Here is a 288358-nt window from a genome sequence, read left to right as displayed (position 1 = left end):
CAGATTCAACCTCCTTACTAGTAACTGGTCTGTTCATATTTTCTATTTCTTTATGACTCACTCTTGGAAGGTTGTATGTTTCTAGGAACTTATCCATTTCTCCTAGGTTGTCCAATTTATTGGCATATAATTGTTCACAGTAATCTTTTATGATCATTTTATTTCTGTGGTACCAGTTGTAACTTTTCTTTCATTTCTGATTTTATTTATTTGACTCCTCTCTCTTTTTTTCTTGATGAGTCTAGCTAAATGTTTGTTAATTTTGTTTAACTTTTCATAGAACCAGTTCTTGGTTTCAGTGATCTTTCCTATTGTCATTTTAGTCTCTATTTCATTTATTTCTGCTCTGATCTTTGCTATTTCCTTGCTTCTACTAATTCTGGGCTTCATTTGTTCTTCTTTTACTAGATTCTTGAGGCATAAAGTTATGTTGTTTATTTGAGATTTTTCTTGTTTCTTGAGGTAGGCATTTATCACTATGAACTTCCCTGTTAGAACTGCTTTTGCTGCATCTCATAAGTTTTAGTACATTGTATTTCCATTTTTGTTTGTATCAAAATATTTTTTTATTTATTTTTTTATACAGCAGGTTCTTATTAGTCATCAGTTTTATACACATCAGTGTATACATGTCAATCCCAATCACCCAGTTCATCAAACCATCACCCCCACCCCCCACCGCTTTCCCCACTTGGTGTCCATACGTTTGTTCTCTACATCTGTGTCTCAATTTATGCCCTGCAAACGGGTTCATCTATACCATTTTCCTAGGTTCCACATACATTCGTTAATATACAATATTTGTTTTTCTCTTTCTCACTTACTTCATTCTGTATGACAGTATCTAGATCCATCCATGTCTCTACAAATGACCCAATTTCGTTCCTTTTTATGGCTGAGTAATAGTCCATTGTATATACGTACATCTTCTTTATCCATTGGTCTGTCGATGGGCATTTAGGTTGCTTCCATGACCTGGCTATTGTAAACACTGCTGCAGTGAACACTGCGGTGCATTTTTCAAGTATAGTTTTCTCTCGGCATATGCCCAGTAGTGGGATTGCTGGATCATATGATAATTCGATTTTTAGATTTTTAAGGAACCTCCATACTGTTCTCCATAGTGGTTGTACCAATTTACATTCCCACCAACAGTGCAAGAGGGTTCCCTTTTCTCCACACCCTCTCCAGCATTTGTTGTTTATAGACTTTCTGATGATGCCCATTCTAACTGGTGTGAGGTGATTCTCATCACCTCTGATTTGCGTTTCTCTAATAATTAGTGATGTTGAGCAGCTTTTCATGTGCTTCTTGGCCATCTGTATGTCTTCTTTGGAGAAATACCTATTTAGGTCTTCTGCCAATTTTTGATTGGGTTCTTTTTTTAATATTGAGCTGCATGTGCTGTTTATATACTTTGGAGATTAATCCTTTGTCCGTTGATTCATTTGCACATGTTTTCTCCCATTCTGAGGTTGTTTTTTCAACTTCTTTATAGTTTCCTTTGTTGTGCAAACACTTTGAAGTTTCATTAGGTCCCATTTATTTATTTTTGTTTTTATTTCCATTACTCTAGGAGGTGAATCAAAAAAGACCTTGCTGTGATTTATGTCAAAGAGTGTTCTTCCTGTTTTCCTCTAGGAGTTTTATAGTGTCCGATCTTACACATAGGTCTCTAATCCATTTTGAGTTTATTTTTGTGTATGGTGTTAGGGAGTGTTCTAATTTCATTCTTTTACATATAGCTGTCCAGCTTGCCCAGCACAATTTATTGAAGAGACTGTCCTTTCTCCATTGTATATCCTTGCCTCCTTTGTCATAGATTAGTTGACCATAGGTGCGTGAGTTTATCTCTGAGCTTTCTATCTTGTTCCATTGATCTATATTTCTGTTTTGGTGGCAGTACCATATTGTCTTCATTACTGTAGCTTTGTAGTATAGTCTGAAGTCAGGGAATCTGGTTCCTCCAGCTCTGCGTTTTTCCCTAAAGACTACTTTGGCTATTCGGGGTCTTTTGTGTCTCCATAAAATTTAAAAATTTTTTGTTCTACTTCTGTAAAAAATGCCATTGGTAATTTGATAGGGATTGCATTGAATCTGTAGATTGCATTGGGTAGTATAGTCATTTTCACAATATTGATTCTTCCAAACCAAGAACATGGTTTATCTCTCCATCTGTTGGTATCATCTTTAATTTCTTGCATCAGTGTCTTATAGTTTTCTGCAGACAGGTCTTTTGTCTCCCTAGGTAGGTTTATCTCTAGGTATTTTATTCTTTTTGTTGCAATGATAAATGGGAGTGTTTCCTTAATTTCTCTTTCAGATTTTTCATCATTAGTATATAGGAATGCAAGAGATTTCTGTGTATTAATTTTGTATCCTGCAACTTTACCAAATTCATTGATTAGCTCTAGTAGTTTTCTGGTGGCATCTTTAGGATTCTCTATATATAGTATCACGTCATCTGCAAACAGTGACAGTTTTACTTCTTCTTTTTCAATTTGTATTCCTTTATTTCTTTTTCTTCCCTGATTGCCATGGCTAGGACTTCCAAAACTATGTTGAATAATAGTGGTGAGAGTGGACAACCTCGTATTGTTCCTGATCTTAGAGGAAATGCTTTCAGTTTTTCACCATTGAGAATGATGTTTGATGTGGGTTTGTCACATATGGCCTTTATTATGTTAAGGCAGGTTCCCTCTGTGCCCACTTTCTGGAGAATTTTTATCATAAATGGGTGTTGAATTTTGTCAAAAGCTTTTTCTGCATCTATTGAGATGATCATATGGTTTTTATTCCTCAATTTGTTAATATGTTGTGTCACATTGATTGATTTGTGTATATTGAAGAATCCTTGCATCCCTAGGAAAAATCCCACTTGATCATGGTGTATGATCCTTTAAATGTGTTGTTGGATTCTGTTTGCTAGTATTTTGTTGAGGAGTTTTGCATCTGTATTCATCAGTGATATTGGTCTGTAATTTTCTTTTTTTGTACTATCTTTGTCTGGTTTTGGTATCAGGGTAATGGTGGCCTCATAGAATAAGTTTGGGAGTACTCCTTCCTCCGCAATTTTTTGGAAGAGTTTGAGAAGGATGGGTGTTAGCTCTTCTCTAAATGTTTGATAGAATTCACCTGTGAAGCCATCTGGTCCTGGACTTTTGTTTGTTGGAAGATTTTTAATCAGAGTTTCAATTTCATTACTTGTGGTTGGTCTGTTCATATGTTTTATTTCTTCCTGGTTCAGTCTTGGAAGGTTATACCTTTCTAAGAATTTGACCATTTCTCCCAGGTTGTCCATTTTATTTGCATAGTGTTACTTGTAATAGTCTCTTAGGATGCTTTGTATTTCTTCGATGTCTGTTGTAACTTCTCCTTTTTCATTTCTAATTTTATTGATTTGAGTCCTCTCCCTCTTTTTATTAATGAGTCTGACTAAAGGTTTATCAATTTTGTTTATCTTCTCAAAGAACCAGGTCTTAGATTTATCAATCTTTGTTATTGTTTTCTTTGTTTCTATTTCATTTATTTCTGCTCTGATCTTTGTGATTTCTTTCCTTCTACTAACTTTGGGTTTTGTTTGTTCTTCTTTCTGTAGTTCCTTTAGGTGTAAGGTTAGATTGTTTATTTGATATTTTTCTTGTTTCTTGAGGTAGGATTGTATTGTTATAAACTTCCCTCTTAGAACTGCTTTTGCTGTATCCCATAGGTTTTGGATCGTCATGTTTTCATTTTCATTTGTCTCTAGGTACTTTTTGGTCTCCTCTTTAATTTTTTCAGTGATCTCTTGGTTATTTAGTAACACATTGTTTAGCCTCCATGTGTTTCTGTTTTCTACAGGGTTTTTTTTCCCCTGTAATTTATTTCTAACCTCATAGTATTGTGATTGGAAAAGATGCTTGACATGATTTCAATTTTCTTAAATTTACCAAGGCTTGATTTGTGACCCAAGATGTGATCTATCCTGGAGAATATTCTGTGTGCACTTGAGAAGAAAGTGTAATCTGCTGTTATCGGATGGAATGCCCCAAAAATATCAATTAAATCTATCTGGTCTATTGTGTCATATAAAGCTTGTGTTTCCTTATTAATTTTCTGTCTGGATGATCTGTCCATTGGTGTAAGTGAGGTGTTAAAGTCCCCTACTATTATTGTTTTACTGTGGATTTCTTCTTTTATAGCTGTTAGCAGTTGCCTTATGTATTGAGGTGGTCCTATATTGGGTGCATATATATTTATAATTGTTACATCTTCTACTTGGATTGATCCCTTGATCATTATGTAGTGTCCTTCCTTGTCTCTTGTAACATTCTTTATTTTAAAGTCGATTTTATCTGATATGAGTCTTGCTACTCTAGCTTTCTTTTGATTTCCATTTGCATGGAATATCTTTTTCCATCCCCTCACTTTCAGTCTGTACATGTTCCTCGGTCTGAAGTGGGTCTCTTGTAGACAGCATATAGATGGGTCTTGTTTTTATATACATTCAGCAGCCTGTGTATTTTGGTTGGAGCATTTAATCCATTCACGTTTAAGGTAATTATCGATATGAATGTTACTATTACCATTTTCTTAATTGTTTTGGGTTTGTTTTTGTAGGTCCTTTTCTTCTCTTGTGTTTCCCACTTAGAGAAGTTCCTTTAGCATTTGTTGTAGAGCTGGTTTGGTGTTGCTGAATTCTCTTAACTTTTGCTTGTCTGTAAAGCTTTTGATTTCTCCATCAAATCTGAATGAGATCCTTGCCAGGTAGAGTAACCTTGGTTGTAAGTTATTCCCTTTCATCACTTTAAGTATATCATGCCACTCCCTTCTGGCTTGTAGAGTTTCTGCTGAGAAATCAGCTGTTAACCTTACGGGAGTTCCCTTGTATGTTATTTGTCGTTTTACCCTTGCTGCTTTCAATAATTTTTTCTTTGTCATTAATTTTTGCCAACTTGATTACTATGTGTATTGGCATGCTTCTCCTTGGGTTTATCCTGTACGGGACTCTCTGTGCTTCCTGGACTTGGGTGGGTACTTCCTTTCCCACGTTAGGGAAGTTTTCTACTATAATCTCTTCAAATATTTTCTCAGGTCCTTTCTCTCTCTCTTCTCCTTCTGGGACCCGTATAATGCGAATGTTGTTGTGTTTAATGTTGTCCCAGAGGTCTCTTAGGCTGTCTTCATTTCTTTTCATTCTTTTTTCTTTATTCTCTTCTGCAGCAGGGAATTCCACCATTCTGTCTTCCAGGTCACTTATCCATTCTTCTGCCTCAGTTATTCTGCTATTGATTCCTTCTAGTGTAGAAGGAATCATTTCAGTTATTGTATTGTTCATCTCTGTTTATTTGTTCTTTAATTCTTCTAGGTCTTTGTTAAACATTTCTTGCATTGTCTCAATCATTCCATCCATTTTTTTACCCGAGGTCCTGGATCATCTTCACTATCATTATTCTGAATTGTTTTTCTGGAAGGTTACCTATCTCCACTTCATTTAGTTGTTTTTCTGGGGTTTTATCTTGTTCCTTCATCGGGTACCTAGCCATCTGCCTTTTCATCTTTTCTATCTTTCTGTGAACGTGGTTTTCATTCCACAGGCTGCACGATTGTAGTTCTTGCTTCTGCTCTGTATCAAAATATATTTTATTTTGCTTTTGATTTCTTTGTTGATTCACTGGTTGTTCAAGAGCATGTTGTTTAATATCCACATATTTGTGAATTTTCCAGATTTATTCTTATAATTGATTTCTCATTTCATACCATTGTGGTTGGAAAAGACTTGATATGCTTGAAATCTTCAATTTGTTAAGAATTGTTTTGTGGGGGCTTCCCTGGTGGTGCAGTGGTTAAGAATCCGCCTGCCAATGTAGGGGACATGGGCTCGAGCACTGGTCCAGGAAGATCCGACATGCTGCAGAGTGACTAAGCCAGTACACCACAACTACTGAGGCTGTGCTCTAGAGCCGCAAGCCACAACTATTGAGCCCGCGTGCTTCAACTACTGAAGCCCATGCACCTAGAGTGCGTGCTCCATAACAAGAGAAGAATGCTGCAACTATTGAAGCCCATCCTCCTAGAACCCGTGATCTGCAACAAGAGAAGCCACTGCAACGAGAAGTCCGCGCACCACAAGGAAGAGTAGCCCCTACCTAGAGAAAAAGAGAAAACTAGAGAAAAGCCCACACACAGCAACAAAGCCCCAATGCAGCAAAAAATTAATTAATTAATTAATTTTAAAAAAGAATTGTTTTGTGGCCTAATATATTGGGTTGGCCAGAAAGTTTGTTTGGGTTTGCCTGATATTATGGACAAACCCAAATGTACTTTTTGGCCAACCCAATATGCTTTAGCCTAGAGAATATTCCCTGTGCACTTGAGAAGAATGTATATTCTGTTGCTTTTGGGTGGAATGTCCTGTATATATCTGTTAAGTCTATCCAGTCTAATGTGTCATTTAAAGCTGATGGTTCCTTATTGATTTTCTGTCAGGATGATCTATCCATTGATATAAGTGGGTTTTTACAGCTCCCTACTATTATTGTATTGTTATTTCTCCCTTCAGGTCTGTTAACATTTGCTTTATATATTTAGGTGCTTCTATGTTGGGTGCATAAATATTTACAAATGTTGTATCTTCTTGGTGCATTGACCCTTTATCAATATGTAATGCCCTTCTTTGTCTCTTATTATGGTCTTTGTGTCAAAGTCTGTTTTTTTCTGATATAAGTATAGCTACACCAGCTTTCTTTTGGTTTCCATTTGCATGGAATATTTTTTTCATTTCTTCACTTTCAGTCTGTGTATGTTCTTACATCTGAAGTGAGTCTCTTGTAGGCAGCATATATAATAGATGGGTCTTGTTTTTTATCCATTCAGCCATTCTGTGTCTTTTCCATTTACATTTAAAGTAATTGTTGCAAGGTATGTACTTATTGCCATTTTGTTCATTGTTTTCTGGCTGTTTGTAGTTCCTCTGTTCTTTTCTTCTTCTCTTCCTCTCTTCCTTTGTGGTTTGATGACTTTCTTTAGTGACATGCTTAGATTTCCTTCTCATTATCTTTTGTGCATCTACTGTAAGTTTTGCTTGGTGGTTATCATGAGACTTACATATAACAACTTATTTATAACAGTCTAGTTTAAGTTGATAACAATTTAAAATTCTAAAGCTCTAGAGTTTTACTTACTCCCACACACACATTTTGTTTTTTATGTCACATTTTACATTTTTTAAGACTCTTCTTTAACAAAGGATCTGACACAGAAGAGAGCAAAGGGTATCCCCAGATGGGTGATAATGGGTAACATCAGACTAAACATCTGCATACCAGGCCAGGGGTAACCAGTCCAGGTTGAAAGATCAGAAACCAAATCAGAAAGCTCCAGAATAGACTGCCCCAAGAAGTGAAGTTAATAGAATACCTGATGTTTCTGGATATATTTAGAGGAGATACTCTGAAAATTTGCAGAGTTTGAGGCTAAATTATATAAACTGAATGCAGGCAAATGTTTCCTATAAAGGGCCAGATAGTAAATATTTTAGGCTTTCCAGGTCATACAGTCTCTGTTACACTACTTAATTCTGCTGTTGTAGGGTAAAAGCAGACATAAACAACATGTAAACATATAGGCATGATTGTATTTCAGTAAAATTTTTATAAAAACAGGTAGTAGGTTGGATTTGGTCTATGAGCTATAGTTTGCTGACCCCTAATATAAGCACAGAAAAAATTCAATGAATTTGTAAACATGGAAATTATTAATTCCAAAAAATCCAAAAAGTTGTATAGAGAAGTAAATGTTATCATGACTTGGATAAATAGGAATAACTTTTACATAATCATTATCACATAACTATTGGATACTGATCCTACTAAAACAACTATATATCTATATTAGAAGGATGGGGGAATGGGAAATATGCAAATATATCACAGGTGCAGGGGAGAAGAGTGAAAGCTAAGCTCATCTTTTATACTTGGAAATAATATCTAAAGTGAAAATATCAAGAAGCAGCCAAGAAAACTAACTTCTCAGCCCCAACTGAGGCCAAACTTTGCAAAGTAAATGTAATGAGAGACTGGGAATGAAGTGATAAAACACTAATGTGCCAAGCCATCGTTGTCCAGGAGATTTTTTAAGTTGTTACTCAAAATGTCTTATGGCACCACCCACACGGGGGACTACAAGAAAGGAGAGACTGCTACCAAAAACAAGCTCTAAAACTTTTCTCTCATCAACACAACAGGACAAAAAGATCTGATCCCTCAAAAAGAATTCATCTGCTAAGGCAGACACAGACACCAATACTAAGTCCACTAGAAAGAGAACTGTGGTATTGCACATCCATTGCCAGTTCTAAGAGGACACTACAGAGAGAGGCAAAATATCCCACAGAAACCAGTTGATAAAGGCTCAGTGCTAAAGACTGGACTTTGAGCGAAGGCACAGACTGGAATCAGTAATAAAAGACTCAGAGTCTAGAAGAGAATTCTCTAGGCTAATGGAGCAAGAACAGGATCCTGACCTAAACTCTTCTCTAAGTCACACAACTTGTGTTCTCACCAGCTTCTCAGGGATGTCAGAACACCTAGAGAGCCTCTACAATTGTCTTTCAGCAATCTAGGTTCAGTTGCACCAACAATTAATTACTTTCAGCATCTTCATAAAACCTCAAGGTAAGGAATTCTTCTAGGCATGCTATATTGAGATATGTAGTGAAGTAGTATCTTAAAATATTAACCTTTACGGCTTTATTTTTCTGCACTTTCTTGGACCCTATCTTCACCAACCTCAGGCACTCACATTGCCTACAGGGAATTAGGACAGTTATAGCAATAATGAAGGGAGCAGGGTATGGAGTTCCTGTCATAATAATAAATTGGAAAGAGACTAGAGAATGGCAGATGATCCTCTTGGCCTCTCCCAAGTTAATCCCTGTCTCTTCCAGGATCCCTTGGGCTGGGATTCAGAGGAAAATAGTGGTGGGGGTGACTTTTTTTGTAAATAACTGGAATGGACCTGGAAGAACCGCATGGTAACTAATACCAGGGAACCACATGGAAGTTGAGCCAATACTCATCAACTAACTAATAGCATTCTAATGAAAACCGTATATCAGCCACACTGAGGAGCTTTAGAGTGAAAGTACATTATTGAAAAAGGCCTACACATCATCCTTGAAGCATCTAACAGGTGGACACCCATTCATGGCCATGCTGAATTCCATATGAACTGCGTCTTAAGGGGTATCCTAGGAAACTCATAAGTGCATGACACCCAGAGGAGCAGTGGTTTATGAAAGGGGAGCCCTCAGCAGCTTGTGAACTTGAATGAGACTAGAGAGTAATGAAATCTACCCCAATCACAGACAACTGGACTGTGTGGGCTCTATTAGACTATAGAGTTACCCAAGCAGGCATTCTTTAATTAATTCAGTCTTAATAAGACTTATTTTTGCCTAGATATTTAAAAAGCTCATGCCATGTGTGGGAACATAAGTACTGTCCAAGTTTCCACTTCCCTATGTGAAATTTATCAAGGGGTAAATGAGTTCCCCTAAGAAACAAGCTCTGAAATTGAAAGTCTTAGTTAGTCTCTTATGTGAATGAAGGGTTCATTAGCAAGAGTCCCCACTGGAACTCTATAAATGCTCAGATGAGATAGCTGCTAATTCCAGACAGTGATCCAAGGATCCAAAACAACAACCAAAGAAAAAGGCGTAATACATCCCTTTGGGTACTTGGTACCTTTAAGCATTTATATGCTATACTCATTTCTTTTAAAAATGTCTGTTTTAAGAGAGTCAACACCATTGCATTTATAGGCAAATGTTGAAAGTTCTACTTAAACCCTGCATCTCTGTTCAAACTTCACCTATAATATATAACCAGTACAGTTGGCCCTCCATATCCACTGGTTCAGCATCTGTGGACTCAGCCAACTATATATCAAAAATAGTCCAAAAAATTTCCAGAAAGTTCTAAAAAGCAAAACTTGAGTTTCCATGTACCAGCAACTATTTACACAGCATTTACATTGTATTAGGTGTTATAAGTAATCCAGGGATTATTTAAAATATACAGGAGGATATGTTTAAGTTATATGCAAATACTACACCATTTTACATAAGTGACTTGAATATCCACAGATTTTGGTATCTGTGGGTGTCCTGGAATCAATTCCCCGCAGACACTGAGGGATGACTATACGACACTGTCAGTGTAAATCTTTGCCATCCTTGTTAAGCCCTACCTTGCAAATTTAATAAATACGTAGAAATCTGAGGTCAACAATACTATGCATAATTAGTTAGGAGTTTTCTCAGAGAGGAAAAATGATGTAGTAGCCTTTTAAAAACAGAATAGACAATGATCTGGTAATAAATCTGTTCAATCAAGAGTATGAGAAAGAGCTCAGACCTTCTCTTACGGCAAGTAGGAGATGCCTCCTAACAAGACACCTGCTTACTCTTTAATGCATATGATAGGACAGGGTCCATGTGGCATTAGGTAAAAAAGTTGCTTCCAAGAGATGGACTAGAGTTGAAAGGGCCAATCACAGCCACCAAGTCCTAAGTGGAATATTGTAGCTCAGGGCAAAATGCAGTGGGAATGTAAATATGTAGGTTATAAACACTAGCTAAGGGCAGACAAGCTGGTTTGTGTCTGAGGCAGCTCCTAATAAATTTCTGGGTGCCTTTTACAACCTTATCAAACTAGCTGTTCCAAACACAACAGCTGTGTTGTCTGACTTAAATAGGCACAGTAATTAAGTCTTAACAAAATGAGGAGGAGTTGCTGCCATGATAAAAAGCTAAGAGACACAGTCAGAATGTTGGTAAGCGTTTAAAAAAGTGCTAAAAGGAACATGGAACACCGGGTAAGTATTCAGAAGGGAGCTGAACAGAAGCCTTGGTGAAAAATAAATGATATTTTCATCAATGCACCAAAGGTCAGAAAAAGAATAGTAGACTTTAGGGCAGGAAAATATCTTACAGTACCTAACCCAAGACTCTCTTTTTTAACATATGAAGAAAATAAGACCCAAGAAAGGGTCTTTGAGACTCTTGTCACTTGAGACTTCTTTATTTACAGTTTAGACTCTTTCCTCCATACTATTTTGGTCTCCTGTACCTGAGTTTCTTGAGGACAGGGACTTTACCTTTCTAGACCATCCTTCCATTCCATAATCCTTGTTTAATGAGGGATTTTGTGGTCATAAACTCTGGCCTCTTAGGCTTCCTCCATGCAAGTCAATCCTTTCCTTCCAGTTCCCATACACCATGCAAAGCAAGCAAATACTAATGCAACATGTTTCTTTTCATGACTTTATAGAAGAAGTAAATAAGCAGCCAGGTCTACCAGCAAATCATTCTGTTGCTCCAAAGATGAAGGAAGAGCCATACAAGCATCATTCCTTGGAGAGACTAAAATTCACTTCTAGAGGAAGATGGAAAGCTAACATGATGTACATGCTACAAAACAAGTCTGACAAATCAGGTCTGCTGGTAGGAGAAAAAGCCCACATTATATGGTTGGTAAATATTTGTCCTGAGTCCCAGGTGGGTGATTCACAAATATCAAGTGAGGAATTAATTTGAGAAGGTCATATGGGTAATTTCATCTCATTTTTGATGATATAAATGCCCTTCACTCTCTTAGCAAATATTTATCTACTCTATGCCAAGCACTGATTTAGACACTGAATATATAGTGGTGGAAAAGCCAAAGTCCTTGCCCTTAGTCACTCAACCACAAAGTCATGGTCCTTCTGACCATTTTTTTCTCAGCCCCTCTGTTATTCAGTATGCTGCATCCTTTCAGATGTCTCTTTTATTCCTTTATCCCCTTTATGTTTGTTTCTAGAGCCAGCACATTGAGCCCAGGTTTTCATCATCTAAACCAGTTTTTGAACTGATCTCCCAATTTTCTTTCAATGTAACATGTACATCCTGGGCTTCCCTGGTGGCACAGTGGTTGACAGTCCGCCTGCCGATGCAGGGGACACGGGTTCGTGCCCCAGTCCGGGAAGATCCCACATGCCGCGGAGCGGCTGGGCCCGTGAGCCATGGCCGCTGAGCCTGCGCGTCCGGAGCCTGTGCTCCGCAACGGGAGAGGCCACAACAGTGAGAGGCCCGCGTACCGCCAAAAAAAAAAAAAAAAAAAGTACATCCTGACTAAATTATAGTTTTGAAAATCCTTATTTACTCTGATTAGTTCAATTCTCAAAAGCTTCAAATGGCTCCACACAGCCTACCTCAAACTCCCAACCATCAGCCTCTAAGTTCTGGCTCTACCTCTTCTGTCCAAATTTAATCAACAGGAGTACTTTTCAGAAGCAATTTTAAACTGTACTAATATATTTTACCACATGTCCTATGAATTTATACAAAGAGAGAAAAGATTTGTGAGACAAGCAATTCTTTCATTTATGTGGGTTAAGTTAATGGAAAAGTTATTTTAAATCAACATAAAGTAAATAGATTCTAATGTTCCCATAGAAAAATATCATTACAAATATTTTCACTCTTGACTAAGAAGTTAATACCCAAAATTTTTATTGCAAGTCAAGATAGTGGAAGAAGTGCTGTAAATCAAAACAATATCAGTAGGATTTTCTTTTCTATGGAAATAGCTATACTTCTAACCAAGAACCTACTGAGCACCCCTTCGTGGAACCCACAATCACTGTCTATTGTCAACTATAAGTCACCTCCATGTGCACTGTAAAATATAAAGATTTCTAAAGTATATGTAAGCAATCAAGGTAATACAATCATAAGAATGCATTTAATATGATATGCTATCAAAACTTACACAATTTTCTTTGCTTACTTGATAACTTCTACTTTATTTTCACGGCTGTAAAGCAGAAGATGAGAGACACCTTCACCAAGGACATAGAATTTAGGAGGTTTACCTTGAGTCAACTCTGAGATCATCTTCAAGAAAGAGAGACCTAGGGCTACTTGTGACTTTTTTCAGTGATACTGACACAGAGATATCTAAATTGTTGGTGCCCATATTTTTCTCTCAAGGAAAATTTTCCTGTAGTAAACTTAAAAGCTTAAGCATTAGAGATTAAAGGTCTTTGTGTCTTTGTAAACTTTCTTGAGCGGCAATATCACTAGCATAATCATCTTATAATAACTAAAAGTGAGCCTCTTGATTAAATTTTAATCTTTTTAATCTCTTGTCACGTCTTACTTCAGAGTGTTAAAAAGACCCAAAATGTGATGGGCAAAGCTAAGCCCAGAGAACTTAGCAGTAAATTTTATTTGGACCAAGTGAAGCAAGGCTCTCCACCTTAGTCACAATTGAGCTGCTAGCTTATAGTTATGGAAGGCAGCCAGCCTTCAACATCTAATCAGTCATTTAGGTGAATTTTTGTAGATAGATTATATCCTCAGGTTAGTGGTTAATTTTTTTTGACAAACATATGAAATTGTTAAATACAAATGTTTTTGCTCCAGTGTGTATCAAAAGCCTTTAAAATATATGTGTCTGTTGATCAGTAATAGACTCAACAATTTCACTTATAGTATTTTTTCCTAAGAAAATAAGCATCAAGTATGCAAAGATGTATTGATAAGAATGTTCCTCACAATATTGTTTATAACAATGAAGAAAAGGAAATAATCTAAATAATGATTAAGGAAATAATTAATAAATAAGGATGAATCTAGGCAAAGCAAAACCGTCTCAGACTGAATTCTGGCCAGAAGCAGGGGCCAAAAGGATTTGCATTCAGGTAGTTTATTTTGAGAAGTGAACCCAAAGAAAGGTTGTGAGGGACCAGGAGGAACTGAACAAGGAAGAAGGAAAACCCAATAAAGGTGTATTATCAAACCATAAAATATAGGAAACTGGAGCTTGATCTAACCGGAGGCCTCTAAGGTATCACATAGATTGTGCCTTTCTACGAGATCAGTTTCCTGATTCTCAGGGAACATTTATCCACCAGTTCTCATCCCCCACTGGTGAAGCTTTTCCTATGAGGATCAACATCCTCACACTTCAAGTCTGCCCATGCTCAACTGCTAAATAGGTCCCTGCAGATTTCCCACATGGGGTATGGGAAGCTCAGGGCAGAAACAGAAACACACGGTGCAGGTAAAGGAGGTATGTGTAAGGTAACACCTGCGCAATGGCTGAAGTAAAACTGGGGCTGAGAGGATGTGAGATATGAGAGCTGGAGGTGTCTAACACAAATACCACATGCCACAAAAGCAATGGCATTGTTCTATTATCTATTGACATGAAAGATGTCTGTTATTGATAAGAGAAAAACAAAGTTGTTATAGCAGCTTACAAAATACTATATATAGTATGATCCCATTCATTTTAGTTAGCTAGCCTTAGTTTCTATAATACTAACAGAGTCCCTCAAGGTAGATTTTAAAGGGAGGAGGGTGGTTTACTGGAAGAATCAATGGAGCAATAAGGGAAACAGGAATCTCAGAGAAACCATGGTATAGACAGCCCTCAGGGGGAAGGAAAGCCCCCGAACTTAGGGATAGCTCTGATACTGAGTACTCTCTTCACTTCCCTCTCAGTCTCACTAACAACCTAGTTCTGCTCTTCTCTCAATCTTGATTGGCTCCCTCACCCTATTCTTTGTACCTCTGAATCTCTGCTTCTTCATCTAAGACATGGTTTCTGCCTCTTTACAGCCTTTATGTCCCACTACAATTGTACTGGTTGTTTATAGGTGGCATCCACTCTAACTAGTAGATGAATATGCCATATCATTTGTTAAATATTTTCAATATCAACTGTGTATACACACATGAACACACACGCATATGCATTATGCATTTATGGAGGAGGAGAAGAGACATGGAAGAAAACAGAGAAGAAATCATCAGAGAGAAAAGAACTTGAACCAGAGCCAGTGGAGGAAACTATAACTGTCATTGCACACAAAAATATACAGTTTATGTATACAGCAGCAACACACACACAGAGGAATTTCCTTCAGCCCAATGCCAGAAATAACTCCTTCTCCGTTTAGTCTATACATAGAATGTGGTTAGTAAAAGGGAGAAGAGAGAATATGAAAAAATTTGTTCTCTCCATCTCCAGAGAATGTGTGTTTCCCTGGAGAAAAGTGAGGAGAAAGTAGCTCATTAATATATCTTTCTACAATAATAAAAGCAGCTAGGTACCCAGACTCTTGTAACTAAATATATGAGATCCAGGAAACATAAAGTGCTCATAGCAGCCTCAGCTTTAAGAATTAGGTGCTTTACCAGGTTTCCCCATAAGAAATCTGAAGCAGAAGACCTTTCTTATTTATCTTTGCGTGTCCCAGCACACAGTAAACAGTCAATATTGGGAAATATTCCATTAAAACTTCAAGTACCTTAAATAAATATTACTTATAGCTGATATCTGTTGTGTTGGCCCCTATAGTCATCATGAATCTCCTTAAAAGAACTGCCTTCCCACCAATTTCAGGCCATGTAGTTTAAATGACTTGTCCCCACTCTTAAATCTAAAGGCATGACTGAACTTAGTTAATCAGCAGATTTAATTCTCTCATGCAAAGTGAGTGATTCAAGGATGAGCACATGACCTACTTCAGGCATTGAGAACCAGACCCAGGGCCTTTGATCATCTGTTGAGAATGATAGGTCTTCTCCTCTCCAGTAGATGATTCTGTCTAAGAATGAGGCCTATATGTGGAAGAGAGAGAAGTTGAGGTAAGATGCAGCCCTGGAGATATTTCTGGAGCATCTGTGTTAAGCAACAGTTAATCACCCCACTGTACTTGCCAATTATAAAAACCAATAAATTCCCTTTTTGATTAAAATCTTTTAGGTTAAGCTTTCTTCACTTTCAACCAAAAGAAACTTAACTGATACACTGCTTATTACATACAGATGCTAACTGGTTTCTACGATTTCTTCCAGGAATACATTTAGATCAGACCCAGTCAGAAATAAGCCTTTTGCCAACAGAGTATTCTCTAAGGGAGCCTTTTATTTTCCTGGTTTTGAATGCTCTGGACTCTGGGTCCCTAAATCTTGAGTTTAATTGATTCAACTGTATTCTTATAGTATAGATATTTATTTATAAAAAGACCTTACATGATCTAAATTTCAGAACTTTATGAGGACTTGTTGAGACTGATAACTTACCTTTTGTAATGAGACCATTAGAACTCTAAAAATATTAACTACATTTGGCTGCCAAAACAGTCTCTATGTTTGTCCAGATTTCTCTTTTCCTTTCATTGTCCAAGACAGTCCTCTACTTTTTTCATATTAGGTATGGGGTAGCACATTACTTCTCAATATCAGGGTCCTTATTCATATCCATTACGGTTATTTGCAGTCTCTATCTACAGTGCCTCTAAATTCACTTTAAAATACCAAGTCCTTATTAATAACACTCTTAAAGAGGTCTCACCAGGCCTTCCTAGTACTTCAGACAATTTTTAGCTCTATGGTTCTTCCCAATTTAAAAACAAAATGAATTTCACAAACAGAATTGAAATGTCAAATTTTACTACCATCTGGATTTTAAAACTGCAAGAAAAACTAGGTTTGGGTTGCTTTATTTTTGTAGCCAAAGTGAATGTATTACAGTACATTTGTTTTCAGACCATTTATCTCTTTATCCTGCATTTCACTTCAGGGGAATAAGGTATTCAAGTGAAAAAAAGGAGACCATCCAGAAAATTCTAAGAGGGAGCCTATAAAATTCAGTATTGCATTCGATATAATGGAAGAAAAATCTTCCAGCTTCTCTTCATCATCATCATGAGGATAAACCCGATCTGCTCACTGCACTGAATTTAGAACCGTGAATGTGAGTTAACAACTTGGCTCTGCTCCTCTAGGGGCTTACAGTCTGATAAGTACAGACATAAAGGATATATGGGCAACTTAACAAAGGCTTTATGGTCCATCCTTTTAAAGCACAATGTAGCTCCAGTGCCTCCGGGGAAGGAGAAAGAATGGCAGCAGCTGAGATACATCAGGTGGGATAGATCTGACAATGGAGGAGAGGCATGATGAGGGAGGTGAGTTTAAGTCACTCCTGCCTTGGGCAGCAAAGACATCACCTCAGGGAAGAGCCCAGCACTGTGACACATGCAAAAGGTAGCTGAATGATCCTTTGCACTAGAAGACCCCCTACAGAGCATATCATTTGATCCTCTCAAGAACCCTAGCGAGAAGCAGGTCAAGGACTTGTGGACAAAGAATGTTGCCTGTCATTGCAGTAAACAAAGGATGTTGCAGCCATCAAGGCTTCAGCCACTGCAACCACCCCCAAGGGTGTACGCTGAGGGGAACTCAGGACTGAGATAAACAGGATACTGGCCTGAGATAGTTAAGGTGCATATCAAAGGAATAGTTTCAATAAGCCCAGACTCTTGCATCTTCCCATACATAGAAAAACACTAAATTAATTAACTAGAGATAACTGGTTTTTCTTTAATTAGCAGTAATCTTTTGATGTTCAACTGCCTGTTTTTTTGTTTGTTCTGCAAAAACTCCTATATATCCTGGTTCCTTTCTTACCTGTTTGGAACAGTCCCTCAGGGCTATCTGAGAGGCTGTAACCCAGGCTTAAGTCCTCAGTAAGGAGGACAAGAAACAGTCTGTCTGAAGGCACAGATAAAAGTGAAAAGGAAAGGTGATATGTTTAGAGAGTGAAATGAAGTCTACCAAGACTTGACCAGAGAAAGCAGCAAAAAGGTAAACTAAAGTAGGCAGGGCCCAGATTATAGAGAGCTGTACACTGTGCTAGGACTATGGGTGTTATCCTAAAGTAATGGAAAGCCAGTAAGAGTTCTAACCAGAAGAGTGATACAAATAGACTTACACTGATAAAAGATTATCCAACTCCAGAGAAGAAAATGAACAGAAGGGATGGAGGGCAGGCCTAGAGTAAAACACCAATTGAGAAGATATTGTAATAATGGAGCTTGAATCAGAGGAAAAAGAAGTCATACTTATAAGAACACTAAATAGAATTGACCAAAAAGCTCTAACTATCTCAACTAAAGGAAGGAAACTCATCTTCTCATAAAACAGGAAGGTCCAAGGAGTAGGCTTAGGCACAGCTGGATCCAAGGATTCACATGAAGTCAACAGGTCCCCCTCTCCATGACACAAACCTATGTTGGAAATATATCACTTCTTGCTGCCCAAAACCATTCTTATATTTTTATAGTTTTCCACATTGTGAATCCTGCCTTCCAAAAGTAGAATATAAAAAATTACATTTACCAGACTCCTTTGCAGCTAGAGCAAAATCATATGATCTACGCTTTGCCAGATACAACCATACAAGACTTGCAGTGCTGGCCTTGCACTGGGAAAATGATTGAGTTTCTGACAATATCCGTGGTCAAGTTGTCTTATTCTCCTGGGGCATCAATGGCACAGATTTTGGTATCAGTTTCAGGGTTGGGGGCATGTTAAGTAGCAGTAGGTAGTAGGAATGTTGCTTCTGCTAGAATAATTTTTCAATGAAGTTAGGCATTGTTCTCAGCTCTACTGTTCCTGGTTGCAAAGAACATGGCAATGAAATATCAAGCCTGTTTTCCAGTAATCCTGGAAATTCCTCAAGCTACCTAGTATTTTTTAATAAATTCATTTTTGTTTAATTTAGCTGGACTATCTGGAATTGATTCTGATGTTCACAACCAAGAATGCTGACTATTATACCACTCACTTCTTCTTGGCTACTTTTATGTGTTGGCCTCATTCTTCTCATGTTGACTTTCTCCACATGGCAGAGAAAAGAGCCACCAACAGCTAGTAATTGGCAATTTCCAGCTCCATGACCCAAAAGGCAAGTCCCCTGTCACCTCAGCACCAAATAAAAGAGTGAGGGGAATAATAACAGCTGCCATTAATACAGCACAGTAATATATAGCACTAATATAACAGACACCTTTCAAGATATTCTACATATATTAACTCATTCAATCTTTACAATAGTAGGTGCTATGATTTTCCCTCATTTTTCAAAGAGGGAAATGATGCAGTAAATTCCTGCATACAGATAGGAAGTGACAGAATCAGAATTTGAACCCAAGCTATTTGATTCCAGAGTCTCTGCTCCCAATTCTGGGGTATTCCAACATAGATGTTGAGTAAAGAACAAGTACCAGCAAAAGTCCAAAAAGGTCAACCCCTGGGGTAGGAAGAAAGAGAAAAATGTGGTAGCTTAGAGAAGAAAGAGTTTCAAGAAAGAAGGAGATATTTATCTACTCAAGCAAGAATCAGCAGTTAGTCTTCAAAATATGTCATATATTCAATTATCAAGAGATCTCTGAGAAATTTCAAAATGGTAAAGCTGCATCTATGAAGGAGTCAAAATGAGTTGTCAATAGGATTTCATTACCTATTTACAGTCATCACTTCAGAATTATTCACTACCATGTTTCATTTGTGAAGCAAACAATAAACATTATTAAATGTGAAAAGAAGATGAAGGGGGAGGAGGAAGAAAGAGAGGTCAACTCTGTTAGATGTTAGTGAGAGGTTGAATGAAATTATGATAGAAAACTGACCATTAGATTGATAGCTGGTAGATTAGATGGTACTAAAAGGACCAATTTCAAAAGAGTGGTGGGTAAAAAAAGTGCCCATGCAATGGGCTTATGAAAAGAAAAATGGGAAGTGAAAAAGTAGAGACAGTATAAACAAGTAATTTGTGGATTGTGTGAAGAAAGGGAGAGAAATGGAACATAGGAGGGGTATGCAGGGCCAAGGGAGGTTTATTTTTAAAGGTGATCCATAATAATACATCTTTGTATTGTGTTAGGAATAATTAAATGATGAAAGAAAAAACAAAAATGAAAGAGAGAATATAACTCCAGTATTGAAGTCCTTAAGTAAACAAGCAGGATGTGATCCAAGATACCGAAGGAGGTGTTGGATGTTAAGAGCGAAACACTACTCCCAGTGTAACAGAAGGAAAAGTAAAATACATGGAGTGTATAGATGCATGTATGTTTCAGGAAGGGGGACCCCTTCCAGGGCCCGAGAGCGGGCTTTTGTCTAACACTCAGGAATGAATTGTCTGAGGAGACACACGTGCTGACAAAGCAAGAGACCTTATTGGGAAGGGGTACCCGAGTGGAGAGCAGGAGGGTTAGGGAACCCCAGAGGACTGCTCTGCCACGTGGCTCACAGTCTCGGGTGTTATGGGAATGGGGTTAGTTTCTGGGTTGTCTCTGGCCAATCATTCTGACTCAGGGTCCTTCCTGGTGGCACACACATTGCTCAGCCAAGATGGATTCCAGTGAGAGGGATTCTGGGAGGTTGGCAGGACATATGGACTGGAGTCTCCTCTCTCCTTTTGACCTTTCCTGAATTCTTCTAGTTGGTAGTAGCTTGTTAGTTCCACATTCCTTACCAGGACCTCCTGTGTAAGATAACTCATGCAAGTGGTTACAATGTTGCCTGGCCAGGGCAGGCAGTTTCAGTCAGTGTTTCCCCTAACAAATCCCCCCTGAGAGACTTCATACTCAAGATACTTCTTGGGAATTGGGGCAGAGGTCTCTTTCTTCTGTAACTACTTCCTGCTAAGAGTGGGCATAGTCCTGCCTAGTACAGTAGAAGTCTCTCGCTACCTGATCTAAATCGAGGTATTCTGTGCCCAAAACTGGCATTCACCCCTGTAGTAACAACAATTTAGCTGAAACTGTTGGACTCTGTCGGGGATGAACCTTGTAAGCAGCTGAAACAGACAAGGGCCAAACAGGAGGCCTAACAGGATGGTCATCACCAGGTCCAGAAAAGGAAGGCAAAATTTGGGGTGAGGTCTGCAGGGTGTGTGACTTTCTTCTGATCGATTGGTAGTGAGGTAACAGGGCAGTGCTCCAGGAATCTTGTGCTCAGCCTGAAGTTAACATCCTCCACCTGAGTGGAGGCCTTAGTTCCTGCAGAAGAACTCAAAGATATTGTTATGCATACTCCTTGAGGTGGAACCAGGACCCTGCCCCAAGGCTGTACCACCACTGGATGGCTCCTCCCCTGTTTTTGCATCCCCTCCCTTCCCTGATTAGCAACTGTTTGAATCTGTCCTTTGGAACTCAGGGAAGGTCAAGGAGGCTGAGTGAAGCCTATATCCTACAAACATGAAACAGGAGACACAGAAAGGATTTGTACTCTGGAGCCCCCCAGAGTCCTGCTCAGTTTCAGTTCAGGGAACTGGGCAACAACAGTGCTGGCCACTTCCTGCTACAACAGGGCATAGTCCTGCCTGAATCTGGAGAATAGACACTGAACTGGAAATATTTCTGATTTCCAAGTCCTGGTTCTGAGTCTTGCACGATTAAAATCTCAATCCCTTGGTCTGCCATTTTGGTGTAACAGACCCAATTAGAAGTAGTTGGAGGAGTGACAACAGGATTTTAATAGGCAAAATAAACCTCATTTCTTTTCAGGAGAATAAGCCTAAAACACAGTCTGGACCTGGTGCTTTGGGGAGACTTGTAGCCAGGTAGCCAGTTATCTAGTTTTATTGAGGTAGGTTTTAACTTTTAATGTGGTATTAACACATAGATAACAGGTGCTATTGGTCATCATACATGTCTTTCTTTTTGTTAATGTATGATCTAAAGGAATTCCGTTGTCTAAAAATGTAATAGTTACAAGAGGAGACCTTTAAAAAGTAAGGTTGCAGTTACCAGCTGCCAGCAGACATTATTTTGAGAATGGCTGGTGGCATCCAAGTCTGACACAGCTCAGAAAACTCAAGTTCTTAGCAATACAAGGACTTGTCTGAAATCACACCCACAGTGTCATCTAGTTATTTCTTTGGATGTCTAAACCATAGCTACTCCATTTTGACTTTTAATTGTAATATTCTCCTTAATAGCCAAAGCAGATGTCACCATTAATGATGTTAGTGTTTCTCTAGGTATAAGAAGATGCAAGAATTTGGGCTCAAAGAATCTTCTCCTGAAAATATCTAACTATCTGAGGGGCTGTTCTGCCAGTTTTTCCCGGAGCACAGACTGCCTCATTCCTGATTTCCACTCTGAACTCCTTTCAGGGGGTGTTGAAGGTCAGCAGCTGCAGTGGCTCATGATTTAACCTTTGTAGAGGCAGACAGCAAGTGCAAATGGCAAGTGCCAATTTCCAGTCAACAGGGCCCCTTCATGGCCATAAATTTGACCATGGTTTGGGGGGCATTTCATGACCATTTCATTCCATGGTGCTAGGAATGCTCATTCCCAGGCCTGGCAAAGAGTTTTCTGATAGGCTACTCAATGTGCTATTACTGGACTAGGCCTTAGGAGTAGCCAAAAAGTCTCTGGACCACCTGTCTTACTAGTCTCTTACAGTCCAGGAAAAGATTCCCTCTTGTTGCTTCTCCTCATATCTAGAGTTACACTATTACCATCATTGATCTTACATGGAACCATATATCATCATTTTATCAGAGGCTCAGTCACACATTTGGTAATGTAAGAAACAACAATTTTGTAAAACAGGTGAAATACAAATAACACAGCTAGCAGTATTAGTGAAGTCATAAGTAAGAATTAAGCGAGCTTCTATTATGTGTGGCCCAGTATATCCCAGGTTGTCTGACTTAATCTGTTCTGTACCAATCCTTTATCTTTAAGGTATATTATATATTGGCACTGTCCATAAGGCACCCAGCCCAGTTTCCTAATGTTACTAGACTGATTATCCCTAGTATGATTTAATTGTTCCCAACATAAAGGAGCCTTTAAACTTAAATTACCATGGCCTGGTGTTAACTACATAAATCTATCCCATAATTGTGGGAGGTCTTATTCCTTGGCTGAAATTTTGCTTGTTGCTATGATTGAGCCTGAGTAATAAAGAAAAATTTATGGCCGGAGTCAGAGTGGGATCATTAATCGGCTAGGTGAGGGGATCCCACCTAGTAATATTAATAGTGGCCTCAATAGGACTATAATTACTCTCTTCTAGAAAAAATTTCCTAAGAGCCAACCAATAAGAGCCTTGGAGTAGAGAAATCCACCAAGGTAACCCAGAAGTACTAGACACAGGTAATTGGCCACAAACCCAACAACTGGATTGATTTTTAAAACTAGCATAGGATCGTGCCCATGACAGGAAAACATTTGAATCATATGCAAGGGTCCAAGAAGTCAAGAAAACATTATAAATGATCATACGAGTCAGGTCCAGGATCTTGGGCAAGCTGTCTACTTCTGATGTCGTCTTCTTCTCATCCTGGTATGAGTGTAGTTTCTCTTTTGTTTGAGCGTTGTTTTAAGGTGATTTTGAGGTCAGCCACCCTCTCCATAGGCCAGTCCAGTGCAGGGGCCCTTTGTGAGTGGAAATTAATCCAGGAGTCAATTCCCTTCAGTTTCACTGTGCATGAGCTAGTTAAGAGTACCTGATAAGGGTCCTTCTGTCCAGGTTGGAGAGAGTCTTTAAATTATGTCTGTTCCAGCATGCATAATCTCCTGGTTGCAGGTCCTGGGGCATCTGATCTTCATTCAAAGATAGACTACTGAGATAGACTTGAGAAACAAACTTAGAGTGTCCTTCAATTAAACTTTACATTTATATAACATGACAGCAAGGAACTACCTGGGAGGTAAGTCTTAATAAATACAGACCCTCCATTAACAAAACCAGAATTTAATATTCACTGAAACATAATCTTTTTCTCTCTAAAATTACCCTCAATTTTACCAAATATAACCAAATTAAGAGTAGTTTGCAAATAAGTCTGGTCTCAATAAACTTGGCCTGATGATTTATATAACTATAATTCATGATATAGACTTTTTGTGTGTGTGTGTGAAACTTTTATAAGGAGTCTCAGACTGAACTTTTAAAAAATCTCTCAGGGCTAGGAAAGTCATGCCAAGGGCTTATCACACATTTTGCCTAATAGATCTAGGTGAATTCCTACCTTTTCAAGGTCCCCAAAATACCTTGAGATTCCTGTACCTGTTAGTAAGGTAGCTTTCCTAATTTACCTGATAAAGCTGTTGAGAACATAAGAGTTTCCAACCTCTGGAGGGAGCAGATAGAGAGAAAAGATAAATGTTTCAATTCTGCTTACAAATGTTTAATTTACTAAATTACTGTATATCATAATTAGTTTGAGGGGAAGGTTTTTCTTACACCTGGAAAATGTAGATTTAAACCAGGAAATTTTCAGATAGAAACCATAAAAATTATAACCATATTCACCAGTTCACTCAGTCCTTTTGTTAAGTTTTTATGAAGCCGTCAGGTTTTTCATTAGAATTCTTCAATTTTTTACCCAGTTCAGCATCACGGTCTGAAAGTCCGAAACTTGTATTTATCCAAAAGTCTTTTCTATAAATCTTCTTGAAGAGGAATCATTTTTTCTTTTGCAAAGGCATCAGAATAAAACCATAACTGTCTATAATGACAGAAGACTTAAGAAGGCATATTTAAAATCTGATTACAATGCAATTGACAAAGTAACTTGGTTATTGCTGTGACATACAACACTTTCAGATAATAACTAGAATTATGACTGACAACATTTTACCAGGACATGACAGAATTTTAGGAACTCCATATAATTCCTAGAACATCTATATTAGTAACATTTACCATACAATATAACCTAAGAATATTTGTTATTCATTTGACAATACTTCTCATGTAATTTAACATACAAAATGAACTTAATTAGTTTAATATTTCTCTTTGGGATGTTTCAGGAGCCCTTTGAAGCATTGCAAAGTTAGCTAGAGGTCAATGAAACTTCATTACAATTTGATTTGGGAAGCTTTATCAAAACAATATCAAAAAGGGTTTAGAACACTCAGTCAGATAGGATCATAGTCACTGTGAAACAATAGTTATTCACTTAGCCGAAGTGACAAAAGATTTCAAAGACAAATACAGAACAGATCACTTAAAAGGTAAAGAAACTTAAAATCTGTTATCAAAGGGAGTTCAACATTTTAAGAAAACTTGTCTCTTAACAGAGAGAAAAGCCAAATTCAAGTTTAACATCAGCTTACTTTTAAAATTCACTTACCCAATTAAATTTATTTTAAACTTAGTCAATCCTGCCATCCACAAACCCTCCATCACTTTCTTTAACCTTATTAGTCTATCCCCCATTTTCTTCTCCATCCAGAACCAGCTCTATGACAGACTCACTTACTCTTCCCTTATTAAAATGTAATTCCATTCCTCATACCATCTTCACTGAAAACACATTTCCTACTGCATACTCAAATGCTTCCTTTATTATTTTTATTAGCCCTAATTACATGTTTAAATGAGTCCTCAAATCTTAATTTCTAGTGAAAACTAAGAAGTAAGCAATTATGAACTGTCTTACATTAGCACTCTGTAGATTGGTAAACATAAATACCAGTGATGATTTCTAAAATCATTTGTTTTCTTATAGAGAGCATCTCAGGGTGGCACCAAACATATTCACTAATAGTCTTAAATACCTGTAGTTTCTCTGTTTAATAATTGATGTCTTTAATTTCTATTAAACCTAGGTACAATAAAGGTATTATACTTAATGTTGATGACTCTAAAGACATGCCTGTATTAATTAGATTAGCAAACTAAGTTTAATACCAGATATTAATTTAATACTTTAATATTTCCCACTTCACATGAACCTAAAATTAATTCTGGCCAGTTATATTCTATATTTTCCAGAATTTATATAAGCACTTAACTTCCTCTAAGCCAGTTAAGTAGAGCTCATTGACAGATTTTGATAATACCATCCAAAAGGACAGACATATATAATATATATAATGCACAGAGACATATAGCCAAACACAACCAGAAATCTCATAGCTTAACAGAACCAGAATTTCCTGTTTCACAAGGCAGAATGGGCTTCACAAATCACAACACAGAATACAAAGTATAAAACACACACAGGCCTGGCTGTCCTAATCAGACACTCCTTTAAATACCAGATTGCAGTCTCTCAGAAAACCTCCTACAGAGACACAGAACTTCAGATCCAAGTACTAACAGAGTAAACGGAAATATCTCAGGTCTTCAAAGATTTCAAAGGGAGGAAAGGAGGCCAGATTGAAAGATGAGGGGAAGGGGGGAAAAGGGGGTGGCCTTACGGACATCTCCTGCCACCTGCAGATGCCCAGGCATTACAGGACTTTTCCCTGGGCTTCCAGGAAGGGAGGACAGGAACTCGGCCCTACCAGAAACTAGATACCAGATACCAGACCAGAACCAGAATTCGAGTTCTCTGCTTACCGGAGGTGATCAGGCTCCAACCCTCGGATCAGGCTGAGGCCCTTCAACCAGACGCTGGCGTCCAGGACCAGGACAGAAATAAAAAGGGTAAGATAGGAGGCGTTGAAAATAGGGAAGGGAAAAGAGGTCAATAAAGTCCCTTGTTCCTTACCCAGTCGGGGCATTCTGGCCAGTCGTCCACGTCAGGAAGAGACCAGGGACAAAAAGGTCCCAGTTGCAGCCGCAAGGTCTGATCCGTCGGCGGGCAAGCTGGTCTCCGAGTACCCCAAGTTGTCAGGATGTCAGTCGTAGCAAAGAAGAGGCCTTGCCAGAGTAGCCATTTGTTGCAGGAAGGGGACCCCTTCCAGGGACCGAGAGTGGTCTCTTGTCTAACACTCAGAAATGAACTGTCTGAGACATACGTGCTGACAAAGCAAGAGACTTTATTGGGAAGGGGCACCCGAGTGGAGAGCAGGAGGGTTAGGGAACCCCAGAGGACTGCTCTGCCATGTGGCTCACAGTCTCGGGTGTTATGGGAATGGGGTTAGTTTCTGGGTTGTCTCTGGCCAATCATTCTTACTCGGGGCCCTTCCTGGTGGCATGCACATCATTCAGCCAAGATGGAGTCCAGCAACAAGGATTCTGGGAGGTTGGCAGGACATATGGACTGGAGTCTCCTCTCTCCTTTTGACCTTTCCTGAATTCTTCTGGTTGGTAGTAGCTTGTTAGTTCCACATTCCTTACCAGGACCTCCTGTGTAAGATACTCATGCAAGTGGTTACTATGTTGCCTGAGCAGGGAGGGTGGTTTCAGTCAGCATTTCCCCTAACACTGATAGGAAGTTTTAGTGATAGGAATATGGGGTAGTACTTAGTTAAATGCATTTAACTGGTTAAGATTATAAAGGGAATGAAAGTATAGAGGTTTGAGAAGATAGGTTGTCCTAGAGTGTAGCAGAGTGAACTTTACAGGAAACTACAATATAATAGCTTGTCTGGCAGCATTGGATACTATTTGGGATTTAGGGTGGATAACTTTAGACAAGCCCAGTCAGCATGGTTGTATAAACTTTCTCTACAAACATCACTTGCTCAGATGTAGTCACAGCATAGGATAATTGGGTTTCACAAGGTTGGTTTTTTTCAAATGAATGCTATGGAGAGAGAGAGGGACAATGAAGTTCAGCTTTTCTGCAAAGTTGTGACTAAAATGCCAGATCATAAAAAGTAGCTGAACAAGAAGGTAAATGATAATATGAAAGAGAAGAAAAAATTTTAAAATAAAAAGCATAGAGTCAGTGGATTGAATGTCCCTATGGTGTCAAAGAATAGTTCCAAGGGAGCTAGTAGGAGTGAGATTGATGCTCCAAAGGTGGTGATCAGACAGTGGGACAAAATGTGCTGTCCAGAGATTTTGAAGAAGGAGAGGCTATCGGTAATAACTACCAATAATATCCATGGTGTGAAAATGGCAATGACCAGCTGCAGTAAGGTGGAGGAGATTACTGGAGTTGAGAAGTTCAAAAAATTAAGAGACCAAGGTGCTGAGTGGACCATCTACATAGTTAAGTTGATTGTAGGAATAAACAAAGACAGTAAACCGCATGATAAAATCACCAAAGAATGATGGCAAAGAGATTCTGGAAGATGATTTAGGAGAGATATTAGGTGGTAAAGTCTGAAGACATGAGCTCAATGGACTTGGGGTTTTCAAAGTCCAAAGAAGGATAGATGGTTTGGCAGGATGAATAGGAAAGAAGAAGACAACTATTCTACCTACAAGTCCTGAGACAAATAAGAGGTGAAAGAAAAGACATCTTCCATTTGAGTGGGACAGCCAGGTTTCAGTTAGAAGAAGAAGGCAAAGCAAATGTTCAGAGAAGAGTCTGGAACACAGGGGAGTTTGCTGATGGCAAACCAGAAATCCCAGAAAGTACAGTGGAGAAATTTGAAAATTATGGGGAAGCATAGGAAATGGAGCCAGATTAGGGAGGTAGAAAGCAGTGTCAAGATACGTAACATGTGGTGATGACCTGGGAGGTTGCTGGTAACTGGAATAGGGGGTGTGTTGGGAGTAGTCCCAAAAAGCTGGAGGAAGGTGAGTGACCAGAGTCATCCAGAGTATTTACCTGGGAGGTGTGGGGTCATTGTTTACTATCTCATCAGGGGTGTCTGGGGCTGGGGAATTGAAGAGGGTCTCCTTGGGGAACAGGTCATTTTAGTCAGTAGGCTGTTCAATGAGCAGAGCTGGCTGGGAAGGAGCTATTTCACTGAGAGTACTAGTTGCTGTTGAGTCCTCCAAACCCTGGTATCTCCCTTCATTGCACTGTTGTCACAACCTGAGCACCAGTGGGCTGTTGGTTGCTCCCCCAGATGGGAGAGGTAAACAGAAGGGTCATAGTCTATCTCAGGGCAGAAAGTTTTATGGCAACTGGGTAATGAGGCCAGGTGAGAAGCTAGAGCCACTAGTTTCTCTTCTTCTGAAGAGGTACAGGAGATTTTAAGTGTTTTCTTGTCACCAGGAATTCTAGCCTTTAACCAACAAGTTTCCTTTGCTCCATTTTGTCCCATTACCCAAATTTTGTCTCTTTGGACTCCAGAAAAGTTCTCTTCTTCCCTAACCATTATTTTAACAAATGATACAAGATAGGTATGATTGAACTGTCTTCATGCAACATTTCAAAAAAACTCCAATGATATTTGAAACTTCAGATAACTACTGTTCCCTTATCACCTTTGTTCCCATTCCCATCAAAACAAAACAAAATATAGGTAGAGAAAGACACATGACAGATAGATAGATAGATACATAGATACATAGATAGATAGATAGATAGGTAGATAGATAGAAAGGATAGGCAGACTAACAGGTGGATAGACAGATGGATGATAGCTAATAGATGAACGAGAAAAGAGAAGGAAAGGAAAGGAAGAGAACAGAAAAGAGAAGAGGAGAGGAAAGGAGGGGAGGGGAGGGGAGAGGAGAGGTAGGAGAAGAGATAAGATTTGGGTAACCCTTTGAGGGCTAAAAAAATGTCTAGGTATTCTTTGGACTAATCCAGTCTTACAGTCTTGTGAAAAGGATAATCTTATTTAGAAATCTAATTAGCAAAATGAAAGCTAATTTCCAAATTCCTCAACTTCTACATCCAAAAAATTAGTACAACTTCCAGACTAATGTAGATTTGAAGTAGGAAAGGCCTAAAGGAACAGTTAGAAGGCCACTTTGGTATTGTCTTCCTAACCTCCGAATCAGAACTGTTCTTAAAATCCCTGGGGTAAAAGAATCAGTTCAGAGGCAAAGCCAGAGAGTTTTGTCCAAAGATCTGCTATAAATAGAACATGAACCCTGATCTTGCCAGGGAAACAAGATTCTTAAATCAGGGTTAATCTCACTATTATGATGAGACACTGTCATTGTCTCTCAAGAAGGATCAGTCAGTGGCTTATGGCAGCTCAAGAAGGGAATCAGGAGCAGTTCCAAGGGCCACGCCTAAGGCCACTTAAAATTCCCATAGTGATTTGATCCCCTCCGTGGCCCAAAAAACTTCCCCTATTCTCCCTTTAAATAAGCACTGTGGTTTTATTCTTGGTTATAGAACCTATAGGACATTCCAGAGACTCAGATGAGAAAGTAGACATATCCTGGACCAAAAGTTCTCACACTTTGATGTACATGTGAATTCCCCAGTGAGAAGAAACATCATAACTGTAAGCTCCTAGCACCCAACCCTTAAGGTTGATGATTTCAACCTTACCTCACTTCATCTTCATGTGCAATCTCTGGGGAAGATGGTTTTTTTACATTCCTATTTTACAAATGAAGAAACTGAAGCTGAAGGAAGTTAAGTAGCTTCGCCAAGTCACTCCATTAATATATGGTAAGGCAGGTTTTATGTGCAGGATGTCCGATGCCAGATCCTGTGTTGTTTGTATCAACTCCATGAACACCACCCTGTCCACTTATAACCACAGTGTGGGTCCTGAAATTCAGAAGAAAAGGGGTTATTTTTAAAGTTGGGTGGACTTCTTCCCACAAATCTAAGTTGCTTTCTTATTAAACACCAAGTGCGCGCACGCGCAAACACACACACACATACACACACACACACACACACACACACCTATTTTGCACTTTTTAAAGCTGGCATGGCAGTTATCCAAAAAACATGGGAACACGAGAATTCCCTGGTGGTCCAGTGGTTAGGACTCGGTGCTTTCACTGCCGGGGTCCTGAGTTCAATCCCTGGCTGGGGAACTAAGATCCCTCAAGCACACGGTGCAGCCAAAAAATTTTTTTTAAAAAAATGGGAACTTGTTTAAAATTCTACAGTATTTCAAAGAAAGTAAAATTACCCCCCAAAAAGTGTGAGAATTATTCCTCCCAAGCACAGAATTATTTATGTAGCTACCACAAGTTTTAAAACAATGCTGATGTATGGTGCCATTTGTTCCATTAAAAAGAGAGAGAGAGAGAACTCTCCTGACCTTTTCAGGTTGATTGTTCCTTGATTAGTCAATCCAAAGTAAGCATTCCAGGCATTGTTGTACAACAGCTCCATTCTGTATTCCAAAATATTTATATAGTATGACACACTTGAGCTATATTTACTTATGGCAGTTAGGTTTTGAACCACTTTTGGGTACACAGAGAACTGTAATCTAGCCAGCATTCCACTTAGGCTTTTTCAGAACTCTCCACCCCTCCAGCCTCCTCTCAAATGTTTCTGTCATCCCTTTTCCTCTCCTTTCTACCAGCCGCCAGCATTTTCATCCCCATCCAATTGTACTCTAGCTATCAACCACCTTATTTCACTTAGTCTACTTCTTTAATGTGTCTTCTATAGATCTCCCTTCCAATGTGAATAAGAATTCTTTATGCTTTCTTCACACACCTCTCACACTGACTGTCCTGTTTTCCAAAATCTTTACTTAATAATCTCTCCTAACCTCAGGTGAAGGTCATCTGATTTCCTCACTATCTGCCATCCCTCTTCATGGTTGACTGTAGACCTAAAGGATCCTCCCCAATTGCTTTAGAATCAGGATCCATGTCTTCTTTCATACCCAGTCCTCCATCAACATCCTTGGCTCTTCCTCTGCACTTGGGAAGATCCATACCTATTGATGACCCTGTCAGGACAATGGCCTCCCTCCTCCATAATCCCAGCAAATTCTGTCTTCACTCCATCTCAACCACCTTTCAATACAGTCAAACCTTAGCTTTCTTTTATTTTTTAAAATCAATTATTTATTTATTTTTGCTGCACTGGGTCTGCATTGCTCTGCGTAGGCTTTCTCTAGTTGTGGCAAGTGGAGGTTACTCTTCGTTGTGGTGCACGGGCTTCTCATTGCAGTAGCTTCTCTAGTTGTGGAGCACGGGTTCTAGGCACATGGGCTTCAGTAGTTGCAGCATGCAGGCTCAGTAGTTGCGGCACACAGGCTCTAGGGCATGTGGGCTTCAGTAGTTGTGGTGTGTGGGCTCAGTAGTTGCAGCACGTGGACTCTAGGGCATGTGGGCTTCAGTAGTTGTGGCTCGCAGGCTCTAGAGCACAGGTTCTAGAGTGCAGGCTCAGTAGTTGTGGTGCACGAGCTTAGTTTCTCCACGGCATGTGGGATCTTCCTGGACCAGGGATTGAACCCATGTCCTCTGCTTTGGCAGGAGGATTCTTAACCACTGTACCAGCAGGGAAGTCCCAAACCTTAGCTTTCTTTATCATTCATACTACCCCATTTCTAAGCTCTTAAACTGAAATTTAATTCACCCTTTAAGACCATAACCTGCCATCTCCCCAACTTTCCTATTCTTTCAACCACTGCCCTTTGATCTTCATAATGGCCCCAAATCCCATAATCTATTTCAGTTCAGCTTGATTTGCTTTCCTATCCAGCCTTGTCCAACAGTCAGATAATTCACTACCTCCCTAGAATCTCTGCCCTTTGGTCTCCTACCCTTCCCACTTTGTCAGTCACTATCTCTCTTTCCCCTTGTTTACCAAACTATCTCTGTCTATTGCCTCCATTTCTTCACCTACTTACTCCTTAATTCTATAAAATCTGGCTTCAATACAAATTGTTACGCTGGTGCTACTTTCTTCCCATTTCTCTGGAGTTCATCTAACCAACTCATCACCAAATTGAGACTTTTGCTCATTTTTCATATCCTTGCTCATTGTACAGCATTTGACATTGTTGGCTGGGTAAATATCTCTTCCTTCTAGTTCTAGCTCTCTCTCCTCTTCTGAGACATGATGTTATCCTGCTTCCCTTCCTCCTTCTACCTGCACCTTATATGTCTTCTTCTGAGCCCTTCTCCTCTTCCCCTCACTCTGCAGAGCTTGGTGTTTCTCTAGATGTATCTTCATGTTATTTTCACCCTATTTCTTCATATATGGATCTAATCTATCCTTCATTTCCTCATGCAGTAAGACTTCAAGTTTTGCCTCTTTCTAGAACAGGTTCTGGCACATAGTAAGTCTTCAATAGTGATGAGATGAATTAAATGTGAGAACATGAGCAAACCAATCAATCTCTCTGGATCTCAGTTTCATGGTGTTGTTATGTGAACTGAATGTTACAATATATAAAAAAACTTATCTAGGGGCTAGAAAATAACAGGCATAAGGATACAAGATTAATATACAGAATTCTGTTGCATTTATTTACACTAACAATGAAATATCAGAAAGAGGAAGTTAAAAAAAAATTCTGCTTCAAATCACATAAAAAAAAAAACAACCTAGGAATAAACCTAACCAAGGAGGTGAAAGACCTATACACTGAAAACTATAAAATATTGATAAAGGAAATTGAAGATGATTCAAAGAAATGAAAAGACATCCCATGCTCTTGAATTAGAAGAATTAATATTGTTAAAATGGCCATACTACCCGAAGCAATCTACAGATTTAATGCAATCCCTATGAAAATATTCATGACATTTTTCACAGAACTAGAACAAATAATCTGAAAATTTATATGGAAGCAGAAAAGACCCAGAATTGCCAAAGTAGTCTTGAGGAAAAAGAACAAAGCTGGAAGCATAAACCAACCAGACTTCAGACGATACTGCAAAGCTACAGTAATCAAAACAGCGTGGTATTGGCACAAAAACAGACATATAGATCAATGGAACAGAATAGAGAGCCCAGAAATAAACCCATACACCTACACTCAATTAACATACAACAAAGGAGGCAGAAATATACAATGGAGAAAAGACAGTCTCTTCAGCAAGTGGTGTTGTGAAGGACAGCCTCATGTAAATCAAATGAAATTAGGACACTCCCTCACACCATATACAAAGATAAACTCTAAACAGTTTAAAGACATAAATATAGGACATGACACCATAAAACTCCTAGAGAGAACACAGGCAAAACATTTTCAGGCATAAATCGCAGCAATATTTTCTTCTCCCCAGGCAAAAAAAAAAAAAAAAAAGAAAGCAAAAATAAACAAAAGAGACCTAATCAAACTTAAAAGCTTTTTCACAGCAAAGGAAACCATCAGCAAAATGAAAGGACAGCCTACAGAAGGGGAGAAAATATTTCCAAATGATGCAACCAGCAATGGCTTAATTTCCAAAATATACAAACAGCTCATACAACTCAATATCCAAAAAACAAACAACCCAATAAAAAAATGGGCAGAAGACCTAAATAGACATTTCTCCAAAGAAGACATACAGATGGCCAACAAGCACATGAAAATATGTTCAACATTGCTAATTATTAGAGAAATGTAAATCAAAACCACAATGAGGGCCTTCCCTGGTGGCACAGTGGTTAAGAATCCACCTGCCAATGCAGGCACACGGGTTCTATCCCTGATCCGGGAAGATCCCACATGCTGCAGAGCAACTAAGCCCATGCACCACAACTACTGATCCTGTGTTCTAGAGCCCATGAGTCACAACTACTGAGCCTGTGTGCCACAACTACCTAAGCCCATGCACCTAGAGCCCGTGCTCCAAAACAAACAAAAGCCTTCACAATGAGAAGCCCACACACCTAATTGGAATTCTGGCTAGATTACAGTTCTCTGTGTACCCAAAAGTGGTTCAAAACCTAACTGCCATAAGTAATAAATGCTGGAGAGGGTGTGGAGAAAAGGGAACCCTCCTACACTGTTTGTGGGAATGTAAATTGGTGCAGCCATTATGGAAAACAACATGGAGGTTCCTTAAAAAACTAAAGACAGAGCTACCATATGATCCAGCAATCCCACTCCTGGTCATATATCTGGAAAAGATGAAAACTCTAATTTGAAAAGTTGCACCCCAATGTTCACAGCAGCACTATTTACAATAGCCAAGACATGGAAGCAACCCAAATGCCCATTAACAGATGACTGGTTTAAGAAGATGTGGTATATATATGCAATGGAATATTATTCAGCCATAAAAAAGAATGAAATATTGCCATTTGCAGCAACAAGGATAGACCTAGAGAATATCATACTGAGTGAAGTAAGTCGTACAGAGAAAGATAAATATTATGTGATATCACTTATATGTGGAATCTAAAAATAATACAAATGAATCATATACAAAATAGAAACAGACTTACAGACATAGAAAACAACTTTATGGTTACCAAAGGGGCATGCAGAAGGATAAATTAGGAGTATGGGATTAACAGATACAAACTACTATACACAAAATAATAATAAAGAAGATTTACTGTGTAACACAAGGAACAATATTCAATATCCTGTAATAACCTGTAATGGAAAATAATCTGGGAAAAAAATATATATGTAACTGAATCACTTTGTTGTATACCTGAAACTGACAGAATGTTGTAAATCGAGTAACTTCAATTTAAAAAAAAAGAAAAATTTAAAAAGAAAATAATAGGCATATAGTATAATATAAACAGCTAATGTGTTCTCTATTTCCCATGTAAATGACTCCCAGACCTAAATCTGTAAATTATACTCACACCAGAACTCCAGATGCAAATGTACATATCTCCTTTGATAGCCAGGTGGCTCTTCGATCTCAACAATTTGAAACTACCCCATCTTCTATTCCAAACCAGTTCCTCTCCCTCTCTTCCCTATTTCTATAATAATGCTACCATCTCCCAGTTACTGAAGCTTCAAACCAAAGAAATCATCTTTAATTCTTTTACTTCCCATATCCTACTACCAAGTCCAAAAACTATTTCCACAATGTCCTTCAACGTTCTTTCTATTCCCACTGCCAAGTCTCTCACAAGACCTGTACTGGCTCTTGTTGAAAGCTCCACAATAGCTTCTTTAGTAGTCTATTCACCTTCATTCTTCCCACTTCAATCCCAAAAAGTCCACTTTCCTATAAAAATCCCTAATCACCCCATTTCCCTGTTCAAAAGTCTATAATAGATCCCTCATGCTTACCAAGTGAAGCAGACTCATTAGCCTGGCAAACAGAGCCTTGCACATATGACCAAACTTGTTACTAAATATTTTTTTAATGCACCCTACGTTTCTCACCTTTATGTCTTTACTCATGCGCTTCCTTTTGCCTATAGGGCTTTCATCCCCGACTATAGCTGCTGAAATCTGACCAGCCTTCAAAATGTGGGTCAGATCTTTTGGGAAGTCTTCCCTGATCTTTTGAGTTGGATTTGATGGTTCTTTTTTCAGTACTTCCTCAATGGTTTTATTTTTGTGACTATTACTTTATTCTATTGTAATTACGGGCTTATATATCTTCCTTTTCTGCTATGTAATAAGCTCCTTGAAGACAGGGATCATGCCTTATTTTTAAATCTCACAAAAAACTAGCAAAATTCTAGCTTAGCCATAAAAAAGAATGAAATAATGCCATTTGCAGCAACATGGATGGACTTGGTGATTATCATACTAAGTAAAGTAAGTCAGACAGAGAAAAACAAATATCATATGATATCACTTATATGTGGAATCTAAAATAAAAAAGATACAGACTTATATACAAGACAGAAATAGACCCACAGACATAGAAAACTTATGGTTACCAAAGGGGAAAGTTGGTGGGGGAGGGAGTTTGGGATTAACATGTATTATACACTCCAATATAGAAAACAGATAACCAACAAGGACCTTCTGTACAGCACAGGGAACTATACTCAATATTTTGTAATAAGCTATAAGGAAAAAGAATATATATATATATATATATATATACACACATACATCTGAATCACTGTGCTTTACACCTGAAACTAACACAACATTGTAAATCAACTATACTCCAATTTAAAAAAAAAGAAATGCCTGTCTTTAAATATCTATTAAATTCACATGTATATACCTTTAAGAAATCACACATTGGAATTTAATATTTTTGAAACTGAATATTATGATCATTTCTGTGTAGACAAAATGTAGCTTTCATGGCTTCTTGGTGACATATCTCTTAGGAATTGACAGAAAGGCCTTAAAAGACAGATATTTATCATAGCTGTGAGATTTCTTCTCCGTCTCACTCTGGCCTTGCACTCATATTATAGTGATGGCTGAGCTTATAGGTTAAATTATCAACTTAGAGAAAAATAATTGTTTTAATCTTCTTTCCCGGTTAAAAAGACAAGAAAATATTCACCCCTCTGAAGAGCCTAATGTATGGAGAGATGAAGAATGTGTCAATTCAGAAACAGCAATAGCAGGGATAATCTATCAAGGCTTCAGAATGCTTCATAAAACCCACCACGGACTTAGTCCTTGCGGTTAGCAAATCCCAGAAGCTACATGATGCAGCAGAAGGGCTTTAGACTTATCCCAGATCAGCCACTGATAGGCTATGAGACCTTGTCAAAGTCACTGCTTGTTTTTGGCCTCAATTTCCCCATCTATAAAATAAGGAGGTTAACACACTGGGTAATCTCCAAGGTTCTTTCCATCCCAGACTTTCTCTGCCCCTGAGGGATAAGATGCCTCTTCTCTGCAGCCATCTGAAACAATACAGCAAAGGAGCAAAGAATCTGAGCACTAGAGTCACATCTAGCAGGGATCTAAATCCTGCCTTGGCACCTCTATCTGTGAACATCAAGGAAAATACACAACCTCTCTGTTCCCAGTTTCATCATCTGTAGGAAGGCTATGATGGTAATAATAGTAACTATTGGGGAATTCCCCGGTGGTCCAGTGGTTAGGACTCTGTACTTTCACTGCTGAGGGCACAGGTTCCATCCCTGGTCAGGGAACTAAGATCCCACAAGCTGTGCGGCACAGCCAAATAATAATAATAAAAATAATAGTAACTCTTTCATAGGTTATTTTAAGGATTAAAAGAGATGTGTAAATTGCTTAGCACAATGTCTGGCACATGGCAAGTGTTTGATGAATTTAGTGACTGTTAAGTTAAATGGGGTCTATTTTCAAAAGTAGTAAATGTATCCTGAGAACACGAAGTGAACCACCTTCCACAGGTATATGCCCAAGTGTGTCCTCAGGCAGCCAGGAAGTGGCCCTGAACTCCTGAAGGCAGAGGTTATAAACTGGTAGCCTACAAGTATTTGCCCCACAAGTATATTTTCTTGATATAAATAGTGCTGTTGTTGTCATTATTTAATGGAATTAGTTGCCAACATTTAAAAATCAGGTTTTCTCATTTCTGGCTTCTTTTGAAAAATTGAAGTATCTGGCAATAGTGAACTTTCATTCCTGCACAGTTTCTATAACTAGAGCTTCTCCCTATTGTTCTCCACCCAGCCTGTTCCACTCATTTATACTAGATGCCTCACCCTTCTAGGCATTTCAGTTTTGATCCCTGTCCTAGGGGATGAGGACAGCTGTTCATCTCCATTAAAGAAAGCTCACACTTTTCCCACCACATGCAGAAAGTCTAAGAAAGAACCAACACACAGAGAGAAGTGGAGCTGAAACATGAAGTCAGAGGGAGCCCTAATTACATAATTTGATCCCTAGATTCAGCTCTTCCTGAAATCCATTCATCCTTAGACTTCCCAGTTAAATGAGTCACTGAATTCCCTTTTTTAACTGAGGTAGCTTTATTTGGGTTTTTGTCCCTTGCAACCAAGAGACATAACCAATTCCATGACTAGGGTGGCCAACTCATCTTTGTTTTCTCACTGGAAGTCCCACATCCCTGGAAACCTCTCAGTTTCAGGCAAACTGGGATGGCTGATCAACCTATTCATGGCAGAGTTATGATTCAAAATCATTCAAAGTTGTTATCAAAGCCTATGCTCTCTACCTCTTCACATTTCTTTCCATTCCAAAATTCACTATTATATTATCAAAAAATGGACCAGATCTTTATTTCTAATACCATTCTCCTACAAAATGAACCATGGCTCCTTGGAGAAATGGCCGATTCTAAGGCTGGAGCAGACAATATACAAGATAGCCTGGAGCATCTTGTAGTACTAGAAAGCAAGGAAGTGCTCAAAAAACAAAAATGATGGGCACATATCAAAGAGACACAGGAATCAACTGAAAGAGTTCCCAATGGCCAAATCTGGAACAGTTTGAGCAACAAAATAAATAACAAAGTATTTTATTATAACCCAAAGTATAAAATAAATATTAATGCGTTCATACTGATATAAATAAATGATTGAATTAATAAATAAGAAGAGACAGGGGGTGTGGGTTCGATCCCTGGTTGGGGAACTAAGATCCCACATGGTGTGCGGTGCAGCCAAAAGAAAAAAAGAAGAAGAGACAAATCTTTACAGAAGAATTCATGATGATACTCCCCCTTCCAAGAGGTGAAACTTAATTTTCCACCCCATTACTCCCTTGAGAGTAGGTTGGCCATAGTGACTGGCTTCCAAAAAGTAGAGTATGGAAAAGGAGGAAAAAGTAACTTTGCAGTAGAGAAACCTGACCACCTTGGCAATGTTAACAACATGATGAGTCATGCTGATAGTATGTAACCTTGATATGATGTAAAAAGAATGGCACTACACCTCCGTGGTCTTCTTCCACAAAACCCTTGTCTAACCATGAGAAAAATATTGAAGAAATCCAAATTGAGGGACATTCTACAAAAAAACCTGACTAGCACTTCTAAAACTGTCAATGCCATCAAAGACAAGAAAAGTCTGAGAAACTGTCACAGACCAGAGGAGGCTAGGGAGACATATTAACTAAACATAATGTGATATCCTAGGTGGGATCCCAGAACAAAGAAAAGGACATTAGAGAAAAAAAATTGGTGAAATTTGAATGAAGTATTAAGCTTAGTTAATAATAATGTACCAATGTTTATTTCTAACTTGTGACAAATGTACATAGTGAAATGAGATGTTAACAGTAGAGGATACTGATACCAAGCAGGGCCCTGTGGGGCTCCTGGGCACAAAGTCTTTCTGTGTCCCCCATTTCTTTGATTATGGGAAACAGCCTTCATTCAGCCCCTATGACTTTCCCTGAATTCCAATGGGCAGATCCAAGCAGTTGTTAATTAGGGAAGGGAGGGGATGCCAGACCAGGGAGAAACAAACAGTTGAGAGCAGCCCTGGGGCAAGGTCCTGTTTCCCCAACAACAGATACACAACAATATCTTTGAGCTATTTTGCAGATACTGAAACCCCCTCCAGGTGGGAAAAGTTAACAATTAACGATGGTATGCTGCACACAAGCATGCAGACCCCCGACCAGTTGGACCTGAAGGTTGATGCTGTTGACTCCTACTTACCTCACCACCACCCATCAGAAGAATGTCCATGAGCTGATCATGTCCTCTTTGAACAATGACTATAAAACTTCTCACTATCTTCTCCAAGTGGGGACACATAGTTTTTCGAGGCAGAAGGCTGCTGTGTCCCCATGTGCCTGGCAAAGTAATAAAGCTATCATTTTCTACTTCACCCAAAACTCCGTCTCTGAGATATGATTCAGCACCGGTGTACAGAGAAGTTGAGCTTTCAGCATCAATACTGGGTGAGGTGTATACGGGAGTTTCTGTACTATCTGTGCAACTCTTCTGTAAATCTAAAACGATTAAAAATTTTTAAATTATCTTTAAAATAATAGACCAGTTCATATTCTAAAGGAAAGCCTCACTATGAAGAAAGATATGGCTTCAACCATTTCAAAAACTTAACATAAAAAATACACTTTAGAAAAGATGGATTTTACGTATCTTATACATTTTCTATATAAAGTAACAAGCAGTCTAGTGTCATCTGTCTGGACAACTTTTCCCAGTATAATTGCAAGTTAGTTGTACTGCTGCCAAAATATTGGCTCCCTGTACCCCGATGCCAAAATGAGATACGGAGACAGGGTTTTGGAGGAGAAAGAAAGGGTGGCATTAATCTTTGCCAGGCGAAGAGGGGAACACAGCAGGCTAGTGCCTTAAGAACTGTGCCCACTCCCTGGGGAATAGGGAGAGGTCTTATAGGCGGGTCTTACAGTGGTCAGGGGTATGCAATAAGGATCAGGGCAGTAACAGTCCTGCATTCTTCTTTCTTCTGCAGAGTTTCAAAAGGGTGGGGCTGCTGACAACATTACAGTGTGTGCAGGTCTCAGGTGGACCTTCTCTGGTCCCTTTAATCTTGCCTCAGGTGGTTTCCTGGCTGCTCCTCCCTTGATTAGCAACTGTTCTTGAATCTGCCCTTTGGAACTCAGGGAAGGTCATGGAGGCTGGAGTCTTGCCTACAAGAAATGGGAGATTAAAAAAGCCTCCGTGCCTGGGAACCCCACAGGGACCTGCTCAGCATCAGTACCATAAGACTTGATTGACCTACTTAGAATTTTCGTTCTTCTAATCATTCATTAAACTTACAAACTAAATTAATGCTTGTTCTTACATGTCTTGGCAGAACAAATTAATACTATCTGAACAAATTAATAACCTTGGCTCCTAACTCCTGTGATTTTGGCAGGTTATACTTTCAGTTTCTAAAGGCCATACACAGAAGAGTCCTGAGGTAGGGATCCTACCTATACACATACGGAGTTATTCTTTTTTTTTTTTTTTAACATCTTTATTGGAGTATAATTGCTTTACAACGGTGTGTTAGTCTGCTTTATAACAAAGTGAATCAGCTATATATATGTATGTATGTATATATATATTCCCATATCTCCTCCCTCTTGCGTCTCTCTCCCACCCTCCCTATCCCACCCCTCTAGGTGGTCACAAAGCACCGAGCTGATCTCCCTGTGCTATGTGGCTGCTTCCCACTAGCTATCTATTTTACATTTGGTAGTGTATATATGTCCATGCCACTCCCTCACAGAGTTATTCTGAACGAGTGTTAGAAGAATACCCTAGAGGAAGAGCAGACCTCATCATACATTCTTGTCAAAGCCATGAGAAGCTGGCCCAGTGCCCTAATAAGAGATTTAGATGGAAACATGAAACACAAATCCTCACAGTATGGAAGCAACTCATTCACTCAACAACACTTTTCTTAACACCTGAGCTAAGAATACAGAAATGACGGACACTGAAGGGTTTCCATTCTACCTTCAGGGGCAAAATAGCAACATGTTAAATAGGAGGTGTAGAGATGTTAAACGGATGAAATTGAGTTTTTGAAATATGTAATTGGGTATTCAACTAGCACATCAGAAGCAGTGAGTAGTAGGAGTAAATACACATTTCATGAATAAACACTGGTCACATGTCTCCCACTGATTGCCTCTTCTGAGCCCAGCAAAATTTGCAGAAACGATTAGGACACAGTCCATGCCCTCAAGGCACTTGCTGTCTGGTAACTGGGATAAAGGAAGTATACCATTAGTTACAAGCACAAAGTAGAAGTTAATATGTCCCCCAAGAAAAGTACAAAGTGCTCCTGGAGGTCAAAGAGGACGGCATTAAATCTAGTTACAAATAGGGAAGTAGATAGCATTTTGAGATAGGCTTAAATTGTGGTACAAACTAGACAGGTTTGAATGGGGGTATTACAGGCAAATATACAACCTCAGCAAAATCACTCAAGCTTTCCTCTTTACCTAGGCTATATGTGAGTCTTGGGAAATGTGGCTTTATAAAGGAACCAAGAGAGATGCTAAGTCTAGAGGGAAGAGTAGGACAAATCTCCCCTCAGAATGCTTATCAGCTGTAAGGGGGAAAATCACAACTATACTGTGGAGAAATCATATAACACTTTAATCAAATGATCAATATTAACATGCCCAAAGAGGAGCAGACAGATATCACATGACTCCAAATGCCATACGCTGAGAAGGACATATTTCTTTTGTAGTTTTCTAGTCAGACATCTCATTTCCTCATGAAGAAATCTGAATCTAATCTTGAAGAAACATCACACAAATCCAAACTGAGGAATATAATATAAAATAACCGGTCCATGTTCTTCAAATATGTCAATGTCATAAAAGACAAAGAAAGGTGAGGAATTCTTCCAGATTAAAGGAAACTAAAGAGACAACATGACTAAATACAGTACATGATCTTGGACTGGATCCTGAACTGGAGGGGGGAAATGCTAGAAAAGGACAATGGACAATTGAACTGCATACTGTACATTGTTTAAAGTATTATATCCATGTTAAATTTCCTGAATTTAATAACTCTACTGTAGGAACATAAGAGAACATCCATGTTTTTAGGAAAAATGCACTGAAGATTAAGGGAGTAAATGGGGATGATGTATGCCACCTACCCACAAATGATTCAGAAAAAAATATGTACATATATACAGAAAGAGAGAAAGTGAGTAATAAAACAAATGTAGCAAAATGTTAAAAATTCGTGACTACAAGTAAAGGATATAGGGTCAGGGGAGTTCTTGGCATCATTCTTGCACTTTTCTGTAGTTTGAAATTATTTCAAAATAAAAACTCTTTTAAAAACCCTATAAAACATTAAAGTCAAAATTATTTTCATGCATAAAAGTTTCACAACCAATTTCTTTTAAGATATAAGCTTTTTGGGCTTCCCTGGTGGCGCAGTGGTTGAGAGTCCGCCTGCTGATGCAGGGGACACGGGTTCGTGCCCCAGTCCGGGAAGATCCCACATGCCGCGGGGCGGCTGGGCCGGTAAGCCACGGCCACTGAGTTTGCACGTCCGGAGCCTCTGCTCCACAACGGGAGAGGCCACAACAGTGAGAGGCCCGCATACCACAAAAAAAAAAAAAAAAAAAAAAAAAAGATATAAGCTTTTTACAAAAGTATAAATTACTATTTATAGTACTTGAAACTTTAGGATCTTCTATTTCTCTTAATATTGTCTTATTTAAACATTTCCATGTATCAACTTGGTTACATTTCAATCATTTTTAGTAACTATATATTCACTATGATATAATCATTCTTCTATTGAACATTTCTGTTATCTCCAATTTTCTCAATTACAGTATCACTGCTATGAACATAGCTATAAAAATTATTTCCTTTGGGAATATTTCCTAGGGATTTTAGAATAATTCTGTAGAAGAAGATCAAAAAGAAGACTATACCATTTTAGATGTCAAACTTATATGGATTGAGATCCACTCATACCAGAGGACATTTTCCATACTTTTGAATATGGAGGCAGTTCTGAAAATTACTCATCAACACACTGGTACCATTGCCAGACAACAGCTCTCTCTCACACACACACCATTCACCAAGTCTGAAGAGCAAACAAAAAGAGAAAGAAAAGGATACTCAAGGAGCCAAGTTGACAGACTATCGCTGTGTTGATTTACCACCAACTCGGCTGGAAAGCTTTTCTAGTTAACACAAAGCACAGCAGACCAAACTTGCCCATGCTCAGATGCACTGGTTTTAGTCAATATGTCTTATTCTTACAAAACTTCCAAGGTTTTAATATAGAAACTGCTGAGTTTAAAAAAACCCAAAAAAAACCATGTACTTTGACTCTAAATGTGTCTGGGGAGCTTGAGCATCAAACAACTGAAGAATAATCTTGTATGTAATGATAATTATTATGTCAGGCTAAAGACCAACTTCAGTGATGATTGTAAACAAGGAACACCAATTAGCAATTTCATCAGTTAGGATCTGGTCTGTAAAAGGATAAGAAGAGCATGGGACTTTGTGAAAACCCTATTCTGTCTTTAAGGAAGTATGCACATACATACACACTAAGGTGTATCTTTGCTGAGAAATATAAAATGTATGGATACATATAAAATGTAAGTACTTGATTCTTACCAATACACACTAATGAACAAGGGTAAAGTTTTCAAAGAGTTGCCTAGCACAAGGGAATGTTCAGGAGTGATGGAAATGATCTATATCACAGGATCTAAATGATCTATATGGCTTTGAAATTGGTTACATTACATTTGATGAAATTCTCAGACTATTAAGACCTGTAAATTACTCCCTGTAACATATGTCTCAAAAATGCAATAGAGGGACTTCCCTGGTGGCGCAGAGGTTAAGAATCTGCCTGCCAATGCAGGGAACACGGATTCGAGCCCTAGTCTGGGAAGATCCCACATTGCTGCGGAGCAACAAAGCCCGTGAGCCACAACTACTGAGCCTGTGCTCTAGAGCCCATGAGCCACAAATACTGAGCCCACGCACCACAACTACTGAAGCCCATGCACCTAGAGCCCGTGCTCCACAACAAGAGAAGCCACTGCCATGAGAAGCCTGCGCACCTCAACGAAGAGTAGCCCCCGCTCGCCACAACTAGAGAAAGCCCACGCACAGCAACAAAGACCCAACGCAGCCAAAAATAAATAAATAAATTTTTAAAAATGCAATAGAAAGCACACCAAATCAGCAGACCCACTCTGTCACTAACTAGTTCTATGTGCTTAAGCAAGTCATATAACCTCAGCTTCCTTATCTGAAAAACAAGGGGATTGTGTTTAATCATCTCTTTAACACAATCCCTAAATTCTTTACCAGCTTTAAAAGTCTAACTGACAATTTTTAAAGTTGCAACAAACTTACGGAAATTAATAATCTGATTTAGGACTTTGACAATTTTAACTTTACAAGTTTCAAGTACATTAACACATGAATACATTATCAACATAAACAGAAGTTATGGCCCTTTTCTCATAATCCTAGAGGGGACTTGTCCTGCCAGGTTTCAGTGTGTTCTTCTAGGTTTTTTCATTGCTATTGCTGCAGAGGCAGTATGGCTCTCTGGCTAAGCATGAAGACTGTGGACTCGTGCTGCCAGGTCCACAGCCCAGCAGCACCACTAGCCAAGGTAGACCTTGTTGAAGTCATCCAAAATCCCTGTGCTTCAGTTTCCCCACCTAAAAAGAGCGGCAAAAATGGCAACCATTCATGAGGTTATTGTGAGAATAACACATGACACACATAAAACCCTTAGAACAGAGCCTGGCACCCAGGAATTGGCACTCATTAGTGATAAACTCTTCACTGTTTCATAATAAAATATCTACGCTTGCTTCTTTCAATGCAGTTGAAGAATAAGTAATTGAAACACTTACTGTAACTCAAAGTCACTCAAAACACTACATTAAATACAAAGGCACTCAGGGAAATAGGTCTCTTGGAATACTTAATCATTGGTATTGAGCCAAAAAATTTCTTCAGTATCATTCAGTACACCTTGTAGATGGAAACCAGGCCCATCAAAGTGCTGTTACCGACATTTCAGATTTTTATTTAATATGAAAAGCATTAAATGGGTGAGGGTGGGGTGAAAAATGAAACTCAATAGAGCCACATCCAGTCTTGTCTCTGTAGGTCTGCCCCATCACTGAAAATCACCAAGCAGTCATGATACTTAAGGACCCAAGGATAGCATAAAATGCTGCAACACACAGCCTGATGAATGACCTTTGTATCTAGGCTTAGGGGAGGGGGATACAATGTGCTTACTCTATTATTCACACTGCATTTACTCTGTCAAATGTTTTCATTTCCTAATGCAGAATCCTTTAGTGAAGAAAAAAAGCCTGCCTGGTTGGATTTGAATTTATTATTTCAGTGATACAGAAAGACATGGAGACTAAACTTTCAACTGACACGAGGTAGAATAAAGTACCACGTTTTCTTCCAATCAATTTTTCACCTTTACACACAGTGATAAGCACCTGTGCCAAAGGTTCTTGATTCTATCTACGTGAAAGGGCTCTAACTGACAATCATTTAGTCCACAAGTCAACAGCCTTAAATATCAAAAATGTGAGGACCTGAGTGTGGATTTGCATAGTTCCGGGCTCTGTGGAACTATCTGCTCCCTGTAACAACCCACCCTGCAGAGAGTGCACCCATGCAATGCCCTACTAGAGATGAGAGAGATCAAGAAGGTGGGGAGAAAGGTCTGGACTTGCCCTTTAACCAGACCCAAGCATGTTTCCCTGTCCTTCTTGGCTGAACACCATATCACCATGTTTCCAAGAACAACGGCTGACCTCAGGTAGCAGAGTGAACTATGGCCCTTGTGGTGTGATTTAAAGATCCCTCTGCCCCAAATTTCCTCACTCTCCTTTGAAACTGCCTGATAGCCTGTATTTGAGATTTATTCCTTTAGTTTAATACGCATTGTCTCAGAATGCCAATGTCCTTGGGACAGTTTTTTTTTTTTAATTTATTTTTTATTGAAGTATAGTTGAATTACAATGCTGTGTTAATTACTGCTATACAGCAAAGTGACTCAGTTTTATGTAAATATACATTCTTTTTCATATTCTTTTCCATTAAGGCTTATCACAGGGTATTGAATATAGTTCCCTGTGCTATACAGCAGAACCTTGTTGTTTATCCATTCTATATATACCAGTTTGTATCTGCTAATCCCAAACTCCCAATCCAACCCTCTCCCATGTGCCTCTCCCTTGGCAACCATCAGTCTATTCTCAATGTGGGACAGTTTGTTAATGCATTAAGTCATCAATCAGTCATTCCTACTATGGCATGTGTTCATTTCATCCATTCCTTCCTTTCTACCAGCTGGCTGAAATCACCAAATCTAGAGGATGAGAGTTATTGGGTTACACTTTATTGTTCACGTTCTCTTTTATCTTTTGACTCAGGAGAAGAACTTAAAAGGGAGGGAAGGGTGATTTTGGAGAATGGGGCACAGCCATAGAAGGAAGGGGCAGCTGGAGGAGAGCAGGAGAGCCCTGATGCCCCAGGGTGAGGAGAGGAATCCAGCAAGTGAGTTCAAACTCAAAAAGCCCCAATATTTCCCAACTTTGGGACAAGCCTACTTCAGGGAATACGCCTTCAGATCTGGGCAATGACCTAGAATTGCATAAACTCTGCTTATCTTTCAAATTAGTTCCACTGGGCTTAATGAGGGAGCAATTTTTCTGTGCATAAACTGAATTTTAAATGACCCAATAACCACATGAAGAAAGCATAAGTAAAAATTCTAAATGTACACACATCCCATCATGTACATAACTATAATTTCACTGAGAAATGGAATTCTGAAGTTGCAAGTGACACAGAGAAAATAACCTCATCTGTACATTTCTCCCTCTTCACTGAGGCAAAGTGAAGGCGGTGGCAGTCTTCTGTATGATGACGGTGGGTGGGGAAGATGATCTTCCCACACTGGTCTGACCTCCTGTGCTACAATTCATACAGCCATGACCACATCCATATTTGGAATAGAATAAGGACAGGACCTGCCCAGCTGCTATTCTCCTGAGGATGGAATTACTGTCCATCTCTCTTCAAACTTGGGCTAAGCAAATGTGTGAGCCAGCAGCTATGAATTTACTTCAAATAAACTGTTGTTTCTCAAATCTGCCTGGATTGTAAAAATTATCCAGGGTGCTTGTTTAAACCAAGCAGTTCCTCAGAATTCTGATTCAATAGGTCTGGAAAGGATCCAGAAAATTGTGTTTTTCACCAGCACTTCAGATGATTTTTATAATCAGGCAAGTTTTATAAATATTAAGATAAGAAATCCACAATTTCAGAAAGAAAACTAGGAAGAGGGAGAGGCCAGAGGGAGTTGTTTCTCCACTGGGCTTGGGAATACATGCTGCTGTCCCTTTTGGAGGATAAGGTAGATTATTACTTTAGGCCGTATCCACTGCCTACCTTGAGCTGAGAACTTTTCATGATGTAAACAGTACACAGGAATCCAAGATAAAGAGGGAATTCAACTCTTATGTGTAAAGGCCTATTAATACCCACAAACTCAATATATACAATGAAACATACAATGAAACCCTAGTGTCATGCAACTATTCTTCCACGTACTGGTGGTAAAGTCATAGCTCCACTGCCACCACCAAAAAAAAAACAAAACAAAGATGCATCTCAATACCATAATGGTGCAGCCAGAGTTCTATATAACAGAATACAGCTGGCTAATACAGCAAGTTAGAATGTGGGTACTACTAGAGATAGTTTGAAGAACAACCCTCAAATGGAACACAGTTTTTCACAAGAATTCCTCTACCACAGGACTGCAATAGGAACCCCATTTGGCAGCTTCACAAACACATGGCCTAGGCCTGAAGAGAACACAAGAGGATAAAAATAGTAATTATATGGAGTGGGAGAACTATAAGTGAAATCTTTCTATATTTATTTCCCTCATTGTTATTTTAATGTAGATGTGATAAATAGGAAATTAACAATTGTTGATGCGTTACTATTTATATTCTCTAATCACTATTAATAAATCACTATTTTGTCAAAAAGCAAATTTAAATATTCCTTAATGACAACTGAGTCAGTATTAACTGCTTCTATTGATGGAGATATTATACTTTACCAACATATTTCTTGGTCAAAAACTTCATTTGCAGACATAGAAATAACATGAGGCATTGAGAGTCACATCCCAATTTCAGGCAAAGTATTTAATATAGTATGAAAACAGAATTAAATGTTTATTTATTTTAATAAATCAGAATGCACTAGGCATTCTGAAAAACATAAAATATGCAACAGAAGTCTCTGAGGCAGAAGGAAGGGAGAGGTTAAATCTAAGCAGGTGAAGATGCAAGAGAGAGAAGTGGGCAGGACCTGCTATGTGGGAATTTACTGGTGCCAGTGGCCAGGGTCTTTGCTGCCATCTTCACTACCTCAGCCTGGGGGACCTGGGCCTCCAGAAAGTGCACTGTGGTTAGTCACAGGCACCTTCTCCCAAGGACAGCAGAGCTCTGTGGCAGAATGTACAAATGGAACACCCCCCCACCCACCCACCCACTGCCCTGATCTGGACCTCATGATCCTTTCACATTTTGATAGAGAGAGAAGGAAAGTAGTGACTAAAGGCGGGGCAGGGAGAATTATCACAAAGAGGATCCCCAGGCTTCTGAAAAAATAGTCTGGGGGCTGAGAATGGGTGGAAACAACTGTTATCAGAGGGAGGGGCTAGAGACCAGCCCTGTGTCAGTGGGGAGAATCGTGACCAAGAGAGGGAAATGGCAGAGAAAGGAAAAGATATAGACCCCAAAGAAAAACTGTGAGGACTTGCAGCCTTGCTGCTCTGCAGACAGAGAGACAGATGCTGCTGCCTGAGGGTTCTCAGTGAGGCTGTTCTCAGCCTGGCTGAGCTCATGCTATCCTGTCTGGCATGTCTCATGAGGATTTTCTTGAATGACCACAGCTGACTATCAAAGGATCTTAGCTCCCAGAGCATTTGTTAATGGTGATATATCTGTCCAAAAGACAGGTGCTCGAGTCCAGGCCAATGGGAAAAACTGAACTTACACATTTCTTTCAAAGTTTAAAAATATGACATTTGAAATCTGTACTGAAATCCAAGATGACTTTTTTTTTAACTTAATTTTCCAAGGAATGGCAGGGATCCTAGATGACAACTTTTCTCATTAATATTTTCACTAAAAGAATTAAGTTGGAAACAATTAGGAATTTCTCTTTTTATACTTTGGTTTGAGGTTTGATGTTCTCCTTATTTTGAGGATAATTATTGGGTTTTACCTTTACACCTAATGAAAAGAAAAGAACAAGATCTATTTTAATTCTAGAATCTACCCTTACCCAAGAGTCAGTCAGATTTGTCCAAACCCTCGACCAGAATACATCCTTCAAGTCTTAAATGAGAGACTCTTGACATTTTGGGGTAAGGTTATCACTGATATCACACCTTAGCCCAAATACCACCTCCCCTGGCTGTATTTCCCTAGAGTTGCCTTAGTATGGTAGGCAGTAGTTTTAGAAATGGAGGCACTGTAGAAGAATTCTAGAAACTAGAAAATCTAGATAAGTGGTTAATATTTGAGGAGATAAGCAGAATCTAAGTCCATAAACTTGAAAATGTAGAATGCTTTCATGTTGTTACACATTATAAAACAACAGCTCTCATATACTGAATGCTTACGTTGTGCTAAGCCTAACTCTGTAAGTATTCTAAGTGCTTCATCCCCCGATTCCCATAACCACCTGTAAACTTCATAGTGTCACCCTGTCTTACACTTAAGGAAACAAAGGCCTAGAGAGACCAGATCAAGGCCCAAGGCCACAGAGCTAGTAAGTGGCAGAGTCAGGATTTGAATCCCCTTGACACCAGAGCCTACTTGCTCAGCAACGAACCCTGCCCCATCAGTGTGAAACACTAGACACTCCAGGATTGTCTCTTCCAGTACGCTTCCCAGCCAGCATCTGCGCCCCAACTCCTCTGCTCTGAATTGCATCCCGCCCTTTGTGTTTTCAAAACCCTTTATCAGTTGTGTCCCAATAGGGACTGAACATTCCTTGAAGACAAGGTCCATGGCTTATTATCTTTATAGCCCCAGCACCTACCAGGGAGGCTGAGAGAGAGTAAGGGCTTACAGGATGTTGAAATAAGAGGTATCTAGGGAAGATGCCAGAATTAAACATTTATTATTCTCAGGTAAAATCTAATATTTATAATTTCATTTTACAATAATTGACATTACTACAATTATTCTTTTTTATAATATAATATTGATAGTTTATATATAGGTATACCTCATTTCATTGTGCTTCATTTTATTCTACTTTGCAGATACCACGTTTTTCACAAGTTGAAGATTTGTGGCAACCCTGCATTGTCGGATGATGGTTGCATTTTTTAGCAATAAAGTTTTGTGGGGGTTTTTTTGGCTGCATTGGGTCTTCATTGCTGTGCACGGGCTTTCTCTAGTTGCAGCGAGCAGGGGCTACTCTTCGTTGCGGTGCGCAGGCTTCAGTAGTTGCAGCACACGGGTGTCAGTAGTTGTGGCGCATGGGCTCAGTAGTTGTGGTATGCAGGCTCTAGAACGCTTGGGCTTCCGTAGTTGCAGCACACGGGCTTCAGTAGTTGTGGCTCACGGGCTCTAGAGTGCAGGCTCGGCAGGTGTAGCGCACAGGCTTAGTTGCTCCACAGCATGTGGGGTCTTACCGGAGCAGGGATTGAACCCATGTCCCCTGCTTTGGCAGGTGGATTCTTAACCACTGTGCCACCAGGGAAGTCCCAGCAGTAAAGTATTTTTTAATTAAGGTGTGTACATTGTATTTTTAGACATAATACTATTGCACACTTAATAGACTATAGCGTAAACATAACTTTTGCGTATATATACTGCAAAAGCAAAAAATTCGTGTAACTGGCTTTACTGAGATATTTACTTTATTGTGGTGGTCTGGAACTGAACCTGAAATATCTCTGAGGTATGTCTGTAGATGAGTTGATTCTATTTTCAAGTAATTCTGCTAGAGCTTTACAGCTGAGGTAGGCAGCTGTAATATTTAAGGCATCAACAGTGTCCAAATGAAAGAATAAAAGAGAAGGATACATTGTATATTAAATAAAGTGGAACCAAATGCTAATTGTTGACTAAGGATGAAGGCCAAGATGTTACCGCCCACAGTGAGTATTTTGAGAGCTCCCATTTTCATAGTCAGTGCTCTCCTTCCCCAACAGGAACACACTGTAATGTGCTTGCACACATCCCCCTGAAGGGAAGAGTCCCTGTCACCTCCTCTCTTCCACATTCCCTGTAACACTGGGCTTTCTCTTTCTGAAAGTACTCTTAGCCCTTAATTTCAGGAAGTTCCTAGCAAAACAGTCATAACATATAGAAAATGTGTGCTGGTGGAGACTCCCTAGGAACACAAAGAAGTTAGGAGCCTGGCTCCTGAGCAGGAGAGTAGGATAGCACAATGATAAATCTTGGCCCTACTGGCTGTTGATCTTGAACAAGTGACTTAACTTTTCTAGGTCTCAGTTTCCTCCTACGTAAAATGGAGGTGAAACTGCTCCTAATTCATAAGGCTGTTGGGAGAACTGGTGAGAAATGTAGGTAAAACACTTCCCGCATTAGCTGGCACGTGGTAAGGACTCAGTAGGTGTCAGCTATTGCAGCCGATGGGGATTGCTGAGTGATAGCAGCCATGTCCCACAGGAGAACTGGCCTGTGGGCCACCTCTGGCACAGGTGCCAGCACTGGGGAATCTTGAGCCCTGCAATAACATGTCAAGGGGGTCCATGCAGTACAGACCACCTGGGTGCAAGTGATCAGTTTTTAGCTGTGTGACTTGGGACAGTTGCTTAACCTCACTGTAGCTCAGTTTGCACATGTGTAAAGTAGTGATAATAATAGTACCTGACCCATACATTATTGCGAGGATTAAGTGAACGTGTGTGTGTGTGTGTGTGTGTGTGTATGAATTTATACACAAACATATATGAACAGGTCTGGCACATAACTGTATAAATTAGCTTCAGCCTTCACTTGCTACCCAACACCTCTGTGTTGAAGTAGACAGATAAATGACATTCTACGTGGTCACTGAGGGAAATTTAAAATATCTTGTTATATTTTTCAAATAATCTGAGAAATACTTTGCTCTGTATGTCTTTTGGAAGAAGTTGGAGACCAGCATATTGATAAGTCCCTTTCTGGTTTTAAAATATTTATTATTAAACTGAAAAAGCCTTGAGCAGTATGTGACAATGCACAAGAATTCATAGTCTTCCTATAAAAGTCTGATTCTCCTGCCCCTAAGTGTTTCAGAGACAGTGAAAGGGAAAGATCTAGCTTAGGAGAACTGTTTTGTCAAGTAAAAATGGTCTCAAAAGTGTTTACAATTCTCATTTGATTATTCTCACTGCTGAAAAACAGTGGAAATGATTATAAGGACTTTAAATAAAACTTTCATTTTATGCAAAGGAAATGGTACAAGCTACACACTAAATTGTTCTCTAGTTTCTGAATTAAGTCAAGTAAAGTAAGGAAGCATCCAAGATAAGGCTGAAACACACCCTTCCTACTGGTGATCTGCCACCCCCGATAAAAAACTGTAATTGAAGCCAATCCTGGGCAAAGCAAGGTCCTGGCCAAACGTTCCATGTCTTTCTACAAATATTCACAGCAGGGTTGTACCAAGACATTTCTGCACTGTAGTGCTTTCTTGGTCACTAAGTATTTCTCTCTCTCTCTCTCTTTCTCTCCCCCTTTGTCTCTCTGTCTCTGTCTCTCACTCTCTGTGTCTCTCTGTCTCTATCTCTCTCCCTCTCAAACACACACAGCGTCAGTCACAGTGATGGTTTGGAGTGAAGATAAGAAAGAGAAGATTGAACAGCTTTTCATACAATTGACATGCAGAGGCCTGCTGTAAGTACCTAGATACCCAGCAGTAACCAGTTCTCCTCACCATCCCTCCCTGGCCAGTTTCCAGACATGAAGGAAACAACCCCTTCAAAAGATTATGTCAAAGACAGCCACAAAAAGAAAGGGAGGAAGGGAGGGAGGGAGGAAGGGAGGAAGGGAGGGAGGGAGGGAGGGAGGAAGGGAGGAAGGGAGGAAGGGAGGAAGGGAGGAAGGGAGGGAGGGAGGAAGGAAGGGAGGAAGGAAGGAAGGGAGGGAGGAAGCCACAATGTCCACCCAATCCTGCACGTTCCAGAATTCTTCAGAGTACAGTTGACCCTTGAAGAACACAGGTTTGAAATGCATGGGCCCACTTATATACGGATTTTTAATAGTAGTAAATACTGCAGTATAACACGATCCACAGTTGGTTCAAACCACAGATCCAGAACCGCTGATACAGAGGAAGTGGACACATATAGGGAGCACCGACTTTAAGTCATACATAGACTTTTTCTTTTTTTTTTTTGAAAAGTCCGTTCATAAAACTTTTATTCCACTTACATGAACTTAATACATGTGTTCTTAACAATTATGCTTGGATTGTTCATGAAAATCTCATAAGACATTAAACAAAGCTAGCCATCATCTCAAGTTATTTCCCTGTTAACTATTTTTGCAGCACATGCATGTTAGGCGAGTATCAAAAACAAAACAAAAAACAAAACAAAAAGCTAAAAAATGTTAAATACATGGTTTTTTTGTTTTACTGCTGCGCTTGATATACGTGAAGTAATGAATATCAAGCAATTCATTTTTACTGCATCTTTACTTGTACATTTGTTCTTAGGTTGCCTAAAACATTTAAATACAAATAAAATGAGTGTAGCAAAAATAATGAAAGAAAACAGCAGGTAACTTTACAAGTAACGGAATGTGAACCGTTTCCGCCCTTATCCAGAGTAAACTGGGTCACAACTAAAGGAACACTTCAGTAGCTGTAGTCAGCGGTGTGCACATTGAGACTGAGTATTCCACAGATAACACATGGTTTAACATGTAATATCCATGGGATATCTATTTCTACTATAGCCTTGTAAATGCTCCAAACCTTAAAGTACCCACAGCTACACCTGTGACTAGAACCAATTATCCCTTTTATTCCCCACCAGGACAAACCAATATGTAGTCAGTTTTCTTTGCTTAGACATGGAAGCAGTTTTAACACTGGCCCTTCTGAAGCCAAAATGTACCGAAAGTACTATGCCAAACATTTATAACTTGTATAAAAATTCCACATCCCCATATTGGCCACCTCAAGATGAAAACAGATAACTCCCTAAATGTTAACTGGCTCTACTCCCCTAATATTAAACATAAAAACCACATGGGAAATATAGAAATTCAAATAGAAGTAACATAAACCTGTCATAAATCATAAACAAAAACTATTTGTGGGACAGCATGGATGACAAACGGTCTACTGTGTCAATTTTAGAACGAGGCAGACGAAAGTTGGAAGGCAGGTTAATTTTCCTCTCCTCCTGCTTCAGCTTTGTCTCCTTGGGTATCCGATGTCCACAATGTCAAGGTGTCTCTCAGTAACTGCATTATTAGTGTGCTGTCTTTGTATGACTCTTCACTTAATGTATCAAGTTCAGCAATGGCTTCATCAAATGCTGTCTTTGCAAGAGAGCAGGCTTTCTCAGGGGAGTTCAGAATCTCATAATAGAACACAGAGAAGTTAAGGGCCAGACCCAATCTGATAGGATGTGTTGGTTGCATTTCCTTTTTGCTGATTTCAAAAGCATCTTGGTATGCTTGCTGTGATTGATCCACAATCCCTTTCTTCTCGTCGCCAGCAACAACCTCAGCCAAATAACGGTAGTAGCCTCCTTTCATTTTCAAATAGAAGACTTTGCTCTCTGCTTGTGAAGCACTGGGATCAAGAACTTTTCCAAATGAGACAGTACATCATTGCAGATACCTCTTAGCTCGGTCTCAATTTTCTCTGTCTTCTCCAGCCATCTGCTGTTTTTTCTCAGCACCTTCCATCTTTTTCTCAGTACTTGAGACGACCCTCCAAGGTGACCTACAGGCTCCTACAACATTTTTATAAGCAACTGAGAGAAGATTCCTCTCCTCATTGGATAATTCAGCTCTTGCTCAGTTACAGACTTCATGCGGGCTGCCACGTCATCATCTCGCTCAGCCTGCTTGGCCACTTTGGCCTTCTGCACCACTCATTTTTATCCATGACTGGGTGTTCTGGCGGGCGCTTCCGGGCCGCCTCGGCTCGCAGCCCGGTGCCCGGGCCTGGCCTGCCCGCCGTGCCGCCATCCGGGTCGGGGAGAGCTGGGTGCCGCTGCCACCGCGCAGGGCGCAGAGGCTGCGCCGAGGAGAGGGCGGGAGAGGCAGCCATACATAGACTTTTGATTCCACCAGGAGGGTCCCCCAATTCCACCAGCCCCCTCCCGCCATTGTTGAAGGGTCAACTGTGGCATTTAACAAACCCCGGAAATTTCAAACTGCTAAAATTTTTCTGTTAGTGCTACCCAGATGCATGACTGTTGGGGAGAATACTTGAAGAATCCTAAATTCTACCTCCCCTAATAATGTCCTTTGTCTATCATCCAAATTTGCCCTATGTCAGAACAGCCATTGCTATTCAGCAGCCTATGTAAAATGAGTCCCGGTGCTTAGTCCAGTTCCAGACAACTGATGTGCATGTCACATATCACCTGTACTGGGGACAGCTCTGGACTCAGAGTGTCCCCCTGAGGCTTAGTAGGTGACAAGATAGGCCAGAACAAGGAGACCCAGAACCCCACAAATAGAGCCCAGGAGGAAAGCTGGTGATGGAGAAGGGTCCCAAAAGGGACGACTGGTCTGGGCGATTCAATGTTTTGTTACAACAGAGTAACTGAAAGTACTGTTGGACTAGAGGAATGACTGTGTGTGTGTCTGCAGGGGTAGGGGGAACAGCAGGGCATTAGAGTCTGACAGGAGGGGACTTTTAAAAGCTGATACTTTCCCAGCCCACAGAAGAAGATCTGGGGTCCCAGGCAGCACACCAAGCCAGGGAGGGGACCATCTGAGGCCTGGTCATGGGAATGGCAAAAAACTAGTCACCAGTCATAGTGAAATGAGCCACATCAGATCCTTTCAAGAATTAGTGATGGTAGGGACTTCCCTGGTGGTCCAGTGGTTAAGACTCTGCTGCCACTGCAGCAGGCGTGGGTTTGATCCCTGTTCGGGGAACTAAGATCCCTCATGCCTCAGCGCAGCCAAAAAAAAAAAAGAAAACATTAGTGACGGTATGGATAAACACATAAAACTATATGTGGGAGGAAAACTCTAGTTTAAAAATTATAAGATTAGGTATCTAGTCTCACGTTTTCCCCTTACAAATTACGTGACCTTCAACAAATCACTTGACCTCTCTCAGCCTAGTTTAGCTGCTTTAAATGGAGACAATAACCATCACACCTATTACACAGGGTTGTAAGGATCTGATGAAAGGACAGATGTGAAAGCAGTTTATAAACCACGGTGCTCTAGACCTGTGACATGGCTTCTTTCCTCCTTTGCTGCATATCCAAGGGATGCTCTGGACTTGCAAGAGGAAGAGTGGCTGACAATATTAGGACTTTCACCATGGTAGGAAGTGGGGAAGCACCTGGACTGGGAAAGTATCAGAATCTGTGCAGCTCTTAAAAGCCTCCTCCTGGGGCTTCCCTGGTGGCACAGTGGTTGACAGTCCGCCTGCCGATGCAGGGGACACGGGTTCGTGCCCTGGTCCGGGAAGATCCCACGTGCCGCGGAGCGGCTGGGCCCGTGAGCCATGGCCGCTAAGCCTGTGCGTCCGGAGCCTGTGCTCCGCAACGGGAGAGGCCACAACAGTGAGAGGCCCACGTACCGCAAAAAAAAAAAAAAAAAAAAAAGCCTTCTCTTGCCAGACTCCAATGTCCTGCTGCACCCCACCAAACCCCCACAAACACACACTGAGAGTCATTCCTCTAGCCCAACAGTATTTTCAATTATTCTGTTGTCAAATATGTGACTACTCTATTGTAGTTGAAACTGGAGGCATGGAGATCCCAAGGTCCAAAGATGTGCTTTCCTTGGCCTGCTGTTTGGCCTACAAAGGGTACATCTGCTCCCTCCCCCACAAAAATTAGATATATGCTCTATATATATTTAAATATATATATATATATTTTAAAATCACGAAATTCCCATAAAAAATTTAGTTTTCTAGCTTCTCTTGAAAAACCAAAAGATCTAGCAACACTGGGCCCAAATTCCCACAAAGCAACACAAACTTTAGGGAGCATAAGAATCACAGCAAGAGATCATTAAAACATAAGCTGCAAGACCCCGTCCTCAGAGTTTCTGATTCCTTAGGTCTGGGATAGGACCGAACAAACAGCATTTCTAACAAGTTTCAGGTGATTTTGATGCTGCTGGTCAAGAGACCATACTTTGAGAACCACTGTGCTAGATCCTTGCATGGGCTGTTCCTGTTCAATACGGATGCACACTCCAGTTTAATATAGCCCACACCACATCCTATGGTCAGTGACACAAGTATCTGTTGTCAACTATCATGCTTACTCTCTTGTTTCTCTTACATATGCAAAGTCACTTAACTAACCTAATATGCCTGACCTCTTAAGCATTCGAGTTACTAGCAACCTCTGCTACTTGAGGGCAAGAAACCTGCCTTATACACCTCCTTCTCCCTCTCCAACCCCTGTCTCTCTGCCTCTCTCAAACATACACACTCACCATCCTACACAGTGTCTTACACATAGCGCTCAACTATGTTAGTTGATTTGAGTACCTGCATAAAGTCTGAATCCTTCAAGGCCTGAGCTTGAAGGACAGCAAGTCTTTTAAGCTAGGAACTGGTTTAGGCCTCCTTCCCTTTGTCTATTGGATCCTGATGAAAGAGCAGGTCAATGCTGCCTCAAATGTGGAGGTGGGAGACAAAGAACAAAGATCATTACACAGGATGAAGCATAAGCTCTCCTGAGACCCATTTCTCCTTTTTAGCTTCTCAGAATCAGTACTCAGCCCCAAATCCTCTAAAATTAGTTATCATTCAGGAATACTATCAGTTGAGCAATTCAACCAACTGCCTTCGCTAAGTGGTTTCATGATCATCAGCTTGAGGGCAGGGGAAGAGGCCCGGGTGATAAATCTAGATTCCCTCTAACTTTCTTTTCTATGAGCCCATTAATGACGACTTGGAACAAATTCTGGTACACATTTTGAAATCCACCAAAATGCAGGCCAGACTCCTCCCTAGTGTCTACCCCCAACCCACACATGCTCTGTCTTGTAGCCTTGGCCCTAAGCCATGGTTTGTGTAAAATGGCCTCAAATTTAATTTCCACTTAGAGTTAAATGTTTCTCTCTTCAATAATGAAATATGGGCAGCTCATTCCAGAGAGCTGTAAAGAGTGTCAGTCTTTAAGGCCAAGAACTTTTATCCTTCTTTTACAAGCTGACAGCAAATGAAAAGAGTTTGTTTCACCAAAAGGGATACCAAGGTAATTTGTGAAGACCTGACCTCATTAAAATATTCTTGAAATGTGACCAAAAAGGAAGAAACATCTAAGTAAACTGTTGGAGGCCTATCCTATGTCAAAAAGTGGCCTCAAAGCAGTATTATTATCACTTCCATTTTATGAAAAAGGGCCCTGAGACTTATAACAACCTCCCCGGGATTATACAGCTGTAATCAAAAACAGAATCAAACTCACTCTCAAGCCCACAACTTCCCCATTACCAATTTATCTTCACCATCCATACGTCTTATATCAAGGGCACATCTTCCCTCTAAACTGCCTCTAAAAAGCTTAAGAACTCAGAGGCTAAAGATGGCCCCAAACTCAATACATAAAATAGAAGACCCCATGGTAATTGCTTCTTAAAAGTAGAAGAAACAAAATGAGCACACAGTGAATCAGAGCAAAGATATGCAAACGCATTTTTATAAGTGACAAATGATTCCCAGGCCAGAAAGGCTTTGCTTGAATGTAATAACAAATCTCAAGAAAACAGATCCCTCAGAAGGAGATTGCGAGGTAGCAGCAAAGGTATAAGAATCTGAGAAAAGTCATCAAAGCCCATCAAGCAGCCTCCAAGGACAGTCCTGGCTGGCTGGTCCAATCCTTAATAAAGGGAGATGCCCAAAACCTGTCAATTTCAAGAAGCCCAAAAGCCATGACGGGAAAGACCAATAGATTTGAGCACATACAAATTAAATTAAAGGATGCCTTAAAAAAGTCAAAAGGTGAATGAACACAGAAGAGGAGGAGATATTTGAACACATGTCAGAAAAAGGGTTAATATTACTACTACTATAAACATGCTCCCTCCCGCCAAAAAATGATCAAGGACAAACAATCCAACAGAAAAAATGAACAGGAGAGGAAATGAATAGACAAATCATGGAACAAGAAATGCAAATATCTCAAAAACACACAGAAAAATTCTCAACTGCACCTGTAGTCAGGAAACATGCAAATCAAAACAAAGTTGCACTGTTTCTACTGACCAAAGTGCCAAAAAAAAACCCAAAACCTAAAAATATCAGTATTAGAACTAATGAGGGTATAGGGAAACAGATACTGTCCCATGATTCTTGGGGATATGAAAATGCTACACAATCCTTGGAACATTATTTGGTCATGTACTGATTTAAAAATAAGTATGACCTCTGACCTCAAATCCCGCTTTGGAGAATTACATATTGAGGCATTTTAAGTGGCAAAAAACAACCTCAACATTCATCAACAGAGGAATAATTGAATAAATTCTGGACCTCCATATAAATATTGTAGTTATTGAAAAGAACAAAAATAGCATTATTTGGAAGATAGCAAAAGGCAGTGGACTTGAGAGCCACATTGCCCTAGTTCAAATTGCTGCTCCCATTAACTGGGCAACCTTGGGCAAATTAGTCACATCTCAGTTGCTTGTCCATCCACTGGGGATCACAGTACCTACCTTGTATGGTAGTTGTGGGGTAAATGAGATAAAGCATAGGGCCTGGCATCCAGCAAATACTGGATATTCTGTTGGGGGAGCAGGGGAGAACTGTACAAATTGTATAGCATAGATATATTTTAGTTAAAAGTGTATATATGTTTTAAAGCACACTATGTATGTGTGTGTGGTGGTGAGAGGAAAGGAGAAGGTTTTAGCTCTTCCTCTGCATGTCTCTGTGTTGCAAGGAACATGTATTGCCTTTATAGGTTGGAAGACTAATCCTGTAACACTTTTTGAAAGTGACCTGCTGAGAGTGCTAGCAGGAGTGGATGCTACGAAAGCATAATTAAAGATCGGGAAGTAAGTCTGGAAGCTGGGAAGTTTGGTGGGTCTGGAGCACAGAGTGCGCTGTGGAGGCAGCAGGTATAGCAGGTATAAGGCTGGGGGTAGTAAAGGAAGGACTGCATGTTCTCGGAGGAGGAGCGTGGACTTTCTCCAGATATTCATGGGAAGTTCTTTCGAAGAAAGGAATGCAAAGTATTGGCTGTACTAGGGCAGTCTGAAAGATGTACTCTGCCCCTTCACCAAAACAAAAACTTTCAGTAGCTCCCTCTCATAGGGATAAAGTCCAGACCTACTTAGGTCTGTGAGTCTGATAGCCAGGCTTCTCATTCCACCTTTCCCCAACCTTACTGAACTACTTGTAGTTCTTAGAAGGTTCTGCTCTCTCCAGCTGACCTTTGCTCAGGCTGCAGCTTCTGCCAGCAGTGCCCCCCACACCTTTCCTTGTTCTGCCTGGCTAACTCTTCAGAGTTCAGCTCAAATAATCCTAACTCCTGGGAAGCTCACCTTGATCCCCCAAGGCTCAGTTTCCCTTCTAGGTCCTCCTACATCATGCTGGCATGAACCTAAAAAGAGAACTTTTGACATTGATCTGTAATTGTCAGTTTATTGTCTGCCTCTCCGACTAACCTGCTGGTACTTAATAGTATTACTTGTTGATTCTTCAGTACCTAGCACAGAACACAAAACAAAGTCAGAAATCTATAAATATTTGTTAAATAAACAAATGTCTTGAAACATACAAGGCATCTTACTCTTTCTCCTTTTTTGTATTCCATGTTTTCCCAAAAAGTTTCTCACTTAATGCCCTATCCTATGTGTGCTAGCCCACAGGCAGAAAATCCACAACAGATCATATTACTACGAGTCTGGGTCCATGTGACAGCTATATTGCTCATTGAAAACTAATAGATTAGTATAGGGATTTTACAGTCTTATACTTTCATTAACGTAAGTTCTGCCCTGGAGGAAAAAAACCTCCATGTGCTGGCAAAAGCTGACATCTGAGCATTTAAAACAAAAGGGCCACAACTCTGAACTATGGTAAATTACTAAGGTAAAGACCTCTTGGGAGGCCTTCTCTGGCTACATCTGGACCTTGAGTCATTCACTCATTCAAATATGTAATAAACCCCCACTAAATGGCAACCTTCATTGCAAGCACTGAGGATATCGCAGGGAACAAGACAGACGAGCCCTACCCACCATGGAGTCACATTCTAGTGGGGGTTAGCAGAGGGCCAAATAATAAACATGTGAAAAATAAGAGAGTTTCAGGCAGTACTAAATACTGTGAAAACAATTAAGCAGGATAGGAAATGATTAAAGTTGGGGAGAAGGGATGACAGCTCTTTAGATGTGTGGTCAGGATAAAAGGCTTCTCTGAGGGATGGACATTTGAGCTGCAACCTAAGTAATGAGAATGAATCAGCCATGAGAAAATCTGGGAGCAGAGAATTCCAGGCTGGAAAAAGAGCAAATGCAAAACCTCAAAGGTAGGAATGAGCTTGGTGCATTCAAAGAAAGATAGAAAACCAATTTGGCTAGAGCATAATGAACAAGGAATGTGAGTTAAGAGCAATCAGAGGGTAGATGTACAACAGATCATAAGGGCCATGATGAGGAGCTTGGATTTTATTCTAATTGCAAGGGAAAGACATTAGGGAAGTATAGTTAGGGAAGTGATAGTCTGATTTATATTGTTAAATGGCTAATGATTGAGAATGAATTCTAGGAAGGCAAGAGTGGAAACCCAGGAGCCAGACAAGAGGCTATTGTCATGGTCTAAATGAGAGCTGCTGATGGCTTGTACCAGGATGGTAGCAGTAGACATAGTGAGAAGTGGTCCGTCAAATTTGGGATCATATTTTGGAGGTAGGATCAACAGGACTTGATCTTCGATTGGATGTTGCAGGCAAGAGAAAAAAGAAGAATCAAAGTTGTGATCTTTTGGTTCTTCTCATCAGGAATTCCTGCACCTGCTTGCCAATAAAAATTTGTTCTGCCGGAGAACCTCCTTTCAGTAACCATAACAAAGTCAAAGCCAGTCAAAATTTCCGCTAGTGTATGACAATATTTGAATTATGCATGCCAGTTTATGACAGAGGATTCAAGAACAGTTTATTCTTCATTAAACTGAAGCTTTAAGCTCCTGATTTTTTTTTTTTGTAATCTAAAAAGCAGCTCATTTTCTAAAGACCCAAGTTGCTTACAAAACAAAGATTCGTGCTTTATAATCTTATTGTCTCATATGAGGGCCATATTTTATATCATTGTTTTATGAATGTTAAAAGGCTTAGCAGGCCAAGTAACTTACAGTACAGGAAGAAACAGAATGGCACGCCTAATCTCCTTATAATCAACCCCTAATGTATTCATTCACCTTCTATGAAACTCTGGCAACAATGTGTCTTGAAGAACTAGCTGTTTAAGGCTACAGAGCAATTCTCTTTCTCCTGAACTTAACTATTCTGATGTTTCATATACTGCCCAGTAACAGTCCTTTAGAAAATAACATTTTGAAAACAAACTACACTCATTAGTATGTACAAATCTATGAAATATACACAAAATATTATTAGAAAAATAACAGGTAGGATTGAATGTAATTTCATGGCTAAAAAAACATAGGAAAATTCACAGTAGTATTTGTGGTGTTAATATGCACAGCACTGTTTAGGACTGAGAACGTTTAGGGGACTCAGTAAACCACATCCCTCTTCCTACCAAGTTGTGAGCCAACTGAAAAACAGGAAAAAGAGTAGACAGCTGAGAACTGTCGTTCTTCCTGATAAAGCTGACGCTGGAGGCGAGATGGCGCCAGTGGGCCTCCCAACGCTGAACCCTAGGACAAGGTAGACTTACCACTGGGTTGCTGACTGGCAGAACGGGATTACAGAAACTCTCCCCTCCACCTACTCCAAAGACTTGTCCCTGTAAATTCTGCAGCATAAAGGAATAGACTAGAAGTCATGATTCCTGATGGCAGCCTGGCCCCAAGGGTAAGACTGGCCAAAGGGCTGAGCTTTCTCATGCAGCTTCTCACTATGTAGTATCTTACTCAATGGGGAAGAGGAAAGGCTGGCCCAAGACACCAGGAATGTTAATAAAACCCCCTGCAACTTACACCACATTCCCCACATAATTTTATTCTCTTAACCTAGTAATCTCCAAACTGGAATAAATCTACCCTGGGATTCTACTTTCCAAGAGGAATACAAGCACAGATAATTTTAAGGAAATCAATTCCATTTATTCAACTTTCACCTACTCCTTCCTAAAGCTGAGCTGTCTAAAATATGACTGAGGTTGAGATTTCACAACAATTCAATTTTTCCAATTCTATTTTAAAATCAGTCTTTTCTCACTTATAAAACACAGGCATCCTCTCACCCATCCCAGATATTACTATGACAATTTGCTCCCATGTGCAAAAAGCCTCTAAGGTACCGTACAAAGGAACAATTCTAAATAGTGATGTCAATATTTAATTTAATCAATGCATTATAAGTAGCAGGAGGATTTCCTGGCTTTCCTTATCTTAAATATATTTCTATTAAGAGAAAAGCATGGTGCTAGAAATTGGGTATTTTGGTCTGTGCGGGAGTGTTCTGAGTTCAGATAATTGTAGAGCAGGGTGGCAAGAGTTACGATCATTTTTGTCTAATGCCATTTCCTCTTCCATTTCCTGATGGTGTCAAACAATACTGTTGAGATAGCAAACAGAAATACTGAAGGAGGTTGAGCCCTATTTCCTGTGGGTAACAAACCCACAGCAAAGTTTCATGCTCCAGATATCTCTCTCAGAATTCAAAAATGGAAGATATGTAGAAAACATTCTGGGAAATACCAGTTACAAGGCACATCTGCTCAGTAATGAGAGAGAACTTGGTGCCATCCTCCTGTGTCTCAACTGCATATTTCAGATGATTTCAAGGAAAAGGATGTTAAAAAAATTCCAAATTTCCTTCTAACAGATCATCATTACATTACATGTAAAAGGAACATATATCACAGATACATTAATGTTTTGTAGTGCTTTTTGAACAATCATTCAGACTCATGGGAGAAAATATTTTCACTAGTTTTTACCTGAAGATTATTGAATATAGTAAGTCTATACTTGTTTTCTTACCCAAACACTTCTACTTATTATTTGTTAACCACTTCTCACCTCATTATTCATTCCTATCTTTTATGTAATACACTTAGATTTAGATATATAATTTTCTATTGTAAATAATGCATTGAACATCATTTATTCATCTTTTGTAAGCCCTGCACCTAATAGTTCCCCAACTTGTTTTCTTATTGTGTCCTAGCAGGAAATGACATCCATGAACTAACTGGAGAGGAGGAGCTTCATCCATTTCATTAAGAGACATATTTCCAGGAAAATTTTAGTTCTCTTTAGTAATTATTTGGAAAAATTTGTAATGTACTTAAGATTAATTATGTATTACTACTAATAATTGTAAAAATAACTCAATCCAAAAGAAATTTTTGGCATTTAGAACCTTTTGGTGGTAGAAATTTTTTAAAATTATAAACAATTTTTTGACTGCCACAAAGACTGATAGGGTGAGCAATAAAATACATTTGAGCATAAAATATATTTTTAAGACTTCTGTGGGGAAGTAGAATAAAAACACAAATTCAAAGAGAAAAAAAGAGTAATGTAAAATTTCTGTAAATATGGATGATGGTGAGTATTCAATTTCTATGGGATTTAATTTCACTAAATGCATTTTTAAGTGCTATAACCCTTTACACTTTAAAATATTCATATTTAGATTACACCAGAAATTACATCTTTTGCAACTAAGGACAAAAAATTTTACAAGTGAACCTAAAAATTATTTTGGGTGTATGTCAGTAAAAATGTATGAAGACCATTGCTTTGACCCTTTCAGCTTACCCACTGAGATCACCTTAGGACATGGTTACCCCCTTGGGTAAGAAGTCAGCAGTCAGTTAGCGTAGTCCTGCTCCCATCTTCATAAGGTCACTTCAATACTGATTTCAGCTCTTTTGTGGAATCTCGTGGGGCCACTGGTAAAGGGTAGGTGTTGTTCCCAGAATGCCCTGAATGGGTCAGAACAATACATCAATTAAATCAGCTCCCATGCTATTCTGTACGCAAGGCTAAAATTCACAACCTGTTCTATTGCCACCTCAAATTATGTCTCACTACCTTGTTCAACATTACCAGAAGTTCTAAAAGAAGATCAAATGATAACATAAAAATACTCTAAAAACTAAAAGCCAAAAAGACATCCTCAATCTGATTATGACCCCTTTCCAATATGAATTTTCCAGCACGAAATGAAAAGTTCAGACATTACATTATCTTATTCTTCTGAATTACAGCCCAAAGTAATCAGTACCGACTTCATGTTAAAGTCCAAAATTATTAACTTCCAACTTGTTAACACTCTTGCGCTTGTGGATTAAAGTTCAAACAACAGGTTTTTTCACTCCATGGCAGTGAGCTTAGCTCCCAAGCCTGAAGCTCCCCTTCCCCCAGAGCGCCTATCCTGTTAAGCTTACCCCAAGCCTCCCTTGTCCTGGGCAGGCCCCCCTGGCATGGGCAGACCCCTGTGAAACTTGTGGTATGAAGCAGCAGAGTAGAAAGCATACTTTCTGTGGGCGGCCTGGCTCCCATGAGAAAGGAGAGAGGAAGAAGGTGGGCTGCACACGCCAAACTTACACATCAGGAAACTTGTTAGAAGCGCTGGAATGAGGTATCGAGTGTTATGTTAGTGGCACCCCCTCCATACTTTAAGAAACATCTGATGTGGGAAAGAAGTGTTTTCCCCTAAAATAGAGAAATAGAACAGAATTACAAGAAACAGTCTATCTTATTTAAGAAATATTTATTGAGCTCAAATTTCTAAGCTACATTTGCTGAGAGATTCCTAAGTGAATCAGAGCTGGATGCTGCCTAACAACCAACCACTAACATTTGTAACATAGTCATATATGTCAATGCCATATATTTTAGGTTTCTGTTACAGCAGTGCCCTACTTCCAGTACCAATTTTTGTATTACTATCGATCAGGCTTTATTTGCTACCAAACAACCACAAATATCTCAGCGACTTAGAACAGCAGAAACGTATTTCTCACTCATACAACCATGTGTATTAGCTAAGGAGTCTTTTCCACTTTGTACTGACCCTAGGACCCTGGCTGATGGAAGCAGCCACCATGTGGAATATTGTTGTGGTGGTAGATTAAATAAGGCCACAAGTTCTTTGTCACTCTTCCCCCCAATCCCCATCAAGAGGTGGAGTTTATTTACCCTCCCCTTGAAACTGAGTTGCCCATGTGACTGCTTTAACCAATAGAATGTGTTATTTCCAAGACTAAGCCTTACAAACACCTGGAAGCTTTTGCTTTTTGAAGAGTCCTGAGCCACCATGTAAGAAGTCAGGCTACTCTGCAGGAGAAGCCATTTAAACTGAGGCCCTGCAATAACACTGGAAAAAGAAAGGCTCAGCCATTCTAGCATCCCCATCGAGCCTCCAGATTACTCCCGTCCAACAATACCTGGCTGGAACCACATGAGAGACACCAAGCAAGATTAGACAACTGCCCATGAGCCCATTCAACCCACAAAACCATTGACGATAATAAAATGGTTACGCTTTTAAGTCACTAAGATTTGGGATAGTTTGTTATGCAGCAATAGGTAACTAAAACTTTCCGTCACCGTGCCAGAAGGAAAGAGCATGAGAAACTGTGCACGGGTTCTTAAAGCTTTTGCTCGCAAGTGACACAGATCACTTCAATCACACTTCAATGGCCATGCTAAGTTGAAAGGAGGGAAATGCAAGTTGGCTACGTGAGAAAAGAAATGGAAAAGAGGGCTTCCCTGGTGGTGCAGTGGTTAAGAATCCGCCTGCCAATGTAGGGGACACGGGTTCGAGCCCTGGTCCGGGAAGATCCCACATGCTGTGGAGCAACTAAGCTCGTGCACCACAACTACTGAGCCTGGGCTCTAGAGCCTGCGAGCCACGAGTGCTGAAGCCTGTGTGCCTAGAGCCCGTGCTCCACAACAAAAGAAGCCACCGTAGGGACTTTCCTGGTGGCACAGTGGTTAGGAATCCGCCTGCCAAAGCAGGGGACACGGGTTTGAGCCCTGGTCTGGGAAGATCCCACATGCCACAGAGCAACTAAGCCCGCACACACCACAACTACTGAGCCTACGCTCTAGAGCCCGTGCTCTGCAATGAGAAGCCACCGTAATGAGAAGTCCGCGCACCGCGACGAAGAGTAGCCCCTGCTCGCTGAAACTAGAGAAAGCCCGCATGCAGCAACGAAGACCCCACGCAGCCAAAAATAAATAAATAAAATAAATAAATTTATTTAAAAAAAAAAGAAATGGAAAAATTTGTTGGGTAGTGTGGATACCTCCAGAGAGGGGTCAGGCCTAGAGAGGTACATCTTCCATAGAGATGACAAGTCAATCAGTAAGCAGCAGATTACATTTGTAAGGGAAAGGCAGGGAAGTCATCTGTGGATTTATGGAGGCCTTTGAGTTCCAACTGAGTTTCTGAGATAGCTGAGGACCACTGGAGATAGGTATCTGAGTAAAGGAAATCAGTATACAGGACTAGTCCCTTCATGTAGTAATGAAGGAGGGAAAGACAGAGCAGGCCACCAGTCTGAAAGTTACTACAGTATTCAAAAAAAGAGTATCCTACTGGGAGAGATTTCTCCTGTGGGGAGTGGGGGGGCTTCAAGTGTGAAGTTGAGATGCTTATTTTATCAAGGATATAAAAGAAAATGTTTACTGGGTCCGTAAGCCATGGCCGCTGAGCCTGCGCGTCCGGAGCCTGTGCTCCACAGTGGGAGAGGCCACAACAGTGAGAGGCCCGCGTACTGCAAAAAAAAAAAAAAAAAAAAGAAAGAAAATGTTTAATTCTCATGGCAGAATGTTAATTACCTACCCACCATTTCCCACCCTACTTCCCTGACAACAGAACTTCAAAACTGCTTAGTTCCTCTCTTCCCCCCAAACCAATCAGGAAAAAGAAAACTATACACACATAATTCAGTACCAAGGTAAATCCCAACTGGTCTAAGCCAGTGGTTCTTAACCAGCATCATTTCTCTAGGGAGTGTGTGTGGGATGGAGGGGAAGAGGGTTTTTTTTTTTTCTTTTTTTGGTGTCACAATGCCTTGGGTTGCTATTAAATTTAGTAGGAAGGCACCAGAGATGCTAAATGACCAGCAACGCATGCCACAGTCCTGTATAATAACTGTCAAAAGCCAGATAAACACTAACCAATCATGGTAATCCCATGCTCCTTGTCAGTCACTGTTTTAGGGACTAGCTAGCAACCCAGTTCTGGTAAATAAGATATAAGGAGTGGCCAGCTATGAAGCCTCTGGGGTGGTTTCTTCCTGCTTGTCGATGTTGTCCCAACCATATGACACCTGGGACTGCTACAGCCATCTTCTCCCTAAAACCAGTGTCTTCCCAAGCTCCCTGTTTCCATTATTGCCACTTCCATTTCCTTTTACCAGGTCCTGAAGCAATTTTGACTTCTCTTAACCATTAACCTTAGGATGACCACTTGAGGTTGGCTTAGGACAGTCTAATTTTACTTCTATTCTCCCAGTGTAATTAACGGTGCCCCCTTTATCTTCGGAAAGTATTCTAGATTGGAGGAGTACAGACTATACATGGTCATTACCCCCAATTAAATCTTGTTCACTCTGCCTCAAGAAAATACCTCTAAAGCAGGGGTCAGCAAACTATGGCCTATAGGCTGTTTCTGTACCTCTGGAAAGTGAAAAAAAAAAAAAGTTTTTTACATGTTTAAATGATTGAAAAAAAGTTAACGGGACTTCCCTGGTGGTCCAGTGGTTAAGACTCCGCACTACCAATGCAGGGAGCGTGAGTTCAACCCCTGGTTGGGGAACTAAGATCCTGCATGCTGGGCAGCACAGCCAAAATAAAATTTAAAAAAAAGTTAAAAGAATATTTCATGATATCTAAAATTATATCAAATTAAAATTTCAGTGTCCAAAAATAAAGTTTTGTTGGAACACAGCCAAGCTCATTCCTTGAAGTATTGTCTATGGCTGCTTTCTCACTACACGACAGAGTTGAGTAATTATGATAGAGAACACTTAAAATATTAATGTTTGGCCCTTTGAAGAAAAGCTTGCAGACCCCTGCTCTAATGCTGTCATTAGTCCTGCGTTCCCTCACTTCCCTTACTCCTTGCACCAATACGGTAGCCTACTTAACTGGTTTCCCATTCTTTTCCCCACTCCAATCTTTCATACCAATCCTAGCAGAGAACTCTCTACAGAAGAGTTTTGATCCTGTCACTTGCCTCTTCCATATCTTCAGAGGCTCCTCCAAAACCGGGAATATGAAGTCCAAGCCTATCCCTCGATACTTAAGACTGCAACCTCAAGTCTTCCAGACTGTTCCTCTTCAGTACTTAAAGCCAAAACGGACCACTTGCTGTTTCCCTAATTAGCATACCATACGCCCCCATTGCTTGCCCACGTCTCTCCTCCATCCCATCAGTTCCTCAAGATAAAACGAAAACTGTTACTCCCTTGATAAACCTTCATTCGCCACAAGGGTAGTTCACACGCGCGCGGGGGCGGGGACTAGCGACACAAAACAGACTGGGGCGAGAAGGAGCACATCAGATGACCTGAGAGCGTGAGGTGAGGGGTTCAGAATGAGGCTTCAGAGGTGACATTTACACAGGAATTTTAAGGACTCGAGAGGCTAAAAGACTCTACAAGACCCAGAAAGATGAAACGAAACTGTAAATAAAGCTAAATGCGCGAAAAAAGGACCACCTCATCCTATTCACTTGCCTTTCGCCCCAATGAGAACGTTTCAAGGAAAAACGACACCTTTAGTACAAAATCTGAAAGAAAATTCTACAAGAGCAGCCTTGGCTAAAACCACTGGGGAATGGCGCAGACAGCACGTAGATTCCTTCTGCCAAACAATCCCTGGGCGAGCTCCGTGCGCGCTCTCCGCGCCAGGCGACTCCAGCTCCTCGCCAAAACTTCTAGGCTGTAGCTTTGCCTGCGCGCCCACGCTCTGGGCTTCCGGACAGGCGCGACGGCGCCCGGGGGAGAAAGAGACACCCCTCTTCAGTGTGCGAAAGCAGTTATAACTATGTCGCGGCCTCCCACTAGCCACCAACCCGCGCCCTCGGGAAGGCGTCAGGGAGGGTCCCGCCTCAGCGGCCGCCTCAGAGCACGTGAAGCTCTCGGGCGGAGCCAAAGCGAAGAGGCGGGAGTTTGCGGACGCGAACCCTGGCCTGGGAAGAAAAGCGACTCCTGGGCGCACGCGCACAGCGAGGGGACTGGGAGGAGCGTGTCTCCCAGAGGGCTTGCAGAGGAAAGGAGAGCGCGTGGCGCCGCGGGGCCCGCGCACGCGCCGTAGTCTCGCCCCGCCCGCGCGCGCGGCCGGCGCACCGTGTTTTCTTCAGACCCGCCCCCCTCTTCTACTTCAACTAGAGGCGAAGGACGAGAGCAGGGAAGTGTGGGGCGAGGTGGGCGGGGCGTCGCACGCGCGCGCGGCCTGCAAAAGGAGGGAGGGGGACGGAGGGAGAGATCCAAGACAACGTTACCGCGTTAACACCCAGTCGGGAGCCGGCCTGACCCCGCCCCCTACCCTCACGCTATTGGCTGGGAGGCCCCACATGGGCGGGGCCGACCGTGGGGTTGGGGAGGGCAGGGGGCGGGGAGGAGAGGAAGGCGCTGGCGGGCAGTGATGGCGGCGGGTGATGGGGACGTGAATTTAGGCACCCTGGGGAGTGGCAGCGAGAGCAGCAGCGACGGTAGCAGCGAGAGCCCGAGCGGCGCGGGAGCGGCAGCAGAAGGGGGCGGCTGGTCGGCTGCTGCGCTGGCCCTTCTGACGGGGGGCGGGGAGATGCTGCTGAACGTGGCGCTGGTGGCGCTGGTGCTGCTGGGGGCCTACCGGCTGTGGGTGCGTTGGGGGCGGCGGGGTCTGGGGGCTGGGGCCGGGGCGGGCGAGGAGAGCCCCGCTGCCTCTCTTCCTCGTATGAAGAAGCGGGACTTCAGCTTGGAGCAGCTGCGCCAGTACGACGGGTCACGCACCCCGCGCATCCTGCTTGCGGTCAATGGGAAAGTCTTCGACGTGACCAAAGGCAGCAAGTTCTACGGCCCCGGTGAGGAGTTGGACGGGGAGGGGGAGGACCCCCTGCAGCTCAAGCGCGACCATCTTATGATGGGGAGGCCCCTGGGCAAAGGGTTAGCTTGCCATCCTTCTCGACATCTGGATCCCCGCGCCTTGTCTCCCGCACCTGAGACGGCCCGCCCCCCACACGCCTCGGCCGCGGGCCCCTCCGGCGTTTACCCCCCCGAAGTCGGGGTCCCAGTGTCGCCCCAGGAGCCAGCTCTCATCTTTCATTTTTCTCCTATCCCATTTCTCCTCGCAGCCTTTTCTTGTGCTGAATTTTTCAAAATCCTTTTAGTTGTCGCCAGTCACGCTGGCCCTCAGCCTTTCCTGAGCTTTCTGATTCCTGGGATCGTTGGAGGCGGGAGAGAAGAAAGATTTCTAAAGTAGGGACCTAAACTTTTAGGTGCTGTAATTCATAGCTTTTCTTTCTTTACTCTGTGTGTGTGTGTGTGTGTGTGTGTGTGTGTGCGCGCGCGTGTGTGTGCACGCGCCACTCAGCTTCCTTTTCCCTCTACTACTCCCCATAAGGCCACATTTAGGTACACGGAGTTCCAAGTCCCAGCCCTCTGTAAACTCCTGTCATATAAGCAACACCTCGACTCTTTTTTTTATTTAAAAAAAACGGGTTTTGGTACGAAGATGCTTTCCAAGATTAACAATATATGTGGGATGAGGCAGACCTGAATGCAGATCCTAATAAATACTGGCAAGGGTCTTCGCCCAGAGTTTTGGGGGTGGAGCTCATATACCCAGCAGGCGTGCCTGTCCGGTTTCTCTCTTTTATCTTTTTTTTTTTTTTTTTTTTTTAGTAGGAAGGCAAGTATTCAACTACACGTTGATTATGATTTATTGTGTTTTCACTGAGGAGCAAAAACTTAAAACAGCTATAAATTCATACCCCCAGGCACCAGTGCTGCAAGTTAAAGATTTTTAAAACTTTGCTTTCAGAGAACTGTGTGTGTGTAGGGTGTTTGGTTTAGAAACCCTTCTTTTACAATGTAGTTACAGCATACATTTCAGATTATGTTAATAAACTTCAGTTCAGACTCATGGAACCTGTTGGCATACCATAAAACTGATCAACATTGTACATGCTGGTTGTGTAGTTATTCTGAGCTTTAAAAAAGTGACTACAATAAAAGTAAATAAAATTAGAGACCTAGAGTGACCTGTTATTCGAAAGAGTACATCCAGGTCTTAAAGTCAAGGGGGTTGGCAAGTCTAAAAACAAGTTGGTTTCCTCTTTAATCTGTTAGTCCATGAGGTTTATTGACACTTGCAAATATATACTTACGATTTCTGTGCTTAGTGGCTGGAAGGTATTTTAGAAGTGCTTTGGTTAGTTGTTAATTAGAGGTAAGAAATTGGAGATTCTACATGTTGAACTATTTATTTCTTAGTGCCTTGTATTTTCTGTATATATTTATAGTACATTCAATCCAACCAAGTCACAGATAGCTTATTAAGTACTTGCTTCTTGTTGTATAAAAATGAAAACCAGATGTCTGCCTACTCATATCAGCTGAAATAGTTAATACTTTTTTGTTTACTTATGAGCATGGGGGATAAGACAATAGGGCCAAAGTACAATATTTAAACGGACAGACCAAATTAAATAGTTTTTTTTTTTTTTAGTCAAGGATTTACACAGTATGTGTGTTCGATGATTAGAAATTGTGTACAGGTTTAGATTTTTAATACAGAGCTTAACCAAACTAAAAACTCTGCCTTTGTACCCCTATCTAAACTGACAGTGAAGCAACCAAAGTATTAGTACAAAGAAGCATATCGGTCCTCACACATTATGCCTTGCCACTATCTGAAAATAGCTAGGAGAAACAGCCTTAGACACAGTTTGGCAGGATCCAGTGGCAAATGTTCTGCAACAGAAATTTTAAAATTGAGTCATAGTTGTAATGTAGATGGCCTTTGTGTGGCTTGAGCCAGTGAGGGGTTCCTCGTAACAACAGAGGAGTCAGCTTTAGGTTAGCTTCCACTGATTTCCAGGTCCTAATGAACAGGCTAAGAGTGATACTCAGTTATTTTATTCTAAGTACTTATCAATTAACAACCTAATAGAGATATTTGGAATATTTTATTATTGAAAGGAACCTTAAAGGTAGCCAGATCATCTTAGGGGCTGAGAATATATTTCACATTAAGAGAAGATAAAACACTTCCCAAAAGTCTTGAAGCCAAATTTCTGGCTATGAAACAGACATAAGTTCGGTTTTGGTTTTAATTTTTTATTTTCATCCTCAAATCAATTAAGCAGTTTTGTAGCAGAATAATTCAGAAGTAAAAATCCTTACCTGAGATTCTTAGTAGCTGAAAGAATGAGCTAATAAGGGAGCTAGAAAACCTAGTTTCTGTGCCTAACCAATATCTACTCCCATTTCTCAGTAATGGTTTTAGAGTTAGATTGTTTTGTGAGGCTTTTTCTGTGTTGAAGATATTTTTAGCCATACATTTTTAAAGTATGGGTTCTTAAAAAATTAAATATTGGCAGTTTAATTTAGTGGAGTAAACATATTGGCAAACAGTTGTCATTAACTACATTTGTCAATATTAAATTTAGTAACAGTTCAGGCAGTTGGCCAGCACGTGAGGAAAGTGGTCATGTAAGAAACAATGAATGTGGAAGGAGAAAGGAACTAGATTTGTTAAGCAGCTACTACATCAAATCCATTAATTTGTCATCTCCACAGTGCTTCAGTGAGATTAGTGAGTATTCTGTCTTTCATATGGGGAGCCTGAGGTTTAGGAATTTGAGGTAAATTGGCTTGGGTCACACAGACATGGTATTCAAATCCAGACATATTTGACCGCAAAGCCTATCTATTCTATTTCAGGTATACTGCATTCTGGGATAAACTTAAAGAGAATCTCACTGCTGTTATTTTTTATACCCTCTCCTAGTTCCATAAGGATTTAAAGCCTCAAAAGAAACACACTTCATGGCTTTATGTTGTGCTGTTTGATATGGTAGCCACAAGCCACGTGTAGCTTTTTAAATTTAAATTAATTAAATATAATTAAAAATTGAGTTCCTCAGTCACACTAGCCATATTTCAAGTGCTCAGTACCCACATGGCTACCGTACTATACAGTGCACTTTATAGAGCATTTCCGTCTTCCCATTGAGTTCTGTTCAATAGCATTGATTCTAGAGGTCAGGGTAGAAGGAGTAGGAAACTCCATTTGGGGCTTATTATCTCATTTAATTTTCAGACAGCCCTAGGAAATAAGTAATGTTCCCATTTTACAAACGTGGAAACTGAAACTCAGAGAGATTTTGCCCCAAGTCACATATCTAGTAAGTAGCCAAGCTAGAAATCAAACCCAGTCTAACAGGCTTCATAGGCTATCCCCTCCCACTGTATCACAACATAATATAATTTCACGTTTCCATAGTCATAATAGATGAGGAAGACTCCAACAGATAGTATAATTTTAAATAATTTGATGTAATATTACTGCAGTGGAATTAAAACAGTGTTTTTTATTCTTTAGAATGGCAAGAAATTATACAATTGACCTTTCTAATAGTTTATCTGCGTTTCTGATATTTAGATATATAGCTTCCCCCGTTATTCCATGTATTCTTTGACATATACCAAAGCTGTATTTTCTCCAACATACCATTTAAATTCCACTGGAAAGGAAAGAAGTATATATGAAGTACCCCATGAGATGCCTAATATTTAGGAGGTGGGGGAAAGGAGCACATTTACCTTTCATGTGTCTTTCCTCCTTTTTTAACTTTATGTTCAATATGTGAGTTTTATTTGTAGTTTGAAGAATTGCAGCTGAAGCAACAGTTTAGGCATATAGACAAACCTGTTCCTTCATCAATGTCCTACTGACACTACCCAGCTCTCATCCTAGCTTCTTGCTTTGAAGCCAACTGGGTCTGTGTTAGGTCTAATGCCCATACACATTCATTACCTACTATTCATTACCTGCCAATCAGATAAAGGGATCAGCTAAGTCTTCTGATGAATTTTGATACTCTGCTCAAATTTATACTAGTAATTTCTACAGTACCTTCTTGTTTGGCTCTTCTGAGTTCAACATCATTCCAGTGTTTTTAATCTAAGAGGGAATTGTATTTGTATTAAATACTAACACAAAGTATAATAGGATAGCTTAAAGCATGTATAAGACCAGAAGATGTTATTCAGTTTGGAGGAAAGGAGTACATTTAGTAACATCTGGAGTTAGCCATTCAAGTTCTTTTATAATAGTTCTTTCAACAGTGTAACATAGATCACTCCTCCCCCATGTACTTGTGACAGACATCACTAAATAACTGCTGTACTCTTAGAGCCAGCATCTTGTCTCAAGATCTTTAATATAGGATTTCATCTCCACTTTTAAACTCTAAGAAGGAATTGCCTGGATTTCATTACATTGTTGCCTAGATAAGATGTTTTGAGAAATGAGAGTTCTCTGAGTCTTCAAAACATTTGCCTCCCTACCCTCATGGAGTTTATGGTCTGTTGAGGAAGACAGATGATAAACAAGCATTCAATACATGATTATAGTCTGTAATTAAATATGATGTGAAATAAATGAATAGGATATGTAATAGAGGTTAACAAAGGACTTTATTTAGATCAGACGGTTAAGAAAGGTACCTTATTTATATTGGTTTGTCAAGAAAGTGAGGATTGATACCTCAGCAAAAACCTGAAGGAGCCAGCCTTACAAAGATTGGGTATATCAATGTTTTGAAGCAAGCTAAGCACTAGATCTAGAACTGATACTGTGTTAATCGGCAGAGGAAGAAACATCCTTATCACCCTTACTGATTTTCAGATTTGACTTGAGGCTTCATTTGATTAGTGTTACCTCAGTGCTTCTTTTTCCATCCTTTTACTTTTAACCAATCTGTGTTTTTTTTCCTTATAAATAACATATAGCTGATTTTTTCATAAAATTTAATATCAATACCGTCTTTTAACAACTTAATCAGTTTATTTTTTTATTCCTTCCACGTTTTCTCCCCTACTGATTTTTTTTAAATTTATTTTATTGAAGTATAGTTGATTTACAATGTTGTATTAATTTGTACTATACAGCAAAGTGTTTCAGTTATACATACATATACATTCTTTTTTATATTCTTTTCCACTGTGGTTTGTCACAGGGTATTGAATATAGTTCCCTGTGCTATACAGTAGGACCTGGTTTATACGTTGTCTGTATACTAGTTTGCATCTGCTCACCCCAAACTCCCAATCCATCCCTCCCCCACTCCACCCACCCCTTGGCAGCCACAAGTCTGTTCTCTATGTCTGTGTGTCTGTTTCTGTTTCACATCCCCCTACTGATTTGGATGCATTCTATTTCTATTCTTTTGGTGATAAGATTCTTTTCCTTCAGTTTTTGCTATAGAATATAAGAATGTTAACCAAACATTTTTGTATGAATTAGAAAGAACTCTTTAAGACACTTCACTGCCATTTGACAGAATATTTCTTAATATTAAATATACAAAACTATCATGTATACAAATGTAAATGGTGTCCCCTGGAGTTATATGGTACATAGCCATATATTGTGGCCCTGGTTAGAAAACATTAACTCTAATTCCTCCCACATTCCATTTTTTCTATGTTATTACTATTAGACTTCTAGTTTTACTGCAGTTTTTAAAACTCTACCCCCAAATTGGTTAAATTATTAACTTTTTTTTTAATAGTCAATCTTCATTTAAATTTACCAACATAGTTACCATTTTCTTTATTCACTGTCATTTCTTGCATCTCATTTCTTTGTTCAGGGTTCAGTTTTCATTTTAGTGAGGTACATCCTATAGCTTTTTTCATTGATAGAAAAAGATTCTGTGTCTATCTGCCCTCACTCAGGAATAATAGTATAGATGTAGGATATAAAATTGTGGGTTAACTGTTTTTTTAACTCATATCCTCAATGATGTTTTTTTTAGTTTTTTGTTTTCTGTTTTTTTGTTTTTTATTATTTTTGGCTGCATTGGGTCTTAGTTGCAGCACGCAGGATCTTTCGTTGTGGCGTGTGGGCTCCAGAGCGCAGGCTCAGTAGCTGCAGTACATGGGGCTCTGTAGTTGTGGTGCACAGGCTCCAGAGCACGTGGGCCCTGTAGTTTGCAGCACACAGGCTTTATAGTTGAGGTGTGCAGGCTCAGTAGTGCAGCATGCGGGCTCATTTGCCCCACGGCACATGGGATCTTAATTCCCTGATCAGGGATCGAACCAGTGTCACCTGCATTGGAATGTGGATTCTTAACCACTGGACCACCAGGGAAGTCCCCTTAATTTCTTAATAATTTTAAGTAAACATACTATATCTCTTTAATCTGCTTGTGTTATCTTATTCTTGGGATACCATTTCTCATATCTGTTCTGTGTGCTCACTCCTCCATGGTAGTTTGTTTCTTCATGTAGTTACAACTTTTATTACAAAATTCAGCAATTGCTGTCTTTTTGTTTCTTGAATATTTTCTGTGATGTTCCATGAGCCTTGGGTTGTGGAAGTCTCCCTGTGGAGTGGTTTGGGGTATGCCTCAATGGAAGTTTCTGAAAAAAAAATTTTTTTATTAGGTAATACGTGCTTGAGATAGAAAAATTTTAAAGGGTATATAGTAAAAGATAATCTCCTTCCCACAACCCAGCCACCATGTTCCCCTCCCTAGAGGTGAGGAACCAGTCTGAGTATCTGAGTCTTGTTCCAGAGCTATTCTCTGCAAGTGAAAGCATGTGGGTATGTACACCCCTCCCATGCACTAATTGTAGCATACTATACAAACCTTTAACAATATTTTAACATATTGAGAGCCTTTCATATCAGTTTAAAGAGAACCATTTCATTCTTTTGAATGTGTGCATAAATTCTATTATATGAATATATCATAATAGTCCACTTTTTTTTTTTTTTTGCGGTACGCAGGCCTCTCACTGCTGTGGCCTCTCCCACTGCGGAGCACAGGCTCCGGACGCGCAGGCTCAGCGGCCATGGCTCACGGGCCCAGCCGCTCCGTGGCATGTGGGATCCTCCCGAACCGGGGCACGAACCCGTGTCCCCCGCATCGGCAGGCGGACTGTCAACCACTGCGCCACCAGGGAAGCCCAATAGTCCACTTTTAATGAACATTTGTTTCCAATCTCTTGTTATTACATGGTACTGCTCTAAATATTCATGTATCATTTTAAACGTGAGTAAAATCATAATTATCTATCAAATAAATTCCTAGACGTAAAATTACTGAGTCTTAGGGTATGGACATTTTTAATTTGGGTACTTATTTCCGAATTGCCCTCCAGAGACATTGGACAAATTTACACTCACACGAAAATGCCTGTTTCTCACACTTTTGCCAAAAATGTGATATTAAACTTTTTGGTCTTTGTCAATCTGAGCAGTTAAAATAGTATTTCAATATTATTTTAATTTACATTTCTCAGTGAGGTTGGACATCCTCAAAAATTTGAGTCATTTATGTTTCCTACAAATTATCTATTCATATATTTTTTGCCACATTTTTTCGATCATGACTATTTTATTGCAGCTGGGCTTTGTATCATACTTAAAGCTTTTCTTAATACTTAATACTTTTATGGTTTTAGTTTGTTAGTTCCACTTGGAATTTATTTTGTTTTAAGAAGTGAAGTAAGCATCCAACTTTTGTTTTTGTTTTCTTACAGAGGGCTGTTCAGTTATCCCAACATCATTTATAGAATAACTTCTTTCTCCCAATACTTGCTGTATTACCATTACTGTTTGTTAAATTCCAACAGATATTTAAATCCATGCTATTGTATTTTTTTCCCCTTAGAGTTCTCATTCTACCTGGGCTAGGTGAACTCAGGCCCCACTCCCACAAACGGCACAGGCCTGGGGTTTTAATTTTTCAAAGTCTTCCCTGCCCCCAGCCCAGCCTTGAGCCCTGGGGCCAGGGCCACTAGCTCAACCCACAGTATTGCTGAGAGCCTCCTAGTTTGAATTTTCGAAGCAAGGTTGAGTTTTCAGTTCCTCTTAGAATTATAGTAGTCAAGAGATTATCTGGTTTGACCTCCAATTTTAGGCATGTAAAATTTGCCCAAGGTCAAGTGTAGGGTGCGGCCTCGAAACCCAGGTATCTTAACTTCTTAAGAGGTATTCTTTCAGTTTTACCATGCTACCTTCTCTCTAAAAGTCCTGGGAGTTCCTAGAGCTAAGTATAAAAAAATAATATCTATTAGTTGGATTTCATTTAGTCACTTTTACATATTGTTTCATTTGTTCCTAGGCACATTATAACCTTATTTGGAATAAATTACTCAATACCAAGTATTATTAGATTTTTTTTTTTAACTTACTTTAATAATCACAGAAGACTATTGTCAGAACATGCCAGAAAACTGGGCTGTTTATAAACTTTAATGAATTAAAGTTTGTCTCTGAGAGCTATGGTTTTTATACCATGGAAATAACTAAAACATTCTGGAATTTTCTCTTCTTCATAAATACTAATGTAGATACATAATCATCTTAATAGTCACAAAATTATGTGTTACATATTTTAGATATTTTATTTATTTCCTCCTGGAATTGTTTGCTCATTAAATTATTCTTTAAAACATTGTTTTACAGTGACCATATGTTGTTGCCTTCAAAAATATGTTACCCCATTGTCACTTGATTGTATTAAAGTAAGCAGTTTCAGGATACAATAACTAGTAGATTTACTGATTTTTGAACTTCAAAAATCTGTATCATAAGTGGTATTAACTCTTAAAACTGTTAATGAAATCTGAATTCTAACTAGTATAATGTCATTTCGGTGTATTTAACAATATCATGGAAATAAGATTTATCATTAAAATGATGTCCTAGGATATTTGTTATATATGTACATTTAAGAGAATCTGTCTTGGCTAAATAATTGGGTACATTTTTTGTAGGAAGAATTTTCTTGAAACTGTAAATCTAGTTTTGTATCAGCACGATATTTTAGTCTTTGATAAAGCAAGAGTATAATTTGCTTAGTTATTACTGAAATGTTAATATCTAAATGAGCCTTAATCAAAACAATCTGATTAATTTATATAAGCGAGATTTGAGTGTGTGTGTGTGTGTGTGTGTGTGTGTAAATTATACCATACTGAAGACCTAATACCATTTAAAATTTGCTTTCCTTGGGTAGCTCTCTGCTATTATAGTATTATGGATAGCCAAGAGTAGTTATCAAAATATTAGAATCAGTAACATTTAGGTCTGTTCTGTAAGGAGGTAGTGGAAAGGGGAGGTATTACTGACTTCTTAGATATGGTTCTGATTGTGTTAGGGATGCAGAGAAATATACTTTAATTGGACCTCAAATCCTCCTTTTTCTAAGCAACTCATCCTTTTCCAACTCTAGTTCTGAATCTTTATATTACGTTCTTTATGGTCTTAGAGGAAAAAGTAAAGAAAACTGTTTTCAGAAAAACCTTTTCAGAAGTTAAATGCTTCTTGAGGGAAATTGGAAGCATGTGGAGAGGACAGCAATACAAAGAGTAGGAAAATATGTTAATCACTGAATCATTCTTTTCAGGAGTTAACAAAACATCATTTTGTCTAGAATTAGGCTTGGGTTATTAACTGTTGACTCAAGTTCACTCTAAGTTAGCCAAACCAAAAAAAGAACATCATTCCCTCTTAGGGAAGTTGGCAGACAATTTTACTAAAGAATACACTGTTATACGTTAATACACTCAAAGATGGAGGGTTTTATGACTCCTATTTTTTATAGTGATCATCTTTTCTTCTCTCCTGTTTACCATTTGGATATGTTTTAAGGTTGATACTGTGAAGTATCCTGAAGTAGATTGACTTTTGTAGGCCAGGGAGGTAAATATTATAACACAATGCTAAGAAAAGCTGATGATGTCTAAAAAAAAAAAAAAAAAGCTTTTTTTGTTAATGCTCTTCCATTTTGATTCAACAGGTATTCTAAAATAGTCATTTCCCTGAAATTTTGTGATTAGTGAAATGCTGCAGTTTTCAGGATTGTCACTCCATCTTTGGGTTTGTGGGTCCTCTGTGTTTTCTCAAGATGTGTTGTGTTTGGGGTAGTCAGAAAAGTGGAAATGTTACTTCCCAGTTCTGTCAGTAATTTTAGGCAAGGCACTGAATGCCTCCGTTTCTATTTGTCTGCCAAATAGGGAGGGCAAAAACTGTCCCTTCCACTTTGCAATACTGTGAGAGAGGAAAGTGAGATTGCTAGCAAATTCTCCAAAAAGTTGAAATTCTCATTTTACATTTGTAGTTTTTTATAGCCTTGATCAATTTTATTTTTTTCTTTTGTGTGTTTGACTAATCACTGTTTTAAGTTTGTAAGCATTGGTCCAGTTAGCATTAAGAGGCTATATATTGGGCTTCCCTGGTGGCGCAGTGGTTGAGAGTCCGCCTGCCAATGCAGGGGACACGGGTTAGTGCCCCGGTCCAGGAGGATCCCACGTGCCGCGGAGCGGCTGGGCCCATGAGCCATGGCCACTGAGCCTGCGCGTCCAGAGCCTGTGCTCTGCAACAGGAGAGGCCACAACAGTGAGAGGCCCACGTATTGCAAAAAAAAAAAAAAAAAGAGGCTATATATTATTCACAGATTTTTTTTGTCATTGTTGCTTCTTAAGAAAAAAATCACATTAGTTCTCTCTATATATACATAAATGTGTGTGTGTGTGTGTATGTGTATATATATACATATATATATTTTTTTTTTTCCTCCATCTCCTGAAAACAGCCATTGCCACAAAGCATGTGGAGTTATATACCACAAAAAAACACAACTGCTTTAAGGTGGACTGCTTTTCTTTCCCTAGGGACTGTTCTTGCTTAGTTTTAAAAGTTAACATTGGGAATTCCCTGGCGATCCATTGGTTAGAACTTGGTGCTTTCACTGCCAGGGCTGGGGCTCAATCCCTGATGTCGGGAACCCGCAAGCCAGGTGGCATAGCCAAAAAAAAAAAGTTAAATGTTTCTCATAAAAAAGAATGAAATAATGCCATTTGCAGCAACATGGATGGACCTAGAGATTATCATAAGTGAAGTCAGTCAAACAGAGAAAGACAAATATCATATGATATCACTTGTATGTGGAATCTTAAAAAATGATACAAATGAACTTTTTTACAAAACAGATAGACTCACGGACTTAGAAAACAAACTTATGGTTACCAAAGAGGATGGGGGGGATAAATTAATAGTTTGGGCTTAACATATACACACTACTATATATAAAATAGGTAAACAAGGACCTACTGTATAGCACAGGGAACTATACTCATTATCTTGTAATAACCTATAATGAAAAAGAATATATATCTGAATCACTTTGCTGTACACTTAAAACTAACAGCATTGTAACAGACTTAAATTAAAAAAAGAAAAAAAGTTAATGTTTCTCCAAAATAATTAAATCCAATGAAAGAACTTCAGATTTTACTTTGTAAATAGAAACAGTATTAGATTTTCTTCTCTTAAACACTTTTTGAATGTCAGTTGTCATACCTTTTTGAATGTCAGTTGAGATAATGAGCAAAGTTTGAAAGTTACAAATGTTGGCCAGTTGTAAATAGTGTCCCATTTTCTTATATAGAAGACAAATTTAAAAGTATAAAATGATAGCCTAAGTTTATATTAATAGGGGAATGATTAAATAAATTATAGGTGTATCCACTCAGTGGGAAAATATATAACCCTTAAATGATAATTGTGATAGTCACCTAATATTAAGCAGCAATATGGAAAGTACTTAAGAACGGGAACGCAGGAAAAAGTACTTTACTGGAAGTATTGCCTTTATTTTCATGTTAATATATTAATACCTAATAATGCTACTTTTTAAATTTATTAAGGCCACTTTTTCCATGCAATTAAAAAAGAAATGAGTTTTCCTACATCCAGTGAACTTTATGGTGCAGTGCTTTCTGTAATTCAAATTAATGTTCATAAATGTTTAGATTTTTGTCTATTTAATTTTTGAATTCTATTCTTAAAAGTATAGATGCTTTTCTGACACATAACCTTCAATTTCCTAAATGATTTCAAATATGAATATGGCTATAATCATTATTTTGCTCATTTAAAAATCAGGGGATTTCCATTTTTTTCTACTTGTGTACTTCTCATTAGAAAATGCTTTATTCTGTTATATGTGAAGTAAAACTTTCCTCTCCATTCTCCAGAAATGTTGCCACTGTAAAGTGCTTGGTCTGTATTCTTCCTGGTGTTTTTTTGTGCATATACAAACGTGGGTGAAATGTGCATATATGTATATCTTTTTTTAAATTCAAAGTGAGTCATACTATATAATTTGCTGAATTGCTTTTTTCAATTACTATATCATGGACTTCTTTCTGCGCCTGTACATATAGTTACCTCATTCTTAGAAATTTCTTCTCATTATCCTATTTAGTGTCTGTGCATGTTTTGAAATTAAGGCTGTGTACCACATAAGAGTCATGAGGTTTCCTTTATTTGACTTTTTCATTTGAGACATTCTAAAATAGGGTTAGATAATCTAAATAATTTCTTTTTTTTCCTAGCGGGTCCATATGGAATATTTGCTGGTAGGGATGCCTCCAGAGGACTGGCGACATTTTGCCTAGATAAAGATGCACTTAAAGATGAATATGATGACCTCTCAGATTTGAATGCCGTACAAATGGAGAGTGTTCGAGAATGGGAAATGCAGTTTAAAGGTACCTTCATTTTGTTGGGTTCTTTGCAAATATTAAATATATGGCCAAAGAAAGTACATACTATTTCACTACTAAAGAGCCTAAGGATGCTGTCTGTTTTCACTGCCATCATTATTTGATGATAAACATAGCTAACTATCAAAATGATTGTTACATGTGCTTATTATTTATAAAATCCATATTTAAAAATTGGCTTGTTACAAACTATAAAATTTATAAAAATTGTGACACCTTTAGTCTTACAAGGTTTGTTCATTAAGGTATAGTTTTTTAAATATAGAATTTAAAACAATTAATTATTTAAAACAATTAATTAGTGATATTGATACTGTAATTTTAGTTTATTCTAAAATGATTTTCTTCATCTTACCTTCAAACCATAAAGGAAAAATGTCATTCTCCTTCATTACATGCTCATGACATCAATTTTTACCACCTCTGTGAACACTCTGGACTGCTATTTATGTGACCTGTGGATCCCTTGGAATACTTCTGGCTTCTTGGCACTTATACTGGTTTTGCTATACAAAGCAGTCCTCCTGTATTATCCTCTCGGTTTGTCAGTTAATTTGCTTAAACTAGGTTCAGAGTCTTGACCAAGAAATGACTAAACATGTTATCACCTTGGACATAACGATGTTCTAAATTAAACACCTGGTAACATAAAAACAAGCAATGTAACCGAGATCTAAGAAGAGAGTTTGATAGGAGAAAGAACAGTAAGGTACTAGGCACCACATATCGGGACCTCAGAGAACACAGGATAATAAGTAACGAGTGAATTTTCATCTTCTCATTTGGTTTGTTTTCTTAGGGACTACTAGCATGTGTCACATTTTCTCCCCAAGAATATTTCCTGGTTGGATCTACTTTCCATGTGATTTTCCACCTCATGTACTCTTTCTCCCCAAGAAAGTAACCATTAACTTTTTTATGGTCTTCTAACTGTTGGAAATGCCCTACATTGCCAACTTACCTATCTAATGACAATACTTTGGGCTATTAAAATTTAAAGAACTATTCTGAGACTCACAGTGCACATTAGAGTTAAACCAGTTTCAAAGTACACGTCCTCATACCTATTCCAAGAGCCTGGCATGGGTGACTCCAAAATGGGTCCTGGATGTGCATATATTTTTTTTAAAGGTCTCCAAGTGATTCTGATGCAGTGTCCTTGATTAGGAACTGGTTGTATGGAACACTCTCCTGCAAAAGCACAATTCCCAAGCTTTATGAGTTCCCTGACCTTGTTTTCTTTTGTTCAAGTGTTAGATGAGTACAAAGACTGGACAAGGTAAACAATAGGAAAAACTTATCTTGTTCTATATGACTCTAAAGGAAGCATACACCTTCCCTGCTGTATAATGGAATAGTGAGACAAATTTGATCGCTACTGATTTTCTTTTGATGTATCTTTCAGAAAAATATGATTATGTAGGCAGACTCCTAAAACCAGGGGAAGAACCATCAGAATATACAGATGAAGAAGATACCAAGGATCACAATAAACAGGATTGAACTTTGTAAACAACCAAAGTCAGGGGCCTTCAGAACTGCAATTCTTACTCCCTTTCACAGAATGTCCAGCGTCTTTGGGTTTGGTTCACCTGCTGCAAAAAAACATTCAACAGATTGTTTGTACAAGCTAAATGAGTCTCACCATGAAGATTCGAATACTAGACATTATGCTGCCAGACTCATTTGTTGCAGTTGTTTGTAATGTCTGGTGGGGCTTCTTCATCCTGAAAAGAAGGAGACAGGGATTTTTTTAAAGAGCAAGAAAGTCACAAGATTACTTTTCCTTTTCTCTTTTTTTTTAAAATCAAAGACAACCTGATACATATTTGCTACTTAAGTGTACAGATCTCCTTACAAAAACAGCAAGGAATTCCTACTTCATGCGCTGGGTCTGTTTTAGCAATGAGGGAGGGGGGTTGGTGCCCATCAGTCTGAGTAGTTAAGGCTACTGAAACACTAAGATATGACTCCCCGAGCTTTTCTTTTTGGGTTTTGTCAGAGAAAAGAAAAAAACTTTTATTTCTAAGAAATTTTTGGAAATTAGAAAAAGGGATTTCAGGTGGATTTAAGTCAAAGCTAATTCCCCAACAGTAAGATCATTTGAAACTGGTTTTTATCCCTTTCCTTCCCCTAGATCAAATCAATATTAATTGTGCCTTATTTCACTTACATAGACTTGAATTATTTTTAGGGAAAGCCCCTATGTGAATTCAGAAGTCACTACAAGCAGCATTGAGACTGAAGTTGGAATATTCTGTTGACCGCAAAACCTTGATGTCATTCTGTGTGTATAGAATGTAAAAGGAATATTCAGTGTTACTGCCATATATGTTAATATACACAAACTTAATTAGCATTGTCATGGCCAAATGCATTCCCCCATGCTTTTCTCTTTTCAAAAAAAAATTGAAAAATCAACAACTCTATCCCCTAACAGCTGCCTAATTTTAGGAGTCTTGACTCACATCTTACTGGTGTGGGTGCATGAGGCCGTAGTATGGATGTCGTGTGGGTGTGTCTGAGTGTGTGTGAGAGCGCCTTGGAAGGGATCTGCAGATACTGTAAATACCCGTACCATTTTAATAAAGCATGTACAATAAACCAAAATAAGCTTGAGTTGGACTTTATATACAAACTGTAAGCCAGTGCATTATATGGGAGTTGAGATTGTGTATTTGACTCAAGATAAGGAAGAATCTTGGAAATGAAAGGCAGGCACTGGTTAACCAAGTTGTACACATTGTACCACAGTCACTGTAACTTTAGGAAGAAATTCCACTTTGTGGAACATTCTCAAGAGATCTGAGATTATTCAGGTAAGAATTGATATATTAAAATGTACATATTTTTTCTTTATATTTTGATGCCAACTGATAATACTAGTAATAGCACTCCAGGTGGTAGTTATTGAACACAAAACAATAAAGGATATTACACTGATTGATAGGTATTAAATTCTTCCATTGTTAGTTTGAAAAAGCTCTTACTACAAGCCCTATATGTGTCCATTATTTGATTGCATCATGACTATTTAGGTTCTTAATTGGAGACAAGTTATACCAAAAAAGACAATTTTATTTAATAAGTCAGCAGTTAGAGAAAAGAATTCTCCTGCTTTACGAGTATAATATATGCAGAAGCCATCAAAGAAAGAGGAACTTTTAACTGCAGTAATAAGCTAAAGTATGTAAAATACTACATTTTATTGTGTTCAGTCTTGGAATGTTTTGTAGAAAATGATGAACTTCAGCCAGATCTTTGCTGAAGACTGGTTGTAACAACTGAAGAGTGTTGGTAAATGGTTTGTGTGTTTTTACGTAAAATATTTTCTGAACAGATTTGTTAGAGTATGTGTCCTCTGGAGTAAACTGATATATATGAATCATTTGAGCCTAAACTTAAGAAGTAAATCTACACTTGTGAATAGAGAAACCCTAAATATTCATGCAGTAAAAATTATGTAGTCTGTTAAGAAAAATGAGTAATGTTGTGCTTTGGACTTGAAATAAACAGTGTTCTATGGACAGTTCCTCAATTTCAATTGAGTGTTCTCATTCTCAGGAAGTTTGGTGGGCAGTCAGTCATTGAGTAAGGGGACGGGAGCTGTGGTGGCATTGTTGCTGTTGTTTCTCCCTTAACCACTATTTCCCTAACTTGCCTGATTATTAGAACCACTTGAGGTGCTTAAAATACAAATTCTTGGTCCCCAGTCAAAACCTACCACCCACTAAGCCAGAATGGAAAGCGAATGAGTCTCGGACTTTATTTGTAAGAAGTGCCTTGGGTAATTCTTATGATTAGAATTTTCAAATGTGAAAGACACACCAGTCTTTTCAAGTTATACAATTGACTCTTGAACAACAAGGGTTTGAACTGTGTGGGTCCACTTTATTTTCTTCAATAAGTATTACAGTACTACAGTACTTCATGATCCACATTTGGTTGAATCTGTGGATGTGGAACTGCAGATCCAGAGGGCCGTAAGGGGAATTTCACTCAGCACAGGTCGGTACCTCTGAACCCCTGCATAATGTTCAAGGGTCAGCTGTATTATCTGTCTTTGTCATCTACTTGAAATGGACCTTAACCTTAGATAATTTTGGTCTGATTCCCTGTATTTGGTTTTCTCTTTCACTCCCTAAACATCCGTAGCATTTCTGAGTTAAAAATTAGGAGATTTCACATAAAAATCTAGTATGTGATTTTTTTTTAATATCAAATATTTATTCTCTTCAGTTTTTTGTCTTTTGATAACTTCTCCAAGTTGGCAGTATGTTTCCCAAATAAAGTCTATACTGTGTGTACTAGCCAGTTTCTCTGTTAGGGAGTGAGCCCATTTAGATTACAGATCACGTTTTTAAAACCTTGACTATGGTGCTTATGTTTTCCTGACAGTAATTCCACCTGCCTTTTTTGAAATCTGCAGAATCTGACACTTTTACCCCCACCTACAATCTAGAAAGCAAAAGTTAATATGTTGAACTACTACTGGAGAAAATTATTCTCTTGAAAACTTGGCGTAAATCAGACTCTTCACCCAAGTATTCCATTTACCTCTACTGATAACTGAGAAGTGCAGCACATTGCTAGAAATAGATGCCATTGGCATGTAAACACAGTGTATAGCCTTACAGTGCTTATATGGATTAGAACAAGCTGGTAAGGAGAAAACTTTAATTCGAGAAGATACATGCACCCCAATGTCCATTGCAGCAGTATGTACAATAACCAAGACATGGAAGCAACCTAAGTGTCTATCAACAGATGAATGAATAAAGAAGATGTGGGGGCTTCCCTGGTGGCGCAGTGGTTGAGAGTCCGCCTGCTGATGCAGGGGACATGGGTTCGTGCCCTGGTCCGGGAGGATCCCACATGCCACGGAGCGGCTAGGCCCGTGAGCCATGGCTGCTGAGCCTGCGCGACCGGAGCCTGTGCTCCGCGGTGGGGGAGGCCACAGCAGTGAGAGGCCCGCGTACCAAAAAAAAAAAAAAAAAAGATGTGGTATATATATATACAATGGAATATTACTCAGCCATAAAAGAAGAATGAAATAATGCCATTTACAGCAACATGGATGCCTAGAGATTATCAGTCATATTAAGTGAAGTTAAGTCAGACAAAAATACCATATGTGGAAACTAAAAAGATGATATAAATGAACTTATTTACAAAACAAATAGACCCACAGACGTAGAAAACAAACTTATGGTTACCAAAGGGGAAGGGAGGGGGGATTAAATAGGCGTTTGAGATTAACAATATACATACTACCATATATAAAATAGGTAAACATCAAGGACCTATTGTATAGCACAGGGAACTAGATTCAATATCTTGTAATAACCTAGAATGGAAAAGAATTTGAGAAAGAATAGATATATATGTATAACTGAGTCAGTTTGCTGTATACCTGAAACACAACATTGTAAATTAACTATACTTTGATTTTTTTTAATGGTTTAAAGAAATTAAATAGGATAAGCTGGTGATACTATACTAAAGAATTTATAAAATGTATAAGTTGCTTTGAGCATAGTGGAAATAAGTTATTGAATATTGTACTGATGGTTCTTTTCCTCTAATGAATTAAAAGTAGCAAATGCTCAATGACAGCTTTTGAGTATGTGTGCTCCATTAAAGTCAGCCATCAATCTGGTCGATGATGCGAATCACAGGTTACGGCCCATTTGTTGTGGGAAGGAAGTTCAAGTGGACCCACCCCGCTTTTCCTTACCGCTCTTCGGCGGGGCTCATCATCCCCAGGCCATGTCAGAAAAGCCCGTACCTCCTCACACAGTCCTGCGAGTCAGACTTTGAGGAGACCCTGAGCTACATTTCAGGTTTGCATTTGTTCTGCCATCACTAGTGACAGAACATTAGGGCTGCCCGTGATTATTCCTTCAAGAGAGAACTTAATGTGCTGTGAACACTGGTTTATTCTCAAGAGATTTTTCTGTCTTCCTATATCTGCATGGAGCCCAGCTAAACCAGACTGTGAAGTTCAGTCTAAGAAGGCTGGTAAATATTTGCATTTTTCCTTTGAAAGCATGATTTTTAGTGACGACATAGTACTGTTCATGAAAACGCAGGATATTGCATATATGGTATGGTGCCAGTTGGGTTAAAGAGCAAAGCTTGGAAGATAAGTTGGCAGACTTTAGAACAACTATGCTTTTACCCATTTATAAAAGTAATATACGTGTACAGTAAAAGATTAAGAAAGTGAGAATTAACCACAAATTAAGAGTTAAGCAAAGTTAACCTTTTCCCACATCTCTTTTTCTGGCCGCACCACGCGGCGTGCGGGATCTTAGTTCTCTGACCAGATACTGAACCCACACCCTCGACAGTGAAAGCGCAGAGTCCTAACCACTGGACTGCCAGGGAATTCCCCCCCACATCTCGCTCGAGTCCCTTTCTATGTAGGATCATAGTGTATTCTCTGAGACTTCAGATGAGATACCGGTCCAATCATGCTGGACATCTGCCTGGAAGCGCAACATGAATGCATCATTTTCCTGCCAGACTTGCTCCTGCTCTCACGTTCTCCGTCAGAGAGCTCCTGCTATATACTCTCCTGTCTTGTCTTCCCGCCTCCCTCCTTGTCCTCATCAAATTCACAGTCCCTGTTGGCAATCCGAAACAAATTTGACCTCTTTGTCTCCCTACCTAAAGGCCTTAGTGGCACCCTACTTCCTATTTCAAGACAGGGCTTAGGCCTCTTCACCAGTTGCCACTGAACTCTCTGCTACATAAAATGACTTGTAGCTTCCAGAATATACCCCTAGCTACTTAGCCACTGCATTCTTCAGTCTGTATTATACTCTTCCCCACACCTTCCCAAGTTAACTGCCCTCCTAGCTAATTTGCTCAGTCTTAGAGACTCAGGCTCAGACTCAGCGTCCCCAGACTGGATTAGAGAGCCCCAATTCCATGCCTCCATAGTGTCACAGGTAATTCTGAATCACTGAATTCGCTATGTTGTGTTGTAATCACCTGTCTTTCCTGATAAGCCACGGACCAGAGCATTTGAGGCCCAGTGTTTTTCCTAAACTTAGTACGGTGCTAGCTAGACACATTGTATTTGCTCAGAACTTTTTGTTAAGTTCATAAAATGAGAGGATAGACTAATATCAATAGATTTTAAGTGAGGGCTCCAAGGAAAGGTTAACTGAGAAAAGAGCTTAGGAGCAGCACCTCTTGGTTTTGGTTCTGGGCTTGCAAGTAAGTTTGAAGAGAGTTTTGTGCTATTAAAAAAAAAAAATGTGGGAAAACCACTGGACTAGATAATCTCTAGTACCCTTTCAGTTTATGAATACAATTCTAGGGTAGAACCATATAGTCTTATTTATATCTAGCAATGCTATATGAGTGCAAAATATAGATTCGTCTTCATGACACAACTAGATGAAAGCACCACCGTGCAATCTTGTCCTGAGTGCCAATCTAAACAAAACTGTTCTGCAGCAATGACAGCTTAGAGGCTTCATCAAAGGCGTGACCAAAGGAAAACCGGAGGGAAGGAGAAGACTCCCTCTTTTTTTTTCTTATAACTAAAAACACTCATCAATGCCTTTGAAATCCCACCCAAGGAGTCGTTTGCTCCCTCCCACTATGCCCCCCTGGTCTCCATCCCCACCACTGCCATCACACAGGCACTGATTGCAGTTCCAAGTCTACTCCAGTGGACTAGGAAAAGGCAAGTTAAGGTGAGAACCAAGTTTAAATTTGATCTTACCAAAGATAAACTGCAATGTAATAAAAGCATAATGAAAACAGCCCCACCTGCTGCACTTGCCTGGAAAGAAATGCCTTATTTGTGGGGGAAGACCTTTGTCCTTACAGCTGTGCTAATGGTGAGAAAGGAGACAAAAGCAAGATAAGATAGGAATAAATCACCTTTGTTACATAAGAAATGCAAGAGCAAGCGGTTTTCTTAAAATACTTATTTAGTCTTTTTTTTTTTTTTTTTTTTTTTGCGGTATACGGGCCTCTCACTGTTGTGGCCTCTCACTGTTGTGGCCTCTCCCGTTGCGTAGCACAGGCTCCAGACGGGCAGGTTCAGCGGCCACGGCTCATGGGCCTAGCCGCTCCACGGCATATGGGATCTTCCCAGACCGGGGCACGAACCCATGTCCCCTGCATCAGCAGGCGGACTCTCAACCACTGCGCCACCAGGGAAGCCCCAAAATACTTATTTAGGCTGCGCCAGGTCTTAGTTGCAGCAGGCGGGCTCCTAGCTGAGACATACGGACTCTTAGTTGCAGCAAGCAGGCGGGATCTATTTCCCTAAACAGGGATCGAACCTGGGCTGCCTGTGTTGGGAGCATGGAGTCTTAGCCACTGGACCACCAGGGAAGTCCCAAGAGCAAGCATTTTAATTCCTTCTGTGTTTCAGCTGGGTCTGTAGAGGAAGAGTTTAGGCCTTGAAGGGAATCTGCTGCTTTCTGGTGACCTTGAGCAAGTTTCTGAAATTCTATGAGCCTAATTTTCAGAGACTAATAATACCTACCACACAGGTGAGAAATAAGATAAAGGCCACCAATTCCCTGACATATACGACACACTATTCCCTCCTTCCTCTCCTTTGCAGTGGTAGGAAGACATTTAGATATCTTTTTCGGTGGTATATAATTTTCTTCTTTAAAGGTAACAATCTTTTGTTAATTAAATAGTTCTAAATCTGAAAAACGATTACTAGTTTTTTCCTCAGTTTATCATTAACAAAGTATTGATGTGTTTAGTAATAGAGAATCAAGGCGATACTAAAGCAGTAATGCCAGGAGTCATAGATCCACATTTATTAATATTCTCAAATGCCCAGCTCATAATTTAGAATCTGTATTCCGGTGGAGATTATCCTGAAATCATTTGCATAACTTAGTTAACCATTTGTGTAACTTGCAGATGAGATGTCAGAGACAGAACTGAGTGATTATGTTAAGTTGAAAACACCTCATTACTGACCAGCTTCATTGTAGAACAGTACGCACATTGTGTCTAAGTTAACTATCTTTAACTAGGAGCAGATTTGAAAGTGTGAGATTACAGCGGTGAGTTCATTGTGTTTGCTGTTTAGCTTCACAGATTTGTGTGCATTTAGTTAACCTTATAGTTCAACTGCTGGGAAATAATTCAGAATCATCTCACAACCTAGCTTGTGTTTAGCAAAACTGGTGATTAGAATGGCTAAATATATTGTGAATGTACTGTTCAAATATTTTCCTCAAATGATTAAATCTCTTAAAGCAAATTAGAACTTCAGGCATCCTAAATGAAAAAATCACTAGACTGATGTATCTCTAACATACATTCTTGAGCAGTCAGAATTTAGTTCAAATTAGACTTTACTCATGATGGTTAACTATGTGTCAACTTGGCTAATCTGTGATGCCCAGTTGTTTGGTCAAACACTAGTCTAGATGTTGCTGTGAAGGTATTTGTGTATGTGATTAACATTTACGATCAGTTGACTTGAAGTTAAAGAGATTACCCTCCATAATGTGGATAGGCCTCATACAATCAGTTAAGACTTAAGTTTCTCCAAAAAAGCAGCAGTTCTGCCTCAAGACTGCAACATAGAAACCCTCCCTGAGTTTTCAAACTGCTGACCTGTCCTGTAGATTTCAGACTCAAGAGTCAACATCAACTCTCACCTGAGTTTCCAGTTGGTCAGCCATACAGATTTCAGGCTTACCAGCCCCCACAATTGTGTAAGCTAATTCCTTAAGATAAATTATTCTTGGACTTCCCTGGTGGTCCAGTGGTTAAGAATCTGCCTTCCAGTGCAGGGGATGTGGGTTCGATCCCTGGTTGGGGAACTAAGATCCCATGTGCCGTGAGGCAACTAAGCCCACATGCCGCAAATACTGAGCCTGTGCACCACGCCCATGTGCACAATTACAGAGCCCACGTGCTCTTGAACCTGCATGCCACAACTACAGAGCCTGTGTGCTGCAAATACTGAGCCTGTGCTCTACGGAGCCCACATGCCACAACTAGAGAGAAGCCCACACACCGCAACAAAGAGCCCGCATGCAGCAGTGAAAGATCCCGCATGCTGCAACTAAGACCCAACACAGCCAAAAATAAGTAGGTAAAAAAAAAAAGAATCCACCTTCCAATGCAGGGGGCGCAGGTTTGATCCCTGGTCGGGGTACTAAGATCCCACATGCCACAGGGCAACTAAGCCCACACACCATAACTACCAGGCCCATGTGCTCTGGAGCCTGCGCGCCACAACTTGAGTGCCTACGCGCCACAACTACTGAGCCCACACACTCTAGAAGCCCACACGCCACAACTAGTGAGAAGCTCACATGCCACAGTGAAAGATCCCATATGCCACAACGAAGATCCCATGTGCCTTAACTAAGCCCGACACAGCCAAATAAATAAATATTAAAAAAATAAAATATTCTCTCAATATCTATCATAATCTCCAAAGATTTAGATCTATGTTCAAAGATTAGATATATCTCTATTTCTATCTCCTATTGGTCTGTTACTCTGGAGAACTCTAATACACTACTATTTTCTAATTATTAGTACATATGAGACTTTAAAAGTTGTACTTCATTTTTGTAATTAAATGACAAATCCATTCTTGATTTAGTTCAGTACTTAATACATGATCTGACATGGCTACCTGGGCTTCAGTTTCTAATTCTGAAAGACATTTCAGCCATGAAATATGTTACTTTTACCAATATGTCTCCCATTGTTCCAGATAAAATCTGAAATAGGATTTTATCTAATCTCTGAAATAAGATTTCATCAAAGGTCATGAGACTGACAAAGAGGAAAGATGAACACAATTAATCCTTCTGCTCCCAAAGATACCAAAGTCAATGTGAAATTTAGGAGAAGAGCATAATCTAGTAATTTGACTCAAAATCACTTCTACTGGGTCTTCCCTGGTGGCGCGGTGGTTAAGAATCCTCCTGCCAATGCAGGGGACACAGGTTCGAGTTCTGGTCTGAGAAGATCCCCCATGCCGCGGAGCAACTAAGCCCGTGTGCCACAACTACTGAGCCTGCGCTCTAGAGCCCACGAGCCACAACTACTGAGCCCATGTGCCACAACTACTGAAGCCCATTCACCTAGAGCCCGTGGTCTGCAACAAGAGAAGCCACCGGAATGAGAAGCCCGTGCACTGCAACGAAGAGTAGCCCCTGCTCGTCACAACTAGAGGAAGCCCGCACACAGAAACAAAGACCCAACACAGCCAAAAATAAATAATCACTCCTATTGACCCCAGGATTTTTTTTAATATTTTAAAATCATTTTTAATTAATTTAACAGAAGGAACAAGAAATCATTATCTTGGGGGAAATATCTTTTGGGGAAAACAAAACACATTGCAGCTGTTAGAATATTTGACCTGCCTGAATTCCTGATTGCTCTCCAAAGACAGCGATGATTTTCAGATTAGTGTATATCCTTCTGAACTTTTCTCTAAGCATTTGCACTCATATAGCTGTACCTGTGGAAATACTGCAAAGCTTAGGTTCCAGAATCTATAGGCGAACTGCCTGGGTTTAAATCCTAGCTGTGTTACCTAGGGCAAGACACTCAACTTCTCCATGCCCAGTTTTCAAGTCTGTAATATGGGGATGATAATTATAGTACCTAATTCATGGAGATGTTTTGAGGATCAAATGAGTTCATCTATGTAAAGCACTGAGAACAGTGTCTGGCATATAGTATGCACTATAAAGTATTAGCTATTATCATTTTTTAAACCCTTATTTATTTGGCTGCCTCAGGTCTTAGTTGCAGCATGTGGGATCGTTGGTTGAGGCACACAGGCTCTTCGTTGCAGCACACAAGCTTCTCTAGTTGTGGCCCGTGGACTTCTCTCTAGTTGTGGTGCACGTGGGCTCCAGAGTGTGCAGGCTCAGTAGTTGCGGCATGCGGGCTCTCTAGTTGTGGCATGCAGGCTTAATTGCCCAACCAGGGATCAAACCTGGGTTCCCTGCATTGGAAGGCAGATTCTTTTTTTAAAAAAATAAATTTATTTATTTTTGGCTGCTTTGGGTCTTTGTTTCTGCTTGCAGGCTTTCTCTAGTTGCGGCAAGCGGGGGCTACTCTTCGTTGCCATGAGTGGGCTTCTTGTTGCAGTGGCTTCTCTTGTTGCAGAGCATGAGCTCTAGAGCGCAGGCTCAGTAGTTGTGGCACACGGGCTTAGTTGCTCTGCGGCATGTGGGATCTTCCCAGACCAGGGATCGAACCCATGTCCCTTGCATTGGCAGGTAGATTCTTAACCACTGCGCCACCAGGGAAATCCCTTAGCTATTATCATTTTCACCTCTTTTATTTATCATAAATGGCATCCTACTACTGTATGTTATTTTGAAAATTTGTTTAACCCCTTCATGTATTATGGAAATATTTCCATAATATTACAAATAAAATCTACCTCTTCTTTTTTCAACTATTTCAAGTCTCATTTTCCATATAATGATTTCAACCTCAGTACCTAGAAGTAATATCTACATTTATTTATCCAAATAGTTTTTCTCTTTTTAAGTGTTTGGTAAACTAAAAAGCATTATGGAAATATCTGTATAGATGTCTTCACTGGGTATCAAATGGGGAAGGAGATAAGACTCTGCCTTATCAGGGTCATACCCATTACTACCCTTGGTAGCCTCCATTCATTTTTGAGGCTTGCTTCCATCTACTAAAGATGGTGACTCACCAAAGATGTAAGCGGTCAGTGGCAAAGCTACCATACTCTGGCTGTTCTATTTTTCCCTTCTTCCAGTTGGGTTGCTGCCTCACTGCCTTGAATGAAGCTGCATGTGTGTTTAAAGAAAAGCAAGGGAGGACAAATGATTGGCATGGTTGAAGGTGATGTTTACATTGCAGTTCTGCTTCCTTTTGAAGTTCCCTTTTGAGGGCATCTCCTCCTTTCGACCCAAAAAAGGATTAGGAACTGCTGCCACACATCTGGTGCTGTTGGGGTCCATCCTCAGAGGACTAGGTGAAAGGGCAAGTGAGAGGGGCAAAGGGAGATGAGGGAGGCTTCTGCTTTGATCTTCCTAACATTATCCTCAGGCTGCTCTTTAAGTAGACACAGCACCTGGTACAGCTCCTGGCACAAACCAGGCATTTGGCAAATGTTTGCTGATTAAATAAATGAATCAATTAAAGCTTTACTTGCCATAGCAGAACAAAGTGTGGTTCACATTTTAAAAAGGTGGGGGAAAGAATTCTGTATTATCAGCATCTATTTTGATGTCTCTCCTCCCTTCCCCTCTTAGATCCTCAACCTATTGCATGAACTCTAAGGGGCAGAAATTGAATCTCATCTATCTTTGTGTCTCTAGCTGTAGGACAGTATCTGCTCATAAATATTAATGAACAAATGAATGAGTGATTCTGGCTAAATTAGGTTTGTCATAAAGCAACACTTACTCTTTAGGTTAACTCCAGAAACACAAAAGCCCCTGAGACTGCTCCAAAAGGCATAAGACCTGAGGTGAGGGTCACTCCAGCTTCCTCCAAGGCAAACCCACCTTTGTGAGGCTGGGTCAAAACTAGCCAGTCTGTGAATCCTGCAGGAATTGGGAAACAAGGCAGATGTACCTGGGGCATTTTGTTGTTTTGCCATCCACCAAGCTGGGAAGTACTCCTCATTTTTAACCAGATGGTCTTTGAGCTGATATTTCTTCCCAGTCACATGTCTGAACTGATGCAATGGTGTTCCAGAGGTTATAAGAGAAAAGTTGCTGGCGATCGCATCTGAAAGACCTAATCCCTTACTTCTGTCTCTGTGGCAAAGATTTTCACAACAATCAGCCTTCTCAAGAAGTATACACACAGCTTGCATGACCAGGCCCCAGTGGGAGACAGAGCGTGAAGCCGTGCAGGCGGAAAACACTGTTTGCACTCTTAGAGAATAACATCACCGTCAGCACACTCACCAGGGTGCTCAGAGGATGACAAACATATACTGTGCCTTAAAAGAAGAAGAACAGAAATCTGAGTCCTGGTGAGAGTTTTCAAGTGGATCCCAAGGCCAAATGAATAGTATGTTTCTTCATCCAAATGTAGCCAGTAAAGGAATAGGACAGAACATTCAAGTGGGGCCAGCAAAGACACTGAACTTTTCACTTTTACGGATGGTACTGTGAATGTGAGAGCTAAGAGATGGGATGAAAGTTAAAATGGTGTGCTAGCAAACGATTGCTTCTTTTGCTTACCACACCTTGCAGTGCTCAGATTTGTCTAGCTCAGTTGGCAGAAAGGAGGTCAGCAGCAGATTAGATGGTCCAAATCCATTTCATACACCAGATATGAATTCCCAGAGACTCCTGGGGAGGACAGGGCTGATCTGATTTGTTGGGGTAGAAGGAAAGGCAACTCAAAGAGAGGAAAAGGGCCAAAATAGCATTTTTCAAATGAAGAATTCTTCCCCTGCCTTCATTCCTAGGAGCCGAAACTTTTACTTTCCTGGTGAGATCACAGGAACTGAGTGTGTAAATTCCAAACTCTTTGGCATTGATTCTTCAGAGGATGTTACAAATTCCAATTCCACCCTGCCCCATGTCATTCTGGATGTGGTATTTAAATAAGGGCATTCAGGGACTTCCCTGGCAGTTCAGTGGCTAAGGCTCTGTGCTCCCAACGCAGGAGGCCCAGGTTTGATCCCTGGTCAGGGAGCTAGATCCCCCATGCTGCAACTGAGTTCACATGCCGCAAATAAAGATTCCACAAGCTGCAACTAAGACCTGGTGCAGCCAAATAAATAAATAAAATAAATAAATCTTAAAAAAAAGAATAAGGGCATTCAACATTTTCCTCTACACTAGCTTCATGCCTGTACATTAACTTGGCAGTCACCAGGACTTCCCTTGTAGTTACCTTCAGCCAGGTTTTATCTTGCTAAAACAAATCACATACTGTGAACTTCACATAAAGAAGAGATAATGTCACAAAGATTTTACCCATTTAGGCCTTAGATAAATTATGGCCCTAGGCTTTTCAAAAGTCATACTCTTTATATATCACCTCATACAAAGCAGGGCCTAAGTTTATGGGGCTCTAAAAATGGGTTTCTTACCTGGGCGTCCGCCAGGAGCTGAAGCAGCCAAGAAATAACTCACTGGAAAGAGTCAGGCAGACACCCTCTCTGCAAGCTCTCAGTCCTGTTGAAACATGCCTCACAAGGACATGAACACTTTGTTCAACACAGCCCCTTTGCAACCATATGGAGCAGTGACATATTCAAACCGTGCACTCAAGAATACAATATATAGAACTTCTCTCTTTCAACAACCCTGTAACCCAATTCAAACTCTATTTTGAACTTGCATTTCCCTTTGTGATGGATGTAAAGTGGCCCCAAATTCTTTGTATCACCTCACACTGAGGTGAAATCTATTTCCCCACTCCCTGAATCTGGAAAGGCCCTGTGACTTTCTTTGACCAACAGACTGTAGTAGAAGTGCCGTGGGACTTCTGAGCCCAGACTCAAGAGACCTCACAGCTTCTGCTTTTATCCTCTTGGAAAGCTTCCAGCATTCTGTGAAGAAGACTGGAGAGAGACTGGAGAGAGAAGACAGCCATCCCATCTGAGGCACCACACCTGTGAGTGAAGCCATGTTGGATGGTCCAGCCTCATGCAATCCCCGGATAACTGCAGCTGCAAGAGTGACCTCAGGCAAGAATGGCAAAAGAGCCACTCCAGCTAAGCCCAGTCCATTGCCAACCCATAGAAACCGTGAGCAAATGAATGATGGCTTTTTAAGCCATTAACGTGTGGGGTGACTTGTTATGCAGCAATAGATAACTGATACAACCCTGGTGGTTGAAACCATAATTGTAGTCAATTCCAGAAAAGTGAGTTTGATTTAAATTCAATCAATTCAAAATTTCCTCATCCACAGCCTTCTCTCTGAAGTAGAATGTGAAGTTCCATACAATCCTATATCTGAGACCTGAACAATGCATTTGATAAGCTCAAGCTATTATATAAAACTCTACATTCAACAGAGAATATACTTTCAAGAACACATGAAAAACTGACAAAAATATTTCATGCATTAGGTCAAATGGAAGTCTAAATGATTCTGAAGGATTACAATGCAGACTTAATTATCTTGCCATAATATAATAAACTTAGAAATTAACAACCAAAGGATACTTTTTTTTAAAATCTCTTGTGTTTAGAAACTGAAAAATATTACTAAATATGAGTCACACTTATAGCCCTATAATGGAAACACTATGTATATGCCCAAAATCTGAGATTCACCTTTGCAATACTAAAAGGAAATTTATAACTTTAAATAAATTTTTAGGAAATCAATATTAAATTAACTAAGCCTTTAAGCTATTTTGGTTTCCTGGAAGTTGCAATCAAAATTGTGCTCACGATACCAGGCCCTCAGTTTTTATAGAGGTTGCCATCCTCCCATTCTTGATTGATTCTGAAAGCCTGTGGATCTTCTCTTAGACAACTACAGAGAATATCTGAATGTCAGGCTATGTAAAATTTTATGCATTGAATTCTCTCCTGCTCAACTTAAAAAAAATTCAGGCTTTATTGAGGTATAGTTGACATATAAAATTGTAAGATATTTAAAATGGTCATCATGGTGAAAGGATTTCCCACATCTAGTTAATGAACACATCTACCAGGCTCCTGCTCAACTGTTATCAAAAGTCCAACTGAAGGAAATATGCAAGGAATCCATCTTGAAGAACATACAGTTACTCCATCCCCTTAGACAGCTCACTTTTATTCCCTGGATTATCACAGAGTTGCATACGGAATCCACTGTCTTCCCTCAGAACACGTTTTTGAATTATGCATACTGTTATATCTTTGGTTTACACAGAGGAATGGTAGAGGGAACTTCTGACAGGACCCACCATTGTGTTTATTGAGGAATGTTGTTAAAGGTGTCCATGTGGCACTTGATGCCAACACATGAAACCCCACACAAATGTCTTACGGACCTAAGAAACAATAAAAGTTTCCTTTCTCCTAAGAAACTGAATCATTATTGCTTTAGTGAAATGTGAAGTTTTAACCTATCATGTTTCTCGTTTTACCTTGGCTATTAGGCAGCTCAAAAAAATATTGGCAGCCCAATTTTAAGAACAATAAACTACTTTATGATGTATAAATCTTCATGCTATCCTAGCTTTAAACCCTTTGTTTTTTTAAATTTCTATTTATTATAAGGTTAAAATTCTTGTAAATTACTTCAATTCCTTTACAGAATGAAGTAGGCAAATATAAATTTTTAAAATACCAAAAAAATTGACATTTTGGGGAGTCCTTGAACTAGAATGTAATCTTCATATAATATAACCATATGGTCTTCCAAGCTGGTGAGTTATATCTGACAGATAATTTTCACTCCATTTAGTGTTTTTCAGTTTTCAGGATAAGAATGTTATCCACAAAAGTGACTTATCTGACCAGTCTCAGGCTCTCTGGAGGCTATCAACTGGGTAAAGGACAGGCATCTTAACATCAGGTGTTTCTTGCAACCTCTGTTAACCATTCCTTCAGGGGCAACCTGAGGGGCAGCTGGGAAGGAAGACAGCTGCTCCCCAAGGGGCCCGTGCCCCTCCCCCAACTTCACTGGACCACTCTTGCAAAAGCATAGTAATCCTCCTTCTCAGGATGCCAGAATGTTCTTAATCTTATTACAAATCAGATCATTTTGAAAGCCCCTCCTCTCAAGGGAAATGGGATTGACCAAATCTGGTCAGATAAGTCAAACTGCAATTACTCCTTCTAGACACAAACACTTAGTGGTGTTAGAATGACCAAATGCAAAACACTGACAACACCAAATGCACGTGAGGATGTGGAGCAGTAAGAATGCTCATTCATTGGTGGTGGGAATGCAAAATGATATAGCCACCTCACCTTGGAAGACAGTTTTGAAGTTACAAAAATAAATATACTGTTATACAATCTAGCAGTCACCCTCTAGGGTACTTAACCAAAGGAGCTGAAAACTTATGTCCACACAAAACCCTGCACATGGATGTTTGTAGCAGCTTTATTCATAATTGCCAAGACGTGGAAGCAAACAAGATGCCCTTCAGTAGGTGAGTGGACAAATAAACTGTGGTATATCTAGACAATGGACTATTATTCAGCAAGAAAAATAAATGAGATTTCAAGCCATGAAAAGACATGAAGGAACCTTAAATGCATATTACTAAGTGAAAGAATCCAATCTGAAAAGGCTACGTACCACATGATTCCAACTATATGACATTCTGGAAAAGGCAAAACTATGGAGATAGTAAGATGATCAGTGGTTGCCTGGGTTGGGAGAGGGATGACTAGGTAGCCCACAGAGGATTTTTAGGCAGTGAAAATACTCTATATAACATGATAATGATGGATACATATTATTATATATTTGTTCAAACCCATAGAATGTACAACACCAAGAGTGAACAAACACTAAGGTAAACTCTGGACTTTGGATGATTATGATATGTCAATATAACTTCATCCTTGGTAAAACATGTACCATTCTGGTGAGTGATGTTGATAACGGGGGAGGCTGTGCATGTGTATGAGCAGGGGACATATGGGAAATCTCTATACCTACCTCTCAGTTTTGTTTTAAATCTAAAACTGCTCTAGGAAAAATAATCTTCTTATTTTATTGTTTCTAAAGGGCATGTTTAGAAACCCTCTGGAAGGGTACCCAGGAAATGGAGTAACTGGAAGAAACAAGGGGGAAAAAAGACTTTCCTCCATATACTGATATGAATTTTGAGCTGTGTGAATGTAATGTCTATTCTAAAAAGAAATAATTCTTAAAATATATTAAGATCTCGAAGGGCAGAGTCAAGATGGTGTACTAGGAGGACACGGAATTCACCTCTCCTCACAACTAGGGCACCTACCAGGCACCGACTGGAGGGGGATCACAGACACCTAAGGGGTCGGGAGGAACCCCCAGCAACTGGATCTGGGTTCTGTTTTACCTTGTTGATTCACTGTTGTTGATTCTTTTACATTTTAATTTTTCCTAATAAATCTTTTATTTTCTAATTTATTTTATTCTTTATACTTTGTTAATGTTCTCTCCTTTTGGCTTGTTACCCACCCCTCCTTTTTTTTTTTTCCTTTTTTCTGTTGTGGTTTTATTTTACCTTGCTGCAGTTGTTTCAATTATAGTTCTATTTTTCCTAATATAATTTTTATCTTTCTAATTCTATTTTATTTTTTATTCTGCTCCTTATTTTTTTTTTTTTTTATCATGCCACAAAGCTTTCAGGATGTTTGTTCCCAGGCTGGAGTTTGGGCCCGAGCTCCTGTGGTGGGAGCTCCGAGTCCAAATCACTGGACTAACAGAGAACTTCAGACCGTAGGGAATATCAGTCAGAGTGAGGGCTTCTGGAGGTCCTCATCTCAGCACCAAGACCCAACTCTATCCAACTGCTTGCAAACTCCAGTACTGGACGTCTCAGGCCAAACAACCAGTAAGACAGGAATATACCCATCTAAAAAATAATAATAATAATGAAAAAATATGTTACAGATGAAGGAGCAAGGTAAAAACCTACAAGACCAAATAAATGAAGACGAAATAGGCAACCTACCTGAAAAAGAATTCAGAGTAATGATAGTAAAGATGATCCAAACTCTCAGAAACAGAATGGAGAAAATACAAGAAACATTTAACAAGGATCTAGAAGAACTAAAGAGCAAACAAACAATGATGAACAACACAATAAATGAAATTAAAAATACTCTAGAAGGAATCAATAACTGAAGCAGAAGAACAGATAAGTGAGCTGGAAGATAAAATGGTGGAAATAACTGCCAGGGAGCAGAATAAAGAAAAAAGGATGAAAAAAATTGAGGACAGTCTCAGAGACCTGTGGGACAACATTACACGCACCAACATTAGAATTATAGGGGTCCCAGAAGAAGAAGAGAAAAAGAAAGGGTCTGAGAAAATATTTGAAGAGATTATAGTTGAAAACTTCCCTAACATGGGAAAGGAAATAGTCAAGTCCAAAAGCACAGAGAGTACCATACAGGATAAACACAAAGAGAAACATGCCGAGACACATATTAATCAAACTATCAAAAATTAAATACAGAGCAAAAATATTAAAAGCAGTAAGGGAAAAGCAAAAAATAACATACAAGGGAATCCTCATAAGGTTAACAGCTGATTTTTCAGCAGGAACTCTGCAGGCCAGAAGGGAGTGGCAGGACATATTTAAAGTGATGAAAGGGAAACACCTACAACCAAGATTACTCTACCCAGCAAGGATCTCATTCAGATTTGATGGAGAAATTAAAAACTTTACAGATAAGCAAAAGTTAAGAGAATTCAGCACCACCAAACCAGCTTTACAACAAATGCTAAAGGAAGTTCTCTAGGCAGGAAACACAAGAGAAGGAAAAGGCCTACCAAAACAAACGCAAAACAATTAAGAAAATGGTAATAGGAACATACATATCAATAATTACCTTAAGTGTAATTGGATTAAATGCTCCAACCGAAAGACAAAGACTGAGGGCTTCCCTGGTGGTGCAGTGGTTGAGAGTCCGCCTGCCGATGCAGGGGACGCAGGTTTGTGCCCTGGTCCGGGAAGATCCCACATGCCTCAGAGCGGCTGGGCCCGTGAGCCATGGCCGCTGAGCCTGCGTGTCCGGAGCCTGTGCTCCACAATGGGAGAGGCCACAACAGTGAGAGGCCCGCGTACCACAAAAAAAAAAAGACATAGACTGGCTGAATGGATACCAAAACAAGACCCATACATATGCTGTCTACAAGAGACCCACTTCAGACCTAGGGACACATACAGACTGAAAATGAGAGGATGGAAAAAGACATTCCATGCAAATGGAAATCAAAAGAAAAATGGAGTAGCAATTCTCATATCTGATAAAATAGACTTTAAAATAAGGACTATTACAAGAGACAAACAAGTACACTATATAATGATCAAGGGATCAATCCAAGAAGAAGATATAACAATTGTTAATATTTATGCACCCAGCATAGGACCACCTCAATATAATAAGGCAAATGCTAACAGCCAGGGAAATGGAGAGTAACGCAATCATAGTAGGGGACTTTAACACCCTACTTTCACCAATAGACAGATCATCCAAAAATGAAAATAAACAAGGAAACACAAGCTTTAAATGACACATTAAACAAGATGGACTTGACTGATATTTATAGGACATTCCATCCAAAAACTACAGAATACACTTTCTTCTCAAGTGCTCATGGAACATTCTCCAGGACAGACCATATCTTGGGTCACAAATCAAGCCCTGGTAAATTTAAGAAAACTGAAATCGTATCAAGTATCTTTTCCAACAACAACACTATGAGACAAGATATCAATTACAGGAAAAAAATCTGTAAAAACTACAAACACATGGAGGCTAAATAATACGCTAGTAAATAACCAAAAGATCACTGAAGAAATCAAAGAGGAAGTCAAAAAAATACCTAGAAACAAATGACAATGAAAACACAAAGACCCAAAACCTATGGGATGTGGCAAAAGCAGTTCTAAGAGGGAAGTCTATAGGAATAAACTCCTACCTCAAGAAACAAGAAAAGTCTCAAATAAACAACCCAACCTCACACCTAAAGCAATTAGAGAATCAAGAACAAAAAAACCCCAAAGTTAGCAGAAGGAAAGACATCATAAAGTTCAGATCAGAAATAAATGAAAAAGAAATGAAGGAAACAATAGCAAAGATCAATAAAACTAAAAGCTGGTTCTTTGAGAAGATGAACAAAATTGATAAGCCATTAGCCAGACTCATCAAGAAAAAAGGGGAGAAGACTCATATCAACAGAATTAGAAATGAAAAAGGAGAAGTAACAACTGACATTGCAGAAATACAAAGGATCATGACAGATTACTACAAGCAACTATATGCCAATAAAGTGGACAACCTGGAACAAATGGACTAATTCTTAGAAAAGCAAAACCTTCTGAGACTGAACCAGGAAGAAATAGAAAATATAAACAGACCAATCACAAGCACTGAAATTGAAAATGTGATTAAAAATCTTCCAACAAACAAAAGCCCAGGACCACATGACTTCACAGGTGAATTCTATCAAACATTTAGAGAAGAGCTAACACGTATCCTTCTCAAAGTCTTCCAAAATATAGCAAAGGGAGGAACACTGCCAAACTCATTGTATGAGGCCACCATCACCCTGATACCAAAACCAGACAAAGATGTCACAAAAAAAGGAAACTACAGGCCAATATCACTGATGAACATAGAGGTAAAAATCCTCAACAAAATACTAGCAAACAGAATCCAACAGCACATTAAAAGGATCCTACACCATGGCATTCCAGAATCCCAGGAATGCAAGCGTTCTTCAATATATGCAAATCAATGTGATACACCATATTAACAAATTGAAGGATAAAAACCATATGATAATCTAAACAGAGGCAGAAAAAGCTTTTGACAAAATTCAACACCCATTTATGATAAAAACTCTCCAGAAAGTAGGCATAGAGGGAACCTACCTCAACATAATAAAGGCCGCATATGACAAACCCACAGCCAACATCGTTCTCAATGGTGAAAAACTGAAACCATTTCCTCTAAGATCAGGAACAAGACAAGGTTGCCCACTCTTATGACTATTATTCAACATAGTTTTCAAGCTTTAGCCACAGCAATCAGACAAGTAAAAGAAATAAAAGGAATCCAAATCGGAAAAGAAGAAGTAAAGCTGTCACTGTTTGAAGATGACATGATACTATACATAGAGAATCCTAAAGATGCTACCAGAAATCTACTAGAGCTAAACAATGAATTTGGTAGAGTAGCAGGATACAAAATTAATGTACAGAAAATTCTTGCATTCCTATACACTAATGATGAAAAATCTGAAAGAGAAATTAAGGAAACACTCCCATTTACCACTGCAACAAAAAGAATAAAATACCTAGGAATAAGCCTACCTAAGGAGACAAAAGGCCTGTATGTAGAAAACTATAAGACAATGATGGAAGAAATTAAAGATGATACAAACAGATGGAGAGATATACTATGCTCTTGGATTGGAAGAATCAACACTGTGAAAATGACTATACTACCCAATGCAATCTACAGATTCAATGCAATCCCTATCAAGCTACCAATGGCATTTTTCACAGAACTAGAAGAAAAAAATTCACAATTTGTATGGAAACAAAAGAGACCCCGAATAGCCAAAGCAATCCTGGGAAAGAAAAACAGAGCTGGAGGAATCAGGCTCTTGGACTTCAGACTATACTACAAAGCTACAGTAATCAAGACAGTATGGTACTGGCACAAAAACAGAAATATAGATCAATGGAACAGGATAGAAAGGTCAGAGATAAACACACGCACATATGGTCACCTTATCTTTGATAAAGGAGGCAAGAGAATATAGTGGAGAAAGGACAGCCTCTTCAATAAGTGGTGCTGGGAAAACTGGACAGCTACCTGTAAAAGACTGAAATTAGAACACTTCCTAACACCATACAGAAAAATAAACTCAAAATGGATTAAAGACCCAAATGTAAGGCCAAGACACTATAAAGCTGTTAGAGGAAAACATAGGAAAAACACTCTATGACATAAATCACAGCAAGATCCTTTTTGACCCACCTCCTAAAGAAATGGAAATAAAAACAAAAATAAACAAGTGGGACCTAATGAAACTTAAAACCTTTTGCACAGCAAAGGAAACCACAAACAAGATGAAAAGACAACCTTCAGAATGGGAGAAAATGTTTGCAAATGAAGCAACTGACAAAGGATTAATCTCCAAAATATACAGGCAGCTCATGCAGCTCAATATCAACAAAACAAACAACCCAATCCAAAAATGGGCAGAAGACCTAAATAGACATTTCTCCAAAAAAGATATACAGATTGCCAACAAACACATGAAAAGATGCTCAACATCACTAATCATTAGAGAAATGTAAATCAAAACCACAGTGAGGTATCACCTCAACCGTTCAGAATGGACATCATCAAAAAATCTACAAACAATAAATGCTGGAGAGGGTGTGGAGAAAAGGGAACCCTCTTGCACTGTTGGTGGGAATGTAAATTGATACAGCCACTATTCATAACAGTAGGGAGGTTCCTTATAAAAATAAAAATAGAACTACTATATGACCCAGCAATCCCACTACTGGGTATATACCCTGAGAAAACCATAATTCAAAAAGACTCATGTACTACAATGTCCACTGCAGCACTATTTACAATAGCCAGAACATGGAAGCAACCTATGTGTCCATCGACAGATGAATGGGTAAGGAAGATGTGGCACATATATACAATGGAATATTACTCAGCCATAAAAGGAAACCAAATTGAGTTATTTGTAGTGAGGTGGTTGGACCTATAGTCCATCATACAGAGTGAAGTAAGTCAGAAAGAGAAAAACAAATACCATATGCTAACACACATATATGGAATCTAAAAAAAATTTTTTAATGGTTCTGATGAACCTAAGGGCAGGACAGGAATAAAGACGCAGAAATAGAGAATGGACTTGAGGACACGGGCAGGGGGAAGGGTAAGCTGGGACAAAGTGAGAGAGTGGCATGGATTTATATATACACTACCAAACGTAAAATAGATAGCTAATAGAAAGCAGCTGCATAGCACAGGGTGATCAGCTCAGTCTTTGTGACCACCTAGAGGGGTGGGATAGGGAGGGTGGGAGGGAGACGCAAGAGGGAGGAGGTACAGGGATATATGTATATGTATAACTGATTCACTTTGTTATAAAGCAGAAACTAACACACCATTGTAAAGCAATTATATTCCAATAAAGATGATAAATATATATATATATACAAATTATATATATATATATTAAGATCTCGATTTTGAAGGCCTAAATACTAAGGAATTTCTTTTCAGCAACACTCAGTGAGTGACATGATTAAAGTAGGGTTTATGAAAGGAGCGTCTGGCATTAGAGGACAGGATAGGGAAGGGTGGGAGAGATTAGAAGCTTTTCTAGACACTTTGAAAGCAGTGGCTTAAAACTTTTATTTGTAGCCCTGGCTAGTAGCTTGCACCTGGTAGGCTCTGATAACATGTCTGTTGCTACTGGGGCTGTTGTTGCTGTGGTTAATGATCATTATAAATGTCGATGATGGTGAGGGCAGTGAGGGTAATGATAATACTTGGTATGGTAGGGATTCAGGAAGCTTTTGGAGTAAGTCACACAGAGATGATGTTTGACTCTCATCCTGTGCACTTCTCTAAACCCCATCTTCCGTTCTGACAACCACTGCTCTAGTTTATTATTTTTTTATTTTTTAACATCTTTATTAGAGTATAATTGCTTTACAATGGTGTGTTAGTTTCTGCTTTATAACAAAGTGAATCAGTTATACATATCCATATATCCCCATGTCCCCTCCCTCTTGCGTCTCCCTCCCTCCCACCCTCCCTATCCCACCCCTCTAGGTGGTCACAAAGCACCGAGCTGATCTCCCTGTCACTGCTCTAGTTTAAATCCTGCCTGAAACAATGAATAAGATAGAGTCTTTGCCACTGAGAAATTCACAAATGGTGGAAGAGTACGAAAACAAACCACTAAGTGAAACCGAGGGAGGCCCTGTGGGGTTCCCTGGCGCAGAGGCCCTTTTGTCTCCCATTTCTTGTAGGCAAGACACCAGCCTCCATGACCTTCCCTTAGTTCAATGAAGGGTAGATTCATTTAACAGTTGCTAATCAAAGGAGGAGCAGCCAAGAAACCACCTGAGACAAGATTAAAGGAGTGCAGGCCCTGCACACACCCTAATCTTGTCAGAGACCCCACCTTTGAATTATTGTTATAAACCCCTCATCAAATCCTCCTGGGTTGCTGACACATAGTTTTTCGAGGCAGAAGCCTGATGTGTCTCCCTTTGCCTGGCAAAGCAATAAAGGAATCCTTCTCTACTTCACCCAGAAGTCTGTCTCCGAGACCTGATTTGTACAGAGGAGCCAAGCTTTCAAGCTTTCGGTAATATAAGTGAAACATCCGCTATGGCAGAGAGTGCTTTAAAAGAAGTCTCAGCTTCCAATGGTAGCATAGAGGATAGAGCAATCAAAGAACAATGCAAAATCCTAAGGTGTATTCAGAATTTTCCAGCTCAAAAAATTCTTATTTAACCATCACAATAAGCCTGTGGGGTGGATCTGTTGTTCCAGTTCTTAACCAAAAAAGTTGAGATCAACAAAATAAGAACATGGGTTCTAGAGATGACAGACTGGGTTTTAAATTCTGGCTCTACCACTAATTGTGTAAATCCTTGAGCAAGTTATTAACCTAAAATTGTTTCCTCACACAAAACATTAGGTCCATAACAGTACCTACCACACAAAATTGCTGTGAGGATGGAACAAATAAAGTATATGAAAGCTTTCTCATGGAGTCTGGTAAATAATGAGTACCCAATACGTTTTTCTTGTTTGTTTTTTTGGGTTTTTTTCCCCCCCGTACGCGGGCCTCTCACTGTTGTGGCTTCTCCCGTTGCGGAGCACAGGCTCTGGACGCGCAGGCTCAGCGGCCATGGCTCACAGGCCCAGCCGCTCCGCGGCATGTGGGATCTTCCCGGACCGGGGCACGAAACTGTGTCCCCTGCATTGGCAGGCGGACTCCCAACCACTGCGCCACCAGGGAAGCCCCCAATACATTTTTGCTCTTTTCCCTCTTCTTACCTCTCAGCCGTCTCCACGAAGCTGTCTCCAACTCACTACTCTTGGTTTCAGCCACTCAAGCCCTGTCCCCCTCTTTCAAACTAACTTTTTATTTTCTGAGCAATTATGAGTTCCTGCTTCTCTATCTCTGTAAAGCATCTAGCCCATAATTTATTTTTTGTTTTCTGTTCAAATCTTTTTTATAGTGGTGAAATATACATACCATTAACATTAAAATTGTATCATTTTAGCATTTTTAAGTATACAATTCAGTGGCATTAAGTATATACATTCAGGGCTTCCCTGGTGGCGCAGGGGTTAAGAATCCGCCTGCCAGTGCAGGGGACATGGGTTCGAGCCCTGGCCCGGGAAGATCCCACATACCGCGGAGCAACTAAGCCCGCATGCCACAACTACTGAGCCCGTGTTCTAGAGCCCGTGCTCTGCAACAAAGAGAAGCCACTGCAATGAGAAGCCCACCCAATGCAACGAAGAGTAGCCCCTACTCACTGCAACTAGAGAAAGCCTGTGCCTATCAACAAAGACCCAACACAGCCAAAAATAAATAAATAACTTAAAAAAAATTATATACATTCACAATATTGTGCAACTATGTTTTCAAAACTTTTTCATGGACCCATGCAGAAACCTTATACCCGTTAAGTAGTAACTCCTCCTTCCTCCTCCCTCCAGCCCCTGGTAACCTCAGTTTTAGTTTGTTTCTATGAATTTGCCTATTATAGGTGTCTCATCTGAGTGGAGTCATATAATACTTGTCCTTTTGTGTGTTTCCTTTCACTTAGCATAATGTTTTCAAGGTTCATCCATGCTGTAGCATGTATCAGAATTCTGTTCCTTTTTTATGACTGAATAATATTCCACTGTATGGATAAACCACACTTTGTTCATTCATCTGTCAATGGACATTTGGGTTAACCCACATTTCAGCTATTGTGAATAATGCTGCTATGAACATTGATGCACAATTATCTGTTTGAGTCCTTGTTTTCAATTCTTTTAGGTATATACCCAGAAGTAGGATAGCTGGGTCTTATGGTAATTCAATGTTTAAGATTTTGAGGAACTGCCAAACTGTTTTCCACAGCAGTTGTACCATTTCTACCAGCAATACACAAAGGTTCTAATTTCTCCACATCCTTGCTATCACTTGTTACTTTCCATTTTTTAATTTTTTTAAGTTTATTTTTTATTGAAGTATAGTTGAATTACAATGTTGTTATAATTTTTGTTTTTATAATAGCCATCCTAATGGGTATGAGTGGTAGCTCATTGTGGTTTTGATTTGCATTCCCCTAATGACTAATGATGTTGCTCATCATTTCATGTGTTTATTGGACATTTGTTTATCTTCTTTGGTGAAATGTCTATTCAAATCTTTTGCCCATTTTTAAAAAATATTTATTTTATTTATTTATTTTGGCTGCACCAAGTCTTAGTTGTAGCACATGGGATCTTCACTGTGGCATGCGATGTCTTAGTTGCAGCATGCAGACTTCTTAGTTCCAGCATGTGGACTCTTACTTGCGGCATGCATGTGGGATCTAGTTCCCCAACCAGGGATTGAACTTGGGGTCCCTGCATTGGGAGCACGGAGTCTTACCCACTGGACCACCAGGGAAGTCCCTTTTGCCCATTTTTTTTTTTTTTAGAACGTAATTTTTTTTTTAATTTATTTATTTTTGGCTGTGTTGGGTCTTCGTTGCTGCACACGGGCTTTCTCTAGTTGCAGTGAGCAGGGGCTACTCTTCGTTGTGGTGTGCAGGCTTCTCATTGTGGTGGCTTCTCTTGTTGCGAAGCATGGGCTCTAGGCACACGGGCTTCAGTAGTTGCAGCATTCGTGCTCTGTAGTTGTGGCTCGTGGGCTCTAGAGCACAGGCTCAGTAGTTTCAGCACGTGGGCTTAGTTGCTCTATGGCATGTGGGATCTTCCCGGACCAGGGCTCGAACCTGTGTCCCCTGCACTGGCAGGCAGATTCTTAACCACTGCACTACCAGGGAAGTCCCATTTTGCCCTTTTTTTTTTTCTTTTTTTTGTGGTACGCGGGCCTCTCACTGTTGTGGCCTCTCCCATTGCGGAGCACAGGCTCCGGACGTGCAGGCTCAGCGGCCATGGCTCACGGGCCCAGCCGCTCCGCGGCACGTGAGATCTTCCCGGACCAGGGCACGAACCCGTGTCCCCTGCATTGGCAGGTGGACTCTCAACCACTGCGCCACAAGGGAAGCCCCCATTTTGCCCATTTTTGAATTGGTTTGTTTTTGTTGTTGAGTTATAGGAGTTCTTTATATATTCAGGATATTAATCCCTTATCAGACATATGATTTGCAAATATTATCCCCCATTCTGCACGTTATTTTTTCATTCTTTTTATAGTATCATTTGATGCACAAAAGTTCTTAATTTTGTTGACATCCAATTTATCTCTATATTCTTTTGTTGCCTGTGCTTTTGGTGTCATACTCAAACCATTGTCCAATCCAAAATCACGAAGATTTTCCCCTACATTTTCTTCTAAGAGTTTTATAGCTTCAGCTCTTAAATTTCGGTCTTTGACTCATTCTGAGTTAATTTTTGTATATGGTATAAAGGAAAGGTCCACCTTCATTCTTCTGCCTGTTGGATATCCAGTTTTCCCAGCACCATTTCTTGAAAAGATTGTCCTTTCCCCATTAAATGATCTTGGCATCCCTGTTGAAAATTAATTGACTATATATATGAGGGTTGTTTCTAGGCTCTCTATTCTATTCTGTTGGCCTATATGTCCATCTGCTTGCCAGTATCACATGTTTTGATAATAACTTTGTAGTACATTTTGAAATTGATAAGTGTGAGTCTTCCAACTTTGTTCTTTTTCAAGGTTCATTTGGTAGCCCATCATTTGTATGCAGATGGATTTGAATACATGGCGTATGCATTCAAGAGAAGGGGAAAACTCAAACTCATGCTCTCATAGTTCTCCACCTCTGGCAAGGTCTCAGTCAAAGCGTTTTTAGTCAGACTGGTCCACTCTGCACTCCTAGAGGTATAATGCAGTGTTGGGGAGGAAGAAATTTTCCTCTCCCTTTCTAGGTTCTCTGGGGCGATCTAAAAATTAAACTGACATGTGACAGATTAACAGGAGAAAATCAAACAAAGTTTAATAACATGTGAACATGGGAGAGACCCAGGAAGGATGATTAACTTGCCAAAATGTCAGAAGCCCTCACCTTAAATACCATCCTCAGCTAAAGACAAAAGAGAATGTTGAAGGTGAGGAGAGTAAGTTAAGTCAGGTGACCAGGAAACGCACAGTAAACAAGGGTAAGACTGTTATGCAAGTTTAAGTCCTTGCCTTCTCCAGTGCTAAGAGTTCCTAAAGATTTGGTTATTCTCCTCGTCCAGGTATAGAGAGGGAGACACCCTTACAAATGGAGAGTTCCCTTACAAATGTAAATGAAGGTAAAAGAGCAACTCCTACTTGGTTTTCAGAGCCCTTCACATGTCTGCTGTTTATCAGAAAATAATGAGCCGACTTCCCTGGTTGCGCAGTGGTTAAGAATCCGCCTGCAATGCAGGGGACATGGGTTTGAGCCATGGTCCAGGAAGATCCCACATGCCACGGAGCAACTAAGCCCATGTGCCACAACTACTGAGCCCATGTGCCACAACTACTGAGCCCGCATGCCACAACTACTGAAGACTGTGTGCCTAGAGCCCATGCTCCACACGAGAAGCCACTGTAATGAGAAGACTGCGCACCGCAATGAAGCGTAGCCCTCGCTCGTCACAACTAGATAAAGCCCGCATACAGCAATGAAGACCCAATGCAGCCAAATAAATAAACACATTAAAAAAAAAAAAAAGAAAAGAAGCAACCTTAAACAATATGTCAAAGAGATATATTTTAGGGTGGCAAATTCTGCTCCCCTATAGTAGCCTGTGGTCACATTACAAATAAATGGTCATGACATTACAGTACTGTAATAAAGGGGTATATGGAAACTCCATTAGGGTACTAGATTGGAAAGACCACTTTGTAAGAAGACCAGAATCACGGTTCTAGTTCCAACTCTGCACTTAAGAGCAGTGACCTTAACAAATATCTCACCTCTCTAAGGCTCAATTTACTTAATTATTTTCATTGATCTATCAAATGGAGATTATACACCTGCCCTGCATACTCCACAGGGATATACCAAGATTCAATTGACACAAAATGTGTGGCAGGCATGGTGGATATAGGGGATCCACCCATGCCCTCTGCCTGTCTCTTGTTTGTACAGAAGCTGCAGTCTCCCAGGCCTCTCCTAGGTCACAAAACCCTGGCTCAACAATTAATCATTGAAAGGATGTGAATGTGTAGTGACAAAAATAGCAGTCGGGGGAATTCCCTGGCCGTCTTGTGGTGAGGACTCCATGCTTTCACTGCCAAGGGCCCAGGGTTCAATCCCTGGTCAGAGAACTAAGATCCCACAAGCCATGCAATGGGCCAAAAAGAAAAAAAAAGCACTTGGGCCCGGAGAACTGGTAAGAATGTAAACAGTAAATCAGCCATATGGCAGTCACAGAATCTTTAGCTCCTCTCTGAAGTACCTAGATAACAGTATCTGATGCACATTTCCTGAGTTGTTTTACTGATGCTAAAACCCCCACCAAATGTAAGAAGTTAACTATTTGATGACCATGAGCACGCAGCCCCCAGACCTACCAAGCCTGAGGACTGATAATGTTAACCCCTGTGACACTGCCCTGTTACTTCACCATCAACCAATCAGAAAATCGTGCACGAGATGATCACATACCCTGCAACTCCCCTCCCTCACCTTGACTTTAAAAATGCATCCCTGGGCTTCCCTAGTGGTGCAGTGGTTGAGAGTCCGCCTGCCCATGCAGGGGACATGGTTTCGTGCCCCGCTCTGGGAAGATCCCACATGCCGCGGAGCGGCTGGGCCCGTGAGCCATGGCCACTGAGCCTGCGCGTCCGGAGCCTGTGCTCCGCAATGGGAGAGGCCACAACAGTGAGAGGCCCGCGTACTGCAAAAAAAAAAAAAAAAAAAAATGCTTCCCTGAAACCCACCAGAGAGTTCAGATTTTCTGAGCATTGGCTGCCCCAGACGCCATGTCTGGCGCCTTACAATAAACACTGTACTTTCCTTCACCACAATCCGGTGTCAGTAGATAGGCTTTACTGTGACTGGGCAGCAGACCCAAGTTTGGTCTGATAACAAACAGAAATAGACTGACTGATACAGAGAACAAATTAGTGGTTACCCAAAGGGAGAAGGGTTGGGGGAGGGGCAAAATAGATGAAGGGGATTAAGAGATACAAACTATTAGGTATAAAATAAATGACAAGGCTATAATGTACAGCACAGGGAATATAGTTAATATTTTATAATAATTTGCATGGAGTATAATCTATAAAAATATTGAATAACTACGTTGTACACCTGAAACTAATATAATACTGTAAGTCAACTATACTACAATAAAAAAATAAATAAGGGTTTGTCTAGTTTCAGTTGACAGCTTTTTAACCCATCACATTTCATGTCAACAACCAAGAGGAAGTAGTGCTCTGTAATAGACTTTGAAGGGGAACAGATTTTGCCACCCCAAAATATGCCTCTTTGGCATATTTTAAGCTGGTTATTTTTATAAAACAGCAGACATGAGAGAAGCTCTAAAAACTGAGTAGAAGTTAGCCTTTTGTAAGAAACATTTACATTTATAATGAAAATTTCTATTTCCAGTGGTGTCTCCCTCTCTATAGCTGGAAGAGGAAGATGACCAAATCTTTAGGAACTCATCACTGGCAAGGACTTAAATCTGCATAACTACCTTACCCTTGTTTACTGTACTTTTCCTGATAACCTCTCATAACTGACTCTCCACCCCCAACATTTTATTTTGTCTTTAGCTGAAGATGGTATTTAAGGTGAGGGTTTCTGACATTTTGACGAGTTACTCAGTTTTCCTGGGTATCCCCCATGGATATGTGTATACATGGAGGTATACATATTATTATATTTTTGTTTGTTTTTCTCTTGTTAATCTGTTTTATATTAATTTATTAGAACATGCAAATAACCTAGAAGAGAAGGGAAATTTTTTTCTGCCCTTACAACTGCTTTAGTCCATCTATTTCATACAGACAAGTGTGAGGACCCTGTGGGAAAAGTGGAAGCCTGTGGGAGATAAAACTCATAGGCATCTGGGAAAATCGTTTATTCTGTCTCCTGAACCTGAAAGGAAATATACTATTGCTTACTCATTTATGAGATTGTCTTTGGCTGGTGGAATAGCAAGGGCTAGTCACAACAGGCCTTTTTAAAAAGACAAAACAAGTGAAAACAACAAAAGCCCTCCCTTATAAGCAATTGCCAGGACTCTGGCAGCAAGTCGTTCTGGGGCCCTCTTGACAAGACTCACACGCGATCCACAGAAGGTAGGGAGAAATCTCCTCATCTCTGCATGTTAATTAAGAAAGACAGATGGCCCTGTGATTATTCAACCATATGTAGGTCAAGACTAAATGAATTAATAAGCAACTTAATTCTCAGCCGCCTCCAAGAGCTTCTGGGGCATCTATGAGCAAACAGTTACCACAGTGTCCTGGGAAACAGCAGATGGGAGCAGGGAGAGAGATTAAATTTCCCTCACTGCACAATAAGTTCCATGGCCTGGGAAGGGACATCTCAGCCCCTTCACCACACATCGTCTTCTATATTGTATTTGGGATGTCAAAATGAGTCGTAAGTTATAAATCTTAGTTTCCCACATGTAAACCATATAATTGTAGTCCATAGGGTCTCTCTCTCTTTTTTTTTCTTGAAGTTAAGCTTTCCTTAACTGATCCCTTTAGGACTGCAAATCACAGGTACTAGAGCCTCGAGCCATAAGGAGAAATGTAACAAGACAGGCAACGTGTGCTGAGGGCCAAAGTGGGGGTCAGAGGACAGGCCTGAATGGGCTCAGTGGAGCGAGGGCTGCTAGAGGCAGAGCTTGATCAGGGTCTGCAAAGGCAAAAGGGTACCAGCAGAGTGGGGAGAGGGGCCAGGGAAGCTGCGTGAAAAAGGCGAGAAGCTGTGCCAGGTATGCCAGGGGTGCTGATCAAACCAGTATGAAAGATGATGCAGGGGGATTAGGAGACACCCGTCGGTACCAGTGATCAGCAGCAAATAGAGCCCCAGATGCCAGCAATGCTGGGTGCTTATAGGAGAAACCCATCTTTCCTCTTCACAGCATCCCTGCCAGACTCCCCAGAACAGAAACTAAACACCCTCCAGGAGTTTCTACTGGGAACAGTCATTTCCGCCCTCCTCTCAGCTCTCGCTCTTCCTGTGCGAGTGACTGGTGAGACAGGCAAAGGAACTGAGTTGCCCTACTCAGCTCTTTTCTCCCTTCCTCTTACCAGGGTGAACTCTCTGTAGAACTGAGCAGTTTTCCCTCTTCATCTCCTCTTCCTCTTCTAACTGGTGAGCCTCTTGCCTCTGAGGAGAGGAGTGCATTTGTCCAGTTGTCTCTGGATGGGCAAGTTTAATTTTCTGAGCAAAGGGGTGAGCATTAAACCCAGCTGTCAAATCCAGCATTAGTGGTAAGTAATAGATACTTTGCTCCCCTTCGGTCTGACTCCTGGGCATATCTGACTTGGCTTGGAGCACTGAAGGAGAAAAAAGGAGCATAAATTTATTATCTCCTGTTTAAAATCCCAAAAGGACATGTTAAGATGAGTCATAGTAACAAATCTTAGTTTCTTAGTCTTGTGAAGCTTAGGAACTTAAAAAAAAATTAGCTTTTAAAAAATGTACATATAACAAACAGCTCATACAACTCAACATTAAAAAAACAAACAACCCAATCAAAAACTGGGCAGAAGACCTAAAGAGACATTTGTCCAAAGAAGACATACAGATGGCCAAAAGGCACAGGAAAAGATGCTCAACATTGCTAATTATTAGAGAAATGAAAATCAAAACTACAGTGAGATATCACCTCACACCAGTCAGACTGGCCATCATCAAAAAGTCTACAAATAGGACTTCCCTGGCGGTCCTGTGGTTTAGACTCCACACTCCCAATACAGGGGTCGTGGGTTCGATCCCTGGTTGGGGAACTAAGATCCCACATACCACGTGGTGTGGCCAAAAAAAGAAAACAAGAAAGAAAGAAAGGAAGAAATTAAGTATCTTATTTTTTTTTTTTTATTTTTATTTTTTTTTGGGCCTCTCACTGTTGTGGCCTCTCCCGCTGTGGAGCACAGGCTCTGGACGCGCAGGCTCAGGGGCCATGGCTCACGGGCCCAGCCGCTCCGCAGCATGTGGGATCCTCCCGGACCGGGGCACGAACCCATGTCCCCTGCATCGGTAGGCAGACTCTCAACCACTGCGCCACCAGGGAAGCCCCAGTATCTTATTTTTTTAAAAAAGTCTACAAATAATAAATGCTGGAGAGGGTATAGAGAAAAAGGAACCTTCCTACACTGTTGGTGTGAATATAAATTGGTACAGCCACTATGGAGAACAGTATGAAGGTTCCTTAAAAAACTAAAAATAAAGTTACCATATGATCCAGCAATCCCACTCCTGGGCATATATCCAAAGAAAATCTTAATTCAAAAAGATACATGCACCCCAATGTTCATTGCAGCACTACTTACAATAGCCAAGATATGGAAGCAACCTAAATGTCCATCAACAAGTGAATGGATGAAGAAGATGTGGTATATATACAATGGAATAGTACTCAGCCATAAAAAAGAATGAAATAATGCCATTTAGATGGACCTAGAGATTATCATACTAAATGAAGTCAGACAAGGAAAGACAAATATCATATGATACGGCTTACATGTGGAATCTAAACGAAAAAAAAAAATACAAATGAACTTATCTCCAAAACAGAAAGAGACTCACAGACATAGAAAACAAACTTATGGTTAACAAAGGGGAAAGGGGGCTGGGGGAGAGATAAATTAGGAGGCTGGGATTCACATATGTACACTACTGTGTATAAAATAGATAACCAACAAGGGCCAACTGTATAGTACTGGGAACTATGCTCAATATCATGTGATAACCTATAAGGGAAAAGAATCTGAAAGAAAAAGAAAAAAATATATATATATATATAATATATATATAAAAAACTGAATCGCTGTGCTGTACACCTGAAACTTACATGATATTGTAAATCAACTATACCTCAATAAAAAAAATATTTTTTAATGTACATATAGCACAACATTCAAAAGAAATAGGGTAAAAAGTCTCCCTCCCACCTAACCCTCCAGTTACCCCATTCACTTACCCATAGGCAACCATTATTATTACTTTCTTATTTATCCTTCTAGGGCTATTCTATTTGTATACAAGCAGATATGTGAGTGTTTTTTCAACCAAAAGGTGGAATTTAACACACAATGCTGTATGCCTTGCTTTTTTCATTTAACATATCTTGGAGATTATTCCTTATCCTATTAATCCTTAAACAATATCCCATTATTCCCTATCAACTGTTGAGCTGTCATACTTCATGGAATCCCATTATATGGCCACACTGTAACAATGATTCAGTCTCTTACTGATGGATACTCATGTTGTTTCTAATCTTATGCTATTAAAATAATGCTTTTATGATTATACTAGTATGTACATCTTTGCACATGTGTGCAAAGATTGTATTTGTAGGGTAAATTCCAGGAAGTGGAATTGCTAGGTCAAAGGAGAAATGTGCTTAAAATTTTGAAAGCTATTGTTAAATTTTCAATCATAGAGTTTTTGTACCAATTTATACTCCCACCAACACTGGCTAACATTTTTCGAAATATGGTTCTCTTGTGACTTTCTCTGATCCCTTCCCTAAATGCAAGAACTCTAGTGGTAAGTCCAAATTTTAATAGAAACGTCAGCTGACACCAGGTACCACATTTGCCCTGTTATGAGGCATGAACTTTGCAATTCCACAGCCTTCCCCAGCTTCTCTTCCAGCCATGGCCACTAGCATTCATCTGCTGAGTCAATAGCTACACACTGTAATCAAAGGTATTAGGTAAAGAAATTGCCATACTTAATGTCTTGAATTCTCTCAGAGATGTAAAAGATTTATAAAAGAAACAAACACAGGTGGCAGTTGACCTAGTTAACTCTCTGGCATCACTTTGGAGCTACTTAAAATAGAAGTCACGTGGAACACAAGGGAGGAGATTCATAAAGCACATGCTATTTATGGTACATATAAAATAATCACACCAACTCAAAGGCAAGCTTTTGAGTAACTTTAAAATGTAAGAGCTATTTTAATTGCACGGTAGACTAGAACCAACAATGTAAGTTAAAGCAAATGTATGCTTCCTTCTCATTTTTCTCTTACAAACAGCCTTGCCATCTTTCTTAGTACCCTCGCAAATAAGGTCCCTTCCACTGCCATTTTGCCATGTAACAGAGCTTCTTCCCTTGGTTCGTGCTCTAAAATTATCCCTTCTCTCACAAATAAAAGTCTTTCCACTCTGTATCTAATTTTTAAATTCACTCTCACATATGAGGGATTTGATAAATTATTTTCACTTGAGTGGCTAATATACATATATATAATATATATATATATTCTTTTTCAGATTATTTTCCATTATAGGTTATTACATGATATTGAATATAGTTGCCTGTGCTATAAAGTAGGTCCTTGTTGTTTACCTATTTTATATATAGTAGTGTGTATATGTTAATCCCAAACTCCTAATTTATCCCACCCTCCCCATTAAGATTCTTAATAGCAGGAGCAGGTTAGTGCCAGATAGTGAGTAATTTACACATATTTTCATTTAAATATTGGAGGAGAATAAGGGAAGATGGGTTAACCTAATTTTTCCAGTGATCCAGCAGAATCAGAATTTGGATGCAGAGCTATTTAACTCCAAAGTCTGCATTTCCCATCAGTCTTAAAACATTTTTCCTTGAAAACGTCCTAAAATAATTTTCATAAACGTATGTATCCCTCACACATTTTAAGTTGACGTCTAAAATTTTTCATTTTAATAGTTGCAAAGGTCATAATTTCCAGCACATTATAAATACTGACATAAAGTTATAAATATAACTTTTTAAGTGAAGTCAATGAAACCTAAATATAACATTTAAATGCATTTTTTAAAGTATATGAGCAAGCTCTTCTTTAACATTTAGAAAACTTACACCTTTCTCTTTTCTCCTTGAACTTGTATTTCCATTCCAGTTTCTCCAGATTTTTATCCTAATACATTTTAATGCTTGAATGTCTTATTGAACATCAGATACATATCTACAACAAAAATAAGTACACAATTAAATTTTTTATTTTCTTCTGACCATAAGTGGCTCTAATTGATAAAAAATTTTTTTCTTCTGGATTGGAGTCATTATTACAAATATTAATACATAATGATCGAGACAACATATTGGTAATTATTATACATAGGTAGTAAACTTTTCATTATCAGTTAAGATTAATACTAACTACTGTAACTCCAAGTTCTTGACATCTTAATACAACAAAAGACTATTTCTTGATAATAGAGAGTCCCAAAAGGGACTAGGTGGTGATTCAGGGACACAGGTCCCTCCATGTCAGGGCTCTGCTGTCTTCAACATACGGCTTCCACAGTCAAAAAAGGAAAGAATGAGCATGGAGACGGCACATGGGCAGGTCTAGAAGTGGGGCCCCTTACCTCCCCTGCCTTCCAGTATCCAGAACCAGTTATACTGGCAAGCCTAAAACAGCAGGAGGATGAGGATGCAGTCTAGCAATATGACCAGGGGAAGGAGAAATGGACTGGATAAATAGCTCAGTAATCTCCACCACAAGTTTTATGGTAAATGCTTATTTTGAGAAGAATCATAATCCAACTTTTTAAAGAAATCTAATGCAAGAGAAGGTTTTCGTCTGCTAAAAACAAATCTATCTGGCAGCTATTTTTAAAATACTGTATCTTGGGAATTCCCTGGCAGTCCAGTGGTTAGGACTTGGCGCTTTCACTGCCAGGGCCTGGGTTCAATCCTTGGTCGGGGAACTAAGATCCCATAAGCTGCTCTGCGTGGCCAAAAAAAAAAAAAAAAAGGTATCATAAATAGGAAATGGAAAATTTTAAACATTTTATCAGGTGAAATAAAATGAGGACTGACAGTAATTATAGTATATATTTTGTATGGTTTGATAAAAACATGTCCTAACTCTCATTGAATAACACACCAACCAAAAATACACATAAAACCTTACCCTTAACAGAAGTATTTGTAAAGCAGAGAAATTCAATAAGTCTTATGAGTTTATGAGAGCTCAATGAATCATTAAAGGTTTCACCACTGTGTGGCCCCTGATGGCTTTCTCATCTAGGGTAATATTTGGGATGGGTAAGGGCAATGGCTTTCTTTTATAACGTGGGAAAAAACTATTAGGAACACGAACATATTAATGGATAAATCAGTTTTAGGAAAAAGTACTTATGGAAGTTGAGAATCTGGAAATTGATTCCTTTAAAATTATCTGTGCCTATGTAAACTCCTCTGAAAGGATTTATGTACTCTTGGGCATATCCCCAACTTGAGCACCACTACATTATACCATAGTTCCTTGACAACCCAAAAGAGTTTTCAAAAGTTTGTTTTTAACAGACTTGCAAGATATTTTGATGCCTCCCTTGGTTCTTACACGGTATACTCTGGTTCATGCAAAAGAAAGTAAGTGGCAATGAGTGGCAGTGGGGAAGTCACTGGAGTGGCACTGAGCCTGGGAGAGGCCATGAGTCATGGAAAGGCAGATTCTCATATCCTGCCCAGGGACTGGATATTTATGATGAGGCAAAAGTAATAGATTGTGGTGATGTTTGGAAAACATAATGAGCAAAATTGTTAACTGAATAAAAAAGACGAAATAACTAAAAGTGAGACATTACCATAATCAGATTCATGATCTGGTGACTGCTTCATGGAATTCATACCCTTGTCAGTTGTTCAGAGTCAGCAGAAATAACAGCATCTAGGAACCCTACTTCTTTTCTCGTGGAGGTGAGAAGGGCAGAAAAGTGTTCATAACGTTATTATCCTAGGACAATGAAACAATTACAAGGAATCTGACTTTACTAATTAAAATGTTTTAAGTAGATTAATTTCACATGAAGATTTAAAATTAGATTCAAAGCCTATTGGAGAAAATATGTTTACATACCTGAAGATAACTGGTCCAGTTCTTAATCCTAATAATAGCTAATGTTTACTGAGTGCTTACTGCACGTCAGATAACTGTGTTAAATGCGTCACATTTAATCTTTATAACAGTATGAGGCAAATGCAATTTTGTAGATGAAGGACTGTAACTTAGTGAGGGGGGCCAGGATTCAATTCATGTTTCTGACAAATAAGCTAAGTTATTTCTAGAGCAGTGGTTATTAAACATATTTGGGATCATAAATCCTGGTAGAAATCTGATAAAAAGCTATGGATTATCTCCGCCAAAGAACTTGTAAGTATGTAAAATTCTACATATTAAATTTTGGGGTCTCACAGACCTTCCCTCTCAAAGCCCTTCTACTGACGCATTAAAAGTCAGTCTCACCTTAGATTATACTTAAGGGTATTCAACTAGAAACCAGAAAATTTTAACATTAAAAACATTACAGTACTATGATTGTGTTCATGTTGTAATGAAGGTCTAACATACCTTAAAATACCTGAGAGAAAGGTATTCAATTTTGTAGACTTAACATGCTACCCGGAAGAAACAAAATCAAAACAACAAACAGCACATTCTGCTTTTTTATCTGAAGCAAATATGTGTAATATATTGGTAGAAACCATTCTGTTAACCAAATTATGTCTTTAATTGGACAAGTTAAAAACAGGCTTATTGTAAAGAATTCAGAAAATTGGTAAAAAAGTATAAAGCCAGAGGTGCTTCCTGTTAATTAACCCATGTGGCATATTTCCTTCAAGCTTTTTAAAGACTGGAACACCATTATTTCTGAATAGAATAGTACCTAGTATCTTCAGTTGACAATAGTAACTCTAATGTAATGCAAAATTTCTAGTTGTATTCTGAATAAAATGTTTAGTTTTTATTTTACTGTAGCTAATTCTAGGAAAATATTTAAACACGAGTGATATTGTCACTAATCATGATTTCCCCCCGTAAAGAGGATTTACCATATAGCACTTAATATATTTAAATATTCCACTAGACCACTCGTTACGGCAGAAGATGCCCAAGATAAAACAACTTTACAGTCTTAACCACAAGAATATAATCTTGATTTCATAATCGTTAAGAATCACAGCATTTTGAGTTCTGGAGTCAGTGTTCATACATTCCAATATTTCAAGCTATTAAAGAACAGTCTGGCTAAGATGACTAGCTTGAGGTCTGGAGCTAGACTATTTGAGTACGAATTCTTGCTCTGCCATTCAACTAACTATGTGATAACGTTTTGTTCTAGTCATAAGAGTACCATCTAGTTTTAAGTTTCTCATATTTCAGGCAGGATTTAACTACACAGGTTAGCTAGACAAACAGACGCATCTTAAAATTTTCTTGCCTTGTTTACAGCTCAAGAGTTAATCACAAATAATGCCAATGAAGTACTTCAAATTTTTAAGTGAAATGACAAAAAAAGAAACCAAAGCAACAGCATTTTTATCTTTAACCATATACAAAACTTAATGCTGCTACTGTATTTATTTACTAATAACTAAGCACAATTTGGCATTGCTGTAACAAGGTAATCACGAATTGTTGAGAACATGTGGCTATTAGGAATGCAAGAGTAATTGATATAATTACATATCACCACAAGATGGAGAGTTCAACACACACACACACACACACACACACACACACACACACGCCCCTCTCAAAAGACTTACTGATCTTATTCCATTCTGCCATCTAGTGGCAATATAATTAGGTATTACTCTCTTGGCTCAGTCTCCTATATAATAAAATAAAAATAAGCAGTTTCATAAGAGTTAAGAAATTAGGTGAAAGATAAGATTAAGCACAGAAAGAGGTAATATCATTCAGTATAATGGCAAGGAGAAGCATGAGAGAATGTCAGAGTGAAGTCCCAAACAGGCAAAACAAGTTTAAAAAATAAAATCTATTTAAAAACTAAAACAATATCTATTTTAAAATATAATTTTCTTCTTTAATTCCTTTTAGTATAAAGAACTCCAAAGATGGCTTCAACTATCCCTTTAAAAGGACAAGTAGTTTAAACATTTTAATGTTGTCTTTTTTATTTAATAAAATTGAAAACTATAAAATCATAAGGAAGGAAGTTCTCTAGGAACTTACACATATTTTGGGTAGGACTATTTAGATTTATAGTCTATAATATTTTTCTTTTCATTGAATAACAATGCTTTTATTTGCTTAAGTTTCGCATTTGGAATTTAAGGGGTATAATTTTAAAATTTTTTACCAAAAAAATGTACATACTATGTCAAACATACATAATTAAAATTAGAAAGCAAAGGGTTAGTAGTCTTGATAATTAAAAAAGCTCTATAAATCAGAAAAAGACAATCACTCCAAAAGGAAAACATGAAAGATATGACCAAGCCATCTACAAATAATGTAGTTAATAAACAATAAAAAATATCACTCATTAGTAACCTGATTAAAATGATGATCTTAATAATGACATTAAAATAATATTTTTTGCTTCTCAGTCTATCAAAGAGAAAGATTTATAATAACCAGTTTTGGTGAGGACATAGAAAAGCAGATGCTGTTGGTAAAACTGTAAACTGTGCAACCATTCTAGAGTACGTTGAATGGGAATACATTTTTACTTAGATTTTCAACTTCTAGAAATTTATGCTAGGCAATAACTCCAAGTTTATACACAAAGATTTATCTGTAGGGATATTATTAATTAAATTGTTGTTTGTAACAGCCCAAACCTGGCCATATGTAAAATTTCAACCATAGGCGATTCAGCTAAGTAAACTATGGCACATCCATATGCTAGAATACTACATAACTTGTAAAAGTCATGGTGTAGAAAGATTAATGACATCAGAAAATGCTCACCTCTATGTGAAAAAGCAGGTTATAATACTATATGTATAGCATGATACCAATTTTTTTTCTTTTTTAAAAAAGTACTTTATTTTCCTCTTTGTGCTTTTCTAAATTTCCTAATTTACATGTATTGTTTTTATAATCAAAATAATATGATAAAATTACTAATTTATTACACATCACAAAACTCTTGATTACTGTATTTTCATATAAAATATAAAATTTTCCAATCAAATTTACATTTGCATATTTAGGTGAGTGGAAGTAATCTTAGGTTAAATACAGGTTTCAGATGTATGTGTTCAACACAAAAAGGATACTGAGAAAGATTCTTAGATAATTTTAGGTAATTTCAAGAGACCACTTAAAGCTAATAAGCATGGTTTGGAAATTCCTCACAGAAAAGCCAGAACTACATCTGCACTTAAGACAACATTTTAAAATTTATTATTCTAAATCTATTAGTTGTTTTGCATTCTCTTTCCAAGATCTAAGTATATTTTCTGAATATTCAAATTTGACTCTTTCTTAAAATTAAAATATCAAAATGACCTCCCCAATATTAAATATTATAAAATTGCAGATTATCATTTATTCATGGAAATAACCTAATGAAAGTCTCTTATTTACTAAAGAACAGTCCACTTATCCAAAGAAGATATTTATTTCAATACTGTCATTCTATAAGAACAAGACACCAAAAAGAAAATAATAAATTTAGTGTATTAAACTAGCTGCTTCTTGCCAGTACAAGAAAACATATAAGCTAAATAAAAATGGATGTAAGTTTAACACTGAAACTTCATTCACAACATATTGGGTGGGCCAAAAAGTGCATTCGGTTTTTTAAGTAAAAATAAAAGACACATTTTTCATTTTCACCAAGAACTTTATTGAACAATGTATTCACCTTTTTGTTCCACAACCTTCTGCCATTTTTCAGGCAACTTCGTAATTCCATCTTCCCAAAACTTTTCATCTTTTTGAGCAAAGAACTGTTCCAGATGCCTTTTGCAGTCTTCCAGGGAATTGAAATTTTTTCCATTAAGAGAATTTTGTAAAGACTGAAATAAATGGAAATCCGAAGGTGCAATGTCTGGTGAATACGGCGGTTGAATCAGAACTTCCCACCCACGCTGTAACGATATTTGCCTGGTCATCAAAGAGACATGCAGCCTTGTATTATCCTGATGGAAGATTATGTATTTCCTGTTGACTAATTCTGGACACTTTTCATCGAGTGCCGCTTTCAGTTGGTCTAATTGGGAGCAGTACTTGTTGGAATTAATCGTTTCGTTTTCCAGAAGGAGCTCATAATAGAGGACCCCCTTCCAATCCCACCATATACAAAATATCACCTTCTTTGGATGAAGACCGGCCTTTGGTGTGGTTGGTGGTGGTGCATTTCGCTTGCCCCAAGATCTTTTCCATTCCACATTGTTGTACAGTATCCACTTTTCATCGCCCGTCACAATTTAAAAACGGAACATTTTCATTACGTTTCAGTAGAGACTCACATGAGGAAATATGATCAAGATGGTTTTTTTCACTTAACCTATGTGGAACCCAAACATTAAAGCGATTCACATAACCAAGCTGGTGCAGATGATTTTCAACACTTGATTTGGATATTTTGAGTATGTCAGCTATCTTCCGCGTGGTATAATGTTGATCTCAATTATTTTTTCGGTTTGATCCCTATCAACTTAAACTGGTCTACCCAACCGTGGAGCATTATCCAGCAAGAAATCTCCAGCACGAAACTTCACAAACCACTTTTGACATGTTTGATCAGTCACAGCTCGTCCTTCACACACTGCACAAATGTTTTTGTGCGTTTCAGTTGCATTTTTACCTTTCTTGAAATAATAAAGCATAATATGCTGAAAATATTGTTTTTTTCTTCCATCTTCAATATTTAAATGGCTACACAAAAATTCACCAATTTTGGTAAGTCTTTTTTTAAGGCACGCTGATCTGACAGCTGTCACATATAATCTAACAAAATTGTTTCAAATAAAGTTAAAGACAACTAAGTGCTACTAGATCCATCTTATAGAAAAAACTGAACGAAACTTTTGGCCCACCCACTACAGTGGTCTTCTACTAGCAGAATTTGAAAATTACATCTTTTCAGCTGTATTCTAAACAAAAGTAATTAAAAATCAATTCAAATAATTTAGAATAAGTGCTTTATTTTAATTCCCACAAAAACTGAAACTATCATTTACGTCAGTTGCAACAGCAATAAAAATTAGAAGTCAATTCGTTTCTTGAAAACACTTTTTATAAGCATAAAACAAAAGTAAAGGACACAAAAAGGTACTCCTTTTAAACTGAAGATAATCTGATTACTTGTGACATACACACCTGCAGATGTACAAACAGCAAATGCATTCAAAACAGTGCAAGATTTAACTAATTTAGGACAGTATTCCAACCAATCCCAACTCAGTTTTCAATTACTTGTGCAGGCGTATATAGTCACAAAAAGTAAATCTCTTCTAAAACGTAACTGGCTGATGCCAATTCAGAACATTCCATACCAACACAACAATAACTATGGAAATCATGAGGTATGACTAATGGGGAAAAAGGCAAAATCCAACATCCAAAGTGCATATACTTCAATATAACTGCAATATATTTCTACTTTTGTAAAAAAAAAAAAAAAAAGTTTTCTTTAAACTATAAATCTAAAAGAAAAGCAAATGTATCATTTCACATTCTTTTTCTGAATTTAAAAAACATATACATAATTGTCCTTTGTTTTTGATAAGTTCAAATATGAATTGACAGTGGGGTTATTGGATTCTTTAAGAAAGCTCTATAGAATAGATGACTATAACATACTATATCTTCTTTAAGAAGTATGAGCTGAAATGTTAGGCATTCCTTGTGTTGTTTTTGTATATATTTAAGGAATGCTGTTCTTATAAACAATGGCTTTGAAAATGAAATATATTATTTCAAATATATATTTGAGACCAAAATGTATTACTAGAGGATCTCTATAAAAGGTTACCAAAATTAAACTTATTCGTGAAATCAGGGAAAACGTTTTTAGAATTTATCTTTCTAGAAAATAATGCTGCCATTTTTCTTCCTTTTTCTTTTTTCTGATTATGACAATTAAACATCAGAGGATTTCCCCCAATAAATACTGATGTAAATGTTGATTTCAAGGGCAAACAACTTTCATAAGAGTCTATTTCTCAGGCAGTTCACCATGTGTTGAGACTGAGGCAGCACTGTTCTGGCGTGAATTGTCATTGGACTGCTGTGAAGTATTCCTTCTGGGAGAGTTTGTTGGGACCCGAAGCTGATTGTCAGGTGTAGGCTTAGCAGCACTCGGTGACTTTGTAGAGGAATTAGATGGAAGTCTGTGACGATTACTCGCATCACCAAAAGTAGATGAATGTCTTTTTCTTCCAAATTCCTCACCTATAGGGGGCTGCAAATTATGAAAGACAACATAGTGATGATTTTACTATTTTTTCTTCCCTTCAAAATCTAAGGCCAGACTTTTCTAACAGAGGGAAACTATGCCGGCACTTCAGTAGATTTTATTAGTATAATGAAAACTTAACAGCAATTCAAGGTATTAAACTTAAATTTCCTCCTTATCAGTCAATTCTTTCATTTAACATGTTTATTAAGCTACTCCTATGTTTTAGGGCTTGAACTAAATAGTAGGGCATAAGGATAAGGCTGGGTTCGTTGTCTCTGGGAAAATGTTTCAGAGAGGACATTTTCCTTCTTTATGAAACTTCTGTCAGTTGCAAAGCATTTATAACTCTAACCCCTTTCTTCTCCAAACTTCCACAGTATTTAAAATGCAAATAGTCATACTTAACAGCACTGATACAGGAAAACATGACACAAATTTAAAAGCAGAGGTCTGAATTCTTGGCTTCTGTTCAGATAGGGCAAAAATCACTAGTATTATAAAGCAGGGACATCTTGTGACAGAACTGGCTGGACCACTCTAGAAACATAGCTTTTTTTTTTTTTTTTTTTTAATTTTTGGCCATGCTGCAAGGCATGAGGGATCTTGGTTCCCTGAGCAGGGATCGAATGTGTGCCCCTTGCATTGGAAAGTGTGGAGTCTTAACCACTGGACCACCAGGGAAGTCTGAAACACAGCTCTTTAATTCCAGAGATGGAGGCATTTCTATTAACTCCATCCCTGGGCTATCATATCTATTTACACAAAACTACAAAAGACAAACTAATTATAATACTAAGCAGAGATGAACCTAGCCTTCCTTTCACCTCTCTCTTTTCTGCTCTTTTTGATTCTTCTTTCCTTATTTCTCTCTTCTCTTCTTTCTCCTTTTTCTTTATCTTATTATGCTCATCCACTTCTTTTCTTAAAATGTTTTCCTTTTCCTCTTGAAATCAAATTGTCTAAACCCTATTCTCCTGTCTCTACACATGCACATAACATTCTTGCCCTAATTTTATTATGTGGGGAACCATAAATCCATGTTACATGAGCATGTGTTATGGAAACTATAGGATACAAGTACATAAAAAGTGAAAAATTTAAAAACTGCTAGTGAGGGGACTTCCCTGGTGGTCCACTGGTAAAGAATCTACCCTAAATGCAGGGGACGTGGGTTCAATTTCTGGTCAGGGAACTAAGATCCCACATGCTGTGGGGCAACTAAGCCCACATGCCACAACTCCTGAGCTCACGTGCCTCAACTAGAGAGCCTGCGTGCTGCAGACTACAGAGCCCACATGCTCTGGAACCTGCACACCACAACTACAGAGTCCACAGGCCCTGGAGCCTACACAACACAACTAAAGAAGAGAAAACCCACACGCCACAACTAGAGAGAAGCCCGTGTGCCACAACGAATATCCCATGTGCCGTGACTAAGACCCGACACAGCCAAAAATAAATAAAATAAAATAAAGAAATAATAAAGAAATCTTTAAAAAAATAAAAACAAATAAAAACTGCTAGTGAGAAATGAGTAACATATCCATATAAAAGTTACTAAATCCATAAAATGTTTATCATGCATATCAAAATTAAAGTGAACTGACCATTGCTCCATGGTCATGTAAGATATTAACATTTAGGGACTCTGGGTAAACAGAATATATGGGAATTCGCTATACTATTTTTGCACCTCTTTTAAAGTTTGATTTCAAAACTGGAAAGTTAAATTTTCAAAATTAAATTTAAAAAATAAAAATTATACTGGGCTTCCCTGGTGGCGCAGTGGTTGAGAGTCCGCCTGCCGATGCAAGGGACACGGGTTTGTGCCCCGGTCCGGGAAGATCCCACATGCCGCAAAGCGGCTGGGCCCGTGAGCCATGGCCGCTGAGCCTGCGCGTCCGGAGCCTGTGCTCCGCAACGGGAGAGGCCACAGCAGTGAGAGGCCCGCGTACCGCAAATAAATAAATAAATAAATAAATAAATAAATAAATAAATAAATAAATAAATAAATAAAAATTATAAAATTAAACTTAAGAAAGTCACTGATAGCTCAAACATAAGAGTAATAAAAATAATACAGGGGAAAGGACTTAAAACTTACGTCAACACGGAAGTCTTCCAACTTCTTAAAGCTACAGAGGTATTCCTGAAGTTTGGGGTCAATAGACTGTGTCTTAGATTGAGAATATTTTAGGTAAGCCCAAAACTTTTCTAATCCATATAGCTGACCTAATAACAAAGAAGAATATACATGATAAAATATATAGAATCTTTAAAAAATGATTCATATGGGATATGATCCTACCAGCATTAAACCATGTCTTCTATGTACACTTTATCTAGATCTTGAAGGTAAGACATTGTAATGAATAATGGCAGCTAACATTTACTGAGCATTTGCCATGTAACACGTATTATTTAAGTGGTTTATTGTATATTAAACTAATTTGAACTATATACAACCCTGTAATATAGGTGCTCTTGGGTATACTACTGATGAGTAAACTGGGCTAACAAGGTTTTGGGGTTTTTTTTGTTTGTTTGTTTTTCTAACAAGGTTAAGTAACTTACCCATGGCCACAGAGCTACAAAGTAGGGGAAATGGGATTCAGACTTACGGATCTAGCCCAGAGTCTGCACTGTTACTCACTGTGCTATTCCACCTTTCCAAACACACTTGCTCATGTTGCATAGAATTTTCATGTAATGGAACATCAGTGAGTAGTCATGTGTGTCAAATGAATAAAGACAAAATACAAATAAGGAAACACTTCGGAGTGGCTATTTTCCAACATCTCACAAGTAAGACTTTCGTACTATATGGTGCTCTATCCTTCATCACAAACCATAATAGTGGCCTGAAAGTCTTAAACAGTCTGCCCTAAAAAAAAGTTACAAACTCCCTATTTATTGACAGACTCAGATTTACAATTTCCAAATAGAATAAGTTTATTGTTTTATTTTACCAGATTCGCAGTCTTTTTTGGTTTCTTCTTGGAAATCCTTAAAAATTTCTTGTCTGAATTTTTTTTCCAGTCCATAACTATAAAACCTGAACAGACATTCTAATCCATACCTGTGGGAAGAAAATAAAAAGTTTATAATAGAATTTTTCCTATGACAATGCAAATAGTCATATTTAACAGCACTGATACAGGAAAACATGACACAAATAATCTCAAACAAAAGTGTTCAAATGTATGTAATTTTTAGTACGCAGATTTTTAGCTGAAGTGGTAATTAGTAATCTACAGCTGGCTTTGCTAGTTTTGTTGACTCAGGCATAGCATCTCATGGAGGTATACTGGGAATATGCAAAATAAGAGGCAGCCCTTGGACAACTACACTGTGGTTTCTTTGAACAGACACAGGATCTCTCCCTGGTATTTCTGAAGAACTCCCTGGCATTTTTCCCCGGTATTTCAAAAGATTTAGTGACAAACTGGCAATGTTTTAGATTTTTTCCCAAACCAAGGCTTATAATGGTGTGTTAGTACATGGTATTAAATACTCGAACATAATCTCTAGGAAGATAAAGACCATACTCTTGGGCCACAGACTCTAGGTGTGGTTGACCCATTCAACTATAAAGGGACAAACCTAATTAAATGTCTCCTAAGAGAGCCTTCCTGCTTATAAAGTATATTAAATAAAAGATATTTTGCCAAAAGAATTGTATCACTGCATAAATCAGAAAAATTTGTTTCTTCTTACAGCTACCTAAAGAACCTGAGACAAGTTTTGGACAGTGGATCAAGAAACTACATGGGCTCAACCTTCAACTAATGGTGATGAGCAGAACCCATGAGAGTGGACATGCACAAGGTCAATGGACAGCAGTAAAGGGACCATCCAGCTCATTCAAAGAAAGCATGTCGCAATTTAGAAAATCCCTCATGTAGAATCTTTAAGTCATTCTGGGTGCCTCAGTGGAGGGGAGGCTATATTTCTTCATTCCTGGTATCATAATACTGCCCAACCATTATTCACAGGAAGAAGGGTGTGTGTGTGTGTGTGTGTGTGTGTGTGTGTGTGTGTGTGTGTGTGTGTGTGTGTGTGTGTGTGTGTGTGTGTGTGTGTGTGTGTTTATCCATGCATATGTCCTTTGTAACCAGCTTATTTACAAGATAGAGAGTGACGGTCTCTCTGGAAGAATAAACAGGTTTCTTGGTAAGATGGCAAGAGGAATGCAGGACTACCAACCATACACTAACCTGAGCCCTTTCCTTTGGTAGCCATAAATGACACTATTCCTTGAGCTTGTATGACTGAGGCTAAGGGGACTGAGTACTAAAGGAACAACAGTTCAGAATGACAAACCTGTCTTAATACTCCTCTTATGGGATCATATTATATTGATACCAGTGGTTCTCAACCTTGACTACCTATGTGAACCATCTAGGAAGCTTTAAAAAAATGCTGACGCCCAGGCTCCACTCCAAACCAATGAAATCATAATCTCTGGGGCTGAAGCCTAGGCTTCTTTCTTTCTTTCTGGAAAGCAGGATTGAGAAATTTTAGGTTTTATCAAGTAAATGACATTTTAGAGGAATGTTAGGATTCTTAGATTTTGGGTAAAGGCCAACTGACTACTACAATATCTGGATTTCTAGTCTTACTTTTCAGGAAACTAATTCCAAAGATCAAAAATATGACATTAATAATACAATCCAAATATGCATCATAAATGCTGGAGTAAAGAGCAGGGGCAGGGCTTCCCTGGTGGCACAGTGGTTGAGAGTCCACCTGCCGATGCAGGGGACACGGGTTCGTGCCCTGGTCCGGGAAGATCCCACATGCTGCGGAGTGGCTGGGCCCGTGAGCCATGGCCGCTGAGCCTGCGCGTCCGGAGCCTGTGCTCCGCAACGGAAGAGGCCACAACAGTGAGAGGCCCGTGTACCACAAAAAAAAAAAAAAAAAAAAAAAAAGAGCAGGAGCAAATGACCAGTCTCTCAGTTGTCATTTACTCACTGACCAATCACTGTGAGACAGCTTAGATGAGTAGAAAACAAAAAGGCTGAGAACCAGAAAGAACTACATTTGAATTCTAGGCTTATAATCATCTCTCTAAAAATGGGGATAATAATATCCTACTTTTCAATAATAGATAATATTTGTAAAGCACTTAGACCAGAGCTGGCACATTGCAGATGTGTATGTAATTAATGTTACTTCTCTCCTTTCTTCTTGAAACCATCCTACTGCTAATGTTAGTCAATGGATATATTCAGTACTGATCTTCTTCCTAATAAAAGTAACCATTTATTGAGCACTTACTATGTATCAGGTAGTATGTTAAGCTATTATAAACATACACAGAATACCATAGGAACAAAGAAGAGGAACTCCCAATCTAGACTTGGGTATAAATGGGATCAGAAAAGTTATAGAAAGTCCTGAGGAACAAACAGAAATTATTTGCATAAATAGCAAAATATGCTGATTAATTATAATAAATGCTTTCAAACTTTTCTAAGTCCAATAGTAAGAAAAATATTTTACCTTGTGACCAAGTCAACACTCACATATATACGTGTGTACATAAAAACATATATGTTTTGTAAATAATTAAATTTGTATTTATGTATGAATTGTAAAACATATTAACCTTACTATGTTCAGTGTAGTCTGATATTTTCTATTTTTTTAAGTAAGTCAGAACCACTAAACTGATTTCACAACCCACTAACGGGTAGCAAAACACAGTTTAAATGAGAAAATCTAGATTAGCCACTATGAAGAACAGTTTGGAGGTTCCTTAGAAAAATAAACATAGAACTACCATATGATCCAGCAATCCCACTCCTGAGCATGTATCTGGAGAAAATTACAATTTGAAAATATACATGCACCCCAACGTTCATAGCAGCACTATTTACAATAACCAAGACATGGAAGCAACCTAAATGTCCATCGACAGATGAATGAATAAAGAAGATGTGGTACATATATACAATGGAATGCTACTCAACCATAAAAAAAGAATGAAATAATGCCATCTGCAGCAACATGGATGGACCTAGAGATTGTCATACGAAGTCAGACAAAGACAAGTATCATATAGATATCACTTGTATGTGGAATCTAAAAAGATGATACAAATGAACTTATTTACAAAACAGAAACAGGCTCACAGACTTTGAAAACAAACTTATGGTTTGTTTTCCAAAGGGAAACGGTGAGGGGAGGGATAAATTAGGAGGTTGGGATTAACACATACAAACTACTGTAGATAAAACAGATAATTAACAAGGACCTACTAGCACTGGGAACTCTACTCAACCTATATGGAAAAGAATCTGAAAAAGAATGGATTGTATGTATATGTATAACTGATTCACTTTGCTGTACACCTGAAACTAACACAACATTGTAAATCAACTATATCCCAACATAAAATAAAAAATTTTGAAAGAAAGAAATGGCAAATATTGCCTTCAGTGCCAACTCTGATAAACTGGCAGTAGCTATCAGAGCTGTGATAAGAAAGACTATAAATCTGAATTCAAGAATAATATTAAACAATGCTGGGATTGATTTAGAGATGTCAGTAATGAACAGAGAAGAGGGAAAAAGGTACACATGCCATTTATTTATCATTCCTGATCAAGATAAAGATTCTAGATGAAAACTAAATGGGCTTTATTTTTACACAAGTCAGTGCAAATGTATATTTTTTTTCAAAGAAATGTATTTGCATATCTTGTATTCCTCTTGATCACAATATTGATTAACAATAGATTCTTATTTGAGCTTTACAAGAGGAATCCATTTTTAGAACCTGAAGAAGGGTAAATTTAGGTAAATATTGAGTGGAAAACTATCTTTTTTCTTCTTCCATCTCATCTTCCTTCCTCCCTTTTCCCAAGAATGAATAGCTTAGCTTGCATGAATCCATTTCATGTTCCTTCTCATCCTCTTGGTCTGTTCTCAATTCAGCCCTATTGGCACAAATTACCCTGAACATTCCTCATGGAAGCAAGATCTACCCTAGACAAAAAGAAGAGTTAGCAAAGCAGAGGGAGGATAAGAGAAGAATAAGCAGAGATAAGAATATGTACAGATGTCTAGAGGATAGAGAGCTCGGTTCATTTGGAGAACACGTAGTTCAGTACCACGGTTGCCTAGAGAACTACAGTTGACCCTTGAACAACATGCACGTTAGGAGCCTCCCACAGTTAAAAATCTGAGTATTAACTTAAAAGTTGGCCCTCTGTATACACGGTTCCTCCATATCCACAGTTCCTCATCCACAGATTCAAGCAACCATGGATTATGTAGTACTGTAGTATTTACTATGGAAAAAATTCTGCATATAAGTGGACCCATTCAGTTCAAACTGGTTGTTGAACAGTCAACTGTAGTAGGAAAAAATGAGACTGAACAGGTGTGTCAGGATGTATCATGAGAGACCTTATTTTTTCTTGTCTCAAGGAATCTTAACTGGTTTGGCTCTAAGCATGTAACAATTTGGGGATGTATATGCACATCCAAGGGAAATCTGTAATGGTAGGGGCAAGAGAGAGAAAAATCTGTCTTTCAAATTACATTTGGCCTTTGTACCAGCCCCTAACATGGTTCCAAACATGATACCCACAAACCTGTGTAGTCCCCTCCTACATTATACCAGGGTTGGTTTGTGTGAACACTATAATATGGCAGAAGTGATGTCACTTTCAAGTGCAGGTTAAGTAAGACACCGAAGCATTCATCTTGGAAGTTCTCCCCCTTTCTTAGATCATTCACTCTGGGTGAAGTCACATCGTGAAATGCCCTATGGGGAGACCTATGTGCCAAGGTACTGAAGCCTCCTGCCAATATCCAAGTGAATGAGCTTGAAGAAGATCCTCTAGCCTGAGTCAAGTCTTCAGAGACTGCAGCCCTGTCCAATACCTTGACTGCAATCCTATGAGAGAACTGAACCAGAGCCACCCAGCTAAGCTGTTTCTGGAGTCTTGACCCTTAGAAACTATGAACTAATAAATGTTTGTTGTTTTAAGCTTCTGCGTTCTGGGGTAATTTGCTATGCAGCAATAGAAAACTAACACAGTCCTTCTCCCAGTTATCACGTGGTACTTTCACAGTTCAAAATCAGGCTACTTCTGTACTAGTTTTTAGTATTTTTAAAAAATTCCCTCCAAGTGTAAAAATAAGAGAAAATATTTGACCTGTAATTTTCTTTTGCATCTTCCCAAGCAAGTTGTCTAAATTCCTCATACATTGTTTTATTGAAGTGATCTCTGAGGAAAAAGGACCAGAAACGAAAGAGGGTATTCATTTCTTGAGACTGGCCAATTCCCAAGTGTTTTCTCTCTGGAAAAAGTCAAAACAGCAGATGTTTTACATAGCGTAAAATAAAGAAAGCTGAAACATATTAATCCCCAATTGGGTTTCTTTTAAACAAAGAACAAATAATCCATTTTCTGACTCACTGCTCCAATTTAAGCATTTGTCAATAGTAACAAGAATATAGTAAGCTTTATTTCCTAATGTGTCTAAGCTACAAAATACATGAATAAAGAACATATATGAACACATTTACTTAAGGCAATTTTAACAAAGGACTATTTTAACCTGATATTAAATGTCACAACTTGAATTTTTTAGAATTATGTTTTAATTTTAAAGATAGCTATATAAAGGAAGGCTCTTACCACTTAGGCATCTTCTACGATACTTGTGGTACACTTGTTGGGTAAAGCCATTTTCCTTCAAAAGTTCGTGAGAAGGATGCTGGAACTTTGGGAATGAATGAGGAGTACATCCATAACTTCCTACTAGTGGTGCACCTCCTGAAGGCGAAGCATTTGAACTGCTGTTTGAGGAGGGGGAAAAAAGCCTTCAAACTGAAATATCAAGAACCAAGTGTTTAAACCAATTTGTACTATTTGTTTACTGAGAATCTGAATCTGAGTGGAAAAGGCATTAGTCCCTAAAACTCTCCTAAACTAATGATACACGGATCTACATATGAATTGCTATCTATGTTCAACACATGGGTAAATTCAGAATTTGATAAAGGACATGGTCATAAATTCTCAAACTAAAACAATAAGTAGAGGCAGATAACTGACTAGCTAGCTTACTCTTCTCTTCCAGATACATTATTAATTTAGTTATATTTGGTTTTTTTCTTATAGTACTGGGGAAATTTTCAATTTTCATGAGTAATTAGGTTAATGATATAAATTGAGTAAAGTGGATAAAATCTGGCACAAAGGCAATATTTTCATTATCCTAAAGACATACCTGTAATTCTGTAAATCAATTTCACTTCTGAAATTTCGCCTATATCTATCTTTTCCTTTTCATCTTCACTCTGTTATTCAAATTGAGGCTTTCCTCCTCTTTCACTTGAACTAATTGGTCTTGTTTTTTCAATCTCCCTCCTCTATACTGCCACCAAAATGATCTTCCTAAGACCGCTCTAAATCAGTGGTTCTCAATGTGTGGTCTGTAGATGCTTGGAGGGGTTCCCAAGAACCTTTCAGAAAGTCTGCAAGGTCAAAACTATTTTCACAACAATACTTAGACATTATTTGCTCTCTTCACTGTGTTTACATCTGTACTGATAGTACTAAACAATGGTGTATAAAACTGCTGATGCAAACTGAGTCAGTGGCACCAAACTTTACTTACTAGTGGTTATATTATTCACTGCTGTGTACTTGAAAAAAAATTTTTAATGCCAGTTTCACCTTAAGAGTTCCTTGATGAAGCAAAAAAAAAAAATTAACTTTATGAAATCTCAACACTTGAGTACATCTCATTGTGTGTGACAAAATGGGACAGAAGCTTTAGCTTTGCAAAATGAGAACATTCTGGAGATATTTCACAACAACGTGAATATACTTAACACTACTGAACTGTACTCCTAAAAATGGTTAAGATGATGAATATTTCATGAGTTTTGAATATGAAATGAGTATTTCATTGTGTTTTTTATAACAATTAGGGGGAGAAAAGCACTTTTGTAGCATATCAAAATATGATGGCTGTTGTTATGAACTAAATGTTTGTTGAATTCCTAACCCCCAATGTGACGGTACTAGGATGTAAAATAAGTCATGACACTAGAGCTCTCATGAGTGGGATAAGTGCCCTTATGAGAGGAGACACAAGAGAGCTTCCTTCTTCTCTCTCTGCTCTCTGCCATGTGAAGATACAACAAGATGGCCATCTGCAAACTAGGGAGCAGGCCCTCACCAGATATGGGATCTGTTGGCACCTTAATCTTGGGTCTGTGAGAAATAAATGTTTGTTGTTTAAGCTCCCCAGCCTATGGCATATTTGTTACAGCAGTACTAACTACAACAGTTGTCTTAAAGCACTCATGCGATAAAATTATGAGCCAAACTGTTTTTTTCATGGAATACCATTTTTAATTAGAAGAATAGCCAACAAATTATGGTTATTCAGACTTTGTTTTGTGTCAGACATTTCCTTGAAAATGAACAAAATGAGTCTGTAACGTTCAGGAAAAATTCGAGCTTTCATGCAAAAATAAGAATTTTGGAAACTTTGTATTTGTCACTATGAGCCTAGTAATTCCCACTCATACCTAAACACTTATCTAATGAAATCAATGCTGGGTTATTTTTTAGGAGTTTGTGTGTGTTGTAAAATATATATGATATTTGTAATTTTAGCCATTCTTAAGTGTACTACTCATCAGCATTAAATATTCACAATGTTATATAACTATTACCACTACCTCTACCAAAACCTTCTTTATCATTCCCAACAAAAACTCTATCCATTAAATAATGAATAACCCCTTTCCCTCTCCCTGCAGTCCCCAGTAACCTCTATTTTACTTTGTCTTTGACTATTCTAGGTACCTCATATAAGTGGAAACATACTATATTCATCCTTCTCAGTCTGCCTAATATCACTAAGCATGTTCTCAAGGTCCATCCATGTTAAAGCTGAAATCAAAATTTCATTTTTTATATGGTTGAATCATATTCCATTGTATGTATATACCTACTATGTTTATCTAGTCATCTGCTGATGGACTCTAGTGTTGTTTCCACCTTCTGGCTATTATAAATAATGCTGCTATAAACATGGCATAAAAATATCTGTTCAACTCCCTCTTTTCAATTCTTTTGGATATATACCTAGGAGTCAAATAGCTGGGTCATGTGTTAGTTGTGTTTTACCATTTTGAGAAAATGCCAAACTGCTTTCTACAATGGCTGCAGCATTTTATATTTCCAAGAGCAATGCACAGGGTTCTAATTTCTCCACATCCACACAAACATTTGCTTTCAGTTTTTTTGATTATACGTATCTGTATTAGTCAGCTCAGCTGCCATAACAAGATACCACAGACTGGATGGCTTACACAATAGAAATTTATGTTCTCACAGTTCTGGAGGCTAGAAGTCCAAGATCATAGGGCCAGCAGTGTTGGTTTCTGGGGAGGCCTCTCTTCCTGGCTTACAGAGAACCACCTTCTCATTGTGTCCTCACATGGCCTTTCCTCTGTCTACATGCAGAAAGAGAGAGATCTCTGGTGTCTCTTCCTCTTCTTATAAGGTCAGATTAGGGCCCCATCGTATGGTTTCATTTAACCTTAATTATCTCCTTAAAGGCCCTATCTCAAATACAGTCAAGCAGGGGGGTTAGGGTTTCAGCATATAATTTCAGAGAGACAATTCAGTCCATAACACCATCCTAATGGGTATGAAGAGATATCTCATTGTGGTTTTTGATTTGCATTTCTCTAATGATTAATGATATTGCACACATTTTCATTGGTTTATTGGCCATTTGTATATCTTCTCTGGAGAAATGTCTATTCAAATCCTTTCCCAATTTTTGAATTGGGTTTTTTGGGAGACTTCTATATATTTGGACTATTAACCCGTTATCAGATATATAATTTGCAAATATTTTCTCCTATTCAGTAGGTTGTCTCTTCACTCTGATAGTTTCCTTTGATACACAAAAGTTCATAATTATGATGAAGTAAAATTTATCAATTTTTCTCTTTTATTGTCTGTGTTTTTGGTGTCATGCTCAAGAAACCACTGTCAAATCTAGGGTCATAAAGATGTTCCCCTACATTTTCTTCTAAGAGTTTTACAGTTTTAGCTGTTAAGTTTACATCTTTGATCCATTTTAATTTTTTGGTATCTGGTATAAAGTATGGATCCCATCCTTTCACACGTTGGATATCCAGTTTTCCTAGCAACATTTGTTAAAAAGATGACCCTCTCCTTCACTGAACAGTCTCAGCACCCTTGTAGAAAATAAACTGACCATATATGACAGATTTTATTTCTAGACTCTCTATTCCATTGGTCTATACATCTGTCCTTATGCCAAGACCATACTGTTTTAATTATTGTAGCCTTGTAGTAACTTTCAAAGTTGGGAAGTGTTGGTCCTCCAATTTTATTTTTCTTTTTAAGGTCATTTGGGCTTTTCAGGGCTCCTTGCAATTCCATATAAATTTGAGGATCAGCTTTTCCATTTTTGTGAAAAAGGGTATTGGAATTTTTGTAGGGATTGTGTTAAATCTATAGATCACTTTCGATTGTAATAATGTCTTAACAATGTTAAGTCTTCCTATCCATGAAAATGGATTGTCTTTCCATTTATTTAGGTCTCCTATAATTTTTTCAGCAATGTGTTTTGTAGTTTTCAGTGTATAAGTCTTTCACCTCCTTGGTTAGATTTATTCCTAAGTATTTAATTTTTAGACGCTAATGTAAATAGAATTGCTTTCTTAATTTCCTTTTCAAATCATTCAATGCTGCATATAGAAACACAAGCTGATTTATATGTATTTTGTACAGTGCAACTTTGCCAAATTTGTTTATTAGCTTCAGTTTCTTTCTTGTTGATTCTTTGTAATTTTCTATTTATGGAATCATATTATTTGTGACTAGAGATAGATTTACCTCTTCTTTTCATATTTGATGTCTTTTCTTTCATTTTCTTCTCTATTAGTTCTGGCTAGGACTTCCAGCACAACAGTGAATACCAATGGCAAAAGCATGTATTCCTGTCTTGTTCCTGATCTTAGGGGGACAGCTTTCAGTCTTTCACCATTGAGTATAACACCAGCCATGGGTTTCTCATAAATGCTTTTTTCGTGTGAGGAATTTTCCCTCTAATCCTAGTTTTCTAAGAGGTTTTGATCATAAAAGTTGGATTTTGTCCTTTCCTATGTCAATTGATATGATTATGTAGTTTTTCCCTTAGTTCTATTAATATGATGTATAATGTTGATTTTCTTGTATTGAACCACTCTTGTATTACTGGGATAAATCCTGCTTGCCATGGTGAATAATCATTTTATTATGCTATTGGATTACATTTGCTAATATTTTGTTGAGGACATATGCATCTATATTCATAGGAATACTGGCATATAATTTTATTTTCTTGTGATATCTTTATCTAGTTTTGGTATTAGGGTAATGCAGGCCTCAGAGAATAAATATTCCCTTCTCTTCAATTTTTTGAAGGAGTCTCAAGAGAGTTAGTGTTAATTCTTCTTCAACTATTTGGTAGAACTTACTAGTGAAGCAATTTGGTCCAGAACTTTCTTTGTTAGGGATTTTTGATTCCTGATTTGATCTCCCTACTTCTTATAGGTGGGTCAAATCTTCTATTTCTTATTGAATCAGTTTAAGTAATTTATATGTTTCAAGGAATTTATGCATTCCTTCTAGGTTACCTAATTTGTTGATGTATAGTAATTTGTTCATAGTATTCTCTTAGGATCCCTTCTATCTCTATAAGGTCAGTAGTAATGTCTCCATTTTCATTTCTGATTTTAGTTACTTATATCTTCTTTTTTTCCCTTGGCAGTCTAGCTAAAGAAAGGCTTGTCAGTTTGTTGATCTTCTTAAAGAACCAACTTTTGATTTCACTGATTTTCTCTACTGTTTTACTCTTCTCTATATTGTTTATTTTTACTCTAATCTTTAATATTTCTTTCCTTCTGCTATCTTTGTTTTTAGTTTGCTCTTCCTTTTTGAATTCCTTAAGGTAAAATGTTAGGCTACTGATTTGTGATTTCTCTTCTTTTTAAATGTGATTTCTCTTCTTTTTAGTTATAATTTTCCTGCACCCCATAAGATGTGGTATGCTGTGTTTCCACTTTCATTCATCTCTAAGTACAGTCATCCCTCAGTATTCATGGAGGATTGGTTACAGAACCCTTCATGGATGCGAAACCCATGGATATGGAGGGCGAACTGTAATTTCCATTGCAATTTCTTCTTTGACCCATGGGGTACTTAAGAATGTGTTGTTTAATTTCCACATATTTGTGAATTTTCGTTTTTCTTCTGTTAGGGATTTCTAACATCATCCTACTGTGGTCAGAGAAGATATCTTGTGTGACATTTCTTTTAAAATCTATTGAAACTTCTGTTACAGCCTAACATATGGTCTATTGTGGAGAATGTCCCACATGTACTTATGAATTTGTATTCTTCTATTGCTGGGTGAAATATTCTATAAATGTCTGTTAGGTCTAATTGGCTTATTATGTTGCTCAAGTCCTCTATTTTGTTAATCATCTTATGTTGAGATGATCTATGCATTACTGAAATCAGGGTATTGAAATCTCCAATTATTCTTGTAGAACTATTTATTTCTCCTCTCAATTCTGTCAGTTTTTGCTTCATATAACTCCCGAGGGGCTGTTATTAGTTACATAAATGTTTATAATGAAACTTCTATTAATATATAATATACTTAGCTCTTATAATCTTTTTGGATTTAAAGTGTATTTTGTTTGATATTAAAATAGGCACCCCAGCTCTCTTAAATTTGCATCTTTTCACTTTCAATCTATTTGTGTCTTTGAATCTAACATGAGTCTCTTGTAGACAGTATATAGTTGGATCATGTTTTTAATCCATTCTGCCAATCTCTGCCTTCTGATTGGAAAATGCAATCTATTCATATTTAAAGTAATTACTGGTAAGGAAGGACCTGCCATTTTGTTATTACTTTTCTATATGCCTTATAGATTTGCTGTCCCTCCTTTCCTCTCTTATTGCCTAACTTTTGTGTTATTTCTTTTCCTTCTGAATAAAATATTTTGATCCCTTCTCATTTCCTTTTATATATATTCTATAGATATTTTCTTTGTGGTTATCATGAGGATTACACTTAACAAAAACTCTGCTCTTATACACCTCTGTTCCCCACTTTCTGTTACTGATGTCATAAATTACATCTTTATACACTATATACCCAACAACATAGATTAGTAATTTTTTAATGCATTTGTCTTTTAAATAACATATAAAGTAAAAAATGGAGTTACAAATTAAATTACAACAAAACTCTTACCAAAGTTCTTTCTTTCTTCAGATGGCTTCATGTTACTGTCTAGTGTCCATTCATTTCAAACTGAGAACTATCTTTAGCATTTCTTGCTGGGCAGATCTAGTGGTAATGAACTCTTTCAGATTTTTTTTTCTTTTTTTTTTTTTTTTTGGTATAAAGACTTTATCTTTCAGAGGAGTACTAGGGTTACGGCAAATTGCATGAAAGGTATAGAGAGCTCCCTCATACCACCTGCATGCCTTGCTCCCCACACAATAGCTTCCCCCACTATCAACATCAAGCACAACTCCCAATAGAGTGGTACATTTGTTACAACTGATAAACCCACACTGACACGTCATATTCACCCAAAGTCCATAGCTACATTAGTGTTCTCTCTTGGTGTTGGACATTCTACGGGTTTGGACAAATGTAAAATGAGATGTAGCCATCATTAGAGTATCATACACAGTATTTTCACCTCCCGAAAAATCCTGTGTTCCACCTGTTCATCTCTTCCTCCCCCCAACCCCTAGAAACAACGGGTCTTTTTATCACCTCCATAGTTTTCCTTTTCCAGAATGTCGAATAGTTGAAATTTGTAGCCTTTTCAGATTGGATCCCTTCACTTAGTAATGTGCATTTAAGGTTCCTCCATGTTTCTTCATGGTTTGATAGCTCATTTCTTTTTTCCACTGAATAATATTCCATTTTCTGAATATACCACAGTTTATCCATTTGCCTACTGAAGGATGTTCTGGCTGCTGCCAAGTTTTTGCAATTATGAATAAAGCTGTTCTAAACATCCATGAGCAGGTTTTTGTGTGGACATAAGTGTTCAGCTCCTTTGGGTAAGTACCAAGGAGGGTGACTGCTAGATTGTATGGTAAGAGTATGTTTAGTTTTGTTAGAAACTTCCAAACTGTCTTCCAAGGTGGCTGTACCATTTTGCATTCCTACCATCAATGAATGAGAGTTCCTGTTACTTCACATTCTCACCAGCATTTATTAGTGCTGTCAGTGTTCTGGAATTCGGCCATTCTAATAGGTATGTAGTAGAATCTCACCATTGTCTTACTTTGCAATTCCCTGCTGATAATATGATGTGGACTATCTTCATGTGCTTATTTGCCATTTATACATCTTCTTTGGTGAAGTGTCTGTTTGTCTTTGGCCCATTTTCTAACCAGGTTTGTTGCTGTTGTTGAGTTTTAAAAGTTCTTTGTATATTTTGCATAATAGTCCTTTATCAGATGTGTCTTTTGTAAATACTTTCTGCCAATCTGGGGCTTGTCTTTCCATCCACTTGACAGTGTCGCTCACAGAGCAAAAGTTTTTCATTTTAATGCAGTCCAGCTTATTGATTTCTTCCTTCTCAAATTCTGCTTTTGGTGTTGTATCTAAAAAGTCACCACCCAATCCAAGATCAGGTAGATTTTCTCCTGTTATTTTTATAGATTTATAAAGGAGTTTTATAGTTTTGTGTTTTACGTTTAGGTCTGTGATGCATTTTGAGTTATCTTTTGTGAAGGGTGTAAGATCTATGTCTAGACTTAATTTTTCAATGTGAATGTCCAATTGTGCCAGAACAATTAGCTAAAAAGATTATCTTTGCTCCTTTATCAAAGAGCATTTGACTACATTTATGTGGATCTATTTCTATGTGGATTTTTTAATTGAAATTGTATGGAATATGTAGATCAAGTTGGGATGAACAACTGATATCCTGACAGTTTTGTTTTTTTTTACATCTTTATTGGAGTATAATTGCTTCACAATGGTGTGCTAGTTTCTGCTTTATAACAAAGTGAATCAGTTATACATATACATATGTTCCCATATCTCTTTCCTCTTGCATCTCTCTCCCTCCTACCCTCCTTATCTCACCCCTCTAGGTGGTCAAAAAGCACCGAGCTTTTTGTGCTATGCGGCTGCTTCCCACTAGCTATCTATTTTACGTTTGGTAGTGTGTATATGTCCATGCCACTCTCTCACTTTACCACAGCTTACCATTCCCCCTCCCCATATCCTCAAGTCCATTCTCTAGTAGGTCTGTGTCTTTATTCCTGTCTTATCCCTAGGTTCTTCATGACATTTTTTTTCTAGTTAAATTCCATATATATGTGTTAGCATACGGTATTTGTCTTTCTCTTTCTGACTTACTTCACTCTGTATGACAGACTCTAGGTCCATCCACCTCATTACAAATAGCTCAGTTTTGTTTCTTTATATGGCTGAGTAATATTCCATTGTATATATGTGCCACATCTTCTTTATCCATTCATCTGATGATGGACACTTAGGTTGTTTCCATCTCCGGGCTATTGTACATAGAGCTGCAATGAACATTTTGGTACATGACTCTTTTTGAATTATGGTTTTCTCAGGGTATATGCCCAGTAGTGGGATTGCTGGGTCATATGGTAGTTCTACTTGTAGTTTTTTAAGGAACCTCCATACTGTTCTCCATAGTGGCTGTACCAATTCACATTCCCACCAGCAGTGCAAGAGTGTTCCCTTTTCTCCACACCCTCTCCAGCATTTATTGTTTCTAGATTTTTTGATGATGGCCATTCTGACTGGTGTGAGATGATATCTCATTGTAGTTTTGATTTGCATTTCTCTAATGATTAAAAATGTCAAGAATTCTTTCATGTGTTTGTTGGCAGTCTGTATATCTTTGTTGGAGAAATGTCTGTTTAGGTCTTCCGCCAATTTTTGGATTGGGTTGTTTGTTTTTTTGTTATTGAGCTGCACGAGATGCTTGTAAATTTTGGAGATTAAACCTTTGTCAGTTGCTTCATTTGCAAATATTTTCTCCCATTGTGAGGGTGGTCCTTTGGTCTTGTTTATGTTTTTCTTTGCTGTGAAAAAGCTTTTAAGTTTTGTTAGGTCCCATTTGTTTATTTTTGTTTTTATTTCCATTTCTCTGGGAGGTGGGTCAAAAAGGATCTTGCTGTAATTTATGTCATAGAGTGTTCTGCCTATGTTTTCCTCTAAGAGTTTGATAGTTTCTGGCCTTACATTTAGGTCTTTAATCCACTTTGAGCTTATTTCTGTGCATGGTGTTAGGGAGTGATCTAATCTCATACTTTTACATGTACCTGTCCAGTTTTCCCAGCACCACTTATTGAAGAGGCTGTCCTTTCTCCACTGTACATTCCTGCCTAATTTATCACAGATAAAGTGGCCATATGTGCGTGGGTTTATCTCTGGGCTTTCTATTCTGTTCTATTGATATATATTTCTGTTTTTGTGCCAGTACCATACTGTCTTGATTATTGTAGCTTTGTAGTATAGTCTGAAGACAGGGAGCCTGATTCCTCCAGCTCCGTTTTTCATTCTCAAGATTGCTTTGGCTATTCGGGGTCTTTTGTGTTTCCATACAAATTGTGAAATTTTTTGTTCTAGTTCTGTGAAAAATGCCAGTGGTGGTTTGATAGGGATTGCATTGAATCTGTAGATTGCTTTGGGTAGTAGAGTCATTTTCACAATGTTGATTCTTCCAATCCAAGAACATGGTATATCTCTTTATCTATTTGTATCATCTTTAATTTCTTTCATCAGTGTCTTATAATTTTCTGCATACAGGTCTTTTGTCTCCTTAGGTAGGTTTATTCCTAGGTATTTTATTCTTATTGTTGCAATGGTAAATGGGAGTGTTTTCTTGATTTCACTTTCAGATTTTTCATCCTTAGTGTATAGGAATGCCAGAGATTTCTGTGCATTAATTTTGTATCCTGCTACTTTACCAAATTCATTGATTAGCTCTAGTAGTTTTCTGGTAGCATCTTTAGGATTCTCTATGTATAGTATCATGTCACCTGCAAACAGTGACAGCTTTACTTCTTCTTTTCCAATTTGGATTCCTTTTATTTCCTTTTCTTCTCTGATTGCTCTGGCTAAAACTTCCAAAACTATGTTGAATAAGAGTGGTGAGAGTAGGCAACCTTGTCTTGTTCCTGATCTTAGTGGAAATGCTTTCAGTGTTTCACCATTGAGGATGATGTTGGCTGTGGGTTTGTCATATATGGCCTTTATTATGTTGAGGAAAGTTCCCTCTATGCCTGCTTTCTACAGGGTTTTTACCATAAATGGGTGTTGAATTTTGTTGAAAGATTTCTCTGCATATACTGAGATGATCATATGGTTTTTCTCCTTCAATTTGTTAATATGGTGTATCACGTTGATTGATTTGCGTATATTGAAGAATCCTTGCATTCCTGGAATAAACCCCACTTGATTATGGTGTATGATCCTTTTAATGTTCTGTTGGATTCTGTTTGCTAGAATTTTGTTGAGGATTTTTGCATCTATGTTCATCAGTGATATTGGCCTGTAGTTTTCTTTCTTTGTGACATCCTTGTCTGGTTTTGGTATCAAGGTGATGGTGGCCTCGTAGAATGAGTTTGGGAGTGTTCCTACCTCTGCTATATTTTGGAAGAGTTTGAGAAGGATAGGTGTTAGCTCTTCTCTAAAAGTTTGATAGAATTTGCCTGTGAAGCCATCTGGTCCCAGGCTTTTGTTTGTTGGAAAATTTTTAATCACAGTTTCAATTTCAGTGCTTGTGATTGGTCTGTTCATATTTTCTATTTCTTTCTGATTCAGTCTTGGCAGGTTGTGCTTTTCTAAGAATTTTTCCATTTCTTCCAGGTTGTCCATTTTCTTGGCATAGAGTTGCTTGTAGTAATCTCTCATGATCTTCTGTATTTCTGCAATGTCAGTTGTTACTTCTCCTTTTACATTTCTAATTCTATTGATTTGAGTCTTCTCCCTTTTTTTCTTGATGAGTCTGGCTAATGGTTTATCAATTTTGTTTACCTTCTCAAAGAACCAGCTTTTAGTTTTATTGAACTTTGCTATTGTTTCCTTCATTTCTTTTTTACTTATTTCTGGTCTGATCTTTATAATATCTTTCCTTCTGCTAACTTTGGGGGTTTTTTGTTCTTGTTTCTCTAATTGCTTTACGGGCAAGGTTAGGTTGTTTATTCGAGATGTATCCTGTTTCTTAAGGTAGGACTGTATTGCTACAAACTTCCCTCTTAGAACTGCTTTTGCTGCATCCCATAGGTTTTGGGTCATCGTGTTTCCATTGTCATTTGATTCTAGGTATTTTTTGATTTCCTCTTTGATTTCTTCAGTGATCACTTCGTTATTAAATAGTGTATAGTTTAGCCTCCATGTGTTTGTATTTTTTACAGAACTTTTCCTGTAATTGATATCTAGTCTCGTAGCATTGTGGTCGGAAAAAATACTTGATCCAATTTCAATTTTCTTAAATTTACCAAGGCTTGATTTGTGACCCAAGATATGATCTATCCTGCAGAATGTTCCATGAGCACTTGAGAAAAATGTGTATTCTGTTGTTTTTGGATGTAATGTCCTATAAATATCAATTAAGTCCATCTTGTTCAATGTATCACTTAAAGCTTGTATTTCCTTATTTATTTTCTGTCTGGATGATATGTCCATTGGTATAAGTGGGGTGTTAAAGTTCCCCACTATTATTGTGTTTCTGTCGATTTCCCCTTTTATGGCTATTAGCATTTGCCTTATGTATTGAGGTGCTCCTATGTTGGGTGCATAAATATTTACAATTGTTATATCTTATTCTTGGATCGATCCCTTGATCATTAGGTAGTGTCCTTCTTTGTCTCTTCTAATAGTCTTTATTTTAAAGTCTATTTTGTCTGATATGAGAATTGCTACTCCAGCTTTCTTTTGGTTTCCATTTGCATGGAATATCTTTTTTTTTTTTTTTTTTTTTGCTTGGGCCTCTCACTGCTGTGGCCTCTTCCGTTGTGGTGCACAGGCTCCGGACGCGCAGGCTCAGAGGCCATGGCTCACGGGCCCAGCCGCTCTGCGGCATGTGGGATCTTCCTGGACCGGGGCACGAACCCGCGTCCCCTGCATCGGCAGGCGGACTCTCAACCACTGCGCCACCAGGGAAGTCCTGCATGGAATATCTTTTTCCACCCCCTCACTTTCAGTCTGTATGTGTCTCTACGTCTGAAATGGCTCTCTTGTAGACAGCATATATATGCGTCTTGTTTTTGTATCCATTCAGACAGTCTGTGTCTTTTGGTGGGAGCATTTAGTCCATTTACATCTAAGGTAATTATCGATATGTATGTTCCTATTCCCATTTTCTTAATTGTTTTGGGTTCGTTATTGTAGGTCTTTTCCTTCTCTTGTGTTTCTTGCCTAGAGAAGGTCCTTTAGCAGTTGTTGTAAAGCTGGTTTGGTGGTGCTGAACTCTCTCAGCTTTTGGTTGTCTGTAAAGGTTTTAATTTCTCCATCAAATCTGAATGAGATCCTTGCTGGGTAGAGTAATCTTGGTTGTAGGTTTTTCTCCTTCATCACTTTAAATATGTCCTGCCAGTCCCTTCTGGCTTGCAGAGTTTCTGCTGAAAGATCAGCTGTTAACCTTATGGGGATTCCCTTGTGTGTTATTTGCTGTTTCTCCCTTGCTGCTTTTAATATGTTTTCTTTGTATTTAATTTTTGACAGTTTGATTAACATGTCTTGGCGTGTTTCTCCTTGGATTTATCCTGTATGGGACTCTCTGTGGTTCCTGGACTTGATTAACTATTTCCTTTCCCATACTAGGGAAGTTTTCAACTATAATCTCTTCAAATATTTTCTCAGTCCCTTTCTTTTTCTCTTCTTATCCTGGAACCCCTATAATTCGAATGTTGGTCTGTTTAATGGTGTCCCAGAGGTCTCTGAGACTGTCCTCAGTTCTTTTCATTCTTTTTTCTTTACTCTGCTCTGCAGTAGTTATTTCCATTATTTTATATTCCAGGTCACTTATCCGTTTTTCTGCCTCAGTTATTCTGCTATTGATCCCATCTACAGTATTTTTAATTTCATTTATTGTGTTGTTCATCGTTGCTTGTTTCATCTGTAGTTATTCTAGGTCCCTGTTAAATGTTTCTTGCATTTTCTCTATTTCCAAGATTTTGGATCATCTTTACTATCATTATTCTGCATTCTTTTTCAGGTAGACTGCCTATTTCCTCTTCATTTGTTAGGTCTGGTGGGTTTTATCTTGCTCCTTCATCTGCTGTGTGTTTTTCTGCCTTCTCATTTTGCTTATCTTTACTGTGTTTGGGGTCTCCTTTTTGCAGGCTGCAGGTTCGTAGTTCCCGTTGTTTTTGGTGTCTGTCCCCAGTGGCTAAGGTTGGTTCAGTGGGTTGCGAAGGCTTCCTGGTGGAGGGGACTAGGGCCTGTGTTCTGGTGGATGAGGCTGGATCTTGTCTTTCTGGTGGGCAGGTCCACGTCTGGAGGTGTTTTTGGGGGTGTCTGTGGACTTATTATGATTTTAGGCAGCCTCTCTGCTAATGGGTGGGGTTGTGTTCCTGTCTTGCTAGTTGTTTGGCATAGGGTGTCCAGCACTGTAGCTTGCTGGTCGTTGAGTGAAGCTGGGTGCTGGTGTTAAGATGGAGATCTCTGGAAGATTTTCACTGTTTGATATTATGTGGAGCTGCGAGGTCTCTTGTGGACCAGTGTCCTGAAGTTGGCTCTCCCAACTCAGAGGCACAGCACTGACTCCTGGCTGCAGCATCAAGAGCCTTTCATCCACACGGCTCAGAATAAAAGGGAGAAAAAGTAGAAAGAAAGAAGAAAGAAAGAAAGAAAGAAAGAAAGAAAGAAAGAAAGAAAGAAAGAAAGAAAGAAAGAAAGAAAGGAAGGAAGGAAGAAAGAAAGGAAGGAAGGAAGGAAGGAAGGAAGGAAGGAAGAAAGGAGGGAGGGAGGGAGGGAAGGAAGGAGGGAGGGAGGGAGGGAGGGAAGGAAGAAAGAAAGAAGGAAAGAAAAAGAAAGAAAGGAAGGAAGGAAGGAAGGAGGGAGGGAAGGAAGAAAGAAAGAAAGAAAAGAAAGAAAGAAAGAGGGCAAGATAAAATAAAATAAAGTTATTAAAAGAAAAATAATTAAGAAAAATTTTTTTAAAGAAAAAAAAAGACAGATAGAACCCTAGGACAAATGGTTGACAGCAAAGTTATACAGACAAAATCTCACACAGAAGCATACACATATACAGTCACAAAAAGAGCAAAAGGGGAAAAAATAATAAATCTTGCTCTCAAAGTTCACCTCCTCAATTTGGGATGATTCGTAGTCTATTCATGTATTCCACAGATGTAGGGTACATCAAGTTGATTGTGGAGCTTTAATCCACAGCTTCTGAGACTGCTGGGAATGATTTCCCTTTCTCTTCTTTGTTCGCACAGCTCCCGGGGCTCAGCTTTGGATTTGGCCCCGCCTCTGCGTGTAGGTTGCCGGAGGCCGTCTGTTCTTCGCTCACACAGGACGGGGCTAAAGGAGCAGCTGCTTCGGGGACTCTGGCTCAATCAGGACGGCGGGGGGGAGGGGTGCAGATGTGGGGTGAGCCTGCGGTGGCAGAGGCCAGTGGGACGTTGCACCAGCCTGAGGCGTGCCTTGCATTCTCCCGGGAAAGTTGTCCCTGGATCCCAGGACCCTGGCAGTGGCGGGCTGCACAGGCTCCCCGGAAGGGAGGTGTGGATAGTGACCTGTGCTCACACACAGGCTTCTTGGTGGCGGCAGCAGCAGCCTTAGCGTCTCATGTCCATCTCTGGGGTCCACGCTGTTAGCTGCGGCTCGTGCCCGATCTTGAGAGTATTGAGTCTTCTACCCATAAACATGGAGTTTATCTCCATTTATTTAGTTTTTTTATTCCTTTCATCAGAGTTTTGCAGTTTTCCTCATAAAGATCTTGTACATATTTTGTTAGATTTATACCTATTTCTTTTGGGGGGGTGATAATGTAAATAGTATTTTGTTCTTTTAAAACATTTTATTTATTTACTTATTTTTGGCTGCATTGGGTCTTCATTGCTGTGTGTGGGCTTTCTCTAGTTGCGGCGAGCAGGTGCTACTCTGTTGCGGTGCATGGGCTTCTTATTGCAGTGGCTTCTCTTTGTTGCAGAGCATGGCTCTAGGGGTGCAGGCTTCAGTAGTTGTGGCACATGGGCTCAGTAGTTGTGGCATGCAGGCTCAGTAGTTATGGCTCATGGGCTGTAGAGCACAGGCTCAGTAGTTGTGGCACACAGGCTTAGTTGCTCCATGGCATGTGGGATCTTCCCAAACCAGGGCTTGAACCTGTGTCCCCTGCAATGGCAGGCAGATTCTTAACCACTATGCCACCAGGGAAGTCCAACAGTAGTTTGATTAATTAATTTCAAATTCTACTAGTTCATTGTTGTTATATAGGGACATGATTGACTTTTGTATATTAACCATATATCCTGAAACCTTGATGTAATTGCTTATTAGTTCCAGGAGTTTTGTTAATTATTTATGACTTTTTACATATACAATCTTGTCATCTGTGAACAAAGACAGTTTTATTTCTTCTTTCTAATTCAATATGTCTTTTGTTTCCTTTTCTTTTCCCTCAGACTTTGTTTATCTCTGAATGTCTCCCTCAATTTTGAAGGGCAGTTTTGTCAGATAAGGAATTCTCAGTGGATGGGGATTTTTCCCCCCAGCACTTTGAATATATCAGTCTACTGGCTTCTGGCCTCTGAGAAACTGCCTGATACATTTACTAAGGACTTCTTGTATGTGATGAGTCTCTTCTCTCCTGCTGCTTTCAGGATTCTCTCTTTGTCTTTGGTTTTCAACAGTTTAATTAGTGTCTTAATGTGAGTCTCTTTGGGTTTATCCTACTTCAAGTTCATTAAGCTTATTAGATTTGTAGATTCATGTATTTCATCAAATTGGGAGCCAGTATTCTTTCAAATATTCTTCCTGCCCCCTTTTTCCTCTTTTCCTTCTGAGATTCCCACAATGTGTGTATTGGGCTAGTTCATGTGTCCTACAGATCCCTTAGACACTACTAGTTTTTTCTTCTTTCTTTCTGTTCCTCAGACTTGATAATTCAAATTGTTCCATCTTTAAGTCTACTGATTCTTTCCTCTTTCTTCTGTTTGATGAAATCTGCTTTTGAACCTTCTGGTGTATTTTTCATTTTAGTTATTGTATTTTCAGCTCCAGAATTCCTTTCTGGGTCCTTTGTATAATTTCTATCTCTACTGATAATCTTGTTTTCTTCATACATTGTTTTGCTATCTTTGTCTATATCTTCCTTTATTTAGCTCTTTGAGTATCCTTAAAACAGCTGTTTTAAAGACTTCATTTTGAAAGAATGGAACCCAGGCTTCATCAGGTGCATTTTCTGTCAATTAATTTTGTTCCTTCAAATGGCCCATACTTTCTTATTTCTTTGTAAGCCTTGTGATTTTTTTGTTGAACAATGAAGATTTGAATCTTATAAAGTGGTAACTCTGGAAATCAAATTCTCCCTCTTCCCCAGGGTTTGCTGTTTTTTTTCAGCTATTGTAGGCTGCTTCTGTGCTGGGATAAGCCTGAGGTAAAAGCTTAAAGTCCCCTTAGGTTTTTTTCCACATTTTTCCTTGGGCATGGGTGGTAATTTTCTAAATTTCCCTCATTAGTGGTTGTTTTGGGGGAAAAAAAAAAAAGACATTCAGACAGTGGGGATGAAACAAAGGCTACCAGACTCTGTGTCTGAACCTTATTGACCAGAGGCAGTTAGCAGTCAACACAGAACTCCAATATTTGGAGGACAAGGTCCTTATTGCCTACATTGGATCCAGCAAGCCACACGAGAGGTGTGGGTTGCCATCTTCCCAAATGCCTGTCACAGGGCTGGGGCAGTGGGAGATGGCCACTACTACACCAAAGGCTGACATCAACGAATATTAACAATTTACCAGACACGCTTTCCCCTGGAAGCTTTAAGTGTTCAGATAGACTGTAGAGTTCCAAAATAGTCAATGCAGACAGTTTCTGCTGATACAGTTGTCCAAGTGGTGAGACAGATTCCTGTTCCTTCCCATTCTGCCATCTTCCTGACATTACTCTCCTTAGTGGTTATTTTTTTAATGTAATTTTTTTTATTGTATTTTGACATGTCATCATTTAAAAGTCCGCATAACTCAGTTAATCAGTTTTTCCAAATGACCAATTCATGATGTTACAAATGCATGCATAGACAAAAAGAGCCATTCAAATTGGAAGAAGTCCAATGGCTTTTAATGTAACAGAGTATGAAAAATTCACTGAGTAGAAGAAGGTCACTTATATATGGTTTAGATTCTACACTGCAACTAACTTTTAAAAAATTACCACTTGTTCAGCTTTGGTATAATATCAAAGAAGAATACCTACAATTATCTGAAAAGGCTATTAAAATACTCCTCCCTTTCTTGGATTTTATTCCTCTACAACAACAATAAAAAAACAAATTATAAGATTGAATATAGAAACATATGAGAATCCAGTTATCTCATATAAAGCAAAAACATTAAACAAATATGCAAAACTTTAAAACCATGCCACTCTATTCAGGAATTTTTTTGTTTTGAAAAATGTAATTATATTTCATAAAAATATGTCATTTATGTTAATATGTAATATGTTTATTATTATTTTAAATGAATAAATATTTAATTGTTTTCAGTTTTACTTTTAAACTCAATTCAGTTTAATTTTTTATTTTTAAATTATATAACTCCCATAAACAAAAGCTCTATGAGGTCCTCAATAACTAAAAGGATAAAGAGGTCCTTAGACAAAAAAGTTTGAAAATTATTTCACTAAACCATATCACTTTTGATGCTTAAAATTCATTACAAACAGAATGAGCCGTGGATCTGAATTCATACCTAGATCCATCATAGAATTCTATGTTCATTGAAAATATCTTTCAAAATGAAAAAAAAGAAACCTTTTCCTGATAAACAAAAGCTAACAGAATTCATTGCCAACAGACCTGCGCAAGAAATGAAGAGCATTGTAAATGGTAAAAATGAGAATACATTTAAAATTCCTTTTTTTTCATGTTAATTGTTTTAAAAGATAATTGTCTAAAGAAAAATAATAACAAAATATAGCAGAAAGGACAGTAGGAAAAGGAACTTTACTGCAGTACGGTTCTTATCCTATACGTGTAATGATATATTACTTGAAAATAGATTACATTTTAAAACGTATATTATAAACCCTAGAAGACCAGTAAAAAATAAGAGATACAACAAGAAGACAATAGTAGAGATAAAATAGAATCATTACAAAAACTAAGCTGATCAAAAAGAAAGTAGGAGAAAAGAACAAAGAACAGATGAGACAGACTTTAAAACACTACCAGCACTGACATTAATGTAGACGGTCAAAGATATGACTGCTTACAGTGGGGGAGGCAGGGTATGCAGAGGGTATGGGGAGCTCTGTGTACCTCCCACTCAAGTCTGCTGTGTAGCTACAACTCCTCTAAAAGACAAGCTGGCGAACAAAATCCACCCCTCATTATTGTAACTACATACTTGCCTGTCATCTCTGAATTAAGCTCCAGAAAGGCAGGGACTGTACCTGCCTTGTTCCCTGCTACATATCAGTGTAACATTTTTCACCATTATCTACTGATCTCTAAATATACTGCTCTGATAAAAATAAATAAATGAAAGAAAAAAACTCTCAAAATGGCTTAGAATACAAAATAACTATTCGTATATAATAGGTGTGCAAGAAGAACATATACACAGTTTATCTTTTAAGGAAAATACATCTAATGAGAACAAAATGTAAAAGAAACAAATTAACATCCCTGCAAAGACATACTTGGAGATTTTCAGATCATGATACACTCTCTAGCTTTTCTTTGAATGAAACTAACTAATCCTTCCCTTAACCAGTCAAAAAACACTTTTTCCTAAAGTTCATTTTCCAATTAGAAAGCTGATCAGATAATTATTCTGAAAATATTTATACAAACACAAGATAGGTTAGGTTTTCACTGAGGTAAATAATACTCTTTCTTTTTTAAATTAAAAACTAAAAGACAAACCACTTACTGCTAATAACCAGCTAATCTAAATTATTTCCTCCCAAAGGAAAAATTCCAAAATATTAATGTGTTTTATTTCCATATCCTTTACGTAGTTTTGAGTAGATTGTTTAGCATATTAACTCACTAAGAACCTACTATGCTATGAAAAATCTGGAATCTTTCCAAAGATAATAACTTTAATAGATCTAATTTTTTTTTTTTTTTTGCAGTACGCGGGCCTGTCACTGTTGTGGCCTCTCCTGTTGCGGAGCACAGGCTCCAGACGCACAGGCTCAGCGGCCATGGCTCACGGGCCCAGCCGCTCCGCAGCATGTGGGATCTTCCCAGACCGGGGCACGAACCCGTGTCCCCTGCATCGGCAGGCGGACTCCCAACCACTGCGCCACCAGGGAAGCCCGACCTAAATATTTTTAATCGAAGAGTACACATTTGTGAAAATTACTTTAAAAGGAAAAAAAAAAAACCTGTCCTACTGAATTATTCCTTAATATACTTATTGTAAAACTGTCCCATTTATTTCCCCTTCTTTGGCTTCTTTTTACTATTTTGTTGTTCTATTAATTTGTTAACATATTAATTCTTAAATGTTCCCAAATATCTAACTAGTAACTGTTTTCAACAAATTTAAAATCAAGAACAAAGCAATATTTGACAAATACGGTACCTGACAGAGGATGTTCTTGGCCCATGATCCCTGGAATCCATTACCCAACCAACATGACACTCTAGAGGGGGATTTGTACTATGTCTTGTTTTTCTCTTTCTTGGACTCTAAGGAAAAAGAAGTCAAACGTTCCAATTACCTTCAGTAGTGTGAACCTCACAAGTAAATTAAAAAAACCCTCTGACTGTAAACCAACTCAAACATTTTCATATGGTGGGTGACACATTATGAAATCATATGAAGTCACAAAACTCAAATATGTCACATACAAGTTACAAAACTTCACAAGACCCTTTGCTAGGTTTCAACACAAGGATTAAAAAAAATACAACTTAGAATGATTCCTCATTACACCTTCTGATTGTCTTTAATTAACACTATCCATTGTAAAGAAGTTATTCTTTAACCTGAGAAGACATCGCTATGGTAAAATACCATTTTTTAATGAATTCTTGCAGTCTAAAATATACATTATTTTTATTGTTATAGAAACTAAAAAAGTATCATTTTGTAATGTTGAAGTATACAAATGGCAGGCTTTATATTCCTGGTGTTTTGTGTACCTTTACATCAATGGCTTTGGGTTCTTTAACAACAGGATAAAATCTTGGTGTTTTGTTTGGATCTTGTAATCTAGGTGTTCGAGGTGTTTTGGGTGTCCTTGCAGGATAAATTCTAGGAGATTCTGGAACTACTGTGGGTAATGAACGGGCCATTGTTGCTGAAGACATTTTTGAAACATCAAACAACTTCTGAGCTAATTCATCAGTCAAATCTGCAAAATAAAAAGCTGTTAAAAGGATTTAGGTGCTAGAAAAATATTTTACTTTGGGAACAAGGATAATTCTGAAATTCTCTACTCTCAGAGGATTTTTTCATCAGAAATATTTCAAATACATAAGAAAGAATTTTTTAAAACCACTCGTCTACACACCACCTACCCTATTAAATTTTAATTTTGCTTTATTTCTGACTTTTTTTTTAAAGAAAAATATGCTAAAGACCACTGTGTAACCTTTCCTAATCCCATTTTGCTTTTCCTCCTCAGAGATAACCAGGCTCTTAAATTTGGTATTTTTATCTATTATTGTATATATATAATAATATTATTTTGCATAATTAACTTTATATAAGTGGCATCCCACTATATTATTATTTTGCAGGCTTTTTCAGTCAGTATTTTGTTTGTGACAATTATTCAGGTCTATCCATATGGCTTTGGCTTATTCATTTTCATTGCAGAATATCATACTGTTATACACATATCAAAATTTATTCATTCTCCTGAAGACATCTGTGTTACTTTCAAAGTTTTGGTATAATCAATAATGCTGCAATGAACATTGTTGAACATGTATCTTTATATAGGTGTGAGCATTTCTCTAGGGTTTATAACTGAAATGGAAATGCTGAGTCAAATGGCATGTGCATCTTCTGACTTACTAAATACTGATTGTCAACCTGCTTTCTACAGTGGTTTCACCAACTTATACTTCCAGCAGCAGCTTGTAAATATCCCAACACTTTAACATCCTGCTCAAGGCTGGGTTTTGTGTAAACTTTAAAAAATTTTTCCACCTCATGGGATTTAAAAGGTATTTGCATTTCTTTGGTTATTAGAGAAGTTGAGCATATTTTCATATAGTCATCACTCAGTTTTCCCTTTCATGAGCTTGCCATTTATATCCTTTTGACTATTTTTCTATTGGGTTGTTTTTCTTAGTTTGTGAAAATCTTAAGATAAAATACTAAGTAAGCAAGCAGATGAATCAAGTAGTACTGTCAAAAATGCAGGCTCTATTTCTATGTGGTTTTTCTTCAGACTTATCAACTTCTTTTGATTCATACAATAACCTTTTGTTCACCTGACAGATATTATTGAGTACCTACTACTATATGCCAAGTACTATTCTAGAGGCAAGTTTGTAAACTCAAAAAGTGAACTTACCACTCTAAGACCTAGTCTCTCTGTCTTGACATTTTCCCTCCTAATCCATTTTCTTTACTGTTGCCAGAATGATTATTCTGAGGAGCAAATTAGGTCATTTCACATTTCTACTTAAAAATTTTCAGCATTTCCCTGTTGCCTATAGGAGAAGTATAGGCTCTTTATCATGGCATATAATACTTTCCTGATTTTGCCTCATCTATTGTCATTCTCCACTTCAATCTTGGTGCCCCAAATAGCAACCTACTTGTTGTTCCTGTTTTCTGGCTTCATATCTTTTCATACGCTTTTTCCTCTATCTAAAAGTCCCTTTCCTTCATCTTTTTACACCCAGTTAGACTCATATCCTTCCTTTAATACCCAGGATGTTACTTTCCCTGGGAATGCATAGCATTCCTTAAACATCTGCCAACAGAATTAATCAGTTCTTCTTTTGTACCACCTCTGCATTTTATCCATTTATTTTTAGATTTATTAAATTAAAATTTATTTTCTTACATATCATTCCATTAAATGCTAACAGTAAGTCTCAGTGCTTCCCTGAAAGCAAGGGTCAAAATCTAACATGTATACCAGGCTGTACAACTGTGACTAGAAAAAAGTATATCCCCACCCAATGACTGATAAACTTAACTGAATTGTGTTAATGCTGTTTTTCTGTATAGCAAAAAGATATACAATCTCAGGAGTTAAAAGTAGGAGCATACAATGAAAATTATGGTAAATCCAGTACCCTTGTAAAAGAAATATTCAAAGATCTAGGAGCAGTAACAACCCAGTAAGCAAGCTTCCTAGCATCTAGATTATGGTCTCTAAATTCCATTTCCCACTGATCCAGTCTCCTTAAAAAAAACAAACAAACAAACAAACAAAAAACAGTCTGAAGCACAAAGTATTATACAAGCCTAGGAAATTTTGAGCCAGAAAGCAATGAAGTTAAAAATGAAAATATAAGCATAGTTCATGAAAACATAGCAGCAAACTTTAGGGGACATCACCAGTGAAAACAATGACTGAACTGGATTAAGCACATCAAATAAATAAACCCCAAGAGAGTTCATAATGATACTTTAAAACTTAATCATATCTCTGGGTTGCTAGGGCACCAACTCATTATTCTGAAGATAATAAATTGAATACAAAGAAATAAACAAGAATTTATCCTTCCTTTCTTGTAAAAATTGAATTCCAGAGTAAACAAAGAATTTATTTAAAAAAATTCTTCCTTATAGAATTCTAGGTTAAGAAATACAGAAGAAATAATAGAATTGGAAGGTGAATATTTTGCAACTCTAAGGAAATAGAGGACCAGGGGAATATTCATCAGTAGCTGCTAAAAGCATTTGGTAAAACGTTGAGGAGAGATTTTACGAGCCATGAAAGAAATAACTGATATACTGACTTAATTAAAATGAAAACCTTACGCTTTGCAAACAACACTGTCAAGAGAACGAAAAGACAAGCCACAGAATGGCAGAAAGTATTTGCAAAAGACACATCTGATAAAGGACTATTATCCAAGATATACAAAGAACTTTTAAAACTCATCAATTAAAAAAACAAAACAAAACAAAACCTGATTAGAAAATGGGCCAAAGACCTAACAGACACTTCACCAAAGAAGAAATACAAATGGCAAATAACACATGAAGATACTCCACATTAGATATCATCAGGGAATTGCAAAGTAAGACGACAATGAGATTCTACTACACACCTATCAGACTGGCCAAAATCCAGAACACTGACAACACTAATACATGCTGGTGAGAATGTGAAGTAACAGGAACTCTCATGCATTGGTGGTAGGAATGTAAAATGGTACAGCCACCTTGGAAGACAGTTTGGAAGTTTCTTACAAAACTAAACATACTCTTATCATACAATCTAGCAGTTGCCCTCCTTGGTACTTACCCAAAGGAGCTGAAAACTTATGTCCACACAAAAACCTGCTCATGGATGTTTAAAGCAGCTTTATTCATAACTGCCAAAACTTGGAAGCTACCGGGATAGCCTTCAGTAGCTGAATGGATAAATAAACTGTCACATACCCAGATGATGGAACATTATTCAGTGGTAAAAAGAAACGAGCTATCAAACCATGAAAAGACATGAAGGAACCTTAAAAGCCTATTACTAAGTGAAGGGATCCAATCTGAAAAGGCTACACACTGGGTGATTCCAACTATTCAATGTTCTGGAAAAGGAAAACTATGGAGATGATAAAAAGACCAGTTGTTTCTAGGGGTTGAGGGGAGGGAGAGATGAACAGGTGGAACACAGAGGATTTTTAGGGCTGTGAAAATACTATGTTTGATACTATAATGATGGCTACATCTCATTATACATTTATACAAACCTGTAGAATGTACGCCAGGAGTAAACGCTAATGGAACTATGGACTTTTGGTGACTACAATGTGTCAGTGTAGGCTCATCAATTGTAACAAATGTACCACTCTGATGTGGGATGTTGCTATAAAGAGGCAACATCTTTCACCAGAGGGGTGACAGCTATGCAAATTGGGATCAGGGAGTAAATGGGAAATCTCTGTACCTTCCTCTTAATTTTGCTATGAGCCTAAAACTGCTCTAGAAAAAAAGCCTTTAAAAAAAAAAAGGTAAAGGGAAACTTTATGATGAATGGATCAGACTGATAGCATCTAAACCCAATGACCAGTCATAACGTCACTAAAAGTGAGCCTGAAAGACATCATATGATGCAATGGGAAGTAAACAACTCCTCCTAAGAAATAGTCTTGCTATCAGAAATATAAAAATCCTGAATATACTAACTGTTCTATATCTAAATACCAGTTCACAGGAAATAGAGGAGATAAAGGGACATATGATGTGAAGATACAATCAGATAAATCTAGATAATAAGAAATTGCGAGCACGTGTTCGAGCAGCAAGCTTCCGCTGGAGTTTCTTGAGGATGCAAACCGAGATGGAGGCACAGAGTCCCTTGGCCGAGGCCGGCTTCACCCAGGTCACCCGAAAAGGTGGCCGGCGGGCGAAGAAACGGCAGGCTGAGCAGCTGTCCGCACCGGAGGAGGGCGGGGACGCGTCCCGCATGGACACCGAGGAGGCCCGGCCTGCCAAGAGGCCCGTCTTCCCGCCCCTCTCCGGGGACGGGTTTCTGGGTGGGAAAGAAGAAACCAGAAAAATTCCAGTCCCAGCTAACAGATATACTCCCTTAAAAGAGAACTGGATGAAGATATTTACACCTATTGTGGAGCATTTGGGACTTCAGATACGCTTTAACTTGAAATCGAGGAATATAGAAATCAGGACTTGTAAAGAAACCAAAGATGTTAGCGCTCTGACAAAAGCAGCTGATTTTGTGAAAGCCTTTCTTCTTGGGTTTCAGGTAGAGGACGCACTTGCCCTCATTAGGTTGGATGACCTCTTCCTAGAGTCTTTTGAAATTACAGATGTTAAGCCCTTAAAGGGAGACCACCTGTCGAGGGCAATAGGAAGAATCGCTGGCAAAGGAGGAAAAACCAAATTCACCATCGAGAACGTGACACGGACGCGGATAGTTCTGGCTGATGTGAAAGTTCACATCCTTGGTTCTTTCCAAAACATCAAGATGGCAAGAACTGCTATCTGCAACCTCATCCTGGGAAATCCTCCATCAAAGGTTTATGGCAATATCCGTGCTGTGGCTAGCAGAGCGGCAGACCGATTCTGATTTCAAATCAGAGACTTTTTACCTTGTCTTTGAATTCTAGAGAAAATGCCTTTCCCCTCTACAAGTGGTCACCAGACACCATGTGAAGAACTTTTCAGTCGTGGATACCATTATTTATACTAGCACATTAAGTATAATTTATTTTTTCCGTTTTAAATCACATATCGATTTGCATAGTTTATAATCCTCTCATTTGGAGGGAAACTTATTTAAAAAAACAGTTCTATATTAGCTTCCAAGTTTTTTGTTTATAAATTTATAAAAAGTTATTTCTTCTCTATGAGTTGTAATTAAAAGAATTATCTCAGAAAACCTCTCTTGACTTGTGACCCTTAATACTGGATGGTGTGTGAATATTTTAGACCCAGGTCATAGCAGCAGTTTGGATATACTCTGTGGACCAAGGAAGGCTAATATTTGTACCTATTTTTGCAGTTTGTAAAATTAAAGATTACATCACAAGGTTGATGTGAGGAAGGAGTTTTATTTTTTAAATAAGTGTTTAATGAAAGCAGTCAGACCTTACCAGTGTTTGGGTGTACTTCTTCTAAGTAGTAAAGGTGAAATATGATAAAAGAATATTTTTACCCCTAAGAAAACTACTATATTCTGCAAATGTAATAGATTGTTTTAACAGGTGTCTGCCTAAATGTTCTGATTTATATTATGCATTTTTTTAATGAAAGGAACCTACTTCATTAAAAAAAAAAAAGAAATTGCATCACAAAGTAATGACTTTCTTCAACAAATCACTGGCATGGAAAAACAAGAGAAGAGGAATGATTATAGATTAAAAGTGACTTAATGGTCTTATCAATCAAATGCAACATGTGCATCTTGCTTGGTCCTGATTCAAACAACAAATTAGAAAAAGATATATTTCAGACAATCAGGAACAACAAACATAAACTGGGTAGTAGATGATATTAAGGAATTATTTCTAATTTTATGTGAAATAATGGTACCATGAAAATTTATATATATATATAAATTTGCAATATACAATGAAATATTTACAGAATAAATAATATGGTGTTTGAGATTCGATATGCAATACCAGAAACAGATGAGGAACAAGGTACAGATGAAAAAAGAATGTCAAACTATTAACAATTGTTGAAATTAGGTGAGATGGGTACATGGGGGTCCATTAGACAGTTTTCTCTGCTTTTATTTTTATCTGAACATTTCCATATTAAAAAGTTACATTTTATTTCAGTTTTATATTTATTTTATTCCAGGTGTAATTCAGTGTGAATTTTACCCACCAAGAAGAGTCCAGATATACCAATTTTGTGATGATTAAGATCTATAGAGTACTTTTGTTATCTCAAAAGAAACATTTTACAAAATTTGCATAGCATACCATATACCAATTTATATTTTGACAGGGAATTCCCTGGTGGTCCAGTGGGTAAGACTCTGCGCTCCCAAAGGAGGGGGCTCTTGTTCAGTCCCTGGTCAGGGAACTAGATCCCGCATGCATGCCACAACTAAGAAGCCTGCCGGCCACAACTAACACCTGGCACAGCCAAAATAACTAACTAAATAAATATTAAAAAATGATAATATTTTGACAAAAAAGTATCAAAAATAGTTAACACAATTTCAAGTACATAAAATATAGTAGATATAAAAATTAAATTACTAGAAAAATAGGTAGTTAGGAAATAAGAATACATTAAAAAAATTTTTTTTTGGTTGCATTGGGTCTTAGTTGAGGCAGGTGGGCTCCTTATTTGCGGCTCAAGGGCTCCTTAGTTGTGGCATGTGAACTCTTAGTTGCAGCATGAATGTGTGATCTAGTTACCAGATCAGGGATGGAGACTGGGCTCCCTGCATTGGGAGCACAAAGTCTTAACCACTGCGCCACCAGGGAAGTCCCTGAAGTTGTTTTTTATCAAATATAAGCCTGGGATGATACATGAATATCATCTAGATATTATAACTTCTTTTTATCAAAATCATGGGCCATCTCTTGTACATGAATGTTCAAAATAGCATTTTTCATAATAGCCAAAACCAAAACCAAAAAATCCAAATATCCATCAACTTCCAAATGGATAAACCAAATGAAGTATGTCCATGCTATAGAACACTACCTCACAAAAAGGAGTGAAGTACAAATATAAGCAACAAAATAGATTAATCTCAAAAATATTATATTAATTGAAAGAAGCCAGACACATTGACTACATATCATATGATCCCATTTACATGAAATTTCTAGGAAGTGCAGAAACATACAGACAGAAAGCAGGTCACTGGTTACCTCAGACTGAAACTGAGTGCTGAAATTGACTGCAAATGATCGTGGGGGAACTTTTATTGTTATGGAATTTAAAAAATGAATTGTGGAACTGGTGTACAACTATACAAATTTACTGAAATTAATCAAACTATACACTTAAAGTGAGTTAATTTTATGTAAATTATACCTCAAAAAAGCTTTAAAACACAAAAGACCAGGTCATCTGCTCTTCAGGGAACCTCAATTGTGATTGACTACCATACAGTTTCTGCTAAAAGTTTATCAGAGAAGACTGATATGTCAGAGGATTAGGCTAAAGCACTGATTTTCAAAGTGTAGTCCCAACCAGTGGTACAGGATAATCAGGATAATCTGGGAACTTGTTAAAAATGCATATTCTCAGGTCTTACCTCAACTTACTAAATCAAGGAACTCTGGGTACAAAATTCCTTGATTTAACAAGCTTTCCAGGTGAATCTGATACTTGCCAAAGTTTAAGAACCACTGGACTGAGAGGGGTGTGCTATTTTGCTACTTAAGATTTTCCAAATGTTATTCCACCAAATCATTGCACACCTGCATACCTGGACCATATGAACCTTATCCACGGTCCCCATTGTCTTTATAGACAGGAATTGCCTTTATAAAAACAGAACTTGGGCTTCCCTGGTGGTGCAGTGGTTGAGAATCTGCCTGCCAATGCAGGGGACACAGGTTCGAGCCCTGGTCTGGGAAGATCCCACATGCCGCAGAGCAACTAGGCCCGTGAGCCACAACTACTGAGCCTGCGCGTCTGGAGCCCGTGCTCCACAACAAGAGAGGCCGTGATAGTGAGAGGCCCGCGCACCACGATGAAGAGTGGTCCCCGCTTGCCACAACTGGAGAAAGCCCTCGCACAGAAACGAAGACGCAACACAGCCATAAATAAATAAATAAATAAATAAATAAGAATTTCCTTTTTAAAAAAAAAAACAAAACAGAACTTAATATTATGCTGTTGGTGTTCACTGAAGGCTGATAATAACAAATGCTACACGAGGACTGACATTCTATTTTTTTATGTAAATAAAATGTCACTGAAGCAGGACTCAGCAAATATTTTTCTGTAAATGCCAGATAGTAATTTTTTTTCACTTTTCAGGTCATAAAGTCTCTGTTAAAACTACTCAACCCTGCCATTGTAGTACAGGTATAGACTATATGTAAATGAAAGGTATGGCCAAATTAGACCATGGCAGGCCAGTTTGGGCCTATGGGTTAATAAATTTGCCAACCACTGAAACTGGATTTACACTTTGCCTGCAAAAAGTCATTATAACTATATTTCATGTATTCGATAAGGTAGAGGAAAGTATGAACACATCAAAAAGAGATACAGACAATAAAAAAAAGAATCCAATCCAACTTCTAGAGAAGAAAAATACAACAGCTGAGATCTTTCAAAAATACACCAGATGGGTTTAAAAATAGATTAGACATTGCAGAATAAAAGACTAATTAACCTGAAAGCATAGGAGTAGAAATTGCCCAAAACAAAACACAGAGGAAAAAAAAGACTGAAAAAAGACTGAAGAAAAAGAAGGCATTAGTGAGCTATGTGACTTCATGTAGATTAATATACATGTAACTGGAATTTTAAAGGAAAGACTTAAAAGTACATTAAAAATTATTAATTTTTAAAAATTTAAACTGTTAATTTAAAATATGGCTAAAAATTTTTCCAAAGTTGATTAAAAATATGTAAACACGTAGATTAAAAAAAAAAACTCAATAAGCCTGGAAGAAAATCACATCAAGACAATCACAATTAAACTTCTTCCAACAGGTGATAAGGAGAAGTAGTAAAAGCATCCAGAATCAATAACATTTATCCAATCTGAACGACAGAGCAAAAAAACAATTGGAAAAAAACTAATCAAGCCTCAGGAATCTGTGGAACAACAATATGTCCTTGAGAGGACAGAAAATGCAGAACCAAAAAAACTTTTGAAGAAATAATAGTTTAAAACTTTCCTAGTTTGGCTAAAGGCATGAACCTACACATTCAAGAAACAGAGAGAAGCCCATCAAGGATTAATCCAGAGAAATCCATGGTCAGACACATCACACTCTAATTGCTAAAAACTTAAGACAAATAAAAATTCTTGAAAGTAGCTAGAGAAAAAGAACTCAATACAAGTAAGGGAACAATCTGAATTACTACAAAATTTTTAAATCAGAAACTATGGAGGACAGAAAGAAGTGGCCTGACAGTTTTAAGTGCTGAAAGAAAAGAACTGTCATTCCAGAATTCCGTATCTAAGGAAACATCCTTTGGGAATGAAGGTGAAATAAACACACAATCATCAGATGAAGGAAAACTAAGGTAAATAAACCATAGTCAGCAGAATTTCTCTCAAAGAATTGCTAAAGAAAGTACCTCAGAAGAAAAGGATATCAGAAAGAAACTTGGAACATCATAAATACAGGAAGAGCAAGAGAATGGTAAAAGTATAATATAGATAATAGACTATTATCCTTTTAAGTTCTTTAAAACATACTTGATAGTTAAAAGTAAAAAATATAACACTGATAGGATTTTCAATTTATTTTCAAGACTATACCACAAAGAAACTTATATGTAAGTAAAATTTCTATGTTCCTATTGAAGTAGTAAAATATTGATTCTAAATAAAATGAAAAGTTAAGTGTATCTAGAGCAACCTAATCCCTCGAGGAACTACTAAAAAAATAATTACACAAAAAAGGCATATATGGCCAAACTCACCCTAGATAAATTAAAATGTAATTAAAAAAATTACATAGACAGTTTTCCCTTGAACAACATGGGGTTAAATTTTGCAGGTCAGCTTATAAGCAGATTTTTTTTTCAATAAATATAGGACATGTATTTTCATTTTAAAGATCTTTAAATTAACTAAGTGTGGGAAAAGTTTGTGTTCAATTAGAGATCACAGTATGTAGAATCAAAAGAACTAGGGTTTGAGTCCTGATCCTATTCAAACTGTTGCAGCTTCTTATCCTTGGGTGAGTCATTTATCAATTCCTTGTTTTTGAGGGAGAGATAGCAGTATTTTTGACTATGTGGGGGGGTCAGCACCCATAACCCCCTAGATGTTCAAGGGTCAACTGTAACCCAAACAGGGCAGAGAAAGGGAAACAAAGAAACAAAATCTGAATCCAAACATAGGAATAATTACATTAAATGTAAACAATCTAAACACACCAATTAAAAGACAGATTTTCAGACTGAATTTAACAAAAAGACCAGTCTATATGCTGTCTATAACAAGCTCACTTCAAATATAATGAAATAAGTAGCTTAAAAGTAAAGGGATGAAAAAAGACACACCACATACCATACAAAGAGTAATCAAGAAAAAGCTGGAATGGCTATATCAAAATTAGATAAACGAGATTTCAGAGCAAATAAAATGAACAGGAATAAAGAAGGCAGTATAAACTGATATAAAGGTCAAATCCTAAGAAGACACAATAAACCTAAGGGTGTAGTACACCTAGTAAAAAGAGCTTCAAAATAAATGAAGAAAAAACTGACAGAAATTAAAGGAAAAACAGACAAATCTGCAATTACAGTTGGAGACTTAAACACTTTTCTCTCACTAATAGAGCTAGCAGCCAAAAGAAAATTAGCAAGGGAATAGAACTTACAAACACAATCAACTAACTGACCCTAATAAGAATTTGTAGATACTCCACTCAAAAACAGCAGAATAGGGCTTCCCTGGTGGCACAGTGGTTGAGAGTCCGCCTGCCGATGCAGGGGACACGGGTTCGTGCCCCGGTCCGGGAAGATCCCACATGCCGCGGAGCGGCTGCGGCCGTGAGCCATGGCCGCTGGGCCTGCACGTCCGGAGCCTGTACTCCGCGACAGGAGGGGCCACAGCAGTGAGAGGCCCGCGTACCGCAAAACAAAAAACGAAAAACAATAAAACCACAGCAGAATAAATATTCTTGTCAAAGCACATGGAACATTCACTAAGACAGACAATACTGTGTGTCATAAATTAGACCTTGACAAATTTAAAAGAACTGAATCATGCAAAGTATGTTCTCTGACCATAATGGAATGACACTATATATCAATAAGACCAATAACAAAAATATAATAGGAAAATTTCCAATCACTTGAAAATTAAACAACATGTTCAAAATGTTCATGGATCAAAGAGGAAGTTTCAAGAGGAATTAGAGAATATTTTGAAAAAATGAAAATTAAAACACAACACACCAAAATCTGTGAAATGAAGTTAAAATAGTGCTTAAAGGAAAGCATATAGGATTAAATGCTTATATTAGAAAAGTCTCAAATGACTAATGTAAACGTCCCTCTTAAAAAATAAGATATCAGGGGGACTTCCCTGGTGGTCCAGTGGGTACAACACTGCGCTCCCAGTGCAGGGGGTCCGGGTTCGATCCCTGGCCAGGGAACTATAACCTGCATGCATGCCACAGCTAAAGAGTTTGCATGCCAAACTGAGAAGTCCACATGCCCCAACTAAGAGTTTGCATGCTGCAACTAAGAAGCCCACAGGCCACAACGAAGATCCGGAAGCCACAACTAGGATCCAGTGCAGCCTAAATAAATAAATATTTTTTAAAAAAATAACATATCAGGCAAATACCCAAATATTTAGAAATTAAACAAAATGACTTCCAAATAACTGATGGGTCAAAGAAAAATACAAAGAAATTAGAAAATATTTAGAATTGAATAAAAATGAAAAAACAATACATTGAAATTTGTGAGATGCACCTAAAATAGTGCTTAAAAGGAAATTTGTAGCAATAAATTCTTATAACAGGAAAGAAGAAATTTCTCAAATAAATTATCTAAGCTTCTACCTTATGAAACCAGAAAAGGAGGAGCAAAATAAACCCAAACCAGGAGAACAAAAAAGGAAAAATAAAAATTAGAGCAGAAAATAATACTACTGGGAGAAATAATAAGGTAGATCAATGAAAACAAATCTTCTTTAGAAAATGTATCATTGAACTTCCCTGGTGGCTCAGTGGTTAAGAATCTGCCTGCCAATGCAGGGGACACAGGTTCGCGCCCTGGTCTGGGACTATCCCACATGCTGTGGAGCAACTAAGCCCATGCACCACAACTACTGAGCCTGCGCTCTAGCGCCCGTGAGCTACAACTATGAAGCCCGCGTGCCTAGACCCCATGCACAGAAGCCACCGTAATGAGAAGCCCATGCACCGCAACGAAGAGTAGCCCCTGCTCGCCGCAACTACAGCAAGCCCGCATGCAGCAACGAAGACCCAACACAGCCAAAGATAAAAATAAATAAAATTTTAAAAAGAGAAAATTTATCAAATCGATCAATTGATATAGCTCCAGCCAGATTGATCAGGGAAAAAAAGAAAGGTAGCACAAATTACAAATACCAGGCGTGAAAGAAGAGTTACTGAGATACCTTGTTTTATTGTGCTTTGCTTTATTGCAATTCGAAGACATTGCGTTTCTGTTTTTGTTTTTACAAAGAGAAAGGTGTTTTGTTGTTGTTGTTGTTTTTTGGCCATGTGGCATGTGAGATCTTAGTTCCCTGACCAGGGATCAAAACTGCGCTCCCTGCAATGGAAGCATGGAATCCTAACCACTAGATCGCCAGGGAATTCCCTACAGATTAAAGGTTTATGGCAACTTTACATCCAGCAAATCTACTGGTGCCACTTTCCAACAGCATTTGCTCATTCATGTCTCTGTGTCACATTTTGGTAATTATCACAATATTTCAAACTTCTCCATTATTATATTTGTTACAGTAATCTGTGACCAGTTATCTTTGATGCTACTATTGTAATTATTTGGGGGGTACCATGAACAAAACCCATATAAGACAGTAAACAATTGAAAATGGGTATATTCTGACTGTTCCATCAACCAACTCTTCCCTCATCTCTTTCCCTCTCCCTGGGGCTCCCTATTCTCAGAGACACAAAAATATTGAAATTAGGCCAATTAATAATCCACAAAGGCTTCTAAGTGTTCAAGTGAAAGGAAGAGTCATGCGTCTCTCACTTTAAATCAAAAGCTAGAAATGATTAAGCTTAGTGAGCAAGGCACATATATACAATGGAATATTACTCAGCCATAAAAAGAAACAAAATTGAGCTATTTGTAATGAGGTGGATGGACCTAGAGTCTGTTATACAGAGTGAAGTAAGTCAGAAAGAGAAAGACAAATACCATATGCTAACACATATATATGGAATTTAAGAAAAAAAATGTCATGAAGAACCTAGGGGTAAGACAGGAATAAAGACACAGACCTACTAGAGAATGGACTTGAGGATATAGGGAGGGGGAAGGGTAAGCTGTGACAAAGTGAGAGAGCGGCATGGACATATATACACTACCAAACGTAAAATAGGTAGCTAGTGGGAAGCAGCCACATAGCACAGGGAGATCAGCTCGGTGCTTTGTGACCACCTAGAGGGGTGGGATAGGGAGGGTAGGAGGGAGGGAGACAGAAGAGGGAAGAGATATGGGAACATATGTATATGTATAACTGATTCACTTTGTTATAAAGCAGAAACTAACACACCATTGTAAAGCAATTATACTCCAATAAAGATATTAGAAAAAAACAAAACAAAAAAACATGGACATAATAAGGCAAAAAAAAAAGGCAAGTAAACTAGAATAGACATTTTTTTAAAAAAAGAAAAAAGGTGGAGGACATATACTGATTTTAAGATTATAGTTATCAAGTTGCGCTAGTGGCAAAGGGATAAACATAGAGACAAGATGAACAGAATATAGAGTCCAAAATCTATACACATATAGTTAATTGGTTTTTGTCAAAGATCAAAAGGCCGTTCAATGGAGAAAGAATAAACTTTCCAACAAATGGTGCTGAAATCACTGGATATCCACATCCATACTTATATCATATACCAAAAAGAAAAAAAAGAAAAAAAAAAACAATTAACTCAAAATTGAATAGAAACCTGAATTATGTAAAAGCTAAAACTATAAAGCCTCTAACAGAAAATCTTTGTGGCCAATAGCTCCTGTTACATATACGTAAATGCCACATAAGAAGTTAAAACCTACTTGTATAAAATTAGACAACCAGGGGACTTCCCTGGTGATCCAGTGGTTAAGAATCCATTTTGCAATGCAGGGGACCCAGGTTTGATCCCTGGTTGGGCAGCTAAGATCCCACATGCTGCGGGACAACTAAACCTATGTGCCGCAACTACTGAGCCCACATACCACAACTAGGGAGCCCACGTGCTACAATTACAGAGCCCATGTGCTCTGGATCCTGCGCACCACAACTAGAGAGCCAGAGCACTGGAACTAATGAGCGTGTGCACTCTGTAGCCCACGCGCCATAACAAGAGAGAAAGCTGGCACATCGCAACAAGAAGCCCGCACACTGCAATGAAAGATCCCATGTGCTGCAACTAAGACCCAACACAGCTGATAAATAAATAAATAAATAAACAAACAAGCAAACAAATAAATAAAATTAGACAACTGGCTACCTGGCTACAAGTCTCCCTCTAAATGTCAGGTCCAGACTGGTTTTCAGGCTTATTCTCCTGAATTCCTCAGGGAATGAGATCTATTTTATCTATTAAAGTTTCGGCTGTCACTCATCCTACTTCTAATTGGGTCTGTTGCATGAAAATGGAAGACCAAAGGATTGATATCTTAATCAGACAAGATTCAGATCCAGGACTTGGAACAGCGGAATATTTCCAACTCGGTGTCCATTCCCCAAATCAAGGCAGGACTACACCCCATTTCAGGAGGAAGTAGCTAGAGTGGTTGTCACCTCATTCCCTGAAAGATTTGAGGAAGGTTGAAACAGGAGTGGTGATTGAAATCGAGTCCCCTAAAACCAAGTTCCTCTGCCAAGTTTATGATTCAGCTCTCTGTCCAAAATGTTATTCCCTTTCTTGTCCAACACGCTTTCTCAAGATTGAAGAGTAGCAAACAAAAGGGGGGACTGAAATTGGGCAGAACACTATGGGGCCCTCCCAGGTACAAATTCTTTGTGTCCCCCATTTCTTCTATATAGGAAATCGGCTTCATTCAGCCTCCTAGACCCTCCCAGAGTTCCAAAGGGCAGATTCAAGCAGCTGCTAATCAAGGAAGTGAGGGAATGCAGAAACAAAGGAGGAGCATCAAGAAACAATAGCGCAGAATGGGGCAAGGTCCTGGTTTCTCCTTAAAGAATATACATAACAATATATCAGGACTTTCCTGGTGGTGCAGTGGTTAAGAATCCGCCTGCAAATGCAGGGGACACGGGTCCAAGCCCTGGTCTGGGAAGATCCCGTGTGCCGCGGAGCAACTAAGCCCCTGAGCCACAACTACTGAGCCCACGTGCCTAGAGCCCGTGCTCCACAACAGGAGACGCCACCACAATGAGAAGCCTGAGCACCGCAAAGAAGAGTAGTCCCCGCTCGCCACAACTAGAGAAAGCCCACATGCAGCAACGAAGACCCAGCACAGCCAAAAATAAAAACTAAATAAATAAATAAAGTGTGTATTTCAGTGTAAGCACACTTTAAAAAACAAAACAAAACAATATATTGTTGAGTACTTCTACAGGAACTAAGGTCCCACCCAGGTGGAAGACGGTAACTTCAGGCTCAGCACAAGAGTCCTAGAACACTGCCCTGTTACCTCACCACCAACCAGTCAGAAGAAAGTCCCAAACCCAGCAGCCCTCACCCCAAATTCTGCCTATAAAAACTTTTCCCTGAAAACCATAAGGAAGTTTGGGCTTTTGAGCACAAGCCATTGTTCTCCTTGCATGGCCCTGCAATAAACCTTTCTCTGCTCAAAAAAAAAAAAGAAAAAGAAAATCTTTGGATTTTGGATTAAGCAGAGATTTCTTACCTAGACACTAGACACCAAAAGCATAATCCACAAAAAAAATTTTAAATTGCACATCATTAAAAATAAGAAGTTCACATCAGTATCCCGCAAGCCGTGCAGCATGGGAAAAAAAAAAGTTCTACTCTTCAAAAGGCACTCTTTTTTTTATTTTTGGCCACGCCACGTGGCTTGCAGGATCTCAGTTTCCCAACCAGGGACTGAACTCAGGCAATGGCAGTGAAAGCACGGTATCCTAACTACTAGACCACCAGGGAACTCCCAAAAGGTCCTCTTAAGAAAATGAAAAGATAATCTCTAGATTGGGAGAAGATATGTGCAAATTACGTATGTAATAAAGACTTGAACCAGAATAAACAGCTCTCAAAGGTCAGTAAGAAAACTCAAAAAAAGTCAAAATATTTGAGCAGTCACTTCACCAAAGATATACTGATGGCAAATAACCACATGAAAAGATGCTCAGCATGTTTAGTCACAATGAGATACTAATACATACCTATTAGAATGGCAAATTTTTTAAAAACTTAACGATACTAAGTGCTCGTGAGGACGTGGAGCTACTGGAATCCTTATACATTGCTGACGGGAATGCAAAATGACACAGCCACTTTGGAAAACCATTAGAAAGTTTCTTATAAAGTTAAACATACACTTACCACATGACCCAGCAATCCCACTAAGTATTTACCCAAGTGAAATGAAGACTTATAGTCTCATCTAAACCTATAAGCAAATATTTATAGCATCTTTATTCATAATCACCAAAACTAAAAACAACCCACACGTTCTTCAACTAATGCTTACATCCATGTAACAGAATATTATTTACCAGTAAAAAGGAACAAATAACACACAAAAATATGGATGAATCTCAAATGCATTAGACTAAGTGAAAGAAGTCAGACTCAAAGGGCTACACTCTATACAATCCCATTCATATGATATTCTGGTAAAGGCAAAACTATAGGAGTAGAAAATAGAAGAGGCTGCCAAAGGCTAGGCATGAGGTTGACTACAAACAAGCATGGGAGAATTTGTGGGGAGTAATGGAACTGTGCTATAATTTGAGTAGGTGGTAGTTACATGAGTGCATCTGTCAAAATTCCCAAAACTGTATATCCAACAAGTGTGAAATTTACTGAATATAAATTATACTTTATTTTTTTTTAAGAAAATAAAGAAAGAAGATAACTCTGGATCTTTGTAAGGTGGAATGAAAGGAAAGAGACAGATTAGGAGTTATTATAATTAACCAGTGGTAAAATGATGGTGGCTTTTGCCAGGGTGATAGAAGTAGAGAAGGTAAGAAGTAGTTAGGTTATGAATATATTTTAAAGGGCAATTGATATAAAGGAATAAGAAGGAATAAGAAATAGAAGTTGAAAAAGAAAGGGATCAAAGATAACATCAAGATTTTTTTTTATCCATACAACTAGAAAGATGCAGTTAACATTTATAGAGATGTAGAAGTCTGGGAGAAGTCCTTGGAAAGGTGTGGTAATTCAGACTTTGGATTTTGAACATACAAAGTTTGACATGTTTATAAAATATCCAAGTGAAACTGTTGACTACACAGTTGGTTATTTATATGGAATATAGGATGGAGTCTGTACACATAAATTTGACACTCATTGGTATAAGGATTCTATTTAAAACCATGAAACTAAATACTATTACCTGAGGAGTTATTTAGGATCAGAAAGAGAAGAGACTTGAAGACTAGGTGCTAAAGCATCCAAAGCTTGGGGAAATGGGGAAGAACCAGCAAATAAGACTCCCTGAAGTACAATGAGAACTAAGTAAATAGTGTATAGGAAGAATGTGTTTCAAGACAGAGAATGATTGATCCAATGCTGTTGGGGAAGATGATGATTGATATGACCCCTCTTAAACACAGAGATCTCTAGAGGCACTATCAAAAGCTGATTTGGGGTGTGAGGGGCAAAAGCCTGTTTGAATCGGGTATAGGGGATAAACAGGAAGATAGATATTAAAGACAGTGAAAACAAACACTTTTTTTTTTTGCTTTAAATTCTATTTTGTAATAGCAATAGCAGTTCTTTTTATTACCATCGCTGTTTTATAGCACTTTGCATCCTTTTGCCTTTCAATCTTTCTGTATACTTATGACATACCAACAGCACAGAGCTGAATATTCTTTAAATCTAATCTATAATTGTCTTCATAACTGAAAGTTAATCTATTCAACATTTCTTATCATAGCAATATACTGATTTCTATTCTTAATTTTTGCTTATTCTTTCTGTTCATACTTTTTTTAATTGGAGATTATAGCACATGAAGATTAATAAATGTATATATAGATTTAAAAATACAGTTGATTTAGAAATGAAAATGAGAACAAGAAATTAAGTATGGAAAAAAATTAAGCTTTCTAAAAACACTGTATTAAAAAAAATCTTTTGGTAAATATCTGAGACTTTACTTAAAGAGCTTAATCACTTATAACCCAGGAAGACAATATTTAAAAGAAACATAGAGTTGGTACTCACAAATCCACCAACTATGCTAATACATAAATTACAGATTCAGGCAAACCCATTTGCAGACTTTCCAAATGGGATTCCTCCCTTTTCTCAGGCATTAAACACTACATTAATTTTTATTTTTACCTCCCCTTGCTCTTCATGGTTTCTACAGGCTATGCATGTATCCATTAATTTTATATGATGGCATTAAATTGATACATCCTCTACTTTTATGATTAACCCATTTTGTCACATGTAGCTTTAGTTCGTTCATTTTCCACTGCTGCATATTTTTCCTTTCTATGAATATGCCACATATTATATTCTACTATAAATGGGTATTTTTTTAGTTTTCTTTTTTTTAATATTATGAACAATATTGCTATAAATGTTCTTTTTGGTAAACATTTGCAACAGTATCTCTTGAAGTGAAACTGCTGGGTTATAATATGTCACCATGGTTTTAACTGGCAAATCGCAGCAAAGTAGAGTATAATATCTTTTCATATTTACCAGTCATACAGTTTTCGTCTATGTGAAGCTCCAGTTTATGTTTTGTCAACTACTTTTTCTACTGATGTTAATCTTTTTTCATATTGACTTTTTAAAATAGAAGTATAGTTGATTTACAATATTATATTCATTTCAGGCATACAACATAATTCAATATTTTTATGGATTATACTCCATTTAAAGTTATTACAAAACAATGGCTATATTCCCATGTACTATGCAATATATCCTTGTTGCTTATGTATTTTATACATAGTAGTTTGTATCTCCCCACGCCCCTTCCCTCTAATTTTTTAAAATATTTATTTATTTTTGGCTGCATTGGGTCTTCGTTGTTGCGCGAGGGCTTTCTCTAGTTGCGGCGAGTGGGGGATACTCTTCATTGCGGTGTGCAGGCTTCTCGTTGCAGTGGCTTCTCTTTTTGAGGAGCAAGGGCTCTAGGTGCACAGGCTTTAGTAGTTGTGGCTCATGGGCTCTACAGCGCAGGCTCAGTAGTTGTGGTGCACAGGCTTAGTTGCTCTGCAGCATGTGGGATCTTTCCGGACCAGGGATCGAACCCGTGTCCCCTGCATTGGCAGGTAGATTCTTAACTACTGCACCAGCAGGGAAGTCCCTCTTCCCTCTAATTCTCTGTTACTTTTATGCATTGTTAAATTTATCTCTTTGGGACTTAACAACTTGGGAATGATGCCCATGGGATGATATTAAGTAAAATGAGTAAAATGAAGAGTGGTAGATATGATGCAATCTGAACTGTGCATACGGGAGAATATTTACTTATTGGCAATGGAAGGTGCTGATGGTTGACCAGATCACTGTCTTTAAGACGGCTCCATTTTCAAATGAATCATATGTATTTTTGTAGCTGTGAACCATATCCTCCATGCTTCTTTCCTTTTGAAAATGGGATACTATCTTTTTTCCCTTTGCACAGAGCAGTATATCTGCCCAGTTAACAATAAAAATTATTGAGATTATCAGGGGACGAGAGTGTAATCTGTACTTTATTCCAAGACTTTGCATATCTCTCTTTTTTTTTTTTTGGTACGCGGGCGTCTCACTGTTGTGGCCTCTCCCGTTGCAGAGCACAGGCTCCGGACGCGCAGGCTCAGCGGCCATGGCTCACGGGTCCAGCCGCTCCACGGCATGTGGGATCTTCCTGGACCGGGGCACGAACCCGCGTCCCCTGCATCGGCAGGCCGACTCTCAACCACTGCGCCACCAGGGAAGCCCTGCATATCTCTTTAATAGTTCTCATAGGGTATAGTCCAAGGTGCCAAACTGAACAAAGATACTAACATGAAATCTTCGTTTATTTAAAATGTGGTCACTTCTTTTATCATGAAAAAACTACACACACTAACTCTGACTTCAATAATAACTTTAAATCACTTTGAGTCACTGAATTTTAAAACTGTATTGTATGGCAGAATTTATTAAAAAGTTAAAAGTAGGGCTTCCCTGGTGGCGCAGTGGTTGAGAGTCCGCCTGCCGATGCAGGGAACACGGGTTCGTGCCCCGGTCCGGGAGGATCCCACATGCCGCGGAGTGGCTAGACTCATGAGCCATGGCTGCTGAGCCTGCGCGTCCGGAGCCTGCGTTCCGCAACGGGAGAGGCCACAACAGTGAGAGGCCCACATACCGCAAAAAAAAAAGAAAGTTAAAAGTAGATCCCGGGAATTTAAGTAAATTAATTAATTAAATAAAATACATCTCTTGGGACTTTAATTCTATGATGTGGTGAGGAGCATAAATTATCAATTTTAATTTACTCAAATTAAACAACACAAAAAATCTTGTAATTAGACTAAACATCCTTAGTGGAATACCCTAAGAATGTTAAAAAAAAAAAAAAAGTTTAAAAGTTTTTAAAATTTCAAAGCTTAAAAATTTGAAGAATTTTTTTAAAAGTAAGCTTCCTTTAGTATTTATAGTAATATTATTTAATATTATTGTTATTCTGAAGCTACTATATCATAGGATAAACAATTCTGTTACTGTGCTTAGGAATGATATTTTTTTCACATAAGTAAAACGTCGTACAAATATAAAATCTAACAAATTAAAATTGAAATCTGTAATCCTAAATTTGAACAAAAACTATCAATACAAATTTGTAACATAATTTTCCTTAAAAAATTTCCAAGCTCTTTCAATAGAAAAGGCCTAGAAACAATGACCAACTCAGTAGCAACTAGAGTACTGACAAAGCTCAACCACCTGGCAAACAAGACAGTTAAGAGTCCAACTCCAGGGACTTCCCTGGTGGTCCAGTGGTAAAGGATCTGCTTTCCAATGCAGGGGACTGGAACTGCAGCTTCAATTCCTGGTCTGGGAAGATTCCACATGCCACGGAGCAACTAAGCCCACACGCCACAACCACTGAGCCTGCTCACCTCGACTAGAGAGCCCATGTGCCGCAAACTACAGAGCCCATGAGCTCTGGAGCCTGCGCACCACAACTACAGAGCCCATGCACTCTGGAGCCTGTGCGCCACAACTAGAGAGAGAAAACCCACATGGCACAACTAGAGAGAAGCCCGCACACCTCAATGAAGAGCCCATGCGCCGCAACGAAAGATCCCGTGTGCCGCAACTAAGACCTGATGCAGCCAAAAATAATAAACAAATGAAAAAATAGTATTTTAAAAAAAGAGTCCAACTCTATTATCACAGAACAAAGCAATGAAAGGTGGATTTGGAGCTAAAAGTCAATAAACTGATAATTGGCCCAAGTATCAATAAGACAGTAGAGTAAAACCCATCTAATGTATTTATGAGATCAGAGTGATAATTTTCTCTTTTTTCAATTGAAGTATAGTTGATGTACAATAGTATATAAGTTGTAGGTGTACAATATAGTGATTCACAATTTTTAAATGTTATACCCCATTTATAGTTATTGTAAAATATTGGCTATATTCCCCATGTTGTACAATATACCCTTGTAGCTTATTTTACACATAATAGTTTGTACCTCTTAATCCCCTAACCTCATAATCCCTCTCCCACCTTCCCTCTCCCCACTGGTAACCACTAGTTTGTTCGTTATATCTGTGAGTCTGTTTCTTTCCTGCTATATTCACTAGTTTGTATTTTTTAGATTCCGCATATAAGTGAGATCATAGGGTATCTGTCTTTCTCTGATTTATTTCACTTAGTATAATGTCCTTCAAGTCCATCCATGTTGCTGAAAATGGCAAAATTTTGTTCCTTTTTTATGGCTGAGTAGTATTCCATTGTATATCTCTATATACCACATCTTCTTTATCCATTCATCTGTTGATACACACTTAGGTTGTTTCCATACTTTGGCAATTGTAAATAATGCTGCTATGAACATTGGGGTACATGTGTCTTTATTTTAAATTAGTGTTTTGTCTTTTTAGATATATACCCAGGACTGGAATTGCCAGGTCATATGGTGGTTCTACTTTTAGTTTTTTGAGAAACCTCCATACTGCTTTCCACAGTGGCTCCACCAATTTACATTCCCACGGACAATGTAGGAGGGTTCCCTTTCTCCACACCCTTGCCAACATCTGTTATTTGTGTTCTTTTGGATGACAGCCATCCTGACAGGTGTGAGGTGGTATTTCATTGTGGTTTGTTTTTTTTTTTTTGGCGGTACACGGGCCTCTCACTGCTGTGGCCTCTTCCATAGCGGAGCACAGACTCCAGACGTGCAGGCTCAGCAGCCATGGCTCATGGGCCCAGCCGCTCTGCAGCATGTGGGATCTTCCTGGACCAGGGCACGAACCCGTGTCCCCTGCATCGGCAGGTGGACTCTCTACCACTGAGCCACCAGGGAAGCCCTCATTGTGGTTTTGATTTACATTTCCTTGATTAGCAATGCTGAGCATCTTTTCATGTGCCTGTTGGCCACCTGCATGTCCTCTTAGGAAAAATGTCTATTCAGTTTTTCAGCCCTTTTATAAATCAGGTTGTTTGCTTTTTTGATGGTCCATTGTATGAGCTGCTTATATATGTTGGATATTAACCCTTTATTGGTCATATCATTTGCAAACAATTTCTCCCATTCAGTAGGTTGTCATTTCCTTTCGTTGATGGTTTCCTTTGCCATGCAAAATCTTTTATGTTTAATTAGGTCCCGTTTGTTTATTTTTGCTTTTATTTCCTTTGCTTTAGGAGAAAGATGCAAAAAAAATTCCTGTGATTTATGTCACAGAGTGTTATGCCCAAGTCTTCCTCTAGGAGTTTTATGGCTTCTGGTCTTCCATTTAGGTCTTTAATCCATTTTGAGTTTATTTTGTATATGATGTAGAGAATGTTCTAATTTCATTATTGCACATGTAGCTGTCCAGCTTTCCAAGCACCATTTATTGAAGAGACTGTCTTTTCTCCACTGTACATTATTGCCTCCTTTGTTGTAGACTAATTGACCAGATGTGCGTGGGTTTATTTCTGGGCTTTCTATCCTGTTCTATTGATCTGTATGTATGCTTTTGTGCCATTACCATACTGCTTTGATTACTGTAGCTTTGTAGTATCGTCTTAAGTCTGGGATCCTGACTCCTCCAGCTCTGTTTTTCTTTCTCAAGATTGCTTTGGCTATTCCAGGTCTTTTGTGTTTCCATGCAAATTTTAAAATTATTTGTTCTAGTTCTGTGACAAATGCCATTGATATTCTGATAGATATTGCATTGAATCTGTTGATTGCCTTGGGTAGTATGGTCATTTTAACAATATTAATTCTTCCAATCCAAGAAAATGGTATATATCTCCATCTGTTTGTGTTGTCTTCAATTTCTTTCATCAGTGACTTATAGTTTTCCAAGTACAGGTCTTTCACCTCCTTAGGTAGGTTTATTCCTAGGTATTTTATTCTTTTTGATGGGGTTGTAATTGGGATTGTTTCCTTAATTTCTCTTTCTGATAGTTCATTGCTACTGTATGGAAATGCAACCGATTTCTGTATATTAATTTCATATCCTGCAACTTTACCAAATTTTTTGATGAGCTCTAATAGTTTTGATCATAGTGATAATTTTAAAATAAAACAAAAAACCCCAAAAAACCTCCTCATTGGTCAGCAAAGAAAGATGTAGAGAACCAGCTCATTACTTTGAAAACTAGTAAACAAAGTGAAAGAATAAAGCATTTATTCCCTTTCCTATAAGAACTCTATCTCAGGAAAAACAAATAGTCAATTAAGGGAAATCCTCCTTATGGAAGTAATCTACTAAATTAAGAAGGAATTATGAAAATAGAATTATCACTATTTTGAAGCCCCTTGTGAAATAAACCTTCAAGCGATGATTATCACAGAGAGACACCAAAGAGAGACAATCGAGCATTATGTGCCTCCTGGTATAAGTATTCAACACAACATATGACATATTCTTGCACAAATATGAGCCTCAATCTGATCAAGCCTCTGTATCAAAATCACAGTTAAAGAAAATTCAGGACCAGAAAATGGTTGGATGAAACCATGGGATGCAATCAGCAAAGTCCAGAATGTAAGAAATTCTACAGGACAAACAATCTAGTTTCTACAACAATAAAGTTCAAGGGAAAAAAAAACACAACAGTATGAACCTATACACTAAAAGAGACATATCAACCTACTGCAACGTTTGGAGTTTATATGGATTCTGATTTTTTTTTTAAGTGATGAATGAGAAAATTGGAACACCAATTAAATATTTTATATTAAGGAATTACTGTTAATTTTAGATGTGATAATGGTACTGGCTTATTTATGTGTAAAACAAGTAGTCCTTATCTTATCAAAGATACGTACAGAAATATTTAGGAATGAAAAAATATGAATAATATGATTGGGAGTTTGTTTCAAAATAATCCAAGTGGAAGGTAAAGAGAATGAGTGGAGTCAAGGTGAAATAAAATTGGCTATGAGATGATAAAGCAGCTAATGGGTAGGTAGTGGGTACATGGGGTTTTATTATACAATTTGCTTTATTTTTGCATATGTCTGAAGTTTTCCAAATTAAAAGTTTTTCTTTAACCTGCCTTCAGGAAAAACTATAATCAAATCAGTTACACTTGCCTGAAAATGTCAGATTCAATTTTACAAATCTCCCAAATGTACTTACACTTTCACACAAAGATAAGGCCTTAAAGCAAAAGAATGATGCTAGTGGTATATTTTAAGGAATCAGCAAGTGAGTGAAAATTTTTCCTTATTTTGCAAAGAGAAGCATTCCCAGCAATCTCAAAGTCAAAAGAGACACATAAAGAAACCAACCAATTCACCCTACTTTTAAGTAAGCGTTTGGGTTTGAGCATGAGGTGGTGTTATAATAGACAACTCCTGGATCACCTTTGTGATTACCTGCCTATCCACCAAGAGTAAGGTGGACTTCCAACTATGATCATTTACTACATGGCTGTCTTACCAAATTTACAATCTGTATTTTTAAGTCTCTAAAATGTTTTGAAGTTCACCAAAGAATAAATAAAAGTTGAGTTTTAAAATTCTAGTCTTTTACCAGATATCTAAATGTTTTCCACAAATAAAAAAGCAAACTTTAAAAACAATTTAGAACTGTTTGAATATTATTCAGACACTTACACAAAAGCAGATTTACATACCTTGCCTGGACTGTGAAGGTGCTACAGGAACTTCTTGGTTTGGCTCAAAAGGAAGTTCAGGTGTTAGGTTTTCAAACTGCTCTTTACTAATGAGATTTAGCTTCTTAAAGTTCTCAACTTCTCGCTGAAGTAGAATGGAGGAATCTAATTACTAAACTGGCTAATAGAGTAACCAACAGACAATAATTGATACTAATCTCAAAAAATGAGTTTTAAAAACAGGAATTGATTGCAACCGAATAGAAAAGATGTTCTAATAAAGAATCTAGCATTATACTTAATAATTAATATTCAGAGTTTAAAAGAGGCATCAAGAACCCTAAAATATTATGACTATTTTATAATTAAAATACATTATAAGAACATACATTCTTATCATTAACTATGTGTTGAGCATTTACACACAAGACCAGTAGAGTATTATAGAGGTTACAAAGTAATCCAAATTCATGTTCCCTATGCTTAAGGAATTTACAAGTTAGATGGAAAGAAAGAAATGCACACATAAAAATAATATTAGACAGTGTATGAAAAGTGGATAGTATTTGGTATAAGAATTGAGATCATAAGGGAGGCATCACAGAAGAGATGGGACAAAGCAGCTCCTTAGAATGAGAATTTAGAGAAAGGGAAAAGCATCCTAAATTAGGTACTATGAGCAAAGATGAGAAGCTTGGAATAAGCAATCATTTATTAGAAGATAATTCAGTAAATGACAAAATTTGTTTAGAACCAGTGGTCTGGTAAGGAAGCTGGAGAAAGCTAATAGATCTTTAGCACTAGTCCAAGAAGTTTCTGCCTCTTTTTCTAATAGTGGGAAACATGTGATGAAACATAAACCTAGATGGCTCTGAAGGTTCATTTCCAAACCCCTTTTATAAGCTTAGTAGCAAGGATACTGCGTAGGTCTAAGCTGTTGGCTCAAAGGAAAAATGGGCCCATCCCTGCCCCTAGGGCCCCTTTCTAATTTTTGTTACATAATCACATAGATGTTCCCTGCCCTGACCTACATATATGTAAAACATTACAGAGGTGGAGGCCATTCTCTACTGGAAGGTCATCGGGCCATAATGCATGAAGACTATCGAAGCCTGGCTGAAGCTGTGGGAAAAAAAAAAAGTTTGAGGGACTACTTGCATTCTATTACTTCTGGTAAGTTTTCCCCAATAAACTCTGTATCACATCTACACTACTCCTCAGTGCTAATTGGTCCATGACCCTTTACAGAGTTAACATCTAAAAAGAGTGTAAGGAGGTAAAAGACATGACAAAAGTATCTGTCTGATGAGCCAAATTAAACATCATCATTACAAAATAGTTGTGGCATCTTGCTCTTAACAGCTATCCAAACAATCTTTTCCTTCTGTCTTCAAACATGAATGTTACTTGACAGCTCACACCATTTATTAGATCCAGTTAGCCTTTTAAACTAGGATCTATCTTCTTTTCATGAAAATGCCTTAAATGATTACTTCCCCTATACCAAAATTGCTTTCCCAAAAGTCTTCAATAAGCTCTTCAAGCTAATTGAGTCATTACTCTTCACTGTCCCTTATCTTGCTACAGAGCTTGCTATTAGCAACTCCCACTTCAATGAACATTTATTGTATGTTTATCATATACCAAAAATGAATAAACACAGTTCTATTCTGATGGGAACACAAATACGTTTCTGTTTTGTTTTTAACTTTTAAAACTAAGTATGGTATAACACACTGCCGCTTACATATATATGTATACACACACACTAGAGAACGGCATAAATCATAGGTATATATCTCAATAAGTCCAAAGTGAACAGACCTGTGGAACCACCATTCGAGTAAAGATGATATAACTAGCACACTAGAAGTACCCTTCATGCTCCTTCCTATCACTGCCCTGTCTTTCTTCCTAAAGACAGCCAATACTCAGACTTTAATTCTTTAGATTCATTTTTCATGTTTTTGAATTTTATAAAAAAGTAATCATAATGTATGGTTTCCTTAACACAAAATTATCTTTATGAGATTCATCTATAGTTTGTGGCTCTACAGCAGAGGTCAACAAACTACAGCACCTAAAGGCCAAAGTTTGTCTTTGTAAATAGTTTCATTGGAACACAACCGCATCCATTTGTTTACATATTGCACACGGCTGCTCCAATGCTACAACTGCAGGGTTGAGTAGTTGCCATAGTCAACGTATGACATACAAAGCCTAAAATATTTACTACATAGCTCTTTACAGAAAAAGTTTGTCCATCCCTGCTCTACAGTACTCTATTGTATGATCAAACCACAATTTTAAAAAATCCATTCTAGGGACTTCCCTGGTGGCACAGTGGTTAAGAATCTGCCTGCCAATGCAGGGGACACAGGTTTGAGCCCTGGTCCGGGAAGATCCCACATGCCACGGAGCAACTAAGCCCGTGCACCACAACTACTGAGCCTGCGCTCTAGAGCCCACGAACCACAACTACTGAGCCCACGTGCCACAGCTACTGAAGCCTGCATGCCTAGAGCCCGTGTTCCGCAACAAGAGAAGCCACCGCAATGAGAAGCCTGCACACCACAATGAAGACAGCCCCCGCTCACCGCAACTAGAGAAAGCACACGTGCAGCAACGAAGACCCAACGCAGTCAAAAATATTAATTAATTTTTTTAAAAAAAGATAAATACAAAAATCCATTCTACTGTTGATGAGCATCAGGTCCTTTCCAGACTATAGCTGCTATCAATAATGTTGCTATAAATATGTTTTTACAGAACATTTGGTGAACATATGTTTTTTTACCTTTTTGTAAACTGTAGTTGATATACAATATTATATGTCACAGGTATACAATACAGTAATGCACAATTTTTAAAGTTTATACTCCATTTATAGTTACTATAAAATATTGGCTATATTCCCTGGATATGTACAACATATCCTTGTAGCTTATCTTATACCTAATAGTTTGTACTTCTTACTACCCCACCCCTATATTGCCCGTCCCCACTTCCCTCTCCCTACTGGTAACCACTAGTTTGTTCTCTATATCTGTGAGTCTGTTTCTTTTTTGTTATATTCACTACTTTGTTGTATTTTTTAGATTCCACATATAAATGAGATCATACAGTATTTTGTCTTTCTCTGACTTACTCACTTAGCATAATGCCCTCCAAGTCCATCCACTTTACTGCAAACGGCAAAATTTTGTTCTTTTTTTATGGCTGAGTAGTGTTCCATTTTGTGTGTGTGTGTGTGTGTGTGTGTGTGTGTGTGTGTGTATACCACATCTTCTTTATCCATTCATCTTTTGATGCACACTTAGGTTGCTTCCATATTTTGGCAATTGTACATAATGCTGCTATGAACATTGGGTGCAAGTGTCTTTTTAAATTAGTGTTTTTTGTTTTTTTCAGGTATATATCCAGGACTGGAAATACCAGGTCACATGGTAGCTCTACTTTTAGTTTTTTGAGAAACCTCCATACTATTTACCACAGTGGCTCCACCAATTTACATTCCCACCAACAGTGTAGGAGGGTTCCCTTTTCTCCAAACCCTTGCCAACATTTGTTATTGTGTTCTTTTAGATGAGAGCCATCCTGACAGGTGTGAGGTGATATTTCATTGTGGTTTTCATTTACATTTCCCTGATGATTAGTGATGCTGAGCATCTTTTCATGTGCCTGTTAACCACCTGCATATCCTCTTAGGAAAAATGCTTATTCAGTTCTTTGGCCCATTTTTTAATCGGGTTTCTTTCTTTTTTTTTTTTTTTTGATGTTAAGTTGTATGAGTTGCTTATATATGTTGGATATTAACCCCTTATTGGTCATACCATTTGCAAATAATTTCTCCCATTCAGTAGGTTGTCATCTCCTTTTGTCGATGGTTTCCTTTGCCATGCAAAATCTTTTAAGTTTAATTAGGTCCCACTTATTTATTCTTGTTTTTATTTCCCTTACTTTAGGAGATGAATCCCAAAAATATTCCTGTGATTTATGACAACATATATTTTTATTGAGTATTTACTAGGAGTGGAATTGCTGAATCAGGTGGTGCACTTCAACTTTAGTAGAAAATGCAAATATGTTTTCATAGTAGTTGTACCTATTTACATTCCCATTAGCAGTATATCAAAGTTCCTATTGCTCTACATCCTCATCAACACTTGGTATTGTCAGTTTTTAAAAATTTAGTCTTTCTGAAAAGGACCAAACTATGCATATAAACTACATTTTGGATGGACCTCAAGGGCATTATGATTTTAAAAAAATATTAATCTCAAACGGTAACACGCTGTATGATTCCATTTATATAATATTCTCAAAATGACAACATTATAGAGATGGAGAACAGATTAATGGCTACCAGGGATTAGGAATAGCAGAGGGGAGGGAGATGGGTGTAAGTTTAATAGCACAAGGGAGATCTTTGTGGTGATAAAATAATTCAGTGCCTTGACTTTTATGGTAGTTATGTGAATCTACATGTGATAAAATGATAGAGAAGTATACACACACATTTGTGATAATAAACATCAATTTCCTGGTTTTAATATTGTGGTTTAATTATCTAAGCTATCAGATTTAATTAGATTTAATTATCTAAGATAACCTTTCAAGGTTATCTGGGTGAAGCATACACTGGACCTCTCTGTACTATTTTTCCAGTTTCCTATGAATCTATAATTATCTCAAAAATTTGAAAAATTTAAATATGTAGCCACTCTGGTAGATGTGTTATCTCATTGTGGTTTTAATTTGTATTTCTCTGATTATTAATAATGATGAAAACCTTTAGTATATTTTATTTGGATAATTTTTTTGTGTGATATGACTACCCAATTCTATTGCTCATTTTCCTATACAGTTGTCTTTCTCATTGATCTGTGTATGAGTTCTTTACAAAATGTTGTAAATGTCTTTTTTCTACTCTGTACCTTACCTTTTCACTCTTTTATGGTATCTTCTGTTGAAAAGTTCTTTTTAATGTAGTACATTTTATCAATCATTTGCTTCATTGTGTTATTTCCTGTTTAGTAAATCTTTCTGTACTAAAAGATCATGGAAATAGTATATTAATCTTTTATGAGTTTTATTATTTTGACTTTCACATTTAAAACTACAATATATCTAGAATTGATTTTTCTGTGTATGGTATAAGGGTTAATGTGCACTTGAAAAGAATGTGAATTCTGCAGATGTCAGGTGCAGTATTTCACTTCTGTCAATTAAGCTAAGTTTCTTAACTGTGTTGTTCACATTTCCCACATGCTTACTGATTTTTTCATCTGCTTGCTATACCTTGCATCTTTCTTGATAAGGTGTATTAAAATCTTCCACTATGATTATAAATTTGTCTATGTACACCTATCAATTTTTGTCTTACATATTTTGAGGCTGCTATTAAATGCATACAAGTTTAGAACTAATATATTTTCTGGTGCAACTAAACCTTTTATGATTATGAAATGTCCCATTTAATCCTGAATAATTCTTTTTGCCTTAAAAATCCACTTTACCCATAGAGTTATACCAACTTTGTTGTGGTTAGTGTCAATATTTATTTAAATCTACACATGTATTTACCATTTCCATTGCTCTTTATTCCTTTCTGTACCTTCACCTTCTTCCTGGAATCATTTTCCTTTGCCTAAAATACTTCTTTGTACTTTCTTTAAAGCGTAGCTGCTGAAAATAAATTTTCTCAGTTTTCATATGTCTGTTGGTTATTTCACCTTCATTTTAAACAGCTGCATTGAGATACAATTTACATACCATAAAATTCACCTATATTAAGTGTACCCTTCAACTATTTGTCTACCTTTATTTCTGAACACTAGTTCCCTTCCAGTACTGTGATTACACCACCCCATTGTCTCCCGACTTCCATTATTTCTGCTGAAAAGTTAGCTGTAAGTCTTACTATTGATGCTTTTAAAGAAGTTTGTCCTTTTTCTCTGGCTTTTGTTATTTATTTTCAGCAGTTTTAAATTATAACCTTGATGTGGTTTTCTTTATATTTATATTCTTTGGAGTTCATAGGACCTCTTGAATTTATCTCTTGTTATATCTTTCATCGGTTTTGGTAAAACGTCAGCCATAATTTCTTCAAATAATATTTCTGCCTTATCCTCTCACTCCTCTCTTCTGAGAATCCAATCAAATGTATGTTTGAGCTTGGGACTGTATCTCCTATGTCTCTGACAACAGTTTATTTTCCACTTTTTTTGCTCCATGCTTCACTCTTGATTTTTTCTTAACCCATCTTAGTAATTCTGTATTCAGCGTGTACTTATCTACTGTTAAGCCAGTTCATTGCACTCATTTTATATTTTTCATTTCCAGAATTTCAGTTAGATTCCTTTTTAAAATTTCTACTTCTCTGATTAAATTCTCCATTTTACCTTTTTAAAAATCATGTTAATAATAACTAAAGTCTGATAACTCTATTACCTGGATCTCTATGGATCTGTCTCTATTTTCTGTTGTTCCTTTTGTTTTTTCTATAATATCATCTTGTCTTCTTGTATGCCTGATTATTTTTTGGGGGGGGCAGACATTATTTTTGAAAACTTGAGGCTTAGGATGATATTTTACTCCAGAAAGGATTTGTGTTTTCCTTCAACTAAGTGGCTACAGGCATCAGCATGCTGATCCAATGAGGGATTAAAATGTACAGATGCTAACTCTACCGAGAGCATATCTTTTTAAGTTACCCTGATTTTCTAGGATGTAGGCCTTTAGAGTTCCCAAAGCCTAGAAGGCTTACTAGAGGTCCCCAACTGGTTTCTGAACACCAATTTTTATTACCCTAGTTCCATGAGTTTTTCAAAAAATCTCTTTTCAGCTTTTCAGTTGCTTCTTCTGGAACTAGCTGATGCCTCTGAGGGAAATGCAGACTGTTATGCCAGTCTTCTTCAGATTTCCTTCTTCCAGATTTTAGCCACACAATTCTTTATTGTATTGTTAGCTCTACTGTGTTTTCATGCAGATTTTTTTACCTACTTTTCCAGTTGTTCTCGGCAGGAGGGCTGATATGAATTACACAGTCTACCCCAATTGAATCTATAGTCAGTCTAATTTTTGTTTTTTAAATAAACTTAGACTTTGCCTTGGTCAAAAGGGGACCAAAAAGACTTAATAATCAGTGGATAAGACTTGTAAACAAATTAATTACATTTCACTATAAGAGTTAAAAATTGGCACATATCGGAGCGGCTGGGCCCGTGAGCCATGGCCGCTGAGCCTGCGCGTCCGGAGTCTGTGCTCCGCAATGGGAGAGGCCACAACAGTGAGAGGCCTGTGTACCGCAAAAAAAAAAAAAAAAAAAAAAAAAAAAAAAAATTGGCACATATGAGGTAAAAAGCTAGAATTAACACGTGATTTTTCTGGGGTGGATGACAATAAAAACTATCAAAGAGGTATTTCCTGGGAAGAGTAAAATCTGAACTGGGTTTTGCAGTCTAAAGGATGAAAAGGAGTTTGGCAAGTAAACAATGTAAAAAAATAGTGCAGACAGAAGAAATAACACATGCATCTTGATATTTATTATGAATTTTAAAACTGAAAGCAGTGGCACAATGAAGACAGAGAGATATGTAAGAGCCAAATCATGAATTCTTGTTTTCCAAGCAATTTGAAGTTTATGTTGAGGGAGGTAAAAAAGCACTGAAGAGCATTAAGAAAAATAGGAAAATAGTAGGATTAATATTTTAGAAATTTGAAGGATTTGCATTCTTTTCCTTGGGATCACTTATTTTGAAAATTAAGTAAGCCTGAAACTATTTGCAGCCATCTTTGCCATCTGACAGAGAAAGCCTGACTGAAAATGAAGCTAACACAGAGGAAAGAAGACCAAAGATAGGAGTAGAGAAATGTGAAATCATTCTTTGAAGTCCTAGACAAAGACTTGTCTGGAAGCAAGTACTACTCCTTGGACTTCTGGTAGTAAATTCCCTTACTTGCTAGGAAAAAAAGGAGGAAAGGAGAAAGGAAGGAGGAAGACTACTCTCTGACAAGAGGAAAGCTAGAAAGAGAATGAACTAGAGCCAAGAACCTAGTATACAAACCCCATAGAGAGATGGTGCAGACCAGAACTGTTGCATGGCAGTAGTGATGGTTAGGGAAGGATGGATAGGACCTAGTGACACACTGCATGTTGGAAGTTAGAAGTTGATGAGGATTCCTAAGGCATCCAACCAAAATTTAGAAAAACATAGAAAAGAGGTTTAGGGTAGGTTTCCTTTAATTTTTTAAATGGAGACAGAATATAAATGACATACCTATGGAACACGAGACACACAGCTGGAAAATCTAATAGCTACTGGTTACAGTTCTAGAGGCTCACAAAGACACTAGGATGTCATTAGCATACAGTTAATGATTAAAAACCTGGGAATAAATTCTCTCATTTATGGACAAGATAACAAAGTTCTAAGAGAAGCAGGTCAAGGGTAGGACCAGGGAAGACCACATTTAAAAAGCAGGCGGAAATTGTACACTCAAAAATGGTTAAAACTGTAAATTTTCTGTATACATATTTTACCATAAAAAAAAGACACCCCCCAGTAAAGGCAAGCATGCCATTTTGTCATGTCATAAGGTATGAAAAGTGCTAAGCAATGGGGACCTAACATTGGTATACATTAGCCATCTTGAGAAAGTTCTAACCTGACCAAATGTGAAACATTTGAACATCAAAATGAATAACTGGAATGGAATGGTATCCATTCAAGAGTCCATACTGACATTAAAAAGAGAGAGAGACAGAAACAGACAGAGAGAAGAGAAAGTTAAAATACAAAATAAAAAACGAATGGAAAGTTCTCTTTTACAGAAGAATGCTAACTGACATAGAGGGAGTAACAAATAAAAAATTACCATCTTATAATCACCATAGTAAAACTGATTCAAGCAAAAGTCATCAATGGAAGCTAAAACACTAAGTGAAGACTGCTGGGGAACATGGCTTTAAAATATTACTCCAGAGATCACTTATTAATTACAAAGGGAAGCAGGTACCTTCTTCATCTGTTTGCAGAAGACATATGAAGGAAAGTGACAACATGAAAACCAAATGACATCATTATGTCTCCTGAGGTGATATACTAAAGACGGCGCATAACCTATGTAATATTCCTGCCAAAAATATTTAACCTAAAGCTAGTCATATGGAAATACCAGGCAAACCTAAACTGAGGGATATTTTCCAAAACTATTGACCTGGATTCTTCAAAAATGTCAATGTCTGCACCCCTATGTTCATAGTAGCACAATTTACAATAGCCAAGACACAGAAACAACTTACATGTCCATCAACAGATGAATGGATAAGAAGGTGTGGTGTGTATGTATGTGTGTATATATATATATATACAAAATAAAATATTACTCATCCATAACAAAGAATGAAATAATGCCATTTGCAGCAACTTGGATGGACCTAGAGATTATCATACTAAGTGAAGTTAAGTCAGAAAGACAAATACCTACCACATGATATCACTTACACATGGAATCTAAAATATGACACAAATGAACTTATCTACAAAACAGAAACAGACTCAGACACAGAGAACAGACTTGTGGTTGCCAAGGGGAAGGGGGGACAGGGGAGGACTGGATTGGGCATTTGGGACTAGCAGATGCAAACAATTACACATAAAATGGATAAACAACAAGATCTTATTGTATAGCACAGTGAACTATGTTCAGTATCCTGTAATAAACCATAATGGAAAAGACAAAGAAAAAAAAAGCCAATGGCATGAAAAGCAAAAAAAAAAAAGGCTGAGGAATTATTCTAAATTAAAGAAAATTAAAATTATGTAATTCTAAATGCAATGTGTGATTCTTGGAGTTGGTATCAAAAAATAAATAAAAAGTTATAAAGGACAGTATTAAGACAATTAGAGAAATCTAAATATAGGCTATATATTAGATATAACATTCTATCAAGACTAAACTTTCTACGTTTGACAGCTATTGTTATGTAGGAGAATGTACTGGTTTTTAAGAGATACAGGCTTTATATTTATGGATAAAGTGGCATAGTGTCTATAACTAACTCACAGGTGGTTCAAAAAATTCACATACATATTATACATATCCCTTTGGTTCAGCATTTCATTTCACCCCTGGATTATTATAAATAAGTTTTAACTCAACTTCTGCCCTCCCCTACTCTGACCTAGGCTAATGCCTCTGTTAGATTAAACCTTACTAAACCATATTTTGATCATACCACTTTTCTTTGTAAGAACTGCAATCGCTCCTTTTCTAAATTCCTACATAGACTTCAAGACACTTCACAACCTGCTCCCATCCCACCTACCCAAACAATCTTCAATTTTAGTACATCACAATAGTAGTAACATTTTTAAAGAAATTTGATTATACTTGTTCAGCAATTACAGTAACTTTTTAAGTTATTTTTTAATGCAACTGCCATTCTACTCAATGAACATATGCAGTGAAGTAATTAAGCCCTAAAATGTTAATTCACATAAAGAAAAACCCAACAAAAGGATGCATACATTTTAATAATGTCCTGACCATTAAAAGGTAAAGTATCTAGGGAATTTCCTGGCAGTCCAGTGGTTAGGACTCCGCACTTCCACTGCCGGGGGCCTGGGTTTGATCCCTGGTCGGGGAAATCCTGCAAGCCATGCAGTGCGGCCAAAAAAAAAAAAAGAAAAAAAAAAAAAGAGAGATTAAAATGTAAAGTATCTAAACAAGTATAGTTTCACCATATCCTCAAGGACCTAATTTTATAATTAAAGCCTTTCATGAATAAAAAAAGTTGAGAAACACTGACTAAATTTGAATTATTTTAAAAATCAGCCTCTTAGGAAAAAGATGACCATGAACAGGAAGAGCCAACAAGTTAGAATCTTCATAAATTTGCTCAAGTGCTTCAAACAGTGAAACACTCGAATATTTTATAAATACGATCCTGCTACATTACTATATATATGATAAATTTACATATGCATATTATGATGTGGGGCTATGTTTAAAACCACATACGTATTTTACAAGTCGTTTAAAGGACTTTTGAGAGTATTTTGGCCATACTCAGTTTTCAACTTAAAAGGACTCTAGAACCAATTCCCAAATAATATTTAATTCCAGTGCATTAGAGAAGACACATAAGTTAGGTCTTAGACCTATCAGTGTTGAGCAACTTTTCTTTACTCAAGAAACAGTAATTTAAAAATTGCAAACTGTATTTTTCATAAATTATCTTTCTCAGGATATTAAAAAATACATCTGTGTTACACATCACTGCAATTCCATCAAAGAAGGAACAGGCCAGATTTTATAAACTACATAATTTATATTGTAAAAGCTAACTTAAACACTATCTTTGAAGGAGATACTTTAGAATCTGATTTTTCATTTACTGACATACATTGTTGTCGTATTGAATTCTCAGTCACTCTTCAATCCACTTTCTTTGAGACACAACATTTTCATCATCACTGTTCTTCGCAACAAGCACAAGGCTTTAACATTTATTTAAGAGACAGTCCACCTACTTACAGCACCAGAGGCTACTTTCTGTCCTCAGCTCTCTTTTCTCCATTTTCCCCCTTCAAATCAAGCCAACTGGTTACCTTCACTAGCTGGACTACCTATTCTGTTTTGATTTTGTACATTTCCAGATAGTGCCTAAAAACCAAGGAAAAGCTCTTGCGTGCATCAAGGGATGGAAATTCTGATAAAAGTTATAAGGGGGCAAATTTTACAACCACTGTTTTAGCAGTGGGAAAAAAATTTTCTCTGCCACAGAAACCTGAAAAATAAATCAAGCAGAGTCCCAGGAAAAGGCAAGAAATGAGCCAGTTGTTTAGGGCTGACTAGTCTACACCTTAAATCAAACATACAAAGGAGGTTCCTAGTCTAAGCTCAACAAACAGGGGAAACATAAAGGACCTTGGGCCTGTAAACTCCATGACATCAGGGACTTGCTGTTTATTTTCCTCAACACTGTACACAAGTGCCTATCACTAAGCTTGACACCTCACAGGTACTCCGATATCTGTAATGAATGAACAAAAAATGGATGACTGAATGAAAAACAAGAGAGAAACTGAAGTCAAGAAGAATGCGTTCCAAAGGAAGATATTTTCTTGTGGGTTTTTTTTTTTTTTTTTGGTCAGGAGTATTGAACAAAACAGTGGGTCCTAGATTAAGTGTTTTGTTAATTATAATATAGAATATTCATTACTAGGGCCAAGTCTAAGCCTAATCCTTCTCTATAATGCCTCCCTTGATTATGCCAACCCAAAACTCTCAAAATTCTTTCATCCAGGTCTTTTAAAATAATTCTGCCTTAGTGTAAACTATATGTGTACAGTATAAAAATTAATAGCTGTGAATACCACCTGTTACCACCATCTAGGTTAACAGAACACTGACAATACCTTAAAGCTCCTTGTTTGCTTCTGCCCAATCACATTCTCTTCCTTTTCTCCAGAGGTACTGCTATATGGATTTTAGTGAAGGTCATTTCCTAACTGTTCTTTTATTAACCACCTTTGAAAGTTCCCCTAAGCAATATATTTCACTTCCCCTGTGTTTGAACTTTATGTAAATAAAATCATATTTTAATATGATAATATACTGCATATATTCCATGAATAACACTCACCAAATCTTTTTTAGTTTAATTTTTATTTGGGAATTTCTCTAACATATGCAAAAATAGAACAGTATACTGAAGCCTTATATATCCATTACCTAGTTTCAATTATCATCCTTTTACCATTCTCTTATTTGATGTACACCAGCATTACTTTAAAAATCATCCCCCTTTCTTTGTTTCTAAGCGGCTCCAGTCATGGTGCTGGTGTTACCCTTGCCTGGTTGTAGGTGGCTGTCTCTCCTGTCTGTAGAATTCTGGCCTGAAAATACCAGCTGGTACACCAAACTAAGCAGCTTCAACAGGGACATTATTTCCTCCTAATATCAGTTCAGTAACTAGATTTGGTTTTTTACTATTGTACACTTCTGGCAAAGAGGGAAAATAATAGTTCCTCGGTCTTCCTTTGTTTTTGCATTAGATTTTGATATTTCAGACTGTAAAGGGCTCTGGGGGATGATATTGATATTACCTGTGATCGCAGTAATTTTACTGAAGCAACTGCATTGAAATTCACTTGGGTTTTCTCTCATTATCAGATTCTATTCCAAACAAGTATTCTGTAAATCCAAATGGATTACCAGTGTGCTATAGATTTATTATACAACAACATTCTATGTTTGGTCTACATTGAAAATAGTTTAAGTTAGTCTTATCATCTAAAATATTTTAAAATGTTCTTTACATGAAATTTTATTTTATATTTTTAAAACTTTAGGAACTTTATTTTTCTAAGTCAGTTAACTACTTTAAAAAAAATATTTTGTATCTACTTTTGTAACTTCACCAGAATAAAACATATTGAAAGGAAAAAAATCATCCCCATTTCTGTATCTATGATTAATTTATTTCACTGCTAAATACCAAACCATTATACACAAAGACACAATTCATCTATCCATTATACTATTTTGGACATGATATGAAATTGATGCTTATTAGATATCTGTGTGTATACATATACATTTAGAAATGGAATAGATGTTTCCTAGGATGCATAAATAGTCAACTTTAGTAAGTAATATTAAACTGTTTACAAAGGTGGCTGTAACATGCAACAACATAGACGGGCCTAGTGTGTATTATGCCTAGTGAAATAAGTCAAAGAAGATAGATACTGTATGTTATTACTTACAAGTGGACTCTAAAAAATAAAATAAATGAATGAATATAACAAAACAGAAACAGACTCACAGATATAGAGAACAACTAATGGTGACCAGTCAGGGGAGGGAGTGAGAAGGGGCAAGACAGGAGTAGGGGATTAAGAGGTACAAACTACTATGTATAAAATAAATAAACTTCAAGTATATATTGTATAGCACAGGGAATATAGCCAATATTTTATAATAACTTTAAATGGAAGATAATCTATAAAAATTCTGAAACACCAGGATGTACACCTGAAATTAATATAATATTGTAAATCAACAATACTTCAACTTTTTTAAAAAGATGGTTCTAACAATTTAATCTAGCACCAACTGTGGTATGTGAGTTCCTATTGTGCCATTCTTTACAAAGACTTAACACTGTCAGACTTTAATTTTATGATATAACAGTTATGATCTTCTGCCTCTGAATATGATAGAGTAACTGATACAAGCCTACTTCTGCCAACGAAAATAACCATAAACTGATATAAAGTAACTATTTTGGCACTGGATAACTAGCAATGCAAGATCCTGATCTCTGAAAGAAGAGAAATTCACAAGGTGGACTCCACAATCACCCCAGCTCTCTTTTCTCAGTACAATTTCCCAACCACAGCACAGCAAGCTTCAGCCCAAGCAAAGCATGGCTGTCCTGCTGAGCTGAGAAGGTAGTGATTAGCATTCAGGGAAGCAGAAGCAATGTAATCTATAGAGCAGAGCACTGAGGAAGAGGGACATAATTAGTGTTGGAGGGGGCAATACCCCTTGTGAGTAGGGGGTCAGACCCCTGTGAGTCCTTGGCTGAAGGCTGAGCTACATACATAGAGGATAAGACTCCCTGACACATATCCAAAAACAGCTGCAATGGGACTGAGCTGAACAGTTACATTAAAGGTCCAATAGCATTGGGAGATAATGACATATAGACCCAGTTGAGAATGGAGACCCCTTGTTAACCACTCATCAACACCCAGGGCATCCAGGTAAGATGCACTTTAAAAATTAGGCCAGGCTACAGAGTAAGGCCCACCTCCTACAGTAAGACCTACTCTAGATTCCCTAGCAAAGCCTAACACAAAACCTGATAAGATGTTGAGGAAACATAGGGTTTAGAAGCTAAGCTCTACCAAGTTAGAGAGGTTTTCCACAGATCTAACCTAACAAAGAATAAAACCAAGCCCACAAAATTCCAAGCTGTCAGGCCAAAAAAAACAAAAAAATCAACATTCCTCAGAGGAAGATGACATAATCTATAATCTCTACAGTATAATACCTAAAATGTCTAGTAAAAACACATTTCACATTTAGTATCTAAAATGTGAAAAGAAACAGGAAGATGTAACACACAGTCAAGAAAACAACAACAACAGTCAACAGAAACTGTCTTCCTGATGTCTCAAATGTTAGATTTTACAATAGGGACTTTAAAGCAACTATTACAGAGTTAAGTTTGATGAACTAAAGGAAAAGATGGTCTGAATGAGTGAACAGATAGGAAATCCCAGCCAAAAACATAGACTACAAAAAAAATAAGTTATAGAACTGAAAACTTTGTACTTGGATGAGCTTAAGAATAGAATGGAGATGGCAGACAAAAGCTAGTGAAAATAAAGACAGATTTGTAGACACAATTTAATGTATAAAACAGAGGGAAAATAGCCTGCGAGCCACAACTACTGAGCCCACGTCACAACTACTGAAGCCTATGTGCCCTAGAGCCCGTGTGCCGCAACTGCTGAGCCACATGCTGCAACTAATGAAGCCCACACACCTAGAGCCCGTGCTACTCAACAAGAGAAGCCACCGTGATGAGAAGCCTGTGCACCACAACAAACAGTAGCCCCTGCTTGCTGCAACTAGAGAAAGCTCACGCACAGCAACAAAGACCCAATGCAGCAAAAATATAAAATTTAATAAATAAATAAATAAAAGACTATGTTTTTCTTTTCACAATTTCCTTAAAAGACAACTGTTAGTTTAAAGCAAAATAATAACATTTTAAGATGGGCTTAGAATACATGTAAAAGAATACGACAACACTAGCACAAAGGTAGTGGAACTATATTTTTGTAATTATAAATTATATTTGTAAGCCAAGAAATATTAACTGTCAGATGAGAAAACTGTGAAATGATATAATAATCTATAAAGATTTAGAAAAGTTAAGGACGCATATTATTAGCACTAGAGTAATCACTAAAAAATAAAGTTTAAAGAAGCATAACTAAGAAGCCAAAAGGGAAACTAAAATGTAATATTATAAAACGTTTGATTAACTTAGAGGTCACAAAAGAAATTAAAAAGGAAATAAAAATATTATAACTAGTAAGACCCAATTATATGATGTCTACAAGAAACCCTCCTATAAAATAAAGGCACTAACTGGGGAATTCCCTGGCAGTCCAGTGGCTAGGACTTGGAGTTTTCACTGCCAGGGCCTTGGTTTGATCCCTGATCGGGGAACTAAGATCCTGCCAGCCACACAGCACAGCAAATAAATAAATAAAAATAAAAATAAAATAAGTAAATATAAATAAAATAAAGGCACTAATAGGCTGAAAGTAAAAAGATTAAAGAAAGGTGGCAACTTTGGCTTCAACATCAGACATGGCATTACAAGAAATAATGATGAGGGACTTCCTTGGGGGTGCAGTGGTTAAGAATCCGCCAGTCAATGCAGGGGACACGGGTTCGATCCCTGGTCCAGAAAGATCCCACATGCCACAGAGCACCTAAGCCTGGGCGCCACAACTACTGAGCCTGCGCTCTAGAGCCCATGAGCCACAACTACTGAAGCCCAGGTGCCTAGAGCCCGTGCTCCGCAACAGGAGAAGCCATTGCAATGAAAAGCCCACACACTGCAACGAAGAATAGCCCCCGCTTGCCACAACTAAAGAAAGCCTGCACGCAACAAAGACCCAACGCAGCCAAAATTTAAAAAAAAAAAAAATTAAAATAAATAATGATGAGTCAATATGGATCACTGTGCATATTTCACAATGATGAATCAATTCATCAAGAATACATAACTACATATGTATACTGCATCTCATAACAGATGCATATATATGCATCACATATACATGCATTTAACAATAGAGCTACAAAATTTATATAGCAAAAACTGACAGCTCTAAAGGAAGAAATAAACGAATTTCAACCACAGTTGAAGATTTTAACAGCCCTCTCTCAGTAATTTATATGAGGGAAAAAAAGTCTAAGGATATATAAGATTTGAACAATGCTATCAGTTAACAGTCTGGCCTAATTGACATTTACAGAATATTGCGCCTAAAACCTACAGATTATAAATTATTTCCAAGTATACATAAAATCCTCCACCAAGACAGTGGAACTATCTTGCTTGCTTAGTCTTTTTTTTCTCTGAGCACCAACCCCATTCTAAACTTACTTCCCTTAGAAAATACTTATGGGAATATTTTGAGGCTTAGAATGACATCAGTCTACCATCAGTGGGCCAAATCTGGCCCGTGGTCTGTTTTATTGTACAGCCCTCTAGCTAAAAACAGCTTTTACAATAAAGGGCTACATTAAAATAAAATAAAAAATACAAAAAACAACCACCATAAAACCAACCATGAAACAAAGAACATGCTACAGAGACCCTAAGTAGCCTGCAAAGCAGAAAATATTTACTATCCAGTCCTGTACAGAAGAGTTTGCCAAACTCTGAAATAAGTTCCTCCAAAGAGGATATACATTTGCATATGCCAGGCGCCTGTGATTTTAATAGTCCAGAACTACTTTATATTCTTAGTTCTAGCTTTTTTCAGACTGAAGTATATTATGAATTTGAGCTGCAAATCCATAAATGTTTGACCATTGAGTGGTTACTTCCCACCTGCCTCCATTCAGAACCAAGACCAAGAAATGTCCTCTGAGTAAATGTCCGCTTCTGAGCTCAGTTTCTTTTCTCTGGGATTGCATATTCAGTCAATCTATGGTACAAGCATAACTTTTTTTTTTGTAATTTTTTCAATAATTTAATCTAGAATTTTTAGTTATTTTCCATAGGAGGGTTATCTGGGAACCTAGCCATTCATATACTCACAGAGAGAACACTTGAATCAAGCTCCTTCACTTGTATTCTGCTACTATAGAGGTTTACGTAACTGTGGAGAGAGCAGGAAATGTAGAACATGAAAGGATGCTCAAAGAAGATGATGTCTAACCAAGTTTGAATCATGAATAGGAGTTTGTGTAGCAAAGATGATGGGGCAAGGGGCTTCCCTGGTGGCGCAGTGGTTGAGAGTCCGCCTGCCGATGCAGGAGACAAAGGTTTGTGCCCCGGTCCGGGAAGATCCCACATGCCGCGGAGCGGCTAGGCCCATGAGCCATGGCCGCTGAGCCTGCGTGTCCGGAGCCTGTGTTCTGCAACGGGAGAGGCCACAACAGTGAGAGGCCCGCATACCACAAAAAAAAAAAAAAAAAAAAAAAGATGATGGGGCAAGAGGATTTCAAGGCTTTGGTGGAACATGCACAAAAGCTTAAAGATGAGAAGAGTATCTTTGGGAAACTCCAAGTACTTCAGTGTACAGAGAAAAAGAGCAGTGACATGAGGCTGGAAAAGTAGAAACATGGAGATATAGAAGAATTCATGAAATATGAGAGTAACACAAACAAGACTTACTGACTAACTTGAGGCAAGAGGGATATACCCATGCCAATGTTCAGGGATCACAGACGCAATCACCAAGATAGGAATCATAAACCAACTGGGGAGTTCTGTTTACTGTGAGGAGGAAAAGGAGCTAAAGAAGGGGGTTTTGAATGGAGAAATAATAAATTCAGTTTGGGGTATGTTGATTTTTAAAGAACTCTAGGACAAATATGATGAAATGTCCCAGGAGGCAGCTAGACACACTGCATCTGAAATTCAGGGTCAAAATCTAGTCTAGATATAAAAGAGTTGGGATTAAAACAACATACAGTGGTGAATAAAGTCCTCAGTAGAAAGAGTGCTTAGAGAGAGCAGTTAGAGTAAGAATATAGAGTCTTAAGTCATAAGCCTAGGAATCTCTGACAATTAAGGAACAAACAGACGATAAACGTAAATCTAACTGAAAAAGAATGGGTACAGAAGTAGAAGGGGGACGCCCCTGGTGGTCCAGTGGCTAAGACTCTGTGCTCCCATTGCAGGGGGCCCTGGTTCTATCCCTGGTTACGGAACTAAATCCCACATGCTGCAACTAAAAAGATCACACGTGCTGCAAGTAAAAGATCCCACATGCCGCAACTAAGACCCATTGAAGCCAAATAAATAAATACTAAAAAAAAAAAAAAGAAGAAGACAAAGTAGAAGGAAAAGTGAGAGAATGTGGTGTAATGGAAAAGCCAAAAAGTTTCAATAAGTTAACAGCTTTAAATACTCATGACCTAGTAAGATCTAGATAGGATCTTTTCCATCATTCCATATTTAGAAATAAATCAAGAATAATCTTGGTACTGTCCTCCATTTTCCTGCCTAATCTCTTTGGTCTAAAGCCTCCCTAGTAAAATTTCTACAGAAGAAATAGCCTGTAGTCTCCCACTGCTCACCAGGAATCTCTGATTTTTCTAAGAACCATTTTCTTCCATTCTACAAAAATGACTTAACTTTGTCACTCTCGACCCTTTCACCAGCCCCATAACCCTGACTCATTTCACTGAGAAAGGTAAAATCATGAGGAGGAAATTACTCCTATTTCTACCACGAAATCTACAAACTCATCTAAACTCATGTTCTATTTCTTCCCTCCAGGTAAAGAACCAAAGCCTCTCTTTGAAAGGCCAATATCTCTCTCTGTATCAACTGCTCTCAACTAGGGGTGATTTTGCCCACATAACTCTCTTCAAGGTATATTTTTTAAAATTGTCATGGGGGTGGGGTGCTTCTGACATCTAGTGGATAGAGGCCAGGGATGATGCTAACCATCCTTTGTTGCACAAGACAGCTTCCACGAAAAGAATTAGTATCTGGTTCAAGATGTCAATAGGGCCAAGGCTGACAAACCCTGATCCACAATGCTCTGAATCCTATCCAGTCTCACAGTCTCAAGAATTTAGCTCTATTTTCTACTCCCTTCTATATCTTCAACTTTCCCATAACCATGTAAAATGTTCCAGTACTTTCTAATCTTTAAAAATATATTAATAAACAAATACACACACACACACACACAAACTTTGACTCATATCCTTTCAGGTACTGCCACTTCTCCAATATATTATACCAAGCTTCAATATTCATATTATATTATTCAATATAATATTCAATATTCATATATATTTGAATGCATTACATTCATATTTCCACTTGTCATTTCTTCAAACTTTTACCCCAACTTCCTCTGTGATAACTCAGCAAGTTTATTCTTTCCTATTTATGAAGCAGCTCATAACTAAATTCAATGGTCAATTATGGTAGTTATCTATTTATCTAGATTTTTTGGATTAATTATCTCCATCCACACACCCTACTCTCATCAACATCACCATTATGAATTACTTGGAGATTGCATTTTCAATAGTCAGTCATGTCCACTACCACATTCCCAGCTCCCAGCACAGTGTGGCACAGGCCAGGCACTCAAGCAGATGTTAATGGATGAATTCCTGGGAAAGAGTTAACTTACTATAAAGCTACCATAATTGAAGTATGTGTACTAAAATAAGGAACTGACTTGTACAAGGAGCTTTGGCTAGAATTTAAATAGTGAGGCAAAACCTGAAATTAGGTCTCCTAATTCACTTGTCTCTTCAGCAGGGAGAAGTCAAATCAAAATCATATCTAAAGGGAGAATGATGGGGCCTCATGCTGCCTGTGAGAGGAAAGCAATCTGAGGAAGTCTTTCAGAGTAAGGTATTAGGAGGAAGAATTAAAAGAGTTTTGCATTTTAAAATACGCAACACAAAAGGACTAATTATGAAAATATCTGACACTGTGGCACCTGGGGAAGAAATCCACAGACTGTGCTTTGATGTCACAATTTCTATGTAAAGCCTGAAGCTTCTGCATTGTCTTTAAATTCCTGGTCTCACCTCTATCTGCATCATTATTCCTGATCCCACATAACCATATGGCCTTTGTTCCTTCTCACACATGCCCAGTCTTTTACAGTTTTCAAAGGTCTTTAAAACTCAGTGAGGTAGAGAAGACAAGAATGATCCCCATCTGAGGTTTAGAGAAGTTAGTTTTTGGTCCAGAATTGCACTCAGTGGAACTTGCACACAAGTTGACTCCTGGTCAGGAACAGTCCCCAGCTTTGCCAGAGAGGTTCTCAAGTTGGTGTTCTTCTCTGTGAGAAGAGGAACAGCTCAAGTGGTGGTGGTGACTCTCAGCTTGTCAAGTCAGTATGGTGTCATGTCTCTGTCTGCCAGGTGAGGATGTGGCATCTCCTGGTGAATTTGTACACCATTTCCAGCTACATACCAAAGACTTCACCACAACTGAAGTTCCTCTCACCATCTGCAACAAACACAAAGGCCTGCCTGCATTTGTAAGGGAAATGCAGCAGGAGACATCAAAGAAGTCAGCAAAGTCAGAGTGAATAACAGCCATCAGGTCTCCCAAGGCTTGAGGACTCCACAAATTCAGAATAGGTCAAGGCAGAAGAGAGCCCACCTCCAGTCTACCCTCTCAACAATGAGCCTGCTGATGGTCTCAATCATCCAGCAGCTGGGTATGTTCTGTCATACAATATAAAGCCAGGAAAGCCAAGGAGAACTCAGGGAATCGACATTTAGACCACCAGTGATAACTTCACATAATACTCTAAGAAGTACTAGACAAAGCTGATATACTGCAAAATAGCAAATGCGATGAGCCTAAAGATGAGATTAACTGACTGACCAGTGTGATTCAAAAGCTTCCAATCTGAAGGTTCTTCCTGAAATGCTAGAAACAAAGGCACGAGTATATTTAGGTTTCCACACAATCAACTCGGACAGAGGGTACAATGAGTGAAGAACTGGTTGTGATGTTTTTACTCCTTTGTTCTGCAGGTTCAAACTAAAGATTTCTCATTAGGGAGAGGCATCATGACAGACAGTAGACTGGACAATTCTTGAGCCTCACAAGCCCAGAAGCGAGCCAGCAATGAGTGACAAGATGCTGAGGCCCAGCAGCACATCTCTTGGATGGAAGTCCTATCTGTATGTCCCCTGTTAATAAAGCCTTCAACAATGTACAGCTTTGCAACACCACCCCAAGCAGACCACTGGACAAGAAGACAAATAGCTGTATACAAAAAACAAAAACAGGTTCAACCTTACACCTGAAAATAACACAATACTGTGAATCAACTATACTTCAATAAAAAAACATTTTTAAGTATTTAAAAAAAAAAAAAAAAAGTTCACCCTAACCTTTATTTTAGCCCAAAAACAGCCCTGCTGCTCCAAGAAGTAACTCATCTTTGGCTTACCTCTTCTTGTCCCACACATTCCCATTCATGCTAGCCTGTTCTTAGTACTGTCATGAAATATGCCACATAGGAAAACGTATTAAACATACCTGTGCAACTTGTTTAGAAAATTAATATGTAAAATAAATAAATTTAAATGAAAATTTAAAAAAAAGAAAATATGTAAAAACTACTAGAAACACAACACTGTTAGTATATTGAAACCCTGTGTATTCTACTCCCTTTCCAAAAAAACAATCCAAATCCTGACTTACGTGATAATTATTCCTGCCTTTTTCTTTACAGTATTACCTTCTATGTATGTCTGTACACATTTCAAAAATACATAGATCCTTTCATGGTTGTTTTATACTATTAGAAAATGAAATCTCATTCATATTTTCATGAATTTCTCATTCATGTTCTCTTCAGGTATTAGTATCAAGGTTATGCTCTTCTCATAAAATGAGTCAAGTATTTATTCCCTTTTTTACCTCAGTCAATTCAACAAATATTTGAATATTTATTAGCTCTATTCACTGCAAACTTTTTCATGGCTGGAATTATTCCAATTTTAGAAGAACTTGCTAATAAAATTAAGTTAAATCTTGGAGTCTGAAGATTATTTAAAATGATCTATAGCAACTTACTTTCTTTTCCAGTCAGTTTTGGTAACATATTTTTCTAGAAATTTTTCCTTATCTAAATGTTCAAATCATTGGTCTGAAATACCTATTAAAAGTTCTCCATAATCAGTAATTACATCCTTATATTCACTGCAGCTAAAATATTTAAATTTCCCTCTATTTTGTCTTCCTAAGTATAATCTTGGCCTTTTCAAAGAATTAAGTGCTGGTATGATTAATCCTCTGTTAGATCTAATTAATTAAATTATTTCTTTCCATATACTTTTTTTTTTTTTTTTTTTTTTTTTGGCGGTACGCAGGCCTCTCACTGTTGTGGCCACTCCCGTTGCGGAGAACAGGCTCTGGACGTGCAGGCTCAGCGGCCATGGCTCACGGGCCCAGCTGCTCTGCAGCATGTGGGATCTTCCCGGACCGGGGCACGAACCCGTGTCCCCTGCATCAGCAGGCGGACTCTCAACCACTGCGCCACCAGGGAGCCCTCTTTCCATATACTTTTATGAAAATTTATTTTGCTAATTCTTCTTCTAACTTCTTGAGAACTTTCTAACTTCTAGCTTCATAAAAGCTACAGTAGATTCTATTATTGCTCAGAGCCCAGATTTCCTAAATTAAAGGATTACATACATCTACCCATTGTAATTACCTTTCATCTCCTTGGAGCATAAACAACTCTGGCCCATATACAACACTTACCCATGTGATTTGCTTTAGCCAACGGAATGTGAGCAAATATACATAAAACACACCTAAGCAGCAATTTTGAAAACAATTATACACTTTAGCTCATCCTCTTGTTCACCCCATCTGCTATATGAATGAATAAGCAAGTACTGTACACAGGCTGCTTTTTCAGTATGAATACCAACCAAACAGAACCAAACACACACACACACACACACACACACACACACAGTTGAAGCAGCCAACCCAATCACTGCCAAGCAGTGTGAGAAATCTTTTACTTTAAGCCTTTGAGACTGGGGGTAGGGAAGGATTTTTATACAGCAAAGATAATAGTGGTGATTGGTTTATTAATTTCAAGAATTTTACCTAATATTTGCATTTAAGCCTATCTCTCTAGGTGCACCTTTAAAATTCAACTAACATTCCACTTAGATTTTCTAATTTCCACTATGATTTTTTCTTTGGTGAGTTATTTAAAATATATCTTTGTTCCAAAACACACAGGGTATTATTTCCATTGTTAAACACTAAATTAATTCCACTATTAGTGTGTTTTATGTATTATCAATGCTTCAAAATTTGCTTTATAAAATAGGTCAAAGTAGTATACATACCTTCAAAAAGAACATGTACTCTGCAGTTGCTAGGTACAGAGTTGTTTCTCAAATTATTCTCATTTTTTAAATTATTTGATCACTCCTTATTTAGTTGGGGGTAAATTACATCACTATGACTGGATTTGTTCTATCAACTTTTACTTCACATATTCGAATATTTTGTATTAAATACATCAAATATTAAATTATACTTTCTGATGAATTTCTTCACTTTTAATCATTACAAAAGGACACTCTTTAGCACTAGTAATGCTTTTTGTCTTCAAGTCTACTTTGTAAGCCTATTCTGTCTGATATAAATATATGTACTACAGCTTTTTTCCTTTACTTTTTACTTATTTGGTAAATGGCTGGGTTTCTTTTATAATTTTTACTTTTAATTGGGATAAAAAAGCAAATAACAAATCACCATCTTAACCATCTTTAAGTGTATAGTTCTGCAGTGTTACGTATACTCACATTGTTGTGCAACAGATACCCAAGTTTTTTTATTAAACAAAACTGAAACTCTATCCAATTAAAACAACTCCCCATTTCCCCCCACCCCATAAACACCACTCTGTTTCCATGAATTTTAAAACTTTCGTACTTCATATAAATGGAATCATACACTATGTCTTTGGGACTTATTTCCTTTAGTATGTCCTGAAAGACTATCAGTGATGTATGTAGCATGTGACAGATTCCCATTCTTCTGAAAGCTGAATAATATTCCATCGCCCATAAACACCACCATTTTGTTTATCCATTCATCTGATAATGGACATTTGTGTTGTTTTCACTTTTTAGCTATTGTGAATACTGCTGCTATAAACATGCAAATATCTCTTTAGTTTTCTAACTGCCATACTGTTTCCCATAGCAGCTATACTATTTTATGTTTCCAACACCAATGTAAGGTTTCAATTTCTCCACATCCTCTCCAACAAATGTTATTTTCTGTGTTTTGCTTTTTATTTTGAAAGTAGCCATCCTAATGAGTTGATAACTCATTTGATTTTGATTTGCATTTCTCCAATGACTAATGATGTTGAGCATAATTTCATGTGCTTATTGGCCATTTGTATATCATCTTTGGAAAAATGTCTATTCGAGTCCTTTGTCCATTTTCTAAATTGAGTTATTTTGTTGAGTTGTTGGGTTTCTTTATATATTCAAGAATATTAACACCTTATCAGTTATGATAAGCAAATATTTTGTCCTATTTTGCAGGCTGTCTGTTCACCCTGTTTTGTGTCTGTTAATACACGTAAGCTTTTGATTTTCATGAATTCCAACTTGTCTATTTTTTTTAACATGTGCTTTTGGTGTTATATCCAAGAAATCACTGCCGAATCAAATGTCATGAGGCTTCACTTCTATGTTTTCTTCTAAGGGTTTTGAGTTTTAGGTTGAAGTCTTTAATCTGTTATTAAAATTTTTATGCATATGGTGTTAAAGTAAGGGTCCATCTCCATTTTTTCGCATGTGAATACGCAGTTTCCCCAACACCATTTGTTGAAGAAGTTGTCCTTTCCCCACTGAGTGGTCTTGGCATTCAAGTTCTGGGCTCTATAGTTCCATTTGTCTATGTCTATCTTTATGCCAGCAACACAGTTTTAATTACAGTAGTTTTGCAATATGTTTTGAAATCAGCAGCGTGAGATTTCCAAATTTATATCTTCTTTTTAAAGATTGTTTTTGGTTCTTCAGGGTCCCATGAGATTCCATATAAATTTCATTATCCATTATCCTATTTCTGCAAAAAATGCCATTGGGACTTTGATAGGGATTGCACTGAATCTGTAGATCACTTTGGGTAGTACTGACTTCCAATCCATGTACACAGGATGTCTTTCCTTTTACTTGTTTAAAAATCATTTTATTAAGATATAATTCACTTGTGGTACAATCTACCCCAGTGTACAATTATTTTTAGTTTACACATGCAATCATCATCACAATCAATATTACAACATTTTCATCACTCCAAAAAGAAGCCCAGTACCCACTAGCAGTCACTATTTTCTCCACCTATCCCAAACCCCACCTTAGATAGCCACCAATCTAATTTCTCTCTGTTCTGGACATTTCAGATAAACAGAATCGTATAATATGTGGTACTTTGTGACGGGCTTCTTTTACTTAGCATGATGTTTTCATATAGCATGTATCAGTAAATTCACTTTTTTCTATTGCCAAATAATATTCCATTGTATGGCTATACCACCTTTTATTTATCCATTCACCAACTGACAAACATTTTAGTTCTTTCCATTTTCATAATGCTGGAAGGAAGACTTGTGTACAAGTTTTTGCGTGGACATATGTTGTCATTTCTCTCATGTATATAACTAGCAGTGGCATTCCTGGGTCATATAATAACTCTGTTTAACATTTTGAGAACTGCCAAATTGCTTACCAGTAGTCCATGAGGATTCATATTTCCCCCATCATCACCAGCAATTGTGAGTATATGTATTTTATTGTGGTCATCCTAGTAGGTATGGGTGGCATCTCATTGTGATCAAGATTTTTCACTTCACTTCCCTGATGGCTAATGATGTCAACCAAGTTTCCATGGGCTTATTGGCCATTTGTATATCTTCTTTGGAGAAGTATCTATTCATTTTCTTTGCTCATTTTATAACTGGGTTATTTGTCCTTTTTATTATTGAGCTGTAAGAGTTTTTTTACATATTAAAAATGCAACTCCTTAATCAAATATGATTTGCAAATATTTTCTCCTAACCTGTTTTTTTCAGTACACTATGTTTTAGAACAGTTTTACCTTCACAGCAAAATTATATGAAACTAGAGTTCTCATATACCCTATAACCTCCCCCCAACACAGCCTGCCCACTATCAACAACCTGTACCAAGCGTTACATTTGTTACAATCAGTGAACCTACAATGACACATCACCAAAAGTCCATAATTTACATAGGTTTCACTCAGTGTTGTACTTCCCATGGGTTTTGATATATGGATGGATATAAATGATGGATAATGACATATCCATCATTATAATATTATCATACCAAAAAAAATCTCACTGCCCTAAAAATCGTCTGTTCTGCCTATTCATCCCTCCCTCCCCCCAGCCCCTAGAAACCACTAGTTTTATTATCTCCATCATTTTCCTTTTCCAGAACACTGACTAGTTGGAATCACCCAGTATGTAGCCTTTTCAGATTGGACCTTTTCACTTAGTAACATGCATTTAAGGTTCCTGCATGTCTTTTCATGGTCTGATAACTCGTTTCTTTTTACCACTAAATAATATTTCATTGTCAGGATATACCACAGTTTATTTATCCATCTGCCTACTGGAGGATGTCCTGGTTGCTTCCAAGTTTTGGCAATTATGAATAAAGCTGCTTTAAACATCCACGTGCAGGTTTTTGTGTGGACAAAAGATTGTCCACACAATCTAGATTGTATGGTAAGAGTATGTTTAGTTTTGTAAGAAACTTCCAAACTGTCTTCCAAAGTAGCTGTACCATTTTGCATTCCTACCTCCAATGAATGAGGGTTACTCCACATTCTCAGAAGCATTTATTAGTGTTGTCAGTGTTCTAGATGTTGGCCATTCTAATAGGTGTGTAGTAGAATCTCACTGTTGTCTTACTCTGCAATTCCCTGATGATATATCGACGTGGAGTATCTTTTCGTATTCTTATTTGCCATTTGTATATCTTCTTTGGTGAGATGTCTGTTCAGATCTTTGGTCCATTTTTTATTCAGGTTGTTTTCATATTGTTGATTTTAAGAGTTCTTTGTATATCCTGGATTATAGTCCTTTATCAGATGTGTGTTTTACTAATATTTTCTACCATTCCATAGCTTGGCTTCTCATTCTTGACAGTGCCATTCACATAGCAAAAGTTTTTCATTTTAATGAAATCCAACTTATTAAAAGTCATTGCTCAACCCAAGATCATCTAGATTTTATTTTATATTACTTTCTAGGAGTTTTATAGTTTTGTGTTTCACATTTCAGCCTGTGATCCATTTTGAGTTAATTTTTGTGAAGGGAGTAAGGTCTGTGCCTAGATTCATTTTTTTCATGTGGATGTCCAGTTGTTCCATCACAATTTGTTGAAAAGACTATATGTTCTCCATTTTATTGCCTTTGCTCCTCTGCCAAAGATCAGTTTATTTTTAGAGGTCATTTCTGGGTTCTCTATTCTGTTCCATTGATCTATTTGTCTGTTATTTCACCAATATCACACTGTCTTGATCATCATAGCATTATAGTAACTCTTGATGTTGGATATTATTAGTCCTCTGACTTATCTTCTCCTTCAATATTGTATGGGCTATTCTGGGTCTTTTTTTTTGTTTTTGGTACGCAGGCCTCTCACCGCTGCGGCCTCTCCCGTTGTGGAGCATAGGCTCCGGACACGCAGGCCCAGCGGCCATGGCTCACGGGCCCAGCCGCTCCACGGCACGTGGGATCCTCCCGGACCAGGGCACAAACCCGCGCCCCCTGCATCGGCAGGCAGCTTCCCAACCACTGCACCACCAGGGAAGCCCCTATTCTGGGTCTTTTGCCTCTCTATAAAATTTTAGAATCAGTTGGTCAATATCCACAAAATAAATTCCTAGAATCTTGATTGGGATTGCACTGGATCAATTTAGGAAAACTGACAATATTGAGTCTCTCTTCCTGTGTATGAATACAGAATCTCTCTCATTTATTTAGTTCTTTGATTTCTTTCATCAAAGTTATGGTATTCCTCACATAGACCTTGTACATATTTTCTTAGATTTATACTTCAGTTATTTCATTTTGGGGGATGCTAATGTAAGTGGTTTTTTTGGGGGGAGGTCCATCTTCTGGTGTCCTTTGAAGTACAAAATTTTAAATTTTTTGATAATATCAAAATTATTTTTTCCTCCTGTTGCTTGTGCTATTGGTGTCATATAAGAAACCACTGTCAAATACAAAGTAAAAGATTTTCTTCTATGTTTTCCTCCAAGAGTTTTGCAGTTTTTGCTCTTATATTCATGTGTTTAATTTATTTTGAATTAATTTTTGTGCACGGTGAGTTAGGGTGGTGTCTAATTTATTCTTCTGTATGTGGATATCTACTTGTCCCAAGACCATTTGTTGAAAAGACTATTCTTTCCCTATTGAATGGCTTTTTATGCACCTTTGCTGGAAGCTGGTTGACCACAGACACATAGGTGTATCTCCCAACTCTCAATTATCTTCCATTGATCTGTATGTCTATCCTTATACTAGTATCAACATTGCCTTAACGTAAGGACTGTGTATGAATCCTTCAACTTTGTTCTCTTTCAAGATTGTTTTGACTATTCTGGGTCCCTTGAATTTACATATGAATTTCAGATCAGCTTGTCAATTTCTGCAAAGAAGCCAGTTAGGATACTGATAGGGACTACACTTTGTAGATTGATTTTGGATTATTACTATTTTATGTTATGTATTTTTTCAGTCTTTTAATTTCAATCTTTTGGCTTTCTTATCTTTTTGATGTGTCACATGTAAATAACATAACTGGTTGTATTTGCATACATTCTGATAATATTCATTTTTGCTACTTAAATATTTGGGTTTCAATTTACTGCCTCATTTTTGTGCTGGAAGATTCCTTCCCCTTTATTCTTGTCTTATTCCACATTTTCCCTTTCTCCTAGTTTCTCCTAGTTTCAAGATTATTCCTTCTAATCTTATTTTTATTTATTTTTATTTTTTATTTTATTTTTTTTGCATACGCGGGCCTCTCACTGTTGTGGCCTCTCCCATTGTGGAGCACAGGCTCAGCGGCCATGGCTAATGGGCCCAGCCCCTCCACGGCATGTGGGATCTTCCTGGACCGGGGCACGCACCCGTGTCCCCTGCATCGGCAGGCGGACTCTCAACCACTGTGCCACCAGGGAAGCCCCTAATCTTATTTTTAAATGGGTGTCGTTCAAACGGCAAAATGAAAACTTTTAAAACTAATCAATTATCTTCTTTCCAAACACAAAAGTACCTTTAAATACGATTCATTCATTGCTCTCTCCCAGTCTGTGTTAATGTTATATTAGATCTGTGAGACACAGTTATTGTTTTATACAGTTAATATTTATTCAGATTTATTCACATATTTATCACTTGCTTTGCTCTATACTCCTTTCTGTAGTTCTGGCACCTGGAATCACTTTTATTCCAATTTTGGAAATTCCTTTGACGAACTGCAATTCCTCTCATTATATGTCACTCTCTTACTTGAAAGGTACTTTTGCAAGGCACACAATTATAGGTTGGTAGTTATTTTCCTGTGTTATATTAACACCATTGTTCCATTGTCTGTTGCATTCAAATGTTACTGGTGAGATGTCAGCTATCAGCTGTCCAGTCACTCTTCTTTCTTTGAAAGTAACCGCCTTTCTTCCCTGGCTGCTCTACTCTGGTACCTCTCTGCAGTTCAGAAAAAGTCCTAGGTATTACCTATTAAAATACTGACTCTGTCCCATTTTCTCTCTTTTCCTTCTGGAACTCTGAATAAATATATATCTTAGACCATGTTTATCACTCTATATTCCACTTGCTTTTTACTTCTCTCAAAAATAAAAAGATTTATAATAAAATCCACTAGATGTTAAATTATACAACTTGATTTGAAATACACCAAATAATATCAAAGACTGTCTACAATACCATTCTATACCTTCTTTCATATATTCTATCTCTTTATCTCTCTATGCTGATTTTTGAATAGCTTCTTGTAAACTGTCTTGCAATTCACTGATTCTTTAATTGTATCTAATCTGCTGTTAATCCCTTCAATTAACTGAGTTCTTAATTTCAGCCTTAACTGTTTTTATTCCAGAAGTTCTAGAAAGGTTATTCTTTAGAATTTATTTTTCCCTGCAGATATTTTTCTTTAAACACAGTAAGCAAAGTTACTCTACACTATGTTTAATAATCCTACTATCTAAAATTTTTCAGGGTATGGTCTTACTGTCTGTTACTTTTGCTCATTCTCACATGCAGTACCTTATTTCCTTGTTTGCTTATTAACTTTGTGAGCTGCTCACTTTTTTTTTTAATTAATTAATTTATTTATTTACTTTTGGCTGCATTGGGTCTTTGTTGCTGTGCTTGTGCTTTCTCTAGCTGCAGCGAGCAGGGGCTACTCTTCGTTGCAGTGTGTGGGCTTCTTATTGTGGTGGCTTCTCTTGTTGTGGAGCACAGGCTCTAGGCACACAGGCGTCAGTAGTTGTGGCACATGGGCTCAGTTGCTGCGGCTCGCAGGCTCTAGAGCGCAGGCTCAGTAGTTGTGGTTCACGGGCTTAGTTGCTCCGTGGCATGTGGGATCTTCCCGGACCAGGGCTCAAACCCGTGTCCCCTGCACTGGCAGGCGGTTTCTTAACCAGGGAAGCCCAAGCTGCTCACTTTCATTACAAAATAATTTGAGTAAATTCTTTGAGGTCTAAGATAAAGGTGAATGTCTTCACAAAAAAGTCAGATTTGCTTCTGCTAATTTCTGGGAAATAAACAGGCCACAATCACTTTAAAGTTATGACTAGTAGTTACTCTAGTCACCCATATAGTGTGAATTTGGGTTGCATGATTATAACTTCTAAGCCAATTTTTTTCTCCTTATTCTGCTTAGCACAACTAAGGAAATACGCTTTGTGGTCCCATAGAGGCGAAGATGAGAAAGCAGTTAAGTTCTCTTTCCCTAGGGTATTCTCCTTAGGTACCAATTCAATGGGAAAAGGACTCCTGTTGGAATCCCTGACTTTGACTGGGCCATGGGTTTGTCTTTTACCCCTATATTTTGAGTGGCTTTTGCAAAGCTGAACTTCTCAAACTACCCAAATTCCAAAATCGTCTCCCAGGCAAAACTGGTTTCAACACTCTACTTCTCTATGGTTTTATTCTGATAATAACTTACCTTGTAGTTCTTCAAGGATTTTAAGTAGATATTTTCTCATTTATTAAAAGGCCATTTTAGTTGTCTTCAGTAATAAGGACATGTCAGAAACAGAAGGCCTACACCTACTCTTTGGTACAGTTCAACACAGCTTCTGGATTCAGCAAAACTTCCTTTACAAAGTCAGAAATGATCAACAAACAACCCTACCAATTTGGCATTCTTTTCATTTATACCTACACTCAATCTGTCCGGCTTCTGACACACCTGATTATTCTTTCCTCTTGAAGACAGTGTTTGGCTTCCACACCAGTTTCCTACACAACTCCTAAATGATCACTCCTCAGGGCTCAGACCTGGGTCTTATAAATTCTACATTTCCTCTGCTACCAATTTATCTTAAATTACCAACATACATCTCCTGGACTACTTTAATAGCCTCCCAACTGGATTTCTTCTGCCACTCTTGTCCCCATCTAATCCGTTCTCTGCCATAGTAACTAGTGATATTTTAAAAATAAAAATTAGATCACATCCTGTTGGCCTGTATAAAATTCTTCAAGGTACTGCTTCTGAACTTTAGGTAAGTTCCAAACTATTTAACATGGCCCACATGTTACCTTCTAAGATCAGATGCATGTCTATATATCTATAACTGTTCTCTTACATAAATACTATCAACAGACCTTTTTTCAGTTCCTCAAATATACCAAATTCTTTCCCATCTCAGATCCTTACACCTGCTAGTCCCTTTTCCTAAAATATGGTTTATCTGTTATTTGCATGGTTCATTCTTACTCATAGTTCCTATCTCACTATAACTGTGACTTTCTCACAGGCATTCCCTTATAGCCTAATCCAATAGCATCTTGTTCTTTTCACACTTATCATAATTTGTGATCAAGTACTTATTGCAGCTTATTTTAATGTCTATCACCCCAATTATTTGTAAGAACCAGGCATGTAGAGATCCTACTGTTATCTTCCCCTTCCACGCCCAGGACCTAACACAGTGTCACACACACAGTAGGAGTTTAATATATATTAAATAATTGATTCCTCTCCCTCTAAACAGACTCTCAGAAAAAGTACAATTCTAATGAGAAATTATATGTTGAGCACAGAATTACAAACAAAGGAAATAAGTAACAGGAGTGTACATAGGGATCAGATAAGACATAATTACAAGCAGACCCATAATGCTTAAGAGCCATATAGCCAAGATTACTTTCCCCGGACTAATATTTAATGGCCAAGGCAATAGATGAATGAATTAAATTTAATTATTGTTGTCTATACTTTAAAGCAAATAATCATCTATCAACAGGATATGTTTCTCAAGGTGACCTGAAAGTTCGTTATTTGGCACTCTGAAAATATTTTGCCACAGAAACAATATTATACACAGAGGTTAGGTTCCCCTGGTTAGTTCATAATGTTTAATCTGTAATTCATTTATCCATTTTAACAAATATGATTGAGCACTACTTTGTGCCAGGAACTGTTGTAGCTGGAGATACAGCAGTGTACAAAGTAAGACAAAAATCCCTATCCTCATAGATCTTACATTCATGAGATGGAAACAGAAAAGAAGTAAGTGCAATATACAGAATGGTAGATGGTGAAGAACAAAGCAGGGCAGAGGGATAGGGAATGGAGGTAGTACAATTTTAACCTATTATTAGTTTATTTTCTATCTCTTTTTGTTCCCGAAAGGATTTAAGTTAGATGTTACTTATAGAACTTAAGTATCACAAATAAAGTAACAACGCTTACACAAGGAAAGACTTTCAACCAAGAAACTTTATAAAAACACACTTCCTTTCCCATAGCAGTAGGACAGAGAGAACTGCTCAGGCTCTAAGTCACTGACAAGCTACCATATCCTGAGGCAGGATCTCCAGAAAGGCAGGGGCTAGAGAGGAGGGTAAAAGCAGTGATGGAGAAATTCCAGGAAGAAAAGAAATGAAGACTCAAGAAGGAAAGCACACACTTATTGATGCTATGGAGCTCCACAGACAGCCAGCCCCTTCTTTCCAACCACGAGTTGGCTGGCTTTCCTTTCTAGAACTGTATTTCTGACCAAGATCTCTTTCCTATTTGGCATATTATACTTATATAACTCTTCCCTCATTATTCTATCCCTAAAACAAATATTTAATTTGGGGGGGGGGTTCTGATCAATTTAATGGCAGAAAAAGATCCTTTTTAATTCCTATCTATACCATTAAAAGTCATATAAAAGGAATGCAGATAGCCAGTAGACTACTCTGGCACTCTCTTACTGTACCTTAATAACTGGGATAGGTACCAGGAGGTGGGGTGAAACGCAAGAAGATAAAAAATTGGAACAAGGTTTCAAACACCACTCCCAGCAACAAAGTTATGATTGGACAAGGAGAGACAATCAGCCAGTTTAATCTTCTATACTTGTCAACAACCAGTTCTACAACCACAGAACATGCACTACAGACTAAGGTGAGAAAGACACAAGGGGCAACAAAACTAACTCCTTTGTGAAGCCCTGCTCACATAGCTAGGGTGATTAGCCAGGAAAGGAAAAAGCATATGAACTAAGCCTGACCATAACTTTAGATTTTATTCCTTCTTATGAGAAAAGGCCTTCTTATTATTTTCACCTGAAAAAAGGGTTTTTAATCAGTGAGTGTTAATATATTTTTGTAATTAAAGTACTTATCTCACTGTCATTTTAATAAAATAATTTTTCAGGTTGTGAATATCAGATATATTTCCAGGAATTTTTCATATTAAATATAATTTATTTATATTCAAAATTTCATAAAATAAACCCTCAAGTTTAGGAAAACATAAGCAGCAATGTGCCATCAAAACATAGTATCAACAGAAAGATGTTGATCAGAAACAATTACCTTTACAGCTGTGTGTTTGTTTTCATCTTCTTCCATCCACAAATCCTGCTCATAATAATATAAGCCATCATTGATAACTTTAGCAAGTTCAGATGTAATTTTTGCCCGAGATATGTGGTTGCCTGTTCGATCTCCTCCAGGATGTTTTCTCATGTAAGGTGGTGTCTGAGTTACAATCAAAATCTTGTTTAAATCCTGGTCATCAATTTCATAATCTGAATCATTATCAGACCAATCAGTAAATGTGTTTTTTCGCCCTTCTATTTGTTCCATCTCTTCATCAAATAAAAAATCAAGTTCTTCTTGTTCTTGTTCATCTGGAAGATATGGTTGATTTGATGCCTCTTCAGGTAGAGGTGGTGATTCCTGAAGGAAGAAATTGGTATTTTATATAAAAACATTGTTATCACTTTTACAATAAATGTCACATAACAACGTTAATGTAAGTAATATCAAAACTGTATGCTCGGGCTTCCCTGGTGGCGCAGTGGTTGAGAGTCTGCCTGCCAATGCAGGGGACACGGGTTCGTGTCCCGGTTCAGGAAGATCCCACATGCCGCGGAGCGGCTGGGCCCGTGAGCCATGGCCGCTGAGCCTGCGCGTCCGGAGCCTGTGCTCCACAATGGGAGAGGCCACAACAGTGACACGCCCGCGTACCGCAAAAAACAAACAAACAAAAAAAAATCTGTATGCTCAATAACTAGATTAGCAGTCAAACTGTAAAAGAAAATCATACCAGTATTATCCCAGGCCAATAAATATAAAGTAACTGCTAAACAATCAGTTTAAGATTAAAAAAACCCACAAAGCTGAAAAAAGAAGGATTATATTAAAGACTCCTTTAGAGTTAGAATGGTCCTTAGTACCAACTTGTTTTACAGATGAGGGGAAAAAAAAGGCCTAGAGATGTGACACTGTTTGTCCACAATTGCAGAATTAGTCCGGACTAGAACAACCAAGGACTTTTTTTTTTTTTTGGCCGTGCTGCATGTCATGCGGGATCCTACTTCCCCAACCAGGGATTGAACCCACACCCCTTGCAGTGGAAGTACAGAGCCCTAACCACTGGGAATTCCCAGAACAACCAGGGTCTTCTGACTTCCAGATTCAATGATCCTCCCTAGTCTCAAAGCTTTTTACCTCACAATTATATTAATACCATAATTTGCCAATAAGAAAACAAGTATAACTATCAGAAGATCAGAAATTTTTATAATTTTCTGGAAAGCAGAAATCAAATGGAATTATATTAATAATAAACATGACTAGAGGAAATAGAAATCTAAAACCCGTATCAAGGAAGGCTGGGACTTCCCTGGTGGTCCAGTGGGTAAGACTCTGCACTCTCAACGCAGGGGGCCCAGGTTTGATCCCTGGTCGGGGAACTAGATCCCACACGCATGCCGCAGCTAAGAGTTCACATGCCGCAACTAAAAAGTGCGCATGCTGCAATTAAAAAGATCCCACATGCTGCAACGAAGATCCCGTGTGCCGCAACTAAGACCCGGCACAGCCTAAATAAATAAATATTATTTAAAAAAAAAAAAGGAAGGCTACAGGGAAGGCAGACACCATTGATCCCTCTGGGGTCCTAAAAGTTTTAAGATGGTAGGTACAAAGAGCAGGAAAGGACTATGTGACAGCAATCAAAATACGGGGGCTTCCCTGGTGGCGCAGTGGTTGAGAATCCGCCTGCCGATGCAGGGGACACGGGTTCGTGCCCCGGTCCGGGAAGATGCCACATGCCGCGGAGCAGCTGGGCCCGTGAGCCATGGCCGCTGAGCCTGCGCGTCCGGAGCCTGTGCTCCGCAGCGGGAGAGGCCACAACAGTGAGAGGTCCGCATACCAAAAAAAACACAAAAAAATAAAAAAACAAAACTGAAATATTATTAAAATATAAACTAATTTCAAGTAAAAAAGGTTAAAGCGAAATATTCTTAAATCATATTCAGAAATAAGATAAATTTTAAAAAATGATACAATATTATTTATTTTCAATTACTTAGTAACCCATAAGCTTTACTGAAGGGCACTGGTTCCAATTTTTACCATTTTTCTTAAAACTTTTCCAAATTTATATATGTACCTCAAAAACAGTGGCCTTACACTCCACTCAGAATTCATCACACTTCGGACTTCCCTGCTGGCGCAGTGGTTAAGAATCCGCCTGCCAATGCAGGGGACACGGGTTTGAGCCCTGGTCTGGGAAGATCCCACATGCCGCAGAGCAACTAAGCCCATGCACCACAATGACTGAGCCTGTGCTCTAGAGCCTGCAAGCCGCAACTACTGAGCCCACGCGCCAGCCCACGCGCTAGCCCACACGCCTAGCCCTAGCCCGAGCTCCGCAACAAGAGAAGTCACTACATTGAGAAGCCCGTGCACTGCAACAAAGAGCAGCCCCCACTCAACGCAACTAGAGAAAGCCCACACACAGCAACGAAGACCCAACACAGCCAAAAATAAATAAATAATTTTTTTTTTAAATTTCTAAATAAGATATATCACACTTCACTTGGGTCATAACAACTTACCTTCAGTTTCACTGGGGATGGACAATGTCTCTTTTTTACTTCTATCCAAGGTTCTGAGTCCAAGTCGGGCAAACTGGCAGACAAACCTCTAGACACTGCTTGAAGATTACTTGTTTCAGTGTTTTTCTTTGGGCTCAGTGGACTTCCAATTCTTGGAGAATTTGGGGCAGACTCTAAAATTTTAAGTTAGTTCTACAGTTAAAATAATGGTTTTCTTACTTATAACAAACATTTTTTCTTTAATTGGGCATTTTCTTTCTTCACAAAAACATGATAAATCAATCTCAATTATAATCTTTCAATGATTTTCAAACCCAAAGGGGTTTGTAAGATGTATTCGAGTGAAGCCAATGAATAATAACAGGAATGTTATCAATCCTTATGCAGACACATTCATTCAAACTTCTCAAGAATATCAATGCAAGTCACTTACTAATTATGACAATACATCTATTTGGGAGTCAATTCTCTGTGAAACCTTAGATTCATTAATTGTAATGAAATTAGGGAATCTTAAATGCTACTAAGCAAATAAAATTCGTATTTTATTCAAGGCAAAATCAATCCTTCATTGTTCTGCTAGGATCTATACTAAGGCGGCCAATACTCATACTTTTCTTATCTCCTTTGCCTAACAAGGTTTACCTAAATGCAGTTTAGCCCTTGGCTCGCAGTGAATACTGTGAAGACTAGAATGTCACGTCATTAAAGTGCAATGTCCTGGTAATAACAAAACATTTTACAACTCTGCTGGAATTAAAAATGCCTTTCTCCACACTTTTAATCAAAGTAATTATATGCTCTATAAAATACAAATCAATTCCTTTATAAATTTTTTTTCAGAAGTCGAAGAATATTTAAGTTATAATGCAATATGAACTTGCTTTGGACAAAAAGTGTTTTAAAAACAAATTTATACTGTAAACTTCTAAACATTATTTACTCCTCAAAGCCGATTCCCTGAAAATATTGCAAAGTTGAATACTACAGAGAGAAAGTTGAAATAAATGAACACCAACAATCCTAACTTACTAAATGAAAATGCAAAGGCACATTCCAGGAGTGAGTTTGAGAGAGTAGTCCAAGATTTTACTTTCATCTACTACATACGAGAATCAGATGGATTTATTATCTTCTCCATGGACACACAGATCCAGGCTTCAACAACCAGATTACTATATTGCTTTAAAAAGAAGTATAATGATTCATAACAGAAAACGCTCTAAAACCGCACTGTTCAATAAAATAGCCACTAGCTTTGTGGAGCTACAAAGCACTTGAAATGTGGCTAGTGCTGAAATGTATTCAGGATAAGTGTAAAATACACAGCAGATTTCAAACACTTGGTACAAAAATAACATTGGTCCATAATTTTTATATTAATGTCATAATATTTGGGTATATTAAAAGTAATTTCATTTGTTTTACAGCTTTTAATGCTATTAAAAATTATTAGGATTACATGTGTGGCAAACGTAATATTTCTATTGGACACTGCTGCTCTACAACTTAATGGTACATGTCATCAATTGATCCAAAAAATTAGTACGAGTGAAAAGGTTTGGGCTGTCAGTATTAATACTGAAGTTATAGGAATGAAAAAAACATTAACTCTAGAGAACCCTATTCCTAATACTATGAATCATCTCTGTTCATGCAGTAAATAAAGCTTTAAAAGTAGACTAGGAACCACCACTAGTAACTAGGAGAATTAACTAAATTAGTATGTATAGTTCATGTATACACGATTAGAACAGTATCTGGCACAAGGTAGAGAAATTAGTATCTACTATTTTTAACACAGAAATTGAATTTTTAAATACCTACTTAAGTTTATGATATAATCATCTCTAATTGCTCTTTAAGCTTGAATAATGTTTCTACCATGAAGTTGTATGTTTCACAATATTCACAATGCATGTGCTTATATTGGGTTGGCCAAAAAGTTCGTTCAGGCAATATGTATGTGCATGTAAATGAGTATATATATTTTTAAAAAACACAAAAATGTACAAACATTGTGATTTTATTCTTGTAATTTTATTAATAATGCATAAATGGTTAATGGACAGGCATCACCAACTTGACTGACCTATCTTAGCTACCCTGTGGAAAAAGTATTTTCTATTTAACAACTGACCGAATGCCTCTTCATAAGACAGTTAAAAATGTCATCTTGGACCCCAAGTTTACACAATAACTTAATCTAACTTACCATCAGACATTGTATTCTTTTTTAAAAAAAACCTAAAAAATGTCACTTGAAGTTCTTCAACTTTTAAAACACCTGCCCAAGTTGCTTGCTAGGTGTAGAGGCACAGAGGGCTGACAATCAAAGAAACACTAAATAAAAATATCTGTGAGACTGTCCCTCAGTGCTTTATTGATGGGAGGTCTCTACACTGGTATATCAAAAATACATTCTGAAGAGTAAAAAAAAAAATACTCTTATTCGTTTCTTAAGTTTCTTATCCCTTAGTGTCCACATTAATAAATCTTATAGTCCATGCGAAACACTACGACAACATGTGAATTATACAATGTACACTATACTGTGAAGAGCAAATCAAATAGCAAAGGACCTAACAATCTGAGAAATTCCACTCAAGCCTCTCTATTTCTGCTTTATTGATCTGGACACAAGTACATAAGTCTGGAAGGAAAAGACAGAATCTTGCAATATTTCCAGAATGATAATTAACTTTCCCACCGTGAACAAAAGTAGCACATGCAGCCCAGGCTAATTACAAACAAATGGGCAGCTCCTATAAAAACAACAGCAGTCTTCTGGTCTGTCTTTCATCATCATCACAAAGGTGTTTATCTCCACTGTAGTGTTGGCCCAACCTCCTCCACAGGAGTTGGGAGTAGACATTCTTGCACAGAAGTCTGGTCGCTTTCATTTCTGCAGACGATTTGTTCCAATGTTTATAATGATATTTCAGTGAGTCACCTATTCCTCTGCATATTCCGATCAAATGACATCCAAGAGCATCAGTAGATCATCACCCTGACTGAAAAAAGTTTAAGCACACATATTTTTTCCCAAGAGGGAATGTCTTAAAAATGATCCAGGAAAAAATTCTTAACATTAAAGCAATTTTTGGAAATTCTAAATACCACTAATTCCTTAATATATAATTACAATAACTTCATAAGAGATCCCCAATTCTGATTTAGAATATAGGTCATCTTGTCATTTCAAGACAAAGTTGAAGCACATAAGAAAAAAATTAAAGGAAGGCTACCCCCACTCTTAAGACTTTTAGACTATTCCAATCTTACAAGGGGAAAACTGGCAGAATACATCTATAATCATTTAGTAAAATTAAGAAGATAGGTAGAAACTCCACATGTGACAAAGTAGACAAATAAGAATAAATAGAGCAGAGCTCCTCCCATAATTCTTAAATCCCTATTTAATTTATAACTTTCTGCGGGAGGCAATATGAATAGAATTTAAAGCATCATAAGTCACTGGGTTATCTTTAATTTTCTATTGAATCTATATAAACTTTAAAAAGGAAAGGTAAATTGGACTAAATAGCCCACTGTTATGCTGTTTGCTCTGGAAGAAAAGGTGTTACCTGTATGTGAACCAAAGGCTTGGCCTGGTACAAACTCTGGGCAATCAATCAGTTGAGAGAAGTCTGTTTGTGGCACACTACTACGTGGAGGAGGGCCCGGAATTGGCCATTTTTCTGGTTCTATCTTTTTTCTCATTTTCTCGTCCACAATTTCCACTTCTGTGCTATCTTTCAGTGCCTATAAATAGGAATTTTGAGTTATTAAAGAACATTCAATCAAAAAATTTAATTGTACCTCCTATATTTCTAATAACCTAAACATTTTTTAAGTCTGAAATCAGCACAGGGTATTACAGTTAATGTAATATATTTCTCAGAATATCCATGAACAGAACAGATATTAAAATAATTTGCCCCTGTAAAGTAACAAATATCCTGATTTAACATGTAGCAAATTATTCTAATTGTGAAAAACAAATTTTCAATTAAGGAGTATTGCATCAACTTGAAGCAAACTACTATAATTTTTTATTGACAATTTTTTCCGCTCCTATTTCCTTTAGTTTTCCCTTAATATCACCAAATAAAATTTAGGCATTATATTTAATTATTGTAATAAATACCACCATTACTGAATAATAAACACACACATGCAGAGATTCCTCATAATACCTTGTAAGTGTAAAGTAGGTTTCACAGATGAGGAAATTGAGGCTCAAAGAAATAAAGTAACTTGATAAAGGTTATGGACTTAGTATGAGGCAATAGTATGAGGCAATACCAGGACTCAAACCATTTATTATCTGTCCAACACGAGAACCCTCAGCCACGAGGATATGGTGGCTCTCAAAAATAGCTTGCTGGGGCTTCCCTGGTGGCGCAGTGGTTGAGAGTCCGCCTGCCGATGCAGGGAACACAAGCTCGTACCCCGGTCTGGGAGGATCCCACATGCCACAGAGCGGCTGGGCCCGTGAGCCATGGCCGCTGAGCCTCCGCGTCCGGAGCCTGTGCTCCGCAGCGGGAGAGGCCACAACAGTGAGAGGCCCGCGTCAGCTTGCTGTAATTTAAGGATAAAATAAAACTAGAACAAAATTTCTTCCAAATAAAAATTACAGCCTTACTGAGCTGAATCTTCCCTGAAATTCAAGGATACTCACACCTTGAGAAACTAGAAAAAATACAAATATAAAAACTCAACATACAAACTGTTAACTTATAAAGATTAAAACTCGCTATATTTTAGTTGGAGAACACATTATATGTATTACTTTAAGTATCTTACATTTGTATGCCCTTAATATTAGTATCATATTTACTTCTCAAGTAAGTATATTTTCTGTAACTGGACATTACTTTAAAATTAGTTTTAAAATTATTTAAAAACAAACTCTTTTGATGGGAATCAGGATACTCACTGAAAGAGAAGAGAGTCTGAAATATAGAATGAAGGAAATAAGGAAGAATCTTACAGTAAAGGATCTGAGTTGCTGATATGTGTATTTTTTTAATGTATTTTCCTAGTTTTGTCCACTGAATGTTCTAGAAGCAATGACACCCCAGTAGCAAAGCAGTATACCTAGCATCCAGATCTTGCAACAACATGGATGAATTTCAAAAACTACAAATGAAAGAGCCAGGAGACAGAAGAACTCTATTTACACAAATGTAAAGAAAAGACAAAATAAATCTCTGGTAACAGAATCAGAAAAATGCTTTGGTTTGGCTGGGCAAAGGGTGAGGGGATGGGGGACTGACTGCAAAGGGCCACTAAGGAAGTTTTTAGAGTAATTAACTATATCTTGTTTGGAGCAGGCTTATACAATTTTCAAAACTCGAAATGAACACCTAGTAGCACTGCATTTTACATCATGTTATTTACACCTGAATTTTAAAAAGAAAAAGAAAAATCACCTTAAAACTTTGCTATGGGCTTAAGTTTTTCAAAATGTTTTGGAAAAAGACCACCAACAGTGTTCGCTGGTATGCGAAGCAAGTCAAACTCTGAACAGCAGTAGTTTTAATTGGTTCAATATCTTGGAAAAACGTTTAGCAGTATTTACAAAGGTAAGCTCGTATATATATATATATATATATGTATATATATATATATATATGTTTGTATACACACAAACACACACACGCACATAACCTGTTACCCATCAATTTCACAGAAAAATAAGTGCATATGTCCATCCAAAAATATGTACAATAATAATGTTCACAACAGTCACATATTCAAGCTGTAAAGAACCCAGATGTCTATTAAAAGGAACCTGAAAAGAGTTATATTCATACAATTGAATACTACTGCAAAATGAAAAATAAACAACTGCCACACACAACAACAACATGGATAAGCCTTACAGAAATAACAAGCAAAAGTCAGATATAAAAGATTTCAAATAACTTTGTTTATGTAATGTTTAAAAAACAAGATAAAAAAAAAAAAAAACAAGATGAAGGACCTCTCTGAAAAGCAACTACTTTGAGGAGAACAGTGATTCAGACTAGGAGGGAGTACAAGGGAGCTCCCTGGGATGTTGAAAATGTTCTATCTTAATCCAGGTAGCAGTAACACAAGTATGTACATAGGGGAAAGTCATTCTTAATCTTATAACTTCTAATATACAATGTATAAGTTATGTCTCAATTTAAAGAAAAATTTTCAGGAAAAAATTCAAAGTTCTTTATATATAGCTATTGAATGATCTTCCAATGTATGCTGTTTTTATAAAAGGAAGGGGTATAACAGTATATGTAGTAAAACATGAACTATCTCAGGAAGAATACACAAAAAAGAAGTAACACTACTTGCCATACCAAGGAAGGTTTAACTAGTTCACTGTTGGTGAAAGATGAGAAGGAAATTTTTCACTATATACCCTTTGAATCTTGAATCACAGGGAATTAATTCCCTACTGAAAAGAAAAGAACAAAAAAAAAACTCAAGAAGAAAATAAAGAAAACAGAAAGGGGGAAAGTTGTGACTCAGGCCTTAAAAGACTCATATAAAAACTTAAAAGGCTCACAGCATACACAAATTAAGGAAAAGATCTAGACAGAGTTAGACATATTTTTACTAAAACCAAATCTTGGTTATCTTGAACTCCTAAACAATGAGCTACAGTATACAGTCAACATTTCTGGGTGTCTGAGGAGTTTTTTCCTATTATTTTCTATTATTTCTATTATATTGTACTATAACTATGTTAAGTGATAACACTGCAATAGCCATCATATTACAATATACATATGTATCAAAGTAAAAAAAAAAAAAAGAAAGAAAGAGTGCAGTAAGGTGAAAAACAAATGGGAGAGGAGGACACAGATTCAGTAAGTTTAGCTGTGTAGACACACTCAACCAGAGCAGATATGGGTGTTAGCTAAAATATATTTTGCTTCTTTTGATAGTTTTTTCAAGACAGTTAAGACACTGTCACTGCCAGACACTGCCATTACACTGCCAGACACTGCCAGACACTGCCATTACACATTTCATACTCATAACAACCCTATGAAGTATGTATTGTTGCAACAATTTCCACTTTACAGAAGTCTCAGGACACTGCCTGAAGTCACAGAGCTAGGAGGATATGTATGCAGGTTCTAAAGCCCATGCTCTAGATCAGTATGTTTATACTGCAAAGCCTAATGAAGCCTTACCTTCTTAAGGGAAAAAAAGACATCTTTCCCACTGTAATAAGTGGTAGGTACATAATGAATGTTAAGTGAATTCAGACCTATGCTATTCTAAATCACTATGCTTATGTGTTTCTATGTTTCACAGTACTAGTATTTCTTACTGTAAATCAGTCACTGTGGTGACTTCGCTGGTGGCGCAGTGGTTAAGAGTCAACCTGCCAGCGCAGGGGACACGGGTTCGAGCCCTGGTCTGGGAAGATCCCACGTGCCGTGGAGCAACTAAGCCTGTGCACCACAATTACTAAGTCTGCACTCTAGAGTCTATGTGTCACAGCTACCAAAGTACCTAGAGCCCATTCTCCTCAACAAGAGAAGCCACCGCAATGAGAAGCCCACGCACCACAAGAAAGGGTAGCTCCTGCTCATAGCAACTAGAGGAAGCCCATGCAGAGCAGCAAAGACCCAACGCAGCCAAAAATAAATAAATAAACTCTACAAAAAAAATCAGTCACTATGTATTAATAATGCTAACCATAATGGTAACGCAAAATTTTTTTGTTTTTTTTTTTCAAATATCCTTTCCCGGGCTTCCCTGGTGGCACAGTGGTTAAGAATCCACCTGCCGATGCAGGGGACATGGGTTCAAGCCCTGGTCCGGGAAGATCCCACATGCCGCAGAGCAACTAAGCCCATGCGCCACAACTACTGAGCCTGTGCTCTAGAGCCTGTGAGCCACAACTACTGAGCCCGCGTGCTACAACTACTGAAGCCCGCACGCCTAGAGCCTGTGCTCCACAACAAGAGAAGCCACTACAATGGGAAGCCCACGTACCGCAACGAAGAGTAGCCCCCACTCGCCGCAACTAGAGAAAGCCCGCGCACAGTAACAAAGACCCAGTGCAGCCAAAACTAAATAAATAAAATAAATTTATTAAAAACAAAAAAAAAAGAACACAACTAGAAAGTCTATTTTAAATTAACCTTCTTTATACAGGAAAAATTCTCAAAATTTAAATTTAATTTAAATTTTAATTTAATAATTTAATACATGCTATTTTATAGCAACCTGAAGACTAAAAGGACCAAGAACACCCAAGAGTGTTCTAGTTTGTGTTGGGGTTCAACCCATCTAAGAAGGATCAGGTTAAAAATAGGTGGAAACATCATTAAGTAATCCTTTGAGGGGTCAGACATTTATTTGGGTTTTATAAAATGGCAAAAAAGCCTTGAGATATAGTCTAAGCCTTAGGTAACTACAGATTGTTTTTGCTTTTTCCTTAAAATTGTTTAATAGACTTTATTTTTTAGAGCAGTTTTAGGTTCACAGCATGACTAAAGTACAGACTGTTTTTGTGTATGAAAAATTACCTCTAAAATGAGATTAAGGTTTGTAGTGAGGGCCTGAACACGGTGGAAACCAGCAATCAGGGAAATAGGCAAGAAACCTTGCTCATCCATCTTTCTCCTAAGAAAGAAGTCCCGTTCCAAGTTTTCTATACTGAAGTAATATTCACTGAAAAAAGAAAGAAAGAAGTAAATATAAATTTCATCAATTTATTCAACAGAATATTAAAATGTCTATGGCTTATAATATCAATTGTTATAAAACTATTTTGATTTATTAATAACATTATATACATTTAACACAACATACATAGGGTAAATATAATAACAACAAAACCCTACTGTTAGTAATTTCTCTTACACAGGTAGAAAGAAATTTAGAATACTATCTTCCCAAAAACGTACTTCTTTGTTAGATCAGCTTTACCCAGGTATAAACAATTAACCATACTTTAAAACAGTTCAATAATTAACTTTTTAATGAGTCAATTAAGTGAAAAATTTCATTTCAAAGCTACTTGAACTTGCTTCATTTAAATAACAAAGTTAAACACATCAACAGACTACCTTCCAACTTTTTCTCATCACTGAAAATAATGGTATATTGGAAGTATTCTTTGTCAAGTTTACAGAGTAGTTTGTTTTCTAAATTGGCAGGGTACTGACATTGTTTAATACTTCTGAACCCTAGCATTCAGCACAATGCTTAGTAAAAACTGAGTGAATATGTGGGCACAGATGCACACAATTTTATATTTGAATGGTTCACTATCGCCCCCCTTCAAGAGGCGAAACTATAAAAGACGTTAAAAGTGAACGGAAGGGCTTCCCTGGTGTCGCAGTGGTTGGGAGTCCACCTGCTGATGCAGGGGACGCGGGTTCATGCCCCGGTCCGGGAGGATCCCACATGCCGCGGAGGGGCTGGGCCCATGAGCCATGGCCGCTGGGCCTGCGCGTCCGGAGCCTGTGCTCCGCAACGGGAGAGGCCACAACAGTGAGCGGCGCGCGTACCGCAAAAAAAAAAGTGAACGGAATACAGTTAAACAAAGAATATCTGCAACACCATGAGGTATATATATGGGCAAAAAAAAATACAGAAGCAACTTATACACCTTAATCTTCTCTCTAGGAAAGTATAGAGAGACGTGTAAATGAACAAACTGTATCATCAACGACTACAAGTTCCAAGATATAAAGATAATATGAAGAATACATATAATAATGGCATTTGAGAAACACATATTTAAATTACAGCCTGCATATAAAAAAACATGAGAACAAGATTCTAGAAAAGCAGAAGAGGATAAATAGGGGGAAATGTAGAAAAGAATAATACAAAAGAAATACATGACATCAAATGATATGGCTTACAGTTTAAAAATCCTATACTGTTTCCAAATCACAGAGCAAGTTTTCAAAGAAGGGTGGCAGCTCATATTTGGGAGTAAGGTTGGGTAACTCAAGATACCCTTGAATTATTTAGGTCAAATTCTAACTTTGAAGAAATAATCACCTACAACTGAAAACTGGTTTTGAGCTACCTTTCACTGGGTGGGAAAAATGTCTTATTTTAGAAATGTAAATACCCAAGTTGCTTCTTTATACTCTGATATTTATCCAACTATCAAAGTGCAAAGCTCCCTGAGATCAGTGAAATTCAACTGACATCGTAGTAACACTAATAAATCATTTACTATTCTTAAACGCTAAAGAAAATAATTGAAGTCTTGAAGAAATTAACATTTTGATTTTTGTTATGCCTCAAAAGCCCTTTTCACAGTGCCTGGCATGTGGTGGGCACAGAATACATCTGTTCTGCTTTCTGTTACACTTCAAAAGCCCTTTCACGAAAGTGGCTAAAATGCAGTAGGCACATAATACATACGCATAAATTCGAAATTTTCAAACATTAAGACATGTGATTTAAACACAAAAGTGTTCTTAGACAAAAACTTCTCTGAATAATTAGTAAGATGCCTTTTTAATCTAGTACTCTGTGAGAAACACAGTATCTAAATAAATTCATAAATCACTATTACCTATAGTATACACTTTTTAAAACTTCTAACGGGCTGCAAACATACTTATGTCTAAATCTGAATGCCAAGAGACTGCCCCAGATAAAAATACTCAAGACCTTCCATTTTTAATATCCTGATATCAAAAATGTCAAATTATTAACATACATTTTCAGTTAAAATGATTTTAAGAACTTAACCATCCATAATACAGTTAAGCCTCCTACTTCAAATTATTTAGCATAATATTCCTGAAGTACAAGAAGTTTTTCAGTAACTTCTCAAAGAGGAAAATCCAAACCCTAATGAATAAGCCTATGTATGTTTGAGAAACCTTAAAGACACAAAGTCAAAAGCATGACTCCTCAAATCCACTAATTAAGTCCACTAATGGACTAGTGGACTAATTAAGTCCACTCCTCAAGTCCACTAATCAGAGAACAGTAACAGTGAAGAGCCATTCTAAACCTGGTGCTCTAGTATCTGCCAAAAACTCTGCTGCTAAATAATAGCAAAAAAAGGAGTCATGCCCAATGCCATGTCTGATACTTTGTTCAGTATCCTAGGGGACATTATTATGTCCTACCTTAGAAGCTCTGGATTCTACACTGCATGATCAGAAATTTTGTCAACACTGAAGTAGCTATGCCCCTCCCTCACTTGTATGAGCACATTGGAGGCCGATTATCCTGACATGGAGTTGCATGTCCACTGTCAGGTCTCAGAAGGGACCTGCCAGCAAGAGTTACAAAGGAAGACAGGAATAGTGTTTTGAAGTTGATAGCCACATGCCAGGCACTTTCTGCCCATAAAAAGGCCCTTTCTTCAGTGTTTGCATGAACTGTAACAAAAGAAGCAAGAATAAAATAAACAAGTTGCTTCATATTGTAAGCCAATCAAACCCACCATGAAGGCATCCCAGGAAGATGCCTGGTTAATGCTGATGAAGATATTATTTTCTATTAATGGACTAGGGTCCATTTTCTTTTTAAAATAAAGGTGGATGTTTTAAAAATGATTATGGGGCTTCCCTGGTGGTGCAGTGGTTAAGAATCTGCCTGCCAATGCAGGGGACACAGGTTCGAGCCCTGGTCCAGGAAGATCCCACATGCTGCAGAGAACTAAGCCCGTGCGCCACAACTATGAAGCCTGTGCTCTAGAGCCCGCGAGCCACAACTACTGAGCCCGCGTGCCACAACTACTGAAGCCCACGCACCTAGAGCCTGTGCTCCGCAACAAGAGAAGCCACTGCAATGAGAAGCCCACACACCGCAACAAAGAGTAGCCCCCGCTCACCACAACAAGAGAAAGCTTGGGCGCAGCAACGAAGACCCAACAAAGCCAAAAAACTAATAAATAAATAAAACTAAAAATGCTTATGCCTTTTCAAAAATAGCCTTTTTCCTTCCCTTTATAAGGATAAAAAAAGGTTCAAATTTCAGTAAATTAGTTAGGCACATCACTTGGAAACACTTTTCTCACCACTATATAAACACACTATTTAATATGCAAAACATCCTACACAATACTAACAGGCAGAGGGGTTATTTTTTGCTTAAAGATAATACAACAAACTAATATTCTCCTAAACTTCAGGTTCAATATTCAGAAAGCAACTATTACAAGAACTAAAATAAAAAGTCTAAAACTAAAAAAGATTAGGTAGTCTCCTTTGAATACGTGTCACAAAGAAAGAGAAATTAAAAGTTAAAAAACAAACTTATTCTGAAACCAACTGTTATAAAAGTCAGAAGATGTCACCATTTTTTGCCATTTATGTTCATTTGCAAATTTTAATATAAACATTTATTTGCAAATAAGCTAAATTTCACTTGTTCAATTTCAAACATATGAAGTAGTTTTATATTCTTATATTTAATCATTCATATTATGCCATGACATTTTAACTAATATCCTTTAAACAGAGAAGTACCTCAAGAGAGAAAGGAGTCTTATATAAATAACAACATGAACCAAAAATAAATTTTTTAAAATACTTTATACATGCTCTACTAACATTTCCTAGAAACAAAATATAAAATACTATTAACATGTTCTAATTTTACTAATAAACAGCTTAGAAAATGTGTTATATTATCAGTGTTGTTAAAGTTTGATATTGCAATGGATTTTCCTGCCCCATCTCTTTATGTCTGATTGACTTACATTTGGCGTTTAATATACTCTTTAAGCAATGCTTCTTCCACAGGATACACCTGTACGCCTGTACCATCATCATAGTAATACATCATACTGGTATTAAGTTCTGTTTGAAATGGTTGACCAGTCCTTTCACCATGTTCTTGATAACCATATGAATAATCAAAGTTCACTTGATGTAATAAAGAAAAAGAAAAATGATCACAGATTGAAAAACAAAAAAAAAGAAATAGTTACTATAAAGAAAAATCCAAAGTGAAGTATCTCAAGGGGTAACAAACAAATACAAAACCATCTTTATTATCAGACACGTAAAATCAGTTAAAACAGTATATGGGATAGTGGGAAAAACAGACGACTTGCACACTTTTTGCAGTGTTCATTTAATTTAACAAAACAAAAAATCAAGTCTCACATCGAGGATTTCCTCTGCCTCGTCCTCTTCCCCGTCCTCGGCCTCTTCCTCGGCCTCTAAAGGTACCTCGGATATTACCACCCTCACTTCTCACACTGGAAACTTCATCTTGATCATCTCTCTTTTCTCTTTCACGCCTCCAACCTTTTTTAAAATAAAAATATTTTTATACATTCCAATTTGCAACTATGAAAACATGATTATCTTTATGAAAACGTGGTAACCACCCCTCCCCACTTTGTAACTAGTTATTAGTAACCAGTCATTCTTCAGAAAGATACAAACTTAAGAGATTCCATAGGAATTTGTCAAAATGTCTCTGGCATAAAAGACATCTTATGTATTGACATATAAAGAAGATATTCTGATAAGTAACATACTAAAAAGATAATGAGATCGTTTGCTAAAACTGTACTGTTAAAAATTTAACAAGTTCCAAGACAACTGAGTTTTGTACTATATAAAACTCCTAAAAACAAAAACTTATTTTCACAATAATACTTATTTTCACAAATAGGAATTTTTTTAAGGAAAGGGTGTTTCTATTTAAGTAAAAGACATTTCTTTTAAAGAAAAAAGGAAATGAAAACTGGGAGAAGATATCTGCAGCACAATATAGCAATTATATCCAGAATACATATAGAACTCATACAAATGTCTCTTATGCCCTCGTGCATCCTCTCTCTCTCTCTCTCTCTCTCTCTCTCTCTCTCAGTCACACACACACACACACACACACACACACACACACACACACACACACACACACACACACACACACACACACACACACACACACACACACACACCCCGCAACCAAATAGGAAAAAATCATTAAAAGACTGGCAGGGCAAACAAGGAAATGCAAATAGACAATAAAAAAATGGTGCTCAGCCTCAGTGGCCTTGAGAAATGCAAATTAAGACAATGAAAGAGTATTTTTTTATCTCTGTCCCAGTCTGAAAAACATTTTAAGGTCCCATAATATCAATATTTTTTTGTTTTATTTTTCTGTTTTGTTTTTTCCTTTTTGGCTGTACATTGTAGCATGAAGGACCCTAGTTCCCCGACCAAGGATCGAGATCAAACCTGTACCCTCTGCAGTCCTGCAGTGGAAGCACAGAGTCCCAACCACTGGACCGCCAGGGAATTCCCAATAGCAAATGTTGACCAAGACAGAACTTTTGTATAATGCTGGAATAAAAACAAGTACATTTCAATTTTGAAAAACAATTGGAAACAATCAAATAAGTAAAGGTATGCATACCCCAGAGACCAGGGTTTTTCAACCATGGCATAACTGACATTTTGAGCCAGATAACTCTTTCGTGTGGAGGCTGTCCTGGGTACTGTAGGATGTTTAGCATTATCCTTGGTCTCTACTCACTAGATACCAGTAGCAAGTTTTAGAATTTTAAAGTCATATTTTGTGGACAATTGAGTAAATATAACCATTGACTAGATTTTAGATGATATAATGAATTAGTGTTGATTTTCTTAGATGCTCCATTTTCTTGGGACATCAGTGCTGAAGTGTCACGATATCTGCAAGGTACTTTCAAATGATTCAGCAGATGGATGAATTAAAGATAGCAGAGTGACTAAATCTGGATGGTGATTAGACAGGGACTCACTGTACGATGCTTTCACAGGACAATATGCCTTAAAAATTATCAGACTTAAAAGATTTCAGTAGAAAACTATAAAAGCAAATGCTCAGGGAATTCCCTGGCGGTCCAGTGGTTAGGAATCAACACTTTCACTCTTGAGGGCACGGGTTCAATCCCTGCTCGGGGAACTAAGATCCCACAAGCTGCATGGGGTGGCCAAAAAAAACCAAACAAACAAAAAACACAAATGCTCAGCCAACTGCTTCCACATATCCTCCTGTCCTCTTCTTTCTGAAACTTGAACAAACCCTGCTGAAATAATGTATCTGGGGAATGATTTTTTTTTAATTAATTAATTTTATTTACTTATTTTTGGCTGTGTTGGGTCTTTGTTGCTGTGCATGGGCTTTCTCTAGTTGTGGCGAGCAGGGGCTACTCTTCGTTGCAGTGCGCAGGCTTCTCATTGTGGTGGCTTCTCTTGTTGCAGAGCATGGGCTCTAGGCATGCGGGCTTCAGTTGCGGCACGCGGGCTTCAGTTGCGGCACGTGGGCTCAGTAGTTATGGCTCACGGGCTCTAGAGCACAGGCTCAGTAGTTGTGGCACACAGGCTTAGCTGCTCCACGGCATGTGGGATCTTCCCGGACCAGGGCTCGAACCCGTGTCCCCTGCATTGGCAGGCAGATTCTTAACCACTGAGCCACCAGGGAAGTCCCTGATGGGACAGTTTATGATGGATAGATAAGGCTAACAACACCTGAACCAACTCAACCGCAACACAATCTGAAAGTAAGACACCCAGACATTTTATTCCTACTGCTGTGACACAAACACACTATGAAATATTCCTACCAAAAGAAAAACAAAAAGAAACTGGATCTTAACCAAACCTCTAGCTATTATTGCCAGTTACACTTAGAAAAGACAAAGGAACATGTTAAGGAGTATCACAATAAAGCATTTAGCCAAATCCAAAATATGGGAAATTCCACAAGACATATGACCTAACATATAGCAAAGGAAAGAAACACTGGTGGGACTTCCCTGGTGGCACAGTGGTTAAGAATCCGTCTGCCAATGCAGGGGACACAGGTTCGAGCCCTGGTCCGGGAAGATCCCACATGCCACAGAGCAACTACGCCCTTGCGCCACCACTACTGAGTCTGCGCTATACAGCCCACAAGCCACAACTACTGAGTCCACATACCACAACTACTGAAGCTGGCATGCCTAGAGCCCGTGCTCCACAACAAAGCAAAGCCACCGCCATGAGAAGCCTGCGGACCAAAACAAAGAGTAGCCCCATATCCACAACTAAAGAAAGCCTGCGCGCAGCAACGAAGACCCAACACAGCCAAAAATAAAATAAATAAATAAATTTTAAAAAAAAAGAAACATTTGGCAATTTCTTATTACGTTAAATATACATTTACCGGGGACTTCCTTGGCAGTCCAGTGGTTACGACTCCACACTTTCACTGCAGGGGGCATGGGTTCAATCCTTAGTCGGGGAACTAAGATCCCGCATGCTGCATGGCACAGCAAAAAAATATACACACACACGTTTACCATACCACCTAGCAATCCACTCCTAGATGTTTACCCGAGAATCTAAGACATATGCCCACACAAAGGTCTGTACACAAATGTTCATGGCGGCATTACTCATAACAGGCAAAAACTGGTAACAAGCCAAATATTCACCAACATGAATGGATAAAGGAGAATATCCATTCAATAGAAAACTATTATGCAATAAAGAGGTAGAAACTACTGATATATGGAACAACACTGATAAATGTGAAAATCATTATGCTGAGCGAAAGAACACAAGAGGATATAATTTATATTACACAGTTGAATTTATATGAAATTCTGAAAAGATAAATCTGACAGAAAGTAGACTCATGGTTAGGGGACTTGACAGTAATTTCAGTGTACTTTAATATATATAATTTTTAACTCAGTAAAGTTGACTTTTTAAAGAATGATCCAGAAACCACCCAGAAGAGGCTTCCACTAGCCAACTCTGGGACAATTTGAGCATCAAATTAAACAATCATGATAACAATTTCAACCACTGAAAACATAAGAAGCCTTTAGTCCACACTGATAATAGGAAGTTGTTCTTTACAGTGGAATGCCAGCTAATAAATATAGAAAGAATGATGCAGTAAGACAAATACTAGTATAGTGAAATTCTGAAGATTACCTATTCAGCATTTGCAACCATCATGGTAATAATCAGGCAAGAATAAAAATCACCAATGGAAACTGAAGCTCATATGAAAAGTCTGATGAAAAAATGGGTATTCCCACAGTCTCAAAGTCTCTCTCCACAAATTACATGTTAATTACCAAGGGAAAAAGGGTATCTTTAAAATAAAGAAACCTGGGGCTTCCCTGGTGGCGCAGTGGTTGGGGGTCCGCCTGCCGATGCAGGGGACACGGGTTCGTGCCCCGGTTGGGGGGGATCCCACATGCCGCGGAGCGGCTGGTCCCGTGGGCCATGGCCGCTGGGCCTGCGCGTCCGGAGCCTGTGCTCCGCGGTGGGAAAGGCCACGGTGGTGAGAGGCCCGCGTACCGCAAAAAACAAAAACAAAACAAAACAAAAAAAAATAAATAAAATAAAGAAACCTGGAGTACCTCATCTTAACCAAGTGCTCAAAGTTAATATCACCAATAATAAGATAAACCAATACCACATGTGTTTTCAAGTTATACACTACAAAGAAAACCATTTAACTTTTGCAGTATTCCTGCCAAAAATTTATAACCCAAATCCAATCATCAGAAAACCCAAAGGTATAAGTATAGCTACCACATTACTGTCTTAAAGCCTTCAGAAAAAAATCAACGTCATGGAAGACAAAAGCAGAAGAATTATTCCAGACTAACAGAGACAACTAAAAGCAATGTGTGATCACAGATTAGATCCCAGAAAAGAGGAGAAAAAAACTGTAAAGGGCATTATTGAGAAATTCTGCCTGTGGATAGTCACAGTGTATTACTGATCTTACGATACATACCCTGAAGGTATTTAGGGTTAAAGGGGCACAATGTCTGCAACTTACTCTCAAATAGTTTATACTATACATGGTTATTAAAATAGTAAGATTAAGACTAGATGAGTCATTTTTCTCTTAGAATGTTACTTACTTCGTGTGTCATTTCTCCTATTGTTATGTGATTTATTTGCTTCAGGTTGACATCTTGAGCTATTCCGGGACCCTGGTCTTTCTTGACTGTCTGGTCTTACATCATCTAGGTGGAGTGGTACCCACTTGTGCTTATTAGCTTGAAGAAAACAAAATAAAATCATTTAATGACAATGCACAATTTTCATTAAAGCTTTGCAATTGTGAAAGGACTCTAAATTTTAATTAAATAAATGAAAGACTTAATTTGTCCTTAAAGGGATTACATGTAGAGTACCAAAATGATTTTCTTCTGCTCCCCCAGCTCTTTAATAAACTTATTTGGGCAAATAATAAGTTTCTAAAACTCAAGTGAAAAGCCAGTGATAGAGTATCATTGGAATTCTTTTGCTTTTAAGTGAAATGCACACTCTTCTGTTTAATTCTGACAAATAAGCCATAAAAAATATTAAGTGTACACACTACTTCCATCTAATACTTGATACTTAGGCTTTAGAACAGGGTATACCTGATAACTGTTTGACCAGTGATTCAAAACACTTTTAGTTTCAAATCACTGCCTCAAATATTAATTCATCCAGCATCACTACTAATGAAAGAGCTTTTTCAAAATAAAGTTTAAGTATAAAATCTGTCTAACTGCATTTGATAAACCTTTGTATAGCTACTACACTTTTTCCTAACTTCTTAAGAGATACAAGCAATTTAAAGCTTCTTGTTGACTAAATGATAGTGTAATTAATTGTTATATTTAGTATAGTGAAATTCTGAAGGTTACCTATTCATGAATTCCATAGTTAAAGTTTCAAAATATTCAGTCTTCTGCCCACTATATATTTCAACTAAAACAAAAAGACTCATGGGCAAAGGAAAAACTATCAAAGTAATTAAGGGAATATTAGTGTACTAATTTCCTACTAATACGGCAAACTACAGACAGATAAGGAAAAGAGAATATGAAAGAATCTAAAAACTCCTTAAAGTCTATACTGTAAATTCTATCCATGAGATACTTTGGGCATAAATAAGCACTTAAAGATAAACATGTGTGCTCTAAGGAGAGTCAATTCATGACCCGATTATATAACATTACTTTAACTACAAACACCCGCATTTTAGTGTTGGCTAATCAGTTTTAATTGAAACAACTAACAAGGAAGACAAATTTTAGAGCAGGATAGGTCTTGTTACCTGTATGACTTCTAGACAGTCAAAAAGACTACTTATGTATCAAAGGAGCATGAAAAAGGTAAGTGATTAAGCATTCAAGAAATGGGGAAATTTTTTGTAACAACCACATGGTTGTCCTACTGCCACCACTTCTGAGCAATTACCCTTGGCATACTATATAGAGTGAGCCTCATGATTACCCTGCAGCTAAGGGTTATAATAGTCATCAAAAAAGAAAAAATTCAAGTAAGTGCTCAGTACACGGCAGACTGTTAGTTCCATTATTAAAGAAGTTGGCTGGCAACTACTTCATCATGAAATGTCCCCTCCCATGCCCCATCACCTCCAAGAATTAAAATGCTTCAATGGCTTCCCACAGTACTTAAAATACCAATTCCAAGTTACCAAAGCCCTGAATAACATGGACCTTTCCTACCTCTCCAATAGCACCCCTTGCCCTCTCCCCAGAGTTCACTTTGCCTCAGCTACTGACCTTCTGACAGTTTAAAGAACTTTTCTGCCTAAAAACCCCTGAAGACACTTTTACTGAGACTCAGAACACTGAATGAGAATATGCTTTTACCAATTAAATCATAATCTGTCCCTAGACACATGAGAAGTTCCTAAAAGAATATGGAAAAGGATGTAAAGACAATATTTTTTTCCTTCAAAGAGTAATGGGGGAATGCAATGAGGAAAAAGAGTTGACCAAGATTGTTCTCAATTTTGTCTCAGAAAAATATTTTCTCAAAATTTCCTGAAAAAAAGGGAGCCGTTCCAATGCAGATTTAAAAAACAATAGTTATCATACAACTTTCCAAGAATATATCTACACCCACCTCTATAGGTGGAATTTAAATCCATTCTTACATAAAATACAAGTCAAACATAGAGAGGAAAGTCTCATAGTTCAGAAATGCTACAAAAGCAAATCAGTTACCATTGTAGATGGTATCCTGAAGAAATCCAAACTACTAACTGGTGACTACCAGGAATCAACTGATTAAATACAATTCTTCATTACTACAACTCTCTTCAAAAACTTAAAAATCAAAATGAAGATGTAAACAAACTAACCTTTCTTTCGTTGATTACTTGACTGAGCCTCATCCTCACTGACATTTTCACCAGGACCATCTAATTTTGTTTCCCGGCTTTCTTTGCTTTCACTGTTACTTCTCTTTTCAACCTTGTCTTCTCTTTCTTTTCTGTTTTGTGGCTTCTTATTTCCTAGGCTGATGACACTCTGACACTGCAAAAAGGTTTTCTGAATGAAATAATTTTCATGAACATTTTCACTTAACATATTCAAAAATCTGTGGTAACACCTTACCTAAATATCGCAAAAAGAATGACAACTTTTAACAAAACTAAAAAACTACTTTACAAAAGACACTGTTAAAAGTCATTTGAAAAACTGGAAGAAAATATTTGCTAAGTATTTGATAAAAGGACTTGTATCTAAAATATATAATGAACTCTATAATGCAGTAACAAGAAAACAATTGAAATGTGGGCTAGAGTTGAACAGACACTTCATCAAAAAGATATAGTGATGACAAATGTACATGAAAATGTGCTTGACATCATTAGAAAAATGCAAATTAAAAACTATAGTGTGATACCACTATACACCTACTAGACTGACTAAAATTAAAAGGCTGACCACATAGAGTATTAGTGAGGCTACAGAATAACTAGAATTCTCATACACTGCTGGTGGAATAAAAAGTTTAGTAGTTTTAAAAGTTAAATAAATAGCTACCATAAAATCCAACCATTCTACGCCCAAGAAAAACAAAAGCATTATTCCATGCAAAATTTTGTACATAAATGTTTATACAGCAGCTTTATTTTTTTTATAAATTTATTTTTGACTGCGTTGTATCTTCGTCGCTGCACGCGGGCTTTCTCTAGTTGTGGCGAGCGGAGGCTACTCTTCGTTGTGGTGCGTGAGCTTCTCATTGTGTGGCTTCTCTTGCTGTGGAGCACGGGCTCTAGGTGCACGGGCTTCAGTAGCTGTGGCACGCGGACTCTAGAGCGCAGGCTCAGTAGTTGTGGCGCACGGGCTTAGTTGCTCCGCGGCATGTGGGATCTTCCCGGACCAGGGCTCGAACCCGTGTCCCCTGCATTGGCAGGTGGCTTCTTAACCACTGCACCACCAGGGAAGTCCTGATATAGCAGCTTTATTCTTAATAGCCAAAAACTGGAATCAACACAAATGTCCACCAATAGGTGAATGGACAGCATTATATCCATACAATGGAGTACTACCCAGAAAATAAGAAGGAATGAACTACTAATACGTATAACATAAATAAATCTCAAAACAATTAAGCTAAATGAAAGCCAAAAAAAAAAAGGATGCATCCTGTATGACTCCACTTACATAAAATTGTAGAAAATGCATTGTAAATCAACTATACTCCAATAAAAAAAAAAAAAACTGTAGAAAATGCAAATTAACTAAGTGACAGAAAGCTTATCAGTGGTTGTCTGGGATGATGGGGTGAGGGGGTGGAATGTGACAGGAAGAATTACAAATTAAGTTCATTATCTTGTTTGTGGCAAAGGTTTCATAGGTCAAAGCGTATCAAACTGTACACTTTATATATGTGCAGTTTATTATGTCATTTATACAACTAAGTTGCTTTATAGTTATAGTTAACTAGTTTTATAGTTTTTAAACTACACACCAATAATTCTGCACAAATTACAAATAGCAAGATGTACAGTGTCAAATGAAACCACGTAACCAGATACCATATATACTACTTCTCTAAAAAGACTTTTGATAGAATATCCCAGAACATCTTTCAGAACTTCTTTCATAGATAAATTAAAAATCCATTTACTGAACATCTCTTGATATGATATATATGCATATATATGCATGTGTATATAGACAGTTAGGACTTCAACACATTGAAAAGACTGTAACTCAAAGACAACATATATAGAATACATTCTGAAACACAAAATGGGCTTCACTTAGACACATTAAAAAGTAATCTATTTGTAGGCATTACGTGAAGCTGACAGCATGGTACCCCATCCTTTCCAAATGTGTGGTCCTGAGAATACAACCAGATGAAGGCAATGTGATGAATGAAATCAAGGTATCTGAAAAATGGGTATTTTATTAATGCAATTCTCTAAATTTGAAGAAAAATAAATTCAGCATGTTAAAATGAGAATACCTTCCCTTTATTTAAAAAAAAAAAAAAGAAGTCTTAAAACAATACTCACTTCAGTGTTCACTAATTCACTAGGTGTTGGCCAGTTCGACATATCGCTGAAATCACTAGCCTAAGAGGTAAATAAGTGTTATTCTGCAATTTAGAAATTTAAGTAGAAAAAATATTTTCTAAAAGTGAAAGCAATTTTTAAAATTACCCTCATTCAATTATATGCAGGCATTTGCAAAAATAACGCAAAACCTTCTCCAAACAACAGAACACAGCAAGAGGAATGTCTTACGATCCAACTTGTGGCATGAATAATGACCTTGACTAAACTGATAGAGACAGGATAACAGAGGCATATGGGGATTTGGATAAAGGTTACAATTTTCTAGTATATTAACTTTAAACTAACATCAATGATAGAACAGAAAAATACACAATAATCTAAGAGGAGTTCCTTTCAAAATAGTTAAAAACTATTTCTTGTCATGACATACCTTGTTGGATTTCTTTGTCTTGAGTTTTCCTGCTTTTATAATCTGGGGGGAACTGAGCTCTAAAACAAAACAAAACAAAACAAAAAAACATGGAATTGTTTTTACAACCACATCATGCAAAATATTTAACAAAATAACAAACCAATTTCAGTTAAGTCAGTGGAATAATTATTCTCAACAAAATCCAAAGTTCTGAGACTCAAATTCCTAACAAGAAATCAACTACATTTCAAACGTAGATTCAAAGTGGTCTTCAGTGTTCAAATCAAGATGTAGAAAATACTAAGTTTACTTACACTGAACTGATAGACCAATCCGTTCACTAATAGAATGTAACACGGAAAAATTAGCAATATAACATGTTTTAATACAGTAAAGTTAGTGAATCAACTCCCAACGGAATACATTTTTCTATATATATTATATATACATATAAATACATTCACATGCATCAAGGAGCATGCAGAAAATAAATCAGAACACTTCAAACTATTTGTCGTCAGAAAACAAAGTTTGGCAACCGTAATAGGCTGTATCTAGATCCAAGCCATAAAAAATAGAAGCGATCTCTGTAAAAGTTTGTACAAGACTATCATGGTATCATCACTTGTCCCTCTTGAATAAGAACACAAAGATTGACAAATATAGTCTTCATTGTAATGAAGCTTTACAGTGTCTTGCATCTTGATTCATTATCTACCATGATGATCATCTAGCTAAACATGACCTAAATATTAAAAAGCAGAATAAACATGGGATCTGCAGCTACAGAAAACATAGTAATTCAGCAAAACATGAATCCCAAAAATCGTGGCAATGACCAATTCATAGACTAAAATAAAGTAATCTTTGAGTTAAAACCCAGAAACATTCAAATAAGATTTCATGAAAGGAAGACTGATGAAGGATGAAGACATCACCAGGGATGGGCACACAGGGATCTTGAATATTGTAGTAATTTTATTTCTAAAGCAGAATAGTGAGTACATGGGTATTTGCTTTATACTTGTTTATACTTTAGGGACACATAATAAGTGTATACATATGTGTCAATGTGCATAAGGATAAATACTTCACTAACAAAAATAAGATACAGAAAAAAAATTTGGACAGATAGAAAAAAAAGGGAAGCAGGAAAAAACCTAATTTAACAAAAACAATATTTGAACATTAGAATTTGACTGAGGTATATTTTGTAAATATAACGTATATTGTATGGAAGTTATACAGTATAGAACATTTGAAAGACCTTTCCCTCAACAAAGTAGAAAACATGTCCCAAAACATTGCTAAGTCAAGTAAATTAAGTGCCTGGTGGTTACAAAACACAGCCTTATACAAACTACCTGATGTACTGAAAAGTATTTAGGGATAGGCCACATAAGCGAGTTTTATTACAAATCAATTAGACATTAATAATCACAAAATTAAGGTCAGAAATTTAAAAAATTATTCTGACCACATAAAAATAAAACTTTTTAACTTCAATATTAAATGTTATTTACAAACCAAAAAATATTTGAGCATGAGTTAATAATCTTTCTATTGCTTTAAAATCGACTTCCCTTGTGGTCCAGTGATTAAGAATCCACCCTCTAATGCAGGGGTCATGGGTTCGATCCCTGGTCAGGGAGCTAAGATCCCACATGCCTCCTGGCCAAAAAACCAAAACATATAACTGAAGCAATATTGTAACAAATTCAATAAAGACTTTAAAAATGGTCCATATCAAAAGAAATCCTTAAAAAACAAATATTAAACAAATTAAAAAAATAAAAGGGAGAGAGATTTTGATTTCAATAAATTCTTTTGAACTCAAAAATTTTGGATTTTTGTTTAAATTTTACTCTCTCAACTTTAACACCTCCTCAGGAAATACAACGGGAAAAAAGTGCACATTTAACTCTGTGGCCTCTATAATTCTGACATTTTATCGATCAAGTATCATTAAGTACACAATCAATACTGTAATTTATTCTCATTAAAAGTTATTTGACAAATTATGCTGGCCAATGTAGTTGGATACGCTGGGATAGGAAAGTGATTTCTTTTTTTTTTAATAACTTTTTTTAAAATGTTTGTTTGTTTGTTTGCTTATTTATTTATTTATTTATTCTTGGCTGCATTGGGTCTTCGTTGCTGCACGCGGGCTTCCTCTAGTTGTGGCAAGCAGGTGTTACTCTTTGTTGTGGTGCGTGGGCTTCACATTGCAGTGGTTTCTCTTGTTGTGGAGCACGGCCTCTAGGCGAGCAGGCTCAGTAATTGTGGTGCACGGGCTTAGTTGCTCCGTGGCATGTGGGATCTTCCCGGACCAGGGATTGAACCCGTGTCCCCTGCATTGGCAGGCGGATTCTTAACCACTGTGCCACCAAGGAAACCCCTAATTTACTTTTTTAAAAGGAAGACTTTCCTGGAATATTCCTGTTCCCAAGTCCGAATTCCTCCCACAGAAACAGTAAGTTTCCTGATTAATGAGTTTAGGAAAAGAACTGACTTGCAAAGCCAACACCTTTCCGCCCTTTTCTTTGGGAGCTAGCTGTCCACAAAAAGCAAGCATTCTGGTCTGCTCCTTCATGCTGTCAACTTCACAAGGCAGACTCCCTAAGACAGGGAGAAGGGGAACATGCAGATGTGCAATGCCAACTGTGAACACATTTGTCTAATTCCAAGTTCCACATAAGGAAGTCCTTTGTGCTACTCTTAGACCACCTCATCAACCCACTCTTTTTCTGTTAAAAGAATGACACTGAGCTTTTAAAAAAAATAAATAAATCTGAGTAAAAAATAAAGAGATGATTCAAACGAAATACCAGTGGCCAAATATGAAATGCTAACTCAACTGTACTAAGAAATGTAAAGTAAAACAGAACAGTTTTCACCTATCATTCTGACAAAACAGAGAATACCAAGCACTGACCAGCTTATATAAATGGACATTTCTCTCATGCTGTTGGAATGAGTATTAAGCAGTAGAATCTTTTAAGGGTAATCTGTCATTTAAAACGTATATACTTTTTGGGGAATTTCTTGGCAGTCCAGTGGTTAGGCCTTCACGTTCTCACTGCCAAGGGCCCAGGTTCATTACCTGGTCAGGAAACTAAAATCCCGCAAGCCGCATGGCCAAAATAATAATAATAACAATAAAATATATATACTTTTTTATAAGATAGATAACCAATGAGGACCTACTGTATAGTACAGGGAACTCTACTCAATCTTCTGTGATAACCTATATGAGAAAAGAATCTGAAAAAGAATGAATATATGTGTATATATATAACTGAATCACTCTGCTGTACACCTGAAACTAACACACATTGTAAATCAACTATAATCCAATAAAATTTTTAAAAATTTAAAAATTTAAATTTTTAAATTTAAAAATTTTTAAAAAGTAAAATAAAATGTATATACTTTTTAATGAAACAATTGCATTTCTGCGAAATTATCTGGTAATCAACACAAGGTACAATGATGTCAGTATGAGATGTTCACTGCAGGGACTTTCCTGGAGGCCCAGTGGTTACAACCCCATGCTTCCACTGCAGTCGGCACAGGTGCAATCCCTGGTTGGGGAGCTAAGATACTGCAGGCTGAGCAGCACGGTCCCCCCACCAAAAAAAAGAAAAATGTTCACTGTAGGTTTACGGATAACTGTATTTAAATAAATGACCTCAGGACTTCCCTGGTAGTGCAGTAGTTAAGAATCCGCCTGCCAATGCAGGGGACATGGGTTCAAGCCCTAGTCCGGGAATATCCCACACCTGGCAGAGCAAATAAGCCCATGCACTGCAACTACTGAGCCTGGGCTCTAGAGTCTGCTAGCCACAACTACTGAAACCCACAGGCCTAAGAGCCCGTGCTCCACAACAAGAGAAGCTACCACAATAAGAAGCCTGCGCACCAAAACGAAGAGTAGCCCCCGCTTGCTCCAACTAGATAAAGCCCGTGCACAGCAATAAAGACCCAACACAGCCAAAAATAAAATAAATAAATTTATTCTAAAAAAAGAAAACAATATTTTCATTTTCCCATGTTCCAGCAAAAATGGAGGAAACCGCCCTCCTAGCATATCATTAGAAAAAACCTAAGACTGAAAAACAAAGCCAACCTAAAAATTAAAATATAAAGAAATTTTAATTAAAAAAAGTTTTTTCAGGCAGATGAAACCTAAGAAATATAAGCTACCAGTGGCTCCAAGTATATATAACCATACATGAACAAGTGTGTGATTTTCACATATCCATTTTTCAAACATCACTAGTAAGCCACTATACAACTTCTTTGAACATTATTCTAATATCTTAATCTATAAGGAAACAATTCCTAATAGACGAGGAATTCATTTTAAGAGCTTGGATAGTGAAAACAAAAACTGCAGTATGATGGGCAATTTTACTCATGACCATAATCTTTAGCAAAGCTTTAATTAAGAAAACGCACTGACAGTCATGAATCACATGTTTTATTACATTTAAGGGGAAAATGTCATAAAATGGCATTTTGCTACAGTAAATGAGTGCCTTAAAAAAATGTAAAAAAAAGCGAGATAACCTCATCCACCAGAGGGCAGACAGCAGAGGCAAGAAGAACTACAATTCTTCAGCCTGTGGAAGGAAAACCATTCACAGAAAGATAGACAAAATGAAAAGGCAGAGGACTTTGTACCAGATGAAGGAACAAGATAAAACCCCAGAAAAACAACTAAATGAAGTGGCGATACGTAACCTTCCAGAAAAAAAATCCAGAATGATGATAGTGAAGATGATCCAGGACCTCAGAAAAAGAATGGACGCAAAGATCGAGAAGATGCAAGAAATGTTTAACAAACACCTAGAAGAATTAAAGAACAAACACCTAGAAGAATTAAAGAACAAACCAACAGAGATGAACAATACAATAACTGAAATGAAAAATACACTAGAAGGAATCAATAGCAGAATAACTGAGGCAGAAGAATGGATAAGTGACCTGGAAGACAGAATGGTGGAATTCATTGCCACGGAAGAGAATAAACAAAAATGAATGAAAAGAAATGAAGACAGCCTGAGACCTTTGGGACAATATTAAAAGCAACAACATTCACATTACAGGGCTCCCAGAAGGAAAAGAGAGAGAGAGAGGACCTGAGAAAATATTTGGAGAGATTATAGTCGAAAACTTCCCTAACATGGGAAAGGAAATAGTCACCCAAGTCCAGGAAGAGCAGAGTCCCAGACAGGATAAACCCAAGGAAAAACATACCGAGACACATAGTAATCAAACTGACAAAAATTAAAGACAAAGAAAAATTATTGAAAGCAACAAGGGAAAAACGACAAATAACATACAAGGGAACTCCCATTAGGTTAACAGCTGATTTCTCAGCAGAAACTCTACAAACCAGAAGGGAGTGGCATGATATATTTAAAGTGATGAAAGGGAAGAACCTACAACCAAGATTACTCTACCTGGCAAGGATCTCATTCCCATTTGATGGAGAAATCAAAAGCTTTACAGACAAGCAAAAGCTAAGAGAATTCAGCACCACCACACCAGCTCTACAACAAATGCAAAAGGCACTTCTCTAAGTGGGAAACATAAGAGAAGAAAAGGACCTACAAAAACAAACCCATAACAATTAAGAAAACGGTAATAGGAACATACATATCGATAATTACCTTAAACGTGAATGGATTAAATGTTCCAACAGAAAGACACGGGCTTGCTGAATGGATACAAAAACAAGACCCATATATATTCTGTCTACAAGAGACCTACTTCAGACCTAGGGACACAGACAGACTGAAAGTGAGGAAATGGAAAAAGATATTCCATGTAAATGAAAATCAAAAGAAAGCGGGAGTAGCAATACTCATATCAGATAAAATAAACTTTAAAATAAAGAATGTTACAAGAGACAAGGAAGGACACTATATAATGATCAAGGGATCAATCCAAGAAGATATAAGAATTATAAATATATATACACCCAACACAGGAGCACCACAATACATAAGGCAAATGCTAACAGCCATAAAAGAGGAAATCAACAGTAAGACAATAATAGTAGGGGACTTTAACACCTCACTTACAGCAATGGATCATCCAGACAGAAAATTAATAAGGAAACGCAAGCTTTAAATGACACAACAGACCAGATAGATTTAATTGATATTTATAGGACATTCCATCCAAAAAACAGCAGATTACACTTTCTCCTCTAGTGCACATGGAACATTCTCCAGGATAGGACAAATCTTGGGTCACAAATCAAGCCTCCGTAAACTTAAGAAAACTGAAATCATATGAAGCATCTTATCCGACTACAGCGCTAGAAGATTAGAAATCAATTACAAGGAAAAAAACGTAAAAAACACAAAAACATGGAGGCTAAACAGTATGTTAGTAAATAACCAAGAGATCACTGAAGAAACCAAAAAGGAAATCAAAAAATACCTAGAGGGCTTCCCTGGTGGCGCAGTGGTTGAGAGTCCACCTACCAATGCAGGGGACACGGGTTTGTGCCCCGGTCCAGGAGGATCCCACGTGCCGCGGAGCGGCTGGGCCCGTGAGCCATGGCCGCTGAGGCTGCGCATCCAGAGCCTGTGCTCCGCGACAGGAGAGGCCACAGTGAGAGGCCCGCGTACCGTAGGGAGAAAAAAAAAAAAAGAAAAGAAAAAATACCTAGAGACAAATGACAACGAAAACACAACGATCCAAAACCTATGGGATGCAGCAAAAGCAGTTCTAAGAGGGAAGTTTATAGATATACAAGCCTACCTCAAGAAACAAGAAAAGTCTCAAATAAACAATCTAACCTTACACCTAAAGGAACTACAGAAAGAAGAACAAACAAAACCCAAAGTTAGTAGAAGGAAAGAAATCATAAAGATCAGAGCAGAAATAAATGAAATAGAAACAAAGAAAACAATAGCAAAGATCAATAAAACTAAAAGCTGGTTCTTTGAGAAGATAAACAAAATTGATAAACCTTTAACCAGACTCATCAAGAAAGAGAGGACCCAAATCAATAAAATTAGAAATGAAAAATGAGAAGTTACAACAGACACTGCCAAAATACAAAGCATCCTAAGAGACTACTACAAGTAAATCTATGCCAATAAAATGGACAACCTGGAAGAAATGGACAAATTCTTAGAAAGGTATAACCTTCCAAGACTGAACCAGGAAGAAATAGAAAATATGAACAGACCAATCACAAGTAATGAAATTGAAACTGTGATTAAAAATCTTCCAACAAACAAAAGTCCAGGACCAGATGGCTTCACACGTGAATTCTATCAAACATTTAGAGAAGAGCTAACACCCATCTTTCTCAAACTCTTCCAAAAAACTGCAGAGGAAGGAACACTCCCAAACTCATTCTACGTGGCCAACATCACCCTGATAAGAAACCAGGCAAAGATACTACAAAAAAAAAAAAAAAGAAAATTACAAACCAATATCACTGATGAATATAGATGCAAAAATCCTCAACAAAATACTAGCAAACAGAATCCAACAACACATTAAAAGGATCATACACCATGAGCAAGTGGGATTTATCCCAGGGATGCAGGGATTCTTCAGTATACGCCAATCAATCAATGTGATACACCATATTAACAACTTGAAGAAGAAAAACCACATGATCATCTCAATAGATGCAGAAAAAGCTTTTGACAAAATTCAACACCCATTTATTAAAAAAACTCTCCAGAAAGTGGGCATAAAGGGAAACTACCTCAACATAATAAAGCCCATATACGACAGAACAACAGCAAACATCATTCTCGAAGGTGAAAAACTGAAAGCATTTCCTCTAAGATCAGGAACAAGACAAGGATGTCCACTCTCGCCACTACTATTCAACATAGTTTTGGAAGTCCTAGTCACGGCAGAGGAGAAAAAGAAATAAAAACAATACAAATTGGAAAAGAAGAAGTAAAACTGTCACCGTTTGCAGATGACATGATACTATACATAGAGAATCTTAAAGATGCCACCAGAAAACTACTAGAGCTAATCAGTGAATTTGGTAAAGTTGCAGGATACAAAATTAATGCACAGAAATCTCTTGCATCCCTATACACTAACAACGAAAGATCAGAAAGATAAATTAAGGAAACAATCCCAGTCACCACTGCAACAAAAAGAATAAAATACCTAGGAATAAACCTACCTAAGGAGGTAAAAGACCTGTACAAAGAAACTGTAAGACACTGATGAAAGAAACCAAAGATGACACAAACAAATGGAGAAATATACCGTGTCCTTGGATTGGAAGAATTAATATTGTGAACATGACTATATTACCCAAAGCAATCTACAGATTCAATGCAATCCCTATCAAATTACCAGTGGCATTTTTTACAGAACTAGAACAAAAAAACCTTAAAATTTGTATGGAGACACAAAAGACCCCGAATAGCCAAAGCAATCTTGAGGGAAAAAAACAGAGCTGGAGGAATCAGACTCCCTGACTTCAGACTGTACTACAAAGCTACAGTAATCAAGACAATATGGTACTGGCACAAAAACAGAAATATAGATCAATGGAACAGGATAGAAAGCCCAGAGATAAACCCACACACCTACGGTCAACTAATCTATGACAAAGGAGGCAAGCATATACAATGGAGAAAAGACAGTCTTTTCAATAAGTGTGCTGGGAAAACTGTACAGCTACATGTAAAAGAATGAAATTAGAATACTCCTTAACACCATCAACAAAAATAAACTCAAAAGGATTAGACACCTAAATGTAAGACCAGACACTATAAAACTCTTAGAGGAAAACATAAGAAGAACACACTTTGACATAAATCACAGCAAGATCTTTTTTGATCTACCTCCTAGAGTAATGGAAATAAAAACAAAAATAAAGAAATGGGACCTAATGAAACTTAAAAGCTTTTGCAAAGCAAAGGAAACTACAAGCAAGACGAAAAGACAACCCTCAGAATGGGAGAAAATATTTGCAAACGAATCAACAAACAGACAAAGGGTTAATCTCCAAAATATATAAACAGCTCATGCGGCTCAATATTAAAAAAACAAACAACCCAATCCAAAAATGGGCAGAAGACCTAAATAGACATTTCTCCACAGAAGACATACAGATGGCCAAGAAGCACATGAAAAGGTGCTCAACATCACTAATTATTAGAGAAATGCAAATCAAAACTACCATGAGGTATCACCTCACCCCAGTTAGAATGGGCATCATCAGAAAATCTACAAACAACAAATGCTGGAGAGGGTATGGAGAAAAGCTAACACTCTTGCACTGTTGGTGGGAATGTAAATTGATACAGCCACAATGGAGAACAGTATGGAGGTTCCTTAAAAAACTAAAAATAGAGCTACCGTATGACCCAGCAATCCCTCAACTGGGCACATACCCAGAGGAAACCATAATTCAACAACACACATGCACCCCAATGTTCAATGCAGCACTATTTACAATAGCCAGGTCATGGAAGCAACCTAAACACCCATCGACAGACGAATGGATAAAGAAGATGTGGTACATATATACAAAGGATTATTACTCAGCCATGAAAAGGAACGAAATTGGGTCATTTGTAGAGACGTGAATGGATCTAGAGACTGTCATACAGAGTGAAATAAGTCAGAAAAACAAATATCGTATATTAACGTATATATGTGGAACCCAGAGGAATGGTACAGACAAACCGGTTTGCAGGGCAGAAATAGAGACACAGATGTAGAGAACAAACGTATGGACACCAAGGGGGGAAAGTGGCAGGGGGTTGGGGGGGTGGTGGTGTGATGAATTGGGAGATCGGGATTGACATATACACACTAATATGTGTAAAACAGATAACTAATAAAAACCTGCTGTATAAAGAATAAATAAAACAAAATTTTTGAAAAACATGTAAAAAAAACCTACTTACTTCTCGTACTCTGAAAGTGGGAGTATCAATTAGTAGTCATTTTCAAGAGCAACTTGTCAACAAATGCACTGTGACCTAACAATTCCACTTTTCTCTCCTAGAGAAAATCAGATATGTATTTTCTCTAGGATAAAAGGCATGCATAAAAATGTTTGTAACAACCAAGATGTTGATCAATACGTAAATGGCTAAATTAACTACATCAGTTATATTTATGGACCACTTCTCAGCAATTTTTTAAAGTTTAGATTAAAAAGGATCAACTTCATCACAAGAAAAAAAATTATTTTATAACTAAGTATGTAGGTGGTAGTTAACTAAACTTATGGTGATCATTTCGCAATATGTATACACAGATCTCAAATCATTATGTTGCACACCTGAAACTAATGTTAATTATACCTAATTTAAAGAATAAAAAACTCACTAGTTGTAAAGAAGAAAAATAAAAGATCTACCAAAACTTTAAAAATATTCTAAACACATATACAAAACACTATAGAAAGGACTGAAAGGATATTCAGTAAACTGGTAACATGACTATCTTTTTTCTGAAGGGAACATCAAAAGTTCCTTTTTTACAAGAACATATTTATGTATCATTTACATAACAATTAAAATGTTATTAGAGTTACAGTAAGCTTATTTGATGCTTCTGGGAAGCACACTTGGAGAAAAGAAGGTTGATGGGGTCAAGAAGACTAAGGATGAAAAAGATGAAAAAAAATCATTTTATTTTTATTTTTTGTATTTTGGCTGCAACTCGCAGCATGCGGGATGGTTCCCCGACCAGGGATCGAACCTGGGCCTCTGCAGTGAAAGCACCGAATCCTAACCACTAAGCCTCCAGGGAACTCCCAAAATCAATATTTTTATACATCGTTTTTGTGTGTAAAAGAATTAAAATTGTATTAGAAACTGATTTTTAATATGCAAAATGTAACCATGGGTACAGGTAAGTGATTCATAAATCTCGTACTGTGATTTTAATAAAGGTCTCCAAAATAAATACAACTACTTTAAACAAGGGTTGGGGGACAATTCTTTCCAGTCTCCTGACAGGAATTTAAAACTGCAGTGACACTATTCTAGGCCTCTCCTGTGGGCCAGGCTTTGGTTGAAAAGAGGACCTTATCTGGATTACCAGAAACAGCAATACACAAGCCAAAATCATCCCAAAAGTGGAGGAAAGTGTGTCACAAGGTCTGAAGAATGCCTCACCTGCAGTTCAGTCAGAACTGCAGGTTCTAACAGAAAATTCATGATTACAAGTCCTTAAATACTTCCCTACATTTCCTATGTTTCTATCTCTGGTAATAAACTTTCTGGTGAAATTTTATGGATGGAATTCCTGTACCTCATTGAGTGAGTGACAGTAAATCCAGGTTTGGTTAGGAAAAACATAGTTTAATTCTGTTATTACAGCATAATTAATATCCTCCTTCCCTCTCATGAATATCCTGGTTTATAGGATAAATCACATAGGCCTCCTACTAATAAGATTATTGTACTAATTTAACACTCCCCTAGTTTGCACCTACTCTGGTCTCTGGACCCTAAAGGTCCTCTGCTCCCATTTCATTATTCTTGAGGTTGCAAATTTGCTTAGGAAAATAGGAAGCCGGCAGACCCAGGTTATAGAAGGCAATCTGGTATTAAGAAATGAAAGAAAATATACCCACTTCATTCATTTACAAGGCCTAGAAATCTTCACAAAAGTCAACTCGCTAGGTAGTAACACTATCTGGACTAGAACCTAAGTTGTGAATTTCTACACAACAATCTCTTATGAAAGTTACCTAAGTTATTCAATTACTAATAGAAGTTGTGTATAAGTATAGAGTCAGTACTGCAGAGAGGCTGTAAAGTTCCTCTAGCACTCCACATATGAAGAACCGTATTCCTGAGGGCACAGAATAGATTCCAAGAACAGAAATGTTGCCTACAGAGAAACATCAGCAAAATTAAAAACCCCATGAACCACACCATACATCAAGAATCACCTGGTTCTTAATCTCCAACAAAGATTAAGGACCCCAGTGGTCCCCTGCATCGGCAGGTGGACTCTCAACCACTGCGCCACCAGGGAAGCCCTCTTTGCTAAATTTTATAGAGATTTTCCTTTAAGATTTTTGTTCTCTTCAGTTATTAATACTAGTAAACAAATAGATCTTTGCAGCTAGGAGAGACTGGTGGCAGTATTAAATTCAGAGCAAAATTTTAAGCAGCTTTTTCTGCAACTGTTAAGATTTATCAAGAATGATGGTTTAAAAACCATTTATCAGACCTCAGCTGTAAAATAACTTTTGTTTAAATAAAGTTATACTGTACCACAGCATTATAAAAAATGATTTGAGTATTACTGTGCAAACCAATTACCACTTATCTCACTCTGTTGGAGTTCCTTGGAAGAAATGTTACTATACCTCTATACCTGCAATACGTGTGTCTATAACAATCACCTTATATTTAACCATTTCCTTTATCTCTTTTGAGCCTCACAACCCTGTAAACATGCTTGAATTTTCCCTGTTCCACTGTTAACCTTTAATTTTTAAGAAGAGTGAAGACTTGTACGTAAACAGCTGTAATTTCTATATGAAAAGTTCAATTAATTTACTACAATTTAATTAGAAAGCAAAACTAGGAGATACTGGTTTCTGTCTTCGGTTTATTTAGTATTTCCACTTAAACTAAAAAAAAAAAAAAACCTGCAGTTGCTATAACCAAAATAAAGCACCAAGGGCCATACTGCATTGGTCAGCATTCAAATGCAGTGGCATAATCTTACCTCCCCTAGAGAGGTGAGCTAACTGAATGTCAGAAGACTACTGTTCACCTAATGTGCAATTCACTCTCTCGTCAACTATCCTATTTCATTTCAACCAGTTTCCACCACAGTCATAAACTCAAAGCTTTTGAGTAGCAACTACAGTATAGCATCTCATTTTTAATATGACTACTTAGCACGGTTTTGAAAACACTGAAATTTTCAGCTTACCAATTATTTCACAATAAAAAATTCACAATTGCTCTTCCACTTAACATATAAACCCCCTTGCTCCGACTGGCTTCACCTCTTTTTAAAAAGTCTACAGAAACTTTTCTATAGGATGAACTGCAACACCTACCTAAAGTCAGCTGTCCCATGTCACTAACACGTGGGGTAAGACATAACTGAGGCTGTGCCCGCCGAGCGGCTCAGCTCCGTGACCCCCGCCGTGCCCCACCAGCCAAGGAGAACCCGAGGTCCCACCTCTTCCTGCTGCTCCCTTCCCAGATGTCCATTTATGTAAACAGGCAGAGTGAATGACACCTTGGAACGAAACACCTCCGACTGACAGGGAACGGAGGCCTGCCCCTCCCCCAGCCCCCCGCCAGCATCGCCGCCACGCGAGTCGCCCCGGAACACACCCTCCCGGTGCCCACCGCAGAGGAACCACAGACCTGCCTCCAGGGTTTCCAGTAGGGGCAGCGGCGGCGGCCCCGTCCCGGCGGGGGACAGGTGCTGGGGAGGCTTTTTGGTCCAGGGATTCTCCTTCCGCGGCAGCGGCGGCGGCGACGGCGGCAGCTTTTCCTCAGAGCCTGCCGCCTCCGCCTCCTCCTCCCGGGCGTCCTCGGCCGGCGGGTCCCGAGGCAGCGGTGGCGGCGGCTCCCAGCCGAAGGGCCCCCCCGGCCCGCGCGCCTTGTGCGCCAGGTGCAGCGCCAGGGGCTTCACGGACACGGCCGCCTGAGGCACGCTGTGTCCCAGCACGGGCGCCGGCAAAGGCTCTCCCCGCGCCCCCGTGCGGGTGGCGAGCGCGTTCCTCTCCTCCCTCGCCGCCTCCTTGCCCTCCCGTTCGGGCGGGGGCAGCTTCCCGGCTTGCCGGCTCGCCGCGGCCGACAGCGACTCCCTCTCAGCTGGTACCGCGCGCCGCTCCTCCGGAGGGTGAGCGGCGGGCACCCGGGCGCGAGCAGACATCGTCCCCCTGCCCCAGCCGCCCCAGCCGGGGGCGGCCCGGGGCCAGGGAGCCCGGCTGCCCGTTTCTCCGCCGGGACACTGACTGGCTCCGGCCTGGGGAAGAGAACCCGAGAGCCCGGCCGCCCGCGTCGGCTCAGGCCGCGGAGCTCCCGGCGTCGAACGGGGCGCTAACCGCCCGCCGGCCCAACCCGCGTCAGCGGCGCGAGCCTCGAGCCTGCCAACACGCGCCGGGCGCCGAAGCCGGAGGCCGGGAGCCCTCACTTGGCGCGGGCTGCGGCACAAACGCCGCAACGCGAAGCTGTAGTACCTCTAGCAGAGTCAGGTAGGCTCGCGCTCCCAGAGCCAGTAACTGCTCGTGGGGTCAGAGGCGGAGGCGGGGGCGTGCAGGGGGCGGTCCGAAAGGATGGAGCAGGGGCGGGGCCTCCCGGAGGAGCGTGACGTGGCCGCTCACCGGCTCCGGCCCTCGCCGGGCCGCCGCCCTCGGTGGTTGACTGACGACCCCGCCAGGGTGCCGCCCTGCTTGAGGGCTGGCCCCGCCCCAGCGGCCAGCCGAGAGGGAAGGAGAGCGAACTGGGCGATTCCCCGGCTCGCGGGCTACGGCGGCCCCCTCTGCGGGCGCAGGGGCGGGGCGCGCACCGAGCGACGGGCTCGCGCCTCGCTCCGCCGGCTGCGAGCGAGGGGCGGGGCGTGCTGCGCACGTGGCTCGGGGCGGGCGGTGGGGTCGCTTTGCCCCAGGCCCTGAAGTGCAGTTGACTCCTGGCGAGGTGGGTAATCTTGGCCACCGACGCTGGGCGGCTCCCGAATGGGCCTGGGTACCACCACCGAGCCACCTTGTCCCCTGCGTCTGTCGCGTCTCCCCGTGAAAACGTTTCCCCCGGCGCTTTGGGGCACTGCGGTCATCCTGTAATATTGAGCCGCGTCCAAAATAAAAACAGTGTAATCTGTAGGTAAAGTTATGAAACCTTTGCCCCGGCACTAGGATTAGTGCACTTCCCCGCCCCTATTCCCAACCACGATCCGAAGTATTTCTAAAGTCGTATGGAGTAAAACAGATTGTTAATACTTCGCCGGCTTTTTAAACAATTTTATGAGGTTTTTTGTGTGTCTTTTTTTTATAATGTGATTCAGTTATACATATATATATATTCTTTTTCAGATTCTTTCCCATTATAGGTTATTACAAGATACTGAATATACTTCCCTGTGCTATACAGTAGGTCCTTGTTGTTTACTTTATACACATGTTTTTGAATTTGTAGAGAACACTTGTTTACAAATTAACCATGCTCCAAATACTTTTTCCTGGAATGGATATATGTTAAAAAGGTACAAATATATTTTGATTTTTAAAATGCAATGAGAGCTTTCTACTTGGCAGTCAGATGAGTGATATTGGTTTCATATGCGTGTATTTATGAGTTAATGATGTTTCTGTTCCCGTGCTAGGTCGCCGAAAATGGGTTCACCTAGGTGAAAAAAGTTTTCCCTGAGGGACCGTCCCCCCCAACCCCCTGAAAATATCTGTACCTGACATTTGTATGGACTTGGCAATGGGTCCCTCCTGGCTTCCTTTAAGGACTGCCAAATGTGTACAGGACTCCCCTCCCATGAGTCTTGCTTCAATCACATTAAACGCGAGATACTTTCTTTTTTTGTTTACTCAAAAGTTGTACTAGGCATAAATTCCTTATTTTCCTAGGGCTAATAAACTATTCGCACATTACAACTAAAAACAATAAAGCCTTTCTCGTTTTCCACTGTGCTTCCACCTCTAAGTGTATTCCCAGAGAGGCGCCATCTTTTCTAGCTCTCTTATTGGTGAAGCCCTGTGTTTTTAACTACCAACTAAGTGCTCTTCCTGCTAGAATCAGCCTTTTGGAGTCTCGCCAGGTAATGCTTGACTCTTTTACAAAAGCCTGGCAACAAATTCACACTCCACATGACTCAGAGAACACTTTCTATTTTACCATCTATTTAAATACACGTGGATTAAAGACGTGGATTCAGTTGAGAAAAAGGGTATTTGGAATGGTTCCTGAAGTTAGAGTCATATGGGCTACCTAATTATGGTTGGTGGTTTTGTTTGTTGCTGTTTTGGTTTTTTTTTTTTAAGTGAAAAATCATAAAGATGCTTTATTGACCAAACACAGGACTTTCTTGGCAATAGGTTGTGCTTCCAAGGAGAGAAGAACTGGAGGGTAAATGTGTACTCAAAAGGTCTGCAAAGAACTGGACAGTAGGTGTTTGGGTATCTTCACTGTAGTGCAGTGCCACTAATGTCAGTGAAGGGAGTTGGCTATTTGTTCTCCCTTTTTAAAACACATATTACTAACTCCTGCTTCCACGTAACTGCCTCTTGGAAACAACTTCACCTATCTTCTGTTTGCCCCTCCGTGTCTGTTCTCCACCCCTTCCCTGCTCTGTGTCAGGGAGGGCTGACCCTCCCAGATTACACCTACGATAATCCCTTGTTCTGCTTGGTATCTCAATGGATTCAGGTAGTGGGAAGTATCGGCAGGAGATTCAAGGCCAGAAGATAGTGGGGTCATAGTCCTTATTCCCCAGGATGGGTCACCAAGGGTTGACTGCAGAACCTTCTCTGTACAGTTTATCTCTAATCCTTCCCTTTGCTTCTTCAGGCCTAAGTGTAATAACTGCTAGTCCTTGGGGTACTGCATTATCCCTTGTTGGTTTCCCTGACTCTTACCTGCACCTCTGTAAATAATTTAATAATTCTCTTCAAATTATTTAGTTTGAACTTTCCATCTGGTATCTGATGGGAACCTGACTGACCTAATTTGCCATTGCTGAAGCCCCGTTAGTTTGTCATCTGGCCTCTACTCTGCAAGAGTCTTCCTTTGCTTCTTAGTTCAAAATCATCGAAGAAAGACTTTATTTTTTGTAGCCCGATCACACAAATCATTATCCATCCTATGGATTATTTGCCCTTGGGTAGGATCCCCATCTGGCCTGGAGAAACAAGTTATTGGTTCAAAATACTGCCATCAAGGCAATGGGGATGAGAAAGCCAATTATCAGTAGGGATGTGAGAGAGGTACATCCTTTAACCAGGTTTTTTTTTTTTAATAAATTTATTTATTTTTTGTCTGTGTTGGGTCTTCATTGCTGTGCGTGGGCTTTCTCTAGTCGTGCAAGTGGGGGCTACTCTTCGTTGCGGTGCGCAGGCTTCTCATTGCAGTGGCTTCTCTTTGTTGTGGAGCGCAGGCTCTAGGCACGTGGGCTGCAGTAGTTGTGGCACGCGGGATCAATAGTTGTGGCTCGCAGGCTTAGTTGCTTCCCAGCATGTGGGATCTTCCCGGACCAGGGCTTGAACCCGTGTCCCCTGCATTGGCAGGCGCATTCTTAACCACTGCACCACTAGGGAAGTCCCCTTTAACCAGGTTTTCTTCCCTTTTCCCAATCCTAGTGAGTGGACTACCATATAACCTAGGAGTCCATATAACCCTCACCCTCCATAATCCATTCATTTACAGATATCTCAAGCATCTGCCAAGCAGTGTTCTAGACACTCACCAAGACTGATTGTACCTCCTAAGTGTCTGTCACAAAGTCCTGCTTTCTCCACTGCCACCACCCTACTCCAAACTGCCTTTATGCTTCTGTAATACTGTTACAACCTCTTAACTGGCCAGCCTCTCTGCCTCCACTGAGACCTATTTGATACAATTATTGTGAGGATTGCATGAGATAATATGTGTAAAATGCTTACCAAGACTTTAGCTCAATAATACTGCCTATTTTTATTGCTTTTAAATCCATAGACTTAACCAGGATATGTGGATTTAATTTTACTGAATTACTGAGGTTAGAAGCCTGATCTTTTTTTTAAAAAAAAATGAAAAACTGGAATCTAGAACAGAGATATAGGGTTATCTTTTCAAAAAAGAGAAAATGGTTCTCTAGGCCTCAGAAGTTATGAAACACCTAAAGAAATTATACAAACTTGATGATCACATGTTCAAATGAGCCTCTAAAAAGGTGAATCTTGTTTTTCCTGTTTAGAGTATGCTAATATGTCTTCAGGTGATTGAACCCATTTCTCCTCCCCCTCCCCCTGGTGTCTCAGGAAATCGAAGTCCCAAGAGAACAATCAAGATCTTTGTTTTTATTACCAGTGCAATTGAGGTTCGGCTGGTAAAAATCCAATGTGCAGATAGCTGTACTGCATACTAGAAAGGTTTCAAAGAATGCATTAGATATAATCTATTTCAAAGTCCTACAGTTCAAGGAGAAGATAAAACTAAACCCAGAGATTTTTTTTAACTTCCTATAAAATAAATTTTTTTTTAATATAAATTTATTTATTTTTTTGGCTGCGTTGGGTCTTCGTTGCTGCCCGCGGGCTTTCTCTAGTTGCGGCCAGCAGCGGCTACTCTTCGTTGCGGTGCACGGGCTTCTCATTGCGGTGGCTTCTCTTGTTGCGGAGCACGGGCTCTACAGGCGGATTCTCAACCACTGCGCCACCTGGGAAGTCCTAAAATAACTCTTAAAAAGACTAGATTTTTAAACTAGATACACTGAAACATCATTTCCTCCAGTTGCAGAGCCTTGGGCCCTGCTTATCATAATAACTGCTTTAATTATGAGATAATTCTCAGAGAAGTACTAAATACTTCCAATTATCTCTAACCTTCAAGGTAGGATCAGTGCTGTGTGTTTGAAAGGCTTTGCTCCTTCCCTTCGATTAATACAACTGATGTCTTCAATCTTAAAGTGAGAATAAAAGCACCTCTAGAAAATTTTGCTCTTTTTTTACTTATCTGTATCATACAAATAGGTAAAAACACTGTGCTTGTCATGTAAACATAGCTCCAAAACAAATCTAGGCTACCTTTCAACCAGATTGCCATTCCTAAGTCGTAGATTTCTCTACTTTTAGGTAGGTTTTAATACACCAGTTCAACAGAATAGGAACTCTCTCAAAAGTTTGGGTCTTGTCTAAAAACTCTCAGCCAGTAGTAGTAGCTAGGATTGATACTGAACACTGTCTGCCTTTCCTGCCACATTATTTAGTCTTTTTCTTCTACAATAACTTGAAATAACACAAATAATGAAGTAATAGTTAATCTTTTAAAAAAATAACTCTAAAAGCATAAGCTCAAGGAATTCTCTTCCAGTTTTCAAAGAACAGGGATTTTCAAACAATAGGGTATACAAAGGATTAATAACCTTTCTGAATTCTTCACACTATCCAGTTATATTTAATATTAGTATAGCTTTATGAATACTGGCACAACACAAATGAGATCTTTAAATTCAAGTTCAAATGAACTTCAGTGGTTGACATTAGAAAAAATAAAGTTTCTCTGACAGAAAAATTAGCGAAAAGTTTTTGTCACCTTCTTAAAACTTATTATAGCTAATTTTAATCAATTAATAAGTATTCACTGAGTGCTTACTGTGGTCCCATGACTGAGCTAGACCCTGGGGATACACTAGTGAACTGGTCAGTTCACGAACTTACGCAGAAAGGCAGAATGCATAGTGCAGCAGCTTTCACACCTCATGACTTGATGCATATAATTGAACCAAAAGCTTCACAAACCAGTACATATCCTTACAAATGAGTACATTCTCATGTGATCTATTCCATTTTACTTTTCTAAAAAAGCACTAAATTAATTTCCTGACACAGGTACATACAGATTGTAACATACAGTTTTTAAAAAAATGACAGTGGCACAGTGGTTAAACTGAAACTAGATTATCTGGGTTCAAATGTCAGCTCTGCCACTTCCTAACAGTAAAACTGAGGGCAAATTATTTAACCTCTCTGTGATTTAGTTTCCTTATCTGTAAAGTGTGAAGAATAATTGTACCTAGTTGTATGGTTGCTGTGAGGATTAAAAGGGTAAGTTTATTTAAAACTCATAGGGTGGGGACTTCCCTGGTGGTCCAGTGGCTAAGACTTCATGCTCCCAATGCAGGGGCCCTGGGTTCTATCCCTGGTCGGGGAACTGGATCCCAGCTGGATCCCACATGCCCCAACTAAGAGTTTGCATGCTGCAACTAAAGATCCCTCATGCCGCAACTAAAGATCCTGCATGCCACAACAAAGACCCAGCACAGCCAAATAAATAAATTTTTTTTTTTAAATAAAACTCATAGAGTGGTACCTGGCAGATAGTAAGGGTCAATAACTAAAATCTGCCATCATTACCACTACAACTATTATTATTATTACTATTACTATTATTAGAGGAAACTGACAAAAACCAAACTCAATAATTACAGATTGTTGATAAGTATTATGAAGAAAACAAATCAAGGAGGTAAAATTTAAACTGAGAATTAAAGGATGAGAAGGAACAGGTTGGGACAAGTATTCTGTTAAAATGAAAGGAGCTTGGTGTAAGCTCCTTGGTGGAAGAAGTGGGAGTGTATTTACCAAGGCCTGCTAAGAGGACTGTAGCTAGGACACAATAAACAAAGCATGGGTAGGGATGAGATTGGAGAGATGGCCTAAGGCAGACCTGCAGGGGCTTCTAGATGTGGCAGGGTTTGAATTTTATTCTCAGAGCACTAGGAAGACACCAAAAAGTTTTAGCAATTAATTAACACCCCTGTTGCTGCAGTATGGAAAATGAAGGGAGATGGGCAGTGGCAAAATCTAAACTGTGAAAAAGAAGTGGTTGTGGTAGTCCAGGAATGAGTTGATGGTCTGGATTCAAGTTGTGGCAGCACATATGGCAATAGAGTGACTTAAGATTCATTTTGGAAATAGGACTTGCTGATCTAATAGTTGTGAGAAGTAAGATAAAGAAGGAAATCAAGTTCTAAATTTCTCCCTAGAGTAACTAATAGAGGTTGAGGTAGGAGTGTGGGATTAGGCACTTTGCCTCATTTTCTTAGTATTCTTAGCATGTAATTAAGTAGGAGAAATTATTGAAAATTAACTGTAGGTGGTACACCCTGAGTGTAACATCTGAGAGAATCAAAATATAGGGAATAAACATATGAAAATCATGTTCAACCTTATTAGAAATCAGGGAGGGGCTTCCCTGGTGGCACAGTGGTTGAGAGTCCACCTGCCGATGCAGGGGGCACAAGTTCGTGCCCCGGTCTGGGAAGATCCCACATGCCGCGGAGCGGCTAGGCCCGTGAGCCATGGCCGCTGAGCCTGCACATCTGGAGCCTGTGCTCCGCAAATGGTCCACATTAAAAAAAAAAAAAAAAGAAATCAGGAAAATGCAAATTAAAACCACAATGAGAAAACACTATAACCCACCAGAGTGATTAAAAAAAGGGTCTGACACTAGCAAAATTGTTGATGGGGATGGGGATAAATGAGAACTCTTATACATTCATAATATAAATTAGCACAACCATTTTGGAAGTCTGTTGGGCAGTATTTACTATAGTTGAACAGGAACATATCTCTGACCTGGCCATTTTAGTCCTACCCAACAGTAATTTGTGCACCAAATGACATGAACCAAATGTTCATAGCAGCATTCTTTATAATAGCCCTTAACTGGAAATAACCTAACTGTTCATCAACAGTAGAATATATTAGTGGCATAGTTATATAATGAAATACCATACAGCTTTGAAAAATGAACAAACTATAGCTATAAGAAACAATGGGATTATCATAGACATAATGTTAAACTGTTAAACAAAAAAAAGATGGAGGACACAAACCAATACACTGCGATTTATACAAAATTAAGTTTACATAAAGTTCAAAAAGAGCAAAATTCAATCTATTAAAAGTCAGGGGGGATTTCCCTGGTTGTGCAGTGGTTAAGAATCTGCCTCCCAATGCAGGGGACACGGCTTTAAGCCATGGTCCAGGAAGAGCCCACATGCCGCAGAGCAACTAAGCCCGTGCACCACAACTACTGAGCCTGCGCTCTAGAGCTCACAAGCCACAACTACTGAAGCCCGCGCGCCTAGAGCCTGTATTCCACAGCAAGAGAAGCCCCTGCAGTGAGAAGCCCGGGCAGTGCATAGAAGAGTAGCCCCTGTTCGCCGCAACTAGAGAAAACCCTCGTGCAGCAACGAAGACCCAACACAGCAAAATAAATAAATATAATTTTTTTAAAAAGTCAGGATAATGGTTACCCTTGGGAAGAAGGATGGAATTAATAAAAAAACTTATGTGGAATGTGATCGATTATTCATGTTAAATGACTCAAGTGATTGCCTGTGAATGCTCAGAGGATCATAATTGTTTGCTTATATTTGAATAATTGCTCTCTGTATGTACTCAGTTTTCTCATATATAAAATGGGGATAATAATGGTACCTACCTTATAAAGTTCTTGTGAAAATTAGAAGAGTTAAAATATGTAAGATGCTTGATACATTGCCTAGTCCATGATGTTAAAAACTATCAAAATGTTAGCTATTGTTGTTACTACAGGTATGTGATAATAGAAAAGAGACAGTGCTGGGCTTCCCTGGTGGCACAGTGGTTAAGAGTCCTCCTGCCAAGGCAGGGGACACAGGTTCGAGCCCTGGTCCGGGAAGATCCCACATGCCGTGGAGCAACTAAGCCCGTGCACCACAACTACTGAGCCTGAGTTCTAGAGCCCGTGAGCCACAACTACTGAGCCGACATGCCACAACTACTGAAGCCTGCGTGCCTGGAGCCCGTGCTATGCAACAAGAGAAGCCACGACAATAAGAAGCCCGCGCACCGCAACGAAGAGTGGCCCCCACTCACCGCAACTAGAGAAAGCCCGCACACAGCAACAAAGACCCAACACAGCCAAAAATTAATTAATTAATTAATTTAAAAAGAGAGTGTTTTAAGAAATTTACTAAATAATTGGATATGATATATATTAATGTGTTGCTAGTATTTTTTCTTTTGGCCACACTGTGTGGCATGCAGGATCTTACTTCCCCCACTAGGGATCTAACCTGTGTCCCCTGCAGTGGAAGCAGGAGTCATGACCTCTGGACCGCCAGGTAATTCTCGCTAGTATTTTCTTGAAATTAGAGTGTCCTGTCTTCTGAATTTGAACATCTCAAAGTAGTGATGGACATATCTGTCCATCATAAAGTAGACAGGCATGAAGATAGCTACTAACTGTACTTGCTCCCCATTGCTCTTGATTCTGTGATAGCCAAACCTGGCTTCCCACCAATATTTGCCTATTAGAGAAGGGATATGTAGATCAGTGAAGATCAGAGTCTAATTAATTTAATAGTAACATTATTCATTGAAAAATAGTAACTTATATTTGTTTTTTGTTTTTTCTATTTTTTAGCCTTAGGCGCAGCATGCGGGATCTTAGTTCCCCACCAAGGATGGAACCCATGCCCCCTGCAGTGGAAGCATGGTGTCTTAGCCACTGGACCGCCAGGGAAGTCCCTATATTTGGTATTTAATACATCAACTTCTCCAAGTGCATCAAAGCAGATCTCTTTTATTATTTCTTTTCATTTTGAAATATAAACAGAAATAGAAAGAATAATATAGGGAACTCTCATTTACCCATCATCCAACTTTAACAATTAACCACATTTTGCCACTTTTGTTTCATTTATGTATACCCCTGTATTAGTTTTCTATTGCAGTCATAACAAATTACCAAAAATTTAGTGGCTTTAAACAACAAAAATTTATTATCTTGTGGTTCGTAGGTTAGAAGTCCAACTGGGGACTCACCAGGATAAAATCAAGGTGTTGTCAGAGCTTCGTTCCTTTATGTAGATGCTAGTTTTTTCTAGCTTCTAGAGGCTGCCTACACATTCCTTGGCTCAGGGGTCCCTTTCTCCATCTTCAAAACCAGCAGTTATTGGTTGAGTCCTTCTCACATCACATCTCTCCAACCTCCTCTGTAATGTAGTCAAATCTCCCTTTGCGCCTCTGTTCTGCCTCCCTCTTCTACTTTTAAGGATTCATAAGATTAGATTGGGGCTTCCCTAGTGGCGCAGTAGTTCAGAATCCACCTACCAATGCAGGGGACACGGGTTCGAGCCCTGGTCCAGGAGGATCCACATGCCGCGGAGCAACTAAGCCCGTGCACCACAACTACTGAACCTGCACTCTAGCGCCCACGAGCCACAACTGCTGAGCCCGCATGCCTAGAGCCCGTGCTCCTCAACAAGAGAAGCCACCGCAATGAGAAGCCCACGCACCACAATGAAGAGTAGCCCCCGCTCAAACAAAGACCCAATGCAGCCAAAAATAAATTAATTAATTAAATTTATTAAAAAAAAAAAAGATTACATTGGGCCCATCTGTATAATCCAGGATAATCTCCCCATCTCAAGATCCTTAATGTAATCACATCTGCAAAAGCCCTTTTGCCAGATAAGGTAACCTGTTCACAGGTTCCAAGGATTAGAACATCTGTACAGGATCATTATTCTGCCTGCTACAACTTACACACACACACACACACACACACACAGTCGTTTTCTCCTGCAGTATTTTAAAATAAATCTGAGACAATTTTGCCTATAGACACTTCAGTATGTATCTTTATTTCTTTTCTGCTTCATCTTCAGTCCAGTTTCTGACTCCACACTCAATCATATCATTAAAATCACCAATGACCTACATGTTAATAAGTCCACTGACTAATTTTCAGCCTTCATCTTTCATTTATTAGAATTAAATACTCAATGGTAGCTAATAATTAACACACATATACTTAACACTATTCTAAGTGCTTTGCATGTGTTAATCCTCAAAACAACCATATAAAATAGAAATGATTATTGCCTCCATTTTCAGACAAGGAAACCAAGTGGATAAATGGCTTGCCCAGGATCATACAGTTAAGAAAGTGCCAAGGCAAAGATTTGAGCCCAAGCCATCTGGCCCCAATTTTCTCCATAATTCATACGCTTAACAATATACTACACTATATTGCCTTTCTTTTTCCTTAAGCTTGTTCAGAAATATTAAAAAAAATATCTTGCGGTGATTTATTTTGTTTCTTAAATCCAATTACTCTATCATGTGGTAAAACCAAATGGTACAATATTGTTTATAGTGTTTATAATGGGAAAAAATATTCTACCTCACTGAGTCCTAGTCCCCAAAGTCACCATTTCTCAAATTTTGACTTGCCGCTATAAAACATGAGGATTGAGCACACTTACATTAGCCCATCCTCCCTTTCCTCCCTATTTTTGATATTTATCGTTTATCTGTTTACTTTAAGGAACATATTTGAATGTTTACTTACTACTCCATCAATTTTATTTTTTTAATTTTTTAAATAAATTTATTATTTTTTTAAATTTATTTTATTTTTGGCTGTGTTGGGTCTTCGTTGCTGCAGGCCGGCTTCTCTCTAGTTGCGGCAAGCAGGGGCTACTCTTCGTTGCAGTGTGCGGGCTTCTCATTCCAGTGGCTTCTCTTGTTGCAGAGCACAGGCTGTAGACGTGCGGCCTTCAGTAGTTGTGGCTCGCGGGCTCTAGAGCGCAGGCTCAGTAGTTGTGGCGCACGGGCTTAGTTGCTCCACGGCATGTGGGATTTTCCCGGACCAGGGCTCGAACTTGTGTCCCCTGCATTGGCAGGTGGATTCTTAACCACTGCGCCACCAGGGAAGCCCTTTTAAAAAGTTTAAAAAAAACTTTTCATTAGTGGTTGAGAGTCCGCCTGCCGATGCGGGGGACACAAGTTCGAGCCCTGGTCCGGGAAGATCCCACGTGCCGCGGAGTGGCTGCGCCCGTGGGCCGTGGCCACTGGGCCTGCGCGTCCGGAGCCTGGGCTCCGCAGCGGGAGAGGCCACAGCGGTGAGAGGCCCGCGTACCGCAAAAAAAAAAAAAAAACAATTAAAACACTTTTCATTATATTTATTTACTTGGCCATGCCTCACGGCTTATGGGATCTTTGATCCCCGACCAGGGATTGAACCTGGGACTTCCTCAGTGAAAATACGGAGTCTTAACCACTGGGCTGCCAGGAAATTCCCTCCATCAATTTTAGACAGAATCTCTTATAGCCTCACTCTGTAAAATGAGAATATATCACCCTACCCCATGTTCTTTCAATTTTTGTTTGTTTTTATTTTTAACATTTTAACCTTCTTTATTGTGAAATATAGCATACACAGAAAAGTGCCTCCCCAAAATCAAAACCAACAAATATACAAATGAATGGATAAAGTGAACAGCTAACCAGGTCAAGAATTAGAACCTGCGTGTATCCTTTCCCATTCACAGCACTTTCTCCCCCTTAAGAGGTAATCATTTCCTTGTTTTTCTTTGTGGCCTATCACTGAAGTATGTATCCCATAGGTTTGCCTATTTTTTTTAATTAATTAATTTATTTATTTATTTTTGGCTGCGTTGGGTCTTCGTTGCTGAGCGGGGCTTTCTCTCGTTGCGGCGAGCAGGGGCTACTCTTTGTTGCGGTGCGTGGGCTTCTCATTGTGGTGGCTTCTCTTTGTTTCAGAGCACGGGCTCTAGGCGCACGGGCTTCAGTATTTGCGGCATGCGGTCCCAATAGTTGTGGCTTGTGGGCTCTAGAGCGCAAGCTCAGTAGTTGTAGCGCCCGGGCTTAGTTGCTCCGCAGCATGTGGGATCTTCCTGGACTAGGGATCGAACCTGTGTCCCCTGCATTGGCAGGCGGATTCTTAACCACTGTGCCACCAGGGAAGTCCCTGTGTCATCTTTCATTCAATATTGTTTTTAAGATTCATACAAGTTGTTTAAAGCAGCTGTAAGTCATTCATTTTGTTATAGTTTGTATATTCCATTGTATGACTCTACCACAGTTTTTTATTTATTCTATTGTTCATGGACATTTGGATTCTTTTCAGTTTGGGGCTATTATTATAAATATTGCTATGGTAAAATTTTTCTTTTCTGGTGTGCATGTGCCAATTTCTCTAGGGTATAATTTTAAGAATAGAATTTCTGAGTCATAAGGTATGCATATCTCATCTGTTGTGGATATTGCCAAACCATTTTCCATACTCTGGTATCAATTTATACTCCCACTGTCACTGTTTGAGAATTTGCCACATCCTGGACAACATTTCTTCCTTTCATTTACATTGTCAAGCTTAATTGTTTATATTCTATTGTGTAGCCATAATGCACTTCTTTATGCTTTATTCATAGATTGGTTCTAAAATTTAAGAATCCATAAACAGATTTATATTTTCTTATGAGTATGTAGAGATTCCTCACTGCAAAACAATGTAGTGTGCCAAGATTGCATTTCCTTCTCTGTGTTGTCAATGTCAGGATCCCCTAGAAACAAGATCAAATGGATTCATATCTTATATTCCATCAGTATAAGATAATCAACAAATTTTTACGACATTTCATTTTTTTAAAATAAATTTATTTATTTATTTAATTTATTTATTTGGCTGCGCTGGGTCTTCGTTGCTATGTGTGGGCTTCCTCTAGTTGCGGCGAGCAAGGGCTACTCTTCCTTGCGGTGCGTGGGCTTCTCATTGCAGTGGCTTCTCTTGTAGCGGAGCACGGGCTCTAGGCATGCAGGCTCTGTAGTTGTGGAGCACAGGCTTAGTTGCTCCACGGCATGTGGGATCTTCCCAGACCAGGGCTCAAAACCATTTCCCCTGCAATGGCAGGCGGATTCTTAACCACTGCACCACCAGGGAAGCCCTTTACTACATCTTAGTTAAAGTCATATATATATGGTTATTGATTTTTCTGGTACAGTTTTTGTTTTTCCATGAGTTCCTGATTGTTCCTCTTTTCCCTACTTCCACGATACCACTTTCTCACTGTTTTCCTTCTGTCTTTCTAGCTTCCTCTCAGTCTACTGTTTTAATCTTTCTTTGCCTAAACGTTAATTGTTGGTATAGGTGTCCAAGGCTATGTCCTAGGATAGCAGATCTTCAAAATGTGCTCCCCAAAACCCTAGGCCTTGGGCACACTTTCAGGGAGTCTATGTGGTCAAAACTATTTTCATAACAATATTAAGACATTATTTGCCTTTTTCCCTGTGTTGACATTTGCACTGATGGCACAAAAGCAATGGTAGATAAATCTATGCCTACTTAGCATATGAATCGAGGCAGTGGCACCAAACTGTACTAGCCGTCATTGTGTTCTTCACTGTCACACATTCAGTTTGTTTGTTTTTTTAATTGTAAGCTTCCCCTTAGAATGTCCTTGATGGAGCAGTAAAAATTATTAATTTGATTAAAACTTAACCGTGCATGTGTTTTTAATATTCCATGTGATGAAATACGAAGTATATAAAAATCATTTCTGCTGTATATCAAAGTATGGTGATTGTCTTGAGGATAAGTGCTGAGATTGTTTGAGTTTTAAGTGGACTAGCTATGTTTCTCATGGAATTCATTTGTACTGGAAAGAACACCTGACAACAAACTAGGTTTGTTCATATTTAGGTAATTTGGCAGACATTTTCTCAAAAATCAAGTGAGCCTTTCATGTCAATGGAAACAACTGACGATATTCGTTGCCAGTGATAAATTTCAGGCTATCAAGAGAAAATTAGAAGTTTGAAAAACTTGTAACTACCACCATGAGTTCAATAGCTTCCCAATGCTTAAAGATTATTTCTGATGAGATCAGTAGTGATTTTAATGTAATTTTTTTTGCCATTATAAACACTTTCTTTATTTTTTAATGCTTAATTTTGAAATAATTTCAGACTTACAAAATGTTGCAAGAATAGTACAACGAATTTTCGTATCCTCTTCACCCAGATTTCTCAAATGTTAACATTTCACATAGCCACAGTAAAATTATTGAAGACAGAACATTGACATTGATGCCATACTGTTGTGTAATCTAGAGACCGTATTCACATTAATGAATGTAATTTTTTAAATGTTGTGTAATCAAGTGTGTCAACGTTTGGAAGGTCTGCATAACTCAGTGAGCCAATATTTTTCAAATGACTAAAAATGTTACAAAATCATACATTGGTAAGACAAAACGTAAGACCATTGGCTTTCTTTTTCTGACTTAAAATGTTATTATTATTACATGTTCCTTAAATAAGAACAACATATTTATTACTCCAAAACTTCTTGTTTCCGAGGCAATCATAAGCATTAGTGAAAATATATTACTTAGAAAATCGGGACTTCCCTGGTGGTCCAGTGGTTAAGAATCCGCCCTCCAATGCAGGGGACGCAGGTTCGATCCCCAGTTGGCGAGCTAATATCACACATGCCGAGGAAGCGAAGCTCCAGTGCTGCAACTACAGAGCCCACACACTCTGCAGCCCACGCACAACTAGAGAGCCCACAAACTGCAACTACAGAGCCTGCACGCTCTGGAGCCCAGTGCCGCAACAAAAGATCCCTCGTGCCACTAAGACCTGACGCAACCAAAAACAAATAAATAAATAAATATTTTTAAAAAAGAGACCCCACCTTCCATTAAAAAAAAGAAAATGATTCAGGGTTATATGGATTTTCTGGATCAGGACTTGGCAAACTATAGCGCATCAGTCAAATCCTGTCCACCACTTACTTTATACAGGTGCAAGCTAAGAATATTTTTTAAATTTAATTTAATTTTTATTTTATATTGGAGTATAGTTGTTTAACAATGTGATGTTAGTTTCAGGTGAACACCAAAGCTATTCAGTTATATTTATACATATATATATAGCTCCATTCTTTTTCAGATTCTTTTCCCATATAGGTTATTACGGAATATTCAGTGGTTTTTACACTTTTTAGCTTTTTTATTTATTTTTGGGTATTTTATAAACATAAAAATTTCACATATTTAAGGTGTACAAGATGACGGTTTGCTATACATAGCAAAATGACACTGTAGTCAAGCTAATTAACATATCTTTTCTTCACATAGTTACCATATATTTTTTGTGATGACAGCACTTGAAATCTACCCTCTTAGTGAATTTGCAGTATTTGATACAGTGTTATTAACTATTGTCATCATGCTGTATATTAGATCCCTAGACTTATAAACCTAACTTTTTTTTTTTTTTTTTTTTTTTGCGGTACGGAAGCCTCTCACTGTTGTGGCCTCTCCCGTTGCGGAGCACAGGCTCCGGACACGCAGGCTCAGCGGCCATGGCTCACGGGCCCGGCTGCTCCGCGGCATGTGGGATCTTCCCGGACCGGGGCACGAACCCGTGTCCCCTGCATCGGCAGGCGGACTCTCAACCACTGTGCCACCAGGGAAGCCCCAAGCCTAACTTTTAAAACACTTTTCAACATTCACTTTTTCTTTTCTTAATATTTATTTATTTATTTGGCTGCATCAAGTCTTAGTTGCGGCATGCAGGATCTTTTTTAGTTGCAGCATGAATATGATAATGGCTGAAGTCAATAGCTATTAGCTTAAAATTTGACCTCCATCAACTTGATAATAGCATATTGCACAAAAATTTAGAAGTCTAGAATATATTTGATACAAGCTTTAAAAATGGTGGACCCTAGACATCTTTTCAGGTTTCCCCTCCAAGAAAACCAAAGCCATAAAGCCAATTGTATAATTGAGCAGCTTTTCAGAATAAAAGTACAATTCCCTCTGGCCTATACATCTTTTCTAACCAGATCTTCCAGCCCAAAGGCCTGAATCTTAGTTAATTTTCCTCTTAACTTGGTTATTACATCTTTTAATGGTTAAAAGGAAAAGGAACAAGAATATTTTGTGATACATGAAAACTATATGAAATTTAAATTCCAGTTCCATAAATAAATTTTATTGGAACACAGCATACTCTTTCATTTATGTATTTTCTGTGGCCATTTTCGCACTACAATGGCAGAATTGAGTAGTTGTGACAGAGACCATATGTGGTGTTGTCATCACTTTGTACAGATAAAAGCCAGATAGATAATAAGAGAGAAGAATCTAATAAAATGCTATAACTGCCTTGCAAAGGATGGTAAATATGTTGAATTAAAAGCATTTGCTTTAAATTGATATTAGTTATTTGGCAGTACCTATCTACATGAAAAGTCGTTTTTGAAGTTGAAATATGTAAAATTTCATTACAGATCAGCATTTATAGGTGAATATTTGGAACAGATTTCGATGATAGATCTGGAGTGTTTTCTGATACCAGCCACCAATTCTCCAGTTTTCTGATTCTCCTACACCATCTGGGTGTCCAACAATTCAATTCAATTCTTCTTTTTCTTTTTTTTAACATGTATTTATTTACTTATTTGGTTGCGCCGGGTCTTAGTTGTGGCATGTGGGATCTAGTTCCCTGACCAGGGATCAAACCCAGGACCCCTGCATTGGGAGCGCCGAGTCTTAACCACTGGACCATCAGGGAAGTCCCTCAATTCAATTCTGACACTAACTACCTCACAAGTTAAAATACCCAGTCCCACAAGTCTGCCCTCATTTTTTTTTTTTTTTTTTGGTAGGGGGCATGGCTGTGCTGGTCCCTCGTTGCTGCGTGCAGGCTTCTCCAGTTGTGGTGCACGGACTTAGTTGCCCTGTGGCATGTGGGATCTTAGTTCCCCAACCAGGGATCAAACCCATGTCCCCTGCATTGGAAGTTGGATTCTTAACCACTGGACCACCAGGGAAGTCCCTGCCCTCACATTAGACAGCAGCAACAAACATGATACTCAGGCCACCCACACTTTTGCCCAGCCAATTACAAATCAGAGGTTCCCACAACCCCCTCTTTAGGTTTGATAATTTGAACGAATGGCTCATAGAACTCAGGGAAGCACATTATTAACATTTACTACTTGGTTTTAAAGGATACAACTCAGGAACAGCCAGATGAAATAGATGCACAGGGCAAGGTAAGGGGGAGGAGGAACTCAGAGCTTCCAGGCTCTCTCCCAGCATGTCACCCCCCCTTCCCAGCACCTTGATGTGTTCACCAACCCAGAAGCTCTCCGAATCCCACTGCTTATGGATTTTTCTGGAAGTTTCATCACTTAAGCATGATTGATTAAATCATTGGCCATTGGTGATTAATTCAACCTCCAGCCCCTCTCCCCCATTATACTGACTATACAATAAAAGCCAAAACAATGTAGATGCTGCCAAGGTAACCTGCAGGACCACCATGTATACCAGCCACAGGGGGGTCCGTGATGACTCTGCAGAGCTGTTCTTGACCTGTTCACCTATTTCAGAGAGAGAAAGCCAGATGTAGGGTGTACGTATATGTGCATGAGTACGTGTAAAAACAACCATTTATGTCAACTAACATGGGATAACAGAGAGAGGCTCTTTGGATGTTTTGACCCTAGAGGTCAGAAAAGGATTCAAGCCGGGGAGCAAGGGGCCAGGCCTAACAGAAAAGGCAGCTGCAGCAAAGCTTCCCCCCTTTTCCTGAAGGATCTCTCAGGGTAACAAGCAAGAGTATGACCAGGCCACCAGTGTGGCCCCAGGTCATCTGTGGAAAGGAAAAATGTGCACCCAAGCAGGGGCCACACTGCCACCTGGAGCCTTGTTTGTCCCTGCTGGCTTTGCCACTGAACCGACTCTGTCACAGGAGCTGGAAATGCGTGAGCTTTCTAGCCAGGAACCTGGAGGTCCATCCCAAACCAACAGCACTCCTGCAGCCAGAGCTCAGCCTTCACAGGAAGAGTCTCAGTTGCTGCATTAGAAGCCTGCCTCTGAGATGATTTCTTTCCTATCTTCCATTGTAGACCAGTGACAAAACCGAGTTGCGTGGGATATAGATTACAGGGGACATGAACTTCAGTGGCCCCGCTTACCCAGAGGAATTGGAACTGTGGCGTGGCTGGCGAAGGGCGTCACTGGCACACAGAGACCTGAGCCTCGGGGCGGGGGGGGCATGACCTGCGCCACTGGGGAACCAGTAGCAGCTTTCTCCCGGGAGGGCTAGTTCACCTGGGGGGCTGCCTAGGCCGGGGGCCAGCACACCGGTGGCGTTGGTCCCCTGGTCATCAATGTATCCTCTGTCCATGTGCTTCAGGGCCTTCTCACCTCGAAATGAATTCTCAAACTCTACTATGTTTGGCCTTCAAATAGATCAGGGTTCTTCCCTTCTACAGGTGTGTCAATCATCTTAATCTTCCCACAGGTGGAGAGTATCTCCATGCCATGATCCTTGGTCACAGTTTTGGTGAGCTTTCCCATGCTTGGCACCCTTTGGGGTGGGGACAGGAGGAACGTCTCCTCCGTTTCTTTCCTCTTCCATCTCTCTTGGGTGGTTTGACTGTGAGGAGGAGCACCGCCTCTTGTCATATCTGTGTGGAGAAGGACTTAACCAGCAGAGGAGCTGCTGGAGCCGGAGGTGCCTGACGTGCTGGAACTTACCGAGCGCCCGAGCCGGGGCTGCTGCCGAGGTGAGCGTAGAGCTGCACGAAGACCAGAGCTGGTGCTATCCTTGGAAGCGCGGTGCCTATTCTGAATTTTACCCCTGTCACGGTGCTTCTCACTTTACTCCCTGGTGACTACTTTATCTTTAGAGTGATCCTTGGACGTCTCACTTCTAACTGGAACCTGCAAAAGTATCCCTAGCAGATTGCAGTTTACCCCGAAGAACAGGATCTTCCACCAAGGCGACCGCCTCCTGCTTTCCTCAGCTGCTGAATCTAAATAATATACAGTCATCCTTGAACAACAGGGGTTTGAACTGCTTGAGTCCAACTACACCCGGATTTTTTTTTTTAAAGAAGATGTTGGGGGTAGGAGTTTATTAATTAATTTATTTATTCTTAGCTGTGTTGGGTCTTCGTTTCTGTGTGAGGGCTTTCTCCAGTTGCGGCAAGCGGGGGCCACTCTTCATCGCTGTGCGCGGGCCTCTCACTATCGCGGCCTCTCTTGTTGCGGAGCACAGGATCCAGACGCACTGGCTCAGTAGTTGTGGCTCACGGGCCTAGTTGCTCCACGGCATGTGGGACCTTCCCAGACCAGGGCTCGAACCCGTGTCCCCTGCATTAGCAGGCAGATTCTCAACCACTGCGCCACCAGGGAAGCCCCACCCGGATTTTTTAAAATAATAAATACTACAGCAGTACAGGATCAAGCAGGGTTGCTTGAATATGGGGATGCAGAACAGACGATATGGAGGAACCAAGTATACGCAGTGCCGGGCTGACTATAAATTACAGGAGGAATTCTAATGCGCAGAGGGTCAGCGTTCCTAACCTAACCCCTGATTTTCAAGGGTCAACTGTAGTTTAAAACTATAACCTGGTATAGTGGAAAGAGCACTGCCCTTGGAATCATTCTGCAAACTTTAATGGACCATCTGGTAGTCCTTGAACTATGCATGCATAAAAATGAATCAGACCTGCTTCTTTCACAGACTGGGTTTGGAAAGGGTGGGGCACAGATAGTTGACTATTTAAGTATAATGAGGGACTTCCCTGGTGGTCCAGTGGTTAAGACTTCGCCTTCCAATGCAGGGGGTGCGGGTTCGATCCCTGGTCGGGGAGCTAAGATCCCACATGCCTTGGGGCCAGGAAACCAACACATAAAACAGAAGCAATATTGTAATAAATTAAATAAAGACTTAAAAAAATGGTCCACATAAAAAATAAATAAATATAATGAGATGAGGGCTACGATAAAAGTTACAGAAATAAAAGATTAGAGTCCTTAGCCCAGGCTAAGGGGACACTCTCTGGAAGACTGAGACAGAAGGAGAGGAAGGGGAAGAGTTCTGGCTCTACCATTCAACAGTGAGAATCTTATCAAGTATCTGAACTTCTTTCACTGTTTTTTCTTTTATAAAAGGGCCATAGTAATTCCAGCCATTACTGCCAACCCGTTTGTTATGATAAAGCAAGATAAGAGGTGAAAATATTTTTTTAATTGCAAAACATTAATAAACATGTTAATATGAGCATCCATTAAAAAAACTTTTTAATGCAAAACAATCTGAAATTTATAGAAGAGTTGCAAAGACAGTAGCAAGATTTCGCATATGACCTTCACTGAGCTACCTCTAAAATCTTACATAACTGTGGTAAATTTGTCAAAACTAAGAAATTAACATTGGTGCAACACTATTAACTAAACTACAGACTTTGTTCAGATTGCACCACTTTTTCTACTAATATCCTCTTTCTGTTCCAGAATACAGAACAATGGTTTTTAATGAATCAAAGAATGAAAAGTTAATATGGTTTGAGATACCACACTGCAACGTTTAAGAAACTATCACTTGTAGTATTTGGGTGTTGTATCAAAGAAGAATATCCTCAATTTTCTGAAAAGGAAAACACTTTTCCTCTTTCCAGCCAGATTTTCTTCGTATACTTTAATCTTTCAGAACAGATTAAATGCGGGGAAGCAGATATGGCAGTCCAGCTGTCTTCCATGAAGTTAGATATTTAAAAGTTTTACAAAACTGAAGTAATGCTACACTACTCACTAAAAAAATTGGGGGGGGTGTATTGGAAAACAAAGTTATTTTTATTAAAAACGTTATAAACGTTAGCATTTGTGGGTTGAATTGTGTCTGCCAAAAGATACACTCAAGTCTTAACCACCAGTACCAGTGAATGTGATCTTTGGAAATAGGTCTTTGCAGATGTAATCAAGTTAAAATTAGGCCATGCTGGATTAGAGTGGGCCCTAATCCAGTGACTGGTGTCCTTATAAGAAGAGAGTAATTTGATCACAGGAATGAGAATGCCGTGTGAGGAAGGAGGCAGAGATTGGAATCATGCATCTATAAGCCAAAGCATGACAAAGATTGCCTTCAACCACCAGGAGCTAGGAGAGGGGCATGGAACACATCTTTCACTGGAACACCTTCAGAAGGAGCATGGTCCTGTGGACACCTTGATTTTGGCCTTCTAACCTCCAGAACTGCAAGAGAATTTCTGTTGTTTAAGGCCACTCAGTCTGTGTTACTTTTTCACAGCAACCCTAGAAATCTAATACAACATGTAATGAGTTTATTATTGTTATTTTAACATTAATCAATATTTTAAAAGATTTCTTGGTCTTCCCTGGTGATGCCGTGGTTAGGAATCTGCTTGCCAATGCAGGGGACACAGGATCGAGCCCTGATCCAGGACGATCCCACATGCCACGGAGCAACTAAGCCCGTGCGCCACAACTACTGAGCCTGCACTCTAGAGCCCGCGAGCCACAACTACTGAAGCCCGCGCACCTAGAGCCCGTGCTCTGCAACAAGAGAAACCACTGCAATGAGAAGCCCGCACGCCACAATGAAGAGTAGCCCCTGCTCGCCGCAACTAGAGAAAAGCCTGAGCACAGAAACGAAGACCCAATGCAGCCAAAAATAAAATAAATAATATAAATAAAATAAATAAATTTATAATATATGTATATTTCTTAGTTTTAATTTGTAATATAGTAATATTGATAAATGTAATCTACATAAACAAAAGCTCCTTAGGGTCTCCAAGTTTTAAGAGTATAAATGATTCCTGAGGCCAAGAAGTTTGAGAACCGTTGTTCTCTTTCTTCCCTAGGCTCCTCAAAATCTTCACTGTACCTATAATATCAGTTACCCTATAAGCACCAGTGATTGCAAGTTTTTTTTCTTTTACCCAAACCTCTTCTCTGAGCCTTAGATTCATATATGCTACTGTCTCTTTTTAGACATCAAAAATCTGTACATGCCAGACTAGACTCTAGATGCATTCCCTCACACTGGTCTTCTTCCAGGGTTGTCTATTTCTTTGAAAAGGCACCACTCGCTTATCTTCTATTCCAACTCATCACCAATCCATCACCTGAAATCCATCTCTGGAATCCATCCAACTCTCTCTGTATCCACTGCCATCATAATTTTAGCTATCATCATCCCTCACCTGGACCACTCTGATAGCCTGCCAGTTGATCTCTTTGCATAGACTGCTGGCCCCCTACAACTAGTTCTTTTCACTGCAGCCAGAGTGAATGAGCTGTTTAAAATACATTAAATCATATTCAATCTCCCACAACTCCACATCTCCCCACACCATCCCCACCTGCGCCACCTGAAAAAAACCCTTGATGCCTTCCTGTAGTTTTGCATAAACACCAAAATCCTTAACCTAACCTTCAGGACAATGCATGCCCTAGTCATAACACTTATAAAATATTTTCAGGAGCAAATTCCACTAAACAAAATTGACTCTTTGATCAATTTTTCTATAGAGCAGTTAAGCTAGTTTCATTTTTATGCTAATTTTTAACTAAAATAATGTGAGGCCAATTCTTGTCCCTCTTAATTTTATATTGTGAATGTTCTTTGAAGACTTTTATTTTCCTTTCTTTCTCTTTCATTTTCTTTCTGGCTGTGCCAAGTGCTTGCGGGATCTCAGTTTCCCAACCAGGGATTGAACCCAGGCCATGCCAGTGAAAGCCTGAAATCCTAACCACTAGGCCGCCAGGGAACTCTCTGAAGACCTTTGTTTTGACTGAGTTTCCTAGGTCAAATTTGCAGTTCTAAATTTTGTCAAGAAATTTTGATACATTCATAAACTTTTTTCACTTTAGCTGTGTTTGACTTTAGAGTGATTAGTTATTTCTGTATAATCTGATATTTCCTTGGTTAATTTGCACTAAAAGTATTATCAAGAAAATATGATTCTTCATCTATATTTGACCTGTATGACTGTACCTATCCTTAGTTTTGTTTTCTGTTGTTTATTTCTATAAGTAATTTATTTACAGATGATTAGTATTTATTCTTTAACTAATGAGCTGTCCCCTTTATGTAGTTCAGGATTGTTCTATTATCAAACTCCTTTACCACTCTCAAAATTCTTTCAATTCCTTGAGGGTATAAGAACATTCTCAGCGTCATAACATTTTGCTTTGTAAATATATATTCTTTTCTAAGATTTTTCTTAATATTATATAATACTATAAAACCATATCTGCAACTTGCTTATTTTTTTAATCTTAAATTATAGATTGGTTTGTCATGGCTTTAAGGAAGCTTTTTAAAATGGGTACATCAGTTTATTTCTCTATTTAATGCATTTTCTAATACATCTGAGTTTCACCTGCTATAAGAAGGTAGGTGACTGAAAACAGGGCAGATCAACTATATTGTGAAAAAGGGCTCCGCCCTTTTTTGTAGGAAGAATGTTTATCAGAATTCCAGACTATGTGCTGAAATAATAAACACTTTAAGATGTGCTGTATCTGCAACATTTGAAGCATTTTTTCCAATTTGGCACAAGATTTGCACCATAAAAATTCTTAGGTATTTCAGGCTAATTATTCCACTGCTAGAAATTTATCATAAGCCATTAATCTCAAAGAAAATTAAAAAAATGACTGTGTCTGTTTATATTTGAAATCATACATGCAATGGTAAAATTTTTAAACAACAATGTCATTAATTGAAAAGTTTAAGTTTTCCCTTCTATTCACTCCTCAGAAATAGTCATAGTTCCCTGTATATTATATCCTTCCAATTTTTTCTATGCATGTTTATATATCCTTTTTCTTTGCATACTGTATATTATTTCAATAACTCTTGGATATCTTTACATATCAGTGTAAAGATAAAACTACTAATAAAAAACTAAAGATTTCTAGACCCTACTAAGTGGTTTTGAATCTGAGTTCCTCCCTCATTTTTTGTGAGGTGAATTCATATGTATCCAGATGGAAGTACCAAAACACATTCCCAGTAAGAATAATTTGTTCTATTAGTGCCATTGCTCAACTTTATTATTGTTGACCTAATATAACATCTGTGATCAAGGGAGTATGTAGATCACGCTATGGTTCCTTTTTTTTCTTTTTTTTTTTTTTTTGGCTGCACCTGGTCTTAGTTGCAGCACTCAGTATCTTCATTGCAGCATGCAGACTTCTTAGTTGTGGCATGCATGTGGGATCTAGTTCCCCGACCAGGGATTGAACCTGAGCCCCCTGCATTGGGATCGTGGAGTCTTACCCACTGGACCACCAGGGAAGTCTCCATGCTATGGTTCTTCTGTAGCAGTTGGATCATTTAGAAATTGACAAACGTCATCCATTTACAATGCTTGGTGTCAGTTTATTTATCTCTTGTAAAAATAAAATACAGTGTGTGTGTGAAAAAAAAAAAGGGCTAAAGATTTGATAAGCTATTTCTCCAAAGAAGGTACGCAAATGATCAATAAGCACATGAAAAGATGCTCAACATCATTACTCATCAGGGAAATGCAAATTAAAGCCACACCCACTAAATTGGCTAAAATCAAAAAGACAGACCAAACCAAGTATCGTCAGAATGTAGGGCAAATGGTGGGAATGTAAAATGGTGCAGCCTCTTTGGAAAGCAGTTTGGCAGTTTCTTAACAAGCACTTCCCATATGACCCAGCCATTCTATACCTAGGTGTTTACTCAAAAGAAATGAAAACTTGTGTCCATGCAAAGACTTGTATACAAATGTTCACAACAGCTTTATTAGTAATAGTCAAAAACTGGAAACAATCCAAATGTCCATCAATAGGTAAATGGATAAACAAACTATGGTATATCTGTACAATGTAATACTATTTAGCAATAAAAAGGAATGAACTACTAAAAAAAAAAAAACAAAAAAGAAATTGACAAATGGGTACTGTTCATAAGTCAATCAAAATTGTAAAAATTTTGTTCATTTAAAAATAGTAAATAAAAATATTTCTTTTGGTGACTCACAAAACCATTACAAAATTTTTATAATGTAATTAACGTCAATCTATTATTTGCCTTGTAGTACCTGGAGTTTAATGAGAATGAATGATATTCATAGGAGTAAATATATAGGTCTCCAGACATTTTCCATTATCTCCTGTTTCTTGGTTATTTACTTACTGATATAATCTCTACCTCCTCACTTGAAATTTTCAGGTTCAATCTTTTCTCAAAAATCTTAGGAAATCTTGAGGGAAATTTTTCTTAGCTATTTTTGTTGAATAATAGTGTGAAAACTCATTTTTAAAAATTTCCTTTTGTTTCAAACAATTTAGATATAAAGTTTTAAGATTTCAACCGTTTGTCAGTTAAATCTAAGTAAGAAATATGGGAAGATCAGATAAAAGTCCTTAGTCATTTTGAGAAATAAATAGGAAGTGAAATCATACTCACTATATTTTAGAGTATCTCTTTAAGTATATATGATTAGATAATGTAGTTAATTTGAGAACTTTGTCCAAGTTAATTTTAAAACCTGGGTGACAGTATAAGGATTTACTATAACATAAGACATTACTGTACTATAACTGGACACTTGGAAAAATATGTACTTCATAGAAGGCTATGTGTTATGTTGACATCTATGTCTTAAGAAGATAAACTGCCTAGAACATTTAATGCCTAATTTTAAAAATATAATTCCAAGATGGATAATTCAACAACAAAATAATCAAAATATTCCTGTTTTCTTGTTTAATAGTGTTCGAACAACATGCAGTTATCAATCAGACAAATTAAAGACAGTCAGTTATGGAAACTTTTGGTTTTACAATATGATTTGAAATTCTTTCTTATTCAAGGAATTGGTTTGCTCATTACCCCTTTCTTGAATCAACAACAGTCTCTTCTCTCCTGGATCATTTTCATCAACATATAGACAAACTTTAGTGTTCACTATCAAACAAACAAAATCTAATTTGAAATCATTTCCCCCTCCAGTCACTGCTGGTCTTTCTAGCATACCTTTCCAAAGAAAAGCTTATAGTTGCTATCTTCACATCCTAGCCCCTCCCCCATTCACTCTTTTTTTTTTAACATCTTTATTGGAGTATAATTGCTTTACAATGGTGTTTTAGTTTCTGCTTTATAACAAAGTGAATCAGTTATACATATATCTTTTCCCTCTTGCATCTCCCTCCCTTCCCCCATTCACTCTTGTTTTAAAAATTGTGATGAAATTTACCATTTTAACTATTTTTATTTATATATATTTTTGGCCTCGCTGTGCAGCACCCTCAGCAGTGAAAGCATAGAGTCCTAACCTCTGGACCACCAGGGAAATTACCCTTTAACTATTTTTAAATGTATTGTTTAGGGGCATTAATATATTCACAATGTGCCACCATCATCACCATCCATTTCTAGAAATTTTTAATCTTCTCAAACTGAAATTCTATACTCATCAATCAATAGTATCCCATTTCCCCCTCCTCCCAGCCCCTGGTAACCAACATTCTACTTTCTGTCTCTGAATCTGACTGCTCTAGGTAGCTCCTGTAAATGGAATAATACATTATTTGTCCTTTTGTGTCTGGCTTATTTCACTTAGCTTAATTTTTTCCAAGGTGCATCTGTGTTGTAGAATATGTCAACATTTCATTCCTTTTTAGGGCTGAAAAATACAACATTTTGTTTATCCATCTGTCGATGGTCATTTGGGTTGTTTCCATCTTTTACCTATCGTGAATAATGCTGCTATGAACATTGATGTATAAGTATCAGTTTGAGTTCCTGCTTTCAATTATTTTGAATAGATATTTAAAAGTGGAATTGTTGCAGGAAAGAGAGTGGGGCACAAGAGGATGGTCACGTCCCAAGTCACATCCCTGGGACAGCCTCTGAGTGTGGGTTCTTGGCTTCCCACTAGAAAGAATTCAAGAGCAAGCCATAGTAAAGAGAAAGAAGTCTTATTCAGGGAGAAACACACTCCATTGACAGAGTGTGAGCCATCTCAGAAGGTGAGAAAGGCATCAGTGTATGAGGTTGTCAGTTTTTAAAGGAGTGGGTAATTTCATAGGCTAATGAGTGAGAGGAATATTCTGGCTATTTTGGGGAAGGGATGGGGATTTCCAGGAATTGGGCCACCCCCCACTTTTGACCTTTATGGTCGGCCTTGGAACTGTCATGGCACCTGTGGTTGTGTCATTTACCTTGCTGATGTGTTACAAAGAGTGTATACTGAGGCTCAAGGTCTAGTGGAAGTCGACTCATCCTCCATCTTGGACCTAGTTGGTGCTAATCAGTTTATGTCGTATCCTTAGGCTATGTCATTCTTTTAAAGGTTGTGCCCTGCCCCCTTCCTGTCTCAGAATGGCCAGATTGTATGGTAATGCTGTGTTTACTTTTTGAGGAACTACCATACTGCTTTTCACAGTGGCTGCACTATTTTACATCTATACCATCAATGCACAAATGTTCCAATTTCTCAATGTCCTTGCCAACAGTTGTTACTTTCCATTTTTGGTTAATAGTCATCCTAAGGGCTGTAAAGTAGAATCTCACTGTAGTTTTGATTTGCATTTCCCTACTGATCTTTTCATGTACTTTTTTTTTTTTTTTTTTTTTTTTTTTTTTTTTGCGGTACGCGG

At 38.2% G+C, this 288358-nt stretch overlaps 3 protein-coding genes and 1 pseudogene across 9 annotated transcripts; 2 read left to right on the top strand and 2 right to left on the bottom strand.

The window, feature by feature from the left end:
• Nucleotides 1-54207: 54207 nt before the first annotated feature.
• Nucleotides 54208-55815, bottom strand: LOC309821847 (14-3-3 protein zeta/delta-like; annotated as a pseudogene). Its single transcript has one exon. The product of its transcript is annotated as a 14-3-3 protein zeta/delta-like (transcript).
• Nucleotides 55816-71515: 15700 nt separating this feature from the next.
• Nucleotides 71516-88330, top strand: PGRMC2 (progesterone receptor membrane component 2; the record flags this gene model as incomplete). Of its 2 annotated transcripts, XM_082653135.1 has the most annotated exons (3): nt 71518-72085; nt 84645-84800; nt 86221-88330. In XM_082653135.1, the coding sequence occupies exons 1-3, from the start codon at nt 71668-71670 to the stop codon at nt 86316-86318; spliced, it is 672 nt and encodes a 223-aa protein (XP_082509261.1). In that variant the 5' UTR covers nt 71518-71667. The 2 variants fall into 2 exon arrangements, with proteins under 2 accessions (XP_082509260.1, XP_082509261.1); XM_082653134.1 differs by lacking the exon at nt 86221-88330 and having other exon boundaries at nt 71516-72085; nt 84645-84919.
• A 41410-nt stretch (nt 88331-129740) lies between these two features.
• LARP1B (La ribonucleoprotein 1B) lies at nt 129741-260307 on the bottom strand. Of its 5 annotated transcripts, none has more exons than XM_082653433.1 (20): nt 259738-259862; nt 246386-246444; nt 245953-246012; nt 243781-243955; nt 241535-241672; nt 237858-237962; nt 236769-236912; nt 236360-236525; nt 232200-232344; nt 227250-227427; nt 223663-223835; nt 221129-221494; nt 186231-186354; nt 160428-160639; nt 159865-159971; nt 139663-139823; nt 139177-139321; nt 133975-134084; nt 133110-133237; nt 129741-131008 (listed from the first exon to the last, which is right to left on the bottom strand). In XM_082653433.1, exons 3-20 carry the CDS (start codon nt 245992-245994, stop codon nt 130763-130765), a joined length of 2865 nt encoding a protein of 954 aa, XP_082509559.1. In that variant the 5' UTR covers nt 245995-246012; nt 246386-246444; nt 259738-259862; the 3' UTR covers nt 129741-130762. The 5 variants fall into 5 exon arrangements, with proteins under 5 accessions (XP_082509559.1, XP_082509560.1, XP_082509561.1 ...); XM_082653434.1 differs by having other exon boundaries at nt 237864-237962; XM_082653435.1 differs by lacking the exon at nt 237858-237962 and having other exon boundaries at nt 259738-259861.
• LOC309821890 (RNA-binding protein PNO1) lies at nt 164713-166015 on the top strand. The gene has a single exon (XM_082653438.1). The coding sequence runs from the start codon at nt 164750-164752 to the stop codon at nt 165506-165508; it is 759 nt and encodes a 252-aa protein (XP_082509564.1). The 5' UTR covers nt 164713-164749; the 3' UTR covers nt 165509-166015.
• Nucleotides 260308-288358: the final 28051 nt, after the last annotated feature.

The sequence above is a fragment of the Grampus griseus genome (genome assembly GCF_964374135.1).
Source record: "Grampus griseus genome assembly, chromosome: 4".
Classification (NCBI taxonomy): Eukaryota; Metazoa; Chordata; class Mammalia; order Artiodactyla; family Delphinidae; genus Grampus; species Grampus griseus.
Note: the sequence above shows the minus strand (reverse complement) of the source record. Positions and strands in the feature narration are given on the sequence as shown.

Bases quoted from the DNA above. Each gene is read 5' to 3' on its own strand.
- LOC309821890 (XM_082653438.1), top strand. From the start codon at position 164,750: ATGCAAACCGAGATGGAGGCACAGAGTCCCTTGGCCGAGGCCGGCTTC.
- LARP1B (XM_082653433.1), bottom strand. From the start codon at position 245,994: ATGTCGAACTGGCCAACACCTAGTGAATTAGTGAACACTGAA. The intron at 221,495-223,662 runs GTAAGTTGTTAT...TTCTTCCTTCAG, and splicing joins CATCCCCAGTGAAACTGAAG to GAATCACCACCTCTACCTGA. The intron at 134,085-139,176 runs GTCAAATATTTT...TTCTTCCCACAG, and splicing joins GATGCAAAAGAAAATTACAG to GTATGGATTAGAATGTCTGT.